The 288,358-nt window shown below is 45.0% G+C and overlaps 1 protein-coding gene, 1 non-coding gene and 1 pseudogene across 5 annotated transcripts; all 3 read left to right on the forward strand.

Annotated features, from left to right (window-relative positions):
* Positions 1–21,719: 21,719 nt before the first annotated feature.
* Positions 21,720–141,893, forward strand: NRP2 (neuropilin 2). 4 transcript variants are annotated; one of them, XM_019975603.2, is made up of 17 exons: positions 21,720–22,668; positions 37,138–37,315; positions 56,509–56,690; positions 63,463–63,693; positions 65,058–65,213; positions 67,168–67,337; positions 69,146–69,301; positions 82,021–82,165; positions 83,306–83,655; positions 85,753–85,897; positions 90,269–90,385; positions 93,248–93,388; positions 105,468–105,730; positions 107,275–107,371; positions 108,480–108,515; positions 136,174–136,224; positions 138,570–141,893. In XM_019975603.2, the coding sequence occupies exons 1-17, from the start codon at positions 22,596–22,598 to the stop codon at positions 138,872–138,874; spliced, it is 2,796 nt and encodes a 931-aa protein (XP_019831162.2). In that variant the 5' UTR covers positions 21,720–22,595; the 3' UTR covers positions 138,875–141,893. The 4 variants fall into 4 exon arrangements, with proteins under 4 accessions (XP_019831162.2, XP_019831169.2, XP_019831177.2 ...); XM_019975610.2 differs by having other exon boundaries at positions 108,480–108,500; XM_019975618.2 differs by lacking the exons at positions 136,174–136,224; positions 138,570–141,893 and adding an exon at positions 117,886–121,367.
* Positions 33,608–33,771, forward strand: LOC139179022 (U1 spliceosomal RNA). Its single transcript, XR_011563459.1, has one exon. It is a non-coding gene; the product is annotated as a U1 spliceosomal RNA (small nuclear RNA).
* On the forward strand, positions 113,823–113,931 carry LOC139179260 (U2 spliceosomal RNA; annotated as a pseudogene).
* Positions 141,894–288,358: the final 146,465 nt, after the last annotated feature.

The following is a 288,358-nucleotide window of genomic DNA, read 5'->3' on the forward strand; positions in this document are numbered from 1 at the left end:
ATGGTAAGTGTTCGCTCTGTTTTTGGACACATGCTTTTACTTCTTCGCCAATTTCCCTCCCCACTAGCACTAATCTGATCTTCATTTGCATCCCCTTGCTTGCGTGAGAGACATAGTTGTGCACGAGTGTCAAGCAGACAAAACGACTCATAGGGAAAGTTTATGTGTCTTTGGAGGCCTCCCACAAGGTAACTGTTGACCCCCATGCACCCCATTCATAGAGCTTCCAAATTTGTTCAGCTTGCTAACAAGTCAGAGAGTGTTTTGAGAGGAGGGATGAGTCAAATGGGGACCATGAACAGATGGAAAAGAGCCAGTTGCTATGCTCCAAGTACATTTCCCACATTGGAACACGCGCATCAATGCCTGGCGGTATATACTGCATGCAAGGCACCCACGTAGGATAAAACTGGGTTAATTTACTACCAAGCGCTTTGTTTCTCCATTGCATAATCACAAATGTGCCCCCAAAGAGGCAGTGTTGGAATGTAAGCCAGGGCAAGGAGCCAGCCAGACAGGAGTTCCTGTCCTCATCAGACAGCTTCTTCTGCTTTCCTGCCAGTCCTCCGGGGCCATTCTGGTCTGTGACAGGGACACACCTGGATGCCACTCATGTCTGTTGACTTGTCTTCCATGTACCAGGCTGGTGATGTGTGTGTGTGTTGCCAGCCAGATCCCAGAGCAAGCTGGTGACCTATAAAGGGTAAGAGACCTGGTGCCTTTGGGTGTGGAATGACTCCCAGCTCCCCCACCCTGTTGCTGCCTCTTGTCTTATGAAAATTGCTGCTCTGAAAATAGAACTCAGTGTCTCTTGAGAAGGGCCTGGAAAGGACAGCGCTCTTCGTGTTTGCCTCCAAGGCCTTACCATTAAATCTCCCACAAGCTTGAGGAACAGATTGTCAGAGACCCACTTAGCAGGCCCCAAACACCTCAGTTGCCTCTACTGGGTGAGGAAATTGCGTTCAGGGAAAGATGCATCTCAAGAAAGTTGCCTATAGAATGGGTTTCTATAAAGAGAATTCCATTTTCTTCTGGCTTCCATTACAAAATTGGAAAATTTATCACACTGGGGGAAAAAGTCTCTCTGGAGACTAAAATGAACATTTGGGGTGAAAAAAAAATGACTGTAAACCCTCAGCAATGGCACGTCTCTCGTTGCAATGAACCAGGAACTGCTGAGAACCACCTAATGGTTCACTTTTCCTTTGAATCATTTCCAGCATTTTGTTGGCACTCATGAACCTCACCTACACACGCCGTCAATCTTTTTCCCTCCTCGCCCAAATATATGAGAACTGTCCCCATGACTGAAGGTCCCATTTCCGTGTTCTTGCACCTCTCAAAATGTGGACTGTTCATTCATGTTAGTCTGAATCTGGCATTAGGCTGCAGCATAAGATTTTATTCATTCATTTTTGATGTAGCTTACAGGGATAAAGATGATGACATGGTATGTTTGCATTTCAGATTTACTTCTACTTGTTTGCCCTAATTAAGTCAATTTTGACATTTTAATGTCACAAGTTATAGCATTAAATAATAAATATTAACCTATTTGAGTTGAAAGAGTTTGAGGGGGTAGGTAGCCCTACCTCTCTCCCAATATAGCTTCTGCCACATCCTAACCAAGTAAATAGGAGAAGGCGATGGCACCCCACTCCAGTGCTCTTGCCTGGAAAATCCCATGGACGGAGGAGCCTGGTGGGCTGCAGTCCATGGGGTCGATAAGAGTCGGATATGACTGAGCGACTTCACTTTCACTTTCATGCATTGGAGAAGGAAATGGCAACCCACTCCAGTGTTCTTGCCTGGAGAATCCCAGGGACAGGGGAGCCTGGTGGGCTGCCATCTATGGGGTTGCACAGAGTCGGACACAACTGAAGTGACTTAGCAGTAGCAACCAAGTAAATGGGGATATTTCTACCTCCTCTCTGTAAGAGATGACTATCATGTGTCACTGTAAGGCTTCCATGGTAAGTCCTCACTTAGGACATGAAGCTTGGTGGGCTTCCCAGTGAGTGAAGAAAAGCTTGAGTCTATCTGGAAAACTCTGACACAAATAACCTTTCTTACTGCCACCATCAGACGAGAGCATTTATTTTGCTCTCAGTATTGACACCTGAGGCATTTCTAGCTTCAGTTTCTCTTTCTTTTTAATAGAGACTCCTGGAAAAGCAAGTCTTTGCTATCTGAATCCAAGCTCCAATCTCCTCCCACCACCACCTGACAAAAACTGTTTCTCTCATTGTCATCCACTGTCTGACTCAGTGGAATTTCCTGAACTTTGTCCACAGAATCCCCCTTCCCCAAACTTCCCCTTTTCTGGATCAGTTCCCCCAGTTATTTCTGCTTTAAAGACTTTGTAATCATGAATAAGACACCGGGGTCCTTCTCTTGGCCTCACGAGGAGTGACCACAGGTCCCCTTTGGGGAGGGGACAGGAACATTGATCTGACAGCTGAGCTGTTGGGCTGGTAGCCAGACACATCTCCTGATCACCCCACCCACGTTGTAGGGTCAGGCCACCTCCTTCTGCAAGGACACATTCTCCCTCAGAACTGTAGTAAAGCCCCCTCCTACACTGTTTCGGGATCACAGGGCATATCCTCACGAGGTCCAGTGGACTTATAGAATCTGCGTTCACCCGATTCTACTGTTGTAACCCCAAGATCTCCATGACTTAGAGTGCAAAGGTTTGTGTCCCACTCAGAGCACATGTCAGCACCAGTCATCTGAGGCTCAGCTCTGCTCCTGTGCCCTCTTCATGCTGGGATCCAGGCCCATGGGCAGCCCTTGGCAGGCACATGCCCTTCTTGCTCATGGCAGAGGCAAAGGCCAGTGGCCAAAGCTGACATTGGCTTTCCAAGTGTCTGCTTGTAGGTGACACAAGTCACTTCCCCTCACTTCTCAGAAGCCAAAGCACATTCATGGCTGAGTCTGGGATGGAGTCATGTCAAACGGGTGGAGATGTAACCACACTAGTGAGAAGGCACTGCCTACCACAGACCGAAGAGGGATGCATAACAGTTTTGCCGCAAATGAGGTGAATAACTGGGACAATCATACAATCCATCATGGTGCCATTAAAGTTTGGGACAGGCTCCCACAGAGGAGCTAACTTGTTTATTCCAACTAAAAAGTATCATAGAGTTTCACTTTACAGCTTTTGGAGGCATCAGCTCATATGTCTTCAAGCAGTATTGAGTGTCCTCCACAGAATCTCTTGTCCCTCCTTTACACTCTTCACTCCCTCCCTCCTTACCACACACACACACATACACACACAAACATATATACACACACACACACACGTCTGGGTCTTTTTGACTTACCCCAGTTCTCTCCCTCCCCTTCACTCCCAGGCTACAGTCCCCCCCACAAAGCTGCCTCCTGTGCCTGGAAAATTTTTAGGGGTACAAAGTACAGATGCTCTTGCCTTGATCCCGTTTCTCTGTTGGTTGAGGTAAGAAAGCCTCAGGTCCTGCTGAAAGAAGGAAGGAAGGACCTACTATGGGCTAGCCTCTAGGATATAGTTTGCTGTTCTTTGCACCCTCTCTCTGAGTGTCTTTAGGTATGGTCCTTTCAATAAATCAGGTATCTCCAGCTGCAAGAGTTCATCTTAAGCCAATGGGATTCCCTGAGTTTATACATGAAATTCATATTTTTCCTGCTAGAAAATCTTTTGTACCTTTTTAGACTAAAAGGATATCTGTCTCCTTCACAACTGTGGTTACATATAAATCATGTTAACTTACCCTTGAGAGTTGTGCCCGGTATTGCACTTTTAAGATTTCTGAGTGTGTCAGTGCATATGTGTGTGCATGGGCTCCTTTTTGTTGTTGTTGTTCATTTGTCTTCAGCACTAAGTGAAATCCCTTCTGCCACTCGATCAACTGGAGCCCAGTGCTGGGAACCATCCACACCTGTTGACCTGCCTCCCCCCTACGCCACCGTCATGCTTTCTCCTCTCTGCCAAGAGTGCCACTGTTTTCTTATTCTCTTCTGGACCTCACTCCTATCCAGAAGTTGCCAGGTACAGTTGAGCATCTTCAGATTCCTGAGCCCACAGGAGCTTCTCTCAGCATTGCACCATTCCTTGTCATTCACCCAGGACCTCACATCACTGGCTGCTTCTGCTGCTGCTGCTAAGTCGCTTCAGTCATGTCCGACTCTGTGTGACACCATAGACAGCAGCCCATTAGGCTCCTCTGTCCCTGGGATTCTCCAGGCAAGAACACTGGAGTGGGTTGCCATTTCCTTCTCCAATGCATGAAAGTGAAAAGTGAAAGTGAAGTCGTTCAGTCGTGCCCGACTCTTAGTGACCCCATGGACTGCAGCCTACCAGGCCCCTCCATCCATGGGGTTTTCCAGGCAAGAGTACTGGAGTGGGTTGACATTGCCTTCTCCCACATCACTGGTTAAGTCCCCACATATTTTAGGCAAATAGCCTGGGATTGTAACCACCCTCTCATGCTTCTAAATCATCTCCTGAACAGTGCATATGTCCACCAGGGCTTTCATTTTTCAGTTTGCCAAATTTTCTTTCTAAACTCATGTAAAGAACTCTAGTCTAAACACTGCTTACATCACCCAGTCTCCCCTGAGGCAGAGTCCCCCATACCCAGAGTAGAAAGCAGCCTTGAGACTGGCCCAGATCAAGACCCCAGCTCCACTCAGGTAGACAGTTGTCTTGATTTCCATCCAGAAAGGTCATGACCTTTGACGTTCATGATGTTTGCATCCCTGCCCCTATGCCTAATCCTGCTGCTTTGGGACAAAAAGTGCTAACCTATAAATTGCCAGACTTATAAAGGATGGATGACCATTATATATCATGTAAAGCCAACTGCTTTCTGAAAAAACGTGCATGGAGAAAGGGTTGTTGATACAAATGTCCAGTGAGTGAAGGCTTCATGGACTCAGGGAGTAGAAGGAAGGCGAATCTTTGAGGGAGACCAATCTATTCCAATCCCCCTATTTTACAGAGGAAGATGAAGATATCCAAAGCACCAAGTAAAACTGTGTGCAAGGCTGATAAGTGACAGAAAGTAGACTATTTATCCATTAAAGCAGCACTTTCTGTTTTACCATGCCCCCTCCTTAAGCTAATTTTTTTCAGTGATTTCTTTTCAGCCACAACAAAAAGGGATTTGAGGTATTTCTATTTTTGAGAATGTTACATGGGCTGTATATTGTCACCCTGCTTATTTAACTTGTATGCAGAGAACATCATGTGAAATGACAGACTGGATGAAGCACAAGCTGGAGTCAAGATTGCAGGGAGAAATATCAATAACCTCAGATATGCAGATGATACCACCCTTATGACAGAAAGCAAAGAGGAACTAAAGAGCCTCTTGATGAAAGTAAAAGAGGAGAGTGAAAAACCTGGATTAAAACTCAACATTCATCTTTCTAAATTCCATATATATGCGTTAGTATACTGTATTGGTGTTTTTCCTTCTGGCTTACTTCACTCTGTATAATAGGCTCCAGTTCATCCACCTCATTAGAACTGATTCAAATGTATTCTTTTTAATGGCTGAGTAATACTCCATTGCGTATATGTACCACAGCTTTCTTATCCATTCATCTGCTGATGGGCATCTAGGTTGCTTCCATGTCCTGGCTATTATAAACAGTGCTGCGATGAACATTGGGGTACATGTGTCTCTTTCCCTTCTGGTTTCCTCAGTGTGTATGTATGGGGAGGGAGGAGGGAGGAGGGTTCAGGATGGGGAACACATGTATACCTGTGGCAGATTCATTTTGATATTTGGCAAAACTAATACAATTATGTAAAGTTTAAAAATAAAATAAAATTTAAAAAAAAAAAAAAAAACAACATTCAAAAAGCTAAGATTGTGGCATCTGGTCCCATAACTTCATGGCAAATAGATGGGGAAACAGTGGAAATAGTGGCTAACTTTATTTTGGGGGGTTCCAAAATCACTGCAGATGGTGACCACAGGCCTTGAAATTAAAAGACGCTTGCTCCTTGGAAGAAAAGCTGGCAAACTCAGGTATCATATTAAAAAGCAGAGAGATCACTTTGCCAACAAAAGTCCATATACTCAAAACTATGGTTTTTCCAGTAGTCATGTATGGGTGTGAGAGTTGGACCATAAGGAAAGCTGAGCACAATAATTCTTCAATTAATGCTTTTAAACTGTGGTGTTGGAGAAGACTCTTAAGAGTTCCTTGGACTGCAAGGAGATCTAACCAATCCATCCTCAAGGAAATCAGTCCTGAATATTCACTGGAAGGACTGATGCTGAAGCTGAAGCTCCAACATTTTGGCCACCTGATGCAAAGAACTGATTCATTGGAAAAGTCCCTGATGCTGGGAAAGACTGAAGGCAGGAGGAGAAGGGGACGACAGAGGATGAGATGGTTGGATGGCACCACCGACTTGATGGACATGAGTCTGAGCAATCTCCAAGAGTTGGTGATGGACAGGCAAGCCTGACATGCTATAATCCATGGGGTCACAAAGAGCTGGACATGACTGAGCGACTGAACTGAACTGAACGTGATGAATAGTGGCAACTTGTTCACATTTAGACAGGTGTTGGTTTATTTAACCTAGTTTCCATCAGAACTAGTAGAAAAAAATGCAGTGGTTCTTTTCACCCAAGCACACCTGTCTGCTTGTTCCTGGAGCGATATATCACACCAACAAGGGAAAAGTTATCACTCGGTGGGCATGTGTGTCTTACTATCCATGACTACCAGGTCTGGATCTTTCCTTGTCTTGCTCAAATATAACTCTGTGTCATATATAGACTGAAGGACAAGTTGTCTCTTCTCATGACCCCAACTAGAGAGCAGTTAGGTGCATTCATTTCAGTTCAATAACTCAATCATATCCAATTCTTTGTGACCCCATTGACTATAGCATGCCAGGCTTCTCTGTCCATCACCAACTCCTGGAGCATGCACAAACTCATGTCCATTGAATCAGTGATGCCATCCAACAATCTCATCCTCTTTTGTCCCTTTCTCCTCCTGCCTTCAATCTTTCTCAGCATTCGGGTCTTTTCCAATGAGTCAGTTCTTTGCATCAGGTGGCCAAAGTATTGGAGCTTCAGCTTCAGCATCAGTCCTTCCAATGAATATTCAGGGTTGATTTCCTTTAGGATGTACTGGTTTGATCTCCTTGCAATCCAAGTGACTCTCAAGAGTCTTCTCCAACACCACAGTTCAAAAGCATTAATCCTTCAGTGCTCAGCTTTCCTTATGGTCCAACTCTCTCATCCATACATGATACTGGGAAAAATCATAGCTTTGATTATATGGACCTTTGTTGACAAAGTGATCTCTCTGCTTTTTAATATGCTGTCTAGGTTTGTCTTAGCTTTTCTTCCAACGAGTAAGCATCTTTTAATTTCAAGGCTGCAGTCACCATCTGCAGTGATTTTGGAGCCCAAAAAAATAAAGTCTCTCACTTTTTCCATTGTTTCCCCATCTATTTGCCATGAAGTAATGGGACCGGATGCCATAATCTTCGTTTTCTGAATGTTGAGTTTTAATCCAGCTTTTTCACTCTCCTCTTTTACTTTCATCAAGAGGCTCTTTAGTTCCTCTTCACTTCATCCAGCCCGGCATTTCACATGATGTACTCTGCATGTAAGAAGAAGGCAATGGCACCCCATTCCAGTACTCTTGCCTGGAAAAATCCCATGGACGGAGGAGCCTGGTAGGCTGAAGTCCATGGGATTGCTAAGAGTCGGACATGACTGAGTGAATTCACTTTCACGCATTGGAGAAGGTAATGGCAACCCACTCCAGTGTTCTTGCCTGGAGAATCCCAGGGATGGTGGGGAGCCTGGTGGGCTGCTGTCTATGGGGTCGCACAGAGTCAGACACGACTGAAGTGACTTAGCAGCAGCAGCAAATCTGCATGTAAGTTAAATAAGCAAGGTGACAATATACAGCCTTGATGTACACCAATTAGATGCATTGGTGCTTAGTAAATGCTATGGCATGGTGACATATTTTTACTACAGTGGTGGTAATTGTTTGTTTTTTTTTTTTTTTTAAATCAACATCCTGGTGACAGACCCCAGTTTGGCCAGCTGATGTTGATTCTTGGTATGTTGCAAGATTTCTTTTGGAATCTATTCCCAAACTCTTCTATAGGCATGTGAGTAAACAGACCATGTGGAGAGAGATGGGAAGGGCGGGCGCTTGGACTCTTGAGTGTTGCCCTGTGGTGAAAGTACAGAGCTTGGTGTCAGAAGTTTAGAGTTTAATTTCCTGCTCAGCCAACAAGTCTTTGTGTGATAAATAGACTGGTGTGCTATACTCGTAGGCAGAAAGACTGTCTACACAGCTCTGGTGCAGGGAGATCTGTTTATTTTGCAATTAGCAAAAAGGTAAAGGGTCTTGTCTGAAACGTTTAGGAAGGATCCCAGACTTGACAGTCCTTCCACAGACTGTTACTGTTGTCTTCCTCTTAAAACAACCCTCCTGCTACCACATTTTAAGAGAGTTTGAGAATTTTTTTTTCCTTATCAACTCTAACAAATATCACAGAAGCATTTTCTCACATTAACTTTTTTAAATTGTTTTCCTTGAATCTGGGATTTCTCTGAATATATTCCCCTTGAACAAAAAGGATCAAAATACAGAAGCGACGGTAACGCTATTTCTCATGAAATCGCCCGGGTGAGTGTTTTAAAAATAGCAGCAGAAAAGGCTTTGATTTCTTCCCATCATAATGTTGCAAAAGCGTCTAAATACAGCTTTGCATTTGTTTAACTGAAAGCTGCCATTTCTCCATGTCGGTTGGGTGTTACATCTCAAAGTGATGAGCACAGTTAACTTCAGCTACTGTCATTGCTAAAATGATTCTATGAAAGATTCTACAATGAGAAACTCTGTAAAAACTGGAATTACATAGAGAAATATTTGGGATGGGTTTGCATTTGATATGACTTATATTTGGCAAAAACAAGAAATGTGAATATATTGAATTTTCCCAACCTGGGAAAATTTGTCATTAATTGCTCAGTCATTAATTGTTCAGTCACTATCGTATCCAACTCTTTGTGACCCAATGGACTGCAGCATGCCAGGCTTCCCTGTCCTCACTATTTCCTGGAGTTTGCTCAAACTTATGTCCGTTGAGTCGGTGATGCCATCCAACCATCTTGTCCCCTTCTCCTCCTGCATTCAATCTTTCCCAGCATCAGGGTCTTTTCTAATGAGTCAGCTCTTCCCATTAGGTGGCCAAAATATTGAAGATTCAGCAGCAGTCCCTCCAGTGAATATTCAGGGTTGATTTCTTTTAGGATTGACTGGTCTAAACTCCTTGTTATCCAAGGGACTCTCAAGAGTCTTCTCCAGCACCAGTTTGAAAGCATCAGTTCTTCTGTATTAAGCCTTCTTTATGGTCCAACTCTCACATCCATACATGACTATTGGAAAAACCATAGCTTTGACTATATGGACCTTTGTTGGCAAAGTGAGGTCTCTGCTTTTTAATATATTGTTGAGGTTTGTCATAGTTTTCTTCCAAAGAGCAAGTGTCTTTTAATTTTGTGGCTGCAGTAACCATCTACAGTGATTTTGGAGCCCAAGAAAATAAAATCTGTCACTGTTTCCACTTTTTTTAAATTTGTCTTTAATTTATTTGTCATTAATAAATTTGTCTCATTAATAATGAGAGTAATAGCAATTAACAATAACAATACAAATAAAGATTACCATAACATGATGCAAAAGCTTTTCATGATTTTTACACGTTTTGATCTAAACAGTAGTAGTTTCAGAACCTATTCCAAACAAATAGTTCCAGGTCAATCTATACTTACTGGGTTGGTCAACACTGGGACCCTTATTCACTTAAAAAATATGCACTTCAATTTAGTGTCTTCTTTTAGATTGTTCATAACATACTTTGATTCATAAAAATGTGATTTCCTACGAGCTAGCTCAAGAGCACATTTTTGCATGAGTCAAGTTGCCCCATGATGGAAACACAGCTCCATGGACATTATGTTGACCTGCACTGGGTAAGCAGCTGCAGTGTGACTGGGATGCCTGGATGCCGGTGTTTCTTCTTGGTGCATGTGTATCTGTTCTGCTTCAGGAAGGCAGGAGAGGATGGATACAGAATATTGAGTGTAGAAATCCTAAACTCTGAGTCAATTTGCCTAGCCACAGATTTTCAGGCAATTAGGTAAATGGACTTGAAAATTAACTCATGGGCATGTTCAATGGGCCCTAAGCAGGTCTGTTGGTGCTTTCCTTTCTTAAGGATGATGTATCGTTAATTCCTCGATGGGATCGCCTCGGTCTGGTTCTCCCATCCCAAAGGATGTCAACTAGGGTTCTAGGCAAGGAAGGATGGAAGAAGTGGGTCATCAATTTCTAATCAAATGCATAATCTTAAAAATTATTCTGAGACAGAAAAGCGTACTACCTAAGCCACAACTAAGGTGGGGGGAAATGTGTGTTAAAGTAAGTTTACAGCTGCTTTGAAAAAGGTGACTTAAATGAAGACTCGCAAGACTAGTTTTAGGAAGGTAGAATTATCTGAATCCCCAGGGACAAAAAAAAAAAAAAATAGAAAAACTTCCTCACTAATTCTTTTATTTCTTTAAACATTCTAAAGGTTTATTGAATTACAGTTATAAGTAAGAAGAAGGCAGTTTGCCCTACTTGAGAGAAGAACTTGTTAAGCTCTTTAAAAAAAAATTGTAACAGAGTTTCTGAGAATTCCAAAAAAAAGGCAATTCCTAGCACCATAAGCAGAGAAGGCAATGGCACCCCACTCCAGTTCTCTTGCCTGGAAAATCCCATGGACGGAGGAGCCTGGTAGGCTGCAGTCCATGGGGTAGCTAAGCATCGGACATGACTGAGCGACTTCACTTTCACTTTTCACTTTCATGCACTGGAGAAGGAAATGACAACCCACTCCAGTGTTCTTGCATGGAGAATCCCAGGGATGGGGGAGCCTGGTGGGCTGCCATTTATGGGGTCAAAAAGAGTCGGACACAACTGAAATGACTTAGCAGCAGCACCATAAGAGCAAAGTAATTTTGAATGTGGTTCACAAGGTTGGCATTTTGGAAAAATGTAATACATTGTGTTGATACTTGGGTAAGTTATTTGGTAATTCATGCTGCTGTATTTACTTTAAGACCCAGTGCATAAATATCACATTTCCATTAATTCAAAAAGCATTTATCTAGCACCATTTATATGCCTGAAACTGGGTTAAACACTAGGATTCTCTGATGAACAATACTACTATTTATTCAACAAGTAAAATCAAGCAAGAACTCTGTTCCATTAGAGCCTTGCTATAAAAATTGAACAGAAACACAGAATTTGAGAACTTGAAAATATGTTAGAGATCACCTAATCCACTGAAACCCACAGAAAGTAATATATTTTTACATGTGACCCAGAACACATGTGTGTGTTTATGTGTGTAAGAAATACATAAGTGGAAACAACTGTTTCATGAAACAATATACAATCTTATTTTATTCTGATCTATTGCATTTTTAAAATGTTGACCGCAAATTTCTAAGTTGATTTCATAACCCACTAATGGATCTCAACCTGGACTTTGAAAAGCACCAGTGTAGCAAAACTCCTTATCTTAAAGATGAGCAATTAAGCCTGAGTTAGGTTATTAGCCGATGATAGTCTTGGTTAATGGAAAGACTAACTTAGATTCCCTGTCTGATGTTTACTAGTCTCTATCACATTATCTTATTTTGTTTTTCTCTTAGAACTCCCTATCATCACCTGAAATGACCTTGCTCCTTGTTGACTTGGGTGTTATCTGTTTCCTCTACTAGGAAGTAAAGCCCCTGAGAACAGTCGCCTTCACTGATGTAGTCACCATTATTCCAACCATGCAGGGCTCAGCATACAGTACCTGTTCAATAAATATATTTTGATTCCATGAAGGCTCTAAACTGGACCCTGCTTTAGATTCACCTGGATAGTTGGTAAAGTCACTATTTTGGAATAATAACATGTTCTAATAAGTGAGGAAACAGAATCACAGAGAAATGAAATGATTTGACATAAAGCATCCACATGGCATCAACAAGAAAGCAAGAACCAGAAACTAGGTCTCCTGACCCACTTCAGAGCCCTTGGTTTCCTCTGACATGTCTGTCAACCTACATTGCTAATCCAATTATTAAGTTTATTAGACTGACTTGCCCTCAAATACTCCTCACCCCCAAAGTGCAACTTTTCCATTTTCCAAGGGCTAAGGGAGCTCAGTGTTGGAGAAGATGAGGTCTGTGAAAATACTGTCAGTCGGGTATAGCAACAGGAAAACATGCTTCCAAATGTGTTGAAAGGTCAAAAATTACATTTCCTTCTTCTAAATTATGATCAAATCAAATGGGAAATCAAATGCAAAGTGTTTTTACATCCTAGATTCTAGCCAAATTCTAACAAAGAGACAAACTTGCTTTGTCATTTAACTTTGGGGGGTGCTTGTGTAAAGGGAAGCAAATTGCTTCTGGTCAGAGAGGTTTTTATTTGGCAAAGTTTCCAGTATGACTTTTCAAACTTGTTAGAAACTAAACTCCAGGACTCCATGTCAAAGAAAAACAGAATGAGAGAGAGAGAAAGAGAGAGGGTTGAAGAGAGCTTCTGACTTTAGGCTACAGATGAAAGCCCAACAACCACTGCAAAACAACCACTTTTGAAATAATCATTTTGCAACTCACTCCAACACATCAAACTCCATTGCCCACTTGACAAAGCCCAGCTTCATCTGGCACAGGGTTAAGAAGCTCCCCATGGCAAGTGCATGCCAGGCTTTCTCAGAATTACCCCAGCAATCCCCAAGTGTCTCCTGTCCGTGCTGGGTCTTCAGTAAATCCAAGAGTCTAACATCAGAGGTGAGTGATTGAGAACAAGTGCCTTTCATCCTAAAAGGAAAGTTTTCACTGGATTTTAATGAGTGACATTGGGTGTAGAGTTTGGGACGGCCTGGGAATACTTTGTCTTCTGAATCAGACTCACCAAATAACAAATACAGGATGCCAGGCACTCCATGCTTTATCCAGTGACCCTAGACCAGGGTTTTGACAAGTTTTTATTGCCTATCTTAATGTTGGGGAGGGGAAGTTTGGAGATTAAATGAAAAGTGATCAAATTTATTGTGCTCTAGAATCAACTTTCCGTTTCATATTATCCTAGCATAAACGTTGCCCCTGCATTCCAGTCACAATGAAAAACATCGGGTACAGAACTCCCAAGAGGGCTGGTTTCTGCCTAATGTACCCAGAGGGAAGAGCCTAGAAAACATTAAAGCAGTAGCTAGGAGCTTTAATGAAGTTAACCTGCTGAAACCAGGGGAGGTTTGCCTTAACTACACCTGAAAGCACTTTGATTATGGCATTGGCTTCAAAAGAAACGTGGTCCCTCATTTCTGAGCTCTGCTGCTTTGAGAAACAGAATGGCACCTTTATTTTCAGGCTAATTTCGCTGCCTCACTGAGAGCTGAAAGTATGCTCAGGATGGAATGGATGCGGGATGGCCCTCCCACCCCCATCCCCATCCCCCACATCATAAGTCCAAATTGACAAGGGATGGAGCTCTGTACCCTTAAGTTTGGAACAGGTCCTAAGAATGGAAAGTCCTGCATGAAAAATGCCTTCCGGTTCAGATAAAGATAACCTTCCACTTTCTGCTCAAGTTGAGCTAATCAGGTTCTACAGGTTGGCTTAAAAGAACTTTTTTTTTTTTTTTTTTTCAAATAATCCCTAGCCTTTATAAATTTCCCCTCTGTCAACACATAAACTCCCTTTAGCTTTTTAATATTACAACTTCCTTTTATTTTGTGATGTTTTGAATTTGTTAATTTCAGCTTTCTTTTTCATTTTTCTCTTCTGCTGAGCTCTCTCCTAAACTCCTTTCCTTCCACATATCTTCCTCTTGGATTTTAGCTCTGCATTTTCTCCTATTGTTTCCTTTTCTGGTCACAGCTGCCCCCTAATGGTTTTCAAGATCATTACTGCTTAGGCTAGGAGAGAGAGACAGGGAAGGGAAAAGGGCTGGAAAAAGGAAGCTGAAGAAAAATATAAAATATGTTTTTGTTTTAAACTTCGAACATAGTCTCAGTATCTCTGAAGGATACCCAAAACCCGTATCAATGGGGAGATGAATTGGAAAGGTGAACTGCAAAACTGGGAGACATTCAATGAAACAAGTTTTCATTGAACACTTTTGCTTGGAATTTTTAAAATGATGTCCAATTATTACTTACTCTCTTTTTTAAATTTAGAAAATAAATAGAATTCAAGTCTGGAGATGGAAAAGGAAACAGCCTTTACAATTTATCTTGGTGCCTGCAGAAAGCAAGCATCAATCCAAGGTCCTCCCCATTCAGAAACTCAGTTGATTGGCAGCTCAGTAAACAGTGTAGGGGTAAATATGAAGGGAGAGAGTGGGAACAAATGACTCTGGTGGGTGTGAATTAACCCACTCCGGAGTATCCTCAATAGCCAAAGGTCAGCTCCCTGACTCTTGCCTTTCCATCAGGGCTTTCACGGTCAAATTAGCAACTATTGCCATCATAATGTAGCGATCATTTGATAGTGTAGATGTCTAATTAAGGCACTGTAAGTCACAGGTTGGGCTTCCCCGGTGACTCAGCAATAAAGAATCCACCAAGCTTTGGGTTCCATCCCTGTGTCAGGAAGATCCGCAGGAGAAGGAAACGGCTACCCACTCCAGTATTCTTGCCCGGAAAATTCCATGGACAGAGGATCCTGGCAGTCACTAAAAGAGCTGGACACGACTTAGCAAGTAAACAACAACAAAAAAGTTACAAGTTACAAATCTGAAAACAGCAATAAATAACAACAACAAAACCCCTTACAAATCAGTGGGGGTTTGAGAGGATATATACGCATGTGAAAGAAGGAAAAGGAATACATCTCATGGATGGAAGATACACATGTCCAAGAATTTTAGTCTATGAGTTTAGCAAGAGAATGGGAATCTTCAGCTTAAAATAAGATTTTCCTGAATGGTAGAAATTTCATATCATAATCCCCAAATTTCCCATCCCATCACCTATAAATGCCATGAAGTTACAAATAAGTTCTTGGCCTAATTGTCAAGTGGAATCTGTATATTTTTTTTAGGAACTAGGAAAGGTCTTTGTCCAAAAATCCAAAAATATATCTTCTGAAAGCCCTACCAAGATGCCTAACTTACTTACGCCTTGGGAAAAGGTACCAAATGAAATGGGCTTCCCAGGTGGCTTAGTGGGAAAGAACTCCCCGCCAGCACAGAAGACATAAGAGACAGCGGTTCAATTCCTGGGTCGGTCGGGAAGATCCCCTGGAGAAGGGCACGCAACCCACTTCAGTATTCTGGCCTGGAGAATCCTGTGGACAGAGGAGCCTGGCGGGCTACGGTCCATAGAGTTGCAAAGAGTTGGACACAACCGAAGCAACTTAGCATGCACGAACCCAATGAAATGTTGGGTAAACATTTTATATAACATCTTGTAGGAAAACCCAAATGAACTTTTTGGCCCAACTCAATACTATGAAAATGGAATAACCAGTTAAGCCTCATCCATGCATTTATATTTTCTTGGGGTATAAAGGATTTTCAATTTTAATAACTGATCATGGCTATGAAATTAAGACTAAAACCAGCTTTAAATTCACAAATGTGGATGGAGTCCTGGAAGAACCCAAGCCAAATTAAAAAAACTGAAAAAGGGTGGATGTCATGGAAGAATATTGATTTGAATGACTTTTCCTCCTACATGTGAGGAAATTGGTTCCAAATTGGTTATCAGACTTTTCAAGGACACCAAAGGGCAGTGGAGAACGAAAGTCCATCTGCCCTAACCTCAGGTTTCTGCTGCCCTAACCTGCTTCTTTCCACTGAGGGCTTGAGTTGAGGCCAAGAGCCCAGAGCACTGGGAAAGGCCTGGTTCCTGGTCACTGCTCTGGAAAAACTGTCCAAGAGAGCAGAGAAGGGGCACAGGGTGATAGACAGTAATATAAGCCAGCCCTTTTCTTCCTCAACAGGTAGAAACCAAACATTTTCAAATGTTTCCTCTGCTGATACTGGGATTCCCTTTTGGATGAACAAGTTGAGAGAGCCTTGGAGACTAACAAGGGGGTGAATTTCGAGGGCTTCTGTGGGAAATGTTCAGCTCTGGTCTTTTGATTATCTAAACCTGAGTGGTTGCATTTGTTTAATAGCCTTAACATTATGCGGAATCTCTTTTTTTTTTTTTTTCTTGAGGGAATAGGAAATTAGAATTTTTTAATAAAATTAAACACAACTTAAAATTCTATTATCAGTCACACTAGGAATATTTTAAATGCCTAATGTTGTTCAGTCATTCAGTCATGTCTGACTCTTTGTGACCCTGTGAACTGCAGCATGCCAGGCTTCCCTGTCCTTCACCATCTCATGTAGCTTGCTCAAACACATCTGTTGAGTAGGTGATGCCATCCAACCATTTCATCCTCTGTCATCCCCTTCTCCTCCTGCCTTCAAACTTTCCTAGTATCAGGGTCTTTTCCAATGAGTCAGTTTTTCACATCAGGTGGCCAAAGTATTGGAGCTTCAGCTTCAGCATCAGTCCTTCCAATGAATATTCAGGACTGATTTTCCTTAGGATTAACTGTTTTGATCTCCTTGCAGGCAAGGGACTCTCAAGAGTCTTCTCCAACACCACAGTTCAAAAGCATCAATTCTTGGTGCTCAGACTTCTTTATGGTCCAGCTCTCACATCCATACATGACTATGGAAAAAAACATAGCTTTGACTAGACGGACCTTTGTCGGCAATATCTCTGCATTTTAATAAGGTGTCTGGGTTGGTCATAGCTTTTCTTCCAAGGAGCAAGCGTCTTTTAATTTCAAGGGTGCAGTCACCATCTGCAGTGATTTTGGAGCCCAAGAAAATAAAGTCTGTCACTGTTTGTATTGTTTCCCCATCTATGCCATGAAGTGCCTAACAGCTACGTGTAAAACATTGTTACCTCTTTCATTGCAGAAGGTTGTATTGGAGAACACAGCTTTTATAAAAATATGTGGCTGTGCCAGGTCTTAGTTGCAGCATGCTGCATCCTGGATCTTCACTGTTGAGGCAGGTGGGACCTTTAGTTGAGGCATGTGGAATCTAGTTCCCAGATGAGGGATTGAACCCATGCCCCCTGCACTGGGAGCACAGCGTCTTAGTCACTGGACTGCCAAGGAAGTGCCTGGAGAATGCTGCTTTAAAGTGAAGGATCGATGGAGTCCTTTTTGAGAGTGATGCCTCAAATGTATAAAAAGGAGTGTATCAGAGGGCGAGTAGACCCATGCTTAAACCACAAAGAGCAGCGAAAGCAATACGACTTCTTTAGTTTTCTTTGCCAAAGATTCTGGAGATGTTTGGATGAATTTTGCACATTTCACTTGATTTTTTTTTTCTTCTTTTTTTCATTCATAAGTCTCCCTTCTACCTGATCTAGTGTCTGCATCTGAGAAAGAGATGAGAGACACATACAGTAAAGTAAAGGAGATCTCAATGCTTTATGGAAATCTGTGAGGATTCTGGAAACACACCAAAATAATATCAAATAGTAACTCCATGCTAGTGTTTAAATGTATTGAATAAAGAAGAATGTTGATTGCTTAAAGAGTGAATAGTAAAAAAAAAACAAAAAAACTTATTGACCAGAAACCCAGACTTCAGCTTCAAACAAAAGAGAGAATAAAAAATGAAGACCTATTACATTGTAACTGAAGCTTTGCCTCTGAGACAGATGCAGCTAAACATTAACCAGGGCAGTGTGGTGAATTACAGATTAAGACTCAATTATGTCTCCCATCTCCGCCTTCTGGGGTGAGAGCCTGTCGATGTCAGGGCTCAGATAAGGGGAAGCACCGTGTGACAGGTGGCATCTACTGTGGAAGCTTGAAACTTCTGGAACTCTTAGATCCTGTGTTCCCAGAAGACAGGACCCCAATGTCTTACTTGCTTGCACATCTCCTGCAGAGTCATGCTTCCACGAGCATTTAATAAGCACAATACAATGAACACAGATGGAAAACTACACCTGAAACAAACCTCTAGTGACAACCAATGGTTCAGTGGGTGGGTGGTGAAAGGGCTGGATCCAGCTCCATAAACCCCACCAGCTGGCACTTTAAACATGTTTTTGGAAATCCCTTGCACCCATGAGGTGAGGTTTGGTGTTTTCAAAAGGCTCTTTGCTACTGCTACTAAATAAATGTCATAAGGCAAAGCTGGAAATACCACCACTCTGGCATTTTTAAGGAATATGTTCTTGGGGACTTTCCCCAGAAACTTGAATCACCTGCTTCCTATCTGAAAACTGCCTGGAGAGGAAATGTGAAGAAATAAATACCTGCCCAGGTCCTTCGATGGAAGTGCATATAACTAAGATATGTGCAAACAGTGTCTCAGAACAGAGCTCCTCAATTCTGGTCTAATGAACATTTACGTAGAATCACCTAAAACGTGTGTTAAAAAAGCAGATTCCCAGATGCAAGAAATCTGATCTGCAGGAAGATGGTGCCCAGGGATCTGAATTTTTTAACACTCGCCCTAGGTGATTTGGATGTAACCTTGGGTTGGGACTATAGAACAGGAAACACCCATCTCTCCTTAGGGGTGTGGCTGCTACAGCTTTCTCTTCCAACCTTTTACAAACCTGTTTTTTGTTCCCCACATCCCTTCCTGTCAAAGGAATGGAATGTGGGATGGGATTATCTATTATTATTCCACAATTAAGGATAATGATGTAAAAGGTCCTAGGTGAGTCAGTCATTCTACCAAGAATCTCGACTTCACTAGTTAGCTGTTTTCTCATCAGTTTACTGTTTCTGTAAATGCCACTAGTCTTTAGTAGGCAAGTTTCTGTATGACAGGGGTCCCCAACCTCAGGGATCTAATGCCTGATGATCTGAGGTGGAGCTGATGTCATAATAATAGCAATAGTGTACAATAAAGGTAATGCACTTGAATCATCCTGGAACCAACCCCTCTCAGTCCATGGAAAAACTGTCTTCCATGAAACCAGTCCCTGGTGCCAAAAAAGTTGGAGACTGATGCTCTATGGGACTCAAAAGAGTTAAAGATGTGGACTCACAAAATAATGAAAAGTATGGTGGCTGGCTCACCCCTGCACTTCTGGTTGAAACCCAACCAATTGCAGCCAAACCCCTGAGATTCCAGTCCAGACAAAAACTGGGGCTGGCAGGTCTGAGCCAGTCCTGGTCTGGAGAATTTCCCTAAAGATTGGATTTCAGAGGGCACTGGTAAGATTTGTTTTTTTGTTCCCAAGAGTCCTAGGAAGTCCTGAATCAAAGCAATTCTGAGTCCTCCCTGAGTCCATGGGCTCTTGTTCACAGTGGACTGGTGAGATCTGGTCTTATCCTGAATCTCCCGTGGTCTGATAAAGGGCTGTGGGCTCCTGGAAGTCTCATAAAAGCTCCACCAGAAGAGCTACTGCAGGTACTGTTACAATTATTTATTGAGTGCTGCCCCCTAGAGGATTAAAAATGGCCTGGCTGCGCTGGGAGTCCCCAGGGCTCTGAACCAAAGACTCACCCTCTACCCAGCTGAAGGAAGTCAAGACTGGACTCAAGTGGACTGATTAGAAGTCTTGGAACACTCTTTCTGAGGACTCCCAGAAAGTGAGTTAGCTCCTTCTTAATGATACCTCTGTAAAATTAAAATCCATGACTGGAAATCAAGTCCAGGAACAGAACACTGAAACTGACCCTTCTCCCTGCCATACCAGACCCTCAAAACAGCCTCATGGGGACCTTCAGCCCTGAGACTCTAAGAGCAGAAGTCCAGAATTTCATTCTTACAGTTTCCCAATGGGCTTCAGTGTACTTTTACTTTCTGTCTCCCCTTCACCTGAACTCTGGCTATAATGTTCTCAGAAACAGAATTCTTCCCTGTTGAGCACTTGCTAGGTTGGTTGGTAGGGGGACATGATTCTAAATGACTCTCTTTATTGGGCCTCTGTCACTGTAGATAATGTCCCTAAGTTAGTAACTTGGCAATGACAGAAACTGAGATCTCAAATTGAGGTTCAAACTCCAGACTGCCTCTTTACTCCATTAAACACTGGGGGAGCAGTGGTCTTTCTTTACAATTGACATTTAAACAGGAAAAAACAGTAAATTTGGAGTTTTCAATAATATGGATGTGCTCTCAAGGCCAGGAAGAAAGGAGGGAAAGAAGGAAGGGGAGAGAAAGAAAAAAAAAAAATGAAAGGAATGAGAGGTAGTCTTTGGGCCAGTCTGGGGATATGCACTTTGGAAGAACTCACCAGGCCTTGGTTAAATGCCCTTTCAAGCCAGGCGTCTAAGATTAACAGTGTGATATGCAGCCTGTGGATTTACACAGCACGGTAAAGTCCTTGCACGGCTTGGCGCAACTATTTGCAAATGACTTCTGATTCAATTTTGTTTTGGTTATCTCAGTGTAAATAACAGTTAAGTGGGAGTTACAGATTTTTCAGACACTAAAAGTGATAAACAAAGCTAATGGCAAGTCCAGATAAGGAGGAAAACCACCCAGAAGAATCCACCAGCACAGGCAAAGAAATAAATGGAATAGTCAGATGTGTGTGTGTTTCTTGTCACCAAAACTTTATTTTTCTTAATCTGCAGAGTGGCAGAAAAGGTATACGCAGAGTGTTTAGACTGTTTCTGTTAGAGTCTTTATGATACTGTAGTAATAGGTGCCTAGTGAAGCAAGACAGTTTGGAACCCACAAAGACATCCTTCGAAACAAAAATACAAGTGTTTTCCCAACTGCTAGCTCGAGGCTCCCTCTAAACAGTTTTCACGCCTCCATTTAAAAAATAGTTGGCATAATGCTGTTTTCTTTCTCTCGGCGGTGTGACCACATTACCACGGGGAAATGTGAAGAGAAGGTTTCTGTAGTATTTTGAGAAGTCTTCCTACCTGGACATTTTTGGAGGGTTGGCGGAATCCAATTTAATTTTCCTGAAAAATTGTTTTGAAGAACGTCTTTCCTCTTCTGATAGTTACAAGTTAGGGACGCAGGAAAAACTAAATCCTCACGCAGAGAGGAGAGGAGTATGTTTGGGACAAAACAAAGGATCTGAGTAGTAAACGCAAGGAGTGTTTGGGGTTTTATTCAGCCAGGGCTGAACGTGTGTGTCGCCGCCACGCACTGCTGCCGGTGCGAACGCATGGCTGAGCTGCTGCCGGGTTCCCTGCTCCAAACACCGAACGCCACCCAACTCCTCTTGTAACGCCATTGCGCGTGGCATTGTGCTGGGCTCTACGTGTGTGGCACCGGAGTCGGGGAATCGGGGGAGGGGGGACAAGAATTTCCTCCGTTTCCCGCGGAGTCTCCCTCGGACGGGGGCCAAGCGGCCAAGGGCAGCGCGCCCGGGAGGTGCCTGGGGGCGCTCCTTCTGCAGGGCATTACGCACGGGCGGCCTGGCGAAACCCTGCCCCGGAGGTGCCAGGGTGGGCGGGAGGTGCTGGGTGGGAGATGGGTGGCTTGAGGGGGGAGCTGCCTTAACTTTGATCCGGCCGCTGCCGGGGGAAAACCGCCGCCGCCCCTCCCAAGCTGGGTGCCGCGGCACTCGCCTCTGCGCCGCGCGTCTCCGCGGCTGCCTCTTTAATCAGGAACACAGAAGGGGCGGGCCCTGAGCTGGCGCGTAATCGGATAGCTCTGCCGCGGCTCTGACATCCACATGCTGCTCGGCCTGAAAAGGCAGCGGGGGGAGCCGGAGGGGAAGCAGAGAACGCGAGCTAGGCACCAGCCCGCAGCCCGCCCCCAGCACATCCTCAGACGCGCAGACACTCTGCCGGGCGCTGGGTGAGGTGGAGGTGAGGGCGGGCGCGGGCGAACTCGGAGAGGGGCTCGCTCACTCCCAAGCGATCCCAGCCGCCGCCGCCGCCGCACCACCAGCAGCCACAGCAGCCGCAGCCGCAGCAGCAGCAGCTTCCTTCCTCAGACTCCCCTCGCGAGGCTGGCCAAGCGGGTGTAGCCGTTAGGGGAGGCTCCCGCTAGGGGAACCCGGCGAGGGCAAGAGCTTGGGCGGCCGCCTTGCGCTCGGGCCGTCCGGCGGTCTGTGCCTCCGCCCGCGTGCGGGTCCCCAGTGCCGAGGGATGTATGTCAGTGTACGCCTCTGAGATCACACAGCTGCCTGGGGGCCGTGTGATGCCCAAGGCAAGTCTTGGCTTGTATTTTTATTCTTTTATTATTTTTTTTTGTTTTTACGCTTGGCTAACGGGAAATACTCGGGATGTTGTAGGATAAAGGAAATGATACTTTGAGGAACTGGAGAGGACATAGATGCGTTTTGTTTTTAAGAGAGGAAATCCATCCTCTCTTCCCGGCTTGCTCCCTCTTTGCTGATTTCAAGAGCTACCCTCCTCCTGGTGAGGTGGGGACCCAGCAAAAAGAAAGGTGACGACAGGCCTCCAGGACTCAGAAGGGAAACACTGACCGGTAGGAACCTTTGCAGAGGACACTAAGGAAGAACACAAGAGAGCGAAAAACACAAAGACTTACCATTAAACAACAAATCTATAAAAACAGCTCTGGAGAAAACCTTCTCCAAAATGGATATGTTTCCTCTCACCTGGATTTTCCTAGCTCTCTACTTTTCAGGACATGAAGTGAGAGGCCAAGCAGGTAAGCCCCCCGAAAGTTTTTTTATTTTATTCATTTCAGCATGCCTTTACCTTTAAAAACAACTGCTAACGCAGGGGGCCACACGCAATGGCAAGAGAAGGAGGATCGCTCAATACTGAATAATTTAGAGAGAGATCCCAGTCGGCCCTCCCTATACCACCACTGCTGCGAAAACCCAACTTTTCTTTCCTGCTAGGAGTATGTGACTGTGTGTGTGTTTTGAAACATAGACAGAATTTGGCGGTGTTCAGATGTCACATATGGACTGAATCAAAGGTTTAAAAATACTACAAAGCCTTTGCATTACAGTTTTGGGGAATTTTTTTCCCCTGTCTTGAAGCAGAACACATCTCCCATGAGTTTCTTCAACCTAGCCAGCGAAATATAAATCATTTGCATTCCCTCCACTTAGCTACATTGAGCAATGTTAACTGAAGGGCTTGGGAAATACAAGAATCTAGTTTGGGTTTTCCAATGCTGTGGCTTCTTTGCAGAATGTGTGGATGAGCCTCCGAATCATTGGGCTCAGGCTGATGGAGCAAGTTGTCTCATGGCTCGGTTCCGGGCTGGGCGCTGCTGCCAAAGGAGGCGGTTGGTCATCCAGTTCTCTTTCCTGCCTCCGTATATTTTCTGGGGGAAGTAAATCGTATGTTCTTTTTAAAACTAGTATTAGATAGAACAAACTGCGTGGCCCTCAAAGGTCTCTCACTCTTGTGAAGTGGTTAGAAACTTTTGGGTAGAATTTGTTCTCAACCACTGCCAAAAAGGGTGTGTGGACAGACTGCAGAGATAAGCACTGCAAGGCCCAGAATGGTCTGGAGCAAGCATTTGGGGGGGTGGGGGGAGTGGAGGCTGGCCAGGGGCACTGCTCTTTCTGAGAAGGGCTCTCTGGTTCCAGAAAATCTAGTGGGGCACGTTCTTGCTTCCCCACACCACTCTCTCAGGGCTGAGCCTCTCTCCCCTCTGACAAGAGTCTTTGGAATCTGACAAAACTCTTAAAAGCTGCTACAGGTGACTGAGAGGGGGGAAAGCATCCCTGGAGGAAATGGAGAAAAGAGAGAGGAGAAAAACGCTTCCTGGAGTGCCCTTACCCGGAGGCACGTCTAAGGCTGCCACCGCAGCGGTAGCATGAACCCCTGACAGCCTCCCGGGTCCTCCCCATGACAGCGGGTTAGCGGATCCTGCGGGAGCCGGGGACTCTGATTCTCACTCCCCAACACAGGCACGCGCCCCACTTGAAGCTTGGGTGTTTATTTGAGGGAAAGAAAGATACGTGAACGCCCTTACTCTCCAGACACACACGTTTGCTGCTTTTTTCTCTGCCATAAATGGTCTTCAGAGCAGCTGCAAATCGTATCAAAGAGATGGGTGCAGGTCCCACTTGGGGAAATTTCCTGTGGCTTCCAGTTCCCTGTTCTCTTAATTCTAAGTTCCCAGCTTGAGGCGAAATTAAATTACCTCCCACAGACCTGAAAGCGGCATAAATTATGGATGTTTGTGTGATTCGCTGTGTGTGTGTGTCCGCGTGCGCGCGCGGCGAGGATGCCCACGGTACATTATGTATTCAGGCACGGACTCCGGTAGGCCCGGGTGCGCGAGTGCGCGCACACTGGCGTACACATCGGCACGCGCGCGCACACACACACACACACACACACACACACAACTTCAGGTTCTGTGTGCTGTGCGGAGTGGGAGGGGTGGTAAAGACTCAGGGGCCATCTCGTACCCCAGATGTTCTCACATCTGTCCCCGAGCGCTGCGCGGAGTGTGTACGTGTATGCGCGACACCCGCTCAAACCCACTCAGGCTCTGCCACCTGCCTCCCGCGCTCTCCGCAGAGCCCCCTCCCACCCCAGCCCCGGGCCGCGCTGCGTCACTTCTAGAGAAGCCCAGAGGCGGGAGCGCGGGCCGGTCACCCTCTCTGGGGCCTCAGGCAGCCTCGGACCCAGGGTGGGACGTCCCTATGGGACGCGGAGCTGGGACCCGCCCGGGGTGGATATTCTCCAGTCCCTGGAAAAGGCGATCGCGAACCGCGGGCTGCTAGGGCTTTTGGTCGGAATAACCGACTGGCACCGGGGGAGCTGGCAGCGAGTAGCAAAGGGCGAGGCCGAGCTAGACCTCTGACTCACCCGGTGCGCGCCGGCCGGGAGGGGGCCGGGCCCAGCCTGCAGCGACGGTTGAAACCCACTCCGACGAGTTGGGGTGGGGTTGGGGGGAGGGCGGAAGGAGCAAGCGAGGGAGCAATTGAGCAAATAACCTCGTGGCCACGGCGCGTGGCCTCTTGCAGTGGTTGGCGGCTGGGAGCTGAGTGGGCGTCGCACACTAGGCTGCCCCAGTACTTGCCTCGCCGGCCGCCTTGCCGGATCACAGCGCCGCCGCCCTCCTACCCACGCTCAGGGATTTGGGGGACGCTCCGAAGGCCCTGCGGGGAGCGCCCCCTCCTGCACTCCACTCTGCGCTGCAGTTCCCGCGCCGCCCCAAGAGAGCCGGCTCAGAGGGGTTGGGGGCCGGAGCGCTGGCCGAGCTGGTGGAGGAAAGCCGGGGTGGGATTCGGACCTGAGGTTGGAGGCAGAAGGGAGGCAGCTTGAGCCGCGGGAATGCGCGCAACTTCAGTAGCGCTGCGCGCCGGGCGCCCGCCAGTGCGCGCGAACAGGTGAAGAGCACGCGGCGTGTGGGCATTCCACGTGGTGGGGACGTGGTGGCCCCCCAGCCGGCCCTCCCCACCCCCACCCCGCGCTGTCTCTAACGCCGCATCGATTTGTTTGGGCTACGCAAGAGAAACAGAGCCGAGAGATCCATAAACATTCTATTAGGCAAAAATATTCCCAGAGAAAGCAAAACCGAAGCTCCAGCCCGGTTAAGTGGGCCGCCTCCAACTCCTCTAGCTTTGTCCCCTCCTCCTCCACACTAAGGACACCCCCAGGGAGAAGCCTGCGGCATTTCCTCAGCACTGCCCATTGCCAGAAAGTTAAGTCTCCGCTGCGGTCTTCGGCCTGGGAGAATCCTCTGCAGTCGCCGGCTAGTTCCGCCTCCCCTCCGCCGCCGCCTCGCTCTTTGCTTTTCCACTGGAGAAAAAGAAATAGTCACGGCCAAAGCTCCATTTTCACTGATTGATTTCTTTTTAATATCAACAGAAGTTAATGGAGGCGAGGCGAGCTGTGATTAACCGGCTGCCGCCGCCCTTCGCCTGGGGCTAGCGCACAGCCGTTTTCCCCACCAGGTCCCGCCCGGGCGCCCAGCGAGGGTGGGGGGCATCCACGGAGCTAAGGTCCCGGCGGCTTGGTGGGGGCCATCTGTCGAGCTGAGGTTCAGGGCTGCCGGGGTCGGGGCTGGTGGAAGGAACCGTGCGCCCCTCCGGGAACCATGGGGTTATGGGGATGGTAATCAGCTTTCCCAGCCAAGCTTAGGGGATCCAGCTCCACCTTGTCACCGCTTCTGCGGCTCCGGCTGAATTTCTCTGGAAAGGGAAGGAGATCGGCGCTCGGGTTGATTGGCCGGTGCTCACCGCTCGCCTCCCTCCCACCATCTCCCCTCCTTTCGGTTTCAGACAGCGAGGAGAGCCCCCTGGCGCTGACCATTCACGGTCAGCGCTTGGCCACGAAACTCCCCTTGGCTAGACTTAATCTCGTGGTCTGCGGGGAACTGGGTTTTGCTCAGGAAATCATCAGGCCCTGACAATGGGTTCCTTCAGATGATGGTAACTCCCAGCCCTGACGTTTCCCAGCCTTCGGGTCTCACCTCCTGGGGCCAAAAGAACCCGGACCCTGTAACCATCAACCCCGCCAAGCCCCACCCCCACCCCCGCCTCCTACCCCTACCAGCCCCTTGCCTGGAGAGCTTTGATCTGTGGTCTAGTTTTAACACCATTGCCGTGGTCCCTGGCAGAAGCGGTCAATTCAGCCTTCTGTCTGGACAGGATGATCAGATAAGAGGTGTAAATTGACTGTGGGAGACAGGTCTGGGTTCAGACAAATCCTGAAAGAGGCAACCACGCACGGTCTAGGCTCGGGAGGAGAGGAGTTTGAAGAGGGTTTTCGTTTTTGTTTTCTTCTGTCTCCCTACATTGCCCGATGGCTGCGGGTAGGCATAAACATTTGCAAGTAGAACTATAAACTCCTGGATTTGGCACAGACGGCCTGCTCTAGACTTTAGGGACTGGTCTCTTGCTGGCTTTCAGTGAGTACCAAATCCACTTCACCCCATAAACAGCCACTGGAGGTAGTGAAGTTAGTGCTAGTTGCCAGCAGAGCACACAGTGCAGAACACTGGAAAGAAAACGCTCCCCACGAGGGTTCCAGGGCAAGCCCCTTCTTGTCCAGGTTGTGCCCAGTACAATTATTTGTGACTGCCCAGGCAGCCCCGCAGCTCTGGACTCTTATATCACGCTGAGGAGACCTCAGATTAAGCCACAGAGCACCCACTTGGCAAAATGAAATGTTGGAAGGCTGCAGTGACTAGAACCCTGGGCTATCAAGGCAGGACTCCTGCTGTCTACCAAATGGCTTGCATCTCCTACTGGATAGATCATGTTCTGCACCTGAAAGGCCAGTTCCTGCCTTCACAGTGCAGAGGAGACTGAGGGTTCAAGTGCCAATTCATAAGCAATGAGGCATGAAAGCGAATAACAGCTGGGGAGAGGCCCGTGGGGGGTCAGTTGGGAGAGACACTAGGGGCTGCATGGTTCTGGGGATCCTGTGTGGTGGTTGTCTTTTCCCTCGATGCTTATTAAAGCAGTCAAGAGAATGAGCTGTCTTTGGGTAACCCAAGTGTTGAGACACTCTTCCGAGCTGACAGAAGTCAGAGGCAGGTTCACTGGTAAAGAGTTTTCAGAATATATTCCCCAAAAGTCCTGTTGGGAGAGACTTTAGGAAAGTAGAGACAAGACTTTCTTTTTGTCAAAAATGGAGCAGAAGTATAATACCTTTTTAATGTCTTGCACTGACGAGAAACGACTTGAAAAGTGATGTCTGGGCAGTGGTTTGTAGTATCATTAACATATTTGAGGTATTTTATCATCTGACCATCACTTGCCACTGGATAATCTTTGAGACACGCTCCTTGTGCGTCATACTTGTGTTTGATCCCTGAAAGTTTTTGTATGATTCCTTCCAAGTAAGGCATTAACGTTTTTTTTTTTTTAATTAACTCATTCCTGGAAGATATTGTGAACATTTGTCCTGGAGAACCTACAGCCTTTTCCAAAGCTTTAGCTGCCTCTATGAGAAATGGCTGAAGGGCTTAATGGGCTCATTACCTAATAGGAATCAGTAGAGTTGGATTCCAGGACACAGTGGCCTTGTAGTGTGGCTGGCCCTCCAGGAGAAAGCATCTTCTAAAGGTTTAGGAAGCTGTCAAGTTTAGATAAGGCTGAGCTCCGATCCTATGGGACCTTGGTTGTATTAATAAGGAGAAATTAATTTTTAACCACTGGGAACATTGCCAAATTATGTGACCTTTGGCAGACCAGCTGTGCTATAAAAATAAATCCCCCATCTCTGAAAATGCTGCTCCTCTCCAGTAGAACAATAACAACCGTGGCATTTAGGATGGAGAAGACTAGGGTTGAGGAGACAGGAGAGAAATGGAAACTGCTAGCAAAAAAAAAAACCCTCTGATATTGTGACACATACTTTCAGACTTGAGTGATCTACTCACACCCCCGCCACACCCTCCCCCCAAACACACACCCTGGTTTCCAGGAAGCAGGAAAGAGGGCCAGGATGACAAGGAACAGAGTGCCTGTGTGTTGGGAGTGAAGAAGGTGTTAAGTGCCTCCAGCCCACTCACACCCCAGCCTCAAACACATCTCTCATTGTTCACACACAGATTTCTGGCACTGGGAGAGAAAAAGGAGTTTTCAAACAGGCAAAACATTTGTCTGTCTCTAAATGCTATTGAATAAGTTTGTCACTGAGAGGTTCAGGGAGACCTTCATTGGACTTCCTAGCTTCTGAAGCATTAGAGCCAGACCTCCTGTCAGTCATCTGATGGCTCAGTGATCCTGAATCCCTAATTTCTCTCTACCTCAGTGTCTCTATCTGTAAGTGTGTTTGATCCTAATAGCTGACTGATTTCTAGGATGTTGGGCTATTTCAGATTACATAGAGTACTGTTGAGTACATATTAAGCTGCCTGTTCGGAAGTCATTTACTCTTCAAAACAGCTTCAATGGGGTTAATAGCATCTAGTGACCATAGAAAGATAGAAAGCACACTAACACCCTTGAGGTAAGTTTATGTTACTTTTATGAGTTTGTCTGTTCTAAAAAAATCAGTAAATGATTACTCATTCCCAGCTCTTACCCCACTAGACCTTTGTCTGGTTTTATAAGCATCAGATTAATCTCTCGGCACCCTGTTCTTCAGAGGTGCATGTTCTCTGCTGGATTCTCATCTTAGATTTACATCAGTTCTTTACACTTTTTTTTTCGCCTTGGTTTTCCACTTTCAGAGTTCTCGCCTCTACTGATTTTTTACATCTCTCTCCTTTCCTTTCCTCCTCTTCCATCCTTCATCCCTGAAAGTGCTCAGCAGGAACCGCCGCATGGAAGGGGCTCCCCAAATGTGTAATAACTTCTACTCTGGCAGTAAGGCCCCTCAGCAGCTGAACTCAAAAAAAGTCATCGTAAAGACAAAATAGCTTTTACCCAGCAAGACTCTTAATAATCCCATTTCCCTCTGGGTCTTCATAAAAGAGTCATGATCTAATCCAGGAAAAAAAAAGGGGGGGGGGGAGGGGGCTGGGAATAACAAAAGGAAAGCATGCCTTGGATGGGGCTGCTGGCCAGTCTAATGCACGCAGCCAGTGAAACCCTGTTCACCGCCTCTCAAGATCCTGTGATAGCCAGGGATCTGGGTTCTGGCCAGTCTTTCAGTGAAGAAGATAAAGGGAATTGCAAATGACTGGACCAAGCAGCAAAAATAATTTATTTTGATAAAGGGGAAAAATAAAACAGATGTGCCTAAAAGGCATATTGGGGGCCAGGGGAAGAGAGCTGATGGGGGAGGATGGGTAGAAAGGAGTGAACTGAAACCCAGCAAGAGTTTAGGGATAAAGTAGGACTTTGAAGCTTCTTGGTGCTACTGAAAATAAATATCTAGAACTTGCCCTTGGGAGGATGGGGGGATGGAATGAGGGGGTAAGAAAGCCCTCACATAAAATTAATTTTACCATTATTAGATTTAAAGTGAAATGTCCTTTGAAGTTCGTCATCATTATCTGAGGTTACTGTGTCCTATGAATTCACACTAGCTCTACCTTGATCTATGACTAGGTATTATTATGACAAGTCCTCTAAACTGGTTCACCAATAAAAAATATTTGCATTTAATAGCAGCTCTGAGTTGGGAAGGAAGGGTGGAGGCTGGACACTCAGAATACTTTGTGATAAGGCTTTCTTAGAATTTGTGATACCTACTGATACTTTGGGTATTACCCTGCTGAGTCAGTGTGCATGGGTGCTCAGTTGTGTCTGACTCTCTACGACCCCATGGACTGTAGCCAGCCAGACTCCTCTGTCCATGGGATTTTCTAGGCAGGAATGCTGGATTGAGTTTCCTCCTCCAAGGAATCTTCCTGACCCAGGGACTGAACCCACATCTCCTGCATTGGCAAGTGGATTCTTTACCACTGAACCACCTGATGTTACCTAGTCAATTATTAACTCATTAATTCATCAAGCCTCATTGAGTGTGATCTTTGGCAAAGACCCTGGGTTTGATGCCGTAAGGTTTGCCAAAGATGAGCAGGTGGTCCGGCAGCATGGATAAGGTTCTTTCACACTTTAGAAGATGCTAAAGAGCTTCAGCCTCAGAAGTTGGAAGAGGTTACTCCTGGGAGATCAGGGAGGGTGGAGGTGGCGTGTGAGCCTGTATTAATAGTTTAGATGGGTTTAGAGCTGGGAAAGGCATAGCAGGGGAAGGGCAAAAGGGAGCAGAGAAGAAACACTGGGAAACACTGAGTGTTTGGGGAACACTCAGAAATGGCCATTTAGACAGTGTGGAAGCAAATAGTTGCAAATAAGTTTGGAAATAATAGCTTGGGCCAAATACAAGGTCCAAATTGCTAGGCCAAGGGGTTTGGATTTCATTTACTAACCAATGGGGAGCCATGAATGTTTCAACAGAAGCCTTCTGTTAATCAAAATAAATGAAAACAATTATATTACCTTTTGGAGAGACCCTAAACTTATTCTTCTTCTATTTCCTTCCCCAAATGTCTGTTGAAATGGTCAGGAATTGTAATCCCAGATCTCTCATCAATGGCATCAAAATTGCATTTGCAATGAGGGCTGGGAAAGAGTGGACATAAATATCAACTAATGATATTATATTGGCTGCCCTATTGGAATTGCATTTGTTTATGATATAAGATGACAAATAACAAGGTTACCACAGGTGGCATGATTCGAGGTCAGGGGAGGTAATCGCATCAAACTTACATTTTAACGATTAAATGAAGGTTCATTTTTAGCATCCAGATTGAGGAGAGACGTTCCAAAGGCCCTGTTTCCAGACCAATTTCCAGTTCTGTCCTTGGTGAATTCATCAGAGGTGTTTTAGAAGAGGAAGTTTGCCTCATTCCTCACTCCTTTTTCCATGCTCAAGTGCTGCCTTCCTTTCCCTCTCTCCCACTCCCTCCTTCCTGCCCTCCCAGACAGTTCTTTTATTCAGATTTTGAACTTTCTCATTGCAAAAGTTCACAGGAATTTTCATTTGCTGTGCCTTCAGGAGTGGATCACTCACTGCCACCCAGCCCCATAAATTGAATAGATTGCATCCCTTCCCAGTTGCCTTAGGAAGTGGTCAAACAGCCACATTCCTGGGCTGATGGATTGGCTCATTTCTTCCCAGCTTAAGCCAAGATACAGATTTTTATGAGACTGTCTTGTGACAGGCTGAAGTTGCTTTGAATAAAACAAAATCCAGGCTCAGCCCACAGAGATCACTTTAAAAGAAGCTTATTCAAGGTTAGTGAGCAAAATGTGGTTCAAACCCTGAGCACAGGACTTAGAAGATCTGTGTGAGAGATTGGAAAAAACTCCTCCTCTGTTTTCTTTTCATGCATCTTTGTTGAGAAGCTCACACACAGAACTGTGTATGCCTTATATTTATAAATATACAGCCACAGACTCAGTTAAGAAAAGAAGCTCACGTCAGTAGAGCTAATGTGATTGAAAGAGACATTTAAACTCTCCGTAATGCAAGACAGATGCATTCACTGAAGAATCCTAGAGTTTTGTTTCAGGCTTACCAAGCAGATGAAATAAAATCAACACCTTGCAGAAATACCTAGTTGTCTAGGAGGGTAGAGAATCTTTTTAATTAGAGGTTCATCTGCGGGTTATAGGATTTTCCCCTTCCATAGTTTTACAGGCTATGAAATTTAGAACTGGAACTGACCTGTAGCACCACTCCCCTCATTATAGATGGGAAAATAAAGGCTCAGAGTGGTTTACTAACTACCCAATATCACACAGCTTTCCAGTGGCGAGATCACTCTTGCATACAAGGCTCCTGACTAGTTAACAAAGTGACGGCCTTCTCTCTTTTGAAGTCATAGAAATGGCTTCTTCTTTTCTTTCCTACTAATAAATAAAAACAATGCTATGGTCATAGGATGAGACTGTGCTATGAATGTATTATTTGGGGATGAAATGAGACTGTTTTCCTCCATCAAGTGCCCTCAGGTATATATGTAGTGTCTTCTAATCCTTGTACTTGTTCTCTTTTCTGTGGCATTTGAAAGTAACAAGGGAACTGAGATCTAATGGGTTTCAAACCCAGTTCCAGGAAGCCCTGAAGTCCTTATAGAGAAGCTCCATCAGAAAGGCAGGGAGGGGCTTCAAGGCTGCGTAACGCACTGATTCTGTTACCCTCTGTGCCCACACCCACGAAGAGCTTCACTTTTAGTGGCTTTGCACTTTGGAGTTCTGGTTCCAGTTTTGATCAAGGGAAAAACAAACACTTCCAAGAAGAACTTTGAAAACGACACACTTAATTCCGGCCACTTGCAGAATTACAGTTTAGGAAACTGATTCACAGGAAGGTTACCGGGAGTTAAGAATCCAGGCGCTTGCATCCCCTCTTTGGCTAACATCAGCCCCGCCCCCTCCTGGTAGGCTGGTCCCCTTACCCCAGGCCCACCTTTGACAACAACCTGATACTCCAGTCCCATATCCAGCCAGCCTAAGCTCCCCGTTTTTGATAAGGACTTTTACCTTCAGTTCAGTTACACCGAGTGATCTGATTGTGCAGAACAGCCCGAGGTTTGTAGCTGGTATCACCTGGCCATTGTGAAGTAAACCACCATAATCCGATTATTTTCAAGTTCTGGCCATACAGTGTTCCTTTAAAAACAACTCCAGCTGAATTTCCTTAGGAGGCAGACCAGATTTTTTTTAAAGATCTGCTCCTCCTTTTTAATAAATACTTCCTAAAAATTGTATTACCAAGGAACCAGTGCTTTGTCTTAAATTGGGTCCTATAGGAGGGTGAGTTCCTTCTGAAACTGCCAGAGTGCCTTAGAATTGTAAGTGGATGGGTCCAGAGTCCCTTTACCTGATCCAGGAACAGGTACCCCTAGGCAGCATCAGATGGTACTTAGCTCACCAGCAAACAAGTCTCTTCAGTCATGTCTGACTCTTTGCAATCCTGTGGACTGGAGGATCCTGCCAGGAGCCTCTGTCCATGGAATTCTCCAGATAAGAATACTGGAGTGGGTTGCCATGCTCTCCTCCAGGGGATCTTCCCAACCCAGGGATTGAACCCCTCATCTCTTATGTCTCCTGCATTGACAGGTGGGTGTTTTACCACTAGTGCCACCTGGCAAGCCTCAAACAAAAGCACATGAGAAAAACCAACAAAAGAAGAAACAGAAAGATACGAAGGTCAGAAATAATCTGACCTTTTATATGTCAAATTAAAACACCTAAGTAATACTTACCTGGCAGGGGAGATACCATGATCACGAAGGTGGTTTTCCCAGGGCGAGGCTTATCCATTGCACTCCGGATGTGCTGACCCCTGCGATTTCCCCAAATGTGGGAAACTCGACTGCATAATTTGTGGTAGTGGGGGACTGCGTTCGCGCTTTCCCCTAAAAAAAAAAAAAAACACCTAAGTATTCGTTATGGGGGTAAATCAGACCTTTGTGACTTTAGAACTTAGCAGTCCCTTGATTTTAATCATGTCTAGAGGTGTCACTTGAATCCTTTCATCCATGGTCCAAAGACCTCTGAGGTCTTTATCTGACCTGACCTCGCCCATCCCTTAGACTTCCCTCTCAGATGTAGGAGAAAACCTGCTCTGAACTGTCCAGGCTTGGGTTCGCCTGCTTCTCTTTGGGCATGAATTTGCCCCAGGTGTAAGGTATTCACCAAATACAGAAAGAAGTCACTTGTCAACTTGCCAGACAGGCTCAGTAGCTAAAATTCAATGGGGTCAACCTCAGCCTCTATATGTGGAGATCGGCCTAAAGGCGTTTGCCCTTGAGTTCAACTCCCTCTTGGCTGGGCTGGACTCCTCTGAAACACATAGAGAACATTTATGCTGTTCCTTTTGGCACGTGACACAGACCTCCTGAGCCCTGGGTGGTACAGCTCTTCAGAAGAAAGTACATGCTCTTTCTCTTGGAGGCATGTTTGTATTTCAGACAGACCCTTCTGAAATACAGAAGGGTATTTCAGTATTTCAGAAGGGTCCCCAAACCTGGAAATGAAAGATCAGTTATCAAGAGGAGGTGGAGAAGGATTAAGTGTGTTTTCTTTACAGTTTTTACTGATGATAGATTTCAAGAATTCAGATCTCTCCAAGAAAAATAGAGATGGAGATTCTAGTATTTATCTTGGTGGATATATGGCTGTGCAAATGATGTGTGATATTTTATGAGAGGGTGTGAATGTGTGTATAGGACTGAAGTGTGAATTTCTAATAATTATGTGTCCCGGATGTGTGTTCAATATCTGTGTGTGTGTGTGTGTGTTTCTGAGTGTGCGTGCCATCCAAACAAGATTGTGAGTTTATAAATGTTTGGATATTGAAAAGGTTAACTCCATGCAAGCAAAGCAGATGTTTTAATGAGTTCTTAAATATTTTAATAAGTGCCTTGGTTTTTCTTCAGATAAAGAAAGAACAGGAGAAAAGAAATGAGTTACTCCTATTTCCTCAGGTTAAGTGAGTTTTAACAGCAGAAAATGTAGACTGTCCTCTATGAGATATATATAGCTTAATTTTTTTTTTAAGTGGGAAATGATTACTCCTGATGTGGGTGAGAAACAAAACCTTCTTATGAAGAAGTTTCCTGTCTTTATTGCTGATTATGTGTGCCTGTCTTAGTACTAAAAGCTTAAACTTGGGAGGCAGGGAGTTGAGGAAGAAAAATTCCTCTTTCAGGAGTAATGGGAGGGGAACAGGGAAGGGATGCTGAAAGGAGGGAGGGAGTTTGGATGACCAAACAGGAGCTCAGCTCAGATGCCCTGTGATGAGTTTTGCGTTAAAAGGTGTGGTTTGGGGTGAGCCAGGAGCAGGGCTGTAGTTTCAGCACAAGAGCTGGCAGGGGAGCTGCACCCAGTAGAAAATCTCCTCTCCTGCCAGTTTAGTCCAGGCAGCTGGTGATCTAAATCCGGACAGCTCCACTTCCTCAGAGGGCCACTCTCAGCCCTATTTCCCACAAGTGAGCAAAGCCCAATGGGCCACAGTTTGACCTTGTTGGAAGACGCTGGGTGCCCAGCATGGCTGAGTGGTGTAGACCCCTGGAAAGCCTGCAGGATTGCTGCAGGGGGGACGAGTGGCACCCAGCTCCGCCACTGGCCTCGTCTCCATCTGGGTGGGAAGGCTGGGCCCATTGTCCTCCTGGCCTGGGGAGGGCGAGGGGTCATTATTTAGAGGATGATGTGGTCTCTGCTAACCAGAGGAAATGGCCTGCTTTTGTTTTCCACCCAGTAGGAAATGGAACCTGAATCCATTAGATTCTGGGCAGCTCGACTGCGGCACAGTTTGAGCTTGAGGCGCGATGCCTAAAAGGCTACTTGCGTGGATTTGTGTGTCCCAACCACCATTGTGCAGCATGCCCATCTTTTATGCATTTAAAGCCTGTCAGGCTGGTAATCTAAAGCAGAGGTCTGGAAGACAGTAATACCAACCGACACGGGGAAGAGGAGAGTGCACCTGTAGAGTTAAAAAATGCATGACCCTTTCCTCAAAGAGGGAACACAGGAGAAAGCCCCCATCCTGTCGGGTAGCTGCTGAGCCGGAATGCATAATTGACGGACCCGTGCTGCTCCATGCAGATGGCGATATTAAATCGTGATTGATGCTAAGAGAGGCACACATCTTAGGAAGGTCTCCGAGAGGCTTCTGAATATTTCTAGGTCTCTTGTGCCTTCCAGTCTTCTGTTCTACTGTGGGATTAAGCACCCCCCTTTCTCATTTCCCAAGAACCCCTCCTGGGGATGACAGAACTTCACTCCCAAATATAAGATGCATCAAATGTCACCACCCACCTTTCCTGCCTTTGAAGATTGCCTGCTTCCCTCCTGGCCCCCACAAAGCTGTTTACCTCCAGCCGGGCATGCTGGCAGGTGGGGGTTGGCAGTTACTCCCCTGCAGCTGCCTCGCCAATGGCTGGTCCCCCCTGGACAAAGCAGCAGCACACTCTGCTGGTGGTGACCAGGCAGGAAGGACAGTGGATAGAAAGCTCAGAGAAAACACAGGCGTCCACTCAGCACAAAGCACCTTTGTCAAAACTCTGAGATCAGAGCCAGTGGATTCCCTAATGCAGATTTTTCCACTCAGTGTGTAATGAAATAATAAATCAAATTTGTGGTGCATGTGGAATTAAGTGTTCGGGGGTTTTGCTTTTTCTTTCTTAAAAAAAAAAATGCTGAAATCACCCTCCAGGGCCTATTCTGGCCCAAAACTGAATATGCTTCCTCCGTATCACAAGTAATTGTTAACAGGCTCACTTGTGGGTCGGCACCACAAAACCACTATTGTCGGTTCCCGGAGTCTTTACTTCTGGCTGCTGGGCTGGGCTGGGCTGGGCTAGGAGACACCATCAAATAACATAAAGGATTTATGAGATAAAGATAGAGATGCAAGGTTTGAAGGAGAAGAAGATGAGCCAAGCAGGAGAGACAGGAACAGGAAGGGAATCATGTTAAGTTTACAGTTTTTGTTTTTGTTTTTTTTTTAATATCAGCCCATGTAATTGGAAATATTTATGACTTCTGGAATATTTTCATTTTGGAGACAGTGTGTGTGTTGTATGTGTGTGTGGCTGGGTGAGTTGGGGGGAGAATGAGCTGAAATAATCTCTTCCACTGAATGAGTAAGTAGGTTAGTCTTTTGGACTGCCATAAAAGGTCTGTAAAACAGTGTTAATCAGCCACTGGTAGAGAAGAGAAACAAGGAGAGGAAAAAAACAGACTGTAACGTATTTGAAGTTCTTGTCTGCCTTCTCTTCCAGACCAACCCTGTGGAGGTCGTTTGAATTCCAAAGATGCTGGCTACATCACCTCCCCAGGTTACCCCCAGGATTATCCATCCCACCAGAACTGCGAGTGGATTGTTTACGCCCCCGAACCCAACCAGAAGATTGTCCTCAACTTCAACCCTCACTTCGAAATCGAGAAACACGACTGCAAGTAAGCGCCACCCTGTGCCCTGTACATCCATGAGACACACCCTCCCATCCCCCTCCCCAGGTTCCTGCCATACCCGCCACCTCATGGCAGCACCCCCTGGCCCCAGGACCTGCAGAACAGTGGTATATCCTGGCCCCAGAGAGGAACCTCAAGAGGTTTATTTCTTTCAGGGGAAATCAAAGCCTAGTTGACCCCATAGAATGGAGGTAAGAGACTTATTGAGTGAAGAGTATAAAGAATACACCCTAAAGTCAAAGGCTTGCAGAGGAGGAGAATTCCACGTAGGGGAAGGGGGTGGACTACCTCATGCCAGCTCTTGACCTTAGGAGTGACTTTTCCCTCAGCACACTGAGTGTGTGCTCAGTTGTGTATGACTCTTTGCAAGGCCAACCAGGCTCCTCTGTTCATGGAATTTTCCAGGCAATAATACAGGAACGGGTTGCCATTTCCTTCTCCAGGGGATCTTCCTGACCCAGGGATTGAATCCACGTCTCCTGCATCCCCCCAGAGATTTCCCCATTTCTACTGCTGTTCCCACATGAAGGAACCCCAGCAGCTTCCTTAATAAAACAGTAGCCAGTCCCCAAGTGGAGACTTCCTCTGCATCTAGCCATGGAGAGGCAGGCTGTTGTTTTATGAAGCAGCAGCTGGTCCTTACAGAAAGAGAGTTAAAAATCTAAATCTATACTGGTAGGCCTGAGATCCACCTTGATTCTCAGAATTTGTGCTATACAGGTTAGAAGCTGGTATTCTGGATTTATTTAACAAACACTCTTCTAATTTCTTTGCAAATATCAATCCATTCAGTTCTCACAAGGGTCCTGAGAAGTTGGTATCATTATCATTATGACTTCCATTTTGTAGATTAGAAAACCAAAGCCCAGAGAAATTAAGTAAGTCACCCCCGGTCACTCAGCTGGGCTCACAGCATTGGTTCTACCATTTTGAAAGTGTGTGATTTTAGGAGACAGCAAGCAGACACTGACATCTGTGAGTGGTTTAGAAATGCCGTCTTCCTAGCCTCTTCTAGGGAATCCGTCAGTTCTTCCACCTAGCCTTTCCATGTGAGCGTCAAAGGGAATTTCTTTTTTTTTTTTTTTTTAATTTTTAATTGAAGGATAACTGCTTTACAGTATTGTGTTAATTTCTACCAAACACCCACATGAATCAGCCGTAGGTTTACCTATGTCCCCTCCCACTTGAACCTCCCTCCTACCTCCCTCCCCATCCCACCCCTCTAGTTGTTACTGAGCCCCAGTTTCAGTTCCCTGAGTCATACAGCAAATTCATCAAAGGGAATTTCTTTTCACAAAGTTTCTAATTTTTGTAATCTCTATCTCTTTATTGCTTTGGTCACAGTAAGGAAATGGCAACCCATTCCAGTGTTGTGCCTGGAGGATCCCATTGACAGAGGAGCCTGGTAGGCTACCAGTTCATGGGATCGCAAGAGTCAGACACAACTTAGCATTCTTTTTTTCTATGGATACGTGTAGCTACAGAAGCTTACATAATAAGATGTTCTACTTTCCACCAGCTATTGAAGTATAAAATATTGGCATTGGGAACTTCCTAGTTATACCCACATATAAATTCCTACTGACTGTGAACTAGTCTACATTTTCTATAATTTTATAGCAGTAATCCCTCTAGTTTCCTATCAGGTAAACATATATAAAATCCCATTCAGAATGGTATTATTCCCTATTCAGTATATATGCCTATGACAAAAATCATATATAGAATAAAAGTCTTGGATGATTTCAAGAAAAAAAGCAAAAACAAAAAAAGAAATGCTATGTTAACATCAAGATCCCTGTTAGTTAAACTGAGGTGGGGAGCAGCATTGTATTATAATGTCAAAGAGTGTGAATGCCCTTTGTTTTGTCTAGTGGGCTCCACCTTAAAGTCTTTCTTCACTCAAACAAAAATGAGAGTTTTCTCTAAAGCACAGAATGTGCCAACAATCACTTGTTGTTGTTAAGTTACTAAGTCATGTCTGACTCTTTGCAACGCCATGGACTATAAGCCCACCAGGCTCCTTTGTTCATGGGATTATCCTGGCACAAATACTGGAGGTGGGTTACCATTTCCTTCTCCAGGGGATCTTCCTGACTCAGGGATTGAACCTGCATTGCAAATGAATTCTTTACCACTGAGCCCCCAGGGAAGCCCACCAACGATCATGTCTCGCTCTAAATGAGTGCCTAGAACTTGCCATGGCTCTGATGAGTTTTCAGTGGCCCCTTATGATTAATAAGTAGTCTGAGCATTCCTTGTGACCAAGGCACTGTGAATACTGATGAATTGACAGAGGACACAGCTAGCAGGAAGTGTACCAAGGACAGGCCTCAGTCTGGGCCCTCACTTCCTTGTGGAGGAGACAAGGCTTCTCTATAACCAGAGCTAGATTGGGAGATTCAGTGAGGCAGAGTCATTGTTATCATCCTAGGATGTCTTTGCACCTCCATAACAGTTCTTTCCTAACAAGAGATAGTCTTGGTTGAAAACCCGAGGGTTTCCCAGATGGACGCCTCATGTGATGAAGAGTCATAAGATGGAGTTCTAATCCTAGATCCACTCTTGACTCAGTGGATGACACCGGGGAACTTATTGGTTCCTCTTTGTCCAAGTTAAATGCACAGCCTGCATATATTTGCACAGCATCTCAGGGCTGCCAATTCTCTGCCAGTGAATGTTACCAAAAATTTCTGTTAGAAGAGCTTCTTTCTAAGGTATAAAGCTTCCTGTGCCTCTGGCTGGGATACAGAAGGTTGGCACAAACTGAAGCATGCTGTACTCAGAGCTTGGGTCTGAGCTCAGAGAAATTTGACTAAGCACCTCTCTCAGATGAGGGCCAAAATCTGTTATGCTTATGCCAGCAAATCTCCCAGGGAAATTGCAGAGAGGTCATCTCATGTATATGCATAGTGGCACAGAGAGAGAAACCAGGTTTTTGAAGGGAAAACTCAGGAGCTGGTGAGCATGGCTTAAAACACGTTGGAAGCAGGAAAAGCCAGGGAAATATGCTTCTGCCCTGTTTGGGGCTGTGGGGTACCATTTCCCCTCAGGACTCAGCCCCAGGGATGGGGCGAGCACAGGTCTCTGAAGCCACTGGTGGCAGAGGATCCAAGATGGTATCTCTGACTGGAGCTGGAGTAGGGGAAGCAGGCAAGTTACAGGTTATTCTGAAGTTTCTGGTGCTTATCATCCATACCAAGTAGCTTCCTGTTCTTCTCCCCACTCCTCCACTCCTTGCTTCCAGCTTGAACCAAAAAGTTCATGGAGGTCAGAAAAAGATCTTTCTGGAGTCTCTTTGCCCTAGTGCCAAAGTGTCAGCAAGACTCTGTTGGGGTCATGCTGCTTCATCCGGTGCTTACCTCTCTTACTCCCCCGCCCTTTCTAACTGGATTTGGTTCTCAGGGTCCTTTTGTTGTCGTTGTTCAGTTGCTCAGTCATGTCCGACTCTTTGCGACCGCATGGGCTGCAGCATGCCAGGCTTCCCTGCCCTTCACTACCTCCCTGAGTGTGCTCAAATTCATGTCCATCGAGTCAGTGATGCCATCCAACCATCTCATCCTCTGTCATCCCCTCCTCCTCCTCCCTTCAATCTTTCATAGCATCAGGATCTTTTCCAATGAGTTGGCTCTTCATATCAGGTGGCCAAAATATTGGAGCTTCAGCTTCAGCATCAGTCCTTCCTATGAATATTCAGGGTTCTTAGGGTAAATACTCACCAAGAGAAAACTTCCCAAAGATCTTCTGAGAAGAGCATAGAGCAGCAATACCCCTGCAAAAAACTGGAATTGAGCAAGAACATCAGAAAAAAAAACAGAAAAACAGCCTCCCTGTGGAAAAAGGACAGTGGTCACATGCCCGCCGTCTTCTGTTTTTCCTGTCTTCCTTCGTGCAGGATTAACTGCAAAGATGGCCTGTGACCTGGGAGTGGGCCCTGCCGTGAGAGGATTAGCCTGGTCTCTGGCCCCTAAGCTTTTGGCTCTCTATCTCTTGAAATCCACAACCTAAAGGCGGAGGCCATTGGTGAATAAACCCCAGACAGGCAGACCTTTTCCCCTAACCGTCACTTGCTAATTTTGTTCCATTTAAACTTGCTGTCTGCTTGGAAACTTTCACTCACCAGCCCCGGTTTTGCTTGAGTCAGTGCAATCCAAGGCCCCCGTCTGCAGTGAACTCTCCACCTCCTCCCTCTGGCCATCCTCAGGAATCAAAGCCCCCAGCATCCATAGGCCGCTCTGAGGCCTGGTTACCCACTGCAAGCAGAAACCAGAAACCCCTGTGACCCCGCCAGGTCAGGGTGGCTGACAGATGGAAAGGCAGGACTCAGGGCTGACTGAGCAAACAAGGCAAAGCCACTTCATTCCCTGTGGTGGGGAAGAACGTCCTGCTACTGCCTTTCACTTGAGTCATTGGCCAAGTAGCTGAATGTTAGGGCTTTAGAAACACATGCACGCAAACTTGAATATTCTTTCCCTTTCTGAGATCTGAAATAGATGTATTCTTGAAAACCCCCACCTGTGTATGATACAAAGCTTATTCACGAGCACTTGCACAGGCCTGGTGGAGGCCCAAATGAAGCCAGAACCAAGAATCTAGGTCCATTTGTGCTGTGCTTAGTCACTCAGTCGTGTCTGACTCTTTGTGACCCTATGGACTGTGGCCTGCCAGGCTCCTCTGTTCATGAAGATTCTTCAGGCAAGAATGCTAGAGTGGGTTGCCATGCCTCCCCCAGGGAATCTTCCCAACCCAGGGATCAAACCCAGGTCTCCCCCATTGCAGGCGGATTCGTTACCATCTGAGCCACCAGGGAAGCCCCTGGTCCTTTTAAGAACTGGTTATTTCCAGATGGTGTCTTGAAAAACACACTTCAGAAAGTACAAAAACCACTAGGAAGACTTGAGAGAATACTTAGGCTGAAAAACCCATACCCAAACCCACACTAATAATTGTATGTGTGTGCTCAGCAAAAGAGATCTCCTTTACCATGCCACACTGAAATTTCCAGATTCTAAAACATCCTGCTTTAAAGCTCCAAACGTTCCTCTTTAGAAAGATCTCTGATTGAAAACATTCTATGTCATGTGCCACACTTTCTTGTCTTCTGAAACAGAACAAATAATAAGGTGAGTTAACTTTTTCTCAGTGACTCAGGCTTTTAATTCTAAACTTGACTTTTTGCAATAGAGGCTGGGTAATGTCATGTTTAGATCAGATAGACTTATATATAGTTTTTGTTGACCTTTTACACTTCGCAGGCCTTAGTGTCTTCATCTGCAAAACTGTGTCAGTGATGCCTACTTTGCAAGATTTCGGTCTCCTGTTTATGTCGATACACAATACATTATCGACCATGTCAGCATCTTTGTACTTTGGGGAAGTGTGTGACATTTTTGCTATCTATACGCTTGCTGTCATAGCGCTTCTAAATGCTCTCCTCTGATCTGTTTTCACCCTTTTATTTTGGGTAGGATTTTGCCTCGAGAGGTTTTGGTGTCCACTGGGACCTCTTTAGTCCTGGGGTCTAGCTTTTGTCCCAGGCCAGTATAGTCCAGGGCCAGCATTCTGGTTTGCCTTGGTCAGCCTCACTCGTAGCAGAGCAAGGACTGGGGTGCTCTCCTGGGGACAGAGTGCAAGAGCACCAACGCATGGGGTCCTCAGCAGTAGTTGAGCTGCTCACCATCTTTTCTTTTGAAACCATCCCCCGACCCCATACTGGATATTTGAGGTTTGGGGATATTTGGCCTCTAGCTAAGTGTGCTTGGTAAACAAAGTGTTCTTGTGTTTATCTGTGGCCAGAGGAGCCCTCTAAATCTTAGATGTGTCTGTTTTCCCAAAGTAGGGAATGCTGTCTTAGAAAGAGAGCATTCTCCTAGGTTGACAAGTTGACTACAGAAAACAGAGGGAACGTACCAGACTTCAATCATCTGACCCCACCCCACCCAGCCAATGAAGATTACATGCACTCAATTAGCATCCTCCACATACAACCACATACAACCTTACTTCCGCAGACCCTGTGAGGGCAGAGGCTCAGACTCACCTCCCTCTCCCCTCCAGCACTCCCTGCTGTGTAATACCCTCCCCTCCCCCTAAGAGTCCTAGATTCCTCCAGCTCTTCTAGGGCCTCCTACTCAGAACTCCCTAATCATTGCATATTGCCTTGATCTGCTTGCGTTTTGTTCATGTGTGGTCATCCTGTGTTCTGAGCATGTATGTTCTCTAAGGGCATGGACCACATGTATCTTGTCTCTACCCTCTATGGCCACAAAAACCAGTGAGGTCATTGTTACTCTTCCCATTTGACAAATGAAGAAACTTGGGCTCAGAGAAGTAAGCAGCTGGCCTAAGGTCGCACTCTTTGAAAGTGGCAGAGAGGGGATTTGAAGCTGGAACACCCTGCTTTTTTGCAACCTGAGCTGTTTACTCTCATGCTTTATTGTCTCCACCATCACCATGGATTCTGATTGGGGGTATGATATGAGCCCTGGGATCCAGTTGGCTGAGGAGATCAGGGAAGGCTGCTTGGAGGAGGCGATGGCTATACTGATCCTAAAGAAGTTAACCAGGCAAAGGAGGGGCATGGGTATGGCCGGTGGCCCGGGCAGAGAGCATCTTGTCCCAGACAAGAAGGGAACCAGAGTAATGAAAGGCCATCTTTGTGTCTTGTTGATACAAACCCCCTTCCCAGTGAAGAGATTCCTGGGCAGTGCTATTTTATTTTATCTCCTGGCCACATGACTTCCAGCATCTCAGGGAGGGGTTGAGGTCAGGAAAGACAGAGATGATGGGAACTCTCTGCTATCCCACTCTCCCAGGTCAGAGCTTCTACAGTCTCATATCCTCTATCCAGGGACCTCGCCCCCAGTTTAATGCCTGAAAGTGAGATTTGGCCTGGGGAAGTCCAGGTAACACTCTGGATTAAGCTCCGTACACAGAGTACTCCTACACAAGACTCCCTCTGAACATACTTCTCTTTCCTGTGAATAGAGGGCACAAGGGCCCAATGCCCAGTTAGAAGTGTGGCTTCAGCTGGTTTCTGCCTGAGCCTCTGGAAATCCAAGCAGAGAGTGGGTTCTCTGTGGTTGAACAGGGTATTTTATACTCAGGAGAGACCCTCAGGTTGATTACTCATGACATTATTACAGATTTACTGCCTGCCCAACCTCAGAAATATTCTGATTCCCCCAAGGAGCCCATGAGCAGCAATACTTGTCTGTATTGCAACAACCCTGCTAATGACAGAAACAGATTCCCCTCCAGGTACATGGTGCAATAAACGGGAGCGGTCTGCTGACTGGAGCTCAGCTGGCAGCCGACCCCACACTCACCAACCTTGACCAGCGACTCCACCCAGCAACTGAGCTTGCTGAAGAAGTGGGAAAACACACCGCAGATTGTTCTCCTCCGCCTACCAAGGTTAAAGAGCAGTTGGGACAGCAGTTATTTTTGGCAGTTTGTTTTTAAATGTGCGATGTTGCAATCGTAACTCTCAAAATGCAAGCTTCACTGTGGATGTCCTTCCTAACAATGCGTTTTTATCTTCTGATTGAGAAAATCACTAGAGATTTTCTAGTACACAATCCCACTTGTTCTGCCTCTCAACCCTGGCACATTCTCTGAACCCCAGAGGTCCCAGAGGGCCAGAATCTCATCCCATGTAACTCTGTGTAATTCTCCCATCTAATTACACTGGGTGAGAGTCTGTCTTAAGAAATTCAGTGGGAACTCTGGGTGTGGAGGGGATAAAGAGGAGAAGGAAATAGACCAAGTAGAGAAATTAGATTTTTCTAAAAGGGGATTCATGTGTTCTCTGGTAGTCATGAGTCCTTTAGAAAAACAATGTATTCACTTTGTTTTGTCCTTTTTAGTGGCAGGGCGATTGAAACCTTTGGATAAGAGAAACTCAGCAGATATTGTAATTCCATTCTTCTACTTCTGCCTGGATAAATCATCCAGGAAAAAATATATATATATTAGGTGCCCTTGTCTTTCCTTCTAGAAAAGAGCTTCCATAATCGTCCTTCATTATAAGACCTATGCCTCACAACTCATCTCAGTTGATTACAGAGTAGATGGTTGTATTTCATTTACATAATAAAAATTTTTTTTTTCCTAGAAAGAAAATCCCTGAAAATGTGAGCTGGTTCAAAATAAAACTTGACAAAGAAGAAGAAAGAAAAAATGTGAGCTAGGCTTAGGTTTAGAAGGGCCGCAAAAATCTCTAACACAGTAAAGGAAAATTCACATGATTTTTATATGCTTTTTCCCCTGGCTTTGTAGCCAAGCATCTCAGCAATCTCTATAAATTTTTTAGCTCTGCCCCATTAGGGACTCCATTTTGTTTATAGGTGGTATGAAGGGATTGTCAGTTGGACAATAACAGCAAATATATATTGAGCTCTCGACAGGTCCCTGGTGCTACTACACCAAGAACTTGCCATATTTTACTCTCATAACAACCCTCTGGGGCTGGGACTGCTGTTATTCCCATTTAACAGATGGCTTTACTGAGGCCCAGAGAGATCACACGGATAATAAGGGTAGGGCTGGGATTTGAAGCCTGCTTCAGCTGCCTTAGGATACCTGTGCCCTTGTGCCCAGAGCTCTCATCTGCTTTCCCAAGGCTTAGGTATTTGGGGCCTCTCTGATTTCCTAGGATATCCTGGACACGGATTTTTTTTTTTTTTCTCTTATACCCTTTCTTTGCCTCTTCCTGCCATCTGCTCACCTCCGGATGCCGACAGGGCAGTCAAGGAGAGAGTGATCTTTCTGTGTCTTTAAATACAAGCTGAGAGGCCTGACTCTCAGTCAATTGTTTCCTTCTGCTTCCTTGTCATCCACCTCCTCCCCTGTCCCCTCCAGCCCCGCCCCATCCTCTTCAAATTCCCTGCCATTCCCCCACACCTCACTCTTCATCTGGAATCCGAAGATGTGAGGGCTAGTAATAGAGTGTCAGCGGAAGTAATTGATTCCTCACACAGAGAGAATTCTCCTGCCTTTAGTGTCAATGGAGCTGAACCGGAGTCTTGGAGGGTGAGCGAGACATGTAAACAGTCCATGGCTGAGCTGTCAGGGCGAAGCCAGACACACCAGAGAGTGAGTGAGAGGGAAAACGGTGGAACAAATAATTGTTTTATTGGAAAGGAAAGGAGTAAATAATATTTCAGCCCAGGAATTGGCAGTTTGAAAGAGAGGGTTGAGAACTAGGAGCAGAAGGAATCCGTGATGTGGGTTTTAATGGGGGGGTTCCATTGTCTTAAGGTAGGAGGTTTCGTCCCACCCGACTCCTTCCACCCATTATCATCATTATTATCATTAAAATAATTACCGTAACAATTACAGTTGATGAGACCTCGGGTTTATAGAGCACCTTTCATCTAAAAGTTCAAAGTGATTTATCTGTGCGTCATCCCTTTGAGAGCGGTAGGAGGGTAGGAAAGTATTGTTATTATTTTTTTTGGTCTTATCTGCTGGGAAAGCGAGGTCCAAGCAGATAGAGGATTTAGTCCTAGCCTCAGGGTAGACTGCTGTTAGGGTACTGACTCTTCTTCTGGGCATCTCCATTGCCCTACTGCCCATAAAGGCCCTTATGCTTGTGTGGCCCCCACAGCTCATCCCTGACACTGATGCTCCCTCCCAAGATGTGAGGGTCCCACCGGCCACTGCAGTGTGATGGCCATCTCCCCAGCCAGCCAACTCCTCCATGCACACAGCAAACAGCCTGCTCTGACTGTGGGATAAAGGTCCTTCAAGGTCTGACTCACACTGTTCCCATCCTGTGAGGAGACTTCCTGCAATCTGGTTCCCCTTCTTGTAGAAGCTGGTGACCTTTCTAGCCATATTTCTTCCCGGTCTTACTGAGCCTTCAGCCAAGAGCACCCGTTATTCTGAACTTCACAGCTTCTACTCCCCCACAAATGGCAGCTGATTCTTTCAGGATAGAGGGATGTGCTTCTGTGATGCAGAGAGGCGAGCGCTGTAATGTGCCCTGAGTGGACAGGCCTGCTTTTGCTCCAGCAGCTACGGGGCCTTCAGAATACAGTTGTCGAAGAAAGCTGTTACCCAGTGGTGGTTTGAGAGGCGGAAGCGGTCCCAGCTGACTGGCCACCGAATGCTCTTTTCAGAATCTCCAACCCGGCGTGGCAGCTGTCCCTTCCTGCCTGGACATTAGTGCAGGCCCCTCATGTCCACACCCCAGTGCTTTTTGCACAGTAGTGACGAGTTTGCCCCTGGAGCCAGGAAGAAGCTCTGAGCTCTGTAACCTGAAGCTCCAAGTAAATGAAATGCAAAGACAGCACTCTCACGCCTGCCCGGTCACACCTACTCCTCAGACTGTCCCCTGCTTGGATTTCCGCATGGCACATTTTTCAGGCAAGTTTTGTATTTTCTGACTTTTGTTATGGAGGCTGGAAGCCAGCAAAGGAAGACAGAAAAACCTTTGAGAGCTCCCTTGGTTCCTGGAAAAAACATAAAGGATTTTTTTGATGCTGACAGATTCCCTGGAGCTCAGCACTCCTCGTTCCCAGCAGGCTCCCATTTTTCGGACAGATGGAAAGGTTATGATTCACTCTCACAATTAGACCCGCTGGGAGCCAGGGTGAGTGAGCACCCATCCCAGAGGGAACCATTCACCCGGCCAAGTTCAGGGATGCTGCCTGCACACCAGACCCAGGAATGGTGCACTCTGATTTCCTTTCAGTGGGTTCCAGTTACCTTCTGCCCCTACCTGTCAGCCCTAAGAGGCACAGAGACATCGTCCCTATACCCATTTATGAGATGAGGCAAGCTGAGGCATGTGCAGTTGACCCAGGCCAGCTTAGAACAATTCAGCAAGCCTCTGGCCCTTGGCCCTTGGGATTGGAAGGGGTTCACCTTCCCATCCAAGCCCCAGTCTGCTGGTGAATGGAGACGAACTGTGGGCAACTCTTACCTACTTTCTACTCTGGTATTATTACACAATGCCAGCATGGGGTCTTTTAAGCTGATGGCAGAGGATGAGGATTTTATAGACGCAAAGGACAGACAGAAAGAAACACTCAACAGTCATGCTGAAAACAGCCTGCCCCAAAACCTTAAACTTCACACTGGCACTGGTTGCCTCGAAAATCCTTCCTTACATAAACAAACACGTCCTATCCAAGCCAGTCTCCAGGAACAGAGCAGATTTGTGGCCTTGGGGCCTGAGGAATGTGCTTGCTGGGGAGTCCGTCAGTGGAGAGAGGGGTGCTAGGCCAGAGGGTCAGGGGAGAGACGCCGCAGGCTTTGTCGTGCGCCCTTGATTCTCTGAAAGTTCATCTGCAGTGAGACTTATCAGACACTGTCTGGAGCGGCCTCCTTCCTCACGTTGCAAGGCGTTCTTGGCAGCCTGCTCTGCCAGAAACAATGAGACCGGCAGGCCCTTTCCCTCATCCCTGGGTTTCTGCGGAAAAACAACCAGTAATTATAAATAGATGTTATTTGTAGTTTCCATTTTCTTGCCTTCAAGGTTTTTTGCAATAATTCCTCCAGTTTCTTTTGGGTTGTTCTCTTTGCATACTTCCTTTGCTGGGTGGTCGGATTTCCTCCCTTCTGAAGAGCCCTGGTGACCTGGGCTCTGAGCGGATTGTGAAGAAGCTCAAAATATCAGAGTTTTGGGGTGGGAAGAAATAAAGGAAGAAAATGAAAGTGCCAACTACCGGTTTTAAAACGGCACTCGGCACCAAGGCAAATACCCAAACCGATGCAGTGTGTGAGTCCGTGGGGTTAGATAGCAAATAATAAAGGAGTTAGATAAGACATAACAGGGATATGAAGTTAGACAACAGATAATAATAATAATGACAGCAGCAGTAACAACTAACATTTGTTTATTGAGCATTTACTATGTGCCTGGCCCTGTGCTGAGCTGTTGACATGTATTAACTCACCAAATCTGGGGGTTCAGTGCCTAGTTGTTCAAGACCCAGCACATGTGAGGGGCAGCGGGGCTGGTTTTTGAACCCAGCCTGGCTGGCTGGTTCCAGAGCCTGGGCTGGGAAACAAGACTGAAAAGAATTCTCACCAGCTCAAGTGATGAAGCACTGTGGATGGGTTTGTACAGGAGGAGGGTGTTTAGAAACTACCCTCTATAGCACGGAGGTTGGGTGGCATAGACAGTCCCTAAAGTTATGACTTTTCATTTCATTGTCACCTGTTCAGTTTCCAGAGCATCATGTGTGTGTAACTCTTCTCTCCCCCAAGTCTCCCACACTGTTGCGTAGAACAGTAATAATGAAAATAGCCAGTGCCTCTCAGGCAGTTTCTAAGGCATCCGGTGCTATATTGGGCCTGTGTAGACCTTTATGAACCTTTCAACAATCCCACAAGGTGGGGAAATTATTATTTCCATTTTATAGATGAAAAAACTGAGACTTAAAGAAATGCCTGAAGTCATAACACTAGCATGTGCCAGAAACTAGCTGAATCTGTCCACAAAACAAGAGTATACATACAGACTATGCATTTCCCAGACTATACACACCCTTGTAGACAGATATGTTTCTATGCAGTTGAAACTTTTTTTCTCTGGTCACAGACCCCATCCCTAGGAAAATGTGCACATACCCAAACCAACAACATTTCTGCATATGATTGTAGGGGTTCCCCAATCTACTAAAATTCATCTGTGGACCCTACTGGAAATTCACGGGCTTAAAAATGTATGCTCTAGATGGTACTTAAAAGCATGTAAGTACACAGGGTACTGTTTTCTCACTCGGGCCATATGTTGACATATGGGTATATATGTGCTTATAAAAATGCTTCACTTACAAAAATTAATATGTTATCCCATCTGAACACTTAGAAGCTGGATTTCTACTGATGAGACTCAAAACCACGAATTCCAAATCTACTCCCTGCTTCTGTGGGTGATTTGTCTATTAAATTTGGCATTGTTAAACAAAACAGCTAAATTAAAAGACTGAGATTCTGTGAAGTCTCTAACTGAGATGCAAAGGGTGCTTTGCATCTGCACCTTCTAATATTGTAGTGCTCTGGCAATCTGGCATGCCCACTGCTCTCTGATCTTTCCTCAGCACAGAGGACAAAGGATGGAGGCAATGTCAATGTGCCCTGGAGTGGGACTGCGTGGGCCAAGCCTGCCTCTGACCTTTCCTCATCTTGTGACTTTGGGCAGGTCAGTTAGCCTCCCTCAGCTTCACCCTGTACATCTATGAATGGACAGTTACCATATCAGGGTCTGGTGTGTATTAAGTGAGGGTTAAAGGAAATAGTAAATAAATGGAGCGAGGATCTAGCCCATTAGGAATGCTCAGTAAGTGGGAGTTCTTCCCATTGATATGCCAGCTTCTTCTTAAATGTGTGTGTGGCACCAGTGAAAGGGGGAAATTCAAGGAAATGAAAAGACTTCTTAAAAAACCCAACCTGACAGCTAGGTAATTTCTACAGAAAAGCTGAGTGTCCCAGTTGAGCTGGAGACCAGGTGACCTGGCTTTGGACCTGAATTGACTAGAAACTTTTGCATCATGCAGACCTGCTCCACAGCCTCTTAGGATCTCAGGCAGCTTCTTTGTTGGGAAAGTTGTGCATGACAGTGTTGTTTTTTCCTATTTTCCCTGCAGGTTTTAATGTAAGGATTAATAAGGCAGTGTTTGTAGATGTCTTTGAGCTTCCTAGAAGAAAGGCACTCCAGGAGGTGATAAATTCTCTGGCCTGGATAATCTACTCATGAAATATGGAACTTTGAAAGTGTGAGAAAAATCTCAAATCACTTTGACAGCATTTTAATTATAGTTGATTTGTTTGCTGCTAATAGTGAAAATGCTGTCAGCATGATTTGAGATGTTTCTTCCACTCAAAATGTTATATTTCGTGTTTTCAAGTCACGAGGCAACATTTTGGTTTCCAGATACAACCAGAATAGCTCAGTGAGTGCGCTGGCACACAAAGGCAGAGTAGAAAACAGACCAACATATCCAACCCCTTGGAAAGCAGAGTTTATCCTTTTTAACATGTAACATCAACCTTAGGTTCCCTCATTCATTTATTCACTCAACACAAAGTTAGTGAGCCCTCCTATGTGCCAGGCACCATGCAAATATGGGGTTGGCCCAAAAGTTCATTTGCGTTTTTCCATCATATGAAAAACCCAAATGAACTTTTGGCCAACCCAATATTATAAATTCATCCGTGAAAAGGTAAGTTTCTCACCCTCATGGTCCTGGTTGTCTAGTGCAGGCCTCATATCCTAAACAAATACACTATATTGACAAGACCTTTCCAGATTATGGTAACAGCCATAAAGGCAATGAAAGCAGGTGAGGTAGAGAATAAGGGCATGCCAGCTGAAATGGGATGGTCAGGGCAGGCTTCTCTGAGGAGGTGACATTTGCACTCAAAAGAATGAGAAGTTACCAGCCAGAGCAAAAGCTAACAAAGAGTACTGCTGACAGAGGGAAGAGCAAGTGCAAAGGCCCAGGGGCTGGAAAGAACTTTCCATGTACAAAATGTGATGGCTTAGACATTTCATGATGCAAGTAGCATGAGAGGAGGCATCGCCTGCTTGGCAAAGGTTATGGCTTCAGGACTTGGGCCTATAGGTGCTCAGCCATATAGACAAATCCCATAGAATGGACACAGCATTCTTCCTTGGAGCAGCTAAGGACTCTGCCCACAACATAGAAATCCCCTCACAAGCAGTTCTGTGTGGCATCCACAAAGGTAGACTCTGGATGGAGCCACACGTCATCCAGCCCTGGGAGAAGGGCCTCCACGTGGTGAATTTTCCAGCACAGACTTGGTCGGCTGACCCAGCCTTTGGTGGCCTGCTGGGCAGCGTCACACGTGGAGAGAGTTATGGAAAGTAAGTCTTTCATGTTTGCCTAGTGATGAGAAGAAGAGATGAGACTGATGCTTTTTCACATCTCTCCTGTTGACTCTTAAAATTAATTCCACCGTCAACATTCCCATGGCCCAAATGTGGGTTTGGGGAGAGGAATGAAGACTTTGAAGTTGAGACAGAAAGTACAGAAAGCATTCTCTAGACAAATGCTCTACATGCAGATGTCGGAATCTGTGAAAAGAAAAGTAAAAAGGTACGTAGGGAACCATTTTAGATAGGAGAAGGGAAAAAAAAAAAAAGAACTGGCACAGAGATGGCTACTTCAGCTTAGGAAAGTAAATAAATAAATAAAATTTGAAAAGGTAGTGTTAAAGCTTTGAAAGGAATTTTTTCATTTGAGGGAGATTAGGAATAATGAAATGCAAACACAATAGTTAATATGTCTGTGAGCTGGTGTCTGTTTCCTTCCAGAAAATGGATAAGAGGAATGGCTTTTCAGGTTATCCTACTTGACTACCATTGGGGTGAGCTCTGAGTTTGCAGCCCAGATTCATTTAACCAACAAATGCTGGGTATTAGATGCCAGATGCAAAGTCATATTTATTCCAAGGCCACAACTTCCTAAGTCTCTGCTAGCTCTTCATAAAGGAACCTGACAACACTGAAATTTCTAGAGAGATTTACTCCAGGTGTAGCAAATCCCTAATAATAAAAAATTTCCCCAAATGAGTCAATCTCACAGGAGGTAAATGAGACAGTCTGTGTGCAGTCAGCATGTCATTTGGAGTATGTCCTTTATACAAAAAGCCCAGCCAGAAGACTTGGTGGTGAGCTGGAGTTGGTCCACAGGGCAGAACCCCAGACGCTGAAGGGAAGGGGAATTTTAGCTGCCAGATTGTAACTCTGGGTTGTTTTCCCCTCAAGAAAACCTGATAGGAAAATCCAGTTTTGCTAAGAAGTTCAAGTAAGGGCTGATTATTTGCTTCAAAAAAGGATTCACCAGAGGGTCTTTTAAATAACAGGCTCAGAGAGAAGCTGTATATGACTGATTTGTGTGAACCTTTTTCAAAAATGCCTCCCTTCACTAACGTGTATGTAGATATGTGAGGATGTATTTACAGCTAGCCATGTTACCCAAGAGGATTTAGATGATATATCTGTTGAGTAAATTGAGGCAAGTTTGCAGCTATGACATGTTTTGGGTACTTCAGCTTCATTGCTGATTCTGTTAATCCCCTAAATGACGTCATGGGTGATTTGGAGATAAAACCCTCCACTTCTAATGAACAAGCCAGGTGGATGTGAGGGCCTCTCTGTGTCCTTTATAGAAACTGGCAACACAACGACTGGGAGTATGTGATGGTCTCTTTAAAATTGTTTTAAAATTTTCATTGAGTGCGGGCCATGTCCCTGACACTATTCTAGGTGCTCCAACAAGCTATGTCTTATTTAAGTCTTATGGATGATGGTTGTCATCATGATGGTGGCACTTTTTATCTGCAAAATTATGAGAGCTGGGTTATTTTTCTCAACTCTTCTACTTGGGAAAAAAATTCTTAATAGAAGGATCTTTATGTATTTTAAAGAAGTGAAGACTTATTATAAACAACTCAGATAATATAAAAGAAGAAAGCAAAAAATTACAAATTATCCCCCATCAATATATTTTACCCACCATCAATTTATTTCATCACAGTTAATATTTTAGTCTGTAGTCTTTCAGGCTTTTTCTGTGTGTATATGCAAGGAAATTTATATACTTACATATATTTTAAAGAATACTTTTAAAACAATCTACTGTTTTTCAGCTTAATTATATACCATGGACATTTTTCCTTAAAGGCCAAAAAAAAAAAAAAACCAAAACACCTATACCTACAGTGTCCAAAACTGATTTACCCACCACTGTTGTCAGACATTTAGACACATGCTTTTTATAAACAAAGCATGTTTTCACGTTTTCCATGCTTTTTAAAATATGCACACACACACAAAGATGCATATACTTCTTTGCACAATTGTCTGATTATTTTGCTAGGAAAAATTCCTAGCAGTGGGATTGCTGGATTAAAGAATATGTATATATTAACTTTTGTCATATTTTTGCCAAAATGCCCTCCAAAATGAGCAGATGCACATTCCCCCTTAGACAGCACCTCATTCACTGGCTCTCTCTCTTCGGGAGAATCACTTCTGCTCTATGGCTCAGCCTCTTCCCCTCTGAAATGGGCTTGGAAACACAACAAATCCCTGTGAACAGTTACAAAGTCCACACTCATGCCAGTCCGTGTCCTAGACACTTTCTATAGATTGTGTGTGTCCTTTAAATTTCAGAAGAACTGAAAGGAAGGTTCTAGTATCCCTATCGTGCTCTTATTTTTTCCATTTCTGAGGCTCAGAGAGGTTGAGTGACTTGCCTGAGTGACTCAGCTAGTAAGGCTGAGCTGGGTTCTGCCTCCTTCCGGAATGAGGTGGGGGTGGGGGTGCTCTTGCCCTTCCAGGCAAGCTGGGTCCTGTCTGCTCAGTGGGTACAGTTGTACTCCAGCATTGTGCACCCTGCGAAGGAAGGCATTGCCATTACTCAGCTGAGAGTGACTGTCCAGCGGTGCTTATCTCGATGTGGAAATAGCAAGGAGGGATTTTCCAGAAGGTCTGGGGGAATTTCCTTTGAGAAAAAACTGTCTTTTCACTTATGTTTTGGAACTGAGGAAGCACACTTTCAGTGTCAGCATCATATCCCACACTGAAAGCACAGACCTAACAGATTCCCCACCCCTGCAGCCTTTCCCAATCTGTGGCCATCTCTCCGGAGCTCCTGGGGGAAAACCCTGCCATCTCCCTTCTCCAGACTCTAACCAACTTCTGTGATTCTTTTGACTGTAGAATTCCAGCCCTCTGGGGTCTACAAATGAACTAACCCTGGTCCACTCCATATACTCCCTTCGAAGGCCTATTTATTTGGAAGTGGCTGAGCCATCTGAAGTATGGCTTCCGGGGTCTGCAAGGAGGCCTCAGACCACTCCGGTTCAGACAGGCCACTTCTGCAGGCCACCAGCTCCCCCAGACCCCGTGCGTGTGGCAGGAGCCGGTGGGTACATCCCAGGGAAGGTAGCCTTTCCAGTCCCTCTCTTTTCCCCAGTGGAAGAGATTTTGTACATGTTGTTTTAACAGCTTGATGCAAAATACATAAACAGCGTGGAGAAGGAGATGGATGGCTTTCATTAAATAATGGTACAGTGACCAGCAATTTGAGGGAGTTTGTAGGGAAGAAATTTTCCACGTCAGCAGTTGTGACAGGGTGTTCCCCAGGAGCCCAGATGAAGACCACAGACTTGGGACAGTGAGGCTTGCCAGACCACATGCTGAAGCTGAAAGCATGCATCTGTACAGATAAGATGGCACAGTACCTGTGCAGTCCTGTGAACCTAGCCAAGGATGTCTTTGAGGTGTGTCCCCCTACCTGGGCCATTTTGATTCTGTTTGAAATGAGCTCAGGTCTTCAGGGTAAGGAAGGCAGCCCGCTCAGCCTCTTGCTGAGACTAATAGTTATGTGCTCACAGAAGCTGGGTCCCCTGGGATTCACCCCCTGCTTTTGGAAAAAGGTTTTTATTGCCTTATCTAATACGGTGCTGATTCCTTTTAAAAAAAACGTGTTGTTGACCAGATAGACACTGCTGATGTGAACTTCTCAGAGTCATCTCAGGGAGGGAGATAGCCCACGACTGGGGAGTCTTTATTACTAACAGTTAAAGAAAAGAAGGGTTGATCCCTTCAGTTCAGGAGAGAACTGAAACTTGGAAAAGAGGCAAAAAAATAAAAAATAAAAATCTCTGAAACATCCCCCATGTGCCTGACTCGGTGCCCAGCCCTTCCTTACATTTTTTTCATTCCATCTGTGTCCCAGTCCCCTGAAGTGGATATCTTTATCCGCATCTTATAGATGAAGTAATTGATGCTCACAGGGGTTAAGTAACATGCAGAGACACAGAGCCAAGAAGAAAAGACTAAGATTCAGATAGATCACGATGAAAATAAAAATGGTGCTACCGAATGGAGAAAAAAAAATGAGACATTTGATGGAATGACGCTACTGCCCTTATGTGAGCAAGAGATAAGGCCTTAAGGTCTAGTCATGCACAGAGGTGCTCATTCTCTGTGGCTTTAGTAAAGCAACTTCCTGTATCTGTGTTTGCCAGTCTCTACAAGTAAACCTAAGTGCCCTTTGTTTATCCATCCAGAACACCTTAATATCTAGAAGTGGATGGAGAGCACCTGAGCTGGAGGGAGAGAGTAGTCCATTTCATCTCCTAGCAGTGATCTTTTTTCATATGTGCCCCTTTATGCTGTCTGCACCCAGGTATGACTTCATTGAGATTCGAGATGGGGACAGCGAATCCGCAGATCTCCTGGGAAAGCACTGTGGAAACATCGCCCCACCCACCATAATCTCCTCGGGCTCGGTCCTCTACATCAAGTTCACCTCCGACTACGCCCGGCAGGGGGCAGGCTTCTCCCTGCGCTATGAGATCTTCAAGACAGGTCAGTGTGGTCGTGAGTTGGGGCAAGCAGGGACTCCGCCATCGCCAGCTGTGTTTGGCCACCAGGCACTGTGTATCGGATCTGCCTGATAGTTATGTGTTCATAGATGAAGCCCAGTGGGTTGACCTACGTGGTCAGGGTTCCAGTTTTATCCAGCCTGAGAGAGTTGATGGAGGGAAGAGTGTTCAAGGTGAGCCTGGAGACTGTCTAAGTTGAAAAGCCCATTTAAGTTTCCAGCCAATTTAAGAGGGCAAACTGCAGGGTTAGTGTTTGGGTGATTGCGACAACAAAAGAGTAGGGACATCTATTATATAGAAAAACACATTTGGAAAAAATCTGATATGTGTGTGTGTGTGTGTGTGTGTGTGTTTAATGCAGTAATCATGGTGAAAGCAAAACTTGGTTGAACTTCCTCCAAATTACTTCATAATTTAATAGCCTTTCTTTAGAACCACATGGGGAGGAAGGACATAATCTTTTCAGTGTTTGGAGTCCCTAAAAATCTTAACTGTGACCCCACCACCAATGGGATCGTGCAGTAATTTTAGATACAAATATGACTCCTAGAAATTCCCCCTGCTGATCCACTGTATCACGTCTAACCATTGAACCCCCACTTCCTAAGTGGCAAAGAAGCTGACTCCCTGAAAAAGATAGAAGAAGGAGAAGCAGAGAACTTTTAAGTTGACTGCTTGCTTTCCATTAGGTCCCCCTTAGATTACTTTTAGACCCTGAGAATATGGGCTAATGCTTATTCTCCCTAGAGTCGAGACAACTTTGATTCACAAGACGCTAGTTCAGCATCTCCACGGAAGCGCTCAGAGCAGCGTATCCTTCCCTCCGATGTGTGAGCTCATTAACTTGAGGCTAAGTGAAGCCTGTCCTCCAGTTCTCCCCTCCCCCCTGCCTATCCCCCCACCTCGGGGGCTCCTGCCCCATCCAGGACTGTGTTTCCCTCTCCAGCAGCCCACGTTTTACAACTCGTGGGCAGAGTCTGCTGAAAGGGGAAGCTGTCAGCCTTGTCATCAGGGAGCCCAAAGCCCGGCGCCTGTTGAGTTCAGTGTGAGGGGAACTATTCATATATATTTTCTTTTTCGCCAAACAATTCTTGAAAGGAAGTGGTAGCTGCTGAAAGCACTTTTTATATCCACTCTGTCTAAATATTTGCCCGATTTGTCTGCCTGAGAACAAGATCGTAGGATCCAGTAAAGGGGTGGAGCTGAAGGAACTGTGTGGAGCCAGAGTGGGAGCTGGGACTGTCCCAGAGCACGAGTCCTGAGAAGGTCCATCTGCCATGGGTGGTCATGCTCCTGAGTACTTGATGTCATGGGGACTGACGATCTGTGCGTCGGGCGGCTAGGGACTGGCCCAAGACTGGCAGATAGGCTTATCCACATTCCGTTGAGTCCTATGCGAGATCCAGATTAGTTAGTGCCCCCAGCAACGATGGACCGCTCATTATACCATCATCTGCTGGGGAGCAATGGGGAGATGGAAGAGAGAAGGAAGGAAATGGGTGTTGGTGCTCTTCTGGTGGGGGAGACAGCACATAACAGGTGCATAGTTGATGTTATTGAATGACTATGTGTAAATAGATACGTAACTTGAAAGGTATAAACTATAATATGAGGCAGAGTAAGGATCAAGTTATGATTAACATGCTATGGACGCTTCCTAGGTGGCGCTAGTTCCTGCTAGGCAGGAGCCCTCCTGCCAATGCTGGAGACACGGGTTCAGTCCCTGACGGGAAAGATCCCCTGGAGGAGGGCATGGCAACCCGCTCCAGTATTCTTGCCTGGAGCATCCCATGGGCAGAGGAGCCTGGCAGGCTACAGTCCGTGGGGTCGTACATAGTCACACACGACTGAAGTGACTTAGCACACATATGTAACATGCTGTGGATTTGTACTTAATGCACTGTGGTGATCTGAATGGGATGGCAGTCCAAAACGGAGGGGATATGTGTGTATGTATGGCTGATTCATTTTGCTGTACAATAGAAACTAACACACATTGTAAAGCAACTATGCTCCAATAAAAATTAATTTCAAAGAAGAACGTGCTCTGGATATGAAAATGAGGAAGCCATCAAGTGGCTTGGACAGCGGGGAATCTGGGAATTCCTTTAGATAACTAGGTCCCCAGTGCTAAAGCTGCCACTCAGCCCTACTGGGTTGACCATGAAAGCTGCTCCAAGCAAAGGCTTCCAGAGAGCTGGCCACCAGAAGTCAGAACAAGAATGGGGAGGACCATTACAGCTCAAATATATTTCATACTTCCCAACTTAGTATTTCACAAAGGACAGTACCGCATTCTCCAGAAATCAACATAAAAACGTGAATATTAGCTCTATGCCTGCCTGCCTGCTAAGGTATTCAGTTGGGTCCAATTCTTTGTGACCCTATGGACTATAGTCCTCCAGGCTCCTCAGTCCATAGGATTCTCCAGGCAAGGATACTCGCGTGGGTTGCCATGCCCTCCTCCAGGAGATCTTCCTGATCCAGGGATCAAACCTGTTTTCTGCATTACAGGCAGATTCTTTACCACAGAGCCACCAGGGAAGCCCCCGTTAGTTCTATCCATCATGCAAATTTGAAGGGTCGATATTAAAAGACAAAATACACAGAGCTCATCATAACTCAGCATTACTGTTTTGAGGGTAGGCTGATGTAGGATTTTGAATGAGGCAGCAAATCTGTGGACTGCCTAGAAACAAAAGAGGCAGCCAAGCAGGTGACTTGGGCATGGGGAATTGGGACAGTCTACTTTAAGGATGGGGATTGCCTAGGAAGGAAGAAAGAGATTAATGCAACAACAGGAGATAACAGCCCTGCCAATAGCAATCATTCTTCTGGGGATTGTAAGAAAGAAAGTGAGAGCCCAGTGGCCCTGGAGCCATTCACACGTGCTATCATGCCCATTGGAAAGAGCAACTTATCCTCAATAAGGCACACACAGGTGCAGGGGTGGGGGGGCGGCTGTGTCAAATTCAAAACTGAGAAGTTTAGGAAGATGAGCGTTCTTCCAGGTCCCTCACCCAGATCTCCACTGTTGGAGCCCTGAGAGAAAATACACAAAGTTATGTCATCCACAGAACATGAAAGAAACGCATGAACATGCTGAGGAAATCCAAACAAACACAGTTGTGTTTGCTAGTCAGATTCATAAAGAGAGAGAAGGGGGAAGTATAAACACAGATACACAACTGTGCCGAGGACTCAGGAAGCCTTCAACCGCACATCACCCAGGCAGGGCTCTGCTGCAGAGTTATACCCACAGAAATAAACCTACGATTCAGTACAGATGGGACCAAGAGGCTGGAGGGGGAGATTCATGTCTGCCCTGAATGAAGTGGTTTATGAAAGAGTGTACGTATGTCCACATACAAAAGGGTGATCCCAAATCACCAAATCATAAGCATAACAGAGAAAGGAATTTTAAAATAATTTAAAAAGTAACATCGGAAATGGAATCACTGGAAAACATGGGGTTTTTGTATGTTTGTTTCCTGATTGTCTTCTGACCAAAGTACAAGATCGAGTTTTCTTTCCTGGGGCCCAGTGAAATTTTAGAAACTGAAATCTCACTTTATCCACAAACGGAGAAAACCTGGGGTGCCCCCTACTCCCACTTCTTCAATTGAAGAACTAGATTTACCTTTTGTGGTTAGACCCAGCTCAATTTTGGATAAATGCACCATGTTTTCAACAGCCTTGTGCTTGCAGGTTCTTCTTCCGCTTGCAGAGTTATTATACAATTTACAGTGAAAAACCACAGGATGGGCATTTTTCATACCAGAGTCCTTTGGTATGAAATCATTCACGGTAGCAAAATCCCCTAGCTACTATGGACAATCTTACCATTGCATGAACTTGAGTATCTGTTGACTGAGCTATTTTCTTAATTTTTAATTCATTTAGCACATTGCAGAAAAACATCTTGGTTTAGGTAGGTATCTGCAAGACTCAACTCTTGCCCCAGGAATAGTCACCTTTCCTGAGATCTCTTCCCCACATTCGATATTCGGCTGCCTACTTTCTGACAATGACCATAGTCCAAACAGCAAGATGGCGCCATTATAAATGGATAAACGATTGTAATGGACAGGCTTGATTTTTCTGCATAAAGAGGATAAAACTGTTTTTCTCCCTCATTCAAAATAAGCCACAGGATTTGTTGATGTTGTTCAGTCGCTAAGTCATGTCCGACTCTTTTCAACTGCATGGACTGCAGCACACCAGGCTTCCCTGTCCTTCACAGTCTCCCGAGGTTTGCTCAGATTCATGTTTGTTGAGTCAGTGATGCTATCTAACCATCTCATCCTCTGCCTCTCCCTTCTCCTTTTGCCTTCAATCTTCCCCAGCATCAGGGTCTTTTCCAATGAGTTGGCTCTTCGCATCAGGTGGCCAAAGTATTGGAGTTTCAGCCATAGGATACACCCATGCTTTCCAAGTGGCTCAGCAGTAAAGAATCTGCCTGCCAATGCAGGAGACACAAGAGATGCGGGTTCAACCCCTAAGATCCCCAGGAGTAGAAAATGGCAACCCACTCTAGTATTCTTGTCTAGAAAATTCCATGGACAGAGGAGCCTGATGGGCTAGTCCATGGAGTCGCAGAGCTGGACACGACTCAGAACACACACACACACACACACACACACATATAGCCATATTGAAAAATTCTCTCCAGTCCATTACAGGACCACAGAACCTTGGAAACTGTGGGCACTTTAGGATCTTACGTTCTCCAGGCCTCCTGGGGCTTTCTAAGTCTCCTTTGTGTCCCTTATGGATGACAGGGACCAAAGAAAGATTCCTCTATAAATTCCCACGCCCGGGGGGTGGGGATTCCCCTAGCCTTGGAGAGGAATGACAATAGGCAAACTCCAGGAGGGACTGTCAGGAGGCCTTTCCTAGTTCTGGAAGCAACTTGTGAATAGAGTTAATTTCCTCTGGCTAAGTGGCCCAGCAGCCATAAATGCTAACCTTTTGAAAATTCCTCTCTGCCCCCTGAAGCCCTGCCAGCTGGCTTGGCTTTCCTAAACTGCCTCATCCTGAACCACTGAGGAGGCCCTCAGAAGCTGGGGTCCTGATGGTAAACAAAGCTGGGAATACCGTGGTAAACAAACTGGGGGAGAGGTCATCTCAGCTGCTGCCTCCTGGCCTTGCTGCCCCATGGACCAGCTTGCCTCTGAATGATGCAGTGCAGAGCTTCTGGGATGCCACATTAGAGAGGCTGAGAAGAATCCTGAAAAGATTAACTCTCACCCCAGGTGTGCCGGGTTCCCACCCTGCCAAGGCACAGTGCTGGCTGGAAGGGCAGAGGTGATGGACAGGTGGGTAGGGATATTGGAACTTCCTGTCTGATGCTAAAGAAAGTTCCCCCCCCCCCCCCCGATTATTTGCATGGCACCTTTTCCAAGTCAGACGTTTGCCGCTTTCCAGATAGCCGTCATCAATAAAAAGACTCGCAGAGGGGCTGCAGCAGGAGCCACGGATAAAGACATAGCTGCGGGCTAGGATCAGCGTATTGACATCACACAGTTATATTTCAGTGGGATCCCCAGAGAACACTTCCTGCCAGTAAACACCTGGTTTATCTAGTATTTCTCTGTTTTTTTCCTTCATGCTTAAAGTGCCTGTTATTCTCCTCATAAATCCTGCTCCCTTTTTAAATTTTAAAATCAGAACATAGTGAAATCAATTCTAATTGTTCAGCATTTACATTCATCACATTAACTTGCAACACTTCTGGCTCCGAGCAGCTCCCTGGGCCCCGCTCCTGTCCTGGGACTGTCCCAGGCCCGCCCTGGCAAATGGTGGCTGGGTTACAGCACATGAGGGCCCTTTTAATGTGACTCCGCCTAGAGGCATTAGGGGAGAGGGTAGCTGTAATCCTTTTACGAGCTCCCACTGCGGTCCAAGCCTGCACTGGGAGGCGAATGTGTGTGGCATTTAATAAGACGCCTCCATCAGTCCTGAGAAAGCAGACATAGGAGCTTAGGGGAGAAACAAGGCCATCCCTACCACAAAAGAGCCAGAAGCCATCCAAATGCCAATGCACTGCCACATTTTTTCCAAACTTTCTGCAGGAGTGGGCTTTAACATCCCCAAACCCTGCTGTGATCCACCGGCTGCAAACCTCAATTGTTCATTGTCTGGCCACTACAGAGCCACTCGTTTTAATATAGTCATGACATGAATGAGACCCGAGCTCCCCTTTGCCCCTCCCCTGAGGCACCTTGGATCTTGGAGGGAGACGGGGGCACCAAGTTGGCTCTGGTACAATAGGGGCTAGTGTTGAGGTCAGCAGTAAATAAGGGGTCACATTGTTTCCCCTGCTGGCAATCAGCAAGCCTTCCTTAAGGATTGAAATAACTTACATTTCTGGAGCAAGCAGCTGAGTAACTGAGAAAGAAGACTCTGTTCCTCTTTTCAAGGGAATCCATCTATCTCTCTCCCTCTCTCTCTGTCTCTCACACATGCTTCTTTCTACACCACCCCTCCTCCCAAATCCTTAATTGCCACTTTTACTCTAATATGTAGAGCAAGCCTGCTCGCCTCCCTAATTTCTCCCCTAAAGATGGTCTGGCTTAAGGGCTTGAAATGTGGATGTGAAAAGTCTGTTGCTTCAAGGGCCACTCCAGTGGAAACAAAAACTTCTTGAGTAAGGAAATTTTGGCCCAAACATTTAAATAACCCGTGTGACAGACACAACAGAGAAAGGCATCCTCTTCCATTCTCTTAAGGCTCTGCTTCTCTTTCACCTACAGGCTCCGAAGATTGTTCAAAGAACTTCACGAGCCCCAATGGGACAATCGAGTCCCCCGGGTTTCCCGACAAGTACCCACACAACTTGGACTGCACTTTCACCATCCTGGCCAAACCCAAGATGGAGATCATCCTGCAGTTCTTGACCTTTGACCTGGAGCATGACCCTTTGCAGGTGGGAGAGGGAGACTGCAAATACGATTGGCTGGACATCTGGGATGGCATCCCCCATGGTGAGTGATGGCGCCTCACCAGGCCCTTCCCAGTAGCTTCATTGCCTGTTAATTGCTTTAGTGGCAATAAAAAACAGAGAACAAAGAAGTTAAAGCTCTTCAGAGTTTATCTGTGACCCATGATGACTTTCTCTTATCCTTCCCAGGGATGACTTCAGAAAAACTGTGGAAAGGCAGTTTCCTCACTTGGGGATACTTCTTTGCAGAAGGATAGGAGACTGGAGGAAGGCATGGCAACCCACTCCAGTGTTCTTGCCTAGAGAATCCCCATGGACAGAGGAGCCTGGTGGGCTAGAGTCCATGGGGTCGCAAAGAGTCAGACACAACTGAGTGACTAAGCATAGAAGGAGACTGAGTGATACTTGGATGAGGATGAGAAAACCTATAGGTCATATTTTCTTCTGCTCTGTAGAAAGTGACTCAGTGACCACTCTCTATGTCCAAATAGGACTCTAAAGCGAGACTAAGTTTGAACTGTGGCTCTGATCTTAGCAGCTCTGTGTCTTATTAATATCTGTATAAATAAGCTGCTATCATCATCATTATAATTACTATAATTTTATTATCATTTATATAGTCACAGGCTTCCCTGGTGGCTCAGATGGTAAAGAATCTGCCTGCAATGTGGAAGCCCAGGTTTGATCCCTGGGTCAGGAAGATCCCCTGGAGAAGGGAATGGCAACCCACTCCAGTATTCTTGTCTGGAGAATTCTATGGACAAAGAAGCCTGGCAGGCTACAGTCCATAGGGTTGCAAAGAGTTGGACCCAACTGAGCCACTAACACTAACCAACTAACTATAGTCAGAGATGTTAAAAAAAAAAGTTCATCCCCCAAAGCCAAGAGGCACCTGTGCTTCTCATGTAGAGACCAGCATGAGTCTTGGGTATATAGTATCGGTGAGGAAACTCATCTTTCACTTCTACCATCATTCTAAGTATTTTGCACTGTAAGGGAGACTTGATGTCTAAGCAATTTCATTTCCTCAGACAAGCATAAGATTTAGTCAGGAAATGTGTTGGAGTCCCCGCTCTGCTATTTCCTGGCTGTATGCACAATGAACAGTCATGTGCCCTCTCCAAACCTCAATTTCTTCTTCTGTGGAACAAGCATTATAATGATACCTTTCCAGCCCATCTCGCAGGGCTGTGAAAACAGAATGAAGCCAGGTCAGTGAAAATACTGTTTAATGTGCAGGAAAAAAATATTAGGCATTGTTCTGAAACTGTATCTCTGGTTGTTTTGTGCCAAGGCATCCCGAGTGATGCTGTGTTGAATGACTTGGAATTATGGGAAGGAAGAATGTATGGAGATTGGGGTCTGGCGTGTTCATGTCTGTGACCTCTCTTTGTCCTTCCTGTCCAGTTGGACCCCTGATTGGCAAGTACTGTGGGACCAAAACACCTTCTGAACTCCGTTCGGCCACGGGGATCCTCTCTCTGACCTTTCACACGGACATGGCAGTAGCCAAGGACGGCTTCTCTGCACGTTACTACCTGGTCCATCAAGAGCCACTGGAGAGTGAGTTGGCTGGCTGGGAAACTGACCTGTCCTCCCATGGGGGCTGTGAGGGTGATCTCTGCAAAAGAAGGAGGGGGAAAGTCAGACCTCAAGGGAATGGAGCTGCAGCCTCTTGCTGGGCAGAGATGAATGAAAATAGAGTAAATGTCAGTCTGGGTGCTCATTTCTTTAAAGAAAAAGTATGTATGCCAAGAATTAGTTATTCCCAGGGAAAGTCACAGGACCACCTCAAGCCTCAGAATGAAAGGGAGAGTACTTAAGGTATCTATATTGAGTCCCCCATGTGCTATTTTTGGTGGGTTTCCCAGGTGCTGCTAGTGGTAAAGAATCCACCTGCAGGAGATGCAAGAGATGTGCATTCGATCCCTGGGTCAGGAAGATCCCCTGGAGAAGGGAATAGCAACCCACTCCAGTATTCTTGCCTGGAGAATCCATCCCATGGACAGAGGAGCCTGGTGGGCTACAGTCCATGGGGTCAGGCAAAGAGTCAGACACGACTGAGCGACTTAACACACATGCATGTGCTTTTCTTTCAGTCTGGGGTCATTTTCCTCACTCTCCAAGTCTCAGTGACCACTGTCAGAAAAATAGAACTTTTTTTTTTCTTTCGGTCGCACCATGCATGTGGGATCCTAGTTCCCCAACCAAGGATTGAACCCACGCCCCTTGCATTGGAAGCTCAGAGCCCTAACCACTGGACAGCCAGGGAAGTCTCAGAAATGGAGAAATTTTAAACCTCTCTCTATATACATGTGTTTTAACATGAAATCTCTCTGGGCCTGACTAGAGTTTCTCTCACTAGGCTGGTACACTGCTGGATTTTCACTTTGTTCTGCCAGTAAACACGGTTTTTTAAGCTTCTGCTATGTAACGGGCACTGTGAAAAGCATAGAAGATCTAATCCAGCCCCCAGCAGTCATGGACCTTGCCATCCAGACCATCAGTCTCTTGCTCTGAGCTGTATCTTTAAATCAGTTCCTCTTGGGCGTGGACTTCAGAGGTGCTGTCATCTTCACTGAGAAACCTAAATGATCACGTGAATGACCAGAGGCACACTTTCAGGATGATTGGAGCTGGGCGAATCCTGCCATGGCTGTTGACAGTTTACCACACGGCAGCCTGGCCAAGGGACGGGTTTCATTCTGGGTTTTGTTTTTTCTTCAAAGAGCTCATGGAGGTTGAGAGACAAGAGAACGGTATTGCAAGTTAACCGAGTTCTGCAGGTGGTCAGTGTGGTCACCGAGCGACAGAGTGGGTTTGATACCTGAGAGAGATTGCTGGTCCTTATCTGACACGTGCACACACACGTATTGACCAGTGTCTGAGGGATCACGGGAAGGACAGCAATTAAACTGACGGCACAAGGCCAGAGGAAGTGACTTCTGAGGCCAGCTGCCCAGACAGGTGGTGCAGGCTAATATAGAATGACACGCATGTACTCACAGAGAGGACTCCCAAAGACAGGTATTTATTGCTTTGTAATGTCTGTCTTTGGTGCCAGAACTCATGAGACAGTTGAGTGAAAGACAGAAGCAAAAGTGCCTCCTGGGTGTTTATTAATAAAGCAGGCTTCCCACGACGTATCAGCCCACCCAAGTCTATCACACGTTTACCTGTTATTTCAATAATGGTGCATCTGGAGTTTGGGAGCATCCGTAGCCTGCAGCACTAACAGTTCTTGTGCTTTAGATTGTATTTTTAATTTCTATGATGATTCTTATTTATCCACAGCCCAATTTCTTTTAGGTCAAATTTAGTTGCTTTCAGACCAAGAGGGGCTGTCAAGCTCTGTGACTTGGCATCATTGTTTGTAAAATGTGAGTGTAGAATTAGGTCTTTAAGATGAAGGAGTGCCTGAAAGGACTCACCCCTTGAAGGGAGCAGCATTTTGGGCGTCTCGGGGGTTTAAGGCTATGAGACCTAACTTCTGCCCTTGACCATCTCTACCCGCCAGACTTTCAGTGCAATGTCCCTCTGGGAATGGAGTCTGGCCGGATTGCTAATGAACAGATCAGTGCCTCATCTATGTACTCTGATGGGAGGTGGACACCTCAGCAAAGCCGGCTCCATGGTGACGACAATGGCTGGACACCCAACTTGGACTCCAGCAAGGAGTATCTCCAGGTACTGACTCAGAGGCTGTTTAGAGTGTGTGTGCTTCGGTGGGTGAGGCAGCTGGCTCCTTCATTAGAGTCAACAAAGGACATGAAGAAAATAAGCATAACATAATTGAGAACTCCTCTCATCCATCCATCCTAAGAAATCCATATTCTAGGCACAAGCACAGCGCCAGGCACTGTGCTAAGCGTCAGGATGAAATGGACACTGCCTTGCCCTTGTGAAGATTACCAGGCCCTGGTGGACTTTCTGGGCTGGGAGGGGGTTTGCCCTTTCACTGTAGACATCCAAGCAACTTCTATAAACAGTTCCAGAGCGTCCTCATTCTTGGCAGAGGGAGGCATCAGGACGTAGGGGGCATTTTTCCTAAGGGCAGGCTGGCTGAGAAGCATGGCAACCTTTTGTGATCTCTGCTGTTTGGAGGGAGCCCTGCCAGGAAGGTTTTGCTGATAGCCATCAGGAGACCACGTGGGAAATTATCACTACCAGGAATGAAATTCCAGTCGCGTGGATGCCCTGCAGCAGTTTTTCAGACTATTGTTTGCTTTCCTTCTGAATAAGACGTGCAGCTTTTGTGGAGTAATCCTCCCTTGCTCTACACACCGGTCCAGTGCTGGTCCCCAGGGGAGGCCAAGCCACTAGTTCCAGGCTAGAGCAAGGACTGCTTTCATGACACATGGTAGGTAGCCTTGTGACCTGCTGACAAGCCTGTCCTAGCTCTGAGACTAGCTTGTCCTACCAGCCTCTGCTCTGAGAAGGACGTTACTGAGCAGATGACAGGAAAGGGAGAAAGACCCCTTCGAAACTTCCAGAGCATTCCATAGAATGAGCTCTAACAGCCCAACCCTAAGGCCATCTGTCACTCTCTTCTCTTCCTCTCCAATAATCCTCCTCATCTAGCACAGCTTCCAGAAAGTTCTTACTGACAGCCAGCATTCCGTTGACTGTAGTCCTTGTTTTGAGTCCTAATCGTATTCTTTCTCCTATTGCTCTCCACTTGTTTATCATACACATATACAGCACTATGTACTTCTTCAGAACGCTTAATCATGCTGAGCATATATTAAGTAGCTAATAAATGTTTACTGAATCAAATTTTACCAGGGCGTGCTGGCTCAGTTTTGATCACAGGGAGATTGTTGTTAAGAAACACTGCGGCCTGCAAAGGAATGACACCTAGCAATTTCCAAATGGGTTTGGTGTTGTGGAAGGGAAGGTGGCTCAAAATGTTGGCCATCCTCCTTGTCGGACAAAAGGTCAGCACTTGGTCCATAAGCCTAATTGCTTGGGCAGACTCTACATGCCTTTTGACCCCTTGGTGACCCAAGCGACTAAATACACAATGGAGTGAGGGACTGAGGGGAGGAGAAACAGCTCTGAGCTGAGACTTTGGCAGCTAGGCTGGATCAGAGTGGAGTGGATTGGATTTAGCCATTGTTCCTGTAAAACAGCATCCGCTTTCACTATCCAAGGCAGGTCGTGGTAAAGTAAAAAGGGGTCATAGTTCTAGATGTTCAATGATTCCTTTAAGATAAACAGTCATCCTGTCTGTTCAAATTTGCAAAAAAAGAAAGAAAGAAAAAAAAAAAGAAATAAAACTCAAGCTACAATTTCAGAGGTGTCCAACGTAGTTTGAATATGTCGAGTTTAACTCTCTAGTGGATGCCGACAGATACTGACCACCAATACCTGTGAGTGAATCACAGACACGGGTTGGGAGTCAAGTACTGCAATGGTGTCCTATGAAGGAAAGCCCAGATGCTGCCCTGTGTGGGGAGTCAAGACACCCATCCTTCTTCGCCTTCCTTCTCCAGGTGGACCTACGCTTTCTAACTGTGCTCACAGCCATTGCAACGCAGGGAGCGATTTCCAGGGAAACTCAGAATGGCTATTATGTCAAATCCTACAAGCTGGAAGTGAGCACTAATGGTGAGGACTGGATGGTGTACCGGCACGGCAAGAACCACAAGGTAAAACCATGGCCCCACCACAGGGGCACGCATGGGGCGGAGCAGGAGGGGTGGGTCAAGAGGGGCTGCAAACCCACCCCACATGGACAAGGCAGCCTTGTTCCCTAAGGCTCCAGTAATTGATGGAGGCACTGGAGACACTGGCCCTGAAAATATTCTTTCTTATGCTAAAGTGATTGGAAGACACCGTTTTCTCCGACAGCCTGGCTGCTGTTGTATCTTGTACAGCAGAGAGAGAAAGAGCTTGCAGAGTGCTCTCTGACTACAAATGAAGGAGAGAATGTGTTCCTGGCCCGTGTCTCCCTGTGCAGGATTCATTGAGCATTGATGGCCTGAGTCCCTTCCACATGCTGCGTTAACAGTCACAAAACCCCATGAAACTGCAGTTCGGGGAGTTACTGAGGGCTGGAAATAAAAGGGCACAGATCCTAAAAGGGAATCTCAATGTCCCGAAGGAAAAAGAGGACAATAAATAATGAAGAGAAATTCGGTTTGTTGGGGATGAGATCTGAACTGGCAGTCATGCTTGGCAGTAAGGCATTGAATCTGCAAGGCTGGTGCCTTCAGCGTCTGGGGCTCCCACAGGCGTGTCCTCGTGGGTGATGTGAGGCTTTTGTTGTATATATGGATGAATGTCTGGTCTCAGCTTTCTACAACACGTGGCATTCTGGCAGTGAACAGGTCTGCAGCTGGCGCTGGCAATGTACATACTGGTTATAAGGTAGACTCAGTGCATGGAAAGGCTTATTGGAAATGGCCAGTGGTCTCACCTGGGCAGGGCAGGAGCATTGTTCTTTGTGGGCTGACTCTTGGGTCTCAAAGGAAAACGCTCATCCTTCTCTGAATGGAATTGGGGAGTGAGGGAGAGTATCTCTCTCCCTGTCTGTCAGGCTGTGAGTTATCAAAAGGGTAGATAGGTGGCCCAACCTTGAGAGGCCAAAGGTCTTTTCCAAACAAGGTGCCCTCAGCCTGTGTCACTGCCCCAAGGCAGCTTGTTCTTGCTGTTGTAACAGGAAACCTTGGGCCCAGAAAATCCCAAACTATAATGTTGGCACTGCTTCACTCGGGAAATGTGAGTTTTTAAAGGAGTGGATTTTTAAAAATTAAGATCGCCATGGTAACATGGCACCATTCATCTGAAATCATGGCTTCTAGATATTACCAGGTCTCTCTCTCTCTCTCACACACACACACTGCCCATTTCACAGATAAAGAAAGTGAGAGACTTAGCAATTGAAAGACTTCTGCATTTTGATGTGTTGATCAGGTCTGGTTTCTCATTGCCTGCTTTTGTTTCAGGGAGAGTTACTAAATGTGACTTGGACACAGCAAGCCAGAGTCGGCATGGGGTGCTGGGAGCTCTGTGGATGAAGTCCTCATCCCAGCCCGCTCCTTCTCATGCCCTCTCTTTCCACCCTCCCTTTTCCATAAGAAACTGCTAGAACCCAGAAATTCAGCCAGGCAGGCAAGGGCCAGCATCTGGCTTGGGGTGGTTACAGGGGAGGAGGAAGAGGTTCCCCTAACCACCTCCCTGTCCAGGCTCAATGACTAAGCAGCGCTGGCCAGAGGGATACTGTAGCATAAGCCGATTTTAAAAGCACGCAGATGGACTGGGATGCTATTTAAAACACCATTTGTAGGAAATCTGCTTTTGGAAATACCTTAGCACTGCACATTTTGATAGAATGCTGTCCTCCCTGGCTTTATCCCTGGTATTGGTTCTGCAGGGAAGATATTCCTGACAATTAAATGTAGCTTTCTGGACTCCTTTAGAACCATTCTTCTCCACTTTTTCATACGGGATACATTCTCATCTCTTTTATTTTCTCTCTCTCTCTCCCCTTTGCCTCCTCTTCTCACCCATGACTAAATTTCTTTCCCTAGAAACCATGGGGTAATTTCCTTCTTGGTACCTAGAAGGAGGCAGAAGAATGGAAAGGCTGCCAATCAAGCATTGCCCCCTCCCTGTGCTCCCTTGTCCCCACTCTGGTGTGGCAGCCGAGGGAGGAGACCTCTGGGTCCTTGAGTCCATGGATGATCTCTGCTGCTCCTTCATTATCGGATCTGCTCCCAGATGTCTGTATTTAATGTGCAGATTCCGCACCGTTCATGGTGTGTCAGCGCAGCTCTCTGGCTGTTTGGGCTGAAATAGTTGAGTGAACCGTGCCAAATAGATTTGTCAAGTCTGCTGCAGTTTGAGTTGATGCCATGAAGGGGAGCTGGGGTGAGGAGGGGACCAGGGGGCAGTGTGGGGAGAGGCTTCGTCGACCCAGGACACTACCACTGTTTCCCTTTGTAGCTGCCGGATGGTGGGCACCGTGCCAAGCACACTGGCACTAAGTGGACTCAAAAGCAGAATTCAGCCAGCAGGACCTGTGAGCAAAGCCCAACAGAGGTGGAGGCAGGAGTGGGCTCTGCTCTGTGGGCAGTTGGGAGGGGTTGCAGATGGGACCCAGTGCACGGGGTGTGCAAGGAGGGGATGGTGATGTTTGGGGCAGAAATGTGGGGACTGATTTCTATTCCCTGGTCTCTGTCAACACCAGTGCGGTATACCAAAGGCCAGGGAATTGGGGAAGTTGGAGGAAAACAAGATTAACGAACACTCAGGGTGGTGGGGGATGGCTGTGCTAGTCGCTTGCAAAACACTCTCTACAGTTTGAACCCAGGCTGGGCTGAGGCAAGGCCTGAGCCTATGGTGGGGGAAGACTTCCTTGAGGCTAGGAGGTGAGGGGGACTGACTGAAGAGCTCTTTTCCAACCTCCCACAGCCTGGAAGCAGCCTCTTCTTAGGCCCTTTCCATCCAACAGGTAACGGTGAGGCTGCGGATGAGAAAGGCATTACCCTGTCGCTGGGGATATTGCAAGGATCCTCCAGGCAAAGTGCAGCCCGGTTACACAGGCACATGTACAGCACATCCCCAAATCCTTACCCAACTCCGCATGCCGTAAAAATGGAACCTATGATTTTCCTACAGGGGGGCCTTCTCATGCATATTTATTGTGTAACCACAAGGCAGAGAGCTCTTCCACCTGTTAGAGCCCATAGCCAGCCTGTGTGCTCTTTTAGATTATACAAATTGCTTCACATATATTTCTTCAGAAACCACAAGCATAAAACTACTGCCTTTGGTTTCACCAGCTGTATTAATAATACCCCAAACACAGACATAGCATTGTAAGTACAATAGTGGAAAGTTAGTATGTATGTCTATAATTATAGACAAAATTATGTACACACAGGCCAAGGGAGGGGCGTGGAGAAAGATGGAAAGAGCTGGAAGGCACAAGGCCTTGGCTAGGCTCCTGCTCACCTCTGAGATGCTGGTTCTGTGAGTCTGCACTGGAGGCAGTGAGACCGAGGCTGCTGTCAAGCCAGGAGGACACAGGCCATGCCCTTACAGGTCTAAGCAAAAGCCTCTAATTTCAATTGTCCCTTATTGGGTACATGTGAGCATCTTTCTTGCTGATGTCACTCGTGTTACATTGTTCTTAGTCACAGTATTGCTGGGCTGTTCTGAAGTGTTTGGAAGAAATTTGGACTAAAAGAAAAAGTCTGTTGGGTGCTACCTGTATCCTGATGGCCAGATTGAAGATGGAAAGGTTAGGACAGGGATTGGGTAAGGTTTGGGTCCAAGAGTTTTCAAAATTATCCGTAATGAGCGGCAGAAATGCACTAAGCTCATTCTTATTAACTTAATGATGACTTCCAAGGGGCTCGGGGAACCCTCAGGCGCTGGCTTATTTGCTTCAGAATTTAACAGTGTTTAAGACTGTGGAACTGAAGCTCTCGGGCAAAGTAATTTGCCCCAGGGACTTGGGGGAACTGTGGAGTCCCTGTGGAAGGCACCGGTCTCCATGCTTTTGAGTTCAGACCAGTCTTCTCATAATCATGATGGCTCACCATCTTGCATTCAGAGGGAAATTGGCTTCCTCAATGTTCCATCCAGGGTTCAAGAGAGGTGCACATTCGTGGAGCTCTGAAGGCAAGTTGTGCTTTGAGGGCACTGGGCTCATCATTTTGGATTTGGGACCCCATCATAGAATCCTGAGCTGGAACTTGAATGAAGTCACTTTGGCCACATCCCTTCAGAACGAATAAGCACTCCCCCATCACTTCAAAAATCCTCAGTTCTATATTTATTTTCCAAATTAAAACAAATCATTGTGAGAGCCATCTGAGAAATTTAAAACCCTTTGTGAAGCTTTCAGAAACTTAAGAAGAAAGACAACCCCACCACCACCACCAAATTAATTGGCTAAAGGTTAAAACCACGTGGTGTCTCTCTTCAGACCTTCTCGGATGATGCACTGCGTGACCTTGGAGATTTCTCTTTGCAGCTCCGTGCCTCAGTGTTTCTGCTGGCCCAAATGGAATGGTGCCTTTTTTGCTGTAGGCAGAGCACCTTGGGATCCATAGATGGAAGGCTCTCTGCAGATATAATTAATGTATTAGACCCACAGAGCTCTTCTTGAGCAGAAGCAAGTTATCAATTTAAAAGTAACAAGGCCCCATGGGATATTTATCTGCCTCTCTTAAAACCATAGGTCTGGAAGGGACCTGATAAGTCATCCAGACCTCTCCGTGCATCTGATGGGGCCTGTACGTGAGCTGCCACAGGTAAACCGTACCCCTCAGGCTTCAGTTAGGAATGCAAATGAAAATTTGGGTTTAAAAAAAAATATATATATATATATATATATCTTTTTTTGAAGCCTCCTGGTGGATGACTGGCTTTCCTTTTCCCTTTTATTGTAGTAATTTTACTTATTGTGTATAATATTCAGACAGTGACTCAAACCATCAGCTAGCAATGGACATCTAGAAGTCATAGATATGATTATATTGTCCAGGGTCATGTATGTTCAGAAGAGGACTGATGTCCTCTCCGAATTCAAGTCCCCCAGTTTATCTGCCCCCCTCAATTATAACCAAGAAGAATCGAGGGCCCTTGGTAATTAAGTTTGTCCCTTATCCATTTGCCATGGGATGAGCTCAGACCTTTAGCCTCTCCACTTAGGAAGCTCCAGGGAAAATTTCATTATACATAAGCTTGGAACCTTTTCTCCATCAGGCCCCCATGGCTGGCTTCACCCAACTCCCATGGGTGCTGAATTGTCTCCAGGACTGGAGGCCAGCCTCCCTGGCGCTTACAGCCTTGATGCTAAATTCCTTGTGCTTTCCAGACCCACGGCCAGTGGGACGGAGCAGACAGCAGGAAATGTGAAATGGTGCCGTGATTTTGCTTGGGCAAAAGCCCAAGCACCTCCGGATGAACAGTGGGGTGAGCACTTCGCCAGGTAGATTGTCGGGTTCTTTGCTGTCACCGGTTCCCTGCTCTGTGGTTTCCTGAGATTTCTTCTAGAAAAAGAGTACAATTGGCAGGTAGATTTAGCAACCTCATTCCCTGTACACTTTTTGCTCTCTTTTCCCCACCTGGAGATTAAAAAAGGTGCCTTCTTAAATAATGTGGCAGTGTTCTTTCAGGAGGTATTCAGTTGGAGGCCCTTCCCACCCAGGTAGAATGTCTATTTCTGCCCCACCTTCATGGGAATACACCCTCATGGCTCTGATATTCCACTCTCTTGCAGCCCATCTCTCCTCCAGCCCCCAATCCCTGAGCTGTCCTCTGCTCCTCTCCTCCCTCATGCTTTCCTGTCTCAAATCCTGAAACCCTAATCCTGTTACTATGCTGTGTTCCAGGGCTCGGCATCTCGATGGGGGTAACTTGATCCCGCAGTAAATCTAACGGGCCCCTCAAGGCACACACAGATGGGGATGTGTACATACTACCCACCTCCGCCCCCCACCCCCAGAAAAAAAAATCAGCTTTCCTTGCCCTACACCCCACAACAAGCTCCTGCTCTTCTGTCTCCTCCTTCACATCAGCAATGCTGCCTGACGATCAAAACAGCCCTAAAGTAAAGGAGGAGGAGATAGGAGGGCATCGTGGTGGTAAATGAGCATTTGGTGGTTAGGGAATTTCTTTGCCCTACCCCCATCCCTTCCCGCCCTTAAATTCTCTTTCTCAGTGTCTCTCATAGATATATATTTATACAGGAGAGAGACATCCCTTCTGATTCTGTATCTGGCTAAGTTCCCACATTCACTAGAATGAAAGCAGCTTTAAAAAAAAAAATTTATAGTCTTGAAGGAAGAGTTTTAAGAGAGAAATGTCAGGACCAAGATTTACAAACAGGAAAAAAAAGTCCATTACCTTAACATCATTTTCCCCGAGTGCAGCAGGCCCCCATCCCCACCCCTACCCTTGCCTGTTTGGTGCAACAAATTAATTAAGCAGGATGGTATTCATTGATTAACCATTTATTTCCTGGTGTAGCCCCGATGGCTGATTTTAGAGAAAATGCAAGGGAAAGCGGGTGGGAGAGGGAGGACCAGCATTTGGTCCTGAGTGAGGATGGGTCAGTGTGGTGGTTCCTGAGAAGAATGTTTAAAATGTGCTCCTGTTTTCCCCCATCTCTGCCCTCCATTCCTGCCACCTCTCTTCTCTGCTGGCTTTGTTCTGCTCCTTGAGAGTCTGTGCCAAGTAGATTGAAAAGGAGAACTTTGGATGCAATGAAACATTTATTAGTGAAGAGAAATATTTATTTTTAAAAAAGAAAGGGAGGAGAAAAAGATCTCCTGCACAGTTTCTACCTCAGGGCTCCAGCACTGTGTTGTCTTTGAAAAATTTTCTGCTCTCTGGGCAGTTCCTGGAGCCAGTTGCATTCACATATTTACAGCAAAATAGAAGTAAACTGTAGGTCACACTATAGGTAATGAAGGGACGGGCATGCACAGACGGAATGAATGAAGCCCAGGCAGGTGGGAGGCAGTGCACAGAATGAGAGTCTGCATCTGTGGACCAAAGGGCCTGCCTGACGGAGGAAGGTCAGGCAGCCAGGAGCACCGCGAGCCTGTGCTTGTCTCTCCGCCGAGAGGCTCAAAGACTGTTGAGTGTCTACCCTGGCCTGGGCACCCGGATGTTGATGGCAGGGATGAACAGCGTATGGGAGAGAGATTTAGGGCTGGCAGAGAATCCACCCTCAAAGAGGACTCCCAGGGAGGCAGTGAAACAGTAACTGTTCTCAGTGGCACCTGAGTCACTGCATGTTCTTCAAAGAGATCTTCGGGAGGGGTCAGCAAGAAGTGGTGGCTGTGACTGGAAAGGGTGAAAGACAAAGAACAGATGACCTCAAAAACCAAACATGATGCTTTCTGGCTAGATGTTTCTTATTACAGTATAAATGTATATACATACACATACATATGCATATATATATATATACTTTTCTTTTTTACATAGTCCATGCCTTATGAGCTCACAGAAATGGTCGAAACGTGTTGATTCCTTTTTCTGGGTGGGAGAAGAGTGATTTGTAGATAATAACCAAACTGGGATATTGGATAGCAGCCAATTTAATTGGCAGATGCCCCCCTCTCCCAGAGGTGCAAATCAAAAAATCCATGAAGTGCTGCCGGTTTCAGATTCTGTCTTACTGAAAATAAACCAAAGGTCTCCAGAATCAATTGGCAAGTGTTGGATTATGTTCGGAATTCAGCAAGGCACCAAATGGATTATCTAAACCACTTCGTGCCCTGAATTGTTTTTCAAACTTGGTTTACAGAAGTGCACTTGAAGAACTCTATATTCAACATAGCTTCATACATTCAGATATATATATACATACACACACACACACACACACACACACATTAGTAATTACAACATAATCAATGCTATCCCACCTCTTTAGAAAGCTAGGATCACCTTAAACACACTTCTTTTCACACTTTTTCCTTTGGGTGGGGAAGCAACCATATTAACTTTTTTTTTTTAGTTAACAAAAACATATACCATCTGTGACATCCAGCTTTTAAAGCAGATGTTAAAATGTGATCGTCACATTTTATATACATCTATCTGGGTGTGCCATACGCTGACAAGTCACTGAGTTTTCTCAACAATGTGGACTCCTCACTGTGAAGTTATGGCCTGAAAATTCTTGGCCTCAAGGTGGGACTTGAGAGTTAATGGCTTTCAAGGCTTGAACTTTCCCAGTTAAACAGAGACCTATTTGTTACTCGTGCTGTAGCTTCCCGTCTAATGTCTGTCCTGGCTGTGGTGCTGACCCTAGAGCCAGCAGGGAGGGCCGGCTGGTAAAGTCCAGTGTCTATTTGCAAGCCTGCTATCTACTTTATTTTCCTGAAGGAGAAATCAAGGTATCTAAGGTTTATTGATTTGCCTATAGTGATTCAGTGAGTCGGCAGGGAATAGGGAGTGAAACCAATTTCCTGGCATCATTTCCCAAGCACGCCAACTCCTTACCTTGCAGTGCCTCGACTGGAAGCCAAGAATTCATCTCCGAGAATTTGATCAGAAAACATATGAAGGGTGATTCTGAAACCACAGAAGCATTGAGAAAGTCATAAAGATGTATAATATATGATAGCATTTACCAGCTATAAATAGGGCCGTGCAGGGAGAAAAATAGAGTCCTTATAAATCCATTGGGTCTGGAGAAATAGAAACTGCTTAATGTTTCATTAAAAATGGATTTTCATAAATTGCACTTTGATATCTTTGGGCACAAGACAATATGTGAGGACTAAGGTGTTGTTATTTATTATTCTTCGTTTATTAATAATTTGCACTGTTATTGAACCAAAACATCAACAAGTTATATTCTCCCTCTGAGTGGAGCAGTCACCAGGTGTCCTGAGTCTGAGCACTATTTGAAATGTATGAAAATCCACAGCATTTGTCCACAAAAGCACTTAGGCTACAAGGGACAGTGGTAACTAAAATGCCGTGTTAGAAAGTGGACACTCCTGGGGCAGTTCTAAATGAGAAACTCTTGTGAAGCAAGCCTTAGAATCTGGGGGCCAGAAGGGACTGTACAGATCAACCCATACAATCTCCTCATTTAATAGGGAAGGAATTGAGGCCTGGGGGAGGTAGAGATATTTGCCTACAGTGAGGGCTTCCCTGGTGGCTCAGACGGTAAAGAATCTGCCTGCAATGCGGGAGACCTAGGTTCAATCTGGGGTTGGAAAGATCCCCTGGAGGAGGGCATGGCAACCCACTCCAGTGTTCTTGCCTGGAGAATCCCCATGGACAGAGGAGCCTGGCTGGCTACTGTCCTTAGGGTAGCAAAGAGCTGGACACGACTGAGTGAGTAAGCACAGCAGGAACTAATTAACAACAGAGTCTGGCTCCCGGTTCAAGCCTTAGTGTTTGAACTTTTTTCTACTACACCCACCTCAGAGTAAGAGGTATGTAAAAAGTTTATTAAAATAAAATGGTATTGGGAACTTCCCTGGAGGTCCGAGGAGGAGGAGATGGCAACCCACTTCAGTATCCTTGCCTGGATCACCCCAGGGACAGAGGAGACTGGGGAGCTACAGTCTGTGGGGTCACAGAGTCAGACCCCACTGAGCGACTGAGCACAATCACACATTGGAGCTCCAGTGGTTAAGACTTCTCCTTCCAACGCAGGGCTGCGTGTTCGATCCCTGGTTGGGGAGCTAGGATCCCACATGCCTCATGGCCAAAATACCAAAACATAAAACAGAAGCAGTATTGTAACAAATTCAATAAAGACTTTAAAAATGGTCCACATTCCAAAAAAAAGATGGTATTCTGTCAGCCAAGGGTCCCAAGAACAGAAGGTAGTTAAAAGCACAAGCTCAGGGGCAAACAAGACACTGAGAAGGAACTGGGCTCAGAAACAGGAATGATTACTTGAGGTCACATTGTAAGAGCCTTCATTTGGTTCAGGGGTGGGAGAAGAGTGAGCAATAGCAGATGGAAGGTCAATTAGAGAACCAAGTAGGTCTTCTCAGGTAGATAACCCATGTGCCTGCCTCCCTCACTGACTGATGCCACTGTGGGCAGAGATCCAGGAGGCTTACCCAAGCCTGTGGCCACACACATCCATGGGAAGAGCAGCCCCCTCCTCAGACACGTACCCACGCGTGTGTGTTCCCCATGCCCACACACAGCCAGCCTCCCCAAGACAGTCCAAAGACACAGTCATTTTCTTACTGAGGAAGGAAAGAAATGGTTTCCTGGTGTTGTCTGCCCAGGCTGAGAAATGAAGGGGTCAGATAAGATAAAATTGGATATTAAAAACACATAAGACGTGCTGTGTTTCTAAACGGTACCAGCATGGTGTGTACACTGTGAATTAGCAGCTGTGTTGAGGTTCAAATCCACTCAACACTCCAATTATATATTCACGTGGCAAATCAAACCCCCCACCAAGCCCCCCGCCTTGGAACTCCTTAGCATCTCCTGATGGAGGCCACACAGCCACCACCACCATCCTCAGGGAGCAGGTCAGTAGTGGGCCCCCCCCACTGCTCACAGCACCCGTCTGAAATAAGCAGAGGGCTTGTCTTTGCTTCTGCCCTGCCAAAACAAAACAAAAAAACAAACAAAGAGCCTCTGCCTCATGCTGAATTCTAGGAGAACTGATTCATCTCTTTCCCTTGGATTCGGTTGCTCCATCTCTTTCCCCAAAGCGGCAAGGAAGCCAAGAAACGGGCATAGCAAGGCCTGGACTGTCCGACCTCCTGCCCTTCCTCCTGGTAGTTCCTCCCCAAGATTAGATCACAGAGGTTCAGGCACCTCCTTCTTCCTGTCGGCCTTCTCCCAAGTGTCTGGCTCCAACTTCTTTCCTTCTGCTTTTGTGGCGCGTTTTCTTTGTCTTCTCCCTCTTCTTTGTCCTCAATCACCATTCGGGAAGCAGCCAAACTGATGCTGGGAGGGATGTGTGCGGCAGGCAGTCCTGCTTTGGTGCTCCCGGCAGTGGCAGTCCTGCTTTGGTGCTCCCGGCAGTGGCAGTCCTGCTTTGGTGCTCCCGGCAGTCAGCGAAGCAGCAGAGGAGGAACCTGGCGGCCTGGGGACCAGAGCGGAGGCTCCCCAGGGAAGCAGAGCAAACAGCAAGGCTGGAGGGGAGTGCTCCCCTGGAATAGGTGGGCTCAGTACCAGGAACAAGGGGTTTCAGCTGAATACAGTGGTCCTCTGAATACTGTTTTGTCCTCTCCTTCCCTCCGTTTCTCTTCAACAGACCACATCCCCTTATTTGGTTGCAAAAGGTATGATGGCTCTTAGCCTTCACCGCCACATCGGTGTGAGCTATTAATGGCTCTGACGTTTGACCTTTAGCAAGTGGGAAATATAGAAGGTTCAAGGTTGTCAAATGGCAGAGTTCCTAGTTACAGTTCCTAAGGAAGCAAAGACCACGCTGTTAATTAGCTCTAAGCCTTGGTGCTGCTCTTCACTCTTTCCCAGAGCCTTCTACGTTGGGATTAGAAACAATGGGAGCACACCACTCAACAGCAGCTCTCCCTCCATTCCACCCACGCTTGGGGATCTCAAGGCTCCAAGACTCCTAACACCAACATGAACACTGCACATGTAAGAGAGACAAGAAGCAAGGGAGAAAACCACAAGCCTACAGCCTAAAGACATGGCAAGGCTTGAGATCCAGACAGACATCTCTGAGCCTTAGTTTTTTCATCAACAAAGTGGAAATAATAGCACTTACTTCCTGGGATTTTTTTTAGGCCTGATTGTATTTAAACAGCATCTGGCTCAGTGGCATTCCAACATACTAGTTTCCCCATTCCCCTTGTCCAAAGCCTGTCCATGCCCAGACAGCTCATGTGTTATAGGTGTCATGAGCTGAAGGATCTGGTCCCCCTACCCAAGAGGAATGGCTGGTTGTTGCAGAGGTGGCTGTGAATGGATTTACAGTCACTTGGTTGTTAGAGCTGTGACAGATATGATCTAGGAGTGGTGGTTAGTGGTCTTTCCCTCCATTCTTATCAAGGGAAACCGGGAGAAACTCATGTCCACTTGTTCCAGCTCCTCTTTTTTTCTTTTTTGTAATGGAGAGCACAAAAAAGCATAAGGTCCATATGGCAGTTATTGATTTGGGCCATCTGGTAAGCTCGGACTTGCTCCTACCATGTTGGATCAGAAGCTACTCGAAACAGCCATTCCTCCCATAAGAGATGCATCAGTCAGATGGGGATGGGATTTCATTACAGGGCGGAGACTGCAATGAGAGGAAGCCAGAGCAGGACTCTGAGGGTTTGCCTGCAACCCTGACCCTACGACAAAGACCAGAAAGAACCAAGAAAGTGTTGATTGACACAGGGGCACCAGGGTAGATAGTGCTTTCTTACCCATCCATAGAGCAGGGAGACCTCTAAGTAACTAACAAAAACAATCGTGATGTACTTTCTGATGATAAAATACCCTGCAAATCTTTCTATATGCTGAAACCTGAGGAAGAGGGAAAGTCAAGTTCAAGCTAGTGAGAGAGGTCCACAAGCCCTAAAAGATGACATTGTCATTCCATTTTTAAAGGATATTCTACTGCTTATCCCCCCTCTCTCTTGGCTTCTGAAAGTGTTTTCCTTTTCATGGTGCCTTCCTCTGCTTGCTCTCAGGCCCAGAGGCAAAATTTTTTCTTCCCTCCAAAAGTTTTTGTGAAGACCATGTATTGTTTTCAAGTTAGAGCTGTGTGAGAAATTATCTTTTTTTTTTCCATGGCATTTCAAAAACAGCCCCAGACTACAAACCCACTGATTATTTTTAAGCTTAAGGGAACTAACATTGAACAGAGCTTCCCCTACTCTGTCAAAGACTGCCTGGCTCAACTACACACAGAGATTTCAATAACATGGACTGGCGTGTGATGTTATAGGTCTTCCAAGCCAACAACGATGCCACAGAGGTGGTTCTGAACAAGCTGCACTCGCCGCTGCTGACACGCTTCGTCAGGGTCCGCCCGCAGACCTGGCACACGGGCATCGCCCTCCGCCTGGAACTCTTCGGCTGCCGCGTCACAGGTACAGTGGGGTTGCTGTGAGGTTGGAGAGCGAACTGAGTCCTGGGCTCTGCTTCCAGTTCCAGCCCTGTGCTAACAGCACGATTGCAGCACGTGGCCTTCAGAGAAGGCTCGATTTTACCTGTGTGGGTTTTGAATGCACACGAAGTCTGGACCCTGCCTTGCTGGGTACCATGTCTTCAGGCAACCTCCACTCTCTCAGTGGCTGCATGAATACTTATAGAAGGCCCCCTGTGTGCTGGACCCCACACTGGGAGCTGGAGATGAAAAAGAAGGGAATGAGCAGATAGGGTCCCTGGCATGGCAGAGCATTCAGGCTGGGGGGCAAGACAGATAATAAACAAATGTAAGTGTGGGGATAACTATGTGAAGGAAGAGCACGAGGTGCTCTGCGAGTGACTGAAGGAACCTCTTGGAGCGTTGATCAACAGTTTGGGGACAGCCTTTCTAAGGATGTGACACTTAAGGTCTGGGCTGAGTAAAGGGTAGTCTGATGGTAAGTGAGGGGAACAGCATTTTGGGTAGAAGGAACAGCAAGTGAGAAGGATGCAAGGCAGAAAAGAGCTGTGATGATACATATGGAAGTAAAGACCTAACCCCATGAAGGGTTCCATCTAGAAGGGCAAACAATCACCCAGCTTACAATTCGATGCTCAGCACAGCTCCTCTATGCTCACCGCCCCCAGGAGGGTTAGTGGGGACTGTCACCAACAAGGACGTAAGAGTCCTTGGCTAACAGCGTAAGATACTCAGACATGCCAGGCACTGTGCTTTTTGTACAGTAACTAACAGAATCAGTAACTGAATTTTATATAGTAACTAATGGAATCCTTGCAACAACCCCCAAGAAGTAAGTACTACTGTTAATCCTCCTTTAGGCCTAGGGAAACTGAAGCACAGAACACTTCAATCATTTTCCCAAAGTCACACAGCTAGTAAGTGACAAAGCAAATGTGAATCCAGGCAGTCTGGTGCCCGACCATGCTCTTAACCACAGTGCTATCCCACGTTGAAACGCAGAGAAGTCAGTGTTGACTTACAGTGCTTGACAGTCGGGTTCTTTGACAGCTCCCTACTGATGGGGGTGGTCCCAGTTAAAGGGTACCAGCCTGACCTCTTGTATCTTCCTCCTTCTCTGCAGACGCCCCTTGCTCCAACATGCTGGGGATGCTCTCGGGGCTCATTGCCGACTCCCAGATCTCTGCCTCCTCCACCCGTGAGTACCTCTGGAGCCCCAGTGCTGCCCGCCTGGTCAGCAGCCGCTCGGGCTGGTTCCCTCGGATCCCTCAGGCCCAGCCAGGTGAGGAGTGGCTCCAGGTGGACCTGGGAGCACCCAAGACCGTGAAAGGCGTCATCATCCAGGGGGCCCGTGGAGGAGATAGCATCACTGCGGTGGAAGCCAGGGCGTTTGTGCGCAAGTTCAAAGTCTCCTACAGCCTCAATGGCAAAGACTGGGAGCACATCCAAGACCCGAGGACCCAGCAGCCAAAGGTAGGATGTTCCTAGAGGACTCCCTAACCTTGCCCCACAAAGGGAGGTTGATCTGGGGCGGGCTGGGGTGTCGATTTCCCAACTAGATGGTCATCACCAACTCCTATGAGCCAGTCAAACAAATGTTAACTGAGGGATACTTTGCGCCAGGCCCTCTGCTAAATGCCTTTTAATCCTTACAACAGGCTTCCCTAGTGGCTCAGACAGTAAAGAGCCGGCCTGCCAGTGCAGTAGACATGGGTTCTATCCCTGGGTCGGGAAGATCCTCTGGAGAAGGAAATGGCAACCCACTCCATTATTCTTTCCTGGAACATCCCATGTGCAGAGGAGCCTGAGGGGTTACAGTCCATGAGATCACAAAGGGTCAGACACGACTGAGCAACTAAACAACGAAAATCTTTATAACATCTCTAGAAGGTAGATCTTAGGGTCCCTCCCATTCCAGAGATGACAAAACTGAGGCTTGATGTCATGTCCAGGGTCACACAGTACCTGTGGTAGAGCCATGATTCAGACACAAGTCTCCCTCCAGAGCACAAATACCTAACCACTACTCCACACCACCTTGCTAATAACTTGGACACTCTTAATACCCTCTTTCAGATAAAGTTTCCTTGGAACTGGCCAGATATTCAAAGGGGATGTGGTTCTTGGAGGCTCAACTATAGAAACTTAGGGAATGACTTCCAAAAACAACTGTGTGTTTCTGAGTGTTGCTGAACTTTGTATTTTGCTGGGCTTGACTACTTAGATCTTTCCCGCCTCTCACAGAGAGACTGGAAAGAGGCAAAGGAAACTAACTCCAGGCCAGAAGTGCAGGCCAGCATCGCCCACTCTGTCCTGCCATTGCAGGAGTAAAGGTCAGCCCTGAACAGGGGGGACCAAGGAGCTCCAGGAAAGGGAGGGATGTCATGCCCCTGTCCCTTTCCACATTAATCTCTCAATCAGCCTTGGGCACCAGTCCTCATTGCTAAGTTAACTCTTCATTTTTCGCAGAAGATCAGGGCCTCTAGTAAGGAAGGGGTATCACGTGTCTCTGTTTGGCCCCTTTACTAAGCCAACATTTCCATTCTTAATGCAGAGGCAAGGGCTGGACTGGAGGTTTTGCACTGCTGATGTAAACTCCCAGCTCATGATTCCAGTGGCTTGAAAGGCTCAGGGCTTGGTAACTGGAACCTTCAGTGGATGGAACATAAGTTGGACCACAGGGTGTCCCAGGGACAGCTGACCTTGAGTCTTCTTGACCATCCTGAGGGCCTGGGAAAGGAGATGATCTTAGCCAGACTCAGAGCCTGCTCTCCCCATAACAGTGCCCCGCTTTTGGAATTGTGGGCATTCTGCCACATTCCTAGATAAAAATCTGCCACAGCCCCTGGCATACCTGTGCACCGCCTTTCCCTAAGTCACCGGTTCACAAGTGTGCTCTGGGTTGGTTTCCCCACGTGACTTCAGCCAGGGCAAGCCCAACGGTCGTCAGTTTCATGTAGTGTGGCTTCAGATGAGGTTCATTTTGACAGAATGTCTTCTACTAAACCAAGGTCGGGGGAACACAGTCTCAGACTGTCAACATGTGCCCAGCAGAAATAGTCATTAGCCTAGAGAAAGGATGGTCACTTTCCCTTCAGCCTCTCGGTGACCTGGAACTTTCTAAATTGAAATGGTCAAGCTGGGAGTTTCTAAATCTAGACTCTTAAACATCAGGGAAAGAACTTATTTTTCTAATAAACGGAGAACTTCAGAACAGGCAAGACAGTCTACATGCCCTTTCCTCCTCCCTAGCCAAGTACAGCTTCAAACTCACTCAGAGCCGAATTCTGCATTTTCAGTTTCACTCCCAGGATAGAGAACAGAACCCAGCAACCGCCACTTTCATCTGCTCCCTATTTGCCATGTTTCTGGGACCTCCCAAATGAATAAAAACCTTGGTCTGAGAATGGGGCTCCCTCGGACCAACATGTGCAGCGACGGTGGATTAACTCTGAAGCAGACTTCTAGCTGGATGTAAGGGGCGGGGAGGGAAGGGGGAGGAAGGAGCAGAAAGGAGGAGTGAAGAGGCGTCCACCCAGGAAGGGCTGAGCAGCCTTGTCTCCCCTGCAGCTGTTTGAAGGGAATATGCACTATGACACCCCCGACATCCGGAGGTTCGACCCTGTCCTGGCGCAGTACGTGCGGGTGTACCCGGAGAGGTGGTCCCCCGCAGGCATTGGGATGCGGCTGGAGGTGCTGGGCTGTGATTGGACAGGTAAGGCCCCTTTTCCACTTCAGGTCTCACTCACATGATCTCCTGACCTGGGCTTCCTGGGACGTCCTAGGAGGAGGTCAGACTATGATGGGGACAGGCAGAGAGGCAGCTGTCCCCAGTGAAGCCCCATCCATTCAAAACCACACTGCCCCCCCCCGCCTGCCCTGCACTCCACCTTATTCAACCTCAAACCACAGGCCCTGCCACCTCCGGACTTGGGACAGTTTCTCAAGGGATGTGCTCTGTCTATTTTAAAGGATCATTTCAGTTCCTCCACCCGAGTATCTCAAAAACAAATCGTAACTACACACTACCCACCCAAATTCAATTAGACCCTGACTTTTCAGGCCAGAGGGCTGTGGCTGTTGATTTAGGGAAGGGAAAAAAAAAAAACCTTGCTCATGATAATAAAGTAATCCGTTTATGTCTGAATCTGGCCTCCAGATGTCAGTGGCTAAGAGACTTCATTTTCATTTCGAAGCTACATCTGTAAAAGGCATTTATTTGCTCGGGAGGGACCCTGTTGCGGGGGAGCTGCTGGGAACCCGCCGCCTTCCCCTTGTGCGGCAGAAGCCTGGCTGGGTCCCACCTCCACCCAGCAGCGGCCCCAGAGCATCTCCAGAGTCTCCTGAACAGGATGAGGCCCACGGATCACGACCACCCTCCCTGTTCCCTGGGAAGCACCCCATCCATCCTTCCGAGTGGGGCCTCCCTCCTCTGCAGGCCCCCACCCTCCTCCCGGGTAGAGCTGGCACGGATCTCAGCTAAGCCAGAGTCGAGCTTGCGCGCTGCCTGCCAGACGGAGCTGGCGCGCCGCACCAGAGACAGCAGGAGCTGCAGTCAGGACCCGGGCCCCAGGTATCTCCATTTTCCTGTCTGTAAGGTACCTGTCAGCAGCTCACCCAGCAGGGGAAGGTGAAGGATTAATAAGGGCATGTCGGAGAAGTGCTTCTGGCTCCCCGGGAGAAAAATGCTGCCTGTGTGCTGTTACCGTGGCGCCCAGGAGGTGTCCCGTTGAGGCGCGCCGGCCGGGAATCCGGCCGAATTAGCCTTTCTCACCTCCAGATGGAAGGCAGACCCAGTGAATGCATTTTAGTGGGAAGACACTTTATTCCCCATCATGAAGGAGTGAGGCCAGGTTCCCTGCAGCCCGCTGAGTGCGCCTGAACTGTCCTCTTGCTGCCGCTGAAAACGGCCCTCCGGCAGCGACCCAAGCTGGCTGCTTTGGGGCCAGCATCAGAGCATTAGAGGTACAGAGGACCCGAGGGCTGCAAGGCCAGTGACTTTCAAGCATTTCTGACCATCGTCTGCAATTTAAAATAAATTTGTATCACAACCCACTTGACTTACAAGCACGAGTACACTCACACAAGCACACACTACCACATGTGTGCATATGGAATATAGAATATCATTAACTAGCCTGGACTCTAGGGACAGATTGCCAAGTTCAGGTCCAGCCTCTGCCGATCTCGGTTATCTTAGCTAAAGAATGGGGGTGACCGTAGTATATCTACACCCCTCACCGTTGTCATGAGGATTTAATAAAATAATAAAGTACTTCGCCTACTGCCTGGCACCTGATAAACTTGTTCTAATAAGTAAATGTGATTGAAACAAAAGTTCCCAAAGCAGTGCTAACACATGAGTACACTCTGAAATACCATAGTCCCTATTTTTTTTTTCAGAGTCCCTATTTTAAAATCCTAGTCCTGACCCACGAAATTGATCCACAACCTGTTAACAGGGTGACATACAGCTTGAAAAAGATCACCAATCTAGGAGTGGGAAACTGAGTCCCAGGGAGAGGAGCTGCTTGCTAGAGGCCACTCAGCTAGCCAAGAGCTGACTCATCCTTCACTCCTGTCCCCAGTACCCCCATGCCACACCTCTCCCAGGCTGGCCCTGTTTTAAGACCGACTGAACAACCGCTAATGGACTTTTCCTCTTACTGCCCCTCCCAAGCTGGCCCAGATGACACTGGAGATGGTCAGCAACAGGTTTCTCATTTCAAAGTTCTCCTGGCCATACTTTGGAAGATCAGAGTAGGACCTCGACACCCTCCACCCAGCCTCCTTCCCTTTGAAGTCTCTGACATCTGGTTTCAATTGCCGGGGAGCATAACATGATGGGCAGTTACATCTAAGTGTCCAGTACAAACACAGTGGACACGGAGGCCAGCTGTCATCCCCTCACTTTCATTCACACGTCCTGCCCTCTCACTGCCTTGCCCGCCCCCTTGCCACTGGATTTAACATTTTACATCTCTGCCAAAAGCTCACCCACTCTGACGTTTCCTGGAGTCGCTCTCCCAGGCCTCGTGGCTTTCTGCTTTTCACATTTCCATTCATTTCTGCGATTCACCTTTGTTCCCTTCTTCCTTCCCACCCCAAAAGGATAACAGGGAATAGAATGGGCTGGGTTGAGTTGCTGCAGCTAAGTAATTTGACGGGGCTACTTCACCTGTTCGTTTGTTTGTGTTTCCAGTGATTACTTCTTGCCTTGCTGCCCATAGTTGCTTTACAACGGTGTTGGAGATTCTGTGACACGGGGACAAATTTGAACTTACAAATTAGGACGCTTTGGGTTTGTTTGCTATTTACTGTGAGTGAGAGGCAGGCATGGCAAAAGGAAGATGAAAGGTTATGCTCATAGTATTTAATAGCAGAAAGATGGGAAGTCAACCGTGAAAAAGCTATTCAGTGAGTTTAGTGATTTCCTTCAGCTCCCGGCTTTATTAAATGGTATCCTGAAGGGTGCTGACAAAGATGCCTAATTACATACAGTAGCACAAAAAAACACATATAGAAATGGTAGGAGCCATGCACAGGCTTTTTGGGGAGTCTTATGGGAGGCCAGCCCTGGGATGAAGACCCCACCTCACAACATGCAGACTTAAACATCAGTTTCCAGCATTCCTTGGGGCCCCACCTAGCACCTGACTCATGCTTTCATTCACTTCATGAAAGGTTGCTGAATGAATGACTGGCAGCAACAGATAAACAAGTGAATGGATGGGTGAATGAATCACCTAGAGCCGAGGGCAGAACTGACTGCCTGCAGCCAGGTTTGCCCAGCCAGGCTTGGTTGCCTGCTCCTCATATTTTGAAATCAGTTACCAACATTTATGACAAGTCTGGCGGTTTTCCCTGGGTTGTTGTTGGGTTTTTTTTTTTTGCTTCATGTGTGGGAAGAGACATCTTTTTGCAAGATCTGGCCACACTGGCCACCTCCCTACTTGGGGCCATCATGGTGGTGGCCTCCTTTACAACGGGCCTGTGGAGTCCTTCTACTACCTCCCCTGCAGCCCTTTACCCTCCCTGCCCCGCAGTGGGCCATCCCCACCTTACAAAGGTGGTTTGTATCCTAGAAGCATTTGTACTTGCCACACCCTGACCTAAAGGCACAGCCCTAAATGCTTTCCACTGAATGGAGTCTGAGTCCCTTTGAGCCCTATTCTTTTCCATTCAGTTTTGTGCAAACAGAAACAGTGTCTGGGGTCCCACCTCCCAGTGGCTTGGCTATGACTTCAGCCCTTGTGCTTCTGATGATCCTGTAACAGATGGGCTCCCAGGTCGGGTTAGCTTTGGTTCATAAAAGCACAGTCTGACTCAGAGAAGGTAGAGATGAGAAGGCCTGTTCTGTGTGCCAGCTGGGCCGAGCCAGGGGCACTCCAGTGGCCACACAAGGGCCCGTGTGCCGACGTGTCTTCCACAGGATGGAGCTCACTGTGTTAACCCAGACTTTTTTTCAAACCATTCTTGATAGGTGTCGTTCACTACGTGTGTCACCCGTACTTGTGTCTTTAAGTGATCTTTTTTTTTTTTAACATTTCTGGCCATGCCACGTGGCATGTGGGATCTTCCCCGACCAGGAATTGAGCTCACATTTCCTGCACTGGAAGTGTGGAGTCTTAACCACTGGACCGCTAGGTCCAGTGTCTTAAGCAGGTTCTGTGTCTTAAACAGAACACCCAGGGCATGGTTGAGTCCCGCCTGGGGTCAGTGTCACCCACATTCATTACGGCCTGGCGTGGCCTTTTGTGTTGGCCTCAGACCCTCTGCAGCGGAGTAAACAGGTGGGTTTGTGTTCATCCCTCTGTCATGGCTGTTTCTACATCTAGGGACCATTCTCCTTAACACAGGTTATGGTTTTGACTTCACCACAGCACACAGAAGTGACTTCATGTGTGTGTGTGTGTGTGTGTGTGTGTGTGTGTGTGTGTATGTGTCCATCTTGGCTTTCCTTTCTCCTTCCATCTTGAAAGGCCCACCCTTGGAGGAGAGACTTAATATTTGGCATCTTCCTCCTGCTGGGTGTGACACAGGCTGCTGCCTGAAGGATTCACTCCTGTACTTTGCCTCTCTGCAGACTCAAAGCCCACAGTTGAGACACTGGGACCCACCGTGAAGAGCGAAGAGACCACCACCCCGTATCCCACTGATGAGGAGGCCACGGACTGTGGGGAGAACTGCAGCTTTGAGGATGGTGAGGATGGGGTGGTGGTTGTATTTCACTGGGGTGGCATGGATGCCAGCCAGTCACAGTGGAGGCTGGTCCATGGTGGGGGCCAGGAACTGGGGGTCCCTTGGTCAGAGGTCAGGAAGGTGTGATACTTAGGGACTTGGGGCGGTAGCTATTTATAACCTATCTAGAAGGATTCAGATATTGGAAAAATCAGTACACTGGTCATCGGCTGAGATAAGGGTCCATCCAAGGAGAACTCCATTGAGAAGTCTCCTTTCCAAGCCCTCACTTCCTGTCTTTAGAATCCACAACCGTGATGGCTGTGTCCACAGCACAGTCAAAGGGAGATCTGTCTGTCAGCTGGGTGACATGACTTATCTGCATTTCCCTGTGTCTTCACCATCGCTGGTTAAGAAAGCATTACAGTTATGACTCTGAGCGTGCGTTGCATTCTCCACAAGGCGAGTGAGGTCAGGGACAAAGGCAGCAGTACGAAAAGGCACCTCAGTTGTCCCTCAACACTCAGGGCCTCTTCATTTCCCATTGACCTCATCACATGGGAAATCTGTATCATTTTCATTTTCTCTCCTAAGCATATCCAACTCAGATGAAAAAAACAATAGTTGGCAGAGCCCAAGAAGGACATCACATTTTAAATCTTCCTGCTAAGGCCACAGAATATGAGGACATTCCTAACAAACCACAAATTTTGGAACACCTGGCATTTTTGACTAGGATTAAATGCTTGACAGCCTCAATTTACAGTAAATTGCTGATCGTTATTAACTGTTCATTAAGCCAAATGAGGGAAGATTGGTCAAGAGGCTGGGGAAGTGATGGAGACAGAAAAACCTAGCACCCAGTCAGTGGGGAGATGGATGGCAAAGGCTGTGGAACCCATGCCCTTAACCACTTGCCAGTACGAGGAACTGTGCTGATGGGGTAGACGGCTCCCAAAAATGGCTACAAAGAAGAGTGGGAGGAGAGCCAAAAATAAATGCTGAAGTTGTATGACTGCAAAATGATAATTTAATGCATATGCTTTTAGGAATGCGCTTTTGTGTATTGCGTGGGCGGGTGGTGGGGGGACACTCTTGGTCAGGGATAGTTGAATTCAGAATTCTGACATTTTAATGAACTTGTTTTTGTTTTATGAAGAGGAGAAAGAGACTTGGAGAATCTTCCAAGACATGTTTGAAAGAGTTTGAGAGCCAAAAGGGGAATGCATTCATTTACTGTGTGGTGTTGGATTAGCAGAGTTAGCTTGGTGGAGGGCAAAAGGAGGGTTTTTATCTAAATGCCAATCCAAAGGAAAATTTAAGAGTTCTGTTGCAAATCAGAAGTTTAATATAATTTTCCCGTTTATAGTGTGGTTTGTCTCATTTGGGGTTTCTTTAGTGGTTCCTCCCTTCTCTCTTTTTTTTTTAAGCAAAAGATCTCTTTGTGGAATTGGGTTCCTGAGATACAGTATGCATATAAACATTCGAGAGGAATTATGCTATATTGAATTACTCCATATTTTTGAATGGAAAAATAGAAATTTAGAAGTTGTCAGGAGAAGGGAATGGTGAGGGCGAAGGGCTGACTTTTCCAAGCCACAGGTTGATGCTGCAATAATAGATTCCATGTGTTTGTTCTCATGCTGACTTTGGCCAAGGATGGGCAAATATTAAATATTCTTTCTTGGGAAGGGAAAGAGACGAGCAGGACCCAGTGGCAATCTGCCGTGTGCCCCCAGGCCAGCAGGGCCCTCCCCTCAGAGGTGAGCCCTCCTCGCCCCCAGGGTGGGAGCAGCTTGTTGCCATCAGTCTGTTGTTCCCTTTCGACTTCCTAACCTGCATTCTAGGTCTTCCCCACGGAAATTCCTCTCTGGGAAGCCTGAGAAGGGAAGTGAAAAGGCCAAAGACCCCACTTCCTCCCAGCTCCCAGCATTGAGCAGCATTTTTCCGCTGTCTCCGCAGCCAAGAGTCCTAATTTGGGTTTCCATTTCCTCTCTTCACTGCCCCCCAACCCCCACTTCATCACATGTTTGGCACCAGCTCAGACTGGATTTTTAGAGCTAAGTGGAACCTCAAAAGAAACTCTTGGGTTCAGTCTATTCACTTAGAGGTGAACAGCCCTGCAGATGGAGACAAGCCATTGTGTGGTCTCTTCTTAGATTTCTATTCTCTGCTGCCCCTGGAATCCTGGCCTTGGGGCACTCCGAGCCATGTGAAATTATTCTTCCTCCTGATTGGCGCTGAGCTGGGTGGCAGGCTGGTCTGCCCCCACCCCCCTCGTTTTTGCCCTTAACATGCCAAGCTGCCCTCCTGGCAGTACCTCCCCCTGGGGATTCTGAACTGACTGGTCCTCTGAAACGAGAGACCTGGCACAGGGAGGTGAAGGGGAGCAAACAAGCCCTCCTTGTTTCGGAGGTCACTTTCTCCTCCCCAGCCAGCACCTCCTGCATTTTGAATTCCAGCCTCTGTGGATGCCAACGGGCTGCCCATCACTGCTGACAGCCAGGTTGGCAGGATCCCGCCTTCCACCAAGGCACTGGGGAGACATTCTTCTCTGGCATTTAGGGAACAGCGATTTTCACATTTGTCTGCTCTCCAAGGTGGACAGAAGAGGCTGATTAGAGCCTGCAGCCATTTGGTGGCCTCATTTATAATTGCTGACTATGGGAACCACTGGCAGACTTGGCTTTCATGCCTGGGAAGGATGAGACCAAAGGCTGACCCGAAATCCAGCCATCGCCAAGATGGGTTCAATGAATAAGCAAAGGGAGCCATTGCTTTCTCTGTTCTCCCCTTAGGCTCTGCCAGCGGTTTAAATAGCACCACTGTGGCTGTTCTCCGAACCCATTTCATTTCCTTGTTTTGGATTTTGTTTTCCTTTCAGACAAAGATTTGCAGCTCCCTTCAGGATTCAATTGCAACTTTGATTTCCCGGAGGAGCCCTGTGGTTGGATGTACGATCACGCCAAGTGGCTCAGGAGCACCTGGGCCAGCAGTTCCAGTCCTGATGACCGGACGTTTCCAGGTAAGCCAGCCACGAGTGATGAGCTGAGAGAGGACTTCCCTGGTGGCTTAGTGGTAAAGAATCCACCTGCAATGCAGGAGACACGGATTGGATTCCTGGGTTGAGAAGATCCACTGGAGGGGTGGGCATGGCAGCTCACTCCAGTATTCTTGCCTGGAGAACCGCATGGACAGAGGAGCCTGGTGGGCTATAGTCCACCAGGAGGGGTGGCAGAGTGTGACACGACTGAAGCGACTTAACACACGTGCAAGACCAGCCTGCACCATGTTTTTCAGCTCTAGATTCCCTGGCGAGCTTCCTAGTAACTTCCCACCATGGATCAGTCCTCTGCTCTTTGCCCACAAACCACCGAGTCTTTGCTGACAATGTCACCCGACGGCATAGCTGTTTGGTGGTTCCTGGCCCTCTCTTGTGATTACAGTGCAGCCTGGAAGCTGGGAGGGAGTGGGAGACGCTAAGGTAAAAGAAGAAGAAAGAGCAGTTGGGAGTTCCTAGAAGAGGGATGGGGTAGTGTCCCTTTGTTCCCGTAGTCAGCTCACCACCACCAGCACAGAGCCTGTGGTCAGCTCCATGGTGGGTATTGTTCCTAAACTGGCTCACTGGGAAACTCCTGGCCCAAACTCCTTGACTGCTACTTCTGGGAAGGTATCATCACTTCTGTCGAAAACCAAGTCAAGGGCATGAACCACTTGGCCTCTCAAAGAGCATCGCTGCCAGTCTTTGGAATATTAGGAAGCCACCCACTTGGTCTCGAAGCCTCTCCTGACACTGCTGACAGAGTTGTTGTTGTTCAGTTGCTAAGTCGTGTCTGACTCTTTGCAACCCCATGGATTGCAGCACGCCAGGCTCCTTATCCTCCACCGTCTCCCGGAGTTTGCTCAAATTTATGCCCATTGAGTTGGTGAGGCGCTCTAATCATCTCATCCTCTGCCGCTCCCTTCTCCTTTCGCCTTCAGTCTTTCCCAGCATCAGGGTCTTTTCCAGTGAGTCAGCTCTTTGAATCAGGTGGCCAAAGTGTAGAGAGGGGTTGTCTTTAGCCCTTCTAAGCAGGTAGAGACAAGAGTTATCCACACTCTGTACGTGCCAGGCTTTTATAGCAGTGTTCCAGTAAGGTTTAACCACCAGGATTTTTTTTCCTAAATCTGCTTTGTAATGCTTGCCGCTCTGTGGTGTAAATCCCCCACTGTGGTTGAACGCAAGCTACCAACATGACATCATCAGAGGCGGAGTGGAGAAGTCAGTAACACAGCCTCAGTTTTTTCCATCACGCAGATACAATAGATATAAATAACTTCAGAATCATGTGTACTGGTAAGATGTATTAAAATAATTAGGAAGTATTGCACTTTGAGAATTTATTTCCTTTTGTTTTTTAATATACTTAATTTCTGGGTAACTTTATATAGTTCCATTGGTAATAATGCTTGTGTTTCAACAGCTGGCTTACAAAATTCCAGAAAATTCCACAATCAGCTCTCTCAAGCCAGTACATAGTAGACGTTGCTCCAGCACATCACAAGTTAGCTTTCAATGCTCCTGGACCTAGGCCCCCAAAAGAGTCTGAGAGGAAAGAGGTTAATTCTAGAAATTAGTAGATCATATGTTGCCGGCCTAGAGAAGGAAAGGGGGAGAACATCCCCTTGTGCAGAGTCTCCCAGAGTGACTCTGCTGCCCCTCACCCCCGGGCCTGGCCGTGTCCCCTCCTCCCCAGGGTGGCAGTCAAACAGATGCAGGGAGAGCACCACAGGCCGCCTCCTGACTCGGCCTGCACTTGTTTTCCCGGAGGGTCACGGCGTCTGCTCTGGAGAAAAACATTTTCATATTTCAAGTGTTTATCTCTTCAGCATTTGAGTGCTCAGAGAGATTAATATCTGAAGATCACCACCGCCCTGGGCAACGGGGGAGAACACTTACCCTCATCCCAGCCTTAATCATCCTCCCCCCGCCCTCGTTCACTGCAATAATGTTTAATTAATATAATGAGCCTCCTGCACGTTGGAAAAAAATACTTATTTTTATAACCCAGCCTGGATTTTTCATTTCATTTCCTCTCCTTTGAGACTTGGCCCAATTAATTGGTTGTTTTTCCCAACCCCCACTTTCTATACAAACGTAAAGGAGATTTGCAGGGTGTGTGTCTGTGTGTGTGCACATTTATAGGTGTGTACTTGTGCATTGTGTGTATGTTTGTGCATGTGTTTCTTTCTCAAAGTATTTGTGATTGTGTCTGTATGTGCATATGTTAGGTTTTTATGTGTCGATTTTATGTGTTTGTAAATATGGATATGCATGTGTTTGGTTTGTGTGTATGTGCAAATGTGTGCATATGTGTGTGTCTGTATGTTTGTGCTTGAGTGTGTTTGTGGTTTATATGCATGTGTGTGTGTGGTGTGTATATAAGGGGATGGCTTGGCAAAGGTGCTTTGCATGAAGGGGTGTAGATGATAGAGCAAGGGGAGATTTACTGAATCTCATTCAGCATCCATCCTCAGGCTCTTTCTAACAATTCCGCTTTCTCCCTTGCACTCTTCTGAGCAGATTTTCTCTAGGAAGGCCTGAGGTCAGCCCCGTCCAGGCTGACCTGGAGGTCCAGGTTCCAAGGCTGGCAATTTGCAAATGACACTTTGGGAAGAGCTTAAGTTACTCTGTTTGACAAGGTTCCTCTCTGCCCGCTCCTCACCCTGCCCTGGCCCTCACCTGATGCCCCATTGGTCGGCCCTAGCTACTGGCTGGGGATCCTCATCCTTGCTCTCATTCTGCTTGATTCATTACACCCTGTGGTTTGGGAGGGCTTTTCAGAGCAATCTCGAAGAGTGGGCAGCAGTTCAACCTTGGCTGGCTAGATAGGGACAGAAAGAAAATTAGGGCCATGAGGAACTGCTAGATCTAATGTTGTTTCTCCCTTAAGAAACTGAGAAAGAAAATAACAGTTTTCCTCTTCCAGAGGAATCCCTGAGGTTTGCAAAAGCAGCCCTTAGACGCTGCCTCCAGAAAACCGAATCAGAGCCCATCTGTCCATCCTCCAATGATTTAAAGAATCACTTGCTGTATTTCCCACTGTCCTTCTCCTTACAAAACATGACGCTGGATTCTAAGCAGGAGAGGATAGAAAGCCTTTTCTGTTCAGGGTGGTCCTTTTTTCTTCTTCTTCTATTTCTTCAAAAAAAAAAAAAACTGGGGCCCCAAGGGGAGCAGTTGGGAGAAAGGAAACAGCTGTGCTGTTAGGGGCAGGGCAGATGCTGACGGGTTCAAAATCACGGGACCTTCTAAGTCAAGCCTGAAAGCCACTGTGTCACCCACACTTCACCCCTCCACAAAGAGGAGACCGCACCACTCTCTAAGTCAGCCATATGTTTTATCTCCTTGTTGGATAGGTAAACAAAAGTAACTACACTTAAGAAAGGAGGTGTCTCCATCACGTGCAGAGGGAGAAGGCAGGAAAGAAAAAAGGAAATAGCCATGTTGAAATATCAGAACAGGCTATTTGATTAGAACTGTCTGTGGAAGCGACTTACATTCCTTAGATGTTTTCGGATTTCGTTCTTTCCTCTTGTTTTGTTTTCTTTTCCTTTTAAGTAAGCAATTAGTTCGGTTCTTCTGGCTAGTGGAAAGAGTTGCTTAAGGCTGACAAGACACCCTCTGGTTTTATTCCACTGTTTCTGTTTTTCAAGAGTCTTTCAAGATACTCAGAATTTCTTTTTTTAGCTCTTCGCTTGTGACTTAGAAGCCTGGAGTATGTTCGTAGTAGCCCCTGGGGACACTGTTGCGAATTCCTGGAGTGGGTTGCTGTGCCCTCCTCCAGGGGATCTTCCCGACCCAGGGACTGAACCCACATCTCTTTTGTCTCCTGCATTGGCTAGGTGGGTTCTTTACCACTAGTGCCAGCTGGGAAGCCCTCTCCGAGAAGGCACTTTGCCTTTGCCCCGTACCTGCAGTGACACTGGAAACGTCTCCCCTAGTGGGAGCCAGTGTGTCTCCAGCAGGCATTCTCAGGTACTGATCAGAAACAGAATTTAGGTGCAGTTCTGAGGATGATCAGATTCAGCTCAGCAAGGAACAAGGCCAAGAGATGCTGCGGTGAACCTGTGTGTCTAGACCTGCCCTGCTTCATATGGTAGCCACCAGCCACCTATGGCTAATTTAATTTTAATCAGAATTAAATACAGATAAAACTTCAGTTCCTCCATCATACCAGCCACATTTTAAGGGCTCAGTACCCACTCTATGTGGGGTGGTGCAGATGGCGAACACGCCAGTCATCACAGGATGCTGTCTTGGTCAGTGCTGCTCAAGCGCCTTTTGACATGAACACAAGAATAACTTCCAGGGTCCTTGCTGCTGCTGCTGGTCCTTGGTTTGGTGTAAATCAAGGGGCAGATAATTAGGGAAATGTGTCTTCTCTTTGGTCCCTTCATGGGAGTGTTCAGTGCCTGGTACTTGTGTTACTGTATCATTCTACCTAAGTGAGTAACACAGTAAAGTCAGCAAGTAACACAGACAGTATCAGAACTATCCCATTCAATCAAAAAGAGTAAATACTAAGTAATAGCAATTATAGTAATAAAAACTGTTTTATTATTATTGTCTTCAGGAATGAGACAAGGCTAGCTACAAAGGGTGCTATGCCAGGGCAGCCTCAGCATCTTCGAGTGTGTGGTCACCCTACATATGTGCTCTGTGATATGTTTGTTGACCTGATGAAGTATGACTTCAATATTACTTCATTTCAGTAACTTGGAGTCATGGAAGTAATGTAAAGAAAACAGGCAAAAGCTATTGGGACTAGTTTGCCTTTCTCAGAGGACAGAGTTCTGGCTACCTAGCATTTGCACGTTTACTAGATTGAGAGGCCAGAACCTTTACTCTGGATTCAAAACCAAGTGAGAGGAAGTCAAGAATACAATGTTCTAAAAAAAAAAAAAAAGAATACAATGTTCTGAAATACTCAGATTTTACAGATGGGGGCTCTTCCATCAGGTGTAGGGCTGTTGTAATGCACATTGGGCTGCTGGATAAACTCCGGGAGCGTGGAGGGCCAGGACTGCGATTCCCTGTGGGACATGCACAAAGGAGGATTGTGTGTAGCTGGGGATGGTCAGTAGATGGTCACAAAGGGATCAGTGAAAGAGATGAGTCACTTGTTTACAATGGGCTTGGTTTTGGGTGGTGAGCTAGCAGTGACTCTTTGAATTAAAAAGCAACTCTCTGAACTCAAAAGACCTTCCTCATAGGTGGGGCCGATGGCAGCAAACAGTCCAGACACGGAATTGCCATTAGCTTGAATTACCTTCAGGAAGCAGTTTCTGTGACTCGGCTGGGGCACAGCCACTTCAGATATGGAGCCAGGAACTTCTCAGGCTGAGACCAGGCTAGATTAAAGACCAGGAGCAGCTGGGCTAAAAGAAAGCCATATTTAAGGAATAACATCAACTGGAAAAGGAAAGTATGGTGGCCCTTCTTCATGGAAAGTAGGGAGGAAAATACCTCTGACTCTGTAGAATCACAGCAGTAGAGAGGAGAAACTATTTTTCCTTATCTTCTGCAAGTCATGATTGGTTGAGTGTGTAGATTGACAGTGAAGGGACAGTGTGATAAAGAATGTCTCAATTGCAAACCTTCATAAAAGCTGACATACAAAAAAAATCAGCTCCAGATAGACTTTTATGCAAAACCCAAGCCTGAAACCTCAAATGTCCACAAACTGGTCAATTGTAAACCTTGAGAACATTCTGTGGAGTTCATCCAAAGTCAATGTTTCCCTTAACCAGTTGTTAATTTGAGGACCTTAGCAGACATAGGCTGACCTTGGAGGCCAGCTGAGGGGCTGACTCACGTTTTAAGCATGACCTATATGAAGAGACTCCATCTCCTGCAGCACTAAATAGTCTTTCAGATGGCTGTTCTAGCAGGAGGGCAAGATGCTAGCCAGGAGATGTGTGTGTTGGACAGATTGTGTGTTTGGCTTTGCGATAGCCAGGGGGATAGACTGGTGATTTATTTCAGGGTTTGGTAAGGTGTCGGCGCCATTGATCCCGTTGCGGTTGGGCCAGGAACGTTCACGTGATCACCCAGCACTTAGGCAGCTGAAGCCAGATGTGGTTGTAAATCGCCAGGTGAAATGTCAAGAGACCCTTCCTAGAGACAGCATCAGGTTAAGATGCCTGAGCGACCTTGTCCTCCACACTTCCTCTCTGCCCTTTTGAACTCCTGTTATTCATTCCCTTGTGATTGTTTTCTCTGTGTCATGGGCAACAACAGATGTTTTGAGTCAGGGACCTAGCAGAATGCTTCCCAAGTATGTCAGGTCCAGGAGGAGAGGGATTGTATCTCTGGGACATTTTCGTTTCATTCTCTTTCTGCAGCTGAATGTATTTCCTCTACATTGTTTCTTGTTGGAAACCATCCATTGGCGACATCACTGCCATCAAACTACAAAAAAAAAAAGAAGAAACCTCTAGCAGGGAGACCTGGTTCTTAACCAGTCACTTGTCATGTTTTGGGACCTCTTAACCATCCAAAGGGCTTTTCCCCTAAAGTCCAAGCAAATCAGTAAAGTGGCCCACCCATTCAAGGCCAACCCTTGCTCTATCAAGCCATCAACAGTCACTGTCTGCTAAAACTTCCTCTGTGTTTGGCAATGGCGGGCCATAATGTTCCAGAAGAGCAGACTCCATTGACACTGCATGTGCTTCACTCACAGCAGAGACAGGGATGCCGGGACTTAAAGGAGCTGCAGCACTGAACTGAGCAAAGTACGCATCTAAAGAGGCCAGGGTTACATTTCCTGAGGAAGCGAAGACCAGGGTTGTAATTCTTCAGGAGTGAACTTATTTCTTAGTCAGAGGACAGAAATTGGCTGTACTTCACGGGGGAATAGAAGGATGACATGTGTCTAAATGACAGTGGGAAAACTTAAAACTGAATTTAAGACGTTTCTGACAGTTAGGGCTGTGCTACCCCCGCCCCCCCCCCCCTCAAAAAAACCCAAAAAACACATTGCCAGCATGGCTTTTGGAAACTCCTGCTTTGGAGAATTTAAAGGAAAGCTGTGCTAGGGATGTTTTCAGTGTGGTTCCTCTGAACAGCAGGGCTGGCCCCTTCTAAATGGTCTTTTGGGGCCCCACTCTCATTCCAGAATGATGTATTCTTTTGTCTACTGTGCTGCTGCTGCTGCTAAGGCACTTCAGTCATGTCCGACTCTGTGCAACCCCATAGACGGCAGCCCACCAGGCTCCCCCATCCCTGGGATTCTCCAGGCAAGAACACTGGAGTGGGTTGCCATTTCCTTCGCCAATGCGTGAAAGTAAAAAGTGAAAGTGAAGTCGCTCAGTCGTGTCCGACTCTTAGCAACCCCATGGCCTGCAAGGCTGCAGGCTCCTCCAGACTCCTGGCTCCAGGAGCTCCTACTACCAGGCTCCTCCATCCATGGGATTTTCCAGTCGAGAGTACTGGAGTGGGGTGCCATTGCCTTCTCTGCTGTCTACTGTAGATTGACCCAAAAGACATGTGGTCAACAATGCCTAGTGTATAGCATGGGGCTGGCCCATTTCTGGGGTTAGGACATATCTGGGAACCATCTTATTCCAGAGAACATCTTTACTGTCCTTGAGCCAAACCTTACTTCCTTTGAGTCTCTGATTGGTCTTCCCAGGTTATTGGGGCTCTTTGGACTCTTTTTCTTTCTAAAAGAAGCAAAAAAGCCAGCAAAGCTGAAGTTCCAATACTTTGGCCACCTGATGCAAAAAGCCGACTCATTGGAAAAGACCCTTACTGGGAAAGATTGAAGGCAGGAGGACAAGGGGGCGACAGAGGATGAGATGGTTGGATGGCATCACTGACTCAATGGACATGAGCTTAAGCAAACTCCAGAAGATGGTGAAGGACAGGGAAACCTGGCCTGCTGCAGTCCATGGGGTTGCAAAGAGTCAGACGTGACTTAGTGGCTGAACAATAACAGGAGGCAGAGTGTTCAGGGATGGTAGTTGAAATAAAGATCATAGCTTTTATGGAGCTTCTACTGTGCCCCTGTTCCTATGCAAAGCACTTTAAAAGGCTCTTTCCATTTCCTCCTCCTCCCAGCCCTATGCAATATTGCTATTATTGTATCCCTTTCACAGATGGGAAGACTGAGCCTTTAAAAGATTAGCAAACATTAGGATGCCAGCCCCCATGAGAGGTGAGGCTCTGGTGATTTTACTCGGTCCAATGAGGGTTCAGATCCTACTTCCATCCCTCTCTAGGAGTGGTCTGGGACACACTTTTCAATTCTCTGAGTCTCTGTTTCCTTTTTGGTAAAAATGGAAAACATTATACTTATTTCACAGGAAGATTACGGAAGGCGATGAAGCCCCCAGCGTGATGTCTGGCACCTCAAGGTGCTCAACTCACATCAGTTCTCTTGCCCCTGCTCTTCCTCTCCCCCTCTCTGGGCTTCTCTTGACCAAAGTCATTCCTTCATGATGTCCTGCTTCTAATCAGTCCCTCTCAGTGACAGGCGGGGACGTTTTGCAGCTCAGCGTCCTTCTGACTGATGTCTCCTGCTAATTCCTTAAATTTACATATCATCTTTCTTCCCTCGAGCTCATAGCACTTAACAGACAAGTGGGGCACAAGTGATTCCACTAAGTGAAATTCAGAGGCCTGCTTGTCTAGAGATTCTGCAAACTAGTGGATTAGCTCGGATGTCAGCGCTGAGTTATGATCCTTCAGCTGCTCGTGCTTAGCACGCCACCAGCATTAACTCCCTGGTCTTCCAGTGGCCCTTTAAATCATGCACAGTGATTATCATCTTATTGTGAGAGAGAGAGAGAAGAGAAGAGAGGAAAAGTGGGAGGGGAGGGGGCCAGTTCAGGTCCCCAGGAGAGGCAGTCTGTGACACCTTTGGCCTCACGGTGCCTGAAGTTTTAGCAACAGGATGGGTAAATAAAGCAGACCCAGAGAAAAGCCAGCCAGCCTGGCTTTTTACACCTCCACACACATTGTACTGACTAAATTCTAACCATTATGCTATGATTCCCCTGCTGCTTAAGAATGTAAATTCACACAAGTGACAGTATTTCTGCCAAGCAATTTTCAGACAGCCAGTGGGTCTTATTTGTGAAACTGTGAAGGAAGAAGGCTGAATAATAAGTCTCTGAAATCTGGTTCCCTTTATATACGAGGTGGAAGCAGTAAAGTCTTGGAAATGACTGGAGCGTGGGAGCGTTTGGGGGGCTGTCACTGGCGGCTCAGTGGACTGGCTGCCTCCACAGCTCACCTTGTTTTAAGATCTGCATATCGGTTATAGGTGTATTTACTTTGCAAAAGCTATTGTGCATTTTTACTTATACATACTCATATTTCAGTATAAACGTTCCTTAATAAAAAGCAGAACGTCTCAAAAAAACCACCTCACCTTTGAAAAGGGCTGTTGGCTCAGTAGATTGGAAGGGAATTATGAGATTATATGAACCTGAGGGATTACAGAGCCCAGCTGATTCCTGATCTGTTCTTGTTTCCAATAGAGAGCCTCGTAACATTCTTTATCCATGTGTTTATCATTCATTCATTCATGGGAACAGAAAATTTTGTCATATATATGTGTGTGTCACTATCTAGGGGCAGGGAGAAGAAGCATTCTTAACCCTCCTGTGTGTAAGGCCAGGACCTTATAGTCGAACCAAGGAAATAGAAAAGACATATACCAAACAATTTAATTGTAGTACAAGGCGGGGAGCTGAAATGCATGAAAATGGCCTCCAGTCTTTTTAAAAACCAGGTAAAATCAGTGGTATGGTCAGTAAATGCTTGAGTTGTTGAAAGAAGGGAGGCATTAATGTTGAAATGTACAGAGTGGTGAGGAGAACTGGCAAAAGTGGTGGGGTGGGGGCAGGGAAGCAGAGAATTACAGGTAAAAGGAGAAAGGGGAACAGCGCCCAGTAGAGAAGCCAGTTTGCCTTAAATCATACGTGACTGACCACGTGGACTTGGGACAGGGTTACCGGGGGCACAGCTGAAGTGAAGGGCCTGCTGCACGAAGGCAGAGAAACCTGAAGTCCAGTCCGGCTTTGCTACTCACTAGCCTTTCTACTTTGGACAAGTCACTTGAACCTTTCCCAGCCTTGGTTTCTGCATCTGGTGTATAGTAAGATTCATAAGACCCAGCTCACAAGCATATAGCGATGATTAAATTATAAAGGCAGATCAACATGCTTTGTAACCTGTAAAGCAGTATGCAAATAGGCCTTATAATTATTATCATTAATAGTGGTAGTAATGAGATCTGATAGGACAAGCATAGGTTTAGAAGTTCTTTGAGCGTCTGGTTGTGACACCAGTGTCTCCTCCTCAGCAGATCACCATCATTGACATTCTTTGTTGTAGACAGCTGCCTCCTTATCTATGCAAACTTTGGCCTTGAAGAGCTCCCATGGTGTGGGGTATTAGGCCAATGTGCCTCTAGATGGTTAAGGTATCCCAAACTAGAATCCTGACTATGCATCTTAAACTGGTCTAATTTGACTTCAGGGGAGGGTAGCTTCCAGAACAATAACCCTGGAGAATCTAACCAGAAAGGACTTAGGGGAGAGAGGGAGGAGGGAGAGAGGTGGCCAGGAGGAGGGAAGGAGCTGTTTCTGGGCCACTGATGGGAGCACTGCCACAGGCTCTGCTCTCACTAGAAAGATGATGTTGGCAGGTACACAGCAGCACACGGGTGGCCCAGGAGTCCCCTGCTGATTCTGGGCTCTGGAGTCCCTGCCTGTCCTTCCCTGACAAAGATGTTCCCGGTCCCTATTGAGTCAAAAAAGCTCTGTGCCCACATCTCAGGTTAACATGATCCCGAGGTGTCTGATGTGCTGGTTATGTGGTGCGAAAGGGCCACTGCCGTCTTGCAGAAATGTTCAACATAAGATGTTTCAGGGCCAAAAGGAGACAGTGAGATTTTTCTGCTCAAATGCCATCCTGTTCTCTCTGCAAGTGGTCGAAATGCTCCTGCATGAACTGGATTTCCGGTGCAGGTCCCCACACCTGTGTCTGCAAGGCATGGGGTCTGCCAACAGGGCACTCTGCCTCCCACAGAGTACCTGATGTATTTAAAAGTGCATCAGCCAAAAGACACATTCTTCAAACATTTGGATGGGCGAAACTTTCATCTCCCAATGTGTGTATATTCTCTGCTAAACACATAGTTTGGTTAGTGATGATGACAACACCTGTTTTATTGGGGCTGTATTTGCCTGACTCTCTCAGAAAGGCCACGTTCAGGCCTCCCCTGGGTGGGGCAGGGAACGGAGTGGGGTCTCAGCTCCCTTGCATCACCCCTTTATTGTTCATTATTCAGTCGCTTAGAACTTTCTGACTCTTTTCAACCCATGGACTGCAGGACACCAGGCTTCCCTGTCCTTCACCATCTCCTAGAGCTTGCTCAAACTCACGTCCATTGAGTCGATGATGCCATCCAACCATCCCCCACTCCTATTCAGCCACCATTCCCTGCTCTGCTTGAACAAGGATGCCGGGCTTCTGAGCTGCAGTTACTAGAGCCCAGGCTTCATCCAGCACTGCTGGAGACAGAAGGCTGTAAATGTCTTCCAGTTGGACAGTGCCCAGCCAAGATGATAAAGGCTTGGAGCATAAACCACCTGGCTAGAACCATCCTGTAGTCTAGCAGTCACTTCACCCCTTATTATTCAGTTCATTACAGCGCCCTGGCCCTTTGGGTAAGCTGATGATGATTAAAATGTGGGCTTGGCCTCTCAGAATCTAGGGGGAAAAGACAAGCACCAATACAGCCAACCAAGACCTAAGGCGGATGGCACCAGGTGCCATATGTAAAAGGTACAAAGGAAGGGATGCAGAGAAAATAGGCAGGAGGGACCTTCTTGACATAAAGACTCAAGAAAGGGCCTTAAGGGGATGCAGCATTTGAATCAGAGCCCTAAGAAAGGAACACAGAGCCTGGAGAACAAGTTCGTAAATAAAGGACAACCCAAATTCTGCCCCGGCTTACCCCCCGCCCCCCGAGGGGCCACAACTGCCAGCTGGAGTCCTTCCCAAGCATTTACCAGGGACCTCTGTTTGGGTTTGTTTTCCCCTCCAGATGACAGGAACTTCTTGCGGCTGCAGAGTGATGGGCGGAGAGAGGGCCAGTACGCGCGACTCATCAGCCCACCGGTCCACCTGCCGCGGAGCCCCGTGTGCATGGAGTTCCAGTACCAAGCCACGGGCGGCCGCGGGGTGGCGCTGCAGGTGGTGCGCGAAGCCAGCCAGGAGAGCAAGCTCCTCTGGGTCATCCGCGAGGACCAGGGCGGCGAGTGGAAACACGGGCGCATCATTCTGCCCAGCTACGACATGGAGTACCAGGTGGGGTGGCGACGGGAGACGGTACGGAGATCCGAGGGGATCCTTGAGATCTGCGTTTCAATATTTCAAAGGCCGTGCCCATTCATCATTAGGGAACGCGGTTAAGCGCCGCTGTTTTCATTGTGTTTCTCCCGTTGCCATGGCAACTAAATGACACTCTTATTTGTTATTCAGAATGTGCCTATCTCTACACCCAGACTTGGTTCTTTGTTCCTCCTATTGCCTTTTATACTGCTGAAATCTTCCCCAACAAATGTTTCTTCTCTCCATTTTATTTTAGATTGCTATCAGGTAGGCTGACAAAGGAACACAGAAGCCAAGAAAATAAACACAAACAAACCCTCCACACAGGAGAAAAGAGGCCCTGGGAACCCCTGAGACTCAGAGGAAGAGAGGGCAACAGCCTCCCCGCCCCTTCCCAAGTGTTCAGGTGGCTGTTGGTGCTTAGTGGTCAGCAGACCAGAGAGATTCCTAAATGAGTGAGTTCTCACCCTGCAGCTCCAGGAGTTGAATTCTATTATCTCTGCCCTCACAGAGCAAGAGACTGAGGCACAGATGGGGATGCGCAGCTGTGGCTGAAACTTGGGTAGAGTAGGCACTGTGGAAGAGGTGACTGAGAACCAGCCAAAGCATTAACCTGCTCCTCCCCAGACGAGAGGCAGCAACAGATGGCTGGTGAGGCAGCCAACTGCTCGCTCAGCTTGCCAGAGGACATGTGCTCGTTTGCAGAGAGAACCCAGAGAGGGCGAAATCGAGGGCTGACTGGAGACTACTGAGCCGAGAGGCTCCTGCATGCAGCCTGCAGTCCCTCTCACACTTGCAGAATAGCCTGAGTCCCTGCCTTCCTACTTAGAAACCTCAATGTGTGGCAGAGCTACTCCCTGTTGGTATTTTTGTCTCACCCACTAGACGGTAAGATTCTCTAGGCAGAGGGTCTTGTCTTCTTAGCTTTTGTAACTGTCAGGGTGCCTGGCACATAGTAGGTGCTCGGCAAACTAGTGGTGAAGAAAAATCACTTACCTGCTAGTTGTAATAATGGAGCTATAAGACACTGTTACCGCCAAGGTAATTCAAACCTGTACACTACATTCCTCACAGTACCCCTATCTGCTCATGTCCTCTTGAGTTTCCAAATACCTGGGTTGAGCGTTTGAAAGATTTGTGAGAAAAAGAAAAAAATTAAACATGGCTAGGGAAATTTCAACTCTCCTTTAAACATGCTCTGATTGTAGTCCTTTTAGTCAATAACTCTAGTTACTGGACAACAATGCCCACCGCTTAGTTATATATATGTATTTTCTAATCCCCTTAAATATGCATTTGATTTCAATCAACTCATTTTAAATTGAGATTTCAAGTACCAGAGCCATGTGGTCAACAGATGTGTACCAGGTGCAGTAAGGCACATGTGCGTGTGCATGCACACACACACACACACACACACACACAGATTTTAAGCTACAGTTAACAGAAAATTGGAAATCTTTGCACTGTTTGCACCAAGAAGCTCAGTTAACCCTGGAACTTTTTCTTCCTGCTTCTAGATTGTGTTCGAGGGAGTTATAGGAAAAGGACGTGCGGGAGAAATTGCCATTGATGACATTCGGATAAGCACCGATGTCCCACTGGAGAACTGCATGGGTACGTGAATATCTGTCTCTTCATGTCTCCTCCGAGGGCTGGGATCCACAAGGGGAGGCAGCACCTCGTTTTCAAATACAGCTGTTCCCCCAATGGGTGGGGTCGCACCAGTCCATGCAGGAGGTGAGATGTGAGTTCAGTTAGAGCTTAGGCTGCAGTCAGGACAGGAGAGGTATCAGATGAGGTGGAATGCTATACCCCTGCTCCCATTCAGAAAGGGACATGCACTCAGTATATGAAGATTCTGGGTGCCAAGACCGCATCATCAGACTCCAGCTTTTACCAAAGAAAATGCTAGAGGACGAGAGCAACTGCCAGTCAGAATTACATGCTGGAAAGGTTTAATGGATTTAATGGAAACCTTCACTGGTGAGCAGAAATAGTACATATGTTATATTGGAGTGATAACACAATTACCCAGGCAGTTCTTTTACATGAATGAATTGCAGGACGAGCCATGGCATGTGAAATAAGAATTCAGATTTTGCTTTGAAGCTAATATCTCTAATCCCCAACATGCCAGAGTTGTAAGATTAAACATTGCATGCCAAGTGACCAGCACCGGAAGGACACTGTCTCCTTGGACAGAAGTACTGAGCAGCCAGGTCATCTAGTTCACTCCATGGACCACCTCCCATCAGAGCCATGGACATTCCCAAAAGCAAGAGGAAATCCTGAGAAGGAAGGAGACCTACGTTCACTCCGCAGAGTGACTGTAATAACTCACCAAGTGCTTTTCTTGGCACATGGGTCCCGGGTGTGTGTGTGCCTGATGATGTCAGAAGCACCTGAGACCGCCCTAGTCCCTTCAGGCAACTCTCTGGGCCCCCGGCATCTAAAACTAATCCAGGCTCTGAGAAAGTAATCAGTGGTAAGTGACTGATTACAATGCTTCAGGGACCCATTACTCTATAAAGGACTTTTTGTTCCAAAGCAACTTTGAGAATCCTTCCCACCTGGCCCCCATGACGATGATGTGTTAGACCCAGAGCCTGTGGCGGGCATGGGGTAGTATGAAAAAGCTTGATGAAACTCATCTTCATCATACACTGTGTTCACCTTATGTATTCCTCTCATCTAACTCAAATTTTTTTGTTTTTTTTTCCAGAACCCATCTCAGCTTTTGCAGGTGAGAATTTTCAAGGTAAAAAAAAAAGTTATTTTTAAATTTTTGCATGCCTTTTCCTTCCTCCCATGTGATGTGAATTTGGTGGAGGCGACAAGCCTCCAGATTTGAGAAAGCTCCCAAGAGAAAAATAGATGCCACACCTCACCGCTAGATGGCGCCAGCAACACCTGTAGATACAGGGAAAGGGCAATTGAGAGCCTCGCTGTCTCTGGTTTAATTCAAGTTTAGAAACCTATAATAGAGACAAATAGGTTACAGATAAACCTTTCAGCTTTGCATTGTCCAATGGAGAGCAATGAGGCTGAAAATGCATGAGTGGTGAGAAAAGAGAGACTGTGGGGGAGACTGAACCAAAAAAAAAAAGAAAAAAAGTCAGTAGTAAATTAAAAGTGAAATGAGGTGGCAATGATTTATTTTCGACCAAAGATGGTTTCTTTCCAGTCACAGGGCACCAAGGCAGCAGTCTCAATTAACCCTCAGCGAGGTACACAGCTGTGTAAGAGAAGAAAGTTAGGGGAAAGACATGAGGAATGGCAGTCCTAAGTGGAGAAGGTTGCAGAAATCTGGACACGGCGTCTGGTTAAGGGAAGAAGGAGGCTCATTTGGTGCCTGGAATTAGAGCACTTGAAATACAGGACTGAAAAATAGAAAGCGACATTTTATCCCTAATAAAGTAAGTAGAGAACAGAGCAAAGAGAGAGGAATGTGGGATGCCTGCCTATCCCAGGAGGGAAAACTAACCTCCAAACTTGGGGGTGCTAAAATGCAGTGTATTTCACATCTCACCCTCTTTGGTTGACACTGCTAACGTTTCCAGCCGGGTTCCAGTGCTAAGGATTTGGAAACCACTCTGTAAATGCTTCCCATGAGTTGGCCCGGGTGTATAAGCACACTCAGAGACGCTCACCCACACCTAATAACAGAACCTAGTTTATGCAAACAATCCCGAGGGTTTCTGTGCCCTGTTTATATTGGCTGGCCTTAACCCCACAGGTGACAGCATTTCAGAGATAAGGGAAGTCATTTTTATATCTGAAGTCTAGACTCGTTATCTTCGCTCTCATTAATCTGTCCAGCTCCTGGCTGGACAAAGATGGATTCCTGCTTTGCCACCTAGATGTGCTCTCTGACTTCAAATCATCTCGCTCAATTTGCCACTCATCACCCACAGCACTAAGACGGTAGATGAGGGAGAGGGGGGATGGGAAACCTATCTAGGATATCGCTTCTTTCTTCCTCACCCTTCCTGGCCTCCCTGAGCCCCATCCCCACTCCCCACTGCACATTTTTCAAGAATTAAGAGTATCCTGTGCATGTGTTGGTGCTCCTTGGGTGTGAGATTGTCTGTTAACGTGAATCTAAAAGTATCGGAAGGAAAAGCTGAGATCAAAACTGAACGGCTTGGATAACAGTTGAATTCAAGTTCTAACTTTCGGGACCCAAGGTAATGTTGATGCTGGGGAAGTAAACTCGCTTATGTTGTTTCACGTGACTTTGATTGTTGAGACTCAAAGCTCCCAGAAAAGGCTGGTTAGGGCCCTCAGCCCCAACGACAGACACTCTGCTGTGTGAACATGGATGTCTAGGTCCATGACTGACAAGTTCAGTGGCTAAGTGCTTTGCTTCTGTAAGTGAATAAACAAACCAGGGCACATGTGCTGTCGCAGAGGCTGTGTTTACCATGAGGCTTCACAGGCCAGTCGTGTTCTCTTGTAAAATATATATATAAATAAAATAGCCTCAGAGCTGCAGTGCTCATTTAGCCAAAATAAACACAGGGCTTAGGGACTCCAAGGTAAGAATTTCCAGTTTGCTTCCGATGGGCTGGTTTGGGGCTTAAGCACAGGCAGCCCTAGAGTGGCATGGATTGGCCCACGGCTGTGGTCTTGGGAAATAACAAGCATCTTTGGAAGGAGGAAACCAAACTCCAGAGACATGGCTCAGGAGTCAAAGGCAGAATGGGAATTGAGAATGGACAGTGTTGATCACGTCGGCAAGTTTTATATGGAACTCTGACTTGGTAGCCAGATGAACCCAGGGCCAGGGTTGAAGGGGGCTAAAGCCCCTCTAACTTCAGTAGACATCTCTGGGTTTTGACTTGAGCGAAACCTTCCATTTGGGAGAGGAAAGAGGACGTTCGCTCTACCTAACCTACTGACCTCTCCGGGTCAGGGCGGTGGCAGCCTTCTCTTGGTGGGAGAGTGAATGCCTTGGGAGTTAAACCAGGCTATTCACTCAAATAGAGAAACAGAGAAATCAGGTTTGGGCAAGCAGGATATGGAAAGCTGATGGTGAAACCCTATTAACAACAGGCATATATTGTTAGTATGGTTTTTTTTGAATGTAGATTGTTTTTCTTTTCCATTATAAATTTACCATGAGACAGAAGCAATCTCATTCTTTATGAGAGACCAATGTATGCTAGGTAAACCTTTAAGGCAATGCAACAAAAGTGGCTTCTGGACTGAGGCTTATTAGATAGTCTTGATCTTTTATATTGTGAAGTGTCTTTCATTTTCTGCCTCTTACTCATCTCTTGCCATGGAACGTTTTCTTTTTATTCGAATCACCTTGTGTTTTCTGCTTGGTATATATGCTTTGATTGTGTCCCAGCATATGAGTCAGTAGTGAAGAGACACAAGCCACACTGAAAAAGAGAGCCGTGTAGAGAGGGGACGAGGAGGAGATGGAATGAATAAGCTGTGTTGTCATGTGATGTTTAAAAAGACTTTCTTGCTGTTGTTCTAAACAATGTAGCCTGGGTGTGCTTTTATTTATTTATTTTTTAAGCAGTGGCTATAGACATAGTGTCATCATGTATCTTTTTCTAGAATTTGAGCTTTAACAAATGAAAAACTGTGTAAAGCGTGGGGGTGGGATAGAGAACCGAAAAGTGGTGTAATTAAGGTGATGGATTATTTTTTCTTAACCAATGCTTTCTTTTTTCAGTACGAGTAAAAAGAATAATAAGGAAGCCAGTAAAAATATATAAAGCCCATAATCTGAGTTCTGTGGTTGTTTACCAGGTAGTTTTTTTTAGCAGGTTGCAGTGGAAGCAAGAGCTCTTGTTCTTGTTAGAGGCTGTGGGCTTCGAACAGAGCGGGAGCAGAGAGACCCATGGGAGTCCCAGGCATGGGTGGTAGTGAGCGTGAAGGATTCAAAAGTGCCGCGTCAACCACTGATGGCGGAGCTTCAGTAGCTCCTGCTCACAGCTGTGAGCGTGGGTTTTATGTCTCAGACCAGCTCTGAGGGCTGCTGGCCCTATCTCTTGGGCCTCCCTTCGTTCAGTCTTCTGCAGTTTTCATCCAGGTAAAACTAGGAGAAAGAGGACAGCACAGGCTATCTCCTGGGCATAGAGGGGACCCATTTGGGGCAGTGACAGATGCCTAGGGTTTGACCCTGTGTCTCAGGTTTTCAGGTCTGGTTATTTCATACCAACTGGTCCATCTCTGCCATGTCTCTTCCCCATCTTTCCATCCCCACCCTTATCCCTGGTTGATCTGCCAATAGGCTGCCTCCCTGAGACTTTGCTCCCCAGTGTAATGCCCCCTATGCCAGGGCACAAGACCTGGGATGAGCCTCAAATTCCCCTCTCTCTGGCATCCCTTTCTCCCACAGCTCTCTTGACTAGAAGCACTTGCAAGATGCAGTGAGGGTTAAATGGCGTTCTCGCCGTAATCCTCTGATGAAAGGCAGAGAAGTATTCCCAGCCCCTGCCAGGACTCCAGATAGGCAGCTGTGGGGTGTGACTCCTTCTCCTTGGACCCCTCCCCCTGAGGTCCCCAGCTGCCAGATCAGAGCTAGGTGTTGCTGAGCGGGGGAGCCTGGGGATGAGATGCGTGTGAACCACTAACTGCCCGGCTGCTGTTGCTGCCCGAGGGGACGCCAAGGCGTCCTTTGTGAGGTTCGAGCCGCAGAGGTCTGACACATCGCCCTGCAAGTCTACCATTCACCTAAACTGCCGCCAGCATCGGTTTCTCTAAGGGGAGAAGAAAATTTTTTTCACTGACTTTTCCTCACTCCAGGAACAGAAAGGACAAGCCTTAATTTAAAAGAAGTAATCTAAGTGCCACCAAAGAGAGGACAAGTGTTCAGACTTCAGGCAGCCATGGATCTGGGTTTAGGGGTGTCTTAGGCAGGTCTTGGGGTGGGGGCAGGCAGTAGCTTTCCTACTAACTGAGTGGAAATCTCCCAATGACCGCCCCCCGCCCCCACCCCGACACACACACACACACACATACACACACTGAGTGCAGGCAAATGAAGAGTCATTTCGAAGGGCAATTTTATACTTCTACATTCTTCCGAACAGATCTGTGGGCGTGACCACGTTCTTCGACCCTCTTCTATAAACTTCTCTAGAGAAGCCAGCTTTGTCTTTTGTTTGTTTAATCTCACAAATTAAATAAATGTTTTAACTGAAATGCCCCTTCTCCAGCTCTTTGTTTTCAACCTACACAGGCGAGACTGCAGACAGGCCAGGCCTGAAACAGTTCTGATTTGCAATGAACCCTCCTTCCCCGCTCCAAGAGAGATGATTTACGTACATTAGGTATCTTTTGAAACATTTCTCTTGGAAACCTGGGTGACTCCTCCAGGTCCGGAGGACATTTCATAAACTTAGCTGCAGGAGATGTTTTCGCTTTTTGGTGATTCAGTGAGAAGTTGACTGAGACAATCCGCAGACAGGTTCAGACACAAGAAAGAAGCAGAAAGGGAGAGGTCTGCTTCCTGTTCCACCCCACGTGGTTAGAGCCGAGTCTGCACACTTTTTCTGTCAGTGGACAGATAGTGAACATGTTGGGCTCTATGACACTCTGTGTGGCTGGGGCTCACTGTGCCTATAGCACAAAGGCAGCCATAAGCCATATGTGATGAGGGTGGCTGTGTTCCAAAATGTACAGAAATAGGCTGAGAGCCAGATTTCATTTTCTGACCCCTGGGTTCCAGCACGGGAGGAGATTTGGTCCACGTACTTCCAGTCCTGACCCCGCTGCTTCCCAGCCGTGTGCGCTTCCTCCGAAAGCTCTGGGCCATCTCTCGGGCTCCACTCTGTGCTGCCCCCGTCCTCCTCCCCAGTTTTCCTCCAGGCAAAACCAGGAGAAAGTCACTTATCCTCTCAGGTTCCCCACTTTCCCATCTGAGAGACATGAAGAATGAAGATGATAAGTAGTCCAATGCCTGGCACCCAGGAAGTCTCCACTCATTAGAGCGGTAGTTATGCTCACATTTCCCAGCTGCTTATTAATTCAGTAACCCTGTTTGCACAACAGGAATGGAAAGAACCTACCTACTGTGTAATTTTTTTTGTTATACTGCCATATCACTTCTCGGCCTTTTGGCTAAGATCAAGTGTATTATCCTGCCGTGCAGAACTTCTTAGAATCTATTGTTTCTCAGAATTTAAATTCTTACCTTCGCACCACCCCTTTCTCCAGGGGGCTCAGAACTTTTACAGGTGGAAGCCTACTCAACCTTGCAAATACACTTGGAATTATTGACTATTTAAATTTCTGTTTCTCATTATCTTACATGATGAGAAAACTGTATACAGAATTAGAAGGTGGAAATTCATGAAAAATAGAACAGGCATTGAAAGCATCTTTCAGTTGGGGGGAAATCAAAGTCTGTGAGTACATGGGGGAAGTTTGAACAATCAAAGGGACTCTTCAGGTGAGCACATCATCAGTGTTGGACAAAGTTGAAGTCACCTGAGTTTTTTCTCCCATCCTGGGGGGCATGTCTCCAGCTCCTGAGTTGTGAAGCAATGGCCCGGGCATCTCATATGGCTGAGGGGGCAAGTGGGGCTAAAATGCAGCCACTCACCAGCATCTGCCCAAAGGGGGCACCTTTTTGCATTTTAATGTAGAGGCATGGTATGAGGTAACAGAATCTAACACTTTCCAAGAATAACTATTCTGTGAAGTACCATTAGGTCATCAAGGTTTTTTCAAGGAAGTCTGAATGTTGGTCCAATATGCATTCCTCCATTCAGCTGTCCACTCATTCGTCTAGCCACCTTCCACCCCCGTACCCCATCTATTCATCCATCCATCCAACATTCCTGGGATTGCTGCCCTTATCTAGGAAGGTGCTCTGGAAAAGGACTTAAGCCCTACTGACCTTCCTTTTCTCTGGCTGGCAGACCACAGCCTCATTAGCATACAGCCCTTGAAGACTGCCGCAGAGCCAGATTCTAAAGCAGCAGCCTGTGGGAGTTGAGTCTCTTTAGCTGGAGAAGGTCCTAAGAAACTCTGGCCCCCAACTGCAGGTCATCAAAAATTGCCTGAGGGGGATGAGAGGAGGACTGTTAGCTGTATCCTGTCTTTTCTGACTGTCTTAACATTAAAAACACAAATTCACATAGTATATTTTCTCATTTCTCCAAACAAATGTCCAAGGAAAATGTTTAAGGAGCCAATATGATGTCGTCCACCAAATGGCTTCTGTCACTAAAATTTTCTACATAGTGATCATTTCTGGGGAGGGGAGTATTAGCAGGAAATGGGAGGAAGGTTTTATGAGAAAGTGGATTGTCTTCCAGAGCAGAGCAGAACTTGAGGCCAGGTTTCTAGCTCTGATTCTGAATCTGTAACCCACATAACGTGACTTCTTCTCCAGTGCTCAGTTGCTACAGTCATGTCTGACTCTATGCAACTTCCATGGACTGGTAGTTCACCAAGCTCCTCTGTCCATGGGATTCTCCAGGCAAGAATACTGGAGTGGATTGCCATGCCCTCCTCCAGGGGATCTTCCTGACCCAGGGATTGAACCTGAGTCTCTTATGTCTCTATCTTTGGCAGGCGGGTTCTCTACTGTCCCCTAGATCCTCCCCACCATGCCCCAGCTTTGTGGCTATCATAAGCAACATTTTAGGAGTCAAGTGAAGAAGGCCTCAGCCCCAGCCCTGGGGGTGGGAGATGAGGCAGTGTATTTAGTGTTGAGAACCAGCATTGTGGCTGAGGGAAAGCAGCTTTTTGAACTGAGATGATGTGGTGACAGTGGGGCGAGAGCAGTTGTGACTGTTTTATGCTTGACACAAATGAGTGCTCCTGCTCTGTGGTCTGGTCAGGCGCTTCAGAGGGGGAGTTAATCCCTGTGGACTTACTGCCTTCCTTTCCCTTCATGGCTGAGCTGCGGCCTCATTAGAGGGTGGGTCTCACTGTGGAGCCAAATGGAAATCAGAGGCAGACCCGAGGACACCCTTTGGGGAGAGGCAGGTGGCCCGGAGGAATCTGGAGTCCATCTCTGCACACTTTGTTGTTTCTCATGCGTTCTTCTGAGCCCACATGAAAAGCCATCGGCAGGATGGTTGCCAGGCAGCAGATCCTCTTGGTGACCTGCATAACGAGTTGACACCACGTCCTATGACTCACGAGCTGGCCACTTCAAGGAGCCGTTTTCAGGGCTTTGCTTTCTCTTTCTGTTTCCATGCATAATTTTCAATATGGTCACAAAAAGAGGGAGGGAGGGGAGGAGGACTGGAGGGAGGGAGCTTTCTCAGCTACAGTAATGAAATTATTAAAAGGTGGAAATGGTCTGGGAGTGAACACAAATAGAGGAGGAGGTAAGGAAGAAGACAGTGTAAAAAGGGGCGTGGTGGTGACCCTGGGGTTCTGGAATCCTTTCCACCCCAGGGGCGGCGGCCGCAGCTGCCAGGGTGTGTGCTGGTGACACATCCTTGTCATAGCTCCTCCCAACCCTGTGGCACTTCTGATGGGCTCAGAGGCACCGACGAACCCTGTACCCTAGCACAAGGGGATTCCCTGAAACTAGAGGAGTCAGTGATTAAGAGCTGGAAAAGTGAACAGGCTCTGAGAGATTTTCCAAGAAAAATGCTCTCACTTTTCTAACACTTCTGAGAAGGCCTCAGGTCTGATTCACCCCTCAGCTATCCCCCAAATCAAAGAGAGGTGCTCCGGGGTTCAGGCTGCAGGAGTTGGCAAACACTGACTCAGAAATAGGAGTCTTCACCTCCGTTCAGTCTTTTAATCACAAGCATTTATGGAGAGCCTTCTTGGTGCATACATATCCTGAGGTAGAAACCAGGATGAGAGCCAGTGCTTCTGCTTGAGGACCTCCACGTCTTGTGAGGGAGGCATGAAAATATCAATAAGCCTTGTCTACGTCGAGCAGAGATGCACCCACAGGGTTAGGACCAAGGAGAAGGCAGCAGCATCTCCTCCCCCACCACTGTGGCTCCCACCTGGGATATTCCACGGATAGAGAGGACACATCTTTCTGGCCACCTCTACTTGATGTAAGCAGCTAGGGAGGAATTTTTCATAGGTTAAGCATACATCATTTTTCAGAAGTAAAGATCATGTCTGGTTTTGGCAAGCTCAAAAGCTCCTAGTCCCATTTGGGCCAGATTCTCATCTGATGTAAATCGTTGGGAGAATCAAGTTGTAGCACTGTTTTGCATTAAATGGGACTCCAGCCAGCCTTTCCCCAGAGTTACCCTGGGCTTAAATCTACGACATCATCTCCATGGCAACCAGAGGCTGGCCAGTGAATGTGGTTGCCTTGTAAATCCTCTGCTAGCTTCTCTTCCATCCTCTATCTTTTCTGTGATTAGAATGTTCTCCCTACCGTTGCTCTCACTTATTCACTGTCGCTCTCACATACCTACTATCGTTTTGCACCCACATTTTTTGGTTGCAACATCCTTCCAATCAGCTTTTTAAATCCTCCATTCAATTAAAAAATGAAGATGTGTTAGTCATTGCTTGACAGTGGTAATTGACCTGTTTAGACAAGACCAGGCTGATTTCAGTGGGCATGGAAGCCTTGGCAAACCAAAGTGGAATTCCCCTTCAAGTCTAACCAGCCTAATTAATACATTGTTTGAGAATGCTGGCCAGCCAGACCAAATATTGTTATTTCCACCCATTCAGAGAATCAGTCCTATGGAATCCCAGAAGTCATTTTAACATCACTTGAATGTATTCCTGTGTGTGTGTGTGTGAGAGAGAGAGAGAGAGAGAGAGAGAGAGAATCATAATGCTTCTGCATATTATAGAGTATCGTAGTTTAACAGAAAGAAGAAAAGTTTTGGAATCATACAGCTCTTGGTTGAATACAATACTCACCAGTTACTTGCTATATAACCATTCATTTAACCTCTCTGAGCCTCTATTTCCCCATCTGTAAAATGGGTCCGAGAGTACCTACCTGATAGGGTTGTAAGTAGGAGGTAATATCAATCACTGAAAAGTGCTTGGCCCACCCTAAATACTCAGTACCATCTTGTTCCCCTGTCCCCTTCCCTATCCACTCCAAAATATGTGTGTGTTTCTTTTCTTTTTTTTTTTTTTTTTAATTAGTTTTTGGATTAGTCTGCATGCTCTCAGCCTAGCAACACTCTTCTGTGTCTCTCCACCAGGGGGCACCCTCCTACCGGGGACCGAGCCCACAGTGGACACGGTGCCCGTGCAGCCCATCCCAGCCTACTGGTATTACGTTATGGCCGCCGGGGGCGCCGTGCTGGTGCTGGTCTCCGTCGCGCTGGCCCTGGTGCTCCACTACCACCGGTTCCGCTATGCGGCCAAGAAGACTGATCACTCCATCACCTACAAAACCTCCCACTACACCAACGGGGCCCCTCTGGCGGTGGAACCCACCCTAACCATTAAGCTAGAGCAAGACCGCAGCTCGCACTGCTGAGGGCCGAAGCAAGGACCGCACCCAAATCAAACAAGAAAGACTGCAAACACGTTGCCTCGATTTGCACTTTTTCCTCCTCGCCTAGTCTCTGTGTGAACGCTCAGACATCTCTGTCTCTGGGCCCAAACCCTGTGCGCTCGTATCCATCCCGACCATTCTCCTCGGGTTCTTTTGTTTTCCTTTTGTTGATTCCAAACCGCCCAACCCCAACTCTACAATGCTGCATCTTGGAATACGAGAAGAGACACGCCCCTAAGCACCTCACAACTCACGGCTCAGCTGGTTTCCTTCCAGAGACTGGTTCCTTGTTTCTTCCCCTTGCCTTAGCCCATCCCTCCTCTCTGGTGGGCAGTCTGCCAGGAGACTTGAGGGGAAACCCGGATCTGTGTGTTTGTACATAGTATACATTTGCGCCTGTGAATAGCTCTGTGTGTGCGTGGGTGTGAGAGAGAGACTGGTTCATTGGGGTGGGGGGGAGTGTGTGAGTGTGTTCAGAGAGGGCCCCCTTTAACTCTTGTGTTACTTCTCCGGGGGTACATGTTCCAGAAAATAATATACTGTACTAGTTCTGTTTACTTGGAGAAGAGATTGAAGCTTTTTGTTGCCTTATCTAGCTCTGGCTGGATTTCTGTTGGCTTACCATTGTCATCTCCAGGTACCTAAAACTAGACGTCACATGAGAAGAAATGTGGCCCCTCCCATCCCTGTCCCCAGGCCCCACCCACCTGACCCAAGAGAAGGTTCTCCCACTGCACTCAGACCAGACATGACTCCTAGCTAGTCCCGTCTGGGGTGTCTCTGAAGTTACACAGTAACAGCCATTGGGTGCCTGTGGAACCATCCCTTACTTCCAGCCCTGAAGCAAATTTGTCTCATGTTGCCTTATAAAAGAGAAGCTCATAATGAATGTTTAGCTTTTATCAGTTAAGTCCAATCTTGGAATAAGTCATAGAGAATAACCATTCTGAGACTGATGTATGAAAAAGCAGTAGCCTGTTGAGAGCAGGAGGAAGTGGAGAAGGAAGGACTGAAATGTTGTCTTTAAAAAAAAACAACCCTCACCCCAGGGGGTTCATTCTGCCCACTAGGGGATGGGGTGGAGTAAGAAGATTAAAAAAGTGTATTCTTTGGTATCATATGGATCATGGTTAATATCATTTGTAAAATATGGGGGAAAGGGGGTCATTTGCTTTCCTTTCATGGTGTTAATGTGTGCCTGAATCTATAGCCACTAAAATAAAAGGCTGTTCCCCTGACTTATTTGAATATTATGAGAGAATAAAAAGTTACCATTTGTTTAAATGTACTAATGTGCTACCCCTTAAAGCATTCATGGCATCTGGTAAATACACCCTCATAGGCTGGCCTGGCATTTCCAGATGTTACTGCTTCGTCAGGAGAAGGTATAAGGAAGATAAATCCGTTGCTGCCCATTTGTCCTCTCTAAGCAATGCAGGGAGAGGGATGTTAGAGATAAATTGCCTAATGATATTGTATGAAGGATAGATTCAATAATGAAGCCAATTTCATTGATAGAAAATGCATATTTTAACAAGATTCTCAGTGTACTGGGGCTTAGGCTTGGGGGTGTTTATTTCTCACCTTCCTGCTAGGAATCCACTGGGGAAGTGTAAGATTCTCTCCAAAGATGGTTGCCTGGGCTGAAAGCCTCCAGGTACCTTCTGAGAACAAAATACTAATGATTTTTTTGGCTGCTTGCGGGAGAGAGACTTAGCATTCTTCTGGAATATTCACATAGGTTCCTCCAACAAACGCACACTCAACTTTCGCATCTGGTTTGTTTCATCCTCCTGAAAGAATGGTGCTCTCCCACTCTTACTCTATTTCAAAGAGCTAGTCTGTCTCAACCACAGCAGCCCTGCCAAAAAAGGAAGATGAAAGCCTAGAGCATGAGCTACCTTGAGATTTCAAGACGTGTCTTACCCCAGCTGAAGATGGAGAAAGAAAGAGGGGGAGAGAGAGGAGGGGTGGCAGGGTACCATGGATACCTTACAATGACTTTCATGCCCATCATGAGGGCTTTTTATCTCGGGTGTCCGTATCCAGTGAGGTGTTTGGGGCCAGGCGTTCCCTTGAAATGATTGACATCCCTATAAGCACCCCATGGAAGCATGGTGTCAGGAAATTACACCTGAGAAGTCCGGCCGGTGTAGCAACTGTCTGAGTTACCATACACCCATGAGGATTTCCCTTCTCTAAAAGAAGAACAACTTTGTGAATTTGCTGTATCTTTATCTGATGCCCCATGGTGGCATCATCTTTATGTACATGCTGTTATTGAGAATATGAGACTGCTCAAATCTCTGTGAATCCCATAATGCACTTCAGCTGGGGATGTCACATCTCTCTCTCTGTCTCTCTCTCTCTCTCTCTGTCTCTCTCCACTCTCTCGGCCCCAGCAGCTTTCATAGTATTATCCAGGTACTATGCTAAAAGGGCAGCTGTTCTGTAATGTCATGCCTTGCAGCTTTAAAAAGCAAAATTCTGTATTTCATGGAGGAAGGGAAGGGTCCCTTTCTTCTAAAAAAAAAAAAATAGACTGGACAGGTGAATGCATGCATGCATGTTTAGAGTTGCTTCTCAGAAGACAAAGAGGTGATAGCAACTATTAAAAAATAAATGAATGAAAGGAAGGTCTAGCTCAGGCTGGTAAAGTTTTTGCCTTAGTAGAGCTTTCATGTTAACAGTTCCAGGAGGGAAACACTTATCTCTGGAGTGAAAAAAATCCCTTTCTTGGTATTATGCTAACAATTGCTATCCCTTAATTGCCTGTGAAGGCAGAAGAAAGAAAAACAGGATCATAGCATTGCCATTGACAAAACAGAATGCTGAAAGTAAATTATCTTTTCCCTTGTCCCACATTATTGGGATTAAAGCCAGAATAGGATAGGAAATCCAGTAATACTTCTGAGGTTGATACCCCATCTTTAAGAAGACTGCGTCTTTAAAAATGAAGCTAGCAGGCAAGTAAACACCTAAATAATCGAAAATTACCAAAGAACAACAGCAAAACAAGAAAACTTAAAGATTTTTACTTCCTATTCTTATCCCCTTGCCCTATAACTGTGACATCTCTTGCATTGCTCAGTTGCCTGTGTGTCAAAATACCTTGTGGACGTTGAAAACTATTTGAAAATGTATTGTGTGGAATGTAATAAAATGATGATATTTTTATACAAACATCTGTTTTTTTTTTTTTTTTTTCCCACCTTGGCTTATGAGAACAAAGTTCAGATGTAGGCTTTGAACAAACTGATGTTTGCAAAGTTTATACATCACCTTCTGAGCTAGAGGGCATTTTTGTGGAAAGTAGGTGGGTTTTCTCCTTGAGGCTGAATGTCAACTTCTCCTTTTATTTTTATTACTACTGCTTGTTAGGAGTTTTATCCAATTTGTGCAGCTGAGCCAGCTTTTATGATTGGTGTGGGATTTTGCAAAAGTTGCTAAGTGCTAAATTACTCCATGTGATTCCACAAAATTTCTCTTGATGGCAAATCCCTGGAGATGGGACTCTACTTTCACAAGGCCCCAGGGGCTGGGACTAGCAAAGCTGAATCATGTTCTCAGCTCTGCAGAGACAGATAGTTTCCTTTGGAGAAGAAGTGGCAACATCTTACCCCTTGCCTACCAAATTATTACTTCCACGGGGACGTCAATCTCCAATTTATGAGCACTTTCCCAGACCAAACGGGAACTTACAGTATGTTCAAGGCTCAAAGATATTCCAGACTTTGGAGCAAGTAATGAAGATAATTATATGATTACTGGGAACCTGGAAATATCATGGTGGAAAATTTTATAAAAGGAATATTCTATAAAAACTTTGAGGAGAGGAACTTGGGGAAACTTACTTGAAAAGCCAGATCTTTTCAGAAGTATTTGATGAGTATTTGGTTCTCTTTATTGAATATTTAGTAACATGAATTATGACTATGAGTTTATGTGCTCAGTCGTGTCCAACTCTTTGCAACCCCATCCCATGGACTGTAGCCCACCGGGCTTCTCTGTCTATGGGATTTTTCAGGCAAGAATGCTGGAGTGGGTTGCCATTCCCATCTCCAGGGGATCTTCCTGACCCAGGGATTGAACCTGTGTCTTCTACTCTGCCTGCAGATTCTTTACCCACTGAGCCATTGTGGAAGTCCATATTTAGTGACATAGATATATAAAATATTTTATCAGAGAGTTATTAGGGGAAAGAAAAAGAGAAGATCTAGGAAAGACAGCCTCACAGCAATTCAGTGTTTCTAGATGGTGGTCAAAAGTGATGATGGAAGAATTTTCCACCCCCCTATATTTGTGGGGTGTATTAAAAGTATCAACCCCAAACCCTTAGAGTCTGAGAATATTCCTAATGGCCCCCAAGGAAAGGAGCAGGTCCAAAAGAGCCTATTTCTGCCAGGATCCTGCTTTTCTTCCTTTCTAAACCTAGAGCCAGGAAGAAGTGCTTTTTACAGCTATCAACCTGCCCAAGTGGTGCTAAAGAAAACAGGCTTCTGGGTTTTCAGATCCGCAGTCGCTACAGCTGGCTCACTAGAGATGTCACTGTCTGTCCTCTGCAGGAGAATAGAGTTGAATGTCCATGAGCAGAGCCTTGTTTTTACCTCTAACGATGAGCATCATGACCCATTTTGTCCACATAGCAGTTGGCTATCCTTAAAGCCATTTGTTCCTGGTAGCAAAGGATGAAAATTAAAACATCTCAGAAGCATTTATTTCCAACAAAGAGTCAGGCTCAGTCAACATTTTCATAAGCTGGCCTGGGACCAGATTTGCCAGTGAATTAAATTAGCCATCGTGTATGCTTTATTAGCATTACTGTTTTTGCAGCCACCTTTGAGAATTTCACCACTGCTTTTCCTGCCTTGGTTCTGATCCCAAGACTTGGTCTATACACATTCTCTCTCTTCCCCAAAAGAGCAGAGACTGTTACGATTCTGATCTTAGGCGTCAACACAGCACTGTTATCAGTATGGTATTTCAGACCTAACCCAAGCATAAATGTTACAGAAATTGTATTTCCATGGATCATAAACACCAGATGTCAAGGCCTAGTTGGATCTGTCTTGGCGCCTACCTGGCCCTTTATGATGGTTTAAATGTGCATTCTTGTGGTTGAAGCAAGACCCTGCCCTCCTGGCCCAGATACCCACACCCCGGCCAGTCGACTATGGCCCTGGGTTGTTTTCATCACCTCTCTTCACAGACTGTGCAGTTGTTTGGCACAAATGTTGTTGGCCTTTCTATCATCTCTGATGAAAAGAGCTTCATTTTTTAAGTTTTAATTTGTCCGCTTTGTGATCTCCACATCTGAGCCAAACTGCAGATCTGTAGGTGCGGCTTGTTTTCTCTTTGTGTGCATCACTGGGGCTCTTGCAGCTGTAATTTGCCTTTCATCCATTTCAGTGAGGGCCCAAAGAAAACACAAAACAAAGCCAACCAGAGGAAAAGGAGGGGAGAGGAGAAGCACCAGCTGATGGCCTTATGATCAGCAGGGGAAAGATCGCCTTATATAAATAAACTAAAGGCTAGGAATAGTGTAGGATTTAATGAAGCCTGACACAGATCAAGTGCACTGGAGTATGTCTTCAGGTTAGATATCATCAGACACCTGGACCCTCAGAAGGCATCGGGCCACAGGCCACAGCCAGGCTACGTTTGCACTGTGTGGAGGAAGGAGTTCCTTTTGGCCCCAAACTTAAGCCTGGAATGGACACATGATTTGGGCACTTGCCAAAGAACAGACCCCCTCTTAGTATGGTTTCTGCTTGGCACAATGCACAGTCTTGGTGCTTCAGGGCAAACAGCAGAATCCATTCTTGACCCAAGGCCAGTGAGCAAGAGACCCAGAATCCTTCTACTCTCTTTCCAATAAAATAGTTGTTCCTGCGCTTTGCTGTCATTGACCTCCAAGCTCCCAATAAAACTAAAGTCCCGTGGGCATCAAGCCAAGAAATAGGAAAGGCCATTTGAAGAGTCAGCAACAGACAAGCCAGAGGCAGGACTGGTCATTGAGTGGAGAAAACACCTATTCTTGGAGGCTCATGGCCAGAGTGGTTATTGATACTGAAGAAGGTCATTGTGGGAAACTTTAGGTTCATATCTGACTAGGCTTCCTTTCATTTCTTTTCAACTTGAGAGTTATTCATGGCAATAGCCTCAAAAACTGCAAATCGTTTTTTTTTTTTTAAAGTTCATTTCGTTGTTAACCAGTCCCACTCCCCTCCCAGAGGGAACCATGAGAAATTGTTCAAGGTATATAATTTCAGGACTTGTTTTATACCTTTACAAATGTATATGTTCATGTCTAATTATGCAGTTTGCTTTGGTTTCGTGTAAACAGTATCAGCATTGGATCGCCTGGCTGGATAATGTGCTTCTTTTCATTTGACAGTCTTGGGGCTACTTTGTTGCATGCCGACAAGCTTACACAATCCTTTTTAAATGTGGTCCAGCATTTTGTATCATGTGGATGTACCATAGTTTATTAACTGCTTCCCTGCTGGTGGGAATTCAGGTTGTGTCTAGTTTTCCTTACAATGATAAACAGTACTGTAATGAAGATCCTTACAGTTGCCTCTTTGTTCACGTTTCTCTGGAACAGAATATGTGGGTCAAGTGCTGTGCCTGTTTACACTTTATAATAGACGCCTTGGAAGCCTGGAGTCTACCTTTTACAGTGAACCTGCCTCCATCTGAGATGCTAACAAGCTAGTGGACAGCCTGCCTTATATCCCCTATCATGCGCACAAGCCACATAATCTCTGTCGCTGTCTCTCTAAATTAGGGGGAGTGCTTGCAGGGGAAAACTTTAGGACACTTAACCGGAGGAAATCTTAATTGCAGGGACTTTTTCAATGCCCATTTGTGGAGAATGTGAGCCTGGCTATAAGTCGCAGCTCACTGGGACTGTGGCCACTGTGCCCCGGGAGTTAATTCTGTCCCTGAGTTCAGCAGACAGAGCCCTGTTCTCCATGATTAATGAGTTCCACTTGGTTTCTTCAAAGAGTGACTGTGCTGTGCCTTGCTGTTATTTATTTATGTTTTCCACTAAAAAATTCATGTAAAAACACATTCTTTAAGGTCAATGCCCGGTATTGTGCTACAGACAAAAATATTCCAACGGCCACAAGCCAGCCCACAGGCCAGTGGAAAGGCCCCAGTCTTTGGGACCTTGTACCTGGGGCCCCCACCATGACCACGGCCCTGAGAGGAGCAGGCTTACCCAGCTGGAAGGATGCACCCAGCTCCTTTCTGAGGAGCTTCAGGGCTAATGTGACCCGAGGAAGGGTAGTAGATAAGGTGGTTTTCCAGTGGGAGGTTTCAATGTACAGGTGAAGCTACTAGCCCCAAGTGGCTCCAGTAAGGAATGGCAAGTAGAAGAGAAGCCAAAAGACCCATTAGTCCAAAACACCATTTCTTTTAAGAGTTGTTACCCTGATTTCTACTGTGCGCTTAGACCAAGTGGTCATAGTGGTGTGACTCTGAGCATAATGGATAGTGTGACAGCCATACAGGAGATCTTTGCACTTTCTCCAACCTGCCAAAAATCCAGGACTCCTGCCTCTTGGGCATGAGGCTAGGGTATAATTCTTTGGGAGGGGGGTATAACTCTTGATGGCTCAATTGCGGGGAGCAGCACAAGAACAAGATGTGGGTGAGCTAGAGCTATGTCACCACACACACACACACACCACAAGCTTGTTTTGTCTTGTGTGTGTAATTGTGCAAAACTGAACCCTTGTAGTATCATTAACTGATGTACCCAAAGGCAAAGGCTCTCATCCGGAAGAGGAGTGATAGGGCTCCAGGTCTGGCTTTCAATAGCGGCAATTTCTTTCTCAGGCGGCAGGACTCATTAACTGGACGCTGAACTGGAGTCCTCTGGAACTCGCTAGAGAGCGACCAACTCTAGTAATGAAGGGAATGCAGAGAAAGCTTTGAACCTGAGGTGGCCTTGACCAAAGCCCTGTTCTCAGTCAGCCTGCTGGTTACCGAGGCTCATTTCCGCACAGTCTGTTAAACTTTTCCTCTCTTTGCGTCTCCCTACTGCCACCAAGGGGCTGGGAGAAGGGACACAAGGACCTTGGGGGATGCGTTGTCTTCCTCATCGCTTTCTAGGGCACTTGTGACAGCTGGTGTGTGTGCTGTGTGCTAAGTCGCTTCAGTCGTGTCCAACTCTTTGTGACCCCACCTGGCTCCTCTGTCCATGGGATTTTCCAAGCAAGAATGCTATCAGTTCAGTTCAGTTCAGTCGCTCAGTCGTGTCTGACTCTTTGCAACCCCATGAATTGCAGCACACCAGGCCTCCCTGTCCATCACCAACTCCTGGAGTTCACTCAAACTCATGCCCATTGAGTCCGTGATGCCATCCAGCCATCTCATCCTCTGTCGTCCCCTTCTCCTCCTGCCCCCAATCCCTCCCAGCATCAGAGTCTTTTCCAGTGAGTCAACTCGTCTCATGAGGTGGCCAAAGTACTGGAGTTTCAGCTTTAGCATCAGTCCTTCCAAAGAACACCCAGGACTGATCTCCTTTAGAATGCACTGGTTGGATCTCCTTGCAGTCCAAGGGACCCTCAAGAGTCTTCTCCAACACCACAGTTCAAAAGCATCAATTCTTTGGTGCTCAGCTTTCTTCACAGTCCAACTCTCACATCCATACACGACCACTGGAAAAACTATAGTCTTGACTAGACGGACCTTTGTTGGCAAAGTGATGTCTCTGCTTTTGAATATGCTATGTAGGTTGGTCATAACTTTGCTTCAAAGGAGTAAACATCTTTTAACTTCATGGCTGCAATCACCATCTGCAGTGATTTTGGAGCCCAAAAAAATTAAGTCTGACACTGTTTCCAGTTTCCCCATCTATTTCCCATGAAGTGATGGGACCAGATGCCATTATCTTTGTTTTCTGAATGTTGAGCTGTAAGCCAACTTTTTCACTCTCCACTTTCACCTTCATCAAGAGGCTTTTTAGTTCCTCTTCACTTTCTGCCATAAGGATGGTGTCATCTGCATATGCTGCTGTTGCTGCTAAGTCGCTTCAGTTGTGTCCGACTCTGTGCAACCCCATAGACGGCAGCCCACCAGGGTCCCCCGTCCCTGGGATTCTCCAGGCAAGAACACTGGAGTGGGTTGCCATTTCCTTCTCCAATGCATGAAAGTGAAAAGTGAAAGTGAACTCGCTCAGTCATGTCCAACTCTTAGCGACCCCATGGACTGCAGCCCACCAGCTCCTCCATCCATGGGATTTTCCAGGCAAGAGTACTGGAGTGGGGTGCCATTGCCTTCTCCATCATCTGCATATAGTGGGTAGCTATTCCCTACTGCAGGAATCTTCCCCACCTAGGGATGGAACTCTCATCTCGTATGTCTCCTGAGTTGGCAGGCAGGTTCTTTACCACCAGCACCACCTGGGAAGCTGGTACTGAGGTGAAAAGATAGCCACTAGGACCTAGACAGGGGCTGATGTGGGGGGCCCAAGGAGCCCCATGGTGCTTCATCCGCCTTGGCCAACTGAAGACGAGGAGTACAAGCTCGTAATGCTGTCTATGGGAAGCCTTAGCCCTCACCATTGCTGTAGCTTCCTGGCTCTGAACACCTGACAAGGCCACTGTCACATCCTCTTTCCTCAAGGAGGACCTGTCCCCACTGACCTATGCGCGATTGGATTGAGTGTGGTTCATCTTTAGCCCCCACTGTTCCCCTTCTGCACCTCTCCTGTCTTTACTTTTTTAATGTATTTTTAAAATTTTTTTTTTATTTTTGGCTGCACTGAGTCTTCTTTGCTGTGAGGGCTTTTCTCTAGTTGCAGCAAGCAAGGGCTACTCTTCATTGCAGTACAAGGGCTACTCGTTGCAGTGGCTTCTCTTGTTGCAGAGCACAGGCTCCAGGTACTGAGGCTTTGGTAGTCGGGGTGCTCGGGGTTTGTTGCTTCACATCTGGTAGAATCTTCCTGGATCAGGGACCGAACTCATGTCCCCTGCATGGGCAGATGGATTCTTAACCACTGGACCACCAGGGAAGTCCATCTTCCCCTTCTCTTGGTGGCCCCTTTTCTCATCCTCGGGCATCCTTATACTTTCTTCACCTCCCTCCACCAAGGCCTCCCACCAGAAAAGCATGTCAGATCCTTCGTGTGCATGCGTGTGTGCAAAGTCACTTCAGTCATCCGATTTTGTGCAACCCTAGGGACTGTATCCCACCTGACTCCTCTGTCCGTGGGATTCTCCAAGCAAGAATATGGGAGTGGGTTGCCATGCTCTCCTCCAAGGTATCTTCCTGACTCCAGGATTGAACCCGCCTCTCTTATGTCTCCTGCATTGAAAGGCAGATTCTTGACCACTAGCGCCACCTGGGAAGCCCTGTTGCATTTATACAGGAGACCAAACCTAAAGTTGGGGCTTCCACTTACAGTAATGAAGAACATCTCTGATTTTTCAAAGATCTAGAGCAACGAAAGCGAAGAGTAGCTAAAGAGCCTCTTGATGAGGGTGAAAGAGGAGAGTGAAATAGCTGGCTTAAAACCTAATTCAAAAAAACAAAGACCATGGCATCTGGTCCCATCATGGTAAATAGATGGGGAAAAAGTGGAAACAATGACAAATTTTCTTTTCTTGGGCCTCAAAATCACTGCAAATGGTAACTGCAGCCACAAAATTAAAAGACATTTGATGTTTGGAAGAAAAGCTATGACAAATCTAGAGAGCATATTAAAAAGCAGAGATATCACTTTGCCAACAGAGGTCTATCTAGTCAAACCTATGGCTTTTCCAGTAGTCATGTAAGGATGTGAGAGTCGGACTATAAAGAAGGCTGAGTGCTGAAGAATTGATGCTTTTGAACTGTGATGCTAGAGAAGACTTGAGAGTCTTTTGGACAACAAATGAGATCAAACCAGTCAGTCCTAAAGGAAATCAACCCTGAATATTCATTGAAAGGACTGATGCTGAAGCTGAAGCTGAAGCTGAAGCTCCAAAACTTTGGCCACATGATGTGAAGAGCCAGCTCATTGGAAAAGACCCTGATGCTGGGAAAGACTGAAGGAGGAGGAAAAGGAGATGACAGAGGATGAGATAGTTGAATGGCATCATCAACTCAATGGACATGAGTCTGAGCAAACTCAGAGAGATAGTGAAGGTCAGGGAAGCCTGGCATGCTGCAGGTCTAAGAGTCGGACACAACTGAACAACAACAAGCAGAGCAAAGGAGAGATTCCAGAATTTTCCTCCATCAGCATTACTGGGTTTTTTCCAGCCTACACAATCATGAAGCCTCCATCTATAATTAAACATTTTACTGGCTGCCTCCTTTTTCTTATTTTCATGTGGATTATTGGGGCTCAGTGGAGCCATTCTGGCCTCAGATGCTCATCCGCCTCCACACTTGAAAGTATTATTAGGTCATTTCACAACCTTGTCATTTGTAGTCTATATTTTCAGTCCTTTTTAGTGTTTCCTTCTGATAATTCAACTAAAAATAATTGAAAATCATGTTCAAAGTCTTCTTAAATATCACAGATCAAGCCCCCTTTTCTTTTCCTGCTTGAAACCATTTGAAAACTGCAAAAAAAATTTTTTCCATGACTTTGCATACATTTGGCTATAGTTCAAGAGATAAAAACCCATGATAAAAGATCTTCTGGTGGTGTTTCTAAATTCAAGCCAAACCCAGCACGGGATGAAGGGCTCTCAAGTAGCCTGACTCTAATGGAGGGGTTTTGGCAAAATTTTGATCTACAGCTGAACTTTTGGCTCCTTATGGCAACTGGGGATGAACAAACTGAATTAGGGAAATTAAGTGTGGTAGGGAGTAGGAACCTTCAGCCAATACTAAATAGTAAATCAAATTAAACACATTGAAGAGCCAAGAAATATCTGTTAGCCCTTCATGATTTCTCATTTGTTTAGATCACAGTGTTGCTTCTCCTGCTGGGATCAAAACAAAGTGGCTGAGAGGATTTTCTGAAGGCTACTCCCATGTGAGTGGTCCAGTGATTTAACTGACCTGAGGGCTTCAGGAACTTGGAATCAAACTCAGCAAGGACTCTCAGTGGCCAAGAGCTAATCCCAAATAAATCACAGCCCCAAACAAGGTGTCGAAAATGTGGCTGACTCTCAGGTCTGCTGCTGAGCTCTTCAATGACTTATTGCATTTTTCTACTCTCCTTCCTCAATTTCTTCCTCTTTGAATAGAAGTGATGACACTTGGTACCTGTGAAAATGAATGATTTCAATGATTTCCTGTGTAGGCATGTCTTTGATCCTTGTCTTAAAAGCTGATTGCAGTTTGATGGGTTGAGTGGACATGTGGTTTAAGTGGCTTCTCACCTGGTTTTATCAGCCCCACCTTAGCTAAGGTGGAGTCTTCAAATTTGGTACACTATTTACCTGATCTGTCAGTTCTTCAGTTGCCAGTTAGCAGGATTGATTTCTAAGCCAAATGAGCAAGTATTGAAAACGTGGGGTCTCGTGGTTTCCCCCCGCCTGTCTGTTGCGTGGTCTTCTCCATCCCCACAGAACTTAAGGTGGACGACTTCAGGTGGGACACACCCAGAAGAGGACAGACCTGGGGTAAAGACTGGGGCAGTGAGCTCTTTTCTGCAAAAGCTGCCTTATCTAATATCGGCCTTTTCAGGCAGCCCTCAAAAGAAAGACCATCGTAGCTTTCTCATTGTCTTCCTGTAAAGACAATAGGGTTTTTGGGCAGGAAAGAACACCGGTGCTCACTGTACAGGGGAAGAAGCTGAGACACAGGTTGCTTAGATGCTCATCCTAGCCCCCACACCTGAGTGGAGTGGTGGAACTCTGATGAGCAGGCAATCCGCTCCCAGGGCAGTGCTCCCAGCCCAGTGCTCCTCCATATCCCGAAGTGCTCCCCTCCAGGTGCAGTCCTGAGTGTGTCCACTGCATGTTCTGGGTGGCCAGTCTGTCATCTGCTCCCACCAGGCCTCTCAAGCCACTGCTCGGAGCTGGCCTGGAAGAAACTCTTCAGAGAAAAGCCAGCAAGCATATGTTGGTGTCCTGATCAGTGTGCAAGTGACCCGAGGATGATCTTCAACCATTTATCTAAAAGCAGCCAGTGGTTTGGGGCAGACTTCTCACTCTCTTAGTGATCTTGTGAAGCTCTTTTTTTTGATATAAAAACTAAACAGAACAATGTCAATGAAAATACAGTTGCAGTGACCACAGCATATGAGAGATGTAGTGAAAGGGAAGGTCAAATTTTTCTGTAACTGCAGAAAAACATTCTAACCCCAAAGGATCCTAATTTAGGAAGGGAAAGAAAAAGATGAGGGAGAGAGCAAAATGTGTGTGTGTGTGTGTGTGTGTGTGTGTAAAGAGAGAGGAAGGGTGGGAAGGAAAATCTAAATGAGAGAAAGCATTTTTGTTTGAGACCTACACCACACTCAGGGGGAATTTTCCACTTGCAGGCTGGAGTGTCTGGGGTATTTCCCCTGCCTGGCATGTGTGGTCTTACACTGCCAGGCAGTGTTCCAAACCCCTCTGGGAGATACACATCTCCCTAGAGTAGGCTCGGTTCGTGACTGGTATGGCTGTTCCTCTTTTGTGCCGTACCTTTGCAATTTACTGACAAGGATGCTGGAGAATATTCAACTCTTCCTGGGTGGAGGGGGGTTGCTGAACAGTCCAGAGGATGTCTTAGTAACTAGCCACTATAGGAAAATCAGGATAATAGGAGACAGGTAAGACCTTGACTCACTCTTCACTGGGTACCTAACCCACCTCTCCGCAATGCTAAGGGAAACGAGTGGACCATTTGGCCTGAGATGCAATGTCAATATGAAAATGACCAGGTTTTCCTGAATTGGGTCTTTTGTTTGTTTTCTAAGTAGTGGCTACTCTAATCACTTAGTTTCTCAAAATTCTGTTCAGCTACCTTCCAGGCACTCATGAGTTCTTCCTCTTGCTCTGCTGGTCTGCAGTAGCCGGTGCAGGGAGGTGGGCAGAGACGTGACTCTGATGTAGGGACATATAAGGAGGAGATCTGTGACCAGGCAAGGCAATCTCTTTGAATTCTTCAGTGGATCTAAAAAAAATGAATTCACGCCCCAAACCAAGAGATCAGTGTACAAGCTTAAAGGCTCAGGTGCCATGTTTGAGACAGTCCATACCCATCAGAGAAAGGAGCTGGACTCCCCATCCTCTCCCCACTCCTGGCAGCAGCCTCCATTCCAAAGCTGCTGCCTCGTCCTCCCACATTTTTCCCAGCAGTGGCCCACCCTCATTTGCCCAATCCCTGCCCCCAACTCCATCAGCACTTTGAGGTCCCTCCGCAACAGCCCCCTTTCTTTTGTGCTATTTTGGCATGGTGAGTCCTTGCTTCCCAGTCACACTGAAGGGCCTTGGTTGTAGACACCAGGTCCCATACATCTTCATTTCCCAAACTCCTCTATATGGCTCCCTGGCACGTAGTCGACCCTCTTAATGAGAATTGGCTGATTGGCTGGTAGTCAGTAAGTGAACACTGCTCTATGAAGAACAATGAAAGCCCGCCTTCCCTCTCTGGATAATGTCTATCATGAAAAACATGAAGCCCCAAATTTCAGATCACCACATCCTCACGTTCATGAGAAGTCCTGGTGAGTTCCCATCAAAGTGGTGAGCCAGCAATGCAGGCAAACACCCAGACACTGTGTATCCAGCCCACTGGGATGAAGACAAGGCAGACTGTTTTCTCTATGGGAATGGTCTTCCCAGGTGGTGCAGTGATAAAGAAGACGTCTGCCAATGCAAGAGACGTGGGTTTGATCCCTGGGTAGGGAAGATTCCCCTGGAGGAGGAAATGGCAACCCACTCCAGTATTCTTGCCTGGAGAATTCCATGGACAGAGGAGCCTGGAGGGCTACAAAGAGTCGAATGTGACCGAGCACACACGCACACAGGGATGATTTAGGTGAAATGCACTGTTCTGCCCATAGCCAGAGAATTTGTGTGCGCAGGTGGAGGAGTTGAAGGAAGAGGGTCTTCTCTGGCCCCAGTACAGTACTGAGAGTCAGAATTCAGGTTTTGGAGTCAGACTGACCTGAGCTTGAATCCACACGGGGGCCCAGAAGGAAGCAGGGTCATGTAAGCACAAAGGTTGAAAGTGGAAGTCGTGTGGGTGGTAAGATGCATTCCTGATCTGCGTTCTTTTAAAGGTGGGGCTCACTGCACTCTCCGTCAACCCACTCACAAACACACACACCTCCTAAAAGAGTCCTGGAATGTCCTCTCCAAGTTTTTCCTCATTTAAAAAGTTAAGTTCCAGGTCCTTGCTCTGCCTCTCTTCTCCAGCCAGGTCTTCATTCGCTGGCTGTTATTGTCCCCTGCCTGGGAAGGTGCTGCTTCCAGTCTCTGCCTTGAGTTCCTGGCTCACTCCTCCTCCTTCCAACCCACCCTTGCCTTTTCTTTACTAGAACTACAGGGACCCAGTGGACATCCACACACCCTGCCAGCATTCTGAGGAAACAGGCTGAAGTTTCTCTCTTGGCCTCAACAGAAAAGGAAAGTGGCCCATGAAGAGCAAAGAGGCTTCTGAGAAAGAAAGCTCTTAACCAAACACAGACATCAAGAATATTAGCAAAGGGACTAGAGAAAATTGCTATCAAAGTAAATGGCTTTTTGTACAAATGTTCCCTTTATTGGGGTTTTCCCCAGTGGGTCATTCTTTCTTTAAGGCTTCATGAACAGATGCGCTTTTGAAAATGTTGATTAACTTATCCTTTTTTTGACCCCTTCCCACTCACCCAAACTCCTGGGAGCAGTGATTATGCAAAAAGCCAAGTCAAGCCTCTAAAGTGTTCTTCACCTGAAGTAGCCTTTGATCCTCCAGGTGCAGAAATCTCAGCCACATCTGGGTAATCAATTTCATAGAACCTTAAAAATGGACCTTTTTTTGGGGGGGGGGGCGGGGGGGGGAGGGTCATCTCATCCAGTCCTCTGCCCACAGAGACAAGTGGCTGTGATCTCCTGGGACAAAATGTTCTCATAGTCATTACCATCCTCTTACCCTTTTTCCTCCAAGATCAATGCCACATCCACTCCTTTCCAGCTGGTGATCAATAGTGTGTTAAGAATTCTTCCCTGAGGGTGTGAGATGGAGCAAGATGGCACTCTAGCCTCCAAAACTTTGTCACATCCTTGGCAGAGATGGAATCCCTAAAAGCAAGAACAGGATTTGGCCCAAAAGTCACTGGCAGGAGCCCTGCAGTTTTCATCCTGGGTTGATCCACAAATTCTTTCTTATCCAGTGTTCTGCTTCTTTTAACCATGAAGGTGTTAAGACATATAAGCATCCCATAAATATGATTAATTGTTAGAAATGTGATGGTTTTCTTCCATGTTTGTTTTTCTCGTAAGATTTAAAAAAAAAAAAAAAAAACCTCAGAGTTAATTTCCATGAGCCTGATTTGATCCCTATGACAGATACCACCTGCCTCTTGTTGATTCATGTTTCCGTCTTCATTCCAAGGGCACAGCCTGCATTGTAGAGGCCTGGAGAATAGTGTAGGGATGGGCACTGAGGTGCGGAAGTTGGCGGGGCTTGCAGGTACGAGTTGCTGTGCTACAAACATGCCAGGAACAGACTGGATTTATGGAGGATCGGTGCCACGTGGCATTCATCCTTTCCAGTGGGGTCTTGGCATTTTGTTTTACACATCCTTCACTGGTGACGAAGAGGATGAGATTGTGCTTTAGCACGTTGGCCAGGAATGAGGAAGACTTCTAACGGAATGAAAACCTCTGCCTCCAGAGAAAGACTGAATGCCAAGCGTGGCAGTGATGGATCGATCCTCAGTTCAGGTCATGATCAAGTAGATCTTCCCCGAGATTTTGTGCAGATGAGGGAGATGTTCAGGCTGGTCTGAAGTCCTTTTGTTCCTCTTGTTTGATAGTTTAGCTCTTTGGAAGCTTGAGTTTGTGTTCAGTCTTGACTTTTTTGGATATAAATTTATAGTGCTGACATCAAGGTAGCTCACCTGACTTTGAGTTGAATGAAATTTCTGAAGGGCCACATACATTCGCTGGTGCCACTTTGACCTGATAGCCGACAGGCATAATTAACTCATAAGACAGGAAGAAATGATAAGACCCTGTTCTTCACCACATATTTGATTCTCTTTTTTAAATATTTTACCCTTTTAGACAGGTAATTTCCATTGGCTCTGATTTCTATAAGATGGACAGCAAAGTAAATAGAGACCTGTATTAGCCACCCCCCTTCCCCCAAAAAAATTATCATAAAAAAAGAAAAAGATAGACAGTGATAATACTGGAGAAAATTCGGAGTAAATTAACTTAGCTCTATTCAAGCCTGGGCGAGTCAGGTTGGGTGCCTATGTTTGATCTATTCTTTTTTTTTTTTTGATCTATTCTAAACCGTGAAGAAAGCCAATGGGAAAAATAGATTGGGAAGGAAAGAGAAAAGTATTAGCATGGATATGTGGGGGTGGACAGGCGTTATAACATTCTTTCCAGTTCTAGTTCTATAAATACATTAAAACATATAATGATGAAATGTGACTTAAATTACATTTATTGCAATCCAGAGGAGAAACTTTTATACTCTTATGCTTTGTGTCCACTTAGATGCATTCATGAGGAGGGGTCGTGTGCTATACCAGATGAACATTACAGTCATGTGACTGATGATGGACATGAGAGACCACTGAAGTTGCCTTAGATAAAACTCAGACCTACATTGGTTGTAAATAACAGTTATTATAAAGATACAAGAGAGCATCTACTGGGCACTTAAGGCCTTTCTTATTGTTTCTGTTCTTCTGGTTGTTGTTGGAAGTAAAGTCAAGTCATTTGAAGGGGGACGGATCCAGTAATCTGCAATACTAAATGATCTAGAAGCAGATGCGATTTTTTAGCTTCCCACAATGCTGGGGAGTCATTTTCAGCAAGGTGGCATCTCTGCCTTTTAGCCACTCAAACCTGTTATGACTGATTTTTTTAAATTTTCTTTCTTGTTATAGTGGACATCCCAGAAATACATGGGAGAGAGGGCTACGAGGATGAAATTGATGGTAAGTGTTGTTATGATTTAGAAGATAATCATGAAAGTCAAGTTTGGCTATAAAGCTATCAACAAAAATAATGCCCAGGGTATAGGAGGGCCAGAATTCAGAACTATCAGCCAGAAATATGTGACAAGAATCCAGAGAGGAATGAAGAAGCCATCAATTTCTCTATCAAAGTCAAATTTACAGAGTTAGAAAGTTTATTGAGCTTCCTCTGCCTAATCTGAAATAGGTCCCCTACTTGGGGCAACTTTTGACACCGATGAACTTCAAATCTGAATAAACCCTTTAGAAGTGAAAGCCAGGCTCCTCTATACATGTCACTGCTTGAACCCATTGACCTACTTCCAAAAAGGGCTTAGTGGATAACTGTCAGTGTGAACATTCCTTCAGGCCTGCTGAGATTTCTGACTCCATGGCTTTCAGGAACCAAGGTGGGGCTCGTTGCAGGATTTAGGTCTCATCCACACTACCTATCTCATTTTTCATACTTATTCCAAGCTCTGTTTTCCTACTTCAAATACACATATTCCATGAGGCTGAAGCAGGAGTCCTGACTGGAGGGGCGCTGAGCAAACACCCAGATGTAATATCTTTCCTTCACTCAGAGGAGCACAGGTCTCTCTAGGCGTCTCTGAGAACCGGAGTTGATCTCCAAGAGAGATCACTAAGGTTCGCCTCAAAGAGCAGCTTTAGACCAAGACTGATGCCTTTAAGAAGAGCAGTTTATAGAGCTGCTTTTTTTAACTTGACCTTAATCAAACACTTCAAGTGTAGTTATAGAAACAGAGTGACTAACCCAAACAGCACCTTGTTAACTGAATGCAGACTCCCCCTGCAAAGCCTGGTCTAACGTTCCTTTTATGGGCAAAGCTGCACAACTGGCCTTCACAGAAAGGCTGTGATAGATCAAGCAGCAGAAGCCCTAGATGGGGTAGAAAGAGTAAAAGATGAGGATGCAGAAAGCCTGATTTCTAGTCCTAGTTTAACTCTTTGCTAACTCTGGGCACTTGAGTGAGTTACCTAATCACTTAATTTCTCAAAGCCTCAGTTCCTCATCTATTTTTTTCAAATTATAGTATCACCCTGCCTTCTTCATGGGATTATTAGGAAATCCCACAAAATTTGCCAGAGATGTGGTCATGCCTTGATCACGCTACAGAAATACATTAGTTTGCTTGAGTGGCCATGATAAAATACTGCAAACTGGGTGGATTAAACAACAGAAATTTATTTTCTCACCGTTCTGGAGGCTAGAAGTCCAAGATCAAGGTACCCACAGGGCTGGCTTCTTCTGTGGCCTGTGAGGGAAGGATGTGGACCAAACCTTTTTCCTTGGCTTGTAAATGGCCATCTACATGTTTCCATGGTATTCTCCCACCTGTATCTGTCTCCAGATTTCCCCTTTTTACAAGGACACTGGTCATACTAGATTAGGGCCCATCCTAAGGACCTCATGTTAACTTGACTACCTCAGTAAAGACCTATCCTCAAGGTAAGGTCACATTGTGAGGTACTAGGGGTCAGAATTCAACATCTGAATCTGTAACACATAGCAGTAAGGTAAAGTTTAGGTCGTGAGGCCTGGTGGATCAAAAAAAAAAAAAAAAATCTACTGCTTGGGTGGCCAGGAATGCCAAATTGGAGAACTTGTCATGTTGAAATAGTCTCAGCCTGTTCTTTGATTTAACATGAAGCAGCTGGAGGTAAGGAGACAAGGGGTAAGGAGACAAAGGAAGAAGGGTGTACAGAACAGAGGGCCATTCCAAGAGCTCTAAAGGCACCCTGTGAAAATCTAAGCTCACTTACTCTGACTCAGACTGTTTAAGTATCAGATACTTAGACCATACTTACTTTGTGCTGGACACCAAGCACTGTGCAAATGTTAATTCATTCAAACCTCCTAACAACCCTGTGAGGTTATTAGTAGTGCCATTTCACAGATGAATGAACTGAGGCAAAGAGAAACCAAATAACTTGCCCAAGGTTACACAGCTAGGACAAGGTGGGGCTGGGTTTTGAAGCCAAGCAGGGCTTCCCTTTTGGCTCAGCGGGTAAAGAATCCGCCTGCAATGCAAGAGACCTGGGTTTTATCCCTGGGTTGGGAAGATCCCCTGAAGAAGGGAAAGGCTACCCACTCCAGTATTCTGGCCTGGAGAATTCCGTGGACTGTATAGTCCATGGAGTCACAAAGAGTCAGACACAACTGAGCGACTTTCACTTTCAGTATAGTACCAGTGTCGAACAGCTCAGCCTCAGGTTCTGAAAAACCTCTGAACTGGGATGGGGGGAGTCTCAGTTATTTCTAAAAGAAGCAGTGTCTGCAGTCTCTTGTGTCCTTTACATCCTAGATGACTACGAAGTGGACTGGAGCAACTCTTCTTCCCCAACCTCCGGGTCTGGGGCCCCTCTGGCTGACAAAGAGAAGAGTTGGCTTTACACTCTAGACCCCATTCTCATCACCATCATTGCCATGAGCTCGCTGGGCGTCCTCCTCGGGGCCACATGTGCGGGGCTTCTGCTCTACTGCACCTGTTCCTACTCTGGCCTGAGCTCCCGCAGCTGCACCACGCTGGAGAACTACAACTTCGAGCTCTACGACGGCCTCAAGCACAAGGTCAAGATGAACCACCAGAAGTGCTGCTCAGAGGCCTGACAGATTGCACCCAAATCGCACCTGACATTTCATTCCAGCAAGAGGGGCTAGTGGAAATGACAATTTTTTTTCCCTTTGGAAACTGAATGCCATAATCTCGATCCAACCGATCCAGAATACTGAAGGTGTGGACAGAACAGGCGAGTCGAGGGAAGCAGGGAAATGCAGTCTTTCAGGGGGTTGGGACCCACCTGAGACCACGTGGCTGAATCATTTGCTGGGACAAGAATGGGTGCTCATCTCTTTGGTGGTCACAGTTCTATTTTGTTTGTGAGTTTGTTACTAATTCTGTTTTATTTCTTTGGTCTGTGAGCAACTCAAAGAGGCAGAAGAGAATGACTTTTCCAGAATAGAGCAGAGTGGTGATCAGTAATCTCTGCTTTTTCTTCCTAATCAACGCTTGGAAAGCAAAGAGTCTTTTCAGACTCTCCATCTTTAGAAAATAAATTCCCCCAAAAAGCCGTCCAGTTTATCCCACCCTCCGATCGTCTCATGACTTCCGGGATTTGCTGTGCTATAGCTTCTGCCAGCCAACTTGACAAGCTGCCGTTTCCAGTCCTAGCATTTCGGTAGGATGTTGTTGCCTTTAACTTTTTTTATCCAGGGGAAAATTGCCATTTTAGGGTCAGCATGAACAGCTCTTTCTTATATGCGATTTAAAACGAACCAGAAAGAAAACTTCACACGTCAAAATCCGTAGAAGCGCCTCCATGTTAGAAGCGGACAAGCCTTAACGTGCTTTGTGAATAGGAGCCATTCATTCAGTCTAGACCCAGAACGTGTGGCTGTGAGGCTACTTTGTGGGGCCTCTGGTGGTGGTTTTGCTTTTTCTTTTCCTTCGTCCTTGTTCTTCTAAAGCATACACACGTGCCCCACACGCACACACACATACAAGCATGCACACACATGTACACCCATGCATACACGCTCACTGTCAGGTCTCTTAAGCCCCAGGAAACAGCATTGTTTGACATTCTCTGAGATGGGGCGGGGGAAATATAAGCTATCAGTATGTTTGTCCATCAGTGAGACATCACTAGTGACAACTGACGGGAAAGGAAGAGAACAGTGGAGAGAGAAAAAGAAGTCCATCGTCTGTGGTCATGTGATCGCAAAGACTGAGAGGACTGGAAAAGACATTCTGATACATCCGTCTCTGTTAGGCTAGTAAACACAGACTTCTCCTTGGGGTGACAGCCACCACCTCCACCTTTCAGAAGCATCAGCAGCACTGCAATGCCTGAGAGCTGCTTCTAACCAAAAGTCTGCACGCCCTGTGGACCAAAATGCTAATGCTGCTTCAACCCCAGAGAGACCTGTGTTCTTACATACACCCACCCACACACACACCAATTTATGTATTTTTTTTTTATTAAGTGCCTTGAAAAATGAAGAAAAAAATGTATTTTCCTTCTATGTAGAAATCAGTGAATACCATACGAGTTAAGGCATTCCTCTATTCCTCTTCCCTCACCCAGTGGCTCCACACCCAGCTTCCCCCACACCACTCATCCTATGGATGGAGTAAGGCCTGCCACCCGAGTGGTAATCATAGCCCTAGATGACTCTCAACTGCTCTAGAAGGGGAGGCATCTGGAATCGCATGAAACTGTGTGAAGGAGAAGATTGTCCACGCCAGGATCCAAATCTTGATTTTGTAGTAACGCCTACAGCTTGCCTGTGTGCTGGAAATACATTTGAAACCCAAACAGTATGCCCAGCCTATTGTGAATCAGTGGTGAACTGTCAGACCATTTTTTGCTGCTATGGTCACCCACGATGTCATTTGTCTCATACCCAGGTGAAAGGGGAAGGGTGAATGGGACCGGCTGGTTCCTTTCGATGTTAACTTATGAAAATGCTAGTTCAAATGGTAATGTCACAGTGTTCTGTGTGAAGAGAGGGAGAGTTCATACCAACAGCTATTTATTCCTATGTGTGTGTGTCTTTGCCAGTCTTTGAGTTCTCTGTATCTACTGTGTATGTGAATGGTCACGTGGGACTCAGTGGTGGTGTTGTGACTTTGACCTAGGCCCGAGTGTCACTGCTGATCTTGGCACTCGTTGGCACAGTGGTAGTTAGAGGTGACAAGTGAAGCTGTCAAGCCCAAGGCCTTAGCTTCAGGCCCTCCTGAGCTGAGTGTGTGGCAGAAGTAAGTTCTTAATTAGCCCACTTCCTCTTCGCCTTCCCGTGTAACTCAGTGTTCCAGAAGTTAGCACGTCCAAGGGTTTCCAGAGTTAACCTGCAGAAGAAGAGAGTTCAAAAGTTGACACTGAGGGCCCTGGCCTTCTCAAGTCCCGTGGGCCGTTCATCAACTCCCCAAAGACCAGCCTTGTCTCCGACCCGCAGTTCACCTCTCAGTTATGTACAACTCAACCTGCATCCCTCTAATGTCCTATATCCATATTCACCATTGGCTGGTTTGAGCCCTTGAGTGGGCTCCGGATGCTAAACAAAAGCAGGCCAGCCAGAGCTACATGTAGATACCTCACCAGCCCTGGAGGCTGTTCTGTTGTAAGACAGGACCCCAATTATAACCTGGCCAGGGGACACCCTGGTGCATTTGTTGTTGCTATCTGCAGGTAGGCTCACCGACCCATCTCCTTGACTCCTTCCCCCTGGGAAACCCAACTCACAGTATTGATCTCCTTTTATGCCTTGTACTGAATGACACATTACCTCCGCGCTCTCCCGGACTAGGCGGTCAACAGGACCACAGGGCTGCTTCCTCTCTTAGGTGTGGGCATGGGGAGTTGACAGGAATGAGGGTCCGAGGAATGAGCATGAATGGCAAGAAAACAAGGGGAAAAGTTAAACTGTCACACATGAGGTTAACTTTTCCAAGGTTAGCTGTTAAAGGTATTTGACCATCCACTGGCTGAGCCAGATCAAGGGAACTTGAGAGCTTTTACTGTGATTCTTCAATGTAAAAAATAAACAACAATGTCAAACTGTGTTTATATGATTTGTATAAAACCTTTTTAAGATTACTATTTAAATAAACATTATACCAGAGATATTTTTCTGCATTTTTTTATTGGAGACAAAGAGACTTAGGTTCACCTTGGGTGACCAAAAACATCCCAGTTTGCCTGAGACGTTGCTGAGTTTTAGCTCTGAAAGTCCTGTGGTCCTGGAAAACCCCTCCATCCCAGCCAAATCGGGATGGCTGGTCACTCTCTTGGGATAATGCTTCTTAGCACCTTTACATGCCGTTAGTAAATAGATTAGCTAGCTAGCTTTTTATAAAGTGAAAATATGATATGGGCAGGTAATGAGCTATGTGGCCAAGTAGACCATTTCAGCTCATAGACTTGCCTGGTAGATTTCTAAGACTGTGAGCCCTAGTAACATTCCTCCGTCCTGGACATCACCAGTCCCCTGTGATTTTTGACTCTGCTGTTTCCTGTCTATTGAAACATTTGCTTGTCAACATCTCTGGTGATTTCGAGGTCTTTAACAGTGCTTCTCAAAGTGTGGTCCCTGGACCGGAACTATTAGCCTCACTGTTGGATGTGTACATTTTCAGACTCCACCCTACATCTACTGAATCAAAAACTCTGGGAGGATGACCTAGAGATTTACATTTTAACATGCCCTCCAGGGGGTTCATGGGCTTCCCCAGTGGTTCAGTGGTAAAGAATCTGCCTACAATGCAGGAGACTTGAGTTCGATCCCTAGGTCAGGAATATCCCCTGGAGGAAGAAATGGTAACCCACTCCAGTATTCTTCCCTGGAGAATCCAGTGGACAGAGGTGCCTGACAGGCTATAGTCCATGGGGTCCTAGAGTCGGACAGGACTAAGCAACTGAGCACACCTGTATCCACCAGGGGTTCAGATGCACCTTTGAGTTCAAGAACCTCTGGTCTCGGAGAAAGGAAAAGTAGCCTGGCTTCACAAAATGATCAGAGATCTTTTCACTTGTGGGTTATTGGATTCAAAACAAACTGGACTTTGGCCAGGGAAAGCTAAAGGAAACCCAGTACACTCCTAGGCGATGCCTGCTTCCAGGGGAGGAGGAGTGAAAAGCTTGACTATGAACTTCTCAGCCTACCCGCTCCACCCCCACATATATGGCAGACTTGAAGATGTGTACCTGAACTGAATTTGCCCCCTTCCTGAGCTCAGTTCACATTTGGTTCAATTGTTTATTCAAGAAATGCTTTTGAGCATGTCCTGATTTTGTGAACTCTTAGAGCTTACACTTCAGTCAAGTGGACGGAAAGCAAACAGCCAAACACATAAAATAAGGATTGCTTTTGGTAAATTCGGTGAAGGCCATAAACATGTAGCTCTGATAGAGAATTGCCAGATCCTGAAGGCAGAATATTTGTGTCACTTGAGTTCCTATTTGTAAAGCACAACTATTTAACACAGATGTTACAGTATGGACATGCTCAGTTGTGTCTGACTCTTTGTGACCCCATGGTCTATAGGCCACCAGGCTCCTCTGTCTATGAAATTCTCTAGGCAAGAATACTGCAGTGGGTTGCCATTTCCTCCTCCAGGGGATCTTCCCGACCCAGGGATCAAACCCACATCTCCTGTGTCTCCTGCATTTCAGGCAGATTCTTCAGCTGCTGAGCCACTGGGGAAGCCCCAATGTTATAGAATTTTGGTTAATTATATTAAATACAACTTACCTCTTTTATAGTCAATAAATTATCTTAATGAACCTAATGAATCTGATATAATACAATATATCTCTTAGAAGCTATTTTTAAAAAGAATTACCAGGGCGGCTCCCTCTAAAAGGTTGATCAGGGAAGCTTCCCTGAGGAGGTGATTATTTTAGGTAATAACCTGAAAAGACAAGGAAGAATGAGATAAGCAAAGTACCTGGGGAAAGGTTTCCCAATTGAAGATATAGCATATAGAGATCCTGCTAATAGAAAGAGCTTGTTCCTAGGCCCACAAGGTGGGGCTATGAAAGCATATCATCAGTGGGGAGGGTATGGAGACTGGGCAGCCAGATAAGATTCTTTAGGCAGTGAGGAGTTGCTGTCTTGCATCATTCTTTGGCCTTCCTTAATTTATAGATTGGTTGGATGGCATCACCGACTCAATGGACATGAGTTTGATTGAAAAAACTCCAGGAGATGGTGAAGGACAGGGAAGCCTGGTGTGCTGCAGTCCATGGGGTCGCAAAGAGTCAGACATGACTGAGCGACTGAACAACAACAATGTGTAGAGAAGGCAGCCCTCAGATGCACCCATCCGCATTCTTCACTGGCCAGTAAGGTCACCCCAGCCATAGCTCTGCAGCTTCCCTTTCAGCCTCTCTTGCGATCTTCATCATATCATGTGTCTCTTGAGATGCCTGCTTCTACCGTTTTACTGACCCTAGCAGCAATAACAGAGGTTAAAATGAAAGTAAATTTCTACTTTCCTTTAGTCGAGGTTGTGGGTATTTTTAAAGTTCCAACCATCTAATACCTCCTGGTCCCTAGCCATCTAGTGTTTACATAAGATCTTTTTTTTTCCCCCTTATCTGCATCCTTCTGGAAATGTTTATAGAATCCTCAGGGGAGGCAGTGAAATGAAGTTGGAACAGGCCCATCCTTAAGGGGAACAGGATCCATCTGGATGCCCGAGGCTCCTTTGCCCCTGCAACGTTGGTGGTGGTGATGGGGGTGGGGGAGGGAGCACTCAAAGAAGACATGGAAAGATGAGTCTATTCCAGTTCTCACAGGCTTCAGCATCCGGTTGCAGGCCGAACTAAACAGAACTCCTAGGGAAATGTTTCCCCTGGGGGTAGGGTGTGCGAGGAGAGGGTTGCCGATTAGAATAGGAAATGTTACCTGTGCTGGTCCTCTCCACTTCCTTCCCTCCTCCCAGGAGCTTCACAGTAACTTTAACCGCCAGTTCCCATCAACAAAAGGGAAGGGTCCGATGAAGCCCAAGGACTGTGGCAGATGTTCGGCTGGCTGGTCCCTGGATTCCCACCTCCTAGAAGCCCCAAGCCTGTTGCTCACCCACCGAGGCCAGTCCTTGTCCTGGCTCTCCCGGGTGCCCCTGTGAGGAGCTCCTGGTGGAAGCACACACCTTCCCTGTTCTCCCTGGAGGTGGGCCGGGGACCTCCAAGGGAGCCATGGGTCAAGTTGTTTCTGTAGCTTCTCCAGAAAAGGACAACTGGGTGCTCTCTCTTCCCAGCCAGAAAACCCAATAGGACAACTGTGTGTGCCGGATGTGGGTATCACAGCCGGCTTCCAAGGGCCACAACAGAAAGAGACCGTTGGCCATAGGCGAGTGGTTCCTTATCCCGCCTTCTGTCTGATGCCACCAGGTAGGCAGAGCTCCTCTCTTTGCAGAGAAGCCACCTGAGCCAGCCTGGCCCACACATACACAGAAGCACCCAGAACAGCCCTCCACCAGCAGAGAGGTAAAGCTCGGGAGTGGGGCAGGTGGTTTGGGGTGCTCTGTTCTGGGCCCCTCACCAAGCCAGCAGGCTCGGGCAACTGTGGTCAGGAGTGGGCCCCCCCCCCACCCTAATTCAAACAAACCTCCCTTGGAAAGCCAGGAGGCTCTGTTTGCGAAGAGCAGGCTGCAGCCTCCACAGCTGCCCAGCCTCTCAGAGCCATCCATAGCCAGGTTACTGCGGAGCACAGCTCTGCTAATAAATCTCCATCCTGAAGCCCTTGACTGCCTCCGCTGGGAATTGAGGCACAGCCTCTCCGAGCACCCGCTGGCAGCCCTGCCGCATTGCCAAGCCTTGACTCCAGGGCCCTGGCAGGCGGCCTTTCTGGATCGACCTTTTTTCTTCACCTTTTTTCCCTCCTCCACCCCCTCATCTCACCTCTCCTTGAGCATTCACGTTTCTATTTCCAGCCAACTGTTTTTAATTCCTGTGACAGTTCAAAGAAAACTTTAGAAGGCTTTGCAGTCTACCAGTGCTCCTCACCCCTTGAACTTGAACATGCTGAGGAGGTGAGAGAGCACTGGTCCCAGAGTTCAGCACCCAGGGTCCTCAGTCCTGCCTCTAGTTCTGTCACCTTGAGAAAGTCAGGCATATCTCATGTTTTCCAGGTGTAAACTGAACATTTGGGTTAAATGAATTTTGAGCCCTGAACTCTGACCTCTTAGCTGATGGAGTAGCTCTGTTCGGTTGTCTGAATCTGTGATGTTCAAAGCAGTGAGCACATAGCTTTGCAGATATCCCCCTCCCCGCCCCCTGAAGAGAGGCCAGGAGCACATCTTCAGGATTGATTCTGTTGTGGAGCTGGCCCAAATCCAAATTCCCTCACAGCAGAATTGCTCTTTTTCCCAGAGCCCTTCACTAATAGCTATTTACATAGAAATTGACATGCTTACTTATCTATGTCCCACTAACTCTTATGGGAAGCATGCATGCATACATTCATTCATGTAATCAGCATGTATTATTAATAGATTAAATGCCCACTATGTGCCTTGCTAGGGCTTTGCAGGTGGCACTAGTGGTAAAGAATCTGCCTGCCACTGCAGGAGACTCAATTTGATCCCTGGGTTGGGAATATTCCCTGGCAAAGGAAATGGCAACCCACTCCAGTATTCTTGCCTGGAGAATCCCATGGACAGAGGAGACTGATGGGCTACATACAGTCCATGGGGTCACAAAGAATCAGACACAACTGAACATCTAAGTACATGTACCTTGCTAGGTGCCAGGAGACAATGATATGCATAATAGATGTGGTCCTTGCCTTCAGGGAGCTTACAATCGAGAGAGAGACATAGGTAAATCAAATAACCACATGAATCTGTCATAACAATCAAGGTGGGAGTTTAAAGAGCTATGAGTATGTGAGAGGCTCTGGGAAGCTTTTCCTGAGCATCATGAACAATGGGAGCTGAAATCAGATAAGTGAGAAAGGCAGAAGGGAAAGCATATCAGAGAGAAGGGCCTGCAGGTGCAAAGACTCAGAAGCAGAGGGGAATCTGGCTTGGAGCAAAAACGAGGAATAAGGAGAAGCATCTCATTCACTTTGGTATCAGGACTCCCAACTCATACCTGATTCTTACTGTGTAACATCAAAACATGTTTGTTAAATGAATGAATGAGTGAATAACTTGTATAAACTCTCCTTTCTAACAGGCATCAGGCTGCCTAAAAGGTAGATATTTTAGTTCTTCCTTATTACTACTGTGCCTCACTATAGTGGAAAATGTGCAAGCAAGTTTCCTAGAGTCTAAACTGAGAGATTATGCCCACAAGTTCCAGTATGGAGATGGGCACTACTTGTTTAAATGTAACAGTCTAGGTTAAATATATACCAATTAAAAGTACTGTTAGGAAAGTTGGAGGATCACCAGATTTAACAAATAAAAATATCCATGAGCCACTGTGGAAAAACAGTACAGCAGTTCCTCAAAATGTTAAATATAGAATTACCATGTGATCCAGCAATTTCACATCCAGGTACATAGACTCAAAAGAATTGAAAGCAGGAAATCAAACAGATACTTGCCCACCAACATTCATAGCAGCATTATTCACAGTAGCATAAAGGTGAAAACCATCCAAATGTCCATCAACAGATGAAAGTACAGTGTGTGCATACAATGGAATATTATTTAGCATTAAAAAGGAATGACATTCTGATACATGCTACAACATAGATGAACTTTGAAAATATGCTAAGATGAACTAAGCCAGACACAAAAGGAACACTAACAGGAGATGCCAAGAACAGTGGCTTCCTCCCACTGCTCAAGAGTAGCAGCCTGTCCTCCATGATACCAGCCCTATAGATTTCAGACTTGCCCCAGAAGCTCCCATGATTGCATAAACCAATTCCTTGCACAATAAATCACCTAATATTAGGTTGGTGCAAGCGTAATTGCAGTTTTGGACTGTGAATTTTATATTATTATAACTAGGCTCAAATACATCTTTATTAATCAAAAGAGGAACCATTACAATCAACACATTTTTTGCCAATGAGAAATAAGTTTGTTTATTCCTGTAGCATAAAAATCCGTACTTCAGGATTCAACACACTCTTAGAAAGCATTTTCTGCACCCTGCTGGTTGTGGAAGCATTTTCCCTGCCAAAAGTTGTCGAGATGCTTGAAGAAGTGGTCGTCAGTTAGCAAGAGGTCAGGTGAATGTGGCGGATGAGGCAAAACTTTGCAGCCCAATTCGTTCAACTTTTGAAGCGTTGGTCATGAGACATACAGTCAGGTGTTGTGGTGGGGAAGAACTGGGCCCTTTCTGTTGACCAATCCTGACTGCTGGCATTGCAGTTTTTGGTGCATCTCATTGATTTCCTGAGCATGCTTCTCAGATGTAATGGTATCACCGGGATTCAGAAAGCTGTGCTGGATCAGATGGGCAGCAGGCCACCAGTGACCATGCCGTTTTCTGGTGCAAGTTTGGCTTTGGGAAGTGCTTTGGAGCTTCTTCTCAGTCCAGCCGCCGAGTTGGTCATTACCAGTTGTCATAAAATCCACATTTAGTCGCATGTCACAATCTGATCAAGAAATGGTTTGTTGTTGCTGCATAGAATAAGAGAAGACGATACTTCAAAACAATAATTTTTTAAATTTTCAGTAAGCTCACAAGGCACCCACTTATCAAACTATTTCACCTTTCCAATTTTCTTCAAATGCTAAACCACCATAGAATGGTTGACACTGAGTTCTTCAGAAACCTCTCACGTAGTTGTAAGAGGATCAGCTTCAATGATGCTCTTGGTTGGTCATTATCAACTTTCAATGGCCACCACAATGCTCCTCATCTTCCAGGCTCTCATCTCCTTTGCAAAACTTCTTGAACCACCAGTGCACTGTCCATTCATTAGCAGTTCCTGGGCCAAATGCCTTGTTGATGTTTCAAGTTGTCTCCGCTGCTTTACAAACCATTTTGAACTCAAACAAGAAAATCGCTCTAATTTGCTTTTTGTCAAACATCATTTCCATAGTCTAAAATAAATGTAAAATAAATGGTAAGTAATGTCATTAGCAAAAAAAATAATAAATCAAGTGATAAATGTGCATTAAAATGATGTATAACATAATCACATTTACTTAATGTATTCCAATATCAAACTGAAATTTCAACAACACAAAAGTTGCAATTACTTTTGTACCAACCTAATACATTAAAAAGTGAGATACTAAGAATAGGCAAATTCAAAGAGAAAGTACATTAGAGGTTACCAGTGGCTGCTGTGGGGAGGGTTACTGTTTAATGGTTACTGTTTTACTGTTACAGAATTTAGCACATTGAATAAGATCTGGAAATAGATAGTGCTGATGGTTGCATAGCATTGTAAATGTACTTCACTTCACTGAATTATACTTAGGGTTAAAATAGTCAATTTTACATTATATAAATTTCCCACAATATTTTAAAAGCATTTTTCTCTCAAAAGAAAAACCCTATGTAACCCTTGGGATACACCTAAACTGAAAAGGTATTTATTGTTTATCCGAAATTTGAATTTAACTGGGTATCCTGCATTTTATCTGGCAACCCTTACTGACAAGCTTCCTGTACACCATGAACTGTACTCCCTAGAACATTTCCAGGATTCTGGGACCATCCTTTCGAAAGCAAAAATCAATGCCTGTGGTCTGATAAGAATGAGTGTACAAGCCAGGCACAGAAAGTCAGGGGGGTGCCTACACTAATTATAGACTCAGCCCTAGACACAGGGCATGAAGTAACTCCCTCAGCCCTCACTCACTCCATCAGTGAAGAGGTGGAGATTAGAAATCTTGGTTGGGTTTCCCATCTGTTGTTTAATCATCATGATCCACAAATGCAGTAAAAGCTGGTTATAAACCCCTTCTTACAATTGACCACGTGGCTAGAATTACAGTCGCAGATGGTGACACTCGTGCATATGACTCAGACGATAGCCTTGTCCCCTGCCATCAATGCATCTCCACACCAGAGTTGGTAAGAACCCATGGAGTGCCCAGATGCCTAATTGTACCACCATTTGCACCCATGTCTTCTCAATGAAGGAAGCTGCCTGCACAGCTCACTGTGCAGCAAGAAACAACAGGTACAAAAGGCAAAGGCCACTTTGGAACCATTTGGACCAAAGAACATGGCTCAGTATAACAGGAGCACCCACAGACTTGGCATGCCTGCGCTAATCTGCCAGCAAGATGGGCCTGAAATCAGACCACAGCCGTGGACTCTACGGCTGCCATTCCAGGTGGTCCCACCTACTCCTTCCCTCAACCAAGACGAAAGGCAGCTGGGGAGGGCATCACATGAAGAGATGGGTCATGTCCAAGTCATTTTTAGTAGGTGCTGACAAATCCCTGTGAACATCTGGAAATGTGTAGCACAGCAAAAACACACGGGTCACAACGCACTGGTGAATGATTACAGGAGGAGAAATTCATTACAGGCTGCTCTCAGCTCCTATCACATAAGAAGGTGTTACATTAACAAGATGGAAGGTCCCTGAGGTCCCCTCCCCAACACAGCCCCCACTGCCACCACCTGCCACCCCACTATTTCAATTTGTGTGGCATGGCAGGAGGGGAGCCCAAAGGCAGGGAGCGGGGAGTTAATTCAGCTATACTCATCAAAAAGGGGGTCACGGTGGCAGCCAAGGCCAACTGAAGCGGATTCAACCTGAGTGTCACGTGAAATTTTTCCCTTGCAATCTGCACCCGCTATGACCTCTGCGGCCCGACAACCATCGATGACATTAAAGCAAAGTGAGGCCTTTTTTCTTAGCTGTTCACATCATCTGCTTTCCAGCCTGGGTGTGTGCATTTCCCCATAGATATGCCTGGCCTTGTCTCTGTTGGCCCCCAGGTTTTCTGGTGTTTCTAACCTTTCCTGACATAAGCATGGACAGATGGAGAACCAGGCGGGTGCCAGCCTGGAACCCGTGCTGGAGACTGGGGGAGACTAAGTTGAGGAAGAACACTGGCCCTGGAGCCACTCCGGACCAGCACAATCTGGGGTGATGGCAACAGGAAGTCTCCCTTTTGTGGTGGCCAAGTGGACGCGATAGATTGAGCGGCCTTCCAAGTCCTTGCTCGTCAGTGTCACAGGCTATCATCGTCTCATTCCTTGTCCTCATCTCTTCTCCAGTCTCCATGTTAAAGAATCACAGGTCACAAATGGAAGGTTAGCAGAGAGTCAGAAGCATGCAGACAGATGGGTCAATAGTTCTTTAATGAGATTTCTATTCCTTCGGATTCCATTCACATGCAGAGGGGCCAATGCCCTAGTCTGCTTTTAAAGTCAAATGCAAAGCCAGGTCCAGGGACAGATGGGCTGTGCCTGAGAGGGGGATCGCCACTGGTGCCTTCCCCAGGAGGCCAGAAAACTCAGTTCCTTGTCCTCGCCCCTGCACCAAGCTCCTTACCACTCAGAGCCCTGGTCCAGTTCCTGTTGCAAATGTGAACCTAAAGTGGTGAGGAGCCCCAGCACGTTCACTAACCAATACGATGTTAAATTATCACACCTCCCTGCTTGGGCCTGGGCTGGAAGCCGCCTCTTCATTACACGGCTTTCTCTGCACTTAAGGAAAGAGAGTACGCCTCTCCCAGATATGCCCCACAGAGACCTGCCCTCAGCCTCCCCAGCGCTGGGGAAACCTTCAAAACTATTCAGTTTGTCTAAACCCCATCCATCTTTAATGTCAGAGTCTACATTTTCTCCTCTCCTCCTTTTTTCAAAGCTGCCAAAAAAGAAAATGTCACTGCATTGGGGGCCAATTCAAAAGCCAGGCTTAGACGGATGTTCGGTTTCATTCCCCCTGGCCCCTATGTCTTTATCTCCCGTGGAGTCTTCAGAGGCTGTGTCTCCACCCACCTCCATTCCTGGGTTCTTTTGACGTCTTGATGTCTCCCCTGTCTCTTGCGCTCCTCTCTTGCCTTCTTCTAAAGCACAGGCCTTAGAATTCACAAAGCTGTCCTTGTGACCGCAGCCCCTGCTAAGAGGACAGCTTGTTGATTTCTTAGGGGATGGGAAGGGAGCTTGCCAGCTGAGGCTGTCGCCACCCCTATCAACACCCTGCCAGGGATTCAGAGGTTGAACAGCTGATGCAGGTAAGTATCCCCGATGGTGCCTTTTAGTAGCCAGATTCTCCAAATTTGTGCAGAACACATGGAATCATCCCAGGCTGTGATGATTTGGTTGGGAATGGTGTATGTACCTCCGTTCCCACTGCATGCCTTAGAAAGACTCTTCAAGCCATGAAGGGCAGGTGGCAGTCCTGATGAAGATGCCAGCGGAATGCATCCCCGACAGCCCCTGGCTCACCCAGGAGCAGGGAGCTGAGGCCCTGATTGATACCTGGGGGTGAGGCTGTCAGCTGGGAGCACACAGGAGGGAGATAAGGGACTCAATCAGTGTCAGACCCATCTTGACACACATCACTGTAAATCACTTTGGGGAAAGATGCTCAGCTGCCAAGAGCAGAGAAGGGCGAGTAGGTGATAGAAAAACAGGGCGAGAAGCAGCTGTGTGGGCTGCCAGCTCTGGGATGGACCCTGGCCTTGGCTCTAGAGGGAAATGTACAAAATACACAGAACACTGTCCAGCCGGCCTTAGCCCAAGCCGAGGTACAGCACTGAGTTCACTGCAGTGGATTAAAGCATAATCCAGGGTGAACGTTTGAGGATGTGAATTGTCTCAATAACACTTCTATGGAGGCTTCCCAGGTAGCACTAGTGGTAAAGAATCTGCCTGCCAATACAGGAGACACAGGTTTGATCCCTGGGTGGGGGAAGATCCTTCGGAAGAGGGCATGGCAACCCACACCAGTATTCATGCCTGGAAAATCCCATGGAAAGAGTAACCTGGCGGGGCTACAGTCCATAGGGTCGCAAAGAGTCAGACATGAAGCAATTTATCACGCACAACACTGCTATAAATACAGCCATTCGAACCAGCAGCCCAGGATGAGTGCCATGCAAACCCTCCTCCCCTTCCACCTTCCAACCCTTCCAAGGCTCTCACGCTGCCTTGCCCACTGACACCTGGGGTGAAAAGCTGCACGTGGTGAGCTATGAGGAAAACAGGCCTTAGAGGCACAGCATTTTGTGGAGAAAAGGGTCCCCCAATTCCAGAAAGACCCTAGACTGCACCTCAATGTCCCCCAACCTTATTACAGATGTGATTAGCCTTGGCCAAACCCATTTTAGGGATTGCCTTTCAACATGTTTTAATTAGAGATTTAAAAATAATAACCTTATTTGTTTTTCCAAGGAACAGAGTTGGAAATAATGAACAGATTAGTGATTAATTAATTGCTGGCAGGTGTGGGGAGAAACCAGCCACAGCTTCTTAGCATTTTCCCCCTTTCTCTCTTAAGATCATTCTTTCTTATTTTAATTACTTCTTGCCACCCCAGCACTTCTCTTATCAAACATTCAAATAAACTAAACAAATAGAGTGTACTGAGACTGGAGTACTCAACATGGTGTTTAATTGGAATTAAACAGCCTTGTTTTCTCCCGGTGGAATCTCAGGGCACCTGGCAGCTTCCCCGGCAGTGGAACTGGATTCCAAAAGTGCATTGTTAGCAGGTAGTTCATCCTCCTTTCAGGTGGCGAGGGCATGGCTTGATTGAAGCAAGGAGCAGTATGCCGTTGAATGCTTGCGGTTCGCTGGTGAGGAACTGAGGCGGGAACATAACAAGGCTGTGCACAGTCTCCCACCCATCTGCCCCACCGTTCACTTCTGTGTGTCTGCATCGCACGAGTACACACCAGTGGGTGCACCAGCGGCTGCTGAAAGGGTGGAGGCTCAATGGTAGCCATGTGCTTCCGTTTGCCGCATCTCTCTGGGCTCGGTAGGGGGGCCACCATCACTTACCTCTCACATCAGAACAGCTAAGGCAACGATGTGCATCTATGACCTTAAACCCAAGCCATGGGCAGAGGAGGGTGACAGACAGGACCTGTGCTTGTGTACCAGGCCCCCAGCATAGCCCTTGGGGAATGTGGGCTTCATATGAAGCTCTGTTCTTTCCAATGGGACAGCTGCTCAGAAAGGCTATGGAGATGTTGCTACTCTGCAGGGCTGTTTCCTGAACGAGTGAGCAGGCATCTCTAACTCCCAGAGGGGGCTTGGGGATGCAGCAAGTCTATAATGGAGACAGAAGTACTGGTTGCTTCAAAATAAGTTAGGAGCCTCAGGACATTACTCTGGTGCCTTCTCAGTGTGGGGAGATTCCAGAGGACCAAGAGCCTAAGTTGTCTTCTCAAAAGCTGCCAAGTTGTTGAGCCATGACCATGGATTTATCTATAAATGATGATTGATAGGAATACAAATGGAGAAGGCAATGGCTCCCCACTCCGGTAATCTTGCCTGGAAAATCCCATGGATGGAGGAGCCTGGTAGGCTGCAGTCCATGGGGTCTCTAAGAGTTGGACACGACTGAGCGACTTCACTTTCACTTTTCACTTTCATGCATTGGAGAAGGCAATGGCAACCCACTCTAGTGTTCTTGCCTGGAGAATCCCAGGGACGGAGGAGCCTGGTGGGCTGCCATCTCTGGGGTCGCACAGAGTCGGACACGACTGAATCGACTTAGCAGCAGCAGCAGCAGCAGGAATACAAAAGGAATGGAAGGGGGGGTTTTAAAGTGGGTCCCTGCCCATCTCAAAACAGGGGACACATACAGACTGAAAGTGAAGGGCTGGAAAAAGATTTTCCATGCAAATAGGGACCAAAAGAAAGCAGGAGTAGCAATACTCATATCAGATAAAATAGACTTTAAAACAAAGGCTGTGAAAAGAGACAAAGATGGTCACTACATAATGATCAAAGGATCAATCCAAGAAGAAGATATAACAATTATAAATATATATGCACCCAACATGGGAGCACCACAGTATGTAAGACAAATGCTAACAAGTATGAAAGGAGAAATTAACAATAACACAATAATAGTGGGAGACATTAATACCCCACTCACACCTATGGATAGATCAACTAAACAGAAAATTAACAAGGAAACACAAACTTTAAACAATACAATAGACCAGTTAGACCTAATTGATATTTATAGCACATTTCATCACAAAACAATGAATTTCACCTTTTTCTCAGGCGCACATGGAACGTTCTCCAGGATAGATCACATCCTGGGTCATAAATCTAGCCTTGGTAAATTCAAAAAAATAGAAATCATTCCAAGCATCTTTTCTGACCACAATGCAGTAAGATTAGATCTCAATTACAGGAGAAAAACTATTAAAAATTCCAACATATGGAGGCTGAACAACACGCTGCTGAATAACCAACAAATCACAGAAGAAATCAAAAAAGAAATCAAAATTTGCTAGAAACGAATGAAAATGAAAACACAACAACCCAAAACCTGTGGAACACTGTAAAAGCAGTCCTAAGGGGAAAGTTCATAGCAATACAGGCACACCTCAAGAAACAAGAAAAAAGTCAAATAAATAACCTAACTCTACACCTAAAGCAACTAGAAAAGGAAGAAATGAAGAACCTCAGGGTTAGTAGAAGGAAAGAAATCTTAAAAATTAGGGCAGAAATAAATGCAAAAGAAACAAAAGAGACCATAGCAAAAATCAACAAAGCCAAAAGCTGGTTCTTTGAAAGGATAAATAAAATTGACAAACCATTAGCCAGACTCATCAAGAAACAAAGGGAGAAAAATCAAATCAATAAAATTAGAAATGAAAATGGAGAGATCACAACAGACAACACAGAAATACAAAGGATCATAAGAGACTACTATCAACAATTATATGCCAATAAAATGGACAACGTGGAAGAAATGGACAAATTCTTAGAAAAGTACAACTTTCCAAAACTGGACCAGGAAGAAATAGAAAATCTTAACAGACCCATCACAAGCACAGAAATTGAAACTGTAATCAAAAATCTTCCAGCAAACAAAAGCCCAGGTCCAGACGGCTTCACAGCTGAATTCTACCAAAAATTTAGAGAAGAGCTAACACCTATCCTGCTCAAACTCTTCCAGAAAATTGCAGAGGAAGGTAAACTTCCAAACTCATTGTATGAGGCCACCATCACCCTAATACCAAAACCTGACAAAGATCCCACAAAAAAAGAAAACTACAGGCCAATATCACTGATGAACATAGATGCAAAAATCCTTAACAAAATTCTAGCAATCAGAATCCAACAACACATTAAAAAGATCATACACCATGACCAAGTGGGCTTTATCCCAGGGATGCAAGGATTCTTCAATATCCGTAAATCAATCAATGTAATACACCACATTAACAAATTGAAAAATAAAAATCATATGATTATCTCAATAGATGCAGAGAAAGCCTTTGACAAAATTCAACATCCATTTATGATAAAAACTCTCCAGAAAGCAGGAATAGAAGGAACATACCTCAACATAATAAAAGCTATATATGACAAACCCACAGCAAACATTATCCTCAATGGTGAAAAATTGAAAGCATTCCCTCTAACGTCAGGAACAAGACAAGGGTGCCCACTTTCACCATTACTATTCAACATAGTTTTGGAAGTTTTGGCCACAGCAATCAGAGCAGAAAAAGAAATAAAAGGAATCCAAATTGGAAAAGAAGAAGTAAAACTCTCACTGCAGATGACATGATCCTCTACATAGAAAACCCTAAAGACTCCACCAGAAAATTACTAGAACTAATCAATGATTATAGTAAAGTTGCAGGATATAAAATCAACACACAGAAACCCCTTGCATTCCTATACACTAATAATGAGAAAACAGAAAGAGAAATTAAGGAAACAATTCCATTCACCATTGCAACGGAAAGAATAAAATACTTAGGAATATATCTACATAGAGAAACTAAAGACCTATACATAGAAAACTATAAAACACTGGTGAAAGAAATCAAAGAGGACAATAATAGATGGAGAAATATACCATGTTCATGGATTGGAAGAATCAATATAGTGAAAATGAGTATACTACCCAAAGCAATTTATAGATTCAATGCAATCCCTATCAAGCTACCAACGGTATTCTTCACAGAGCTAGAACAAATAATTTCACAATTTGTATGGAAATACAAAAAACCTCGAATAGCCAAAGCGATCTTGAGAAAGAAGAATGGAACTGGAGGAATCAACCTACCTGACTTCAGGCTCTACTACAAAGCCACAGTTATCAAGACAGTATGGTACTGGCACAAAGACAGAAATATAGATCAATGGAACAAAACAGAAAGCCCAGAGATAAAGCCACGCACATATGGACACCTTATCTTTGACAAAGGAGGCAAGAAAATACAATGGATTAAAGACAATCTCTTTAACAAGTGGTGCTGGGAAATCTGGTCAACCACTTGTAAAAGAATGAAACTAGAGCACTTTCTAACACCATACACAAAAATAAACTCAAAATGGATTAAAGATCTAAACGTAAGACCAGAAACTGTAAAACTCCTAGAGGAGAACATAGGCAAAACACTCTCTGACATACATCACAGCAGGATCCTCTATGACCCACCTCCCAGAATATTGGAAATAAAAGCAAAAATAAACAAATGGGACCTAATTAAACTTAAAAGCTTCTGCACATCAAAAGAAACTATTAGCAAGGTGAAAAGACAGCCTTCAGAATGGGAGAAAATAATAGCAAATGAAGCAACTGACAAACAACTAATCTCAAAAATATACATGCAACTCCTATAGCTCAACTCCAGAAAAATAAATGACCCAATCAAAAAATGGGCCAAAGAACTAAATAGACATTTCTCCAAAGAAGACATACAGATGGCTAACAAACACATGAAAAGATGCTCAACATCACTCATTATCAGAGAAATGCAAATCAAAACCACTATGAGGTACCATCACACACCAGTCAGAATGGCTGCGATCCAAAAGTCTACAAACAATAAATGCTGGAGAGGGTGTGGAGAAAAGGGAACCCTCTTACACTGTTGGTAGGAATGCAAACTAGTACAGCCACTATGGAGAACAGTGTGGAGATTCCTTAAAAAACTGGAAATAGAACTGCCTTATGATCCAGCAATCCCACTGCTGGGCATACACACTGAGGAAACCAGAAGGGAAAGAGACACGTGTACCCCAATGTTGATCGCAGCACTGTTTATAATAGCCAGGACATAGAAGCAACCTAGATGTCCATCAGCAGATGAATGGATAAGAAAGCAGTGGTACATATACACAATGGAGTATTACTCAGCCATTAAAAAGAATACATTTGAATCAGTTCTAATGAGGTGGATGAAACTGGAGCCTATTATACAGAGTGAAGTAAGCCAGAAAGAAAAACACCAATACAGTATACTAACGCATATATATGGAATTTAGAAAGATGCTAACAATAACCCTGTGTACGAGACAGCAAAAGAGACACTGATGTATAGAACAGTCTTATGGACTCTGTTGCAGAGGGAGAAGGTGGGAAGATTTGGGAGAATGGCATTGAAACATGTATAATATCATGTATGAAATGAGTTGCCAGTCCAGGTTCGATGCACGATACTGGATGCTTGGGGCTAGTGCACTGGGATGACCCAGAGGGATGGTATGGGGAGGGAGGAAGGAGGAGGGTTCAGGATGGGGAACACATGTATACCTGTGGTGGATTCATTTTGATATTTGGCAAAACTAATATAATTTGTAAAGTTTAAAAATAAAATAAAATTAAAAAAATTTTTTAATCATAATAAAAAAAATAAATAAATAAAGTGGGTCCCTGGTGGCCACTATGTCCTTCAACCCAAAGTATTTGTCTTCAGGTAGAGACAAAGACGGGCTTCCCTGGTGCCTCAGATGGTAAAGAATCTGCCTGCCAAAGCATAAGACACGGGATCGATCCCAGGGTCAGGAAGATCCCCTGGTGAAGGAAATAGCAGCCCACTCCAGTATTCTTGCCTGGAAAATCCCATGGACAGAGAAGCCTGATGGTACTACAGTCCATGGGGTCACAAAAGAGCCGGACATGACTTAACAACTAAACAACAACATCAAGAGACAAAGACAGAAGTGGTTTGCAGTGACTGATGGAGCCCAGATGATGCCTTGTCAAGCATTTCAGTACCAGGGGAAGAAAGGTAAAATGGGGTGGAGGTGGAAGGGAGAAATCTCCTGGAGTGGGGACATTGCTGGTCAGGAAGCTGATGAAGAAATGAGAGTTACTTCTGAGGGTTTTGGCTCAGATGGTAAAAAATCGGCCTGCAATGCAGGAGACCTGGGTTCAATCCCTGGGTCAGGAAGATCCCCTGGAGAAGGGAATAGCTACCGTCTCCAGTATTATTGCTTGGATAAATCCCATGAACAGAGGAGCCTGGCAGGCTATAGTCCATGGGGTCACAAAGAGTCAGACATGACTGAGCGACTAATACTTTCACCTTCACTTTTTTAAAAGCATGCAAGCAAGTAAGGGACCTTGCCAGAGTGAAGATTTTCTGGTATTTCTCTCAACCAATTTTTTCTCTCTCCCAAGTTTGGAAGCTTCAAAGGACTGGAAAATTGGGACAGGAATCCCTAAGGGGATTCCTAAAGTAGCCATGTATATACTTTTTTAAATCCTCACGGATAGACCACTGGGCAACCCTAAGAAGAAGAAGGAGGAGGAGGAGGAGGAAGAAAGTTCTTTATGTATAAATATAAAAAGATCTTGCAGATTCCCTGGCGGTCCAGTGGTTAAGACTCTGTGCTTTCACTACTGAGGGCCTGGGTTCAGTCCCTAGTCAGAGATACAAGATCCCACATGCTGTGCCACAGCCAGAAAAAGCAAGAAAAAAAAAAGATGTACCGTTAAACAAAAAGAGCAAAGTAAGGAACCATGTCTAGCACATGGGACAGGTTCTGTAAGTTGCAGGGCCCACTGAAATAGACATTGAAGTGGTTCAGAAATTAGGAATTTCAAGAGAAAAGAATGGTACACATGAACCTATTTGCAGGGCAGGAATAGACACACAGACATAGAGAACAGATGTGTGGACACAGTGAGCAAAGAGGAGGGGGGCACGAATTGAGAGAGTAGCATTGACATACACACTCCCGTGTGTAAAATAGCTGCCTGGAAACTGCTGTATAACACAGGGAGCTCAGCTGGGGCTCTGTGATGACCTAGAGGCTCAACACATGAGGGTATGTGTTGGAGGCAGGCTCAAGAGGGAGGGGACGTATGTATACATATGGCTGATTAACTTCATTGTACAGCAGAAGCTAGCACAACATTGTGAAGCAATTATACTCCAATTTAAAAAAAGAGACAGAGAGAAAAAAAAAAAAGAATTTGAAGAGAGCAGGAACAGAGTATTAAACCAAGTGCAGGGCCCTCCTGACCCTGGGGCCCTGTGTGACGGCGACATGTTCACACTCCACACCTGCCGGGGTCCTGCCCCGGCTGATCCAGGGTATTCGAAGCGGGGACGGTGTCGGTGACCTATTTATTTAAATATTTTATCAAAGATATAAAGAGTAATAGGATGAGGATAGCTCAGTAGGAAAATCCAGTGGAGAAAAGAGGCTGAGTAGCTTGGTTTACGCGGGAGACCAATAAAACTTCAAGACAAGAAGTTTGCACCACTTACGTAGGCCGCAGGCGTCCTTCCGTTCTCCCGAAGGAGAGGAGACACTGAGGCCTCCCCGGTCGGATCTTAGAAGCCCAGGCATAATTAGTAAGCATGGTGGGTTCCGCGCTCCAGATGGAGACTCAACCAGAGGGAGAGAGAGACATGGGGAGACCAGTATTTCGAGAAACTGACCCCAATTCTTTATTTTCCAGAGTCTGTTTTTATACACTGAGATGTTATACAAAAGTCACGTGGGGACAGCAGTCCTGACTTTTATTAAAGTCAGGTGCTTCAGACAAATGTATACAGAGGTCTTAGGGGTGTTACATCATCTTCTGGCCAGGGGGGCCTGCTGACAATTTACGACTGTCTCCTTGTGACAGCGGTCAGTCAATCAGGACACTTTATTTCTCCAGGGCTGATTATTCTCAAAACAGACGCCACCCAAATAAAGTTACATTCCTACAGGGTGAGGGTGTAGTGGGTTTTAGTTAAGGAAAGAATTTACTTAGCCTAAGGTCTAACGTGATTAATATCAAAGGTTAATTCTATATATTCATTAATGTGTGTAAGGGCAGGGGATGTGGAGACTTAGCAACAAACATTGGCTCAACAAATGAAAAACCCTTCACCAACACAATTTCTAATCAGCCCATTATACTTATACTAATAGTTTTCTAACTTCTCTAAAGAACCTGTTTTTAGAGGGTTTAAAGCATCTTGTGCCTCTCACGGTTGGGAGGCTGTGAGCAATCACATGTGGCCGGACAAGCCTGTCAGGCAGGCTAGAGAACCTTCAGAGGAGTTTGTAGGTTAAAACACTCTTATCACACCCAGGAATTATTATTAACTGGAGCTCTAGGTTAACTCCTTCTCCGAAAGAGGTGGTGGGGGACAGCCCCCTGTTAAGTCAGAGGTGTAGGTAAGAGCACAAAGTAGTAAAGTAGGCAGGCTCTGGTTATGGGGGTAGACGCTCGAGGATTTCCAGGGGGACTCCTGAGGCTCGATCCCGCCTTTGCGTATGTCGAGCCTCCTTCCTCATGACCTTTGCCATGGGCGGAGTACCTCACTCTGGCCCCCAACACACACCCGTGAAGCCAGTGGTGCTGGGATGCTACCATGCAGGACACCTGATATGTTGAATAAGAAACAAATAATGAGGGACTTCCTTGGTGGTCCAAGGGCTAAGACTCCAAGCTCCCAATGCAGGGGACCAGGCACAAGTTCCCTAACCAGGGAACTTGTGCCCACATGCTGCAACTAAGAAATCTCATGCTGCAACGAAATTAAAAATCCTGCATGCCCACAATGAAGACCTGGTGCAGCAGATAGATAAATGTTTTGAAAAATAAGTCAATAATGAGGTTTCCATATGGCGGTGGTGAGAACTAGCAAGAAGGAAGAAGGAGAATGTCCACTTTATGCCCATGAGAAACGCTGGGCTGGAAGAAGCACAAGCTGGACTCAAGATTGCTGGGAGAAATATCAATAACATCAGATATGCAGATGACACCACCCTGATGGCAGAAAGTGAAGAAGAACTAAAGCGCCTCTTGGTGGAAGTGAAAGAGAAGAGTGAAAAAGTTGGCTTAAAGTTCAACATTCGGAAAACGAAGATCATGGCATCTGGTCCCATCACTTCATGGGAAATAGATGGGGAAACAGTGGAAACAGTGTCAGACTTTATTTTTCTGGGCTCCAAAATCACTGCAGATGGTGACTGCAGCCATGAAATTAAAAGACGCTTACTCCTTGGAAGAAAAGTTATGACCAACCTAGATAGCATATTGAAAAGCAGAGACATTACTTTGCTAACAAAGGTCCATCTAGCCAAGGCTATGGTTTTTCCTGTGGTCATGTCTGGATGTGAGAGTTGGACTGTGAAGAAAGCTGAGCGCCAAAGAATTGATGCTTTTGAACTGTGGTATTGGAGAAGACTCTTGAGAGTCCATTGGACTGCAAGGAGATCCAACCAGTCCACCCTAAAGGAGATCAGCCCTGGGATTTCTTTGGAAGGAATGATGCTAAAGCTGAAACTGCAGTACTTTGGCCACCTCATGCGAAGAGTTGACTCATTGGAAAAGCCTCTGATGCTGGGAGGAATTGGGGGCAGGAGGAGAAGGGGATGACAGAGGATGGATGGCTGGATGGCATCACTGACTCAATGGATGTGAGTCTGAGTGAACTCTGGGAGTTAGTGATAGACAGGGAGGCCTGGCGTGCTGCGATTCATGGGGTTGCAAAGAGTTGGACACGACTGAGCGACTGAACTGAACTGATACTTTTTAATGTGTGAGGTGTGTGAATAAGTTACCTAGTTAAAAAATGAAATTAGAGAAGTCCTCAGGCTCTAGAGAGCACCACGCCAACTCTAAGCAATACATGGGCTCCCACTCACATTTCTCAGTGATTCCATGTTGCCACGTGGAGGTGCTGGGGATGGAAATAAGCTCAGAAGACAAAGCCATCTGACTGTGATGACTGAAGACACAGCTGTCCTCTTCCTCACCACTCATGTGCTTGGCACTGGACTTAGATTTCTAGGAAGCCAAATAAAATAGAAAATGTTGTGTCTCTGTGATCTGTGAGTTCTCTCCTGAACTTTGCTAGGCTTTGGGAATGTGGGCCAGACCTACTTTTACAGCTCCCTGTAGGGTAATGAGTGTTCCTCAGCTGAGCAGAGGGACTCCTGCTATTGCTAAGTCACTTCAGTCGTGTCTGACTCTGTGTGACCCCATAGATGACAGTCCACCAGGCTCCCCCATCCCTGGGATTCTCCAGGCAAGAACACTGGAATGGGTTGCCATTTCCTTCTCCAATGCGTGAAAGTGAAGTCGCTCAGTCACGTCTGACTCTTAGCGACACCATGGACTGCAGCCTACCAGGATCCTCTGTCCATGGGATTTTCCAGGCAAGAGTACTAGAGTGGGGTGCCATTGCCTTCTCCGAGAGGTACTCCAAATCTCGTTAAATCACAGGTTGGTTGAATGTATCAGTAATAACAGTAATGATCAGTAATAGTAATATGTTTCAAGTTTAAAAAGACACCTTCATGTGTCTCCAGTGATGCAACCTGGAAACAACGGAAACAGAACGTGAACTGCTCCTGAACTACAAATAATCATAACAGTTTGCACATATTGCGTACCTACAACATACTAAAAGAATTATTCATTTAATCCTCACGATTCCCCTTGAGGCAGGTTCTACTATTTTTCTTGTTCTATAGGTAAGGAAACTTACGTTCAAAGAAGAAAAGTAATTTGCCTGATATTACCCTGCGAGTATGGAGAAGGCAATGGCACCCCACTCCAGTACTCTTGCCTAGAAAATCCCATGGATGGAGGAGCCTGGTAGGCTGCAGTCCATGGGGTAGCTAGGAATCGGACACGACTGAGCGACTTCACTTTCACTTTTCACTTTCATGCATTGGAGAAGGAAATGGCAAAGAATCCCAGGGACGGGGGAGCCTGGTAGGCTGTCATCTCTGGGGTCGCACAGAGTTGGACATGACTGAAGCGACTTAGCAGCAACCCTGCAGGTAAAGATGGAGCCAGATTGGAACAAGGACATCCTGGCCCCAAAGCCCGCACTGTTAACCATTAACAGCACAGAAGGGCAGCTCCAACTTTAATGTAAATGATCTATGTAATAATGAACTAAAATGTAATAATTCTTCTCAACTGTTTCACCAAAAATATCTTCCTCAATCCAGAACACAAGAGGGCTAATTTGGAAGTAAGAGCTCCTGCTTTCATGTGTATAGATGTGGCTATGAATTCTTTTGTGCCATCGGAGCAAATGAATGCTAGGCTGTCCATTATTTAAAGCCCACAGTAATGTTTGTTAATGTTTAGTATGACCTGCACCCCCTTTTCTTGGAAATGTTTCTTAAAATTTGACAACTTGTCAGCTCTTGAGAGACTTCCCACAAACTCCAACTGATGTAAAAAGTTTAGGTAGTTAAGAGGAGTGATGAGGAATTACTTCGAAGAGGACCAATAAATTAATAAACGAATCCAGGGTCACAGAAGGTCAAAATCAGAGGCAGATGTTGGCAATCCTTAGCTGAGAAAAGAGGTCTCCAGTACTCAATTCAAATTGGCTGTAGAAACAGGATGAAAGTCAGATCAAACTCCAACATTCCCTTGGGAATTTTTGCCTTCCTGGATTGCCTAGGACACAAGAAACCAAGTATCTACATGAGAGAAGTATATATACGTATGTACCATCTATTTTGTTTTGCATTTATCCTCCCCTAAATTGTGGTGATTACTTTCATGGAAAAGCCAATTTCAGATCTATCTTTCTTTTCCAGCATCTAAAATGCTACAAAGCAGAATAGATCCTTGATATATGTTTATTGTAATGATGAATGAATGAGTGACTCATCAGTCGATTGATGTATTACCATAATCCGTAATGGCCAGGTTATACAAGTAATATCTCATCATGACAATCCAACCCCTCTCAGAAGCCAACCAATGAAATATTCAAGTGATTTTTATTCTATTGACACTTGGTGATCATTGCTAGAAATTCTTTTCCCAATAGGCAGAAGCTGGAGATGAAATAAAACCAGCACTAAATTTCTTCATCAAGAATTGCAAAGTGAAAACAAAATGTCTTGAATATAGTAAAAGAGAAACATTTTGCAGATCAGCTTAATATATTGTCCTGGAAGGCCTAAAAGTATTTGTGTGATATTGTCAAGTAACTACTCACTAAATGCTTTAAAGCTTGTTTGGCTTTTCCAAATTTAAAATACTGAGAGAGAGAAAAGAGGTTAGGCTGATTTTTACAAATTCAATATCCAAAGTAGTAGAGAAGGACATAAAACAGCTGGGATTTGTGTAGTTGCTAATTTAGCTGAAGAATAATCATGCAGCTAAGCAAAAATAATTCCTCTGTCACATCTGGAAGAAACAGTGGTAGGAGGAAAGGTGTGGTTTGGTTGCCAAAAGAACATTTTCCTTACTGGAAAAAGTTATTAATTTTATTCAAATTACACTTAGTCTTATCCTTATTTATTTATGTATTTCTTTTTCTGTTTCAAAGTGATGAGGCACCAGAAGCGGGAAGATAGTCCAGGGACTCTTATGAGATTAATAAAGCCAGGCTTTCTTGGGAAAGAGACTAGCTGAATCTTGGCCAGGTGATGAGATAATATTAGGAGGAGGTCAGTGCCCTAAAAGTTTCCAGTAAAAGCTGTAGGATGAGAAAGACTGCCAGTAGCTTGTGAGGAGAGGCCAAGGGATTAGTCTACACTCTAAGAGTAATTGAAAATCAGGAAGTTTTGCTTAAAGGGAAAAAAGGAAAAGTCAGGTTACAAGGGAACAGTAATTAATGATAATCAAAAGTCTAGTGGGACAAAGAAGTTAACCTGAACATAGATTTTTGTTCAGTAGTTCACTGGATGTTGTTCTAAGTTCTCTACAACATATCACTTTCTGTATTGCCTTTACTTTTTAAGAGTTATGTTTAGATTTTATTTGCATTTCTGTTTTTCTCAAAATGAGTGATTCTTAAAACTTATCTGCACTGGAATCACCAAGAAAGGGCTTCCCCGGTGGTTCAGTGGTAAAGAATCCACCTGCAGTGCAGGAGACCCAGGTTCAATTCTTGGGTCTGAAAGATCCCCTGGCGGAGTACATGGCAACCTCCTCCAGTATTCTTGCCTAGAGAATCCCATGGGCAGAGGAGCCTGGCAGTTTACAGGTCATAGAGTTGCAAAGAGTCGGATACAATTGAAGCAACTGAGCATGCACAAATGAAGGAAACTTTAAAAATGGAGATTCCTGAACCTAAGGCCCCCAAAAGTCTACCTAGGTGATGTAGGGTTGGGGCTCAGGACTCTGTGTTTTAACAAGCAAATAGGTGATTTGATGCAAGGAATTCACATCTTACTTTTGAGAAAATACTCCTATAATTTATGTACTACATAATATTCTGGATCTGTGCATCTGGAGCAAGGAATTACCACCTAATGAACATTTATCAAAATTTCAGGTGTAAAGGAAAGGAGAACTCTGGGAGGTCAGAGGGTAGCGATTTTATCATTTAAATATGACATCAAATAACTACTCAATAAATGTTTCATAACTTAATTTACTCAAACTTAAAATATTAAGAGAATAAAAAGAAATTTGGATGAATTTTACAAATTCAAAACCAAAGTAACGTGGAAGAAAAATAAGCAGTGGATTGGTATAATGGCTAATTAATTATTAGAGTTTTGAAGTCCAGAATACATGGAAACAACCCAGAGGAGTGGTTGCAAAGCTACAGAAACTCATTTTACCAACTTTTCAATTCTGCCTGCCTCTCTTTAGAAGTAGTGACCTGATAATAAACCTCAAACTAATTTGTTAATGCCTATGATTAAGAAATGACTGTTTTGTTACCAGTTTTTCCCTATTCGCCTACCTCTCCAGGTGAGGCATGTCCAAATCTGCCTTGGCAGCTCGAAGCATAGTCTTCTGACTTCACTGCCATCCTTCCCTCAGTTGAGAAGACATGGGAAGAAAAGTGAATGGAATGGAAAGGAACCCTGCTCTGGACAGCATTGAACCCTGTGGACTGTAGCCTACCAGGCTCCTCCGTCCATGGGATTCTCCAGGCAAGAATACTGAGTAGGGTGCTATTTCCTTCTCCAGGACAGCATTTGGCCCCCTTCCAAATATACCCATGCCTTCTCTCCCTCCCTCTGTCGTATGAGAGTTCCATGCAACAGTACAGGCCTAATACTGGGAGTCTTTGTAATTTCCCTTCCTAGAGTGCCTGGGCTACTATAGGTCCACAGAAAAGTAGGAAGAGTGGCTTCTTACCTAGATTCTGCAGAGAAAGATCTGATTTTCACTGCCCTGCCAGGGTACCCATTCACCCAGAGAAGTAACACAAGCTGAGACATACAGAGACATATCCCTTCTTAAAGAAGCTCAGCCTGCACTGGCTCAGTAGAATCAAAGATTTCTCAGGAGACCCATTTCCTAAAGCTTTCATCATTCCTGAGGCTTTTCTGGCCCCTCTCTCCAAGGTCCCCACCTTAGTTATACAGCTATTAGCACCATGACAACCATCAAAGAGCACAAGCTTTGGGCAATGCAGCTTCCTCCAGTGAGGGCGTGTCTGAGTCAGAAAGTCCCAGTCTTCCATGCTCATCTCTCATCTTCCCGTTCGTCAGTGACAGCAGACAGTACAAGGCATCAAACCTTTGCAGGAAGCCACTGCCCTACAGCGTGGTATGAAAAAGAGCAGAGCACTGGGCTTCAGATACTAATCTGCATGACCAAGAGCAAATCCCTTAGCCTCTTCAAGTATCATTTTCCCTCTCTATTAAAGGGGTATTCCTACCTCCTGGATTTGTGAGAATTTGAGATAATGTATTAAAATGCCTGAGCTATAATAAGTGATCAATAAATGGCAGTTATTATTTTATGCATGAGCCTGAGGCTAATGTATGTGTGAACATTTAGTTATTAATTAGGAGGTAAATGAAAGCTGGCTGGAGGGAATTGCATTTGACCTTTAGTAAATTATTTCATTTAGATGCGCTGATGCAAAACTATCACATCTTATAAAGAAAGATGAAAATAAATCTGACTGACAAAAGATTTTTTAATAAATGCTCAGTCTCCCACTAACATCTTCACAGTTGATGGCCATCCCACTGTAATTTGTATGCCATTTGGGGAGGCTTTTGTGCCTTTCCCTCTCTTGCCAATCACCAGTGGTTCAGGGGTCAAATTCAGCTCAAAAAACTTGTTTTGAGCCCCTGCATCTAGGGACTAATCCAAAAAAGGTCCTCTAGATGATTTTTTCCCCTTCATAAGCTTGCCACCAAATGAACTGGGCATACTGGGGTTGTTAGCCACTGCTGCTGCTCAGAAAATGAAAGTGGCTCAATCAGGTTCTACTCTTTGCAATCCCATGGACTGTAGCCCACCAGACTTCTCTGTCCATAGAATTCTCCAGGCCAGAATACTGGAATGGGTAGCCATTCCTTCTCCAGGGGATCTTCCTGACCCAGAGATCGAACACACGTCTCCTGCAATGCAGGCAAATTCTTTACCATCCGAGCCACCAGGAAAGCTCTGCTGCTCAGAGTCTCTAAATTATTCCCAGGCTGAGCTCAGCTCAGCTGATATTCTGTGGTGCAGGAGCCCAATATACCTGTCGTTATGTGCCCCATTTTATTGACAGGCAAAGAGAACCTACCAGAGTCCATAAAAAGCACTTCATTACATGGGAGCCTATTATGAGAGTCACTTTGCTTGCAGAAATGTGGTCTATTACCAGAACAGCATAGCTATTTCAGCTGATGAAAGGGAGAAAGGAAAAATGACCAGGGCTTGTTACAGATAGGAAACAGAAGAGACACAGACATATCATGACCTTACCTTGGAAATCTAGAGACTAGATAGATGAATGGAAAGAGATGGAGTGGCCCAGGGAAGGATGAGATCTGTGAAGGCGTTTCTGGGGAGAGCAATGCAGGAAAGAAGAGGGAGGTTACAAGAGGTTAAGAGGGATTAAGAGGCTGGGGCTGCCATTCTTTGAAGAAGAGTCAGTGACAAAGAACTGATTGGTAGCCTTGGGGAAGAATGGAGTTATGGGTACCAGGCTTAAAAAATAGAACTGGAAAAGAAAGAAAGGGGAGGTATAAGAGGAAATCAATTGCTGACACTATCCTGTTGGAAAAGATTTCAGATCCCACGACTCAAGGAAAAGAGATTTGTGTTTTTCACGTATGATTCTCTCACGCTGAATCACATGTAGGTGAACGGTGCCATCAGGGGGCCTCCTCTGGAGTTTCTCTGCCTCTCGCCCTACCTACCTGGCATGAGGATGTGTTAGAAAGTCCAACCCAGTGAATTCTGCAAAAGGGCTGTGATTAGCCTTAGAAGGCTCCGACTGTGCAAGCAGCCAATATAATAAGCTTGCATATTGTGACTGATTATGCCCATTACCATTCCTGCATATTTCTGCCTTCTAAAGCCCACAGGAGAGCGGGCAGAAGAGTTAGGCAAACATCTTCGGGGCTGGTTTTATTAAGCTAATATACCAGGCATTGCCCATTTTGCATCCTAAGAAGCCATCAAGCCCTTTAAACTTAGCATATTCATTAGATATCATCTATTTTAAATAATGATACACTAAATCTTTGAAGTGCTGTTTATCCTAGGACCTCAAAATACATTACTATTACTGCTGATTCTCAGCATTTGGTAGATAGTATTACATTAATTTTCTAGATGGTTAAACTAAAGCATCTAATGGTGAAATATAAAATCAGCTATACAAGTAGGAAAAGAGTTTGGAGAACTCTGGGCCAAGCGTTTGCTAGTCACCTGTATAACTATGCTTACTGATACACCCCTATGTTCAGATGCCCAGTCACCATCCAGGGACAAGTGAAGACTTTATGATTGTCCATTTGCAGAGGACGTCGGTCATGCTAGTGGATGCCTGACATCTTTTAGATATGCCTCTTATGTTTGGAAAGCAGCCCACTTTCCTGTCTCCCTTGCAGAGCAGGGTAGACACGTGACCTGGGCTCAGCCAATCAGATGCACTGGTCAAGTAGCAAGTCTAGTTCCTGGTGTAGACTTTGCAGCAGAACAGATTATAGTGTCAAGTACATGGTGGTGGCAGCACGTCCCCATCAGACTAGTCCGACGGCATAGTCATAGGATATTTCTGGAAGTTTAGCCTCTAGCCTTTTGCCCTGTCAACAATTGTATGAATTCCCCAATACATTTTTTTAAAAACTCCTTCCCTGCACAATCAGCCAGACTCAGCTTCTTTCACCTGCAGCTAAAAACCCTGACAAGAATTCCTTTACCTCCCATGGAAAACAGAGGTTTGTAGAATTCCTTCGTACTTTTAGATAGGTTGATAACTGACTGTTGATTCATTTTTAAAAATTGATGTCAGTTCACTCAATTGATATTTGCTATTTATAAATACCTAATATTAGGGAGGGGACATATGTATATCTACCATGGATTCATGTTGACGTATGGCAGAAACCCAACAAAATATTGTAAGGCAATTATCTTCCAATTAAAAATAAATTTAAAAAAATACCTAATATTTATTGAGCATGGATTAAGGACAAAGCTCTGTGCTAAGTATTACAGGAAATATTTGCTGGAGGCTCACTATGTGCTACATGTCACACTAAGGGCTAGAAATGGGAGAAAAATAAGCAAAAGCAGATATGGCTACAACTCCCCAAGAGTTGACAGTCTACAGGGAAAGACAGACAATAATTGAGGAATCACACTCAAAACTGTAAAATTGCTACAGTGATAAGTGATGTGAAGGGCTGAGAAAGCATCCCTGAGGGAAAAATATGTTAGCATGAGATATGCCTTTGAAAAGAGCACACTAGAGTTAGTCAGAAAATGAATGGAAGGGAAGTAAAAACAGATGCAGGCAGACCAGTTAGGAGGCAATATTACTTTCTCAGGAGGGAGATAGCAGCAGCTTAGACTACAGTGGTAGGGGTAGGGTTAGAGAGAAAAGGACAGACTCCAGAAATATTATGGAGGTAAAATCAAGAGGACTTAATAATGGATTGGATATGAGGAATGAGGTAAGGTCATAGATAATGCCCAGGTTTCTGACTTGAACCCCTGGGTAGAGAGTGGTGTCTGTCCCTGGGAGAACGCTGGGAGAAAATCAGGTTTTATAGCTACATTCCCTGATAGCTCAGTTGGTAAAGAATCCATCTGCAATGCGGGAGACCTGTGTTTGATCCCTGGGTTGGGAAGATCCCCTGGAGAAGGGAAAGGCTACTCACTCCAGTATTCTGGCCTAGAAAATTCCATGGACTATATAGTCCACGGGATCACAAAAAGTCAGACACGACTGAGCAACTTTCACTTCACAAGCTCAGTCTAACATGTGTTTTTAATCAGTTGCCTTTAAAGCATCTTTGAGCTCTGGAGCTCAGAATAGAAGACAAGGCTGAAGGCATGAAAGAGTCCATGTATAACTGAAGTCATTGCGTGAATGAAATTTCTTAGGGAAGAAAATAGTCTGAAAAGAAGAGGTGGCCTTGGTTGTCATCTTAAGGAGTGTCACATAGAGGTCTAAAAATCCAGGGAGCCACTCAGCAATGGTTACCAGAAAGTAATGATAGTGTGTCTAGAAAACATCAACAGGCTGACATGCCTTAATCCAAGAGATATATCTAGATCTTCTAGCCACAAACTCCTCTACCACGGTGTTTGCACACTCAAGGGCCTGGCCAGTCTACTACTGCTCAGTTAATGGGCCAAGCAGGGGATTATGGTAGAGCATATGTCCCGTCTAAATTAGGCAATTGATTTTAACCTAAGGCAGGTTATTCCAAGATAGGATACCTGTATCCATGAACCTCTGTTGAATCTCCCACTTTTTGAAATATCTATTGTGCTTTATATTAACTTGAATGGACCTTGACTGAAACAGTATTTAACCAGATTTCTGGAGTCAGAACTCAATGCTATGCTTCTCAGTTGGAAAAATCTTCAACTACTGTAAATTATTTTCCCAGCTAAAATCAGCTATATTTCTATTTTCAGATAGCATCCATAACCCCAGAAGACTATTCTCCTACCACAAACACTTTCCGTGGCTATTAATACTGTTCCTAAAACTTTCCACTGTCTAACACTTACCCATAATTGAGAGTTGGACTGTGAAGAAAGCTGAGCGCCGAAGAATTGATGCTTTTGAACTGTGGTGTTGGAGAAGACTCTTGAGAGTCCCTTGGACTGCAAGGAGATCCAACCAGTCCATTCTAAAGGGGATCAGTCCTGAGTGTTCATTGGAAGGACTGATGCTAAAGCTGAAACTCCAATATTTTCGCCACCTCATGCGAAGAGTTGACTCATTGGAAAAGACTCTGATGCTGGGAGGGATTGGAGGCAGGAGGAGAAGGGGACGACAGAGGATAAGATGGTTGGATGGCATCACCAACTCTATGGACATGAGTCTGAGTAAACTCTGGGAGTTGGTGATGGACAGGGAGGCCTGGCGTGCTGTGATTCATGGGGTCACAAAGAGTCGGACATGACTGAGCGACTGAACTGAACTGAAAACCCCCTCCATTATTCAACTCCATCCTGAAGACAAGGATCTTGTTGATATTACAGCCCTGTCATGTGGGGTATGCAGATGAACAAAGGCTGAAGTCATCTCCTACCACAACAGAACCACTGGGGATCAGGAATCAGGAAGGGAGGCTAGCCCATGATACGACAGTCTTTGGAAGCCAGTGACAGGAGTGAAGACAACAGAGTTCTGGAGTAATCCTGAAGATGAGCTGTGTATGTTAGTCTCTCAGTTGTATCTGACTCTTTGCAACCGCATGGACTGTCACCTGCCAGGCTCTGTTCATGGAATTCCCCAGGCAAGAATTCCAGAGTGGGTTGCCATTCCCTTCTCCAGGGGATCTTCCTGACTCAGGGATCAAATCTGGGTCTACTACATTGCAGGCAGATTTTTTACCACTGAGCCACCAGGGAAGCCCAAGATGACCTACAGCAGAGGGGAAAAGGAGAGAAAAGAGAAAATAATGGGAGACACTTGCTCTCAATGTTAATTAGTTCTTGATTCTGAATTTTTTTTTTTTTTTTTTTTTTGCCATCCAGCTCCAGTATATTTGCCTGCAGGTCTGGAAGATAATTTCTGTATATATGCATTCCAATGTTTTTGCCTTCTCAATATTCCTTTGCAGCGATACATTGTATGTGCTCATTATAACTGCAAGCTATTGATGAAATCTGATATGTGGTTGAACTGGATTTATTTCTTAGTTTAGTATTACCACATACACACATGCTCACACAAAATCAAAATCTTCCTTTCCCATTCCCACATCTTTAGCCTCAAACCATAATTATTAAACAAAGAAACAGGAAACAAACAAATCATCAGTACATGTGTACAGTAAAGCAGCTCTTAGGATTTCATCATATGCCAGGTGAGTCAACCACACACCTTGCCTTGTGTCACAGCTTCCAAGGCAAACCTCCCTGAGAGACATTACACAGCACCCGAAACAGAGTCAGTGCTGCTGTTTCCTAAGGAATCTTCTTGTAGGTAAGAACTTCTCCCCAAATTCCCTTTCCGTTGACATTTGGCAGGACTTCTGTCAGAAAAATTACCTCAGCCGACACCTAGCAGAGTGTCTGGCACATAGTCAAGACTCAATACTTTTTTAAATCAGAAGACAATCAAATGAAAATGAGCCATGTCTAATCTAATAATGAGTGAATACAGTGGCGCATTTAGTGGCAAACACATAAGTGCTATATAAATATTAGCTATCAGTGTTATCACCGCTATCTAGAGTCAACAAGTTGCTTCTTGTTCACATTATGGGAATCCAGAAGGGCCTCTCTCATTTCCTTCTCTCACTTCATGCCTCTTATTTAAATACTATCTTAAATACTTATTTAAATTTTAAATCCTATCCCAACTTTCAAATTAAAACCACGTCTCTCCCTCTCCCTTTCTCTCTCTCTTGCACACACATACATACACACACACAGTGAGAGAATATGGTCTCTCATGCATTGCTGATGGGAGTGTAAGAGCACAACTCCAACAGAGGGAAATTCGGACACTTTCTATCAAAACGACAAATACAAATACTTTTCAACCCAGAAAGTCACACTGGAGAATTTATCCTACAGATTAACTCACATCCATGTGATATACATATGTACAAGGTTGTTCACTGCAGTCTTGTTTGAAATGGCAAAATGGGAATCAAACCAAACATCTTATCAATAGGGAGAGCCCATTAGATAAACTTTGGTACAAGCATAGAATGTGAATATTATACAGCCATGAACAAATTTTGAATAAGGAATATTTCTATGTACTTTTGTGAGAAGACCTCCAAGATATATTACTAAATCAAGTTATTAGGGACAAAAGAACAATATATAAAGCATTCCAAATTTGGCATAAAAGTGAGGGAAAAGAGGATAAGAACATATATGTGCATTTGTTTTACATTAAGAACTCTGGATAGGTATGTATGAAGAAAACTAAAGGAATGATTCCCATGGCAAGGGATGGAGAATTAGGCAGATGGGAGAGGGAGGAAGCAAGGAATGAAGGGAAAACATCTTTACTGTAAAAATTTCATTGTCTATTCAAAATAAATATAGGTATAAGATAGACAGGCAGATAACCTACTTTTCTTTTAAATGAGAAGAACATCTGGTTTTATGACCATCTGAAGAGTGGATTCACCTGCCAGCGCTGTATAGTTGAAGTTGACACCCAGGAAGTTCCGCATCTAGAACCGTCTGTACCCTCCCCTCCTGGCTTTTTCTTCCCTACTCACTGTGGGATGAAGGAGCCTTGGAGATGGATAACTGTGCCTAGAAGGTTGGAAACCTGCTAACTTAATACAGTCTGCTGGGCTCTGTCCCTGTTCTCACATCTATATATTCCTTCTGGGACACAAAAGTATAAATTAAGAAAAAATCTCTAGGGTCACAGACTCAATATTATAATTCTTCATGTCTTTGCTTTCATCAGTTTAAATTCAGACTTCAATATGATTTGCAAATAGCTTTGTGTGATAGGATATTGGAGGTCAGAGGATTTCTCAATCCATCTGAACACTCATAAACACATCGAAACAAAAATCCATTAAAAGTGGAACTAGCTAATCCTTTACCTGGGAAGAATAAATAATTCACCCCCAGGCTCTCCCGCCATAAATCAGTTGTGCCGTTATCAGATGACAGCCCCGGAATAGGAAAGCAAAGCAGCTGTATTAAACTTCAACAATAAAAATAAAGGAATGGAAAAAAGTCGAGGTGAACCATTTGTTTTCTTTCCAGGTAGTTCTCCAAACAGACTATGTAATGAACAAGCTGGGAAGAAACTGGTGACTTAATGCCCCTCTGATGAAAGCCTTTCTTGAGGTTTTACATTAGGTAAATGACAGATCTGATTCGCACTATAATAGTGGTATATGCCAAATCTCTGTGTGGGCTCCTCACTGCTCCAGGGAAAGACCCACTGGTAACTTGGCTCCCTCAAGCTCAGCTGGAGGAGGAAGGGAAGGCTCTGCGACAGAATAATGCAGCATTCACCTTACACCCCAAAAGGTTCTAAGGAAGCGAGCTGCTCCCACATCTCCCAGAGTCAGGAAGAGTCAAGAAGGAAGGTTATGAAAGACATTTAGGATGAAGAGGATCCAGACAGGAAATGAGGCTCAGACCAAGCCAACCACTTCCATGCGGATGACCCTTTACAGCAAGACTTCTTAATATTCAGTTAGCAAATGTTTACACAGAGCTTGCTGTGTGCCAGGGACAATTCTAATTGCTTCAGATGCCAAGCCTAGAAATCCTCACCACATCCCTCTGAGGTGGGTTCTACTGTTATCTCCATTTTAGTGGGGAGGAGACTGAGGTGCAAAATTACTAAGAAATCTGCCTGGCTTTATTCAGCTGTGGATGAAGGGCCCAGGGGATGCTTCAGGTGGTCACCACCCTCGGAGGGGACCCGTCACTACCATCCTTAGTTCTGTTCTGGGAGCCAGGCAGGCTGCACGTGGGGAATGAAAACAAACGGCCAGAGATACGAGCCTGAAGGCTAACAGAGCTGCTTTTGTCTCCTGATAATTATCATTAAACAAGGAATAATTGAAGTAAGAGGTGCTTACTCATCTTAGCACGTTATGGTCAAAGCTATGGTTTTTCCAGTAGTCACGTGTGGACGTGAGAGTTGTGGTACTGGAGAAGACTCTTGAGAGTCCCTTGGACTTCAAGGAGATCCAACTGGTCAATCCTAAAGGAAATAAACCCTGAATGTTCATTGGGAGGACTGATGCTGAAGCTCCAATACTTTGGCCACCTGATAAAAAAGAGTTGATTTATTGGAAAAGGCCCTGATGCTGGGAAACACTGAGGGCAAGAGAAGGGAGTGGCAGAGGATGAGATGGTTGGATGGCATCACTGACTCAGTAGACATGAATCTGAGCAAGTGAGATAGTGAAGGACAGGGAAGCCTGGTGTGCTGCGGTCCACGGGGTCACAAAGAGTCAGACAAAACATAGCCACTGAACAACAACAAATCTTAGCATTCCCAAACCTAACTGGTATATAATTGAGAATCACAATGAATAATAACTGGGAGTTAGCTCATCTGCAATGGCAGTTAATAACATGTACTGGGAGGGCCATAGGGGAATTCTCAAAACAACCACACTCCATTCTCTTATTTGAAAGGAATCCCCCAGATGCACACTCAGCACCTTGAAATGTGGTATACATCAGTAGCAGGAATGCATGAAAAATGAAGCAGAAATGGTAAACTTTGTATCAGTTAGCTTTTGCCACAACAAAGCTGTGTGACAACCCCCAAACTCAATGACTTGATCTGGGGCAATAGGATCACTACATGCAAAAAAAAGATTTCAACCCTTACCTGATGCCATATACAAAAATTAACTCAGGATGGTTCAAAGATCTACATATAAGAGCTAAACAGTGCAACTTTTAGAAAAATCAGTTCAGTTCAGCTCAGTTGCTCAGTCGTGTCTGACTCTTTGTGAACCCCTGGACTGCAGTATGCCAGGCTTCCATGTCCTTCACCATCTCCCGAAGTTTGCTCAAATTCATGTCCATCGAGTTGGTGATGCCATCCAACCATCTCACCCTCTGTCATCCCCTTCTCCTCCTGCCTTCAATCTTTCCCAGCATCAGGGTTTTTTCTGATGAGTCAGTTCTTTACATCAGTTTTTCAGGACCTTGGATTTCTCAAAGGATTCTTAGATATGATGCCAAAAGTATAAGAAACAGAAGAATAAAATAAATTATAGTTCATTAAAATAAAAAAATTTTGTTCATCAAAGAACACTATCAAGAAAGTAAAACATCAACCCATAGAATGAAAGAAAATATTTGCAAGTTATATATCTAGTAAGGGTCTAGAATCCAAATTATATAAAGAACCATTACAGCTCAACACTTTAAAAAACACACAATTTTAAATGGGCAAAGACTCTGAAGAGACATTTCTCCCAAAAAAAGATGTATAGTCAACAAGCACATGAATATATGCTCAACATTACTGGTCATTTTGTGTGCTCAGTCACTCAGTTGTGTCCAACTCCTTGAGCCCACATGGACTGTAGCGCTCCAGGCTCCTCTGTCTGTGGGATTCTCCAGGCCAGAATACTGGAGTGGATAGCTGTTCCCTTTGCCAGGGGATCTTCCCAACCCAGGGATCGAATCCAGTTCTCTTACATTGCAGGCAGATTCTTTACTGTCTGAGCCCCAAGGGAAGCCCAGCTGGTCATTAGGAAAATGCAAATCAAAACCACAATGAGATAAGGCTTCATACCCACTAGGATGTCTATAATTAAAGAGGTGGGGGGAGAGGGGGAGAGGGGGAGGGAGAAAAGGCAAAAGAAAAGAAGGAAGGAAACATATAAATGTTTGTGGGCATATAGAGAAATTGGGACCCTTCTATATTACTCATAAAATATAAAAAGCGCAGATGCTGTGGAAAGCAGTTTGGTGGTTCCTCAAAATGAAATATAAATTTAACATATAATCCAGCGATTCCACTCCAAGTTATATACCCAAAATAATTGAAAAGAGTTGTTCAAACAAAACCTGTACAAAAATTTGAAGAGCAGCATTATTCACAATAGCTAAAAGGTAGAAACAATCCAAATGTCTATCAACTGGATAACAAAATATGATCTATCCATATGATGGAATATTATTCAGCCATAAAGAAGAACGAGGTACTACATGTCACAACATAGATGAACCTCAAAACGGTTATGCTAAGGCTCAGTTCAGTTCAGTTCAGTAGCTCAGCCGCGTCCAACTCTGCGATCCCATGAATCGCAGCACGCCAGGCCTCCCTGTCCATCACCAACTCCCGGAGTTCACTCAGACTCACGTCCATCGAGTCAGTGATGCCATCCAGCCATCTCATCCTCTGTCGTCCCCTTCTCCTCCTGCCCCCAATCCCTCCCAGCATCAGAGGCTTTTCCAATGAGTCAACTCTTCGCATGAGGTGGCCAAAGTATTGGAGTTTCAGCTTCAGCATCATTCCTTCCACAGAAATCCCAGGGCTGATCTCCTTCAGAATGGACTGGTTGGATCTCCTTGCAGTCCAAGGGACTCTCAAGAGTCTTCTCCAATACCACAGTTCAAAAGCATCAATTCTTCGGCACTCAGCTTTCTTCACAGTCCAACTCTCACATCCATACATGACCACTGGAAAAACTATAGCCTTGACTAGATCAACCTTTGTTGGCAAAATAATGTCTCTGCTTTTGAATATGCTATCTAGGTTGGTCATAACTTTCCTTCCAAGGAGTAAGTGTCTTTTAATTTCATGGCTGCAGTCACCATCTGCAGTGATTTTGGAGCCCCCAAAAATAAAGTCAGCTACTGTTTCCACTGTTTCCTCACCTATTTGCCATGAAGTGATGGGACCAGATGCCATGATATTTGTTTTCTGAATGTTGAGCTTTAAGCCAACTTTTTCACTCTCCACTTTCACTTTCATCAAGAGGCTTTTGAGTTCCTCTTCACTTTCTGCCATAAGGGTGGTGTCATCTGCATATCTGAGGTTATTGATATTTCTCCTGGAAATCTTGTTTGCAGCTTGTGCTTCTTCCAGTCCAGCGTTTCTCAGGATGTACTCTGCATATAAGTTAAATAAGCAGGGTGACAATATACAGCCTTGACGTACTCCTTTTCCTATTTGGAACCAGTCTGTTGTTCCATGTCCAGTTCTAACTGTTGCTTCCTGACCTGCATACAAATTTCTCAAGAGGCAGGTCAGGTGGCCTGGTATTCCCATCTAAGGATAGACAGTGTGTAATCTTATTCATATGAAACATCCAGAAGAGAAAAATTCCTGAAAACAGCAGATTCATGTTTCCCTAGGGAAGCAGGGAATGGGAAGTGAAGGCTTAGTGGGTTTTAGGTGTGCTTCGGGAGTGATGAAAATGCTAGAACTAGAAAATCATCCTAGTGGGTATGAAGCCTAGCATTAGCACTAGAAAATGCTAGCGGTGATACTTACATAACACCATGAATGTACTAAATACTGCTGAACTGGATGCTTTAAAACGGTTCACATGCTGAATTTTAGGTGAATTTTAACCTAAAAAAAAAAGCCTTAGTGGTTTTATAAAATAATTATTTCTTCTCAGTCACATACCTGTGGGTGGTCTGGGGGTAAGCTGATCTAGCATGAGCTCAACGAGGCTTGCTTCTGGACTCCAGGTGGGATCCAGGTCAGCCTCATACGTCTCTCCCGCTCTCAGCAGTAGACTTGACAGGGCGTAATCTCCTCAGTGATGGCAAAAGCACCAGAGGGCACACCCAACACTCAGACACATGTAAAGCCTTGCCTTGCATCCCCTTGGCCAAATAGTAAGGGCAAATGTTTTCTCCCATTCTGAGGGCTGTCTTTTCATCTTGTGTATGGTTTCCTTTGCCGCGCAGAAGCTTCTAAGTTTAATTAGGTCCTGTTTGTTTATTTTTGTTTTTCTTTTCACTACTCTAGGAAGTGGGCCAAAAGGATCTTGCTGTGATTTTTGTCAAAGAGTGTTTTCCTCTAAAAGTTTTATAGTGTCTAGTCTTAGATTTAGGTCTTTAATCCATTTTGAGGTCATTTTTATGTATGGTGTTATGTAGTGTTCTAATGTCATTCTTTTACACGTAGCTATCCAGTTTTTCCAGCACTACTTGTTAAAGAGACTGTCTTTTCTCCATTGTATATTCTTGCTTCCCTTGTTATAGATTAGGTGACCATATATCCATCAATGGATGAATGGATAAAGAAGATGTGGTACATACATACAATGGAATATAACTCAGCCATAAAAAGGAACAAAATTGGGCCATCTGTAGAGATTTGGATGGACCTAGAGTCAGTCATACAGAGTGAAGTAAGTCAGAAAGAGAAAAACAAATATCATATATTAATGCATATGCATGCATGCTAATTTGCTTCAGTCATGTCCAACTCTTTGCAACCCTATGGATTGTAGTCTGCCAGGCTCCTCTGTCCATGTGATTCTCCAGGCAAGAATACTGGAGTGGGTTGCCATGCCCTCCTCCAGGGGATATTCCAGACCCAGCGATTGAACCTGCATCTCTTACATCTCCTGCATTGGCAGGCAGTTTCTTTACCACTAGCACCACCTGGGAAACCCATTAATACATATATGTGGAATCTAAAAAGAAGATACAGATGAGCCTATTTGCAGGGCAGGAATAGAGACACAGACATAGAGAATGAGCATGTGGACACAGAGGGGGAAGAAGAGTGTGGAATGAATAGGGAGATTAGGATTGACATATATACACTACCATGTGTAAGACAGCTAATGGGAACCTGCTGTATAGCACAGGGAGCTCAGCTAGGTGGTCCGTAATGATCTAGAGGGGTGGGATGGGGGATGGTTGTCAGAGGAAAGTCCAAGAGGGGACATATGTATACATATAGCTGATTCACTTTGTTGTACAGCAGAAACTAACACAACATTGTAAAGCAATTATACTCCAATTAAATACACACACACACACACATATATATACACATACATATACATATGTATATACGTATAAGGGCAGAGAAGTACCCTCCACTACCGGTAAAAGGAACTACAAAGTTGAATGAAGACATATGGATGAACCTGGAGGACATTATGCTAAGTGAAATAAGCCAGACACAGAGGACAAATACTATACAATGTCACTTAGAGGTAGAATCTCAAAGAGTCAAACTCACAGAATTGGAGAATAGAATGAAGGTTTCCAGGGCTGAGGAATGAAGGAAATGGAGAGATGTTGGTCAAAGTGTACAGGCCTTCAGCTATTGAAAGCATAAGTTCTGGCAGTCTAATGCACAGCATGGTGATTACATGTAAATAATGCTGTCTTGCATACTTGAAGGCAGTGAATGCATTAACTATCTTGACTGTGGAAATCATTTCAAAATAAATGCATATGTTAAAACATCACATTGTACACCTTTAAAAAGTCCCATTGTACATCCTAAATATATGCAATTTTAATTTGTTAATTATACCTCAATAAAGCTGGAAATAAATTAGAATGATTTTTTTAAAAGTCGAATGGTAAAACACAAAGATAAAGGGAGGAGTAAGAAAGTGAAGAGGAACTAAAAAGCCTCTTGATGAAAGTGAAAGTGAAAGTGTAGAGTGAAAAAGTTGGCTTAAAGCTCAACATCAGAAAACGAAAATCATGGCATCTTGTCCCATCACTTCATGGGAAATAGATGGGGAAACAGTGGAAACAGTGGCTGACTTTATTTTTCTGGGCTCCAAAATCACTGCAGATGGTGACTGTGCAGCCATGAAATTAAAAGATGCTTTCTCCTTGGAAGAAAAGTTATGACCAACCTAGATAGCATATTCAAAAGCAGAGACATTACTTTGCCAACAAAGGTCCGTCTGGTCAAGGCTATGGTTTTTCCTGTGGTCATGTATGGATGTGAGAGTTGGACTGTGAAGAAAGCTGAGCGCCTAAGAATTGATGCTTTTGAACTGTGGTGTTGGAGAAGACTCTTGAGAGTCCCTTGGACTGCAAGGAGATCCAACCAGTCCATTTTGAAGGAGATCAGCCCTGGGATTTCTTTCGAAAGAATGACGCTAAAGCTGAAACTGTAATACTTTGGCCACCTCATGCGAAGAGTTGACTCATTGGAAAAGCCTCTGATGCTGGGAGGGATTGGGGGCAGGAGGAGAAGGGGACAACAGAGGATGAGATGGCTGGATGGCATCACTGACTCGATGGACGTGAATCTGAGTGAACTCCAGGAGTTGGTGATGGACAGGGAGGCCTGGCGTGCTGGGATTCATGGGGTCGCAAAAAGTCGGACACGACTGAGCGACTGAACTGAACTGAACTGAACTGAATGAATTGTGAACTTGAATGCAACCTACCTCAGCTTTTTCCTTACACAATTGACCTCTTCATACTTTGCTCCTAAATGGCAAGATTTCCTCCATATCTTTTCCACCACCTTTTATGGTTTTTTAGAGCAAGGGACCTCCTTCTAAGGAATATGACCCAATTCACCCAAGGTACTCTTATTAAATCATAGAAAACACAGATCAAAATAAGTGTTTATAATTTATTGGGGCTTTTCTAATGTTTAGCAGATGGAATGGGTGGGTTCCAAGGCAGTTATAGGAGCCTTGGTATCAAATAGCACATTTTCAGGTGTGTAGATCTCCCCACCATACCTAGTGGCAGATTTTAAATCCCACCATCAGTCAAGGGAAGAGCAAGGACACGGAGGGTTGTGTAGGAAGTTCATGGGCCAGTCCTAGAAGCGTCAGACATCACTTCTACCTACATTCTATTGCCCAGAATTCAGTCATATGGTTACAAATTTCACAGGTGCAAAGGAGACTGGGAAATGCAATCCAGCTGTGTGTCTAAGAGGAAGAGGGAACTGGTAAAGTGAATATTTAGCCAGTCCCTGCCACATTCTATATTAAGCTCTCTTTATTGGAATGTCAAGCTATCTAAAGTTGGCTCCAAAAAAGTGCTAATCTCTTATTTGTAGGAGTTCAGGGGACCACTTCTTCAGGCTGGGGAAACAGAGGAAAGTCTGGCACCAAGTTTGAAGATACTGAGCAGCAAGAGAAGACAGAGCCCACAGTGCTGCTGTTGTTCAGCTGCCCACTCGTGTCCAACTATTTGTGACCCCATGGACAGGCCTCCCTGTCCCTCATCATCTTCCGCAGTTTGCCCAAGTTCATGTCCATTGCATCAGTGATGCCATCCAGCCATCTCCTCTTCTGATGCCCTCTTCTCCTTCTGCCCTCAATCTTTCCCAGCATCAGGGAAACTTTTCCAATGAGTCAGGTATTCGCATCAGGTGACCAAAATACTGGAGCTTCAGCTTCAGCTTCAGCATCAGTCCTTCCAATGAATATTCAGGGTTGATTTCCTTTAAGATTGACTGGTTTGATCTCCTTGCTGTCTAAGGGACTTGTCCAGCACCATGTTTCGAAAGCATCAATTTCTTCGGCTTTCTGCCTTTTCTACAGTCCAGCTCTCACATCCTTATGTGACCACTTGGAAGACGATGGCCATGACTGTACGGACCTTTGTAGGCAGAGTAATGTCTCTGCTTTTCAACACACTCTCTAGGTTTGTCCACAAACCTAGCTGTGAACAAAATCAGACTGCACCAGAACTTGAAGAAAAAGCATGTGCGACACCAATGACCCTCAAGATTCCAGTGCCTGGAATTCAAACCAGAAAACTGACTGAGTTCTCAGAGGCAAATACCATCCAATGACAAAAGCCTTGACTTCACTCAAGTCAGCCCTGGGGAAGCAAGACTTCCGTACATGTTACAGATTTCACTATTCCATTAGTGGCTTGCTCCCTAGACTTTTACTGTCACCCCAGATAAACTGAAGCTTGAACGAGCAACATAATCAAAGTGATTTGGACACAAAAGTCTTTCTTCTCTTTATCTCCTACTAGTTTCCTCAACCTTCCTGTTCCTAACAGCTGACCTGAAGGAAGTAAAGGAAAAGTTGGCTGAGGATGTTGTTAACACCTCCAAGGCCAATGAAAGACAAAACGAACTAAAAAATCATACTCCAAAGTACTCATCATGCTTCCCCGAGCTGGCAAGTTCCTTCTTTTTTTGACCATGACCCAGTCGTCCCCCCTGAAATTTCAAGCCAGTTGCCATTTCCACCTCTCTCAACTAGGGGCTTTATTATCGTAAGGTGAGAAAAGTTTCTTTGGCACAAGACTGCCTAGGAGAGAAATCAGAGTGATTTAAGCAATGCCCATGTGTGTTAGAGATGGAAGAGCATCCCTGGCTGCCACATCGGATAGAAAAAAAAATGTAAGCTCAGATGCATTTATTAAGGTAGGCTGGATATCTGTTCAGCCAAGCCCTTTTTTTTTTTTAACTCTCAGATACTATTTTAATGAAAAGCCACCGCAAGTCCTCAGCAAATCACAGCTTTGAAGGAAAATGTCAACCCCTATCAAACCACGAAGAATTGTTGGAGCTGATGGAAATCTAAATTCATCAGTTACTTTCCCCACAGCCCCCTCCATCCACTCCAACCAACCCCTCCTCCTCCAGCTCACCCTAGAGCGCGGGAACAGAGCTGCAAATCAACGCCTGCGGGACATCCCATCAGACAATGGGAAGGTCTAAAGAAAGGTTAAAGCAGAAAGGAAACGAAATTTATAGACTCAGCATTAAAATCTTAAAGGACCTTAGGAACAGCAATGAATCTGATGTTAGGAAAGGCAGGGGCTGTCAGAGGCCACGGCAGGAAGGCCTGACAAGGGCCATAAATCTAAGTTTAGGAGCAGAAAAAAAAATAGACGTCTTTTCAGGCTGAGGCAGCATGATGAAAAGATTCCAACCTGGGCTTAAAAGAGAGGCGAGGCCGCAGAGGCATGGTGGGGAAGAAGCAGACTCAGGACTGGAAATAAGGAACGAAAAGAGCAGCAGATTGTGGGGGTGGGAGAGGAGGCAGACTTGGACCTGCAGAGGCTGCTACAAAGACACCAGTAGCACACCTTTGGCTGTGGCGGGGAGCTTTGAAACAGCCCCAGAGAAAGAAAGAAAAGAGATAGAATGCAAACTAACTTTGTAAGCAACCAGAATCAGCACGAAAGGCCAGGCAGCTGGGGGCAAAAGAAGGTAGAGGAGGAAGTCAGAAGACTGTGGGGAAGGGGGGACTTCCCTGGTGGTGCAGTGGATAAGAATCTGCCTACCAGTGCACGCGACATCAATTTGATCCCTAGTCCTGGAAGATTCCATGTGCCTCGGAACAACCAAGCCCATGTGCCGCAACTTCCTGAAGCCCACGCGTTCTAGAGACTGTACTCCTCAAGAAGAGAAGCCACGGCAAAGAGAAACCTGCTCACCATAACTAGAGAGTACTCTCGGCTCTCCGCGACTAGAGAAAGCCTGCACACACAACGAAGACCCAGCACAACCAAAAATAAATAAATAAAATTTTTATTTATTAAAAAAAAGATTGTGGAGGGGTCAGAGGATTGTTAGGGAGTCAGAAGATTGTGGAGGGGTCAGAAGATTGTGGGGGTCAGAAGATTGTTGTGGGGGGTCAGAAGACTGTGGAGGGATCAGAAGATTGTGGTGGTCAGAAGATTGTTGTGGGGGGGTCAGAAGATTGTAGAGGGGTCAGAAGATTGTTGGGGGGTCAGAAGATTGTTGGGGGGGTCAGAAGATTGTGGAGGGGTCAGAAGATTGTGGGGGGGTCAGAAGATTGTGGGGGGGTCAGAAGATTGTGGAGGGGTCAGAAGATTGGGGGGTCAGAAGATTGTTGGGGGGGTCAGAAGATTGTGGAGGGGTCAGAAGATTGTAGGGGGGTCAGAAGATTGTGGAGGGGTCAGAAGATTGGGGGGTCAGAAGATTGTTGGGGGGGTCAGAAGATTGTTGGGGGGTCAGAAGATTGGGGGGGTCAGAAGATTGTTGGGGGGTCAGAAGATTGTGGAGGGGGAGCTTGGGAAAGGCAGCAGTGTCCAGTGGTTAGCACAAGCTGGGAAGCCAAGAACTCCCAGGGTTGTCGTTAATTTTCATCCACTCATTCTGTGTATTTTGGGGGTTTGTTTTTTGTTTCTTTCAATTATGCCTCTGGGGTTCAAATATACTATGTTAAGACACTAATTAAAATACATAAAACCATTGCAACTGAAAATAACATGCCATGAATTTTTATGAAAATGCCAAACTCAAGCAGCCTTCCCTCTGGGGCAGGCCTGATTGGAAACGTCAAATTGGCACCACTTTGATTGCCAGGGCTCATGCCTGCTTCAGCCATGTCCTAGGGTGAGGCATACTTTTCTCTGCCTCAGTTTCCCTCACAGGAAAAGAAGTTGGCAGATCTGTTTCACAGTGGCAGGAAAGGATTGACTGAATTAATATCTTCACAGTACATTTCAAACCTTTGAGATCAAGTTTTCGCTAAATGTTAAATAAGGGTTTCCCTGGTGGCTAAGTGGTAAAGAACGCACCTGCCAATGCAGGAGATGTAAGAATCGAGTTTGATCCCTGGATCAGGAAGATAGCTACAGGAGGGCATAGAAACCCACTTCAGTATTCTTGGCTGGAGAATCCCTTGAACAGAGGAGGCTGGCAGGTTGTGGTCCATAGGGTCGAAAAGAGTCGGACACCACTGAAGCGACTTAGCACGCATGCAATGTTAAATAAATAATATCCACTCCCTTATGCAATGTAACTCTTTCAGTGTTTCAAAATATGAAAATCAATATGCCTTTTCCATGTCTTACATTCCTCTCCGCTCCATATACTTTCTACAGTCTGCATTTCCTCTCTCTTTCCGAGTTGCATTCCCCTTCTTATCACACTTCTGTCCACTTTTCTTTCCTCATGTCCATCATCTCTCTCCTTTCTGCTGTCTGACTCTCCTCAATTTCTCACTTTTCCTATTTGCCTTGGAAACTAGAGTGCATCTCCTATGCAATGTCATTTCATAGGTGAGTACATATGGTCATTAATATTCATTAGTTTTCTTAATCTCTAGTAAAAATAGAAAAAAGAATGCTACCTTTCTGTATGTCAGACTGGTTGATTAGCAGACTGTACTTTTAAAGTATAAAACTCTCCTTTTAGAGACAGCCTAGAGGTCAAAAACTCTGGGAGGTGGATGCTTTCCTTGGGTCAACCAAGGAAAAGGGAAATGGGCAAAGTTGAGAGATAATTTTGGGGGCGAAATGTAAGCCTTTCAGCAGTGAATTAACCTAAATGTTTTTCCCAAAGATGGTGATCATATTTTCACCTCCTAGACTCACTAGCAGTTCAAAGGGATTGCTGCAAAAAGTTAAGAATCTGAGACTCTAGGACCTAATAAAGCCCTGAATTTTTGGTTTTGTGTTGCCTATAAAAGTCAGTGTGGATTAGGAAAAAAACTGGCTGTTATGACTCACACCCCACATGTACTATCTTAAAACCCAGAAAGAAGCCAAAAATGTCTGTGTAAAAGGTGAAGGCTGTGTAAAGAGTGAAAAATAAAATAAAAAGATGGAAAAGTAAACACCACCTCAGATGTAAGGAAATTCGGATATTTAGGACCTCCCATAAGAAATAACTTCTTTTTTTCTTAAGTCAATGGATCCATAAATAAATGAACTTAATCTGACTTCTAACTAGCTCATTCAGTGAAAAGCTAGTGGACTAGAAGTTTATTTGAAGAACTGGGGTCTTTCAGCAGCTCAATGGCAGGCTTCCTGTTTGACTTTGGCCAAGTTATTCAACTACTTAATATCTAAAGTTACTCATCTGTAACATGAGTAAAACAATATGATAGCCATGTTATTTTTGGCTCTTGGGCTGCTCCCAACCTTGACTGTGTAACTGAATCTCACAGAGGAATTTCATGGAATTAACGAATATCTACAAACCTGAAGGGCCTCAGGTCAATGTTGACTTCATAGAGTTATCATTATGGAGTAGCTGTTAATAGCCCTGGTACCACCTCCTGCTCTCCTACACATTACTCTTTCTGTCTGGTATGTCCCCTCTGTTTAAGAATCCATCTGTCCCCCCCTCTAGAAGGCTTTCTTTCCATTCCACCATCCATTAGAGCCTCTATCACATCTTTTCTCTAGAATGCATAAGAAATCTCGTTGACCTTGACTTGCCTCGTCTTCCTTCCTCTTTTAACACCTCATAAGCTGGTTTCTGTCCATACTGTATGTGGTTTTCTTTGTGTTAAACTCAGTGGATCCCCCATGTACAAATTTTTCTACAAAGGTGTGTTCTCACCACTCTTCCTGGTGCTGTGAGAATTGATGTCTAGACTTCAGAAGTTCTTCCATGTAATAAATCACCGCCAACCTTTCTGATGACTCTTGGCAAATTCTTATTTCTCTTGCTGTCCAATGATTATCCCTTCTAATTCTTTCCAGTAAGTGGCTCATCTAATCATGTAGATTTTCTATCAACCATCTATCTACTCTCCAGCTCCTGTTCTTTATCTCTTTCAGATCTGTATGAATTCTGTTGAAGATACATGTGTTGCTTACCTATGGTCACAATAATAATGCCTAACAAACCATCATAAAACTTAGTGGTCTAGGACTTCCCTGGTGGCACAGTGGGTGAGGATCCACCTGCCAATGCAGCGGACACAGGTTAGATCCCTGGTCCTGGAAGATTCCAGGTGCCTTGGAGCAACTAAGCTTGTGTGCACCACAACTACCGAGCCAGAGCTCTGGAGCCCACCAGCGGCAACGACCAAGCCTGTGTGCTGCAGCTGCTGATACTCACACACCTAGAGCCTGCGCTCCACAACAGGAGCAAGAAGAAGACGTTGTACACCAACATCTTCTTAAGATGTACACCACAATGAGAAGTCCGTGCACGAGGAAGAGTAGCCCCCACTCACAGCAAGTAGAGAAAGCCTATGCAAAGCAACAAAGACCCAGTACAGCCAAAAATAAATAAAATGATTTTTTTTTAACTTAGCAATCTAAAATACTAGCCAATGTTTATTGCTTGTGAGTATATGAGTTCTCCGGGTGGTTTTGTGATGTGGGCCTGACTTGATCTCAGGTGTGTTCATGCATCTGCCGACTTCCCAATCACTCGACCACTGCAGCCTAGCATAAATATTCTGCTCTCAGACGAAGCCAAGCAAAGAAAAATATCATCTTTTTGCCTGGCCTCTTCGGCAGTACTATCATAATTCCAAGACCCTTAAGGCTCCTTACACTTTAGAAATTTAAAATCATTATTCAGCCTCTTTCAAAATTTCAGCATTATCTGAATTTTTATTTTCTCCTTATCACATCCTGTCTAGGCTCTTGAAATCATTTAAAAGATTTCTTACAAACCTCCACATTTCCAGGGATCCATCATCTACTTCAAATCATTTTAGATTGGAGACCTATATTCCCCTCCTGTGAGAGTCACTGTGACCTTCTTTGCCTCTTGTAAAAATCTCTGCTCTTGAGCTTCCCTGGTGGCTCAGTGGTAAAGAATCCACCTGCCAAAATAGGAGACATGGGTTCAATACCTGGTCTGGGAAGATCCCACATGCTACGGATCAACTAAGCCTGCATGCCACAGCTACTGAAACCTGCGTGCCTAGAGCCCACGCTCTGCAATAAGAGAAGCAACCACAGTAAGAAGCCCATACATGGACATTAGAGTGTAACCCTGGCTTACTACAGCTAGAAATAAGCCATTCCACAGCTACAAAGACCCAGCACAGTCAAAAAGAAAATAAATAATTTTTTTTTAACCTCTGCTGTTGTTCCTATCCTTCCACAGGTTGGTGTACAGCATCTTAAAAATTAGTAGTAAAGGGAATCAATAGCAGAAGTTCAAAAAATAATCATGCAAACAAAAAGCAACAAAATTACATGACAGAGTAGTTGAGATCCATTTTATCTATTTCTTCTTATTGAGCGAAATCCTAGAACACTCTGAAAATGACATATTTAACATCTTCAATCTGTTCACTAATGTGTATGTCCATCTCTGACTACTTATAATAAACATACATGATTGTTGGAAAACTCATTAATCCAGATCTTGTTGATATGGCTACTGTCAAAATTAATCATCTCTTCTCAAGCAAGATAGTTTTCTCATTATTAAATTCATTAGAACCCCTAAATTTAAAAAAATGTGCCTGGATTTTCAAAAGTGTGTTATTATAATAAGACCCAAACTCAGTCCATAATTTCTGGATTTAAAGCCTGTAGTTGAGATATCATGTCCTATTTGGCCTTTAAAAAAAAGGAATCATTTTTCATGAATTTGTTAATTTTTATTTTCAACCCTTTCTTACTCTTCTGCAAAAAATGGCTATGTCTCAACCTTATCTCTTCATAAGCCCATTTCTAGAAGGGAAGAGCTTAGTCTTCCCCACTCTTGTTCTAGCTTCCCCACAGTGCTTGGTGTGTAGTTAGAGATTAATAAGTATTTATTCTTTATAATGATAGTGTGGGGCTCATTTCAAATGGACCACCCCTTTGTCAGTGGGCTTCACAAAAGCAGAAGCTTACAATAGAGGAATGTAGTCTTTTTGAACATCTGGAACAAATGCCAAGATCCCAGTCTAAACACTCTTCCCTGGAGATTCAGATTCATCTTTCTTTTAAGTTTATATGTATGTGGTTATAGCTATTGTTCTTGAAAAACCAATGTCTGGTGCTTTTCCTTTGGATTCATTTACACTTGTTGCTGTTGTTCAGTCACTAAGTCATGTCTGACTCCTTGCGACCCCATGGTCTGTAGCACCCCAATCTTCCCTGTCTTTCACTATCCCTTGGAGTTTGCACTAATTCATGTCCATTGAGTCAGTGATGCCATCCAACCATCTCATCCTCTGTTGCCCCCTTCTCTTCCAGCCTTCAATCTTTCCCAGCATCAGGGTCTTTTCCAATGAGTCGGCTCTTCACATCAAGTAGCCAAAGTATTGAAGCTTCAGCCTTATGCATACACTGAGTTTAAGGTTACATTTGTAACCTTAAACTAAATTTAAGACCTGAACAGTTGCCCCCTATTCTTGTTTTGAAACTTTGATTCCCTTTATACTTTATACTTCCTCACACTGTATCTTTTAGAGTCTCAGTTTCCAGATTTCAGGACCAACATTGAAGATCCTTAGAGGGAGGACCCTTTATCCCACTGATCTTGTTTAGCATAAGTCTAGCTCTTTGCCCTCTTTGTTTTCCACGGCTCAGTCATTATGACCCATCACATGTCATCACAAACACAGCTTTCCTCTATGTACTTTCAAGGACTCTGTGCCCCCTCTTGGGGGACCACTCAATCCTCTTTGGTTTTCTTCAGTTACTAAATCAGGCCATTGATTTCTAGTTTTCCCTCCTGTCATCAGTATGGAGCCAATCAGACCAGAGAACCCTTTAACCAAGCAAGAGGGTACCACTGGGGTTAGAGAGGGCTAATGTTCTCAGGTTGGTTCCCTTAATATCTCTGCATTTGTAAAGTATTGTTCCTAGTAAGTTGATTTCAAGCCCTATATTTTACAAAGCTCCCTCTGACACAGTTCACCTCAGCCTTCTCCTCTTCTCTTTCCCACAAACTCTTGAGGCCCTAGAAAGTCTTCTTTCAATCTATACAGACAAACAGTTCCACTCATTAGTTTGATTCAATGCCAAGTTACTTTTCTGAAACACTTCCAGTCTGCATTATAAGCCAACACTCCCACGAGAGCTGGCCTGCTTCCTTCCCACACTGATGGTGTGAGAGGGGAAAAGAAAACACCCCACACATCAAAGAACAATCCCACTCAGGTCTGGGATTGGTTGAGAGACAATGCAGGGTGTGGTTCTGAGTCAGCTGTTCATCTCTTCTACCCATCCTTTTTACCCCACAAAATGGAATAAGTCTTGAACAGGAAAATTAAGCAAATCAAACAAAATGAATGAAATGAGCTTGTCTGTCCACATGCTAATCCACATGGTGATGGGGAGCCATTTCAAATCAGATGTGAGCAGTAGCCAAAACTATTAGTAGGTTGGGAAATGGAGTGCATCAAGGGTCAGATTTATAAAACAGTGCTCTTTTTGCCAAACCTCTGAAATTCTAAACAAAAACAACACTCAGATACGTCAAAAAGACCAACCCTAAGCATCTGGTTTCCTTAGCTGGTGCACAGAGCAGGAGAAATGTTGGCAGAACATTTGATTACCATAAAAGAGAGAGCTATGCAGAAACCACATTAGAGTAAACTCAACCAAAACAAAGTCAAATGTTTGAACGGTTTTGAATAAATTATGATGGAGACTTGAAAAAGGGTCTAGCCTGGATTAATGAGAAATGCAAATGAACTGGCTCAGAAGCAAACTGGCTTCCCCTGTGATGTGACCCTTTGCCCCTCAGATTTGGGGGTGAAGTAAATACCTGTCATCTACAGAACTGCTCAGAGGCACACCACATCCACATGACGGGTGGCTTGAGCCAAGCACATTAACCGTTTCCAGAGAAGTGATAAGTCAGCCTGATGCTGAAGTGTGTCTGCTGAGCCCCCTTAACTGCCAGCTCCACCCCCTATTCCTTTCAATGAGCTACATGGACCAGCTGGTTTTGATGATTTCACCCATGGCAAAGACTGTGAGAAACACACATATTTTGGTAACACACAGCAACATGTATACATTTACACATATATATTTGCACATGCATTTTCTCTGGGTTGTATATATGTCTATTTATTATTTTGGGTTGGCAACAGCATTCAATCAGTCTTTCAGAGTGTCCTCTTATGAGCTGTCAACAAAACCTCCTTAATTTGGGTTCTTGGCAGCTGAATCCAACCACCACTGGAAACCAAATTGCTGGGCTTTGGAAAGTCCAGCCCATCCATCTAGCAGCCTATTTTCTTAGGGACTCTGATGATCCCTGGAGACCCTCCCCTTTAAGCCCCTCTTAGCATTACTGTGCAAAAAGAGATGATTGAGAAACGAATACTATTTTAAGAATATGTGAGTGGTTCTCATCATACTCTCCAGATCCTGTCTAGAGTAGGAGCAAAGACTCAAAGATTTGTGGGTTTGGAGGTTCAACGAATCAGGAAAATATTCCCTAAACTAATGTTAATGAAATGAATAGAGGGGGAAGTAAGAAACAAGGTTGACAAGATGACTGGGAGTCTCGTTATGGTTCTACCTTGCTGTTGGGAGAACAAGCTCTGAGTAACAGCTATGATAGGGAGTTATTTTCATGAGGGCACTCTAAGTGAACAACTCCCTCTCCCGAAAAGCCAGGCTGCCTCGTGCCAGGGAGCCAGCACCACCCCCGCTACTTCTGCTGCCCAGTGCCTGAGGTTGAAAAATGTGAGGCAGCTGGGGGAGATGAGAGCCAGGCATCCTTCTCTTATTTGTTTAACCATGCTGCTGGCCTGGGTGCAATCACAGTTTTTCATTTACATGATCTACTAATTGGAAATCCGTGCCTACCCAGCCTCGGTCCATGCTTAGACGCTCTTGCTGCTGGCCTTGGATATTTCATTCCAAATATACCCTGGGTGCCAAGAATGATAAAAAAAAAAAAAAAAAAAACCCACTTGAGAACAGTGTTGTCAGACCTTAGCGTGCAAAAGAAGCACCTGGCATACTTGATGAAACACATACTCTCAGGCCAGCCCCAAAAGATTCTGATTTAATAAGTCTGAGGTAAGCTCTGCAAATCTGCATGTTCATTTCTAGGGGGAAAAAGGTTGCATTTCTAACAATAAAGTAATGTTAATATTGTTGGTCTGCAGATTATACTTTGAGTAAGGTATAAGTGCCTTTGAGAGAGTTGCTATAAGAAGAGGTCATCATTACTTTCCATTCAATCAAGCCAGTAATAGATGTTAATTGGAAACTAACTTCCCCAGGTAGGAAAGGAATCTGTGGTCCTTCAGGTTGAGATTTTTTTCTTTCCCTCTCACTGCTTATCCTCAAGGCCTGGCTTGAGTCCCTTTGGACCCTCAACCAGATGCTCCAAACTATACTAACATTTCCCTTGCCTGAACTTCTACTGTACTTCAGCATAGTATTGCCTACTTTTGTTCTTAATTTTTCACTAACTGTTCCTTGCATGTGAATTTTGTCATAGATCTAAACTCTAATGCAATTGGAAAAAGGACCTCTCAACACTCACAGAGCAAGGAGAAGACATAATGATCTCCAGAATGAATTTCCAAGATCAAAGCAGAACTAAGTGTGCCTGTGAATGTAAGAACAGGTAACACTGGACAGCTGTGACCATAAAGAAGTCATCAGATCAATTGATCACCATGTCATTTTGGCTGTGGTTCTAAATGGTTTTTTTGTTGTTGTTTGTTTGAAGTATCTGGCACAGGATAAAGAGAGATTCTGCTGTAAGGAACAGTAAATGACTTACCTTTTCTGCTATTTGTTTTCTAGACAGAAATTAGTTTAAACTACACCCAAGATGTTCCCAGGTTGGATGTTGCTGCGTGAAATAGATTAAAAGTAACATGGTAGATTTTGTGGAATGGGCATGTGAGGAGTCCCAAATACCCTTTCCCCAAGGAAATACTATTTAACTACTAAAAATTATAAAAGAACAGCCATTTAAAGTCCCTGAAGATCTTCCTAAGGATGCACATCAAATGGAGACTTAGTTATTTAAGAAAATCTACTAAATCTTCATATAATAGAATATATATATAGTAAGTCCTAGAATAACCACTAGGAAAATAATTTCAGAAATATGGTTAAAAATCATTACAGGAATTAAAAAGTTCAGTAGAAAAGATTCATTTAATACAAAAGATGGTAGCAAAGGAGAAACAAGGGAACAAAAATATATGAGACCTAAAGAAAGAAAAAAGTAAATGGCATAAATCCAAACATATCAATAGAAATACTAAATAGAATAGACAATACAATCTGATCAAAAGGCAGAGAGAGTGATAAGAAACAAGAATCAACTATATAGTGTCCACAGAAAATATACGTTAGATTCAAAGATAAAAATATGTTGAAAATAAAATAATGGAAATACAGTAGATACATGCAAGCAGCAATGAAAGAACTGGAGTGGCTATACTAGTATCAGACAAAATAGACATTAAAACAAATAATGTTGCTAGATTATAAGACTAAAGATACACTTTATAATAGGTATATTTTATAACATAAAAGGGTAAAATTTATATGATGATTATCAATTCATCAGCAAGATATGGTAATTATAAACCTATATGTACCTAACAACAATGCCTTAAAATACAGAAGCAAAAGTTAACAGAATTGGAGGGAGAAAGATCACTCAACAATAATAAATGGAATCATCAACACCCCAATTTCAGTAATAGATATAAAAACTAGAGAGAAGACTGACAGGATATACAAGACTTGAGCAACACTATAAACCAGCTAGAACTAAACACATCTAAATAACACTGCAACCAATCGCAGAAGAACACGTATTCTCTAGTACACGGGGAATAGTCTTCAGGATAGAATGTATGTTGGCCCATAAATCAAATTTTAATAAATTTAAGGAGATTACAATGATACAAATTGCTTTCCCAACAAAATGGGATTAAATTAGAAACCAATAATATAACTAAATTTGGGAATATTTATGAATATGTGCAAATTAAATATATACTGCTAAATAATCAATTAGTCAAAAAAGAAATCATGAGAAATATGGAAATACTTTCAAAGGAGTGAAAATGAAAACACAACATTCCAAAACTTATGGGATGCAGCTAAAGCAGTGCTTAGAGATAAATTTATAACTGTAAATGCCAACATTATAAAAGAAGAAAAAGCTCAAATCTATAGCCTGGATTTCTATCTCTAGAACCTGGAAAAAAAGAGAAAACTAAACCTAACGTAAGAAGTAAGGGTATGATAAAGAATAGAAAAATTGATAGAATTTTGGCTAAAATTCATATGAACTCAGAGTAGCCAAAGTGAAAAGTGAAAGTTAAGTCGTTCAGTTGTGTCCAACTCTTCGTGACCCCATGGACTGTAGCCCACCAGGCTCCTCCATCCATGGGATTCTCCAAGCAAGAATTCTGGAGTGGGTTGCCATTTCCTTCTCCAAAGCAACCTTAAAAACAAAGAACAAAGTTGGAGGACTCAACTCTTACCAATTTCACACTTACCATAAACTACAGTAATCATGGACATGAGTTGGAGCAAACTCCAGGAAGTAGTGAAGAACAGGGAAGCCTGGCGTGCTGCAGTCCATGAGGTTGCAAAGAGTCGGACATGACTGAGTGACTGACAAAGAACAATCAGGACTATGATATTGGCATAAGAATAGACATCCAGACCAACAGAATAGATTTGAGAATTGATAAACAAACCTTCTATTTATAGTCAGCTGATTTTCAAAGGGGTACTAAGACCATGAAAAGAAGATAGAAACGTTCTTTCAACAAATGTTGCTGGGACAACTGGATATCCATATGAAAACAAATGAACTTGACTCCCTTCTTTACATCATGCGCTTGCCAAGTTGCTTCAGTGGTAGCTTAACTCTTTGCGACCCTTGGGACTATAGCCTGCCAGGCTCCTCTGTCCATAGGATTCTCCAAGCAATAATACTGGAGTGGGTTTCCATGCCCTCCTCTGGGGAATCTTCCCAACCCAGGATCTAAACCATGTCTCTGATGTCTCCTGCATTGGTAAGCAGTTTCTTTACCATTAGTGCCACCTGGGAAACTCTCTTTGCATCATACATAATAAGAAACTCAAAATAGATCATAAACCTAAATATAAGAACTAAAACTATAAAACTATTGGAAAAAATAGGAATAAATCCTCATGAACTTAGATTAGGCAGTGGTTTCTTAGCTATCATACCAAAAGCACAGCAGCAAAAGGAAAACATAAAATAGTTTTAAAAAATCAAAGCTAAAAAATTCATACTACAAATAATTCTATCAAGAAAGTGAAAAGAAAAATCAACAGAATGGTTGAAATACAGTTAAAGAATACGTCTGGTAAAGGACTTGTCCTTAAAAATTAAAAAAAAAGGCACACTTACAAATCAATCAGATCAGATCAGTCGCTCAGTCCTGTCCAACTCTTTGCGACCCCATGAATCCCAGCACGCCAGGCCTCCCTGTCCATCACCAACTCCCGGAGTTCACCCAGACTCATGTCCATTGAGTCAGTGATGCCATCCAGCCATCTCATCCTCTGTCGTCCCCTTCTCCTCTTGCCCCCAATCCCTCCCAGCATCAGAGGCTTTTCCAATGAGTCAACTCTTCACATGAGGTGGACAAAGTACTGGAGTTTCAGCTTTAGCATCATTCCTTCCAAAGAAATCCCAGGACTGATCTCCTTCAGAATGGACTGGTTGGATCTCCTTGCAGTCCAAGGGACTCTCAAGAGTCTTCTCCAACACCACAGTTCAAAAGCATCAATTCTTTGGTGCTCAGCCTTCTTCACAGTCCAACTCTCACATCCATACATGACCACAGGAAAAACCATAGCCTTGACTAGACGGACCTTTGTTGGCAAAGTAATGTCTCTGCTTTTGAACATGCTATCTAGGTTGGTCATAACTTTCCTTCCAAGGAGTAAGCGTCTCTTAATTTCATGGCTGCAGTCACCATCTGCAGTGATTTTGGAGCCCAGAAAAATAAAGTCTGACACTGTTTCCACTGTTTCCCCATCTATTTCCCATGAAGTGATGGGACCGGATGCCATGATCTTCATTTTCTGAATCTTGAGCTTTAAGCCAACTTTTTCACTCTCCACTTTCACTTTCATCAAGAGGCTTTTTACAAATCAATAAAAAGCCCAATTTTTAAAATAGGCAAAAAAATCTCAAGAGACAGTTCTCCAAAGAAGATAGATAGATTATGTAATATATATACTAATGGTTAACACAAACATGAAAATCAAAGGTCATCCATTTTCAGTATAGCTGCTGCTGCTGCTGCTAAGTCGCTTCAGTCATGGCCGACTCTGTGCGACCCCACAGATGGCAGCCCACCAGGCTCCGCCGTCCCTGGGATTCTCCAGGCAAGAACACTGGAGTGGGTTGCCATTGCCTTCTCCGTTCAGTATAGCAGCATGTATCAACATGGAGCTGTTGTATAGCACATGGAACTCTGCTCTATGTCAAGTGGCAGCCTGGATGGGAGAGGGGAGTTTGGGGGAGAATGGATACATATATATGTATGGCTGGATCCCTTTGCTGTATACCCAGAACTATCAAAATATTGTTTGTTAATTGGCTATACCCCAAGACAAAATAAAAATATTTTAAAAACATAAAAACACTTTCCATAATGACTACAATCAAAAAGACCAACAACAATAAGTGTCAGTGAGAATGTCAAGAAATGGAACCTTCAGTGTACTGTTGGTGGGAATGTAAAATGATGCAGCCACTTCAGAAAAGAAGTGTGACAACTTTTCAGAAAGTTACTAAACAGAGAGAGTTGCCATGTAGCCCAGAAATCTCCTATCTACAATCCTAGCTCTATACCCAAGAGAATGTATACCTTCTAGCATGGCTGGATTCAAATGTTCCCACCATGACATCAGGAATTTCAATAGAAGGATATATGAAAGTGAAAGATAGAGATATAAAATTGGATTTATCCCAGTTCTGCTTTTCTCTGTGCCAATCTTGCTCTCTGCCTCATCTAGATGACTACCAGCCACTTTTAGTCTTACAGTCTACACTTCACCCACTCCAGTGGAAAGAGTCTCTTTCTCAATACTTACAGACAAGGCTCCCAGACTGCTTCTCAATGGCCTACTTGGGACACTTGCCCATCACTCAGTCGATCACAGTGGCATGGAGACCAGACTCTGGTTAATCTGACCTGTCATGCTCCTCTCTAGGTGGGCAATGGGGAAACAGCTGAAACATGGACTGACATATACTGTGGTCTCCCTAAGGAATTGTAAGATGCTCATAACAAAGAGGGTATGGGTGGTGAGACCCACTACAGTGGTAGAAAGCATAATTTAGAAACAGGTTGTTAAACACACTGAGCTAGGAAAGAAAAGATTTATTATGATTCCTAGAAATGATTTTAAAACCTATCTGAAAAGAAAAAGAATGTGCTGATGTTTGAACAATTAACTTCAATTTAAGTATCCCACTACACAGATGGTGTCTCTTGAAAAAAAATTTTAAATGATAGCAAACTTTTGAATCCCTTTATGGTTTCAGCAAATCTTCAGGATTAGGTGGCTGAACTTGGTACAATTTTGACATACAGTATCTATTGCAAACTTTCCATTTCATTACACCATACACATAAGCTTGACTTCAATGGCAGGATGGGACAGTTAGAGCAGTTCAATCTCTGCCCTAAATAGAATAGGGGATTGGGGTAAAGTGAAAGGCTACAAATACAAGAGCGCTTAAGGATATTGTGTTACGGTTTCCAGGTGTAAACCACAGAGCAAAGCAGGCTCATGTCTTTGCCCGCTTCACACTGAAATGTTGCAGTTTGGGACCCGTCCCAGAGTCATTTTCAGGGTGGCTGGATTTCAGTCTGGCTTCTGTGATCTTAACATCTGTAATCTTTGTCATCTTGATATAAGATTTCCAGGAAAGTTTTTTTTAATTAATAGTTTATCAAAAACAGAACATGGGTCCTTAAATAGCCTACTACTGATCAACTGTTTGGGGCTTTTCCATAGCTTAGCATTTTACACATATAATTTTTCTTTGCAAATAAAGGTCAGATTCTGTCTTATATTTTTGTAGCTTCCCTAGCAACTCTGCAGAGAAGATTTAAAAGAAGATTTAAAAAATAATACCAGTTTGATTATTGAAAATGTCACCTTGCTTGGAAATAATATTACTATCACTGACTATTAAGAATAATAATAACAGCACTTCTTTTCTAAAATTTTAAAAAATGTATTTATTTTTGGCTGCACTGGGTCTAGTTGCAGCAAGCAGGAGGTTCTCTAGTTATAGCACATGGACCTCTCATTGTGGTGGCTTCTCTTGTTGCAGAGCATGGGCTCCAGAGGCCTGGGCTTCAGCAGTTGCAGCTCATGGGTTTAGTTGCCCCACCGTATACAGAATCTTCCCAGACCAGGGATCTAACCTATGTCCCCTGCATTGGCAGGGGGATGCTTTACCACTGGACTACCAGGGAAGTCCAACACTTATTTTATTAAATACGATGCATTTATTAGCACTTACATGAACTCATTTAATTTTCACTTAAAAGACTTTAAGAAGATGGTACCGTGTCAACAATGCAGAGTCTCAGAGAGGCGAAGTATCTTATTCAACATCACACAACTTGTCAGGCTTGAAGTCAAAACCTAAACTCGTACCCTGGTCAGTGCTTTTAACTACCTTGCTGACAGTTTGAGGGCAGCCTCTAAGTTACTCTATTTATCAGGGCCCTGCTGACTGCATCGTGAGGTCTCATTACTGCAATGACTAGAAAAGCACGCATGTGAAACAGCACACACATGCACACACACACACACACACACACACACACCAGGTATGCCCATAACTGTCACACATGCTTCTTTCCTGGCCAACCTTACCTCTCTCGCCTCTTCACTTCCTCAGAAAGGCAGCCAATGGTGTTAGACATGGAGTCAGAATTCTGTGCCATTCATTTCCCAGGGGGCCACTGGAAATCAGGCCAACATCTGACCTTCCATGCTTGTGAAATCCCCTGCCTCCCTCACAGCGTTCTGTGAGGATCCAATAAGCTTCTGTTGGGGCAAGCACTTTGGATGTACAGCTGCAGAACTTTATCTGAGGAAGATGTGCCCTTCTTTGCCCTTCTCAGGCTGACTACAGAAACCAGCCCTGCACCCTTGCTCATGCCCTCAGGAGCCCTTGATACCCTGAGGACTAGCCACATCATTCATTCATTCATTTGCTCCCCCCATCCCTGAGGGAAAGAATGTAAAAATGTAAAAAAAAAAAAAAACACAAAAACCTCCAGAGCTAGGTCCCCATACTCCCCTCTGCGCCAGCCTATAGGGGCATATCCAGGCTCTCTCTCTCTCTCTGCTTCTTGGCAGGCATTCTAGATCTAAACATTCAAACTGTCACCAGGACTCTGTGGTGGTCAGCTTTCTGAAAGGAATATCGTCCCCTGTACCAAGCTGGTGTGAGGAACTGACAGAGATCTCCAGACCTTTGAGGTCATGGAAATAACACCAGATACAGAGCAATCCCTGTTGAAAGAGAAAGTTCCACAGTTCCCAGGGCTGGATACAAAGAAGGTTTCAGCGCTCAGGAGAACCACAGACCTGGCAGGCAAGAATTCATCGTGAAGAGATGAAAGAGAAGGCATGGGAACTCAGAGAGGCTGTGACTTAGAAGTGAGAGGATTTCCCTCCCAAGGCCTCTCAACACCCCTTAAGACTCCTTCAGCACATTTCGGGGTATCTGCAGGAAAGGGAAGCTGGCATTTTGTTTGGTCAGTTTCTTAGCCCTTCGGCTTCGTAAGCAGCTCAGGTAGCAAGAACTGAGGACAAATGACCAGACAGAGAGTGCCAGTTTCCAGAAGAAATAAAGATGGATCTAGTTCTGCCTGTGGGCCCAGCAATGAGACCGTGGAGTGTAGAGACTGGGCTGCAGGCTTCCCTGACACCACAGAGGCATGGGCCAAACTGGAGAGCCATCAGGGGAACATGGCCCCGGGCCACCAGCTGGAGGGATGTCTGAAAAACATGGTCAAGCTTGCAAAGTTCAGAAACTGCTCAGCCCCAAGCAGAAGGTTTGGGGGCTTTTAGGGTTTCCACTCCTCTGTGCCAAGCCCAAGATCAACAGGTTACACTAATACCTCCTGAAAGAAGACAAGCAAGCACTGCACTGGCAATCATGAGGAAAAGCCTCCCCTCCCGTCCCACCTCTCACCCTCTAGGGAAAAGCATGGGTAAGGGAGGGTGTGCCAGAAGGCAGACCAGGAACTGGGGCCAAGAACACAACCAGTGCCTGGAGAAAGGCAAAGAGCTTTGGCTGGAATCTTAGATTGAAGTCAAAATTGCAAAATGCATGAGCGTGAATTCCAATAACCAGAAAGAGACTGTTCTAATATGCAGAAGTGGTTGAAAAATTATGGAATCCAACTCAGAAGTTGCTAAGGGAACCAGCTGCTCCAGCAAGAAGGGAGGGATCATGGTCGACAGAGCACAGCTGGTAGGAGTTATTGGAAGAACAAAGCTGTTTCATGTTTATTCACCAATAAGTGAGACCTCTCTAAGCCCTGATGCCCCAATGGTATGTCTAAAGCAAATCCATCTTTGCCCATTGGGGCCAAGGGTCAAGGCTGTGAAGGTAATGATTAGGAGAACAGAGTCTTGAGTCAAATCTTCTCCCATTGGGACCAAGAGTCAAGGCAGTGAGGGTAATGATTAGGGGTACGGAGTCTTGAGTCAGCAAGAACTGGTGTGACACCTGGCTCCACCACTTGCTAAATGTGTAATCTTGGACAAGCTAGACTACTTTATGCCTCAGTTTCCTAGTTCATAAATGGAGATGTTGTATAGAGTTCTTATGAAAATTAACCAAGAAAACACATGTAAAGCGTTTAGACCAGTGCCTGGTAGACGGCGAGTCCTTAAATGCTAATTATTGTCCTTATTACTGATCTCTGCTCAGAAACCCATAGTATGTTCCGATGCCACCATCTTTGTCCTAATGTAGCACTCAAAAAGCACTCCTGCTCTTTGTTCTCTTGGCTTTCTTGCCACCATCCTCTCTGACCTCTCCCCTTTAATCTCCTTGTCAGCAATTTGCCATTTACCAACATCTTTGGGCTCGGTCCTGGCCCTTTCCCCTTCCTCCCTCACAGTCTGCATTTGTTCTCACCACTTTTAACACCATCTACAGGTCCACAGCCCCTAAAACAGAGCTCAAACCCAGGTCATTTCCCTGAGCCTTGGGCTTCCAGACCCACTGCTGACTTGACAGCTCCCCGGAATTTTGCATGGGCACTTCAAAAACCTGAGATGTCCAGGAATTTCCCTGGAGCTCTGGTGGTTAAGACTTCCCCTTCCAATGCAGAGACTGTGAGTTGAATTTCTGGTCGGGGAGCTAAGATCCCACATTCCTTGTGGCCAAAAAACATAAAACAGAAGCAAATCGTTAACAGGTTCAATAAAGACTTTTAAAATGGTCTACTTCAGAAAAAAAAAATCTTAAAAAAAAACGGCTAAGATGCCCATGGGAGCTCTGGGTCTGCCCTCCCCAACAGCTCCCTACACCTGGTCTTCTCCATCAGCCCAGCTACTTGCTCAAACCAGAAACTTGAGAGTAAACCTCTGAACCTCTCTTTCCTTCACCCTCCACCCCCAATCCATCACCAGGTACTCTCCGTTCTACATCCCAAACCTATCCTTAGTCCATTCATGTCTCTCCACGTCCACTCCCACCAAGCGCTTTGCTCTCATAAAGGCAACAGCAATCGATCTCTAACTGGTCTCCTTGCTTTCACTCTCTTTTTACTTTATTTTATGGTAAAAATACTTATGACAGAAAAGTTACCATGTTAACCACTGTAAGGTGTGCAATTTAGTGACATTTCTTTCATTCACAATGTAACCATCATCACTATCTGTTCCAGAACGTTTTCATCACTCCAAAAGGAAACCTCATGTCCATTAAGCAGTCATTCCATCTTCCCCACTCCCAACCCCTGCTGCTGCTGCTGCATCGCTTTAGTCGTGTCTGACTCTGTGCGACTCCATAGACGGCAGCCCACCAGGCTTCCCGTCCCTGGGATTCTCCAGGCAAGAACACTGGAGTGGGTTGCCATTTCCTTCTCCAATGCATGAAAGTGAAAAGTGAAAGTGAAGTCGCTCAGTCGTGTCGGATTCTAGCGACCCCATGGACTGCAGCCTACCAGGCTCCTCCGTCCATGGGATTCTCTAGGCAAGAGTACTGGAGTGGGGTGCCAGTGCCTTCTCCGCTCCCAACGCCAGGCAACCACGAATCCGCTTTCTGTCTCCAGCCATTCTGGACGTCTCACACCAACGGGGTCCGACAGTGGGTGACCTTGGTGTCTAGCGCCTTTGTTTAGCATCACGTTTCCAAGGTTCCTCCATGTTGCAACATGTATCAATATTTCACTCCTTTTTATTCCTTGTTTTCTTTCCCTCTTGCCCTCCATTTATTTTTGCAAAGATGCCAAAGTAATCTCATAAAAGTATATTATTCTTTTGTTTAAAACTTTGCATTGGCCATCCATTGTACTTGAAAGCACAAATTTCCTGACTCTCGAGGGCCTTTGCATATCCCTTTGTTACCATCTTCCTCGGCTCCCTTTTTCCTGGGCACTGATCTTTCTCAGCTCTTTTGAAGCTTTTCCCTAGGCGTATACTTCTGCTACCTGAAATACTCTTTCCTCCCCTTTTTATCTTCCTCAGAAAGCTTCCCTGACCCTTTAATCTAAATGATTTTGCCCCACTCTTCTCAGAGTATCCTATCTTGTTGTATAGTACACACCACAATTTGTCATTAAGCAGCACCGTTTAATAGTCACCCACCTAATATTCTGTTTAGTATTCACCTCCCCTACCAGACTGTAAGCTCCATGAAGTCAGGAATCAAATCTCTCTTCTTTACCAGTGTTACCTCACAGTCTCTTCTTTAGCAGAGTTATCTACTACAGTCTACAACTACCACATAGTAACTGCTCAAAAACTATTGGCGACTGAGTGAATGAGCAGAAGGAATGAGAAACAGTAACTCAGCCACTTCTGCTATTAGAAAGCCTAATCGAACCTTGTTCAGAGGGGCCTCAGCACTCATTTACCCTTATCGTCACCACTATCATCAACAGCAACCTCCTGCTGACCTAATGATGGCTGCACTATGGCAGTCTCCAGGAAAAAACACACTTTCTGGGTAATTCCACATGTCCTCCTACAATTTTCACTCCAGGCAGCTAGAAACTAGAAGCCAATAGCCAGCCCATGAAGAGTGACTGCCGGGGAACAGAGAGAGACTGTGGGGTGATTTCCTGGCTTCTCTCCTTTCTTGGCCAAGTCACTCCTAGAGATGTGTTCCTCAAAGTTTCCTGCTCGAAGTGTTCTTCTGTGAGATAAGACACTTCCCTCACAGCTCCTGATTACCCTCCTAAAAGAAACAAAGAATTCAGGAGAATAGTCTTGCTTTAACTGAACTACCAAATGAGGCTCTTCATGAAGTAATCACTAATTCACACCAGCAACAAAAGCTTAACTTTAAAAATCACTCTGCAGGAGACCAGCCCAGCAGACCACCAGGGAACCTGGACCACACTTCAAGAACATCTCTCTAAAAGAATGTGGGAATTTCCTGCTAACCTCCCTGACTCTATTAATGTGGTCCCAGATGAAACCCAACCCAGTTAAGCTAGAATCATTTTTAACGAAGAGCAGAGTCAGCCCTGGTCTGGGCAGCTCACCACTTTTTACTGTCACCCGAGCATCCCTGCCTTTGGTGCCTCTGTCAGCTGGCATCATCTTCCTCTTCTTTTGATGTGGTTCCCCATCTGCACATGTCCTGGCTGAGCACATCTGGAGCTAAGGAACTAGGTCCATTAGTTCTAGTTCTCCAGGGCTTAAAAACAATCAGTGGCCACAGTGGGCTTTAAAAACAATAAAAGACCACAAATAAAGCTTTTAGCATTCTTCACCCGGCTCACCCCTGTAAAGGAGCCCCAAGTCCCATAGCACACTGGGTAGTATGTTAAGCTAGTCCATCAGTAACTATTTGCTGAGCCTTAGCAAGTGCCAAGCACTGAGTTGGGGAACAAAGCTACTATGGTGATTAAGACAGATACAGTCTTTGTCCTGATGGAGTTTACAGCCTAGCTGGGAATAAATAGGTATACCACTATTCAACTTAGTAATTGCTAAGATAAGAGAGATAAAAGATCCTTGGGAGCTCATAGAAGGGAACACTCATCAAGACCTGGGTAATGAAGTCAGAGAAGGCTGTCTGGGATAAGTGACATCTAAGCAAAAGAAAGAAGGATAAGTAGGAATAACAAATGAAGTGGATAAGGTAGCATAAAAAATGTACAAGATAGAGGAAACACACGTACAAGTGGTCAACAGTAAAAGAATTTAAGAAACTAAAATGAAGCTTAAGTTGGACGGTGGGAAGAAGAGTTAGGAGAAAGGATGCTGGAAATATAAGATGCAAATGGCTCTTGCAGGGTCTTGTAAATTATTTCAAAGAGCTAGACTTTTATTCTTAGGGTGTTGAGGAGCCAGAACAGGATTTGAAGCAGGGGAGGGGAAGTTTTGCATTTTCCAAAGGTCTCTTTGACTTCAATGTGACCAATGTGCAGAGGAGAATAATGACGGTGATACCGTTGCCAAAGCCAAGTGAGTGATAATCAATCATTGCCTCTGCTAGGATAATGAATGATAGCGGGTATGGGGGAAAGTGGATAGTTATTTCAGATCAAGGGGACTTGGTAATAGGATGGATGGAAGGCGTTGGAAGAAAGATGACACTCTGGCTCAAGCAAATAAGTGAGTGATCTTGTAATTCATGGCATAGAGAACTCCAGAAGAGGAGCAGGTTTGGAAGGAAGATAAGTTCAGTTTTGGACATATAGGTCTGTAGGTGTTAGAACATTCATGTATGGTTGTCATCCAGGTAGTTGGATTCAGGGCTCAAGAGAGAAATCATCTGGCTCTCTAACCACTTATGGGAGTCAGGGTAGTGAATGTGCTTTTTGCAGCCATGTGTGTGCATGCTGCCACTTCAGTTGTGTCCAACTCTGTGACCCCATAGACTCTAGCCCACCAGGCTCCGCTATTCATGGGATTCTCCAGGCATGAATACTGGAGTGGGCTGCTGTGCCATAGTAGTTAACAAATCCACTCAGGAAAACTAATTCCTAACTAAGAACTAAACAGAAGCTACAGTGAAACAGAACCTAAAGGGTAAGTGGGATGAACAGGTGAAGTAGAGGGATGGGAAGCAAAAGTGTGCCAGACAAAGGGAGCAGTCCATGCAAGGGACGAGAACTGAGAGAATCTGGGGACTAAAATTGGTTTAGTATGGTAAGAAGATAAGAGGGCCCCTAGGACAGAACTCCTAGGAACACCAGTGTTTAAAGAGTGGGCAGAAGAAAAGTCTGAAAAGGAGACTAAAGACTAAGAAATAGGAGAAAAACATAAAAGTCAGGGAAATCAATAATTCAAGAGATCAGTCAACAGGGTCGACTGGTGCCAGGAGGCTGCATCCCCAGTGTCTGGAACAGTATTCCATAAATAGTTGTTACATGAAAAAAAGTCCATTGAATTTAGCAACAGAACTCACTGGTGACCTAGAAAAATGACTTTCACTAGGGTGGGAACCAGGTGTGATGGGATGAGGAGTGAATACGGTAGGGAAGTGAGTCTGAACAACCTCTCCAAGACTCTGAGCTAAAGTCCCAAGACCTCACCATACCTGAGAGTCCCTGCCCACCCTCTGACTTCAAACACAATCTGACCCAGTGCCAGCACCATCTTGCTCAGTAGGGCTCGACCAGATAGATGGTCTCTCTTTCAGGTCCCCTTTCAAACTCAGGGTTCTCACCCCTACTTTTCCCTCTGCTGGGGTTCACTCTTCCCTCCGCTGGGGTTCACTCTTCCCTCCTCCCCATCACAACCAACTTCTGCTCATCCTTCAAGGCTCAGCTGTCCTCAGTGAAGGCTTCCTAACTCCCTACCTGCTCCCCCAATTCCCCATGAGACTAAGTTCCATCATACACCATCCTATTGCACACTGAGCTTCTCCTTTGTATCACTGAACCTGAGTGCAATGAATTCTTTGTGTAGATATTTAAGGTATATCTCCCCAACCAGATCATAAGCTCCCCAACTAAGCTAGAAACACCCTAAGGGCAGGGACTGAAACCCCAAGCCTGAAACAGTGACTGATACATAGTAGGCACTCAATAAATATAAATTGAATGAATAAATTAGTAAATGCATAAGTAAAGGGGTAAAATAGTAATTTGAAGGAGCTGAGAGACCAAGGGAAGGCTTTTTAATCAGAGAGAATAAGGTTTGATAAAAATGCTCATGTGAAGGGGCCGGTGGAGAAGAAGAGGAGATAATCAAGAAAGTGAACTACCTGGAGAGGCAGAAGAGGAGACAACAGGTGGAGCAGGTGGAGGGATGGTCCTTAAATGGGAGGAGAACCACCTTTTTTACTGAAACAGGAAAGGAAGGAGTATGGATGAGAAAACAGTCTTAGTGATAGGAAGTTGAGGAGGTTATCTATCCATGGGCTTGTTCTTTCTAAGAAATCAAAGTTTAAACTTTGTTTTCCCTTGATCCTAAGCAATCACATGCTTATTTGAACAGTCCTTCCAAACTTTCCTTAGAGTTAGACAAAAGTTAAGAGAGCCACATAAACAAAGAGGTGGAAGAAGAGGATGGATTTGAGGTATTTCTGGAGATCAAAACTCTATACTCTTTGGAAAGACTGATGCTGAAGCTGAAGCTACTATACTTTGGCCACCTGATGCAAATAGCTGACTCATTGGAAAAGATCCTGATGCTGGGAAAGATCTAAGGTGGAAGGAGAAGAGGGCGACAGAGGATGAAATGGTTGGATGGCATCACCAATTCAATGGACATAAATTTGAAGAAACTCCAGGAGATGGTGGAGGGACAGGGAAGACTGATGTGCTGCAGTCCATCGGGTCGCAAAAAGTCGGACATGACTAAGTGACTAAGAACACAGCCCAGAAAAACAAACATGTTATTTACTATATGGATGTAAATATCAAAAGAACTCACAGAAAGAATTGAAATTAGTTGCCTTTGGGGGAAAGATAAAAGGGACAGAGGCAGCTCCTTGCAGCAACAACCAGTCTTATGGTACCATTTATGGTACCATTTGACTCTTTAAATTATGTGTCTATATAACCTTGGCAAAAACTAAATTAAAAAGATTAATATATACTTTTTCCCTATTATCTTCACATCTAATCAGATAGCTCCAGTTGTTCAGTCACCAAGTCATGTCCGACTCTTTTCAACCTCATGGACTGTAGCCCACCAGGCTGTCTGTCCATGGGATTTTCCAGGCAAGAATACTGGGGTGGGTTGCCATGCTCTCCTCCAGGGGATCTTCCCAACCCAGGTATAGAACCCAGGTCTCCCACATTGCAGGTGGATTCTTTACCGTCTGAGCCACCAGGGAAGCCCAAGAATACTGGAGCGGGTAGCCTCTCCCTTCTCCAGGGGATCTATCCAACCCAGTGTGTTTTTCTAATTCCTGATTATCCTTCCCACTATGGAAGATGAGAACTTAGTTCTTTTTTTGCCAGATGCCTTCATCCCTACCACACACAACACTTCTCCAGCTCCCAAATTCTCCAAGACTCACATCAGTTTTTGTATGGATTAATATTCTGTGTTTGTATCTATGACTAAGTAAATGCAATTTACAGATGAGCCATGGACTATCTTGTGATTACTTTCCCTTCCCTGCACACACTTCTTATTCTGTCTAAAGTTAATAGTTGTCTTATTTTCTTCCTTGTTATTAATGTTGCTGTCATTAATTCAGCTCCAAGCTCTCCTTCATATATATAGACACAGTAAAGAGACTCTCAGTGTCACCTTATTGAATAAATCTCCCCTGGGTCCTTCTAATTTGGTCCAGGTTGCCCTCAACAAGTCAACCCTGGGTACCTTACTGTCACCATGGTCCCAGTGGGTCCCTTCTCCTCTCTCCTTTGTTGAATCTTCTGTTTCCTGTCTCCCATGTCTTCCTGATTCCTGGTTTACACCCTCAGTTTTGTGGAGCATATCCTCCAGTAGCACCCTGAGAAAAGGTGCATAGGAAGTAAAATGATTGAGGCTCCACCCAACTTAAAATGTCATCCACCAGTGTGGAAAAAAATATATACACATAATCATTTCAGTAGATGCAGTCACTTATAAAATTCAATATAAATTCATGATTTAAAAGAAACCCTTGCTGAATAATGATTCACAATAGGCAAAAGGTGAAAACCACACAGGAGTCCACCAACAGATGCATGGATTAACCAAAGGTATGTTCACATTCAATGGAATGTTATTCCTCTGTAAAAGGAATGAAATTCTGGTATATACTGCAACATGGATAAATCTTGAAAACATTATATAAGTGAAAGGATCTACATACAAAAGATCAAATATTATGTGATCCCACTTGTACGAAATATCTAGAATAACAAATATATAGAGACAAAGTAGACTAGAAGGAACCAGGGCCTGGGGGGAAAGGGGATGGGGTGTTATTGCTTAATGATTACAGTTTCTTTTGGGGATGATGAAAAAATTTTGGAAAAACATAGTTGTAATGATTATACAACAGTGTGAACAGAATTAATGTAACTGAATCATATCCTTAAAATAGTTAAAATGGCAAATTTTATGTTATATATACTTTACTGTTAAAATTTTTATAAAAACTGCTTAGCAAATTAGGAATAAAGAAAAATTCCTTAGTCTGCTGAGAGTAACTATAAAATAATAACTTTGAAAAATCATCCTAAGTGGGAAAACATTAGAATAATTCATTGTAAAATAAGAAATGAGACAATCTAGTCCAGAGTCTTACTATTTCTTTTCAGCATGATATTAAAGGTTCAGCTAGCACAATAAGAGAAGAAAATGAAAGAGGGAATGGAAAGGAAAGGAATAGAACTGTCATTATTTTCAGATGATATAACTGTTTGCACAAAAAAGCAAATAGATCTATGAGCAAATTATTAGAAATAATAAGCAAGTTTAGTAAAAGTCAGTTGCATTTCTATACTCTTTGAATAAATAGAAAATGTAATTAAAGAAAGGCAAAATTCACAATAGTTTCAAAGGGCACCAAGAACCTAGAAATAAACCTAAAAATATGTGTAATTCTATAAAGAGAAATATAAAACTTTATTATGAGTATCCTGTAATATAACCCAATAAAATAAAGGAGATATCACATTGTGAATAGGAAGGCAATAGTATAATGCTGTCCCTCTCCCCAGTTTGATAAGGTTCCAAAGAAAATTTTAACATGTATTTCTGTAGAACTTGATAAGATGATTATAAAATTTAAATAAAAGAGTAAAGGGTGGGGGGAACCCTTTTTTATAAAACTTTTATAAAAAAGATTAGCACAGAGGGAAGAATTGCCCCACTAGATATCACACTTTTGGGGTGGCGGCCGGGAGGAGCTACCTCATGTCCAAGGAGCGGTGGCTGTGCGGGCGCAGGAGGGCCTAGAGGAGCTATTCCACATTCCAGGTTAGGAGGGGCGGCGGTGAGGAGATACCCCTCGTCCAAGGTAAGGAGCAGCGGCTGCACTTTGCTGGAGAGCCGTGAAGAGATGCCCCATGTCCAAGGTAACAGAAACCCAAGTAAGATGGTAGGTGTTGCAAGAGGGCATCAGAGGGCAGACACACTGAAACCATACTCACAGAAACTAGTCAATCTAATCATACTAGGACCACAGCCTTGTCTAACTCAATGAAACTAAGCCATGCCCGGGAGGCCACCCAAAACGGGCGGGTCATGGTGGAAAGGTCTGACAGAATGTGGTCCACTGGAGAAGGGAATGGCAAACCACTTCAGTATTCTTGCTTTGAGAACCCCATGAACGTATGAAAAGGCAAAATGATAGGATACTGAAAGAGGAACTCCCCAGGTCGGTAGGTGCCCAATATGCTACTGGAGATCAGTGGAGAAATAACTCCAAAAAGAATGAAGAGATGGAGCCAAAACAAAAAGAATACCCAGCTGTGGATGTGACTGGTGATAGAAGCAAGGTCCGATGCTGTAAAGAGCAATATTGCATAGGAACCTGGAATGTCAGGTCCATGAACCAAGGCAAATTGGAAGTGGTCAAATGAGATGGCAAGAGTGAACATCGACATTTTAGGAATCAGCAAACTAAAATGAACTGGAATGGGTGGACTTAACTCAGATGACCATTATATCTACTACTACGGGCAGGAATCCCTCAGAAGAAATGGAGTAGCCATCATGGTCAACAAAAGTGTCCGAAATGCAGTACTTGGATGCAATCTCAAAAACGACAGAATGATCTCTGTTTGTTTCCAAGCCGAACCATTCAATATCACAGTAATCCAAGTCTATGCCCCAACCAGTAATGCTGAAGAAGCTGAAGTTGAATGGTTCTATGAAGACCTACAAAACCTTTTAGAACTAACACCCAAAAAAGATGTCCTTTTAATTATAGGGTACTGGAATGTAAAAGTAGGAAGTCAAGAAACACCTGGAGTAACAGGCAAATTTGGCCTTGGAATACGGAATGATGCAGGGCAAAGGCTACTAGAGTTTTACCAAGAGAACACACTGGTCATAGCAAACACCCTCTTCCAAAAACACAAGAAAAGACTCTACACATGGACATCACCAGATGGTCAACACCGAAATCAGATTGATTATATTCTTTGCAGCCAAAGATGGAGAAGCTCTATACAGTCAACAAAAACAAGACCAGGAGCTGACTGTGGCTCAGATCATGAACTCCTTATTTCCAAATTCAGACTTAAATTGAAGAAAGTAGGGAAAACCACTAGACCATTCAGGTATGACCTAAATCAAATCCCTTATGATTATACAGTGGAAGTGAGAAATAGATTTAAGGGACTATATCTGATAGAGTGCCTGATGAACTATAGACTGAGGTTCGTGACATTGTACAGGAGACAGGGATCAAGACCATCCCCATGGAAAAGAAATTCAAAAAAGGAAAATGGCTGTCTGCGGAGGCCTTACAAATAGCTGTGAAAAGAAGAGAAGTGAAAAGCAAAGGAGAAAAGGAAAGATATAAGCATCTGAATGCAGAGTTCCAAAGAATAGCAAGAAGAGATAAGAAAGCCTTCTTCAGCAATCAGTGCAAAGAAATAGAGGAAAACAACAGAATGGGAAAGACTAGAGATCTCTTCAAGAAAATTAGAGATACCAAGGGAACATTTCATGCAAAGATGGGCTCGATAAAGGACAGAAATGATATGGACCTAACAGAAGCTGAAGATATTAAGAAGAGGTGGCAAGAATACACAGAAGAACTGTACAAAAAGGATCTTCATGACCAAGATAATAACGATGATGTGATCACTGACCTAGAGTGAGACATCCTGGAATGTGAAGTCAAGTGGGCCTTAGAAAGCATCACTACGAACAAAGCTAGAGGAGGTGATGGAATTCCAGTTGAGCTATTTCAAATCCTGAAAGATGATGCTGTGAAAGTGCTGCACTCAGTATGCCAGCAAATTTGGAAAACTCAGCAGTGGCCACAGGACTGGAAAAGGTCAGTTTTCATTCCAATCCCAAAGAAAGGAAATGCTGAAGAATGCTCAAACTACCACACAATTGCACTCATCCCACATGCTCGTAAAGTAATGCTCAAAATTCTCCAAGCCAGGCTTCAGCAATATGTGAACCATGAACTTCCAGATGTTCAAGGTAGGTTTAGAAAAGGCAGAGGAACCAGAGATCAAATTGCCAACATCCACTGGATCATTGAAAAAGCAAGAGAGTTCCAAAAACACATCTATTTCGGCTTTATTGACTATGCCAAGCCTTTGACTGTGTGGATCACAATCAACTGTGGAAAATTCTGAAAGAGATGGGAATACCAGACCACCTGACCTGCCTCTTGAGAAACCTGTATGCAGGTCAGGAAGCAACAGTTAGAACTGGACATGGAATAACAGACTGGTTCCAAATAGGAAAAGGAGTACGTCAAGGCTGTATGTTGTCACCCTGCTTATTTAACTTATATGCAGAGTACATCATGAGAAACGCTGGGCTGGAAGAAGTACAAGCTGGAATCAAGATTGCTGGGAAAAATATCAATAACCTCAGATACGCAGATGACACCACCTTTATGGCAGAAAGTGAAGAGGAACTAAAGAGCCTCTTGAAAGAGGAGAGTGACAAAGTTGGCTTAAAGCTCAACATTCAGAAAACGAAGATCATGGCATCTGGTCCCATCACTTCATGGGAAATACATGGGGAAACAGTGGAAACAGTGTCAGACTTTATTTTTGGGGGCTCCAAAATCACTGCAGTTGGTGACTGCAGCCATGAAATTAAAAGACACTTACTCCTTGGAAGGAAAGTTATGACCAACCTAGATAGCATATTGAAAGGCAGACACATTACTTTGCCAACAAAGGTCCGTCTAGTCAAGGCTATGGTTTTTCCTGTGGTCATGTATGGATGTGAGAGTTGGACTGTGAAGAAAGCTGAGCGCCAATGAATTGATGCTTTTGAACTGTGGTGTTGGAGAAGACTCTTGAGAGTCCCTTGGACTTCAAGGAAATCCAACCAATCCATTCTGGTGGAGATCAGCCCTGGATTTCTTTGAAAGGAATGATGCTAAAGCTGAAACTGCAGTACTTTGTCCACCTCATGCGAAGAGTTGACTCATTGGAAAAGACTCTGATGCTGGGAGGGATCGGGGGCAAGAGGAGAAGGGGACGACAGAGGATGAGATGGCTGGATGGCATCACTGACTCGATGGACGTGAGTCTGAGTGAACTCCGGGAGTTGGTGATGGACAGGGAGGCCTGGCGTGCTGCCATTCATGGGGTCACAAAGAGTCAGACACGACTGAGTGACTGAACTGACAGTAATTAAGACAGGTTGCTATTGGCACTGGAACAGAGTGTGGAATCAAACACAAAGCTCAGATGGAGATCCACACATATATGAATCTTTGGTATACGACAGAGGTGGCCTGCCAGAATAATCAGAAAATAAATAGAGTGAGATTTAAAAAAAGGTCATTCATCATATGGAAAAATGCAAAATTAAATCCCTATTACACATCATATAGCAAAATTGATTCCAGGTGGATTGAGGCTTAACTATAAAAAATTAAAACTGTTAACAAAGATCATAGGTAAATATCTTTTAAACTTTGAGATAGAGAAGGATTTCTTTAACAATACTCAAAAAATACTAAGAATTTAAAACTTTTTTACAAATTCAGCCATACTAAAATTAAGAACTCTCATTTGTCAAAAGAGTAGGAAATCAAGCTACAAATGGGGGAAAGATGGGGTAATATTTAATAATCGTTCCGGGGCAGCAGGCATAACTTATATTGTCCTGGGAAAATTAGGACGCAGGTTACTCTACTTCAGGTCCAAAAATTCTACTCCTCGTGTAAAGTTATGAGACTTTTACCCCTAAACACCTGGAGACATCTGTGAGAATGTTCATATGAACACTGTTTACAATAGCAAACCTTAGTGTTATTGAGCAAATGCTTATGTCCATGCAAAATTCTTTTTTTTTTCATTATATAATTCTGTATTTGGTGGAAATGAAGGCAAAAAATAAAGACACTTTCTGTTCTGTTCTGTTCAGTCGCTAAGTCATGTCTGACTCTTTGCAACCCCCTGGACGGCAGCATGCCAGGCTTCCCTCTCCTTCACCATCTCTTGGAGTTTACTCCAATTCATGTCCATTGAGTTGGCGATGCCATCCAACCATCTCATCCTCTGTCGTCCCCTTCTCCTCCTGCCTTCAATCTTTCCCAGCATCAGGGTCTTTTCCAATGAGTCTGTTCTTTGCATCAGGTGGCCAAAGTATTGGAGTTTCAGCTTCAGCATCAGTCCTTCCAATGAATATTCAGGACTGATTTCCTTTAGGATGGACTGGTTGGATCTCCTCATGCAAAATTCTTATGTTGAAGACCCAACCCTCAATGTATTTGGAAGTAACTGTTTTTAAATGAGGTCATGAGGGTGGGGCCCCCATGATGGGATTAGTGTTCTTACAAGAAGAGGAATCAGAGCTCTCTTTCTCTGCTATGTGAAGATAAGGCGAGAAGGCAGCTGTCTGCATGCCAGGAGGAGGGATCTATCAGGAACTGAACTGGCCATACCTTGATCTTGGACTTCTCAGTTTCTAGAACTATGAATAATAAATGTCTATTGTTTAAACCCCTCAGTCAATGGTTATAGCAGCAATTTTGTTATAGTAGCCCAAGCTAGTTAAAACATCTGGAAATAAGCCAGATGCCCATCAACAACAGAGTGGATGAGTAAACCATGGTATAGTCACACAGTGGAATATAATAGAGCAGTCAACAGGAATGAGTCATAGCTACACACACCAGTATGAATAAATCCTAAAAAAATAACACTAAGTTTAAAAAACAAGCCCTAAATGGCTATATGCAGAATGGTGTGGGTTTTTTTTTTTAAATCAAATTAAAAACAACTTTAAAAAACACTTACTTGGCAGGAATACAATTGGTTGAGTATGGACAAATTTATGCTATGTCAACTTAGCTAAGCTGGAACTACATTTCCCAGAATTTACTGCATGGCTCTAAGTGAACCTCACATGATAGTTAAACAGCATTTGGAAGATGGACTTTCCTTATTTCAGAAGCTGGGCATAGGGGTACCAGGCACCATTGCAGTTTATGCACATCAACCTGCGGCCCATCATACTGGCATGGAAAAGCAGGTGGTCCCATGCTTAGTCCACCTTCTCCTTCAGCTCCACATTCTTGCAGTGAATCCTGACCCAATAAGTATAGCCCCGTGCCTCCTTAGCTCCTGCTAGATCTCCTCCTTCAGCTTCTCCAACTCCTGGACTAGACCTAGCACCAGATGCAGAAAAAAAAAAAGAAAAATACAACAATGGTTTAACAAGTTGGGGCAACTACACGGAGTCAAATCTCTTTCATAAATTCCATATTCTATACCATTTTTATGGTTCTGCCTCTATGATCTAAACCTTGACAGATACAATGAGATAAAACAATCTAAAAGGGAAAATAAAAGAGATGGCAAACAGGAGTCAGGATGCTGGTTACTTGGGTTAGGAAGAAATAGGAGGTTAGACCAGGGAAGGACTATAAATTCAACTTATCGTCATAATTCTAGTTTTTGTGCTGACTGGTGAGCTCATAATTGCCTATTACATAAAAAATAAATATAGCTCCATGAATGAATGGATGGAGGTCATGTATGGACCAACAAATAATTTTGAATACTTTAATTACATGAAGCCATGGTGAGAGAAAGGGAGAGAGGACAAGTGATTTCTTTTGAAAGAACATGCCCTTGAAATTGCATCACCATTTTAACTTATCTCCCATTGCTTCAAACTTGGTTCCCTGGCCACATCTAATTCCAAAGCTGAAGCCTGTACACCCTAAAGTCCGTGCTCCACAACAAGAGAAGCCACCTCACTTAGAAGCCTGCACACCGCGTCCAGAGAGCAGCCCTTGATTGCTGCAACTGGAGAAAGCCCAGGAACAACAAAGAAGAGCCAGCGCAGCCATACATTTAAAAAATGGTAAAGTCTAAAAAGAAGAAAAAAACAAGGGCTAGTGGGAGAAAATGAAGAGTCTTTGCTCCTGGTAAGTATTATAGAAACAAAAAATACATGATGTATTTAAAAAAAAAGGAATTAGTCAGCTCTTTAATGAACATAGATATCAAAAAGCACTCCGTGAACCAATGTTTGAAGCCAAGTGGTTGCTGGGCTAGTGTTGCAAACATTTGTTCTGAAGTTCCCCCTAAGGTACCTTCCTGAAGGCACCAAAGCATTTTTAGGAGAATTATTTCCTCCCCATTGGATATGGTCTCATGGGAATATTATTAGGTACCAAGTTTCCTCTAGCCAAGGTTCTAGCAAGACACCTGTCTTAAGCTGCTGTTTTTCAGTTGCTAAGTTGTGTCCAACTCTTTGTGACCCCATGAACTTCAGCACGACAGGCTTCCCTGTCCTTCACTATCTCCCAGAGTTTGCTCAAACTCATGTTCATTGAGTTGGTGATGCCATCCAACCATTCCATCCTCTGTCACCCACTTCCCCTCCTGCCCTCAATCTTTCCCAGCATCAGGGTCTTTTCCAGTGAGTTGGCTCTTTACATTAGGTGGCCAAAGTATTGGAGCTTCAGCTTCAGCATCAGTCCTTTCAATGAATATTCAGGATTGATTTCCTTTAGGATGGACTGGTTTGATCTCCTTGCTGTCCAAGGGACTCTCAAGAGTTTTCTCCAGCACCACCACTCAAAAGCATCAATTCTTCAGCACTCAGCCTTCTTTATGGTCCAACTCTCACATCTGTACATGACTACTGGAATAACCATAGCTCTGACTATATGTTAAGGACCTTAAGGACCTTTGTCAGCAAAGCGATGCCTTTGCTTTTGAGGTTTGTCATAGCTAGGTTTGTCATAGCTTTCCTTCCAAGGAGCAAGCATCTTTGAATTTCATGGCTGTAGTCACTGTCCACAGTGAATTTGGAGCCCAAATCTGTCACTGTTTCCACTCTTCCCCCATCTTAATTTAGATGGCCCAAAAATAGATCATAAAAGATTGACGAGTAAGCATTTTATTTGGGAGGTGAACACAGGAAGCAATGCGAAGAAGAGGAAGTGAGAGAGGAAAGGAGGGAGGTGTAGGCTAACGAGCACATGGCTGCTGTGGGTCGCTGAGGCTCATTCCCATCAGTACCCTCTTCGAGACTGTGCAGAACACTCCCCATGGGTAGCAAAGGCTGGGGTGTGTCCATATCCCTAGTGAGGATCTCTCTTGGGGAGGCGAGTTCCCAGCACTTCTGGTATCAACTGCTATAGGCAGATCTGTGCCTCTGTGGACAGAGCACCCTCCAGTTGTCAGCATGTTCCGGAAACTGTCTACAGGTGACCTCCAAGGGAACATAGTCAGTGTACCAATGGCACTTGTTCCACAGCCAAGTTAAGACCAGTGGATGCTCACTCTCAGGAAACTTAAAAAGTCATCAGAGTTACATAAAGACTGAAGACTGGAGGTCTGTCTTTCCCTAGCCAGACTGCTCCTAATAGCAGCCGCTCCTTGGGTGGCCCCCTTCCTAACCTTCCAGAGATGCCTTGTTTTTGATCCATTTCCAAATCTGGTTCTCTGCCATTTTTGGAAGCTTCTAATATCCTTCCGGGAGAAGGCAATGGCACCCCACTCCAGTACTCTTGCCTGGAAAATCCCATGGACAGAGGAGCCTGGTAGGCTGCAGTCCATGGGGTCGCTAAGAGTCGGACATGACTGAGCGACTTCATTTTCACTTTTCACTTTCATGCATTGGAGGAGGAAATGGCAACCCACTCCAGTGTTCTTGCCTGGAGAATCCCAGGGATGGCAGGGCCTGGTGGGCTGCCGTCTATGGGGTTGCACAGAGTCAGACACGACTGAAGCAACTTAGCAGCAGCAGCAGCAGCAGCAATATCCTTCCATTACTTCCAGTAAACTCTCAGAGTTGGTTTCTGTCATTTGTAACCAGAAGACGTAACTCGTACACCTGGAGATCCAGAACACCTGGAGACTCCATACACCTGGATAGCCAATACACCTGGAGATCACTGCCACTGATCCAAGATTTTAAGAATATAGGCCATCTCTTGGCACCTTGGTTACATCATCTATAAAATAAAAAGGTTGAAATCAACGATTTCAAAGATTCCACTCAGTGGTAAGAGTCTATGATTCAACTAACCTGAATTGTTGGTCAAGTAAGGGAAACCCATAAAATTCATTGTTACCACCTGACTTCCAAGCTCCACTCTCTGCCAGTGTTGCTGCCTCCTTCCTAGAAATAGTCATGGGCTCCAGGATCATTGCAGATTGACACTGTACAAAAATGAGAAAAACAGCAAGACCAGCTCTTAACTTCATCCCAAACCTACCAGCAAACTGACCAAAAAGAATGATTCAGGGGGAAAAAAGTGTTTTGCTTTTATCCAGAGGAATTCTGGGCAAAAAATATTAGGCTGCCCACAAAATTCCTATCACATGAAATTCCTAGCCTGCACATAATTGGATTTCTCACTCCCATCACCACCGCTTCTGGAAAGAGGTGTGTTTGAGGCGTGGACTGAGATGACACACACAGCCTATTCTTCTCCTATGTGGATTCAATAAACAAATGCCCAAGCTGGAAAAAGGATGGAGCCATGGTCTGTTATCATCTGCCAGCTAATGATACAGTTGAACAAACGTAGCAATGTTGCGGAAAAGGAACACATTTAGGACTCTGACTCTCTATTAAGCTATGATGATTTCCCAAGACATCCAAGGTGGAGCAGAGATGCGGCTGATAAAATACACGGTGTGGACTGAACAGCATGAAGAGAGCAACTGACTGCAGCTGTCTGAGTGATTTGGCAGCCTCAACGATGCAGACAAATCTAAACAAATCACCATCCCTGGCTTCCTGATGCCTCCAGAAAAGTCCTGTGATGACTGCTCTGTGCCGGCCTCCTAGGTAGGGGTGAGGAAAATATGCAGAATCCACAACTTTAGAGCTTTCCTAGGGCTTCTGCTCAATGTAGCAGCTGCCACCCTTCCACAGATTTGGCTGTTTTCTGCAGAATGGAAGTTTTCATTAACTAATCATATGTTTGCAGCCCTTCCCACTGTGTCCACAGCTAGCATGGTGGGCACCAAAGCCCCATTCCCCTCACAACCCAGCCTTATGGAAACCCAACAGATAGCCCCAGCTGGGAGAAGCTGAGATTTGCCCACTGCCCACCTAGCCATTGGGGCTTCCCTAGTGGCTCAGATGGTCAAGACTCTGCCTGCAATGCAGGAGACCTGGGTTTGATCCCTTCCCTGGTGGCTCAGATGGTAAAGCGTCTGTCTGCAATGCAGAAGACCCGGGTTCAATCCCTGGGTTGGGAAGATCCCCTGGAGAAGGAAATGGCAGCCCACTCCAGTATTCTTGCCTGGAAAATCCCATGGACGGCAGAGCCTGGTAGGCTACTGTCCATGGGGTCACAAAGAGTCGGACACAACTGAGCGACTTCACTTTCACTTTCAGGAAGATTCTCTGGAGAAGGAAATGGCATCCAACTCCAGTATTCTTGCCTGGGAAAACCCATAGACAGAGGAGCCTGGTGGGCTACAGTCTATGGGGTTACGAAGAGCTGGACACGGCTGAGTGACTAACACGCGCGCACACACACACACACACACACACACACACCTAGCCATGTCTTTCTAACTTTCCAAAGCTTAAATGGAAGCATTAGTAGCTGGGTCCATGCACATAGCCATCACCTGGAGTCATACCTCCAACCCTGAGTCTGGCAGGTGGCCCCCTCCCATCTCTCCTAACTGCAACTGCTGGGAGAGCTGCAGTTCTACTGGCAGCCAAGGTCATCTAGTTAGACACTTCTCACTGAGGGGACGGGATGGACCTGCCCTGACCAGTCTGGACCACAACGCGGAATGGGCAGGTGGGAAAGAGATACTGCCCCTTAAAGTCCCCTCCCCAGGAAAAAAGAAAGGAAAGGCTTTAAAACGTGCTCTCCTTGCCCTAGCAGCACTTCAGTGAAACAGCCCTGAAGAAGGCAGTGACCAATAACATCTGATCGGCCACTGTTAGAGATGGTAGGGTCTCTGCAGAGAGAGCTGTGGCCTTGTCAGAATGCCATGGCTAAGGAAAACTGGGGAGGGGAGAAGGAGGGAGAACCCTGTCCCCCCGCTCAGCATGCTTGGGAAGGGCAATGAGAGCGCTTCTGACTGCAGCCCAAACAGCCCCAAGTGGCCTTGACAGCAAGACAGCATCCCAGGATGTAAAATGGGGAGGGAGAGAGAGAGTGGAAGAGGGAGAGGCAGGGGGAGAAGGAGAGACCACAGAGCTTCTCTTTATGGTGATTAAAAGTCAATATAATCACAAAAGAAACACCTGAACACCTAGTTTGTTATAATGTACACAGCAGGTCCTCAATAAAAACTTGCTGGTGATAGAGTTAAATGTGACTTCCTAGACAAAGCCTGCTTTACTGTGAGTGAAGTAAGTATCTGCTGGATTGAATTGAATTGAAGCAGGCAGCAGGTTAGTGATGTAATTTGAGGAGCAATGGAAAAATGGTCCCCTGCCCCAGATCTCTCACTCCTTCTAGAGCTGCCACAGTGCGGGAAATTTCCAGATCCCTCTTTTGGGTTAATGGAGTAATGAAAACTGTGTTGAAAGGCAAATATTGTCTGAGAGCTATAATCCATGAAGCCACTATGATCTATCATTCACTCAGGATGGCAAGTCCAATTCAATTCCAGAGCCAGCACCAATAGACTCACAGGAGCTGCCTGGAGGTCTGTCCTGAGAAGGCTCTGTAACTCCACCTGGCTCAACAGAAAGCAGCTTTCTGAGGAATCACTGATGGACGTGTGGATGTGGAAAAGGGTTCAGTATGAAGCACGATGTGCGTGCACTAAGTCGCTTCAGTCCTGTCCAACTCTGTGACCCCACGGACTGTAGCCCGCCAGGTTCCTCTGTCCATGGGGTTTCTCAGGCAAGAATACTGGAGTGGGTTGCAGTGCTCTTCTCCGGGGTATCTTCCCAGCCAAGGGGATGAGCCCACATCTCTCATGTCTCCCACATTGGCAGGAGGGTTCTTTATCACTAGCGCCACCTGGGAATCCCCTAGTGTGAAGGGTGCCATACGTATGCTATCCTGGCCTCTTAGTCTGAATTCTTTGGCCATCAGTGAGCAGGCCCCTAAGGGAATATAAGCTGGGATGGGGATTCAGAAGTTAGGAAGGGTACAGAAAATGAAGATTTTGTCTGGAAAACAGGTCAGGGCACAAACTTCTGATGGACAGTATGAGCCACAGGTGTGAGGGTAAGGGACTGAAGAAAGACCGTCTGAAATCTAACTTTGCCTTCTTCGGTCTTGCCTTGAGTGAGCATTTACTACAGATTCTGCAGTCTGAAGGATGAAGAATCCTCTCCCATTCCATGAATTTGCCAGGTCCTTGTCAAACTTTCTCTTCAAGTTCCTCCAACATCAGTGAAGAATGAATGGCTCACTCTCTGGGCACCCAGGGAAAGTGCCAACAGCCCACCATGAGCAAAATGTGTCTTTGAAATCTCAGTTTGGGGATCTGCCTGGTGGTCCAGTGGCTAGTTCGCACTCGCAATGCCTGGGTTCTATCCCTGGTCAGGGAACTAGATCCCACATGCTGCAGCTAAAACCTGGTGCAGCCAAACAAATAAATACATATTTTTTTAAAAAAATAAAACCTCAAAAGTTTTTTAAAAATGTCTCAGCATTAACTTAAGAATTCATGTAAAGTTTACAGGCTATCATAGGACTGCTTTCACACAGAAACATTCATGTATCAGTTCTATTAGAGTAATGTTCTTTGCTAGAAGAGATCAGGCCCAAACCGTCAGTGACTTTTTAGAAATGTATGTTGCAATCACTGGAAGTCCGCATGATTGTGGCTTGAGGGTAGATAGTCCACCCTTTGGTCTTGTGTCTCTACCTTCGTTCAGGGCCTCCAGGTTATCTCTATTCAGATGGGGAAAGAGACTACTTCTTAATTACTTGAGCCTAGAATTGACAGCCATTCTTTCCCACATTCTAGGAGCAAGAATTCATCATGTGACCCCATTTAAATACAAGAGGATCTAGGAAATATAGTCCCTGGTAACCCAGAAACTCTTGGGTACACTAGTAAGTCTTCACCTCATTAGTTAATGTCTTAACTTCTCTACCTCCCCAAATCAGAGAGAAAAGTTAATGCTCTTGAAAGACGTGCTGAATTTTATCCCATATTTTATTCATCCCAAAGACATTGCCACATACTCCCAGAAAGGTATCTACCCCCATTTAAGATACACATTAGTAATCCATCTTTAATAAGATCCCATTTGTAGCTCCAAAGAAAACCAAATTGAATGGACTACCCCATTTCACCTCCTCTTCTCTCTGCTCACTCCTTCCCTTCCCCCCAATCCAGTTAGATACCAACAGGATTTTGAAAGTGGGCCCAAAGCCATGTTGAAAATTACCAGGAAATGGCTGGCTGGCCATCTACCAAGAACCCTTCCGAAGTGGCATTATCTTAATGAATTTTTCACGGTCCGAAGTCTGGCCAGAAAACTTACAGGTCCAAAAATTCAATCTTGTTAGTGTTCCAAGATTTGCCTGACTTGGGAGGGCCGCCTTATGTGAATTAAATTCTCAAAACACCAAAATTTCTCACCAAACCATCAATACTTCTGTTGACAAAGGGATGTGCAGCCATCAGAAAGATCAAATGTTCACACTTTTCTCTCCAGCACTTTTTCTCCCTGAAGAAGATCTACCCAGGCAGTCTATTACAATCCAAAATCTCCTTATCGAGCTTGGAATCAGAGCAAAGACAGTTTAGCTGGATGGCTCAAAAGCTTAACAGCATCAGGCAGCTGGGGTCTGATGAAGCCATCCCCATACATGTTCTCAGTCGTGTCCAACTCTTTCCAACCCCGTGGATTGTAGCCCACTAGACTCCTCTGTCCATGGGATTGTCCCGGCAAGCATACTGGAGTATATTGCCACTTCCTCCTCCAGGGGGGTCTTCCCAACCCAAGAAATGAACCCCCAGCTCCAGCACTGGCAGGCAGATTCTTTACCACTGAGCCATCTGAGAGGTCATACCCCTGGAATTCATACCAGCTTCTAAGAGATGCCCCTGTTCTGTCCTCTAAGTTCTATGCTCACCAAGTCCCCTTCTGATGGGCACTTCCTTTCTCTAGACATATTCATACCATCCATACGGTAACTGCCACCACATTCACCCTCTGTGTTCTGCTTATAGACATTTTGTCTCTAAGGTACACATGTGTATGACTGGCCTCATCCATTGTATTCATTTTATAATCTAGTGCTCAGAGCTTGGAAGAGGAGGAAACAGGAAAAGACAGAAAGTTTATGCATCTCTGCCTACACCAGCTGATGTTTTTCTAAAGTGGAATTTTAAAACTAATTTGGAACATGGAGAGATTGGATATTAGTAGATCTTTGAAGAAAAAAAATGCTTCTCTCCTCTTTTGCAACAGGCTTCCCAGTCAAGGTTGTAACCCAGAGCTGCTGGCAGAAAATACACACAGAAAGATGAGTCCCAATCAAAGCCAAGAAAGGTTGCCAAGTTCAGTGCCAGGGAAGGGTATTGAGTTTCAGTTGCCCTGGGTGAGAATGAGACAGTGAGTAGAAGATCAGGTAAAGATCACTAGCCATGGTGCTAGAAACAGGTCTGCAAACAAATGGAAGGGAAGGGCCAGGTGAAAGGGAGCAAGATGGAAGCTTTTTTAAAAAAAAGTATATTTATTTAATTTGGGGTGCATTGGGCCCTAGTTGAGGCACGTGGAATCTTTCATTGTGGGCTTTAGTCACTCTGAGGTGTGTGGGATCTTAGTTCACCCACAAGGGCCCGAACCTGCATCTCCTGCGTTGCAAGGCAGATTCTAAACCACCGGACTACCAGGGAAGTCAAGGATGGAAACTTGACAACAGAGGCACCAGAAGGCTCCTCCTTGTTGGGCATAGGCCTGTTTAAGGCACCTGACTGAGCTGGTTACCAGGCAGCCTGGGGAAGTCATTTTCTTTAACTGAGTTTGCATCATTAATTGCACAGAGTGGTGAAGAGAGGGACTCGGGCATGAAGAACCACGAAGGACACTCCACAGCCAGATTACCCTCCCATCGAACCAGAATCTACACAACAGACCTGCTCGGCAGTTGCAGCTCTGATGATAACGGAAAACTTGACTTCTGCAACTCACTCTACTCTCCGAGCCTCTCTGCAGCTCAGTTTACCTCCTCCATTCTGAGTCATTTGAAATCAGTGCTCTCTTTTCTCGGGGTACAATGATACTGTGCCTACACACAGAAAGCACCCCTCTAACCACACATCTATTTATATCCTAAGCTGAAAAGATTACCTGCTGGAACAGAAATGTTTTTTTCTTTTAACTTTTGAAGTTGCAGCATAAATACAGAAATGTGTGCAAAACAGCCTTGTAACTACCTCCCGGATTAATAAACAGAACATTTACCAACATCTCAAAAGCTTCCCTATGTCCCTTCCCTGTCACAACCTATCCCCAAAATAACCACCATCCTAAGCTTCAGACAGGATGATACATTAGTTTTGCCCATTTTACAGCTTTATGTAATTGAATTGTACAGTATGTACTCTTTTGTGTCTGGCTTTTTCACTCAACTACTTGTGAGACTCCTCTATGGGGTTGCATGCAACTAGGGTTGGTTCTTTTATCGTAACTTACAGTGGTCCACTCTCTGAACATACCACAATGCATTCATCCATCTTATTGCCCATGGACTTTTGAGTTATTACTCATTTTGGTATTATGAAGAATGCTACCATGAAAACTCTTTGGCATGTTCTTGGACGCACGTTTGTAAGCATTTCTGTATTTGTTATCTATCTGTTAGTTGCTCAGTCATATCTGACTCTTTGTGACCCCATGGACTGTAGCTCCCCAGGCTCCTCTGTCCATGGAATTCTCCAGGCAAGAATAGTGGAATGGGTAGCCATACCCTTCTCCAAGGGATCTTCCTGACCCAGGGATCAAACCCAGGTCTCCTTTGCCATCTGAGCCACCAGGGAAGCCCCATTTGTTATCTATTACTGTGTAACTAAGTACCACAAAACTCAAACCATACATACTATCTCACAGTTTCTGGGGTTAGGAGTCTGAACACAGCTTAGCTAGGTCCTCAGTTTCAGGTCCTCTAACAAGGCTGCACTCAAGGTTTCATCCAGGGCTAGGGTCTCACTTGAAGTGTTAACTGGGGAAGGATTTGCTTTGATGCTCCCACTGTGGTTGGCAGAATTCAGTTTCTGGAAGACCACTGGACTCAGTTCCTAGTTGGCTATTGGCCAAAGGCTACATTTAGTTCCTCACCATGTAGTCCTCTCTGGCATCAAAGCATGCAAGCCAAGAAAGCAATAGAGAGTCTGCTAGCAAGACACAAATTACAATTTTATGTGTGATAATCATATAAGTCATATTCCATCACAGTGGTTGTATTCTATTGCTTAGGAGAAGATCACAGGTCCCATCGACCCTCCAGGGGAGGGGACTACACAAAGGCATAAAACCCAGGAGGTGAGGGTCACTAGGGGCCATACTGGTGTCTGCCTACCACAGTTTCTGTTGGGATTACAACTGAGAATAAGATTGTCTGGCCATAGGTCTAGTTTCAGTTACAGAAATCCACTGGTTTTCCAATGTGATTATATCAACTGGCACCCTCACCAACATTTGCTCCTCATCTGGGATTGGTCTGACCCAGATTTCCTACTGGTGTGAATTTTCAAATTGTTTCTGACAAAAGAAAAAAATACCTTCCGTTACCATGGACTATGGTACATTTAGGAGTGTGCCTTACTCCTTAGCTGAGTTGAGAAGCAGAATTCTAAAGTCCCCACCTCAGACCTGCTCACCCCTTTTCTCCTCTATCCTCAGAGGTGACCGATTCCAGTAAATACAAAGTCAAAGAAGGTACCAACTCCAGCAGCATCACTGGTGCTAAATGGTCACCAACCTGTGGGATGAGGGATCTGGAGAAAGAGTGCCATAACCTCATTTACTGGAGTGCCCTGGTAACCAGTCATCCTTCATCAAGCCTGAGATGACTGTCACAGTGTCTGAGTCAGACACTGATTGGGTCCTGAGCTGCCAACCAATCCGAAAAGGGCTTCAAGTCACGGGAGTGTGAACACTTCCCTCTGGCATTCCTCTCTTCCACAGAAATGCACACCGTGGACATTCAATAACTGGTTGAAATACAGTAGGAATAACAACTTCTCTCCAGTGGTTCAGTGGTAAAGAATCCACCTGCTAATGGAGGAGATACAGGAGATGAGGGTTCGATTCCTCCAGGAGGAGGAAATGGCAACCCACTCCGAAATTCTTGCTGGGATAATCCCATGGGCAGAGGAGCCTGAGGGGCTACAGTCCTTGGGGTCTCAAAGAGTTAGATCCGCGTGAGTGACTGAGCGCACATGCACACAGTAAGCCTTCCAGGCGTCTTACCCCAAGAAGTGCTCTCTAGATTTCTCTCTTTCAAATACAGCAGAGGCACCAGATGTAAAAAAAAAAAAAAATGGGGGATGGGGATGCAATGGGCCAAACACATTTTAAGGATTTACATGAATGTAATTAATATTTCTGCCCATGCATGTCTAGCAGGGTAGACTCCTGAAAGCCATGAAATAGTGGTAATAACAGTACTGGGGTGGTAATATGAGTGAGCTGCCTGAATTTGAAAAACTTCGAAATGTTTTCAAAGAACTTCTTAAGGGACAATTGACGAGTAGGCTCTGCAAAAAAAAAAAAAAAAATCCTCCTGCGGACACCTGTGAAATGTTGAGGCTAATTGGGGCTTCTGATGCTGATTATGGGTGACTTTGTGGGTTGCTGTTTTCCCTCCACTGAATTCCATCTCGTTTCCTACTACTCCCTTTCAGTGGGGCTGCGAGTGTGTCGGATGTAAAGAGTACTAAATGGAAGCGTGCTTTTGTGTGGAAGTCATTACAGTGAACACCTGTTCACTGTTGAGTTTAATTGGACTACAGCTGGTGCTGATTGTGTGTGAAGGGGGGCTGCGCCTCTCGCCCGCGGAGGAGCTCCCAGTCAGAGGTAACAGTGGGGAAGTCGATGCTCTGAAGTTCGGCTTGCTCTTGCAGTCGAGTGTTCTCCATCTTGCATGGCTAGTTGCCTCTGAGGTGCACTGTGGTTAGTTCAGCCAGGCACGAAGAAAAAAGGTGACCCAGCCTTTGGTCTATTTTATTAAATCAACTCAGTTTCACACATGGAAATTTGGGGAAATATAGGGAAGATTGTTGGTACAAATTTCATGTATTTGCAAAGCAAACAAAGAAATGGCAAGGTTCACTCACTGATATTCTTAGCAATATTAGCTTTTGCATCATGTCCAGATACAGTAGGCATTGACCACTCGTACAAATAGGAAACCAGTAATATAGCTCAGGGATTGGCAGATAGTGGCAAATTAAGATTACATTCCTGACTGAAGCACGGGAAAAGACTACGTCTGTAGCCTTTAATAATAATAATAATATTAATAATAAGCTCAAGTTGTTGACTTAAAAAGAACAGATGCTGACTTTCATATTTCAATAGTTTAGGTGTAAGTCACATTACTTATTCATTTAATACCAAAATGCATGGAAACAATGAAACATTGAGTCTACAAAGGCCCTTACTTCATATTAATATTAATATTATTAACTTTCGTGATTCTGAGGATGACTCTTGTGTCCCAGAGATGGCAATAATCACACAGAAACCAAGAAAGATCCTCACTGAAGCAAATCTGCTGATACTTGGTTTTGGCTGCTCAGCAGAGGTCGTTCCTGCTTGTAGGGGGCTAATAAGTGTTGTGGCTATGACCCACCTTTGTTGATGTTCTTCAGTCGCTAAGTCGAGTTCAATTCTTTGTGACCCAGTGGACTGCGGCATGACAGTCTTCCCTGTCCTTCACTATCTCCCAGAGTTTTCTCAAACTCATGTCCATTGAGTCGGTGATGCCATCCAACCATCTCATCCTTTGTTGCCCCCTTCTCCTCCTGCCCTCAATCTTTCCCAACATCAGGGTCCTTTCCAGTGAGTTGGTTCTTCGTTTCAGGTGGCCAAAGTATTAGGGCCTCAGATTCAGCATCAGTCCTTACGATGATTATTCAGGGTTGATTTCCTTTAGGATTGACTGGTTTGATCTCCTTGCTGTCCAAGGGACCCACTTTTGGGGGAGGTGAAACAGACTCACCCTGAGTGTACTGAGGCAAATGAGTGGTTGCACCTAAAAACTATTCCAGGACTCCCTTTTCTGTTATTTTGATATTTGCACAGTTACTTTGTCCTATTCTATAGAATAAGAAAGCTCAGGGCTTCCCTGGTGGTCCAGGTAGTTAAGAATCTGCCTTGCAAGGCAGAGAACACCGGTTCACCCCTGTTCTGGGAAGATCCCACCTGCCTCGAGGCAACTAAGCCCATGTGCACCACAAGGAAATGGCAACCCACTCCAGTGTTCTTGCCTGGAGAATCCCAGGGACGGGGGAGCCTGGTGGGCTGCCGTCCATGGGGTCGCACAGAGTCGGACACAACTGAAGCGACTTAGCAGCAGCAGTAGCACCGCAACTACTGAACCTGTGCTCTGGAGCCCAGGAGTTGCAATTACTTAGCCCATATGCCCTAGAGCCCACGTTCCACAACAAGAGAAGCCGCTGAAATGAGAAGCCCGTGCACCGCAGCTAGAGACCAGGCCCTGCTTGCCACACCTAGAAAAGCCCACGCACAGCAACAGAGACCCAGCACAGCCAAAAATAAATAAATAAAATTTTAAACTTAAAATTACTTATTTAAATTTAGTCATTTAAATTGTCTCTCAATTTAAAAAAAAAAAGAAGAAGAAGAAGAAAGCTCATTTGACCATTTTTGCTGGCTGAGATAGGTCTGGTCACCACCTTCAGCCCAGCAGGGAAAATAAGGCTGAAGTTTTCCCTAGAGTTAAGTACAAGGCAAGACATAAACTATGGATGTCTCCTATATCAAGTTCAACAGGCTCTCCACAGCCACAGCCATCTTAGAACTCCAGTTGCCCTCCCCCAGGCTGAACCAGGACTCCTCCAGCCGGAGGCCGGCTCACTGTGCCATCTTATAGCTGTGCGGTCTTGGATGAGCTGCTCCACCCCCGTGGGCAGGATCAAATGAGAAAACTTAGCAAAAATGCTTTGTCAACTGTGAAAAGCCTCACACATAGACAGACATGTATGACTCAAGGGGCCGTTTCTCAGTCCAACTGAAAACAGATTTTTCTGCGTGAGAAACTGTGTTCCTGTGAAAGACAACAGTGAGAGATTCCAGGGTGGAAAGTGTCTGCTCTCCCCTCTGTTCTCTTTTTGATGACTTACAATTAATGATTCTTTTCAAGCAGACACCAAATACTGCATCACTACTGATCATGAGATGTTCTGCCCCAGTGGATTTTGTGAACTCTACTTTTCAACCGAACACTGCAGTTGTGCTCTTTGAGGAAACATACACTTGTGTGCGTGCATGTGTACACACACACACACACACATCCTCTATTTCCCGGCACAGATGGTGAGCAGTCTGAGTTCATATGAATGAGGTCACAGATACTTCCCTGTGTGCTGGCATGCTCTTTCTATAGCTAGGCTCATCCCCACCACCACCGCAAGTAGCTGGAAAATGTGAGATGCCCCTGATGAGATGATGTGAGCAGATTTCAGTGTTCAGTGGAAAGGCTCCGGGGAATTATATGCCTGGAAGCCTTCCTCTCTGTGCCCCCAGAAGTCACTTTGACATCTAAAGACCACAGCCTCTGCTGGATTGACTACTTTGCCCTTACGTGATCAGACCATGGGGTCGGGCCAGAAAAAAATAATTGATTTTCGTTGTCTTGAATGAAGCAATACAGGCAGACATGGAGCATCTCCAAACTGGAACTCAAACTGTACCATGTGTGGTGGGTGATTCAGGCTTTAATGAAAATGGATGCTGGACCAACTGCTAATCTGGGTAAAATCAGAAACACAGCTCGCTGCATGCTAGCCATGCAAAAGGAATGCTGGAATCTATTGAGAGCAAGGCAATAAGGCCCCCACCTGCTTTTGGTTTGGGGACACAAACCTGTATCACCTCAAGGAGACACTTCCAAATAAACAAAAGCTGGGTCTACCAGGGAGACCAGGCTCACCCCTCAACAGCAGCATCCAAAAAAAAAAAAAACTCCCAAAGAATCGTGGACGTGTGTGTCTGGTCAGCTCAGAAGCTGTGCACCATGGGAAACACCATGTCTCCAAGTTGCCAAGTCATTTAGGGAGTCAGCCTTATCTGAAGAAAGCTAAGCACATATCAGTTTGGGCCACTGGCTGTCACTTGTTGCTGTTCAGTAGCTCAGTCATGTCCGACTTTTTGCGACCCCATGGACTACAGCACACCAGACTTCCCTGTCCTTCATCATCTCCCAGATGATCTATCTCCCAATCTCATGTCCACTGAGTCAGTGATGCCATCCAATCATCTCATTCTCTGTCATCCCCTTCTCCTGCCCTCAATCTTTCCCAGCATCAGGGTCTTTTCCAATGAGTCGACTCTTCATATCACATGGCCAAATTATTGGAGCTTCAGCTTCAGCATCAATCCTTCCAATGAATATTGAGGGTTAATTTCCTTTAGGATTAACTGGTTTGATCTCCTTGCTGTTCAAGGGGTTCTCAAGAGTCTTCTCCAACACCACGGTTTGAAAGCATCAGCCTTCTTTATGGCCCAACTCTCACTGGCTGTCACAGCCTGGGACAATTCCTGGGGCCCCACACTGGACACTTGGAGGTTTATATCTCCTTTGTCCCAGAGCCACAGCTCACATTAGCCCTGCCCATCCTGCTCGGTGGCATGTCCAAGCCACTCCCGCACAGCTGGTCAGAGCCCTCTGCCCCAGTTTACATGGTGAAGCCTGGACATTTCCCCTGAGTTGGCAGAGCAGCCCGATAATTGCTCAGCTGCCGCCTCTCTCTCTATCTCTCGATCTCAACCCACACGGCAGTGCTCCTGGACTGACTGGCCAGTCCACTACGTGCAACGGTGGAGAGGGGCACAGAGAATGGGTGGCCGCTCACACCCCACACAACTCTCTCTGAGCAGAGCCACATGTTCCACCTCCCCAGCGCCGCTTGGCTTCACTCAACTAATTTGAAACAGTGATCTCGACACCAGAAAATGCTCTAATCCTGCTCTGTGGCCCAGGCTGCTCCACCCATGGGAGGGACCTACCCAGCTGCAACATAAAATGATCAACCCAATTGGCTCATTCGTCACAGCCTGCCCTCAGCTCTCAGTGGCTTTGTCTGGGTCCTGCAGGAGGTGACATTCTGGCAAGAAGGCCTGCACAGTTCTGTCATCTCCCTGCTCCAGCCGATCCATCAACCCTGTCTCCCACGTTCCATCCTGGGCCCTTCGTGTTTGTTTCTCAGCAGAAGGGAATTTTTGCTCATTTCCATCAGCTCAGCGGTGCTCACACGAAATGCGCATCAGGGAATTTTATCTACAGTGCCAATCTCTGGATCTAGGGACTCTGATTGAGTAGTAGGGGTGAGTGCTAGGAAACTCCGTTTTTGATAAGTACCCACCCCAGGGGATTCCAATGTGGTGATCTGGGACCAGAGCTTGAGAAACCATTGCAGAGAGTGGGAGAACCTCAGAGCCAAGGACCAGGGCACACCTCTAGTCTGCCACCATTCCCCACGCTTTGATGTGATGCTCAGCAAACACTTGTACTGGATGAATGATTAAACGATGACAGTTAGAGAGGTATCCTGGTTCCCAGAGGGCTGTGAATAATGGGCCCATCCTTCTGGAATAATTTGGGAGCATGTAAATAGAGCAGCACAGTTCATATCCTTTAACTTGGCAATTCTTTGGGAGGAATAGACCTAAAAAGTGTGATAGGAAAGGTTAGAAAATTGTTATTTACATAAAAGGAAATTTGGTACCTCCTAGACATCAGGCAATAGAGGGATGACCAGGGGGCCTGTGATGTTTTCTCATGAAACAGTCCTACCTAGGCAGAGTGTGAGCCAGGTACGCATGAAATGATGCAAGCAAATGAAGCAGCGCCCCACATGGTCTGTTCCCACCAAGGAAGTGTGCAGCCCAACAAAGCTTGAATGTGCACTTTGTGGGTTACAAATAGTTAGCAGTTAATGTTCGTTTGGCTCTTTTTATACACAAAACAACTCAAATTCATATGAACTAAATAAAAACAAACAAGGCTGCCGCCACGTGGCTGGCCTAGAGCTCCTGGTAAACATCTGAAGGAAATGATGGCAAGAGGCACAGAACTGGGCGCAGAGTAAAAACATGAGAGACGTGTATAAGTTTTGACAGACAGAGGAAATCACTCCCAGATGTTGGTTGTGGTCTTTCCAGGTTCCTCCCTCTCACTCTCTGAGTGGCAGGCTTGGGACTGAGTTGGAGTCCTCTCTCCCCACCCTCCCTCTTGCCTGAATCCTCTCCACAACCCCGGGGGCCCCCTGGCCTGGCCCCAGGGAAACAAGACAAGACCAGTGTCCTTAAGAGGCACTCCTGTGCCCAAGCCCTCCAAGCCTAACCCTTCCCAGGGCCCCTCAGATGTGCAGTTAGAGATGCAGTGCGGGTCTTTCATATTTTATTGGGGTATAGTCGCTCTACAATGTTGTGTTAGTTTCTGCTGTACCACAAAGTTAATCAGCCATATGTATACATATATCCCCTTCCTCTTGAACCTCCTTCCCATTCCCTACTGCCCCATCCCACCCCTCCAGGTCATCACAGAGCGCCACGCTGAGCTCCCTGTGTTATACAGCAGCTTCCAGCTAGCTAGCTATCTTACGCATGGCAGTGTATATATGCCAATGCTACTCTCCCAGCTCATCCCACTCTCCCCTTTTCCCACTGCGTCCACATGTCCTTTCTCTCACCTGCGTCTTTATTTCTTTCCTGCAAGTTGCTCCTTGGAAGGAAAGCTATGACAAACCTAGAGAGCGTATTCAAGGGCAGGGACATCACTTTGCCGACAAAGGTTCATATAGTCAAAGCTATGGTTTTTTCAGTAGTCTAGGACGGCTGTAAGAATTGGACGATAAAGAAGGCTGAGCACCGAAGAACTGTTGTTTTGGAATTGTGGTGCTGGAGAAGACTCTTGAGAGTTCCTTGGACAGTAAGGAAATCAAACTAGTCAATCCTAAAATAAATCAACCATGATTATTCATTGGAAGGATTGATGTTGAAGCTCCAATACTTTGGCTCCCTGACGCGAAGAGCCGACTCATTGGAAAAGACCCTGACACTGGAAAAGAGTGAGGGCAGGGGGAGAAGAGGGCAACAGAGGATGGTAAGATAGCATCACTAGCTCAATAGATACGAGTTTGAGCAAACTCTGAGAGATAGTGAAGGACAAAGGAGTCTGGCAGGCTGCAGTTGATGGAGTTGAAAAGAATTGGATACGACTTAGCTACTGAACAACCACAAAATAGATTCATCTGTGCCATTTTTCTAGATTCCATATATATGTATTGATATAAGGTATTTTTCTCTTTCTGATTTACTTCACTCTGTATGACAGACTCTGGGTCCATCCACGTCTCTACAAATAACCCAATATCATTCTTTTTCTGATTGAGTAATGTTCCATTGTATATGTGTGCCACACCTTCTTTATCCATTTCTCTGTTGATGGACAGCTAGGTTGTTTCTGTGTCCTGGCTATTGTAAATACAACTGCAATGAACACTGGGATGCGTGTACCTTTTTTGATTGAAAGGAACCAAACAAGAGCGTATTCCTGAAGGTATGCCTGAGCTAACCAGTCACACCCTCCAGATTCCAGGCCATTCTCTCTCCTACCACCTCCATTTTGGAGATTCTTCTCCAAGGGTCTGTGGGTTAAACAGGGAGGTATTCCCAGAACCCAGCTGTCAGTGGCTGCCTTGCAGCTGACACCAGAGAAAGGCTGGCCGAAAAGTTGCCTTTGGGGAGGTGAAGCAGGAAATGCAAAGAGACCTTGGTTTCTATGAAACTAGGCAGCCTGATCAGGCCATATAGCTTTAGTGTAGCATCTTCCCCACCGCTAAGGAAAGATGGAAACAAAGAAATAGCATATTTAAGCGCCCTGGCTTTGGCACTAGTACTTTGGAAAACAAAAACAAAATGCCACAAGGTCCCAAAGCCAAGAGCCTGCTAACAGCATCAGGATTGTCACTGTGGGAATGAAGTACTGGCTTTGTCTTTTTTTTTTAATTGAAGGATAATTGCTTTACAGAATTTTGTTGTTCTCTGTCAAACTTCCACATGAATCAGCTACAGGTATACACATAACCCCTCCCTTTTGAGGCTTTATCTTTTAAATGAGGAGAGGCTATAAGGCCTTTAACGCTGTCCCACGGCTCTCATGGGGATTCCTCAAGCAGGACCACAAGGCAGCAAAGAGGACTGAGGGCGCCCAGACCACAGCAGCCACTGGAAGGACAAAGACAAGGGGCACTGTCACTCGCCCCTGGGCCACTGGCCTCTGCTGTACAGCGCATGCTGGATCCCAGCGTGGAGACTCCAGACCTTCTGTAACGGATGGGGCTGTTCTGCCAAACATTTGACTGCCCCACCAGACAATCCTGGAGGAGAAAAACCTACCTATGATTTATCTGAGCCTGGATCCTAACTTGGATTTACATACAAACACCAAGCATTATTTGCACAGTTTTAATATTCACTGAACTCTGAAAATTCACTTAACGTAAATCAAGGGAAGATTGCACTTTGCTTGTTATTCACTGCCGTGAAATTCACATAACAGACATTAACAATTTATGCTACTTCAAAGTATATAATTCAGTGCACTAAAGGCATGAATATATGTTCACATTGTTTTGCATCACCACCCCTATCTAGTTTCAAAACATTTCATTTGCCCAGAAGAGAACCCTGTCCCCATTAAGCAGCCCCTTCCTAGCCCTCACTCAGCTACCTCCAACCCCTGGCAACAAGCATTCTGCGTTGTGTCTTGACAAATTTACCTTCTGAATGTTTTGTCTCATGTAAATGGAATCATACAATATGTATACTTTGGTTTCATGTTTTAATTTCTGTTTTCAAGGTTCATCCATGTTGTAGCAAGCCTCACTACTTTGTTCCTTTTTATGGCTGAATAATATTCCATTGTATATGCATTCCATATTTTGCTTATGTGTTCATCTGCTGGTAGATATATGTGTTGTGTCCACCATTTGCTGCTGTAAAGAGTGCTGCTAGGAACATTCCTGTACAGGTATTTTGTTGAGTTCCTGTTTTCCATTCTCTTGGATATGTGTCTAGGAGTGGGATTGCTGGGTCAAACAGTAATTCTATGTTTACCTTTTTGAGGGATCTGCAGTTTGTTTTGTATGAAACTCTAGCAAAAGTTGGTCATTATTTCTGAAAATTACCCTGCTTATGACCATGATCAAGTCTACACTTGTGGCTGTTGTACTCATGATGATTGACAAGCAGGGGCTATCACCTGACTATGTTAATTATTACATCCAAGCATTTACACACTGGAAAATATTATTTCCTTTTGTACTATAGCTGGATCATTATATTAATTTTTAATGATTCATGTAGGTAGTTTGGGCTTCCCTCGTAACTCAGCTGGTAAAGAATCTGCCTGCAATGCAGGAGACCCCAGTTCAATTCCTGGGTCAGGAAGATCCCCTGGAGAAGGGTAGGCTACCCACTCCAGTATTGGCTTCCCTGGTGGCTCAGACAGTAAAGAATCTGCCTGCAATGCAAGAGACCTGGGTGCAATCCCTGGGTTGGGAAGATCCCTTGGATGAGGGCATGAAAACCCACTCCAATATTCTTGCCTGGAGAATCCCCATGGAAAGAGGAGCCTGGCAGGCTATGGTCCATGGGGTCACAAAGAGTCAGACATGACTGAGCAACTAAGCACAGCACAGTAGGTGGGTTATCTATAAAGGATATAGGATGAGGGGCATTATAAACATTTTAAAAGGAGGAGTTATCTACCAGTTATGATATCTACCAGTTATCTACCAGTTATAACTCTACCAGTTATGCACCTGGTAGAGCTGAGAATCACTACGACAGTGTATTCATTGTTTGGAGTTGCTGTAACAGAATCCCATAGACAGGGTGGCTTGCAAGCAACAGAAATTGATTTCTCACAGTTCTGGAGTCTGGTAAGTCCAAGATCAAGGCACCAGCACATTCAATGTCCAGTGAAGCTCACTTCCTGGTTGGTTTGTAGACAGCTGTCTACTCACTGCGTCCTCACATGAGGGACCTTCCGGGGTCTCGTTTATAAAAAGCACTAATCCCACTCAGGAGGACTCTACCCTTATGACCTAATCACGTCTCAAAGTCCCTTCTTCCAAATACCATCATGTTGGGAATTAGATTTCATCACAGGAATTTGGGGGTGGAGGGACACGACATTCAGTCTGTAGCATAAAGTGTGTTGAACTGCATGCCAGTACTATGCATATATAGAAACAAAGAGACATTGATACCAGGAGTGCTGGCCAGGCCAGTGTTGACACATTTTGTCTGGCAAAATGCTGTGGTGTCAACATACCTATAGCCCCAAAATTACAGGTATGACAGCCTAGAAATACACAACTACTGAGTTTTAGATGATAACATTCATGGTGAAGGTGTTGGACAATATAGAATAAATATAGCATTGTTTTTGCTCAGACCAGGGGTCAGGGGAGGGGGCGGTATTTATAGAGTGCCTCTTCCTAGAAGTAGTTCTTTCCCACCAAAGCCTGGATAATAATCCCCTCACTTGCGTGCTATAGAAAGAGAAGCCAGTCACAAATAATAAAGTGGTAAAGAATTCTGAGAGGGTCAGCTTCCTTAAATTTCATCTGCAGATCTACACAGCAGTAAATTAGAAACAGGGGGAAATGGAGCTGTAAAATAGTTGACGAAAACACTATACTTAAAATATCAGTCTACTCACTAAATTCATGACAGTGGTTGCTTCTGGGATGTGGGGGAGGGAAATTTGATCAAAAGATACTTCAACTTTCTCTGTAATGTTTTATTTCTTTTTTAAAAAACCCTTGCAGAAAACAGGTTCAGTTCAGTTCAGTTCAGTCGCTCAGTCGTGTCCGACTCTTTGCGACCCCATGAATCACCGCACGCCAGGCCTCCCTGTCTATCACCAACTCCCGGAATTCACTCAGACTCACGTCCATCGAGTCAGTGATGCCATCCAGCCATCTCATCCTCTGTCGTCCCCTTCTGCTCCTGCCCCCAATCCCTCCCAGCATCAGTCTTTTCCAATGAGTCAACTCTTCTCATGAGGTGGCCAAAGTATTGGAGTTTCAGCTTTAACATCAGTCCTTCCAATGAACACCCAGGACTGATCTCCTTTAGCATGGACTGGTTGGATCTCCTTGTAGTCCAAGGGACTCTCAAGAGTCTTCTCCAATACCACAGTTCAAAAGCATCAATTCTTCAGTGCTCAGCTTTCTTTATATTCCAACTCTCACATCCATACATGACCACAGGAAAAACCATAGCCTTGACTAGACGGACCTTTGTTGGCAAAGTAATGTCTCTACTTTTCAATATGCTATCTAGGTTGGTCATAACTTTCCTTCCAAGGAGTAAGTGTCTTTTAATTTCATGGCTGCAATCACCATCTGCAGTGATTTTGGAGCCCCAAAAAATAAAGTCTGACACTGTTTCCCCATCTATTTCCCATGAAGTGATGGGACCGGATGCCGTGATGTACTCTGCATATAAGTTAAATAAGCAGGGTGACAATATACAGCCTTGATGTATTCCTTTTCCTGTTTGGAACCAGTCTGTTGTTCCATGTCCAGTTCTAACTGTTGCTTCCTGACCTGCATACAGATTTTGAGCATTACTTTACTAGCATGTGAGATGAGTGCAATTAATAGATTAGCGTGTTGATATTTGTAAAGTCTTGAATGTGAGAATATGGGTGTTGGTTATATATTCTCTGTAAACTTTTATATTCTTTCCCTCAATATCAGATAGATAGATAGATGGATAGATAGATAGATAGATAGATAATCTTAGAGCAAGTCTAGGAAGAAAGTGAGCATTCTCAGTAGTTTATATAAAACCTCTAAATGCGGGTTATCACAGAATATTGAGTAAAGTTCCCTATACTATACAGTAGATCCTTGTTGGTTATCTTTCTTATACATAGTCCTGTGTATATGTTCATCCCAAGCTCCTGGTGAGAAAAGAATCTAAAAAAGGATGAATATACACATATGTATAACTGAATCACTTTGTTGTACACCTGAGACTAATACAACATTATAAATCAACTATACTCCAATAAATGAAAAAATTTAAAAACCCTGAATGTGATAAATCTCTAACACAAACTAATGAGGATCACAGAAAAGTAGCGGACATGGGAACAGGGTGGTGAAAGGAGAGGAGAACCAGAGAGGACCGTTTCCCACGATCCCCTTTGAGTCTGAAGAAAGGTTTCAACAGTTTATCCTTCATACACGATAAAGGGCATTAACACCAGAGCTACATGCAATGGTAATTTTGTTTGTTGTGTTTATAGGCATTTCAATTACCGTTTTGAACTCTGTGTCTAGATGGGTTGGTCATCTCAATTAATTTTTTATGTCCTCCAAATGGCATCCTGTGGTGAAAGAACTTTTCCATGCATTGCTTAAGACAAACCTGAGGCCAGATGGGATTCAATGGACATTTCAGCAAAGAGTCTGATCCTTAAGAGAGCCAACCAATAAGATGCCTGTGATGGATTAAAGATGACCACAAATTCTTTGCTTCTCCTCCCATCAAAAAGGTGGAATGCATTTCCCACCCCCCAGAACTTGAGCTGGCCATGACTTGCAAGTCCAATAACATCAGAGTCATGTTCTAGAACTTTTAAGGCGAGGTTGTAGAAATCTTGCCTTCTTCGCCATGATTCTTAGAACGCTCAGTTTGCGAAAAGCCAATGACAGGCAAGTCTGATTACTCTGAGACTGTCATCATGTGAGGTAGCCCAAGCTAGGTCAGCAATGATGCTAAACGGAGAGAGAATCATGACCAGCAAGTCCAAGTTTCTCTGGCCATTCCAATCCAGGCACCAGACATGGATGTGAAGAGGCCCTCTTGGATATTTCAACCCCACCAGACATGATATGGAGAAAAACTGAGAAACCCAATTGACAGCTGAGATCACAGCCTCAGATATATGGCCCAAGGGCTTCTCAAGTAGTGCTAGTGGTGAAGAACCCACCTGCCAATGCAGGAGACATAAGACTCTTGTGTTCGATCCCTGGGTCAGGAAGACCACCTGGAGGAGGGCATGGCAACCCACTCTAGTATCCTTGCCTGGAGAATCCCATGGACTGATGAGTCTGAAGGACTAAAGTCCATAGTGTCAAAAAGAGTCAGATAGGACTGAAGTGACTTCACATGTATGCATGCAAACTATTCCAACCATCTCTGGCCATTTGAGCTACCTGATCATCAATAGAAGCATAGAACAGTGATGAGCTGTTCTCACTAAGCCCCATCCCAATTCCTGACACACAAAATCCTGAATATAATAAATGCTGTTTAACGCCTGTGAAAGTGCTGCACTCAATATGCCAACAAATTTGGAAAACTCTGCAGTGGCCACAGGACTGGAAAAGGTCAGTTTTCATTCCAATCTCAAAGAAAGGCAATGCCAAAGAATGCTCAAACTACCACACAATTGCACTCATCTCACATGCTAGTAAAGTAATGCTCAAAATTCTCCAAGCCAGGCTTCAGCAATACGTGAACCGTGAACTTCCAGATGTTCAAGCTGGTTTTGGAAAAGGCAGAGGAACCAGAGATCAAATTGCCAACATCTGCTGGATCATCGAAAAAGCAAGAGAGTTCCAGAAAAACATCTATTTCTGCTTTATTGACTATGCCAAAGCCTTTGACTTTGGATCACAATCAACTGTGGAAAATTCTGAAAGAGATGGGAATACCAGACCACCTGACCTGCCTCTTGAGAAACCTGTATGCAGGTCAGGAAGCAACAGTTAGAACTGGACATGGAACAACAGACTGGTTCCAAATAGGAAAAGGAGTACGTCAAGGCTGTATATTGTCACCCTGCTTATTTAACTTATATGCAGAGTACATCATGAGAAACGCTGGGCTGGAAGAAGCACAAGCTGGAATCAAGATTGCTGGAAAAAATATCAATAACCTCAGATACGCAGATGACACCACCTTTACGGTAGAAAGTGAAGAGGAACTAAAGAGCCTCTTGAAAGTGAAAGAGGAGAGTGAAAAAGTTGGCTTAAAGCTCAACATTCAGAAAACTAAGATCATGGCATCGGGTCCCATCACTTCATGGCAAATAGATGGGGAAACAGTGTCAGACTTTATTTTTTGGGGCTCCAAAATCACTGCAGACGGTGATTGCAGCCATGAAATTAAAAGATGCTTCCTCCTTGGAAGGAGAGTTATGACCAACCTAGATAGCATATTCAAAAGCAGAGACATTACTTTGTCAACAAAGGTCGGTCTAGTCAAGGCTATAGTTTTTCCAGTGGTCATGTATGGATGTGAGAGTTGGACTGTGAAGAAAGCTGAGCACCAAAGAATTGATGCTTTTGAACTGTGGTGTTGGAGAAGACTCTCGAGAGTCCCTTGGACTGCAAGGAGATCCAACCAGTCCATTCTGAAGGAGATCAGCCCTGGGATTTCTTTGGAAGGACTGATGTTAAAGCTGAAACTCCAATACTTTAGCCACCTCATGTGAGGAGTTGACTCACTGGAAAAGACTCTGATGCTGGGAGGGATTGGGGGCAGGAGGAGAAGGGAATGACAGAGGATGAGATGGCTGGATGGCATAACTGACTCAATGGACGTGAGTCTGGGTGAACTCTGGGAGTTGGTGATGGACAGGGAGGCCTGGCGTGCTACAATTCATGGAGTCACAAAGAGTTGGACACGACTGAGCGACTGAACTGAACTGAACTGAATGCCACTGTTTTAGAGTTGTTTGTTCCTCTGAAATTGATCACTGAAACACTGCCCCTACCTAAACAGTGCCTAAAGATACAATTGCTGCCTGGGTGGGCAGAAATTCATATATAGCTTAATTACCCAACCCACCTTCAATGTGAAAATAGATGTTTTCTTGACTTGCAGATGATTATGCACTTTTGCTATTTATTTGTATCTTGTTTTTATTTTGATATATATTTATATATCCAAGGGCAAGCTTTGTTCCAAAGACAGGTATTCCTTGAGGATAAGAGGAGAACAGGAAAACTCCATGGTTAAAAAAAAAAGACAAGGGAGGGAGGATGGAGAAGGGTTCAGGATGGGGAACACGTGTATACCTGTGGCGGATTCATTTTGATATTTGGCAAAACTAATACAATATTTTAAAGTTTAAAAATAAAATAAAATTTAAAAAAAAAAAGACAGGAAATGCTTTTAAATCAAAAGGAAATAGGTTTCACTCGTGCCAGATTTCTCAAAGCTGTGAATATATAAAGGTCCACTATGAATCACCAAAAGGAAGCATTTCCCCAAGTCCATTAGATCATGAGAAAGGTATTTTGGCCCCATGTACCATCTTGCGGGAATAGAACTTCACAGAGCATCCGAGCCACTTGCCCACATTGGTATCTCTGTCTTGGTTTACAGCTGTTCAGTGGGCAGCCATGTGTACATTGTTCTAGAAGCACAGCAGACAGTGGTGCATTCCGAGAGTTGCAGACATGAAATGAGCCTTTTGAAAGAAGCCAAAGGACAACGCAGGAATGACACTTCGCAGTGCACACGGAAAAGGCCCCATCCTCATTACACCTCACATATCTTCTGATTGGTTAGTGCAATTGCCATATTGATGGTTAAATATGTTTACCAACATCCCTGAAGTTATAAAGATAGGGAGCTAAAAGGAAATCAACAATGGTGGAAATGATCATGTAGCCCCTCTTGTCATTGTTTAAAAAAATCATTCTGCTTTGGATTCAGGGAAGCATGTACCTGGGAATATTAGCCAGGCTTCTCACTTGACCCCAATAGAACTGTCCTTTTCATGTTACCAAATGAGCTTCACGATCAGTCATGCCTTTTTCAGCTGGCCAAGTGCCTAAGCAGTGCCTGAGGCTGGTCCAAGTATTTCTTCCACCAATTTGAGCTGTCAAATTCATTCATTTTCCTAGGCTAGGATGGCAGTCCAATCATCCTCAAAAGAGACATTTCCTGAGGGCCAAGGCTCATGTGCTCCTAGAATCACAACAAAGTTGGCTCAGCACGGCCCTGACACTAGAACATGTGTGCTGTGCTTAGTTGCTCAGTCATGTCCAACTCTTTATGACCCGATGGACCTTAGCCTGTCAGGCTCCTCTGTCCATGGGGATTCCCTAGGCAAGAGCACTGGATTGGGTTGTCATGCCCTCCTCTAGGGTATCTTCCCAACCCAGGGATTGAACTCAGGTCTCCCGCATTGTAGGCAGATTCTTTACCATCTGAGCCACCAGGGAAGTCCTTGACCACTAGAGTGGGTGGCCTATCCCTTCTCCAGGGGATATTCCCAACCCAGGAATCAAACTGGGGTCTTCTACATTGCAGGTGGATTCTTTGCCAGCTGAGCTACCAAGGAAGTCCCTGACACAAGAAGGAACAGAAGCAAATTCAGCCTCCCCGCACTTGGCCCTTTCCAACTCTCAATTCCAGTCACCAAGGACTGGATGGCCATGTCTTTCTAGTTTCCCCATCCCCAGGATTCAGATAAGCATGAGGACAATTCATGCCCTGGTCACTGGCTCCATAGTTTGGGGATTTTCCTATCAGTCTGGGATGCTTTTTTCATGGTTCAATCTAGTCTCGTATTTTACATCCCTCTCTCTACCTATTATAGCATATTGGCTTGTGATTATTCATCTACACATTTGTATGCTCCAATGACTGTTGTAACACTAGAAATCCTCTTGTTTATCTCCCATCCCCAGCACCTAGCAGAGTGCTACCTGTTGGCTGCCTTACCCTGGGTATCTCATCTGTGAATCTGGCAGGAAGGAGAACGGAAAAAAAATGAAGAAAAATATGTAAGTGCCAGCTAAACCCACCTCCTTTTATCAAGATGTGTGTGTAGGGGGTGGGGGAGTGTTCTATAAATCTACACAGTAGGCTGTTTTAACAGCTCATGGTCCAAGACTGAGTCATTTAGCCATCCCCTGAGTAAAAGAATCTGTGCCAGGAAGGGGGTGATTTTTAACAAGTCATTTGACTGCCCTAAACAAAACAGGGCTGAAGAATTGATGCTGTCAAACTGTGGTGCTAGAGAAGATTTTTGAGAGTCCCTTGAACTGCAGGGAGATCAAACCCAGTCAATCCTAAAGGAAATCAATCCTGAATATTCATTAGAAAGACTGATGCTGAAGCTGAAGCTCCAATACTTTGGCCACCTAATTTGAGGAGCCGATTCATTGGAAAAGACCCTGATTCTGGGAAAGATTGAGGGCAGGAAGAGAAGGGGGCAACAGAAGATAAAATGGTTGGATGGTATCACCAACTCAATGCACATGAGTTTGCGCAAACTCCAAGAGATAGTGAAGGACAGAGAAGCCTGTCATGCTGCAGTCCATGCGGTCACAAAGAGGTGGACACGACTTAGTGACTGAACAACAACAAAACAAAATAGGATTCTTTAATAAGAAAGAAGGGCAGAAGAGATTCTGGATCAGCAACTAGTGTCTGACATTGACCAGGATGAAAAGACCAGGCCTGTTTTCATTCATAAAAATAAACCATAAAGTTTTTAAAAAGCATGCTTGGGCATTTCCATCTATAGGTAAAGGTGACTTAATTTTACTTACCTAAAAGTCCACTGAGAAATTCTTATACTCCTCAGGCTGGCAGAAGTATCCAACTGGGGGAGGGGGTGTCTTTTTTTTTTTTTTTAATAAATCACTGGGCTGTGATTTATTAAATCACAGCCCCTCCTCGATTGGGTTCCTTCAAGAATCACAAGACTACATCCCCTTCCATTTAGTTGCCTGTGTTGTGTTGCAAACGAACATTTAAAAGACACTTTTTCCCCAAAGAAAATGCAAAGAATAGAGCTCCCCGCCTCACCAGCCACCACCCAGGATAATGAACTGTAGCTGCTGTCATGCCGGGAGGGCTTAATGACAGTGTGGGATGTGTGTGTGGACAGCCAAGTCTCCCTTCAAAGTTGTCTTTCTAAATGGGCTTCAAGATGTTTTGACAATTATCTGTTACAAAGAAACTCACCATTAATTACATATTGTCGGAGCTCTTAATCCAACTGAACTGTTAGGCCAACAAAGCATTCTCTCCTCAGGGGAAGGAGATGCAGACATGGCCGAATCTTTTCCCACTGAGTACCTGGTTTCTCTAGGTCCCTTTCACCTCCCTGTCTTCAGTTTTCATTGTTGTTGTGGTGTGCAATGCTCAGTCGTGTCCGACTCTTTGAGACCCCATGGACTGTAGCCCGCCAGGCTCCTCTGTCCATGGGATTCTCCAAGGCAAGAATATTGGAGTGGGTTGCCATTTCCTTCTCCAGGACATCTTCCCAACCCAGGGATTGAACCTGCATCTCTTGCATCTCCTGCATTAGTAGGCAGGTTCTTTACCAGCTGAGCCACTAGGGAAGCCAGTTTTCATGGATAAAATCAAAGGAAAGTTCCACTTTCTGTTCATGACTTCAGCTCTTTTCCAGCCAGGAGTTAGGATGACTCATCCCAGGATCTGTCAGGAAAATGCAACCACGGGAGCAGCATTTCTCAGCATGGTTCATGGAGGCCACCAGGGACCCAGAAGCGTTGAGGCTGCAAAAGCTTGGAGCAGCTCAGATAGCGTTGGTGATGCTCCCTGGCCTCTCCCCATGTCCCTTCCACCACTTGTGTGATCTGATGCTGGAGAAAATGTGGTCTAGGGGAGGCTACTGGGTAAGGAGGTCATAAAGAGGAGAAGCAAAATTAGTATGGAAATGTTGAAAAGCCTTAATTGAAGGAACATCAACTATGCCTTAACTCCAAGGGGAAATAAGCAACAATATGATTATTGTATGAGGTTCAGAAGTTTTACTCCTTTGGGGACAAATTCAGGGAGCTGAATCAACTAGGGAATGGACCCCTCATCCACTTCCTATAACCCTGTGGATTGATCTTGTGAAAACACAGATTCAGTCACATTCTTCCCCTCCTTATGCTGTGCCATGTGCTGTGCTAAGTCATTTCACTCGTGTCCAACTCTTTGTCACCCTCTGGACCTATGCCCGCCATGCTCCTCCATCCATGGATTCTCCAGGCAAGAATACTGAACGGGGGACTTGCCTGGCAGTCCAGTGGTTGCCAGGCTTTCACTGCAGGGGGCATGGATTTGATCCATGGTTGGGGAACCAAGCTCCCACACGCCATGCCCTATGGCCAAAACAAAAGAATACTGGAGTGGGTTGCCATGCCCTTCTCCAGGGGATCTTCCCAACCCAAGGACTGAACCAGCATCTTTCATGTCTCCTGCATTGGCAGGCAGTTCTTGGCAACACTAGCGCCTCTTGGGAAGCCCATAGACAACACGATGTTAAACCTCAGTGTGTTACTACTTAATACCATCAAAGGCATTACTATGCCAGCTCAAACTGCATAGGCTCTTCTTATCCAGGTAATAAAGACACCTATGCTGGGTGAAATGAATGGTGTTCTATCCTCTCTCATTTCTCAGCTAAACATAAATCCTCTACTGACCTTGGCTTAAGCTATTGCACCTACCTGGCCTAAATTCACTCAGAATGATAAGGATCAGCCAAAAATGCCCAACCAAGAGATGCAAACCTACTGATGAATCTCAAAGTCTGATACATCTCCAATCCACTTGCTGGTCGTCAAAGTTGTCACCCCACTGAGGGCAAGAATAATATCTTGTTTATCACCATGTCTCTCAGAACACCTAGAATCATGCCTCATGCTTAGCAAATGCTCATTGACATTAGGTGAGTCAGTTTACCAGGATCACCAATAGGGAAGAGTACTCTAGTTATAGACTTGAACTCTCATAACCAATAACTTCACTCCCAAAAGTCTATCTGCTCACCCAAGGTGGTCAATCATAAAATCTCACTCATGGTGCAACAACAGATAGGTCTCAAATACCTGCCGTGTGTCTAATCCTGGATCTTTAGCCATTTACTCTGGGCCTCAGATACAGAATATATAAGACAAGTCCCTTCCCTCCAAGAATTCACAGTTTAGTAGGAAGCAGCAAAACACAATCAATTCTAGTTCTAGGAGCCACTTAATTCCAATAGAAGTACATGTAGGAAGGCAGGACCTCTGGTGGTCCAGTGGCTAAGACTCTTCATTCCCAATACAGGTGGCCCAGTTCGATCCCTAGTCAGGGAACTAAATCCCACAGGCTGTAACTAAAGATCCCATACGCCACAGTGAAGATCAGTTCAGTTCAGTTCAGTTGCCCAGTCGTGTCCGACTCTTTGCGACCCCATGAATCCCAGCACGCCAGGCCTCCCTGTCCATCACCAACTCCCGGAGTTCACTCAAACTCATGTCCATCAAGTCAGTGATGTCATCCAGCCATCTCATCCTCTGTCATCCCCTTGTCCTCCTGCCCTCAATCCCTCCCAGCATCAGAGTCTTTTCCAGTGAGTCAGCCCTTTGCATGAGGTGGCCAAAGTACTGGAGTTTCAGCTTCAGCATCATTCCCTCCAAAGAAATCCCAGGACTGATCTCCTTCAGAATGGACTGGTAGGATCTCCTTGCAGTCCAAGGGACTCTCAAGAGTCTTCTCCAACACCACAGTTCAAAAGCATCAATTCTTCAGCACTCAGCCTTCTTCACAGTCCAACTCTCACATCCATACATGACCACAGGAAAAACCATGGCCTTGACAAGATGGACCTTTGTTGGCAAAGTAATGTCTCTGCTTTTGAATATACTGTCTAGGTTGGTCATAACTTTCCTTCCAAGGAGTAAGCGTCTTTTAATTTCATGGCTGCAATCACCATCTGCAGTGATTTTGGAGCCCAAAAAAATAAAGTCTGACACTGTTTCCACTGTTTCCCCATCTATTTGCCATGAAGTGATGGGACCCGATACCATGATCTTCATTTCAGCCAAATAAATATATAAATAATTTTTAAGAACTGCATGTAAGAAGGCATATAATAGCTCTTCATGTTTAAAAGCTTAATAATCTCTGTTCTCATCACAAGAAAAAAAATTTTTTTTAACTATCGTGGCAACAGATGTCAACTAAATTTATTATGGTGATCATGCATATAAATACCAAATCATGATGTTGTATACCCGAAATTAATATAATGTTACATGTCAATTATACCTCAATTTATAAAAGGAATCTCTGGATTAGACATCATGGTGGACACTGGGTTGCACCACACAGATGCTCTTTCAGCAAAGGAACTGCTGACCCAGCACTTCTCTGTGCTGTTGGCTGACAGTTTCCAAACACAGGTTTCTTCTGATAGCTCTCATCCAGTGTCTGGACCATGCAGATGTATAAAGACCCAGTCATCTTGCATCAGTTCTAGATAAATTTGAAGAGCCTTTTAACTCCAGAGATCACCAGAATTCAGCTGAGGCTGTTCTTGGACCTGCCTCCAACCTTGGTTTCTTCCTCTGTGTCCTTCTGCTTCTTTTCCTTCCTTTCCCAACAGTTTTCCTTAAGAAACCTCCTATGTGCTAAACTCCATCTCAGAGTCTGCATCCCAGGGAACCCAACCTTCAGCAATCAGTAGCACAAGTGTCAAAAGAAAGCAGGGCAATAGATAGAGGTTTCACTTCATCACCTTCCATCTGGCTGGCAGAGACCCCCATCACTCACTGATGGAATCTGGAGCGCTTCTAGCCCCAGGCACAACATAGCAGTCAAGTCCAGTCAAAAGACAAACACTGGCAGTGCATGGGGATGAATACCAGAGAAAGGGGACTCATTAACTATTGCAGTGTATCAAGTGTTTGAGAAATACAGTGGCCGTAGTAATTACAAGGGGCTTCCCAGGTGGCGCTAGTGGTAAAGAATCCACCTGCCAGGGCAGGAGATGCAAGAGACTCGGGTTTGATCCCTGGGCCAGGGAGATGCCCTGGAGGAGGAAATGGCACTCCACTCCAGTATTCTTGCCTGGAAAATTTCATGGGTAGAGGAGACTGGCAGGCTACAGTCCATGAAGTCAAAAAGAGACACAACTGAGCTACTGAACACAGTAATTACAAAACCAATGTTGGCTTTTATTAAGCTTCACTGATTGGGGAAGGGAATGGCAACCACTCCAATATTCTTGTTGGAAAATCCCATGGATAGAGGATCCTGGAGGGCAGGCTACAGTCCATGGGGTCACCAAGAGTCGGACACTGAGTGACTAACACTTTCACTTTCACACTTCACTGATACTCTGAAAAAAATACAAGAAAAAGCTGAGAGGATTAATCCCAGCTGCAAGTTAAGTATGAAAGCCAGAAGACCTTCTTGGTAGCATATAATGAGGCTCTCACTTCCTGCAGTGTGGGGGCAGAGAAAGTTGAAGACCAGGACCAAGATATAATTGTCAGGGACCTCCCATCTGACCCAATGATTGGGACTTAACCTTCCAAAGAGGGGGATTAGATCAGATCAAATCAGATCAGTTGCTCAGTCGTGTCCAACTCTTTGCGACCCCATGAATCACAGCATGCCAGGCCTCCCTGTCCATCACCAACTCCTGGAGTTCACTGAGACTCACGTCCATCGAGTCAGTGATGCCATCCAGCCATCTCATCCTCTGTCGTCCCCTTCTCCTCCTGCCCCCAATCCCTCCCAGCATCAGAGGCTTTTCCAATGAGTCAGCTCTTTGCATGAGGTGGCCAAAGTACTGGAGTTTCAGCTTCAGCATCATTCCTTCCAAAGAAATCCCAGGGCTGATCTCCTTCAGAATGGACTGGTTGGATCTCCTTGCAGTCCAAGGGACTCTCAAGAGTCTTCTCCAACACCACAGTTCAAAAGCATCAATTCTTCGGCACTCAGCCTTCTTCAGAGTCCAACTCTCATATCCATACATGACCACAGGAAAAACCATAGCCTTGATTAGACGGACCTTTGTTGGCAAAGTAATGTCTCTGCTTTTGAATATACTATCTAGGTTGGTCATAACTTTTCTTCCAAGGAGTAAGCGTCTTTTAATTTCATGGCTGCAGTCGCCATCTGCACTGATTTTGGAGCCCAGAAAAATAAAGTCTGACACCGTTTCCACTGTTTCCCCATGTATTTCCCATGAAGTGATGGGACCGGATGCCATGATCTTCGTTTTCTGAATGTTGAGCTTTAAGCCAACTTTTTCACTCTCCACTTTCACCTTCATCAAGAGGCTTTTGAGTTCCTCTTCACTTTCTGCCATAAGGGTGGTGTCATCTGCATATCTGAGGTTATTGATATTTCTCCCAGCAATCTTGATTCCAGCTTGTGCTTCTTCCAGTCCAGCGTTTCTCATGATGTACTCTGCATATAAGTTAAATAAACAGGGTGACAATATACAGCCTTGACGTACTCCTTTTCCTATTTGGAACCAGTCTGTTGTTCCATGATGTGGGCTCAAACCCTGGTCAGGGAGCGAGGATCCACATGCCTCATGGCCAAGAAAGCAAAACATGAAAAAACACTGTAAAAAATTCAATAAAGACTTAAAAAATGGTCCACAATGAAAAAAATCTTTAAAATGTATATATTATATATATTAAAATATATATATATAAAATTGTCAGAATAGTTGAGCCCAAAATTTGGTAAAATAAAATGGGACCCTGACATAAGAAATGGGAACAGCTGGGTTAATCCTCACCCCCAAATTCTGAATCTACATGTTCCCCTAAGCTTTCTGAGCCTGCAGAAGTGGCCTACCCCCTCTATTAAGCATTCCCTGGTGGCTCAGATGATAAAGATTCTGTCTCCAATGGAGGAGACCCAGGTTTGATCCCTGGGTCAGAAAGATCCCCTGGAGTAGGAAATGGCAACCCACTCCAGTATTTTTGCCTGGAGCATTCCATGACCAGACAAGACTCGCAGGTTACAGTCCATAGGGTCACAAACAATTGGATACAATTAAGCAACTAACTTTCACTTTTAGAAAGAAAGTTGCATTCCAACATTGACTGGAGATTATCAGAGTCTTCTCTACTGCAAGGCCACAAGTATCCCACTCAAGATCCGCCCTCATCTCCTTTCCTGGTCACTTATAAACAGGCTTAGTTAAGTCACAACATAACCCAGCTGGAGACAAGCTGACAAGGGGAAAAGGGGAACTATACTTTCACGGAGTTTCAAGATGTGTACCAGCAAGAGCTGGGAGAATACACTCAGAATCATCTTCTGGAAGTGCTTAATCAAGGAGGTTGGAATATAAGTTTGGATAAATCAGAGTTTGTTGATTTGAAAACCGTCTACTGGGATTAAAGATTTAACACCTTGGCAAGACCCCTAAAAGATAGTATAAGCCCACAACTAGACAGCTGCCACAAGAATGGAAAAAACAATGCTCGTGTTGAGTGAGGTTGAAATGCCAGAATTGCCATGGTTGATGGTGGAAAAGTGAGTTAAAACTCTCAGAAAAGTGGAGATGCTAGAGTGGATTAACTAAAAAATGTCAGAAAATCTACAAGGTGATTATGTTCCAAGGGAAGACTCTAAAGAATGTGCTGGAGAGAAGGGCACCAACATCACTGAGAAACTTAGGGGTCGCTGTCCTCCTAGGCCAAGGCTGACAGCAGGAAAGACCATTACAGAACTAGGCTCACTGATATAACGGGATGAAAGGACTTCAAACATAGAGGCAAGTTGGCAAGTTAACCATTAGGATCTAGGTGGATTCAGTTACCATAATGAGAGGCAAGGCTGAAGGGAGGCAGAGGGAGGAGGTTGCCATGCATAGAGTTTACACAGTTGGCTCATAAAACATGAAGCACCTAAAGGCAAAATGGGTGGGCAGCCAACAAGGTACAGCTCAGTTTGTACCAACTAAGGAAATTATATACGAATGCCCAGGAGACTAGAGGCAGTTTTTCCAATATCATAACCCCTGGCCCATTTTTATGACTCAGAGCCCATTAACTAAAGAAGAGACCAGATCCCCAGGAAACAGGACTCTACAAAACCAAAGGAAGTATTCACTCTTCTGATTCCCATAGTTCTTCTCCAAAAGGATCTTTGAACATCTATTCACACAACCAAACTAGGGAGAAAGGCTGCCCAAACATTTTGAGGACTGTTAGACACAAGATCCAGGGCTTCCCAGGTGGCGATAGTGGTAAAGAACTCATCTGCCAGTGGAGGAGACACAGAGATGTGGGTTCAGTCCCTGGGTCAGGAAGATTCCCTGGAGGAGGTAATGGCAAACCACTCCAGTATTCTTGCCTGGGAAATCCCACGGACAGAAGAGCCCGGCAGGCTACAGTCCACAGGGTCACAAAGAGTCGGACAGGACTGAAGCATGCACTCATGCACGGGAGTTATTAATAGACAATGAATGGAGTCTTGTTGTTGTTCAGCTGCCCAGTTATGTCCAACTCTTTGTGACCCCATGAACTACAGCGCCCAGGCCTCCCTGTCCCTCACCGTCTTCCAAAGTTTGCCCAAGTTCATGTCCATTGCATCTGTGATTCCATTCAGCCATCTCATCCTCTGACTCTCTCTTCTCCTTCTACTCTCTATCTTTCCCAGCATCAGGGACTTTTCCGATGAGTCCACCGTTCTCATTAGATGACCAAAATCCTGAATGGAGTCTTAACCAAGGTCTAATTCACAATGGATTCCCTGAGTCTGCAGATGCCTCTGGTGGTCATCTCCTCAACCCCTGAATGTATATCAGAATAGACATAGTCATGGTTAGCACAATCCCTACATTGCATCTTTGGACTGTAGAGTAAGAGCTATAAAAGTATGAAAACTCTACCTGCTACCTCCAAGACAACATAATAAAAAATAAAATCAAAGCTTCGCTCATGGCTCAGTGGTAAAGAATCTACCTGCCAATGCAGGAGATGCGGGTTCCATCCCTGGTCCAGGAAGATCCCGCATGCCGTAGAGCAACAAAGCCCATGCACCACGACTACTGAGTCTGTGCGCTACAGCCCAGGACCCACAACTGCTGCAGTGCGTTTGCTCTGCAAGAGAAGCCACCACAGTGAGACAGGGGTCCATGAGAAACGACCACACCTCAGTCAGAGAGTAGCCCCACAGTCCCTGCTCACCACAACCAAAGAACAGCCCTTGCAGCAACGAAGACCCAGCACAGCCAAAATAAATAAATAAATAAAATTACAAAAAACAAATAAAATCATACGAAGGAATTGTGCCAGAAAACAGGGCCTCTTTCAAAGACCTCAAATTATACTGTCCAGTTGGTAGCACTAACCATATGTGGTTATTGAGGATTTGAAATGTATCAGTGAAACTGAGCAGTTGAATTTTTTTTATTTTAATTAATAAAAAATTTTAAACATACCCGAGTTAGTTATTGGAAATCTTTTCAGTATGTTTGGAACAACTCAAGTATGCAAGTCTACTTTTTCAGTTGTAAAGTTTATGAAACTTAAATATAGATTAAATATTTCTGATGAAATTTTAATATCCAAGTTGGAATGTAATATAAATATAAAATACACTGGGTACTCCAAAAAAAGATTGTAAAATATCTCATTAATAGTGTTTTATGTTTATTACATATGAAAATATTGCTAATAGACTGAGTTAAATAAAATATATTGCTAAAACCAATTCACTGATTTTTTGCTTTTTTAATGTGGCTATTAAACATTTTTAAATTCCATATGTGGCTCACATTATATACACAGTGGAAAGTACTGGTCTAAAGGATGCAGAAGCTGTGGTTCCAACCCTATCTCCATTTAATTCAGCAGTCTGGCCCCTGCAAAAGCCAGACAGATACTAGAGCAGTGATCCCTACAACCTTTTCGGCACCAGGGATCGGTCTTGTGGAAGACAGTTTTTCCACAGACCAGGGTGGGGGGCGATGGTTTCAGGAAGATTCAAGTGATTATATTTATTATGCCATTGCTGATGTGACAGAAGGCAGAGCTCGGGCAGTAAGGCCAGAGACAGAGGGTGGCCATAAACACAGATGAAGCTTCGCTCACTCGTCCACCACTCACCTCCTGCTCTGAGGCCCAGTTCCTAACAGGCCACCAACCAGAACTGCTCTGTGGCCTGGGGTCTGGGGACCACGGTCCTAGAGAATAACCACCAACAGCCATAAACTCAGCAGGCAGAAACCCCGAGTGAAGCCACCCCATCAGGTGTGATTTCTTTCCTAGAGTTGTCATCCTGGGTTGGTGTTATGCTGTCCTGGTTCATGATATGTGGCACTTGATCTGACGAATGTTTTCTTTCCCATCACCATTACAGAAGAGGCTCAGAGACAGACTGCTTTCACACGGAATGGGCAACAGGACACATTTACAGTTTTGCTTCGATGGACTCCAACCTGGCTTCAACCTCACACCTCTCCCCACCCCATTCCATGAAGTTAGCAAGTTACAAAGCCTTAAATTTTTTTTCCAAGAATAAAGTTAAATTAATTATATCCTCTTCATAGGATTGCTATGAAAACCAACATAAGCTAATATGTACATAGTGCTTGGCATAGAGTATGCAATCAGAAAGTTTTGGTCTCTCTTCTCCTTAGTGGACAGAGATAAAAACCTTAAATGATAAGGAACTAGGGCATATAAGTTGGGGTAAATATGATATTATCTTTATTTTGTTGTGATGCTTACTAGTCAGTGCTGGGAAGGCTGGGGCTTAGTCCATCAGCAGGATGTAAATATTAGTGGTTCTCAACCCTGGTTGCAATCAAGCTTACAAAAACCTTGGAGAGTTTTTGAAAGATATGAATGATCAGCCTCCATCCCAGGGATTCTGGATTAACTTAAATTTTAAAAATTATATTTAATTCAGTTATCAGAAAACTTAAATATGTTTAAGAATAAGCCATCTGGGGTAATACCTATGTATTTTTTTTTTTAAGTTCTCCCAGGAGATTCTAATATACAACCGGGGTTTAGAGCCCCTTTTCTACCTGGCCATCTTGTCCTTGGTCTTAGCTATGTGATCTCTGCTCCTGGCAGCTTTTTTCAATGAAAATCCAGTGCTCATTCACCATAGACAAAGATGAATAAGAAAACAGCATCTGGTATGTTTGAGATCCTTCCTAGGGGAGAGGGGTCAGTGTCATTATGTTGAAGTTGAAGGAACGAGAAGGCAGATCCCTTGCTCTGCCTCTCCCATTTCTGGACTTATTATTCTGAGTGTGTTGTGGGGTCAGGGACCTGAGGAAGGTCTTAAAGCACCTTAACGTGGAGGCCAGCCCTGCTGAGCCCAGCTGTGAACTGGCAGTTAATGCTGTTTGCTATGAAACACAAGCACCCAAATGTCAGTGTATTTGCAACACATTTCAAGGTCGAGTCAGGAGGCCAGGAGCTGTTGATGAATTCTTTATTTTTTTATATATTTATTTTGCTCACTGGGAAATCTGAGGTGTGTAGGTTCTTCAAGCAGCTGTTGGAAAATCATCAGGTTACAGAGAATAGACCCCAATGGAGAGGGAAGAAGATTCTGGTTGTGTCATTGTGTGTGATCAGCTCGTCCCTTCCAGATTCCCTGTCCTGGGATGGACTAAAGGACCAAGGGATGAGGCACAGGAAGCAGAAAACCTTAACACTGGAAGGACCTGAGAGGTAACTAGTCCAATGTCCCATTCAATGCCCTTCAAGCCACCCTTTCCCCAGTGAGAGATCCATCTGTCTACTTGATGGTCTTCTGTGACAGGGAACTCACCGGGGGCCAGGTATCACTTGATTATCCAATATCCATCCCCAAACTACCTCAAATGAGCCTTCCTTGTGGCTTCAATGCACCAGAGGCTGTTCACTAACCTGAAAGAGTGAAGGCATATATTGAGTTACCTGGTTCCATGCAAACACACGGAATACAAAGGCAAACACATCCAGTCATATCAGCCTCAGGGCACCAGGCACCTGGAGCCACTTATTACTCTCACATTTACTTATTAGCAGCCTGGGAAGATGCCCGAGCACAGTGCAGGTGACCTTTTGTTTTCTTCTTTTGCTTGGCATTTCTTTTTCTATTTTCTTTTCAACATTTCCAAATCCTTTTTTCTCTTCCTTACTCAGGAAGAGAAAGAGCCACTGTCAGTCTGATAGCATTGAAGCCTTTGAGGCCCCCCTGAACCTACATCCATCTTGCAGAAGCATCTTCTCAAAGCCCTAAGATGACACTACTTGCCCTCTGCTAAAGGACATGTATTTCAGAGAGTTATAAAGAGCATGAAGTTTGGGGTGACTCAGGGATGGACCCAAAATCTAACCCTACTACTTACAGCTCTGTACCCTGGGGGAAATGAGTCAACCTCTGCATCTCAATTTCTTATCTGCAAAATGAGCTTAATACCAATCTTCAAAAGGATGGGAAAATGAAAGACAATGTATATATAGAAAACAATGCAATACAGTAACACTAACAAATCCAAGGAGAAAAAACACAAAACCAGCTAAGTGAGGTCAGAAAAATTTTTATAAAATTTAACACCCTCATGATTTAAAAAAAAATAGAGGCAAACTAGAAATACAGATGGACTTTTAACTGACAAATTATATCCACAAAACATCTACAATAAGCTTCATACTCAAGGGTGAAAAATTGCCATGGTTATTCAACATTGTATTGGAAGTCCTAGCTGGAGTACTAAGGCAAGAAAAAGAATAAGTGATATGGCAGCAGGAAAGGAAGAAATTCAATTGTCATTATTCAGAGTTGACATCATGGCCTAACCTCTAAAAGAGTTTATCACTAAATTATTAAAACTTATTTATTAAAATAATTTATTAAATAATTAGAACAGAAAATATAGCAAGTTGTGAAGACAGAAATGCAAAAATCACTGTATTTCTAAATACTGACAAAAACATTTTTAACTTTAAATATCATTTAAAATAGAATCAAATATATAAAGTATTTAGAAATAAATGAAGTGTTCTGACTCCTCATCTTAGGCTTACTCATCACCCCATCCATTTTATTCTGCAGCAGCAAACCACAAAAAAATCAGCCTGACCCTAACTACAAATACACATATACATGCTCCACTTTGCTAATCAAGCCAAGGTCTATGCTTGAGAAGGAACAGAGAAAAACATATTCACCACGTCTCATTTTTGCTACCTGTCTCCACTGGCCTGTCATTCAGCCCTCTCCCTTTCAGGCTGTATTGTTATTTGAACCCAAGACAAAACAGATTCAGCCACTAGGTCAGGTGTGGTGAGCTCTAGGAAGGAGGCAGGCAGACAAGGTGGTTAATAATAAGAATCAAACCACCAAGAAAATTGGGTGCAGGTTGAAAAAATAAAAAAGAATATGGGTCAGGACTTTAGCATCAAACAAGTGTGGGTTCAATTTTCAGACTTGTCTTTTGCTCCCTCTATGACATGGGACAATTTGTGTAAGGACTCCTATAAGAAATAACTGAAGCAATATATTCGAGTACTTGGCACAGAGTAAAGTTCAATAGACTAAAGTAAAGTTCAATAAAGTTCAAAAGACAGAGGATGAGATGGTTGGATGGTATCACTGACTCTTTGGACATGAGTTTGAGCAAGCTCGGGGAGTTGGTGATGGACAGGGAAGCCTGGCGTGCTGCAGTCCATGGGGTCACAAAGAGTTGGACATGACTGAGCGACTGAACTGAACTGAACTGAAAGTTCAATAAATGTTGACAATGGTGTGGGTGAGGAGTTGAAGTCAGTTCAGAAATTACTTAGAAACAGATGCAATCTTATAGAAATCAAAACTGAACCAATGAGATACTCTTGTTGCCTACCAGTGACTGACAAATACTAATAAATGTGTAATTCCTAGTACTGGCAAGACTGTGGGGAAAGGGGCTGTTTCATGCAATGAGGCATGCATACATGCTAAGTCGTTTCAGTCGTATCTGAATCTTTGGGATCCTGTGGACTGTAGCCCGCCAGGCTCCTCTGTCCGTGGGATTTTCCAGGCATGAATACTAGAGTGGGTTGCCATGTCCTCCTCCAGGGGATCGTCCCGACCTAACCTCATCTCTTACATCTTCTGCATTGGCAGGTGGGTTCTTTACTACTGGTGCCACCTGGGAAGCAATGAGAGGAGTTGATGCAAATTTTCTGGAGCAAATTATAGCAACATCTACCAACTGAAAAAACACACACCCTTTTACTTACAAGAATTTACCTAGGGAAATAATTACAGGTGTGTGCCAAGACATATACCCAAGTATGTTAACTTCCCAGGTGGCACTAATGGCAGGTTGGATCCAAGGGTTGGGAAGATCCCCTGGAGGAGGGCATGGCAACCCCTTCAGTATTCTTACCTGGAGAATCCCATGGACAGAGGAGCCTGGCAGGCTACAGTCCACGGGGTCACAACAAGTTGGACACTACTGAAGTGACTTAGCACACACGCACACATGTTAACAGCAACATTCTAAATAATTAGCAAAAACTGAGAGAAGGGCACATCTAAATGTCCAACATCTACATAGCTCAACATTCAGAAAACTAAGATCATGGCATCCGTTTCTATCACTTCATGGCAAATAGATAGGGAAACAGTGGAAACAGTGGCTGACTATTTTTCTGGGCTTCAAGATTGCTGCAGATGTAACTGCAGCCATGAAATTAAAGGACGCTTACTCCTTGGAAGGAAAGTTATGACCAGCCTAGACAGCATATTGAAAAGCAGAGACATTACTTTGCCAACAAAGGTCCGTCTAGTCGGCTATGGTTTTTCCAGTGGTCATGTATGGATGTGAGAGTTGGACTGTGAAGAAAGCTGAGCACTGAAGAATTGATGCTTTTGAACTGTGGTGTTGGAGAAGACTCTTGAGAGTCCCTTGGACTGCAAGGAGATTCAACCAGTCCATCCTAAAGGAGATCAGTACTGGGTGTTCGTTGGAAGGACTGATGTTGAAGCTGAAACTCCAATACTTTGGCCACCTGATGCGAAGAGCTGACTCATTGGAAAAGACCCTGATGCTGGGAAAGATTGAGGGCAGGAGGAGAAGGGGACAACAGAGGATGAGATGGTTGGATGGCATCACTGACTTGATGGACATGGGTTTGGGTAGACTCCAGGAGTTGGTGATGGACAGGGAGGCCTGGCGTGCTGCGGTTCATGGGGTTGCAAAGAGTCAGACACAACTGAGCGACTGAACTGAACTGGACTGAAGTATCCAACAATTAGGAATTAAAGAAATGATGATGTAAAGACATGTTTAACCCCATGAGAAAATGCTCATAACATATTCTAAAGTTAGGAGGCTGGTTTCAGAACAGAGGGGAGTTTTCATTATTCTATATGAAAAAGATGCTATAGAGTCACTAAAATATTATAAGCAGCCATCTCTGAGCAGTGGGAATCACAGCTCCTATAAGCCCTTGGTTAATCTGATTTACATATTTTCAAAGGTAACTTGAAAGAACTTATACCATTTTCCACAACTGCTGAGAAACTTTTAGGACCAATGAAGAGAATAGGATGTCCTCACTTAGCACTGTGTGGCCAGCCTGCTCCCCTGAGGCCACCCCATCCAGATGGCTCCCCGCTCCAGCACCCAGTCCAGCATCACACCCACCCTTCCTTCTCTGCCTGCATCTCAGGCCGTCCCAGAGAAAGGTCATCTCTTTGTGAAGACAGATTAGGGGAATGTTTATGCAACAACTCATGAAACTGCCTATAAAAAGAGGGTTTTGTTTTTTTTTTTCCCCCTCCCTTTGGATGTGATTGTACTTTACCAAGTACAGCAAAGCAGGAAAACTTTATTTTTGGAAACTAATAGAATGTAACGAAACAAAAACACTGAGTGCAGTGGTAGATACTGTGATATTTCTATCTTTGCGCCCCTGGGCTTCTCTCTCCTCATCCACAAAGTTTGCCAGTAAAGGAATCATTTTTCAAATCTCAGAAAATGTCACTGATGGGGGAAAATCGACCGGACAAGCCTGAGTGAGAGACTCCAAGCAGGTCTGCGCTGCCTCTGGAGCTACAGCGAGAGGCTGGGGGCGTTTTTGTTATGCTAATAGCCTTTAGTTAATTGCCCTCTTGCTGTTCTCTATTTTGGAGAAATAAATTGAGGTGTTAAGCTGAAAAGAGGTGTAGTTTATTTCCTTCATGCTTTTCTATGTTTTCCAAATTTTCCAGGATGGATGGGAATTACCGGTAGAAACAGGTTTATTATCATTATTATCAGCATCATCACCACCATTACTGAAGAGAATTGTGATGTAACAGTTACAGCTACCTCCGTGGCATCCTGTCGGGTGCCCTGTAAAGATCTCCCTTGCCCGCTGCAATTGCCCAAAATACTTTGAACTGAGATGAAGGACTTTCATTTCAGTGAGCTAAAGCTTAAAGTTCCAAGTGCTGAGCTGGAGTTGGGGGAGGACCTGTCTCTACATTACACCGTGGTATAAACATCTCACTGGGCTGCACCCTGGGAGGGGGCTTTTTCATCCAGGTGTTCAGGGAAGCACACTGACTCAAACTGCCCACCCTGGCCAGGCACCATAGTAACCATTTGCAGGAGTTGTTTTACGACAGGAGGTCCTGGTAAGGAACAGGGAACTAATAAGCCTCCACCAACCGGAACAGTTCAGGAAAGGTCAAAAGGAGACACCACCTGTCCGACCTCCTCCCAGAATCCTTCTCTCTGGCATCCATCTTGGCTGAACAAGGCGTGCACCACCAGGAAGGACTCTGAGTCAGAATGATTGGCTAAGGACAACCCGGAAACTAATCCCATCACCATAAAGCCTGAGACTGCAAGCCACATGGCACAGCAGTTCTCCTGGGTTCCCTTACCCTACTGCTCTCTGCCTAGGTGCCCTTTCCCAATAAAATCTCTTGCTTTGTCAGCACATGTGTCTCCTCTGACAATTCATTTCCAAGTGTTAGACAAGAGCCCTGGAAGGGGTCCCCCTTCCTGCAACACAGGGGCCCACTGCTTAGTAGCTTAGGCCTCCTCTCCTAACTCCTGCTCTGTGGACAGCCCTCTGGGCCATGGGAGTTGATTCCCCTCTTGCATTTTCCTGACAGAAACCTAGCAGCCAGTGACTGCTCATGGAATGGGAAGAGGAGGGCGATGCTATAATTTTGTTTTGTTTTAATAGAAAACTGCTCTGTCTTCAGTCCAACAAAGGCATGAATCTGGATTCTCTCCACAGCCTCGGAAAGGAACTGTGGCCTGGAATTCTCCTGGGTGAGGAACATTAACGGCCCAGAGGAGCAAGCCCAAATTTTCTTTGGAGAAGTGGGTGTTTCAGCTTCCTAGCCCTCTCTGAGCCACACAGGAGATCCACTCGCACTCCTCCTCCTGAGAGGGAAGGAGGAGGCATGGATGGGTCAGCAGCAGAACTTAAGGCTGTGTCGGGAAATCAGGATTCCCTAGGTTGTAAACTCCTTCAGAACCTACATTTTTTCCTTACATTGCTCCAGTCTGCGGCGGGGGTGGGGAGGTGAGGAACTCCCAGACCTCCCAGTATAGCCTCCTGGGTTGTTGCTGGAGCAGCCAAAGGACAGAGCTGGGAGGCACGAAGCCCTGGCATCAAACCGCAGCTCTTCCCTCCTCATCCAGGCCGCCTTGGCCAAGTCCTTACACTCAGGATGCTCCCCCTCGGGTTCCTCCCTCATCTCCTCCCTGAAACTGTGAGGACCACATACTTGGCTGGATGTCTCATAGCCACGATCAAATTCTTCTGCTGCCTTACTTCTACCCCTCATGCAGAATTTGTGTACATCCCTGGTGGCTCAGCCAGTAAAAAATCCGTTTGCAATGAGGAGACCCAGGTTCGATCCCTAGGTTGGGAAGATCCCCTGGAGTAGGAAGTGGGAACCCACTCCAGTGTTCTTGCTGGGAAAATTCCCATGGACAGAGGAGCCTGGCAGGCTACAGTCCATGGGGTTGCAAAGAGTCGGACACTTCTGAGTGACTAACACACACACACACTGAATATAAAGGACTCAAAGATCAAGAACCTAAATGGCTATTAGATGTCTGTCTCATCAATTTTCTTCTCAGGCCCACTGAGCTTCAAAAATTGATATAAAAATAGCAAGCAACCAGAGTCCTCAATCCAGAGGGAAAAAACTTCGTTTTGTGGGTTTCTGTTTATAGAGGAAAATAAAGGAACACAAAAGGATCAGTGTTTCTACTTTTAAATTCCAGAAGTATACCTAAAACCTTATTAAACATGCAAATAAGAATAAATACACACCACTCTATTATAGCTGGTTAAGTATGAGAGGAAAAAAATCCACGGGAAAGAGAGAGCAAGACACCTGGAAAGATGTGGGGCATCCCAAAGATACCCAAGGAGAAGCTGTGAGGGGTGGTGAAGAAGTCAATGAGACAGAGCAAGGCTGTCAGGGCGACAGAAAAAACAAACAACGGCCCCCTCTGGCCGTTTCCCCGTCCTGTCTGGGCTCCCTTCTCCGGCCAGTAACTCACGAGCCCTGCCGCCCGCCCTTTCCAATGGAGCAACAGCGCCATCTGGTGGGTTGTGTAGTTATTGACTCTGACGATCTTTTGAATCCCGTTGCCTTTTCACTACACTTTTCGGCAATTCAGAAAGAGAGGAGTGTGAAGCATCTTCGTTTTACAAAACTTAGTGAGGGTCAAACGCAATGAAAGGAAAGCCTGGCGATTTCCCTCACCATCAGTCACCTCCCGCTTCAGGGCCGCACTCTCCCCACCGCCCGCCCCTCGGAGGACACTGGTTGGGGCAGGGGGCTGTCGGCGCGAAAGGGCAGGGAGAAAGGGACGCCACACAGATAAGAAGCGACTTGACTTGGCTTTGCATTAAGTGTCCAAACTTGGGCAGGATGCTGTCGGGACAGCAGCTTGAATCCCCCTGCCCCGCCGCACCCCCTCCCCCGTCCCCCGCAAGAAGATGTGTTCTTTTTAAGAATAGTATGGAATTCAGACCTATGGATTCTTCCGTGGTCTCTGGTATTGCTGAAAATAGTCCTGGACACGTTTCTTTGTTGCTATTTTATTGATAATACTGAACATTTGGTAAAAGACTAAGTGGAGCCATTAAAAACGATACTGTACAGAGTCATTGGCTTTTAATCTGTGCACTTTTCTGCCTGCCTATGTTTTCCTTCCATAAAAAGGACTCCATTCAAAATTGATGCTGTGGAATATTTAATGGGCAAATACTCTCAATGCCATGTTAAATTTTAAAAATTCCAGAATGGAATTTGGTGTTATGTGTTTGAATGTTGCTAAGAGAGCAAATCTTAAATTTTCTCACCACAAAAAATAAATGGTGATGATGTGCTGGTGATGGAGGTGTTAGCTCACGCTATGCTGGTAATCATTTTGCAGTGTTTAAAAGGATCAAATCAACATATTGTATACAATGTTATATGTCAATTATATCTCAGAAAGCTGGGGGGAAAACCCAAATGTTCTTATGGTTTGGGTTTTCTTTCTTACCCCCACTTTTCATTTGTGCTGTTATATTCCCTAGTGGTTCAGATGATAAAGAATCTGCCTGCAATGAGGGAGACCTGGGTTTGATCCCCGGGTTGGGAAGATTCCCTGGAGGAGGGCATGGCAACCCACTCCAGTATTTTTGCTGGAGAATCCCCATGGAAAGAGGAGCCTGGTGGGCTACAGTCCATGGGGTCGCAAAGAGTCAGACACGACTGAGCGACTAAGCACACACACACAAACACCATGTTAAATTAACTCTGGAAGAAAATAGAGAATTAATGAATAAGGAAAATGATGTTTACAACAGATCCCCCACACCAAAATTTCTATATTTATCTGTTGCTGCTGCTGCTAAGTCGCTTCAGTTGTGTCTGACTCTGTGTGACCCCATAGAAGGCAGCCCACCAGGCTCCCCCGTCCCTGGGATTCTCCAGGCAAGAACACTGGAGTGGGTTGCCATTTCCTTCTCCAATGCATAAAAGTGAAAGTGAAAGTGAAGTCGCTCAGTCGTGTCCGACTCTTAGCGACCCCACGGACTGCGGCCCACCAGGGTCCTCCATCCACGGGATTTTCCAGGCAAGAGTACTGGAGTGGGGTGCCATTGCCTTCTCCGATATTTATCTAGAGAAGGAGAGAAAACAAGAGCAAGACATACAGCAGTCATCAGTATTGTGGTAGTCTCTAGTTAGGGATTGCTGCTTGTTTTAATTTTATCCACTTAATTTTGTCTACATTTTTTACACTGAATAGGTATTACTTCTTAAATAAAAAGAGCCGATTTTTTGAAGGAAAAGCATTTCTGCAGTAGCCCTGCCATTCCCCCACCCCACCCCCATCACTTGTCCCACAGGCCAGGTGGGCCAGGTAGACCTTCTTCGATCAAATCAGAGACATCCTGGGAGGTTCAGCTGGTTGCAAGAAGTATCCCTTGCTTCCAGTGGTTTCCAGTACCAGCACCAGAACAACTGCCTAAGGATCCAGCCAGGTCTTGCAGAGGAGGTAACCCCTGAAGCTGTTACAATCGCTTATGGACTAAAGTATGTGGGTCTTGGGGTGCAGTGTGACACTTCTGAGCTGAGCCGGCAGCCAGGACCCCCAACATACATCGTCACTCTGTCTCTAACTCTTGACTTAGAGCCAATGACCTAACGTCAGTTCCCTCACCTGAGAAGTAGAGCTGTAATCAGCAGATGGCTGAGAAAGGAAATGTGGTAGGCTGAAGTCTGAAACTGCTGTTTTTGCAGGTCAGAAATGAGCAAATGGAGCAGTTTCTTGTGGTTCATCCTCGACATGGCAAAGGCTTAGCACAGTGCTGGCCTGTGGCCGGAGCTCCTCATCCTTGGGGTGACCTTGCCCCCATTCCACAGATTGGGTTGTAAGGATAGAAAGTGGGAACTGCAGGGAGGTACTGGGGAGGAATGAGGTGAATGGGGGAGAAGGTTCAGCATTGCCTCCTCCTGCTTGTCATTTTCAGGCCATCTCCCAACTACACCCCCACACACTCCTCACCCCCCTGACATCATTAAAGTTACTTCCACATGGCAGAACTCCCCCACCCCTGCTATCTGAGCCCCATGGGGCCCACCTCTTGACCCCAGAAGGCTGATGTCAGGGCAGGAACTTTGAACCCCCCATCTCCATCTCCCTCTTGACACAGGGGGCTGAGGTGGCGGTATACACTTCCTCCCACTGGAGAGAAGGCACAGTGGCTATAATTTAAGCAGCTAGGGTGTGGTGCTCGCCTCGGTCCTAATTAACTCAGTTGCTATAAGTTCCATTGCACTGGGCCTAAGAGACCAAGTCTGAGGAGTGGGGACCATTGGAAGTGTTGTTGGCAGGCAGGGAAGGAGAGAGCCTCCACTAATCAACCAGTCAGGGCCTTAAGTTGTCAAGAGATCATACGAGCTTGGATATTTCCTTTAGATTTCAGATTTCTGAAGCAGTGCTCATCTCCAGCAAAAGGCCTGCCAGCTCCAGCCAGAGCTGCCGTGGCCACTGCCCGTTTGAGGAAGATGGATTTTCTCAGTACCATCTTTCAAACTCCCACTGAAAAAGAGCACACAGCTGATGGGCTGGGGGCTACAGCAGAAGAATGAATGGGTGGGGGTGCAGGAGGAGCAGTCAGGGTGTCAGAGGCTCTTTCCTCCTTGGGTTAGTTACTCCAAGAATAGCACCTTCAATTCACATCAAACAGAAGATCTACATGGCTTATTTCATTCAACATGCCAAACTTATTTCATTCAAATGTGCCCTGTATGTAAGAGTGGTAAGAGTGGTTAAGTGAACATATGTGGTCAGAAAAGCTGAAAGCCATTCCCAAGTTCACAAGGAAATAGATGAGGGAGCCAAGACATCAACCCACATCCACTGTCTCAAAATTCTGTTCTCTTTCCAAAATTGCCACAAATCCAAAGGAGAATAATTGTTCTAGATTGGAGATTCTGAAACGAGGGCGTCAGAAACCAAATGCTGTCAAGGACTACTGCCAGGTTATGGCAAGTAATCTGCTTGTTCAGAGGGGACATCAAATGTGGGCTGCAGACTTGAAAAGACAAAGTATGACTGACTTGCCTGGTCATCCATCCAGTCATCAGTCCAACTGCCAAGTCCCACTATTTTTCAAACCCCTATGGATATTATGATGATTAAGATATAATCTGTGTACTGTTGTTTAAATGTCAGTGGCTTGTAACAGCCAATATTTATTTCTTGCCCAGATCACCTGGAGACAGCAGGTTGGTGGAGACTGGCTTCTGCTCTACTTTGTGTGCCTCCTCGTTCTGGGACCTGGCCTGAACGGGCAGAAGACATGCTGTAGGAGACCTGGCCACACCATGCATTTGCATCTGAAGCCCCACCATGGAGCGAGGCCACATCACCTGCAGGAGATACAGGACGGGCAGGGATCTACAAGCCTCTTAGGAGAAGGAACAAACAATTATGAACAATAATGCAACCTACCACTTTGTAGGTTTTCTCAGTCTGCAAATTTACGATGGGGAAGGCTTCCTAGTCAAAAAATTGAGAGTCCTGAGTCTTTTGCCTGGGTTCAGTCCCTGGGTCAAGAAGATATCCTGGAGGAAGAAATGGCCACCCGCACCAGTATTCTTACCTAGAGAATCCCATGGACAGAAAAACCTGGTGGGCTACAGTGTCTGAGGTCGAAAAAAGTTGGATGCGACTGAGTACACAAACACACCACTTTGTAGGCTTTCTCAATCAACAAATTCGCAATGAGGATGGCTTCCTAGTCAAAAAACTGAGACTCCCGCTGGAGGGGATAATTTGAAATCTACTTCTAAACATACCAACTGTCCCCCTGCCCACATTCTGTCGGTAATTTGTTTACATGATCCAGGAATGAAGGCAGGATATTCCAAGATGGAATTCAACAATCAGATATTGGTTTTAAGGTTCTAAGGTCAAACTTAAGCTGTCCCCATGCGCTTCTGCCCTGAAGAGCCTCTGAAGGAGCTTCAAGTGATGCAGGTCCATGGGAAATGCCATTCACTGGCCTCCCCGGCCCTAATTAGATGGCAAGGGAGCCAGGGACATAGCCAAGGAGTCTCCTTAGGCACAGACCAGGGGAGAGAAGGGTGGAGAATGGGTCTGCAGGGGCAAACAGACTTTCCAGCACTAGCTACTCACTCCCAAATCCCTTTCTAGCCCGAAAGGATGCTACAAAATGACTTCTATCACCTCCAGGCCAAGAGTCTTACAGAATGGGACAGAATCTTAGGAATTCAGGCATTCCAAAGATGCTTATATCATGGTGTGAAATGCGGAGATGGGTTAAAAAAAAAAACAAAAAAACAGTGCTTATCCCCAGAAAGCTTGCAGGTGAGAAGTCTTCTCAGACTCACTGATGAGCAGCACAGGGTCCAAGGTCCAGGAGTTAAGCAAAGCCATACACACCAAGTCAGTGACCGCAGAGGACTAGCAGTCTCGGCTTCCAGCCTCTTTCTCTTACCATATGCCTCCTTGATTAATGGACCTTCTGTTCTAATTCCTTCGTTTCATTCTGCCTTATCTTTTCCTTCTTGTGGGGGATCACAAGACAAGGTGGGGCCCCTCCTTGGAAACAAAAGAGAAGTTGTAGGAAAAAACAACATGCACCCAGAAAGCAGGTGTCAGCTGTCCATAACCCAGGGGCATCAAACAAGGAAAGAGAATCCAGGAATTTTTTTTAATTATGTAAATGATGAAAGCCGCCTTTTGCTACGTCCTTTCCATCAGAACTCTTAGAGCATTTGCGGCTTTGATTAATGAGGCTATATCCGAGAATGATATTCATGTTACCCAATAAAGACACCATGGGGTTGTTCCAGGCTAAATTTTGACAACTTGCTCAATATTCAAGCTGGGCTTTTTTTTTCCTTCTATCTTATCGACCAGGTACAAAAGGATGTTTTCTAAATGAGAAAAATCTCTTCGTTCATGTACTGTTCTAAACTCAGTGGGTTCTCTTTGCAGCCAGGTGAGAAAAAGTTGCAATTTCAATGCAGAGAGCCCTTCTGAATGCCGGCGGCCTGGGAGGTATAATGAACAAGCTTCAGTCTTGGACTGGTTCCCAGACCCACAAGGCGAGAACGCTGTGGTGTCTAAACAGAAGTCCCTGGCTTTCTTTCAGTCCCTAGTCTTATTAGGTTTGACGCTCCTTTATTATGTTTTGTTCTGCATCTCTAAATCCCCCTTCTGAAGCATAATGCTGCAAACATGGGGTCTGCACGCCCAAGAGCATTGTCCCTCGGTCGCCATGGTAACCCAAGCGCATCCACCAAGCGCTTTCCTCCAAATGAAATAGCCAGCTCGGGCTCTGAGCTCGCACCTTGCGTGCACCCACCCCAGTCAGCGACTATCCCCACGGGGGTTTCTGTTTATGAGTGAGCGTTGGCAACAGCCAAAGAGGCCGGCGCAACTGTGTTTTATCGACTTTATTAAAATACCTGGGATACGCATTCAATTTCTATTTATTGTTGTTTCACCTGTGCCGAGAGGGGAACTGCCGGCTCTTGACAAATGGGCTGAGAGGCTGTCGAGTTTCACTCGGATGTTGGTGGGTAACCGATGCCGAAATGTGGTTTCATAATAGCGTAATGAGACTTTGAACTTTTACAGCACCTTTCATCAGTCAATCTCCCACTCCCTCGTTAGTCCCCTCGGCCCCCTGGGAAGGAGGTAGGTGGTGAGTGCGGCACCCCCTCCACCACACGGCAAGCCCGAGGCGAAGGGAGGCCTCCATCGAGCTGCCTAGACATAAACAGGACACGGATCCACAAACAGGCCATGGGAGCCCCTGTCTGATGGAGCTGCCTCTAATCATGTAATTATCCCACCATCGTGCACATCATTTGCATTTTTAATTCCACTCATTAAACTTAGGGCTTCTGTTTAGGGAGATTTGTCTCCACACATCTCAACCGTCTGAATGCCTGTGGCTGGCCCTTTTATGCAGTAACCAAGCATCCTGATAGAGAGATTGAGGAAAACATTAGCCTAGTCCTGCTATAAAACAGCACATGACCTACCCAAGCAGAATGGCACAGGAAATGGCAACCTGTATGGGAACACAAAGCAAGATGTTCTGAACAGCCTCACGTCCACGAGAGAGAAACCTGCAGTACTTCCTAAGTCAGCAAAAACTTCCTGCGAGGGAACCTTCCTACACTGTTGGGAATGTAAATTGGTGCAGCCACTATGGAGAACAGTATGGAGGTTCCTCAAAAAACTAAAATTAGAGTTACCAATGATCCAGCAATGCTACTCCTGGGCATACATCCGGAGAAAACCATAATTCAAAAAAGATACATGTTGCAGCCCTACTTTAAAATAGCCAAGACTTGGAGAAACCAAAGTGTCTATCCATGAAGAAATAGATAGAGAAGATGTGGTACATATATTCAATGGAATATTAGCCATAAAGAATGAAATAATGCCATCTGCAGCAACACGGATGGATCTAGAGATGGTCATACTGAGTGAAGTAAGTCAGAGAAAGACAAATTTCATGATAGATCACTTATACGTGGAATCTAAAAACAATGGGACAAATGAACCTATTTACAAAATAGAAATAGTCACAGATGTAGAAAACAAACTTATGATTACCAAGGGGGGAAAAGTTGGGGGATGAATAAATTGGCAGATTGAGATTAACATGTGCACACTACTATATATAAAATACATATGAACCTCTGTATATGAACCTACCGTATAGCACAGAAAACTCTATTCAGTATTCCGTAATGACCTACATGGGAACAGAATCTTTAAAAAAAAAAAAAGTGGATATATGTATATGTAAAACAATCACTTTATGTACCGTAGAAACTAACAAAACATTGTGAATCAACTATACTAGAACAAAAATTAGTTTTAAAAAGAGAGGAAGAAAAACGTCCTCCCTACTTCAAATCACATGCCAATCCGTGTTAAAAAGTGGGTCTAAATCCAGCACCCCCAGGTTCAGATGTGGAAATGGAGCCCCAGAGAGACTTCCCAACTAACTGCAAGCCCCACGGCCAGTCAGTGACAGAGGGGAGCCCAGAGCCCAAGTGTTCCACTCAAATGACTCACATCCCCCATCAACTTTCACTGGACAAGCCTCAAAGCCTTTCACTCATGTGCACAGAGTATGTCGCCCTTGAATATTAGCAACATAAGCTCTAAACTAACAGGGACTGTGTCTGTTTTGTTCCCAGCTGTATTCCAGAGAAGAGAGCCTAGTGTATAATGAACTCTGCATACATTTTTGTTGATGATCAAATACCTTTACCCTTCCTACTTGACAGGGCTCAGGGAGAAAGACAATGAGCAAGGAATCATTGAAAACCCACATGGGTCTCCGTCTCTCCTTCCGTGAGATGAGCTCACCATCCGCTTACCGCTTGGTTCTCAGGACTCTGAATTTTGCCATGCCCTTTGCCTGGACAGATTTTTCCCATTTAGGATTCAGCTCGAATGTCACCTCTTCAGAGAGGCCTTCCTTGACCTGCGTGTTTATTGTTCCCTGGTGGCTCAGAGGTTAAAGCTTCTGCCTGCAATGCGGGCAACCTGGGTTCGATCCCTGGGTCGGTAAGATCCCCTGGAGAAGGAAATGGCAACCCACTCCAGTATTCTTGCCTGGAGAATCTCATGGACGGAGGAGCTTGGTGGGCTATAGTCCACGGGGTCACAAAGAGTCAAACACGACTGAGTGACTTCACTTTCACCTTCATCCCAGCCATTCTTTTTCACTTCATTTTGTGCTCAGTGCTCAGTTAACTCAGTGTCTAACTCTTTGTGACTCCATGTACTATAGCCCACCAGGCTCCTCTGCCCATGGGATTCTTCAGGCAAGAATACTGGAGTGGATTGCCATTTCTTCCTCTATGGGATCTTCCTGACCGAGGCATTGAACCTGAGTCTCGTGCATTGCTGGACTGCCGTGCATTGGTGGATTCTTTACCACTGAGCCACCTTTATTCCAGTTTTATTTTCATCGTGGTTATTATGAATATTGGAAGTGACCTTGCTTATTTTACAATCCTCTCCTCCACTATGATGTGAGCACCGTGGGATCAAGGGTGTCTGTCTGGTTCACCACACTATTCCCAGGACCTAGATCAGAGCCTCACATGTGGGAGGCACTCAATACATACTTGTTGAAGTAATAAGTATAGAATGAAAAATTACTGAAAAAGAAAATGCAAAAGATTAGAAAAACAGAAGTATTTGTTTAAAACTAAAGATGTTTAGTATGATTGTATTTCTCATACTTATCAACATTAGCAACAAATTGGAGCTTCATACACCCTCTTTGGACTTGAACAAATTTCCAGAGAAGATATGTGTATACAAAACACATCCCTACAACATATCATTATCTCCCTGGTTCCAGGTGATCTCACAGTTGGTGTTTTTGGTGTTTATCTTGGCCTCTGGGGCTTTATTAATGTAATTACAGACACAAGTCACCAGTTGGGTGTGTAATTGGGTATATGGGATTCTCTATATAAAACTAATCGCTGAAAGGTAGGACAGACCCAGAGACGCCCAAGAAATCAGCTGCCCCAATTGGTCCGTTTTACAGACCTGGAAACTGAGGCCCTGGCAAGTGAAGGGACCTGCCCTAAGCCATCACATGGCTAATTTGGGGAGCCAACAGAGGACTTCAAAGGAACAAGTCTGCTCCTTTGATGTAAGTTCAAAGGATGTTGATTAAACTGACTTCAGTTAAACACATTGTCAAGGAGAGTTCCCCTCCCTTCAAACTGTAAGAGGCAGTACCCACAGCAAAACCACCCTCAAGGGGGACCTGTCAATGTCGTCCGAAAGGAACACAGGTACAGAAGCACACTCTCAGAATCCTTCTCACTCTTTCACACAGGATGTACTATCCTGCTGTCGTCCTTCACCAGTATTCTCCTCTTATTGTAAACAAACAAACAAAAATAGACTCATCACTAGGCCAATCAAAAGAGCACTATCGGAATCTCTTGGATTTGGAGGAAGAAAAGAAAAAAAACTCGGGCAATTATGACACATCTGTCTTCTCTTAAAGGCATCACCTGTAATTTCAAAAATGTCCCCTTTCTGAGCCACCTCACCCCCGGGCAAAGCACTTCTCCCCCAGGGCCTCTATCCATATCTGGTTTTCTCTTCTTGCCCCCCACGTATAAACCCTCAGGAGACCTGCTCACACCATCCCCTCCCCATGACCCCCGCGCACTCCTCTCCTCACCGTCTCTGATGGAGAGTGACTCCACTGCAGGGCTCCCGGTTGCTACCAGTTGCTAAGATGCAGCTGGCAGGCTCTAAGACTCAGGGGGATGAGAGCCTTTCTTTGGCCTCATGTCAGGAGTCAGTGTGATTACTCCACTGCTGCCGATATCCTCTCTCTCTCAATCTGAGGATTTTCTCAAACATAGCTGCCCCATTTCTAAATATCCCCGACAAGTGCAATTCACCTGTGCCTGCCAGGGTAGTGTTCGATTGATTTGAGATGTGCATTACTACCGAGAGGCATTACGATGTGGTAATATGCTGGCTTGGGCTCCTCTGTTTACCTTTGAAAGGAAAAGTTGAAATTCCACTCCAATAAAGTAACGCCTTACCTTGTTTCCATTACTTGGCATCTCTGAAAATGCAAAGTCACCCCTAAAAGTCTGATTCATTCCACTGTGTGCTCTGAGCCCCACGAGTTGGAGGCGTCACTTGTGACTAAAGTGGCATGGGCTTGAACGTCGGGGCAGGGAGGCTCTCCCCCAACATCAGTAACAGCTCTTGACCTTCCCTTTAGCTCACAAGTCTTTTCCTGCTAGACACCCCAGGCCCCTCGAGGACAGAGACCACATCTTATTTGTCTGTGTATTCCCATAACCGCAGGAGTACCTGGTGCCTGGTACAGAGTGGGTGTCTAGTCTCACTTTTTTCCCTTTTATTGTGGTGAAACACACATAACACTGACCATCTCACCTGTTTTAAAATGTGCAATTTGGTGGCACGAAGTCTGTGCACAGTGTTGGACGGAGTCACACTTTCAAATTATTTTTTTCTAAGTCTCCTTAATAAAATCACTGTAAACACATTAACAGCCTTTCCTAAGAAATAAATAAACAAAAATATGAAACAAGCAGCCTGATTTAAAGGAAATCCAGACAGCAAGGTATAAATATGACTTCCCACTAAGTACAACTGTTACCACCACTTTGTCATCTCTGTGATCATCTCCCAGTGCTAAGAGCATAGTCACTAAGCAGATGCATTGAGCCCTCTGCCAGACACTAGGAATAAAGAGAGGAAAAGACATGCCCATTGCCTGTGAGGGGCTTAAAGTCCAGAGAAGAGACACGTGTTTATTTCTAATTCCCCACACTTGAAGGTAAACCTCATAAGGGCAGGGATTTGTCAGTTCTTCCCTTACTGTATCCTCAGTACTTTAATCAATGCCTGGCACTTGATAGGCATTTTTAAAATATTTGTTGGATGAATAAATAATGAAAATCATGTCGGGGAAGCTGGGGACAGCTTTACAGAAGACATTAGATTGAGCTGTGTCTTAAAGAAGAGCCTAAACATCCCAGGAGAAGAGAGTCATCCTGAAATGTTAGGGAACCAAACAGGTGGTGTAATTGGATGCTGAGAGAGAAGGACATGTAGGTCAAGGTTGGGTGATAAAGGAACTTGCATGCCATCTTGAGGAATCTAGAGTTCGAATTTTTATCTTATTGGTGAAGAATTTTGAGCAAAATGTTTGCATTTTGGAAAAGCCTGGATAAGCCGCACTTATCAAAGCTTACCAGCCCCCAGGCAGCTGAAGCCTTTAATTATGTGGTATCAGTAACAAGTACTTCAAGTTCCCATCCAGTCTGCATCATCTTGACTGAGTAACTCTCCTGACCTTTCCACCCCAGCCTCCACACTCAAGTCCCTCCTTCCTGAATCACCTTCCCCTCGAGGCAAAGAGAGACCTGCGTGAAGCCACCACCTAGGGATGGGTCTCTTCTGCAGGATTATACTCTTCCAGCTGGCTTTTAAGCTTTGTCCATCGATTCCTCGTTTGGGTTCTCATGGAAGCAGGAGTTGGGACAAGGTCTTGAGAGTAAATGCGTTACTGGGAATGAGCCGGGAAGAAAAAGCAAGCCAGTGGAGAGAGTGAGACCCAGAAGAGAGAAGCAAACGATAGAAGGCGATCAGTCCATGAGCTGCCACGGTGCAGCACTGAGGCTCAGCCCCACGAGAATCGTATAGCCTGTGTCTCTTCCAGGAATTGTCCTTGGGAAGGCCAAGAAAGCTGGGGTGTGTATCCATCGATTTCTAATTGGGAATCATCAAATTCCAGCCACCCGGGGTCTGCCCTGAGCTCTGACAGAGTCCTCAGACAGAGAAGCAAAGAGATGTGGGTGTCTACAGGAGGGAACTGTCCACGTGCACAGGGGCTGCCTATGTAGCTTCGGGGGAAGCTCAGAGGTGGACCAAGGAGATGAAAGCATTAGCAGCATCCCCTATACCACCTGTGCCATCGGAGGTCAGTTTCCCTTTAAAAAGACTGGCAGGGACAATACAGTACCGTGTGTCCACAATACCATTACTTCCTGGGCACTCAAAAAGCCTACAAGTCACAGGCTCCCTTGTAGTTAAACCACCTCATCAGACCAAGGTCTTCCCACTGTAAGATGGACAGAAGTGATATAGAGTCACTTCCACGTCTGGCCATTAAGAACATTCAGTCTGAACCTCCAGTTCTCTTTCCTTTCATGACTAACTTGAAGACCATATGCTTAAAATGGTACGTTATGACTTTATTACATTAGCGCAGACCACAAGAGAAATTGAAATAGAGAAGTTTACTATTCGCAGGTTCCAAGGGCTCACACAGGGAGGTCAAGGCAGAGTGCAAAGAGAGCGGGGAGGCAGGACTTGGAGCAAGTGTCTTTATTAGGGTGCGTGGGCAGAGTAGGTTGGGGTTTTCAGGTTAGGGCCGGATTGGTCAATTCAAACTAAAAGAGCACTGGGTGTGGTAACAATAAGGCACACAGATGTCAGGAGGGGAGGGAGACTGCTGATCACAAAGACATACCAAGAAATTTATATTTGCCTGGGACACTGAAGGCTGCAGAGTAAGCCATGGGCTTGTGTGAAGGGGTTGGTGTCAGTTTAAGGTCCCTGCAAGCTGACTGGCCAAACAAAATAGATGCAGAGGCAGCAATAACATGGAATGAGCTTAACTAAACTCTCAATATGGCGAGAACACAAATTAGAAGGAGTGTTTATCCCTGAGTCCCCACGTGGAGAAACCCACCAAAGAAAGCCGTTCAGATCACAGACTGTGGTGTGAATGAGAAATAACCAGTTGAAGGAAGCTCCTTACACATGCAGGTTATTTGTTACCACAGTACGGCCCAGCCTATCCTGACCAGTACAGGATATATTTTGCTCTGCTGAGACTCTCTACATGTCCCAACAGTATGCTTCTTTTCCCCTTCTGTCTTCGTAACTTAAAAAGAATAGTTTAATGCAACATTAGGACTTAAAACGGTGTGCTGACATTTCAAAGAACAGGCTTTGCTGAGTGGATGTTCTTGCAGTTCGCGATGAATACATGAAGCCCAGCTGGTGTAATAGCCTTGATAGCACGTCCCAAGGCCCCCTGCTCACTTTAAGACATCAGTTTGGACAGCAGGGTTCAGCTGCCCACCCCTCCACTTAACGGATCTAGAGAAACCACCAATTACTACTCAACTGCCTTCCATGCAGCGGCCCTGGGGGTCAGAGGATAACATCCTGAAGGGCCATTTGCAATGATTATGTAATTAATATTATCATGATGTATAACTGCATGTAATGGTTTTCATAGATGGAGACCTTTTCATCCCAGACCATTCTTCAAAGCAAGGTGGTCTCTCGCGCTTACCATGTGATATTCAGGGGCACGCTTTGCCTGTACTGTTTCTAGTTTTTATTGTACACCTTTAAGTTGTCTCTTTGAAACCCGTGGGTCTCAGCAGTTTTTGAACTAGGTTTTGTGGTTCTATATCCCCTTCATGGATTTTAAAACCATCAGTTTACACAAATGCTTGATCATGGGCATTTGACTCCTCCCAAAGTCAACTCTTGGATTTATCGACTGAGAAGGACGAAACTGACCGAAACTTCACCCAGCTCAATATTTGCCTAGAGACAATAAATCTCAACACCGACCCAAACCGAAAGTCGATAGATACGTATTGTTACACAGTTTCTTTTGACAAGAGTCATCAATTGGGTATGGATTTTGAAATAATTTTATTTTGATTGGAGTGTGGGATGAGCTTGACAGTGCTGGCTGAAAATAAAGGCTGGGAAGTACGCTCAGAACAGTTGCTCCTTGTAATCCCATAGTTAAATGTGGTGCTGTGAGCAGCACTTAAAAAAGAAAAAGGACCTTGTCATCTATCAGGCATCCAGAAGGGCTGCTTTATGTGAGATGATGTCATCATAATGGCAGAGTGTGTTAAGCCCTCTGTGAATCCCCACCGGGTATTTGTCCTGCATGAGAATCAATTACAGCAAAGATAAATGGTGCATTAGAAGTGTCTTTTGGCATATATTTCACTTCTGATATATGTTGTTCTGCTGAGCAACAAACGATTTAGATAAACCTCAAGGTCATGTTTGGACCAGAGAGATGTTTTTCATTAGCCAGAGAGTGACCATCCTGATAAGAGAAACAGCAGCTTGTGGAAAACTGTAAAACACCCGTGTCCTCAGGGGTGGCCCGAGGAGCCTACCTGGGCTGCCTGGTTCAGGCTGAAAGCCCTGGATATTTACAGGAAGCCACATCAGCATCCAGACTGAGGGAGAGTCACATCATCTCCCAGCTATGGCTCCTCTGAGTCCACCAGGCAGTCATTGCTGTGAACTGTAGTTACACTTCTAGGAGGGACCCTGGAGAGTGCATATACCCAGCACAAATCTTAACACGGGCTGAGTTGTGACTCTTTTGCCCTGGATCTGTGTTACAAGTTCATGTCCTATTTTGGCCACGCCTCTTGTTTTCCCTGAGTCGTCTTCACAATTCCACGTTTGAAAAGGGAAAGTATGTTCATTCATGGCTCCTTTGGGTCACCTAGGCATTTACATCCACTAGGACCTCAGACCCATGGCACTGGGACTGTCACCACTCCAGCGAGTGCAGCACAGCCCGGCCTGAGAGTGCTGCGGTCATGTCCTCTTTCTGTCATTGAATCCAGTGCTGGTAATGGGCTCTTGTTTAGGGTCCTGTCCTCCTAGGACCTCACCACAGCTTCAGGGGCCGCTGAACTTCTCATCGTTATTCCCCAGTCTTCAGCGTCTTTAGGGGACTCCATTGCCTTCCCTGGAAAAGGCCATACTCCATATGTTCATAAAAAGAATTTCCAGCCTCTCCTCCTTCCTCTAAGAAGCTTCCCCTTCACTTCAATCTGGGGGGTCTTCTCTGTTCTCAAAGAGCTTGTTGTACATACAGAGAGCCCACAGCGTAATCACCTGGTGATTTGTCATCTTTGTGGCCTGAAACAGCAAGTGGTACGAGAGATGATTTTCATCTTATTACCAATTATAAGCATGCTGCTTATTACCAGTTAAAAGTATATGCTCAACAAGTACTTTAAGAATAAATGAAAAAAAAATTCAGAATATTAAATGTCTATGCCCATATTTTTCTACCAAGGTCTATTACAGTTGGATTAAGAACTTCACAGATGCTTTCGTTTTCCCCTATTTCTCAAGAGTAAGAGCCACAGAGACTCAGGGTCTACTTTAAGGACTATTTGACAGTCTCAGGGCTGATTGTTGCCTCTGGAGTATGTGGGATGTGAATGTGAACCAACCAAACAGAAGGGAACGGGCCGAAGGGTGACTGGCTCCAGGCCATGAACACTGCTTTCTTGCTTGTGAATTTTTTCCTTCTTTGCAGAAGCTGGACCTGACCAGGAACAATGTAAGTCAGCAGGAAGCGGGAGACCATCCTAAATCACAGGCATGTGGGAGGCGTATCCTGGCCCTACATCCCCCCAGGCCGCCGTTCAAGTCCCCTCTCCCACACAGTAGCTCTGTCCCAGCACTATGCACACCATGTTATAACACCTGACTTTTTCCCTGCACACATCTTTACGCATGTTTAACCAGCTGATGTTTTAAAGCTAAGGTTGGTTTTCTCAATAGCTTTATTGAGTTACAATTGACATAGAAAATTGTACATATTTAAAGTGTACAGTTTGGTAAGTTTTATACATATATATGTGTGTGTGTGTGTATACAGTAATTCCTCTACTTGCAAATGAATTCACATTCATGAATCCAATTTGTTCCTAAGTCCAATAAAGTTAGCCTAGATACTCAACTTACACTATTGGCTAAATAGTACAATACTGTCTGTCACCACTGCTTTTACACTTGCTTCTGGACATCCTGGGCTTGAAATAAAGATAATCTCCTCTACTGTACTCTATACATACTGTACTCCATATAGTGCTGTGCTCCACACATACTGTACTCCATACAGTGCTGTACTCTATATAGTACTCTATTCCATACAGTGCTAAACTCCATACTGTACTGTACTCTATGCATACTGTATTCTATACTCCATATAGTACTGTACTTTCTATATACTGTACTCCACACAGTGCTGTACTGTCTACATATTGTGCTCTATACAGTACTTTTCATCGAAGCTTATGAAAGCACAATCACTTGTAGAGGATGCACACACGTGACAATGTTCGCCAGATAGGTGAATTAACTTATGGGATCAGACATGCAAATGCACGTTTGCATACATAGGGGAGTTACTGTATACATATATATACATGTATATATGGACATGACACATACATATTGGAGAAGGCAATGGCACCCCACTCCAGTACTCTTGCCTGGAGAATCCCATGGATGGAGGAGCCTCATAGGCTGCAGTCCATGGGGTCTCTAAGAGTTGGACACGACTGAGCGACTTCACTTTCACTTTTCACTTTCATGCATTGAAGAAGGAAATGGCAACCCACTCCAGTGTTCTTGCCTGGAGAATCCCAGGGACAGGGGAGCCTGGTGGGCTGCCGTCTCTGGGGTCGCACAGAGTCGGCCACGACTGAAGCGACTTAGCAGCAGCAGCAGCAGCATATACATATATCTCCATAGTCCCACTACCACAATCAATATAGTGAACATACTCATCATCTCCCAAGGTTTCCCCACTTCCCTTTGTTACCCCGCCCTCCTCCCAGCTTCTCTATTCTCAGGCATCCACTGGTCTGCTCTGTTATTATCGATTACTCTGCATTTTCTTGAGTTCTGTATAAATGGAGTGATACAGTATGTGATCTTATTGATTGGCCTCTTTCACTCAGCATGGTTATTTTGAGTTTCATCCGTGTTGTTGCATGTATTAATAGTATATTTTAAAATAAGATTCTTTAATAAAACTAACCTGAAAGTTTAGGGGCCTCCTAAAAATTGAAAAAGGTTGGGTTCTTCAGATAATATTATATCATAAACTGCCTAGATTTGTTCCAGAAGTAGCAATCCTGATATCAGCAGGAAACCCACAAAAATGAATGACTCAGAACAGGAAAGGGGCAAATAACAAATGGAGATGAACAGCTAAGAGAACAGAGAGAAGGAGCTGGAAACATCTGAATTTCCTTCTGTCTGTAACTCTCTTCCCCGCTGTGCTTCCCCGCCATCCTCTGTCACTGATTCATCCTAATCTTTCACTGAAAGTATTTCTACTTCCCTCTTCTTCCAAATATCCCACCTCCGCTATAAATAAAGCCTTTGTTTTTATCACCTGCCTTTAGCCGAGCAAGAGAAAAAGTGAAATTACCTCCCACTCAGACATCTCACTGGACACCCTACTGATGCTGTGCTTAGAATTTTGAATCCACTGAGACTTGAGATAAATCTTTCCTTTTCAAATTCCCGTGTAAGAACGCCAGAGGCTGGCTTCATCTGCCTTCCCCACCACATCTCGGAGACCTCAGCCCAACTTGGGAACCTTACCCATTGGTTAGAAAGCATGCTAATCCCAACATGTTATCAGGTAGGCAAGGATGGATGCTTTGTCAAGTGGAAGCTTCTTTGGGGTTTTACCCTCTATAATGAAATACTTGTAAAAGTACACTTCCCTTCATCATAACAGCCCAACCCTGGGCAAAAGCACATGTCCACTCATAGGCTGCTACTTGTCCAGCCTCAATCCTGTCAGCCTAGAAGAGCTGTTTCTTATGCCCTGGTTGCCTTTCAAAACGCTTCAACGCATAAAACCCTCCCTCCTTGACTTCTGCATGTACAGGCACCTAAATCCCAGAAGATTGACTGCAGTGAGAATTCCAACTCTCAACAAGCTATGTGAGAGACACTGGGTTTGCTATTTGTTTTGTGAAAAGCCCATTTATCCTCTGTGTTTGTTCCAGGCCAGTTAGCATAACTTACTTATTTAATGGGCATACTTTAATGCACTAAATAGCACAGATTCCAAAGCTATGGTTGAAGGCAGAGCAAAATGATTCCCTTGTAGATAAAGAAGGCGCCACTCCAATTACTGTAAAACCTGGCCATGAACTGCCAGGCCCAGAGCAATCCTTCATCCAGATGAATGTTGAGTGTCTGGCCATCCCTTCACCCGACACTTCACAAGTAGAGGACTGTTTTCTTCCTCCCACTTCCCTAAGCATCCCAAGCCAAGAATTTGCTTAGGCTCCTGGCAGGAGGTCTTATTACCTGTGACTTAATTGACCATGCTGTAGCTGGGTAGAGCAGCAAATATTCTGAAGAGTCTTCCAGAACCCTTCTCTACCAGGTCCTGACCTGTCTCACCTGCTTGATCTCCTGTGTCCCTCAAAGCCTCCTTCCAGATCTTGGAAATCCCAGCACGGGTCTTTCTTCCCACAGCTCCTTTTTTCACCATCCCTTTACCTAGATTGTCTCCTTGGTCTTCATCTCACCATCTTTGCCTACCAAAAACCTGTCCATCCTCCAAGTCCTAGACCTGACTGCACCCCCAGTCTTTAATGCTCCTGTAAATCCCTCAGCCCAAAGTGATTTCTTTCCCTTTTCTTCTTAAAGCACTTAGTTCATTCCATAAATATGGAAGTTGTCAGGTTCTGCCCTGATTGAAGCCGGAGCAGCCTAGATGGCCATCGCCTTGGGGCTGACATGTCAGAGGACCTTCAGGCAGGCACTGTGCTTTCACATGGATTAGTGTACTTAATCCTCAAAGAACTGTCTACGTTCCAAAGATGTTATTTAACTTGTCTAAGATCACAGAGCTAATAAGTCATAGATTTGAACCTAAGGCAGTTTGACTCTTGCGCTTAATTGAGGCACCAGATTTTAAGCTCTTAAGAAGAATAGCTCTATAGACCTTATGATGTGCCTTCCCTATCAGTAACAGTCACATACACAACACACACACACACTATGTCTTTTATAAATATTTATTTTATATTAATATGTAACTAGATATAGATGTATCTCACATAAGTACAATTAATGAAAAGAATGTGTATTAGTTTCCTGTGGCTGCTGTAACAAATTACTGAAAGCTTCGTGGCTTAAAACAATAGAAATTGATTTTCTCACAATTCTGGAGGACAGAATCCTGATATCATCATCACTGAGCCAAAATCAAGGGGTTGGCAGGGCCAGGCTCACTCTGGAGACTCTGGATGAGAATCCACACTTTGTCTCTTCCAGCTGCTGGCATTGCCTGGTCTGTGACCACATCACTCCAGTCGCTCCGGTCACATGGCCATCTCCTTTTCTGTTTGCCTCGCTCATACGAGGACACTTGTGACTGCATTTAGGGCTCACCCAGATAATCCAGGATAATGTCATCATCTCAAAATTTTTTAATTAATCACATCTACAAAGATTCTCTTTTTTCCTCCCCCCTCAAACCAGACAGTGTTTACAGTTTGCAGAGATTAGAACACACTACTTTGGGAGTCATTGTTCACCCAAGGGTAATACCCAATCTTGGTTCTCATTCCTAAGTCATAGGTGTCCATTAGCAGCTGATCTTACAAGCTAGTACACTCCAAACTGAAATTAGACTTTGCAGGAACCACTTACTCAGTCCCTGAAATGCAGAGAAACACAAAAAACAACCAAAACTTCACAAAGGACTCTCTTTAGGAGAAGCTGGGTTTCAACCATGAAAAGTATAGTTGTCAACAGAAAACAAACAGAGCTCATTCCCCTTGACAAACATATTGTGGGTCACATTTTTATAACTGAATCAACAAACTGCTCTCCATAAACTACACTTTTGGGCAACCCAAACTATTTCAGAAACACTCTTGCTGCCAAGATGAGAAGTAGACGTGGCCCGTTCCTTACCCTAGTGTCTTGGAAAATTCTTTCCCATGTAGCTCAAGGTTGCCTGTGCTAACAGCAGGGATAGTATATCACCCCTCAGTGACCAGCCACTCCCCCTCTGCTAGGCACCCAGGGAATCTCAGAGTACAAAGCATGAAACACGCCAGGGCTCTGGGTAGAAACCCCAGACAGCTGTTGTTAGACACGGTTACAGAAGCGTCTGAACGAGGACGGATCTGAAATCGCATGCTCACGTGGAGCCCGCCAGCCGCTGACAACCCTGGTGTGTGAGTCTCAGCAAACGAATCTATCATTTGGGAAACAACTTCATGTAGAGATGTTCACACATGGACAATGCCCAGTATGCCCTTGGTCAATGTGATTTTATGGTTTATTTAAAAACAATTAACTAGCCATTAAGCTTCCCTCTTTCCACCCAGCTTCCCTGCCTTCCAACCTCTGTATGTCATGTGTGCATTCGCTCCCTCCTTCTAGAACTCTTGGACACATAAACACACACATTCTCTGTGGTGTCATTGCTCCATTATGAAGAGGAAACATCATGATTTTTCCACCTCTGCTGAGCGTTAAAAATTCAGTTACAACCGTGAGTGTGAGCTGACTGGCCCCAGTGACGGGCACTGGCCTTTATAAGAGCCAAATGCTCTCTCTCTGCATGGAGATGCAGCCAGGGGAGCAGGGTCAGGGGAGGGGGGCTCCTTTCTGATCCATTCTCTGCTTCAAACAGCTCGATCAAATTGATAGAATTAGAAAGCTTTCTTCTCTTGGTGACAGTTCAACCTACTCTGTTTTATTTCTGCTGGGTTGGCACTAACTGGCCAGCCAAGCAGTTAACCATGTTTATGACTCACAGTCCAGGAAGTCTAAGTAAATGCAGCCAGAGCTGAGGCACACGCTCCCTGCAGACCCTCTGGTCAGGCAGGAAGTCCCCCTCCAGGAGCAGATTTCAGCGGTTGCTGGCTGGATGGCCATTTTGATCAGGAGCCAGCCCCGGCTTCTCTTCCAATGTCACTCTTGGGGGAAGCTCAGTAACCATGACACCTCTCCAGGGACACTGTCGTCCAACTGGTACACAGAACATGGATCTGCCTGACAAGCCTGAAACAGCACAGGGTATTTCTCCCAAATCCTTTATCTATGCATCCCTAGAAGGTTTCGGTTAGGATAGAGCTATATTTTATAGCACTTGGCATGTTGGCAATTCTCTTCTCCAACCTGTGATTTAGAATAACAGTATGTAAGGACCCAGAGTTAATAAAATAACCAAATTCAATCTTAGCACAAATAAGAGAGAAAGCAGAGATTTTCACAGTCCCCTCCATTAAAACTCACAAATTCAAGGATGCTAAATTTTTACCTTTAGAGTCATTGAACAAATGTCTGTTAGCTAAAAGAACAAAGGTGATGTTCTCAGCAGTTTAGAAATATGATCTGCACTCAGGCAGCTATAATCTGTACTCTCCACCATTAAGCTGTACTGATGATAACAGTAACAATTTAAATATCTTAATAATGATTTTATATTCCTTAGAATAATAGTTGTAAAATATTAACAATAACTAAACAATAAAAGTCTAGCACAGATAGAACTCATTAAATTTCAGGGGCTGTGCTTTTTATGGTGTATTTTGTTTCATCCTATTGGCAACCCTCTAAGCTAGATACTATTACAATCCTCAGCTTTACAGATGGGGAAACTAAATGAATTGGCTTGGAATAGAATGTAGAGCCCTAAGGAGGAAGTATGGGAGTTGAACCTTGATAGTGTAAATCTAGAGTTTAGACTCAAAAATGTCTCTTTTAACCACAGGTTTTTGAGACACTAGGCTTCGTTAACCTCAGGAATAACCTACAAGATGTTCTTGTCTCCCCATTGTATGTTTGGCATCACTTCTGTGGAAGACAAGAAGGATTGAAAGTGAAAGTGAAAGTCACTCAGTCGTGTCTGACTTTCGAGTGCCACCCCACAGGCTATACAGTCCATGGACTTCTCCAGGCCAGAATACTAGAGTGGGTAACCGTTCCCTTCTCCAGGGGATCTTCCCAATCCAGGAATCGAACCCAGGTCTCCCACATTGCAGGCAGATTCTTTACCAGCTGAGTCATAAGGGAATTCCAAGAATACTGGAGTGTGTAGCCTATCCCTTCTCCAATGGATCTTCCTGACCCAGGAACTGAATCAGGGTCTCCTGCATTACAGGAGGATTCTTTACCAGCTATGCTACTAGGGAAGTAGAGAATACATTTTTAATACATATATATTAAAAAAAATAAAAGTATGGTCTGAAATTCATAATTCCATTCATTAACATTAATTTCTTCACTCACTGAAACTGGAGAAAACAGGGTTTCATCATTCTCCTGGAGAACATGAAACTCTAATTCTTTCTTGGTCACGTCTATCTGGGCTTCCCTGGTGACTTAGATGGTAAAAAAAAAAAATCTGCCTGCAATGCGAGAGACCTGGGTTCGACCCCTGGGTTGGGAGGATCCCCCGGAGAAGGGAATAGCAACCCACTGCAGTACTCTTTGCCCGGAGAATCCCATGGACAGAGGGGCCTGGCAGGCTACAATCCATGGGGTCACAAAGGGTCAGTCAGACACGATTGAAGCAACTTAGTATGCACACACATCCATCTATCACATGAATAAAGGGACCTTCCATTTCACCAAGAATGGAAGATGGTGCTCACTCTGCTCGCCGTATTCCTGCAGGGACTCACAGGAAAGAAGAGAGGGGAGAGAGATGGAGACCAGCAGGAGGAGTGGGGGAAAGAAAAGACCAAAAGTCTCGAGGAAGCTACTAACTACATTGGCCTTTGCTAGATAATTCTTCTCATCCTAAATATGTGCACATTTATAGAGAGAACACATCCTTTTATGTCTAGGAGCCAGACCTGGCCTTCCATAAACAATCCAGTGTTTTTTTACAAATGCAGAAAAGGCAGATCTGATCCTTCCTCCCCGCTAAAAAACCCTCCCCAGGATGACTGATGATCCTCCATCCCTGTTTATTTCTGTCTGTTGAGAATGGCCTTCTCCGGGTCAGTTCTCTTAAATACAGTCTCTTTCCAGCAGAGGTCATATGTCAAATCCCTTGCATGTATGATACTTTCCGTAGTAGGCATGATACTTTCAAATTCTTCAGCAAAGGAGAAATCAAGAAGATTTAAGGCCACAAAGAGGAGTAAGGGCAACAAAAATGGAGGGCCGGGCCAGACCCTGCCGTCCCCACCCCCCCACCCCCACTCCCGCTGCTGGTCTGTATGGAGGCGCCACCCAAAATTGGACAGGTGCTCAGGATCTGGTCCAGGGAGCCAGGCTGGGAGAGTAGAAGATGCTTTTGTGAGTAGGGAGATACTCCCCCTTCCTCCCGGCAGACTCAGTCTTGCAGCAGGGCACACAGCTCAGGGATCGGCTCCCCCTTTGTGGGGGACACAGACTACACAGCCAGTGGCAGTGACTCTGGCAAGAAGACAGAATGTCAGGTTCACTCAGGGACTGGCCCTGGAGAAATAACTTCCATAATAAAACAAACAAACAAAAAAGATCTTTGGGCCTCTTGACATTGCTCATGTTTACTGGGAGGTGCATCCATGCTCCCGAGAAGTTTCCTTTGGGCTTGCTCTAAGGACCCCGGGGGTCTTCCATTCTCTAATGGCTGAGGTGCTGGGGTGTGCATTCACTGTCACCCTCTTAGAATATTCTGCACACCTTTCCTCTCTCTGAAGCCGGAACCGGAACCATGCATCTCCCCTGTCCTGATCGCCCCCTTGTTTCTCCATTCCCCCAACAAAAATAAGCAAGAGGGTGGTGGATGGGTTTGTGGAACTGGCATTGCTGGGTTACTGTTTAAGAAATAAGGGATGAGCCGAGACTGTTCTAGACCTAGAGAAGACTCTGCCTACATCTTCAAAACTCTCACAATCCTGGAGAGTCCAGCCTCTTCTGGAAATCTTTGCACTGACTTCCACACAGCAAGGGCAGAATCAGATATGTCTAACTCGCTTGCCCAGGGATGCACAGGTAGAAACTGGAGGAGCTAGGATTCAAACCCAGGAAGTCTGACTCCAGGATCCCAGGATTCATGACCACCTAGCCCACACAGCCTCCCAGAGAGGGTGCAGTGAAGCTGGGGCGGGGGCTTTTCTGGGACTCTTCCTCCACGTTCTGATTCAGTCGTTCACGTTTGGCATCTGATTCCTTGCTCTGCACCCCAGGAACCTGTCTTCCAGGTTGAGACCATGCCAGTAAGCAACCAGGCAGGGTCCAGGGAATGAGCCCCTGGGTCCAATAAGAGGAGGCACTGCCATTTAACCAGAACCAAATGTTATTGAACAAAAAGGCTTAACTATGGGCAACTAGCATGGCCAGCGGCTCCCTCAGGCTTGGCTTCATGGCCAAAAAGATAAAGGCTTCAGGCTAAGGAGGACAGATATAAGCAGCTTACTGGGTTGCTTTGCTAAACTCGATAACTGGAGACTAGGAGAATGAACAAGCAGTGTCTCATACTTTCCCCGTTGCCAGTGGGGGCTACCTAGTAAGCATTTTCTATTGATTAAAGCATGGAAATTAAACCTCAAACCATCATTACCATGCTTGGAAGCGCTCTTCCTGTGTAAGAAATATCTGGAAAATTCTTACAGGTTTGAAGAAATCTCCCTCAATTTTCAGCTAAGTTATTAAATAAAAAGGTAGGTCATTGGGATGACCAAGAGATTTCCCCTCTAAGTCACGGTCTCATGTTTGAGTTTCCTCTTGCACATCATTAAATTAATAAACCAAATTTATACTATATTCTTTAAATAGTTATAAAAGAGATATTTTTCAATATATTAATGCCTGCTTTAAATATATTTTTATTGTAATCATGGAGCTTAAGACTTAGCTCCAATTTGTGCAAAAAATGTCTTCCAAATAACCAATATGGAAATAAAGTTTTTAAAAAAAAGCTTATCAAAACAACTACCAAATCAAACTTGCTCACACTCAGAAAAGGTCTAATTTTACCTCAAACAAATGTATTAATAAAGGTATTCACAAAAATTCCCTTTGTTCTAGATTCTAATTCTAAAATAGATGGGTAGAAAAATGGATAGACAGGTAGATGGGTGGATAGACAGACAGATGGACAAGTGGAGGGATGAGAGTCTCATCATGAGTTTGTCACCTAGATGAAATACGGGGTCATCTCCTTCAATATCTTTAAATTGTGGCTAGAAGCAATGAACTGTACACATAAAATTTACCATTTAACTATTTTTAAGTATAGAGTTCAGAAGTGTTAACTACTTTCAATATTACCCAGTCCCTAAGAACATATTCTCGGAGAAGGCAATGGCACCCCACTCCAGTACTCTTGCCTGGAAAATCCCATGGACGGAGGGGCCTGGTAGGCTGCAGTCCATGGGGTCGCTAAGAGTCGGACACGACTGAGGGACTTCACTTTCACTCTTCACATCCATGCATTGGAGAAGGAAATGGCAACCCACTCCAGTGTTCTTGCCTTGAGAGTCCCAGGGATGGGGGAGCCTGGTGGGCTGCTGTCTATGGGGTCGCACAGATTCGGACACGACTGAAGCAACTTAGCAGCAAGAACATATTACATATATACCTACACTTTCATTACACATGCCCCACCCAAAAAAGATAAGTAAAGAAATTAGAATATGATCAGGTAACAGGTGCAATGAAAAATTAAAATATACCAAGCTGGGATTTCCCTGGTGGTCCAATGGTTAAGACTCCATGCTTCCTGTGCAGGG

The sequence above is a fragment of the Bos indicus genome, chromosome 2, assembly GCF_029378745.1.
Source record: "Bos indicus isolate NIAB-ARS_2022 breed Sahiwal x Tharparkar chromosome 2, NIAB-ARS_B.indTharparkar_mat_pri_1.0, whole genome shotgun sequence".
Taxonomy (NCBI): domain Eukaryota; kingdom Metazoa; phylum Chordata; class Mammalia; order Artiodactyla; family Bovidae; genus Bos; species Bos indicus.

Excerpts from the sequence above, each read along its gene's own strand:
- NRP2 (XM_019975603.2), top strand. The coding sequence starts at position 22,596 with ATGGATATGTTTCCTCTCACCTGGATTTTCCTAGCTCTCTACTTTTCA. Across the intron at positions 63,694-65,057 it reads CTGGGATGGCATCCCCCATG|TTGGACCCCTGATTGGCAAG; the intron begins GTGAGTGATGGC and ends CTTCCTGTCCAG. Across the intron at positions 69,302-82,020 it reads GGCACGGCAAGAACCACAAG|GTCTTCCAAGCCAACAACGA; the intron begins GTAAAACCATGG and ends GTGATGTTATAG.